Genomic DNA, 288358 nt, shown 5'->3' with positions numbered 1-288358 from the left:
ATCATATTTCCTGCTACACGGCTTCACGTGGTAGTTACCAAGAATCGAACCCTTCGGTTTCCCTGACTCGTCTCGCTCATTCGATGTACCGTGCCGAGGAACGCCGTCCATTAACTTTCATCGAACAGTGCGTTTAACTGCTCTTTTCTTTTTTTTCCTTCTCATAAAAAAGAAACTGAGTCTGAATTCGCATACCTTCTCTTTCGAAAGTGCTTCTCGACATTGACTGGCCGCCTTCGCTAATAATATGCCTGCACGTAACAATATGTCAAGCATCAGGAGCGGCTGGAATTTGCTCTTACGAACAACTGCTGCGTGAGATGTTTGTTTTAATATGGGCTTGAATATTTATTGAAAATGAAATGAGAGAAACTAACAATGTCGAAAGAAAACAAGGGAAAGAATAAGATTATTTGAACAAACGAGCATTGAGTTGTTCTACACATGTAGCCACTTCACTGGAATGAGAAAGAGGGATAACAAAGCTCAAATCATTCCCTGAATACCCAGTGGAACAGTGATAAACAGGGCCTATATTCACAAAAATGATCGTACGCTAAGAATGTTCGTAAGAGCAGATACCAGCCATTTCTGACGTTGGACATAGAATTAGTGAAAACAACTGGCCAATAACGAAGAGCAGAGACGAACGAAAAGCTTTGCAAGTTCTGCCCTAGTTTCTTCGTTTCTTTTCTTCTACTTTATTTATGGTTTTCTTGAGGCAATCAACAATGTGACTTCGGCACACTCAGAGTGCTCTTGGTAATCATTATTTTATTTCGTCATCATGTCCAAATTTTTGACATTTAGGTTCTTCTAAGTCTGTTGTCTAGCTTTGGCAATAGAACGCTCTTACCATAGCGTCCGGAAAGAGCTGCAGTTACTATCGTTTTTAAGTAGGAACATTCAGAAAATTTCTGCAGGCTGATGCCACGGTACAGATTACTGCGGGGCAAAGGGAAAAAGCTATGAAATGGTAGTTATATTTGATAACAGCTATGCTTCAGAGTTAAAGATGGTCAGACAATGAATACAATGAATACAACTTATCGTAAAAAAAAATGAAAATCGTATCATCGAAAGTACATACTAGACCCAAGTTCGTGTGAAAAAGCTTAATCAGTAATTTTATACGCTCGATTGCGGATGATGTGCGTCAGTAATTCATATGCAGTAATTTATTATTACTATAAGATCCTCTAATCATAGCAACGTTCAAAGTTACACGCACGCGCTAGTACTTTTATATAACGCCTGAAGAACGATATTTTGGAAGTTGTCTTCTCCCCAAATGTTCTCTATCTGTGGAGAAGCCAGCTTTGAAGGTGCTTTTGTACGCACGAGCAGACACCCCCGAAACATTCACGTTCGTAAATCCGGGCCAAGAGAAGCTGCTTCAGTGCAAGAATCAAATAGTAGCACGTTCGTTCCGGATGACGCTTCAGAGGTTATTGGGCCCAAAGGCTGTAGGACCCCCTTTCTCCGACTCAATATATCAATCAGCTGTGGTGTTTCAGCCTTGTGGTTTTAAGGCAACATTTTCGAGGTCCGTTCAAGAAATGTCCAGAGATTGCAGGCCTGCAAAAAAATAAAACAAAAAAACAAATCAAGCAACCAACAAATGAACGAACGAGTACAGTAGAGGTAGAGCAGCTCCGAAGAGCCTCGTAGAATGATTCGTCTTATCACAGTTGCCCGCGTGAGTTTCTGTTTACTGTCCACTGAACTAAAGCTTTGAGCAAAGCCCATCTGTACAGTAGACGTCACTATTTCGATTAAGGATGCATAAAAGAGTATCAACAACAGCAAGGAAGCACACAGTATAGGTATGCCCTTTCAAGCGTGGAAGTTGAGGTATCTAGATATTGCATTGCATGGGACAGAGAATGAAGAACGAGATATGATTGACAGGTCGAACCAACGATCTCTGAATCGCACCAGTTCTAAAAACCAGGTGCGCACTCTGCACAACTATTATCGTCTGCTTACTGCTATTCTTCGCTAGTTATGTGATGACGTTACAGAGCCGACATTTTAACTAGAAGCCAGCGCATCAGGTTTTTTTTTGTTTTTGTTTCATGTTTGTTTTTATGAGTATTTAACAGGAAACTTCCAACGACTTGCTTAATCCTTGCTCTTCACTAGATAAGGCTCAATGAGGGGAACAGCGGTAATTTTTTTAGCAACAAAATAATAACAAGAAAAAGCGTCATCTTGACGTTGGACGAGACATGATGACGTTCACATGCACAGACAAGTCTTTTTTTTTTTTTTTTTTCAATAGGCGTCAAAGTAGACATCCTTACTTGCTGTTGTGAATTACAACACTCCTTCGCATTTCTTCTTCGAAATTAAATGGGCCTGTACAAAAAAAAAAAAAAAAGACAGCTAACCAGGCGGGTAGATGAAAAACCTGCTTGCACCGATGCTGCGCCTTAAATCAGACCGATTAGACTAGGGAAATTACACACATGACCCAACGTATTGGACAAGCAGTTTGGATTGGATGGCCAACGTACGCCTGCAACACCATGCAGCAGGCTCCACAAATTAGACGGACTGGTGTCGCCACCTCTCGGTAAGTAACAGAAAGGAGTGCAGCGCCGCACGGCTTTCGAGATGAAAAAACACAGACCGCTACTTAATCTCTGAGGCCATGCTAGTCGTCGCAGAGTCCAGAGCAGCCTACCACGTTTTTTTCCTCGGCTGCATTTATTAAAACAAAGCTTTATATACCTACTTTCCCGGGTTTCACATGGCTGCCTGGTTGCTGGGTTATGTTGGATCACTAGCTTATATTTGTGGAAATATATGCGCGAATGTGATGTGAAACTACCAGCGAAGTGGTTTATACAACGCTTGTATGCGGACAAAGTATGCGTAGAATAATTATATCAGTTATTATATCACATTTCCTGCACAGAACTTGAACACATAATGTTGGCTCACAGGCACACCGATCTGCTAATGGAATTGGGAATTATATTTAACGTATTCTTGGATTCCTGTTATTTTCTTCGATTCAGCCACTGTGTATATATGTCGGCTCACAGATAACTCTAAAGAACGGTGAATAGGTGTTTTACCGTTGGTTTAATATGTTGCTTGCAGTCTGGGCGGCTGTGATCGTAGAACTTGTTCAGCGCGGTGTCCTTAATGGATGGGGATCCGTATGCCGTCAGCTGAAATAGGACCATGAAAATTCGCTATACAAACTATTATACGATGTGAACTGGTGCATCCTACTTTGGTTTCCATTGACTTTCTGTTGCATTCAGTAAAATGTATGTTGACATGCAACTGAATATCATGTATTATTTCTGTAAGGAGAATTCGCTCAGCGTTATGCAGCGCCGTTTTGTGTCACCTTAGTCTCGCGTCCCGTCTCCTAGCGCTGATATAGCATAATATACAAAACAAGTCTAACGCAGTGCGACAGCGCGCTCCGCATATTATCGGGGATTTCATTAAGTCCAAAGCGTCGCCATCAACGTACGTAGGGCGCCTAAGGATGCAATAGACAACGCATGATTGTGAAGCCAGCTTATTCTTCATCTCATTACCCTGTGGTTAACGCCTCTTGCACTACTTTCCAGAGCTGCTCTCTGATAACCCAAGCAACAAAAAGACCGTGGCAAAAAGTCGGCCCGACGTCTCCGGCCGACTGCAAAACGGTTGGCCCGACCTCGGCAACCGAGGGCGGCCCAGCTTTGGGGATTGACATTGGCCTAACGTCGGCCGATCGTCGGCAATCGATGTAGGCCCGACCACTGTGGCCGACTTGGCCGACGGCGTCCCATACGAGGGCCTACCAAGGCTTTAGGTACGTAGTCAGTCGGCCAGCCGTAGGGCCATTCTATTTGGCCAACGCAGCCGAGCGCATGCCACACGCGGGCCAGCCATGGCCCTGACGACAATAATGGTCGGCATTGCACCGGCCCGGTGCTGAAAGCCGACGTTGCTTTTGACGCCCCGAATAATCGTAGCTTTTGCATCATGCACTTACAACAGCATGCGCATCATGCATCATGCTTGTGTGGTGGCCGGCATAGAAGTAGCACACGAAAGCGAACGCTTTTTTGTACTTTTCATGCCACATAAATGCCAGGCAAAAGATTCTGATACAGGTCTTTATTTCTTGTAATTGTATATGTACACCGACACGTTCACAAGTTTCAAACACTAGTTCATATTTGGTGGGCTTGAAGCAGGGTCACGGCGCCTTCTTTCATTCCGGCCTCCATCCCTGTCAGCTGCTCCAACCAACCGGCGTTTTGCGACTCCAGCCACTGATGCTAGTGAAGCGTCAGGGAACGTGCTCCTCACAGATGCTGCAAAAAAGCGGCACATATAAGAAAGCTGCCCCCGCTTTATAGTTCAGTTGGTGAGTCGCATTCCATTTGAAGAAGTGAAACAATCAAAAAGATCATAAGTCAGATATTCACGAAACATTAAAGAAACGACAACAAAGCAATATTAGGGACGTGCAAATCAGTATCGAAGCTGTCAGGAAGAGTGGCTGGACGACACAAATCGTGTAAGTACCGGATAGTTGGTAATTTATATGTCGTTAGCAATAGGGGGAACTGAACACGGAACCATAGCAAAACACGCATACACAGTGGCTACTGTGTCTATTGGTAGCGCGGCTTTTTACACCACGATCGGTTTTGTTGCTTCCCGTGAGCACTGCATGAAACAGCCAAGTTGAAACGCTGAGACAAAGAACGCGCCGGAGCCCGGAGCGCGCCAAGCGGCACAAGGAGGTGAATAGGTAAATGTCTGGAGAGGCAAGAGGGGAAGCTTATGGCATGATACATATACTTGCTGACATGATGGCAATGATTATAGGTCTATGTTTTGCAGAAAACAGTTAGCATACATGGGTTAAAGCAGAAACAGCATATATATTATATGGTGAAGCAAAACAAACTCCTCAAAAGCAGTGGCAAAATATGGACGCCGCAAGTAGAACTCACTTATTACGGCATTATTTTATTAAAGAAAATGCTAATACTGGACGCAGCAAGATGCAATAAGCAGCAGCTTGTTTGAATGAAGAAAAAAAAAACTAAGCATGCAGTTGGTACCGATGTTCGCAACGTGCACTAGAAAGCTGATTGTTATGCCATATTTCTTACTTATATTCGTGATGGCCATGAGCTTCACGAAGGCGTGCTTCCTCCCCTGCGACCCTTTCCAGCTGAACTGCAGTGCAGCTTCATTTGTAAGTATGCCCTGCAGAAGAGTGCGCACGGCATGACCGGTGTCCGTTCCTCCGTATCTGGAAAAAAAGTTCACCTGCACGAACCAGCGCATGTAGAGTTAAACCAGACATCCAAATACGTGGTTATCGCGGTCTGTAAAAAGTAATGGTCAGGATAAGAAATATGATCGCTCTCGTTTTAAATGTTTTAACCACATAAAACAAATATATCTAGAAACAACGTTCTATGACAGAACGGCATATGGCTGCGGTATTGTATGAATGGCAAAATGAAAATAAACCAAAAATTAAACATGAATAGATAGTTTCTCTAAATAGAAAACACAGCATGCCACTCACCATCTGTTCCATGCGGGAATCTGAAGCTAAATATTCCTCTAAGATACGCTTTAGAGCCGCCCAAGGAAACATGAGGACAGGAAGGATAGGTTTATCGACTTTGGTCGGAATATCAGTGAAAAAAAAAAAAACCATCCAAGCAGCTCGATAAATGAATACAACACATAGTTGCACAAACAAAATAGCACGCAGATTGCCACGAGACAAATGTATAGGTATACATAACGTCGAGACCGCGGTGACAAAGTATTACACGTAAACTACGAAAATGCAACAAAAGAAAAATTGAGGAAGAACTTACATATGGGCTATCCGCAGGGTTTCACATACGTGTCTTCTTGTCTGATGTTCCTAGATCTACTCTAGTCCACATGCGGTGAAGCGCGCCACACACAATCCATTCTTACCTGCAATGCACCAGACGTATATCATACAGGTATTTACAGTTATGTTTTTTCATCTGTGGGAAGGAACGAAAGCAACATCTAATTAATTATGACTTTTCCGCAATAATAACCAGACAAGCGTCTTACCCAATTTCTTCCCGAATGGTGATAACAGTTCCGAGCGTAGCAGGTCATTCGCACACTGTGCTTCAATTTAAGCAGTGTCGTTCCAGTGTTTCCTAGAGAAAAATTAACGAGAATACAAGACGAAAAAATAATATTAGAAATATATACATACGTACGTCTCACATTTCCCTGTCCCAACTCTCGAACGCTTGATCCGTTCGCATGTAAAGCCTCCTTTTTTTTTTTTTCCTGTCAGAAAAAATAAGCCCGAAAGACAAGGAGTTTATCATACGTTGCAAAACCATTTACACAATACAAAGCGACCTTTGTTCACTTGAAAAAGACAGTCATGCATTACACAACGTGAAATTAAAATGCCACTTACGAGTACGCATATCTTGAACGGCGAGATACGGCGGCTCCACTGCATGTAAAGGGCTTGCGCTGTTCTTGTCCATGTCACTTTTGTGTAGCTTGCGTTTATATGCGCAGTCCATGATAACAGAAATGCACCAACTAGTCTACCATGAGACGCGGAACGAGCTGGCATCCAGAGCTAGCATTTGGCGGCAACTCACGCACCCGCGCCATTTGGCGGGAACTCGCCTGCGCCCCTGCAAGCAAGCGGCGTTGGCCTGACGAAGAAAAAATAGACAGCAAGGAAAGTCCCGTTTCGCTTTCTCGCCCCGTCCTCGCTGGTGGGAGCTGATGCTGACAGAGAGAATCGCCCGTCCCTGCTTTCCAAGAACCTCTTCATTCCTTCTGGGAGAGGAGAGGCGACAGCCCAAGACGACCTCGGTTCCCCACACTTTTCCTTTTTTTTTTCGTTTTTCAGGCGCTTCCTGTGAGCGCGTTGCCGTTTCCTTTTGGTGTGTGTGCTGTGCACGTGCGTGCGTGCGTGTGTGTAATGAAAATCTGCGTTCTATATTTTGCAGGGATTGGTAGCGCTATACGAATATGTATATACCTTATGTGAACAATAATTTTGACTTCTTCAACGTGTCGAACAGTACTTTGGGTGCTATGTACGTTAGCATGTAGGTTCTGTTTTCTTGTTTGGGAGTATTGTACAAATATCGTATAATCTTGATTGGTTTCCTTTTGTACTTGCTCAGTATTGTATACCTGTTATTACCGGGTGCAATTGTCTTTGTTTTAAAAGTGTCGCTGTGAAGGCTCTGCCAAGCGAAAGGGGGCTGCGGCTTTGTCAATCTGTATCTGACAGCTTTTTCTGCGCCTCTGCTGTCTGTACCTTTACAAGGCAGAAATAAATAATTTGAATTTTAATAAGTATTTATCGTCAAAGCATCACGTCTATATGTGCACGAAGTTCGATAGATGCATGCATGCATACACAGTCAATACGCTTTCCAGAGAGCTTTGCACGAAAATGGTAGATATGCTTCACAGGAGACGGCGCTTGAAAAAACACTCATGATATACCATGAATTTATTAATTCTTAACTGCTTGATTGTTGAACGTCATTAGTTAATTGAGCGAAAATTGGAAGAATTTGATCTAACTCTAGTTCTTCCCAATCAAATCCACGTCGACAGCAGAAATGCTCTATTTTATGATTTACATTGATTGGCATGCAGCCTTAATTATTCTTAGACGAATCGACAATAGCTAGAAAAATTGCAGATTTTGACATCTCTTCACAATTCGCCTTCGTATAATCGCTTCTTTCACCCTCCCCAGTGAAAACATTCAACTGAAATGTTTCCTAGAACTGTACAGTCCACGAGTCGCCTGCGCTTAGTTCGTTTGACGATTTTTTCTGTACTGCGACAGGGCCGTTTACAATTAACGCGCCGTTCGCGAACAATTTTGCTTGACTCTTTCTGCAGTTCAGATGACGATTACGAGAACTGTCTAATGCAATATCCACTTGATTAAATTTTGTTCCCCGTTAAATAGTTATTTTCTCGATAGTTTAACTACAAAAGAAGAAAGCAATAATGAACGACACAATAGTGTTGCAAACATATCCGTTTTTGAAGTATTGAAATCTTGTGCTTTTTGATAAAGCAAATGTAATACTTACGCGATATGTCTTCTTCTTGCGACTTGCACACTGGTCTCCACGTACTCTTGCTATCATAATAGTGGTCGTTGCATGCGCACCCGCATATATGGCGAAAATAAATTTGATTCTGATTTCATTATTCACTCTAATTACTAGAGTTCTATCAGTCCAGAACAAAACACAGAACCATCCTTTAGCCGGAAGGTGATCTAACTGCCAGATGAACTGTCACTGACGTCTGTATATGATGGTTGCTGTTTTTCCCCGTGTGATGAACCGCCGTCATCGCTTTTGTATAGCTGGTATATATTCCGTCATTATATATATTCGTCCTTCAACATTTGTTACGCAAAAGCAACAACAACAAAAAATTGCTGCCTCTCACTTCTTCAAAGGACTGCGCAGCCTGTCGGAACGCACTGGCGCGTGTGAACGCATGGCCTGAAGGTTCAATTTCAAAGTGTTGTTCAATTGCTGCCTGAACCACTCGTGAAGACCTTTCGTGCCCCGTTACTTTATTATGCTAGCTTTTCTTGTGACCGATGACAAGACATAAAATTTTGCGGCCTCTGCAAGACTAAGCTGCATCAACACAGCTTCTTAAATATACGAATTGGCTCAGCGGCTGTCGGACAGTGTGCATGGTCCCTTGTGGCACGTCACTAAAGAACCAATTAAACGCTTAGCGTATATGCACAAAATGATGCGACCACTAATATAGCATGAGAGGGGACTTTCGGTCTCACAAAAAAACAATATATATATATATATATATATATATATATATATATATATATATATATATATATATATATATATATATATATATATATATTACACGAAGTGCGCATGCGCACAAGCATGATGCATGATGCATGCGCATCATGCATCATGCTTGTGTGGTGGCCGGCATAGAAGTACCACACGAAAGCGAACGCTTTTTTGTACTTTTCATGCCACATAAATGCCAGGCAAAAGATTCTGATACAGGTCTTTATTTCTTGTAATTGTATATGTACACCGACACGTTCACAAGTTTCAAACACTAGTTCATATTTGGTGGGCTTGAAGCAGGGTCACGGCGCCTTCTTGATACCTGATAATATTTTTTTCACTGGCCTCTTTCTATAAGAAGGACGAACATTCTAGGCAGCGAAAAAAGTACGAGACATATTTCGTCCTGGGGTAAATCTTTTATTCATAATATTTATTCCCAGAAAATATGATACAATGAAACGTTGATGCTTAAAAGCAAAACTTAAAGTTAAAGCGTTTTCAGATGACTGAGAAAGCGTAAGTCTTTATACGAGTTTGGTTTAAATGCGCAACGCAGTAAACAAATCCTTTAATGTAGTTTGCACCCATGATATTTCTTTCTTGTTCTTGGCTTTAAGTTGGTTGCACTAAAATTGGCCATATGCCGCCGGATATGTTACATATTGCATACCATTAAGGCATATGCACATCACTAGTGCCTTTTCTAGGGATGTGTCATCGCTCATCTCAGCGTTTTCCTGCTGACGGCCGCATATGAGGAGCCTTGTTTCCCCCCAGACACTGCATGACCTTATAAGGTCGCTTAGCGCTATCTGAAAAAAAAAATTCTTTATACGCAAAGTATAATACTTTAGAGATGAAAATATGTTTCCTTTAGGCTAAATGTGTTTAAACTAGTACCTCTTGCTTTTTCAGTGCTTTAACATTGATTGCACTTCCGAGATTTCTCCTACTGACTGCTCTTAAAATGTTGCGGTCCGGAAGTTTTTAGAATTTGGGGATATGGGAAAAATGGTCAAATCACCGCATTAATGAGAGCATGCATTGCAAGCCTGCTTCTGAAGCGACGAATGAAGGCTCAGAAAATTTCAGTATTTTTGATAAGATCAGAAGGAACATTTTCAATTTTGTTCATTTTTATCAATCCTACTTCCAAACATTTATTTGCTTTCAAATGGGACCGGAAAAACAAAATAACGATGTGCAAAACGCAATTAGGTGAGTCACATAGCTGCAACTGATATTATTCCATTATACTCTTGATAAAAATAAAGTTTAAAAGTTCGAAGACAAGTGGCAACGCTTTTGATAGAAGCTTTCATTATAGAAGCAAAAATGAGCTATAAAAACGCAGTTACGCTTAATTCTAAACCCAATGGAGATGGAAATTCTGACAAGAATGGCATTCTACGTGAACTTATCACACGTGAAATTTCACTGTGGACATAGACATGTTTGCAGCTGGAAATCAAGAGCTGCAACGGGCAGAGTACATTCGTGTTCATCGAACACAGTCACACTTCCTCTTTTTAAAGCTAAAAATGTAAAATATGCAGAGCTACACAAGATAGATACCCTAATGCAGAGTGCAATTGAGGTTACAAATTAAGTAGCGCGTGTGGTTGCAACCTCGCATGCAGCGCTTCGGAGATGCAGGTTACTGTCAGTCGACAAATAGCTCACAAAATTATGAATTTTCACATTATAGGCCGCAGTATACTATGAGCGGCATACGCGGCAACTACACGGCATACACGGCACACCACATCGATGCGTCACTAACAGAGTTCTAAACCATGAGAAGAAGCACAGTGCAAAATGCAGTGACAACTCCAAGCTCGCCACCCTTGCCCGAGGCGAAATGGCAGCGGGCACGGAGAGAACGGTGAGTTGGCGAAGATAAATTAAAAACAATAGAAATGGTGTGAATTTGGTACTTCAGCGCAATTAGCTGAACAATTCAGAAAAATCCAACAGCCCGGTGTTAAAACTTGTTAAACAAGCACGATGATGACTGCTATCTATTTCGATCAACGCTACTGCTCGCTTTTCAATAAATTCACCATTACGGCAAATTTTGCACCACACATCATACAAGCACATACCGGAAATCATGACCAATTGGCAGTCAGCCGCTATTTAACAAAAGCGAACCATGAGTATTGTTCTTACCTGTATATTTAAATCGTCCATGAATAGCAGGTGAGGGACCGCTACATATATCCATTATCCATATGGCGCTGCAGCCGTCAGACCGCGGTGGATTCTCTCTCGTAAACTCTCGTAAACTCGGCACAGTGCACAATGTCTGCAGACACCACCGGCGTTGTACGCCATGAAGGTCTGTAGAAGTGAGCGTGGCGATACTATGGCGATACACACCAACTCTGACAATTAGACCGGAAGCTCTGCGCTGCAATGAACGAACGTCGCTCGTGGCAGTCCGCCGGAAAATCCACACGAAAAATGGCCGGGTGCAGTCTTCAAAACACCACGGTCTCCTTCAGCCCCCCCCCCCCCCTCAAGAAAAGTTTCGCATTCACCGCAGGGCAGTGAGAAGACACACAGCGTTGTTTTCCCTCGCCCACGCTCCGCGCAGATCCCGTGATATAAAACGGATCCGCTATTCGGATTTTTTATATGGGTGATGGAAAGTTCCCACGCGAGCGCTCTGCGGGATGTTAAGCGTGTAATTTGCGTTTCTCACGCGTACGCGGCTCGCTCACGCTCGCACAAGACAGAACCATGGCAGGCAGTCTTGTCCTCATGCTTGCACAAAGGAATGTCACGCTTATTTTCGGTCACGGGTGCCTGAAACGTCATCCGCGCCTCACTTACATGCGCGTCACGCTAAAACTCACAGTTTAGCGTGAGATTAAGCGTGGATTTTTTTTTTTTAGTGTATACTGAGGTGTTTGTGTTCTTTTACTCGAGGTATTTCCTGGCCCTGTATTGACACTGTCTGTTCACTGTTTTCATTGAGTACTGTTTACCATAAAAGCTGATTTCCTAACACTAAATTTCAAATGTTAAATTCTCACCTTCATGTGCACATATATTCTACAGGCGTTGCATAACACTCCGCTTGTTAGCTAGCAACACAATGTCGTCCGCATAAAACGAACCTGGAAGCTACTGCTCTACTATTTTAACCGCCTGTTTGTATGAGAGATAAAACCCAAAATTGCTTCCCTCTAACGCCCTTTTCATACTTACCATGTACATCACAAACAGCAGTCCCTAGTTGATATCAACTTGCTTCTCGCTCCTCATCCCTCCCCATTCAACGCAAACTGTATTTTCTAGGTAGGTCTCTGTCAAAAGCTATATAAAGTCGTTGCCTATGCCTTCCAGAATATCCCACAAAATTTTGTGGTCTACGTTGTCATACGCTCCGGTAATATCTAAAAAGGCCACATAAAACAGTCTCCTCTCTTTGGATATTTCAATACACTGAATAAGAGCAAATAAGTTATCATCCAGACGCCTATTCTGAACCCGTTCTGAAGTTCTCCCATACCATTCTCTGCCCATGTTTGCACTTGTAATTTAATTACCTGTATTGCTAACATGTATATTGCCGATATAATGGTCAACGGTCTATATGGGTGAATTCAATTCTTTTCTCCGTTATCTTTATACATTAAATTCATTCTACTTTGTCTCCGGCTGTCTGGTATTCGCCTATCTTGTAAGCCTTTTTCTACTGCTTCCCACAGAGCTTCCTTACTTTTTGATCCTAGTTCGCTAATCAGCCTAACGGGAACCTCGCCTAACCCTATGGCTGTGCGCTTTAGAATTTTCTCTGGTTCTCGTTAACGCTCTTCTTCTTTAAAACTACTTCATCATTGCCTTGGAATGATTTGGTCGTTATTTTTCGGATGTAATTTAATGTCGCATCCCCTTCCATTTTTTTTTATCTTAGTCTAGGACATGCTGTTGTGTTCCAGACTTTCTGCTTAATAAGTTTGTGTGTTTTCAAAATATTCTAGGCGCGGCCTTCTTTTTCTCACGTATTTCCGACAACCAACGTTCACTTTCACCTTTGAACTTTGCTTGAACCAGTATTATAACAATAGATTTTTTTTTCTTCCGGTATACTTCTAATTTTCTGTCTACTTCAACCTGTGGCAACTGCACTTTCTATGCCTGCTTATGTTCTCGTAATGCTTTCTGTCGTTCATCGATCGCTTCGGGTATCACGCTGTTCCACCAGCTTTTTTGACTTCCTTTTTGTTTTCCAACAAACGTGTTGCTTCTCCTTCCTAATTTCTCTCGTCATTACATTTAGAAGCTCATTGTATTCCCACTTTTTGCTTGGCCATTTGCCGTGTTCTTTCTCGACTCCCGCGGCTATATTTGTTATTTGTTAAGCGTTCAAATTTGGACTGGCCATTCTTCGCTCCGTGCTCTCCTTCACAACTACATATCCCATTTTCAAAATGGTGCGTTTATGGCCAGTCCTTGTGTTACTACAGTCTTACTCGCCAATGGCTCAACTTATCTCAACTGATCTGAACTTATCATAAATATCTTCCGTCATCAGACAGTAACCAATAGTCGATTGCCTATTTCCAACTTCCCATCTGATCTGACCATCAGATTTACGGCCCGTAATTACGATAACGAGGTTACGTTGCTCACAAAGGTCCAGCAATAACTTCCTGTTGTTGTCGGTATAAACGTCTGGATCCTGTATGTGGGCATTCATGTCACCTAACAGGGTAATTTCGGCATTATTTCCGAAAACGCCTAATATCAGCACTTAGGCATTCCGCTAAGCCTTGGTTCTTCTCTCTGCAATGTTTTCTCGTTCATAAATACGTTAAGCCCAGCCAAGTTTTATTTCCACTCATTGTGCCTGAAAACCAAAGATGCCCTTGACACTTTGAATATGCTTTTTCCCATTTGAACATTCCGGCCCCCCTCCCTTTCCTTTCGATTTAGTTCTGTTGCAACCTTCCCAAACATAATTCTCAATGACTGGTGCATCTTTTAAGTCTCTAAGGTGCGTTTTTTATAACCGCATGCACCCCGATTTGTTCTCTATTTAACTGCTCCTCAATTTAAAAGCGCTTTTCCTTTCTTCTGGCGCCCTGCATGTTTATGCAGCCTATTGCATGGCGAGCTCGCTTTTTTTTTCCGCCTTTCTCTGTGGTACTAATCTGAGGTACCGCCACCTACCGGCCGTGGCCACTCAGACAGACCTCAAATGGCAGCTAGAAAAGGGCTTTGACTTTCAGTTTCCGCGTAACAGAATTATGTTTTCCCGCATACTCGATTTGCAATCCGAAGTTATCATGTCTGAAGCTTGTGCTTAAGTTGTATTTTACGCATTTTCTGACAATTTACCCTCAAAGATTCATTTAGTTCCATAAGGCTCTTGCGCTTGGCGGGGGCCATGTATGCTGCACTTCCGTAGACATGCGTGCCCGCGTTACGTACGTCGCTTGTGGTGTTAGTGGTGGTTGGTTTCTGAGTAACGTCGTCTAACGTCGGCAATCGTTTCGTTGTACATCCACTTTCACAGGGTGCAATGGAGGAGGCCTTTTTTTTTTTTTCTAAGAATACTGCAGGGAACCTGCTGAGAAATATGCGCACAAAGCCACAAACGTGCGAAACCCGCGCACAGCGTAGGCAGAATGTAGCTGTGATACCTTACGTTCACACACTATCCCACAATTTGGAAAAGGTGGCTCAGCGTTACGAGTGTTCGCTGCTCCCCATAAGCTGTAAAAGCTTTGTAGAATGACCGACCCGGAAGCAAGCCAGTAACGTGACTGCGGCATAAAGCACAGGCCGCCTTTTATTGAATACGCATAAGGGGCAGTCTATGAAATTCTTTTAAGGTGCGGAATAGTGTACATTGGCCATACTGGGAGATGTGTTAATGATAGGTTAAGGAAGCACGCAAACAATGTAAAAAAATCCGCGTGAAGGAAAAGATTTCGAAGGTTTTCTGGCAAGTCATTGTCTGACTTGCAGGGACTGTTCGCCCGACCTTGTAAACACTTTCGTTATTAAGAAGAGTAAAACTCGTGTTATACGGGAAATCGCAGAATCTTAACCGATTTCTAGAAGTGAACTTGAACTTTATTTCCATCATCGATGGAGGAGAGGAAAAAAAAGCTGTGTAAGCATGGGGATGTGTCAACATGGCATCCATCACGCTGTCAGACAAATAGTTGGCATATTTACGAATGCGCAGATGATTACACCGGGCTCGGACAGCATGTATATATTCGTGATTCATTCACAATAAATGTTTTTGGAAGTTCAGCACCCATCCTTGTCCTCTCGTCTCCATCCGTGTCTTCTTGCGCTACCGCCTTTTCAAATTCTTAGGATATATCACGCACTTTCCACTGTGTGTTTTGCGGGGCAAGGAGTAGTATACGCGCGCCGGCGCGTTTCGGCGGCAGGAAGCCCGCTCCTCTCCCCAGCCCCGCTGTAACATGATCGCCGCCTGCACGGCATGAATGGTTCCCGCCTGCTCTCGCGCGACGTGTTGGTGGGGAGAGTGAGGGGGCTGTATTCGTCTTAACATTCGGGGTCGCGGAAACCAGGCGGTTCGCTTGCCGCCGAACTCACAACTTTCTTTACCAGTGATCCAACAAGAAGCTGAAAAAGAAAGAAAAAAAAGGCCAGAACAAGTTTCGTCCCCTCAGGCTCCGGAGAAAAGCATTCCGTCCGCAAGCAGCAGCGCGAGTTCGAAAAGAAAGGAGACTTCACAGTCTCGAGCAGCGCCGCGCCGTCCGTCACGAATCACCCGAAGAAGATAATAATTATGGGGTTTTAACGTGCCAAAACCACTTTCTGATTATGAGGCACGCCGTAGTGGAGGACTCCGGAAATTTCGACCAGCTGGGGATCTTTAACGTGCACCTAAATCTAAGCACACGGGTGTTTTCGCATTTCGCCACCATCGAAATGCGGCCGCCATGGCCGGGGCACATGCTCAGTCTGAAGGATTAGACTGAATTGCGCGCAGCCAGTGGCACATAGCGAATGATAAATCATGAATGTGAACATAAAGCACTATTCCATTAAGAGGTCGGTGTGCTGTAGATATGCATATGAGCCGAAATCATACGTGTTAGATTTTTTATGAAGGAACGTATTTTTTGTTGCACCGAAGAGAAACGCGCTTACTGCGAGGATACAGTTGTCTGTTATGTATGAGTGCCTAACAGAGCGCTTGCCAGCCCAACTGGAACACCGGAAAGCGGCGTGCCGAGTGTCAAATCGGCAGCCCGCACCATGAGGGAAAACCTTGCATTGCTATTTGAAAATCGCCCACGCGGAAACTATGCGAGAAAACCTGGGCGAGCGCGAAGTGCTGCTGCAGAAGCGTGCAACAGAGAAAGTCTTGCTGGGACGCACTCGTAAAAAGGGATCCTCGAGCCTTTGGCAAACCATTTCTTGAAAGAAGAAACAAAAATTTAGAGAATGCGTAGTGGGACTCGGTGCCGTAGCAGATGAATTGCGCCGTCGTAGCAGCCAAATCATTTCTACTAAAAGGAAGAAAAGATTGGCTGAGAAGATTTCGAGATTGTGTTGCTGTAGGTGCAACACCGAAGTTATACTATTGATGCATTTACGTTACACAGTCCCGTAGCAAAGCAGGAACAGAAAACCCCTGGCGCTCCCCAGTCATCTCCTGCAAAATGAAGACATCAGCACTTTTATTAGGGGAAGTTAATTCTTAGTATGTCGCATAACGTTTGCTTGGGCTATTTGGCTCATGGGAAACATCATGGCGTGAAAGACGAGGACACAGGGCTCATTCTGTTTCTAGTCCTCTTTTTTTCTTGCGCCACTGTTTTTTTGTTTCCAGCGGTTTCCACATAATATGCATTTTCCTAACCGTAGTTCTATTCTTGGTTCAATACAATTCGCGTTCGCCTTTTGGCAAATGCTCAGCGTGCGTTCAGTGTTATCACCTCGTCGCGCATGTTCTTCCGAAATATTAAATTGTGAATTCATATCTGACCAATTCATTTTGAGTAAACAATATATCTGCGCCAGCTGTAGTAAATAGATGTTTAACTAGTTTTCTGACACTTTCCTTACGTCAAATATCCAAAAGAGGAGGATACGAATAGTCTTGCCGTGATAAATGAAATATAAAAAATTCACTGTGGAGCAAGGCCTGCATTAGTTTTTCTGTTTGGGAATGAAAGCATCACCGCTCGGTACTGCCTGCTGAGCGGAATTCAAGGACTCCTAGCTTCACAGTCTGTAATAATTCGCATAAGTTAACTTCAGGCTGAGCATACGTATGTTCTGGTGCACTTGTCGTTCACACGAGTGAAAGCGCTATTAGTTGATGCATAAAGGAGCTTGAGGGAGGCAAAGAAAGATGCCAAGCATCGTAAAACGCGTCTCTTTTTAGTGGTGGCTGAATGCAGTGGGTGGGGAAGGCGCTTCTGTGTTGCAGCTCTTGGCGCGGAGGCGGAGAGTCCGGGTGGAAGAGGGGGGTGACATTTCTGGAGAGGAGACGCTTGTGGGAGGGAGTAGGAGGAAAACTAGCAGTGCAGCGAACGTGGCAGCGCGCCGAGGGCAGCGCTAACAGAGCGATGCGATGTCTGGTCGCACTAACCGCTTCAGCGCTCCGCCCCAGAGATTCGTCGGCGCTCTATGATGGCATCTCGGAGGCCATGTTTAGGGCGGTAGGTACGTTTAATTTAGTGACGTTTGCTTTGTTAAACCCCAAATATTTCTAGAAGTTTAGTGTTTAAATTACAGTAAAAAAGAATTAGCGAAAATTCATAATATATACCACAGCCCACGTGAAATTCCGCATGTTTACAGAATTAATCCTTGCAAGCATCCCGAGAATTTCCCTTAAAGAAGCATGGCCGGTTAATTCACATATTTACGCGTACGACGAGTTTCATATTGCTTCAGAAAACGGTCCCACACACATATATCGCTGTTTCTGAACGCATTGCGCTATAATGCAGCTGTGTATATATGTAATAGTCACGAAAAGTATAAATTATGTAAGCATAACAATGTATTACCTTCACCTATAACAAATTTCCCTAGTGAGAATTTTATAAGTATAGACCGACAGACAGGAATTGATATAAAAATTAAATTATGCTACTCATCGGCCTCGGGCGTTGGTCCGACGCGTTGCCATCGTACCGAGCCGGCGACCAACTGGCGGGTCGGGAGTCAGTCTGACAGAGAGGTTGGCAAGACGCCCTCTGCCGACTGCCCGCCGGTAAAGGCGGCGGCCGTTGTCATACCGACCTCTCGCCAACCTTCGCTGGCCAATATAGTCGTTTGACGATCATTTCCCGACGATCGGCCAAGCAGCGGCAGTTGGCCAAGGTTGCTTGGGAATAAGACATAGTTATTTTAATTCCCTCTACGTCGTTTCGTTCACGTTAGTGTATAGGTTCGCGCACATATCCATGCGCGACTGAACCAGCTTCTCGGCAGGTAAGAACTTCCTCCGATACTGCACCACACCAAGACTGCGGAAACCAAGTGTCGCCCTTTCAAGAGCGCATAACTATTCGCCCATTGAAGACACATTAAGGTTCCGGACATCTGAGACAACTAGTTATAACAACCAGATTTCCGAGTTTCGTGAACATCGTTATGATTAGACATGTGCGTTGTCAGAGTTCAACGCGACCGAAACGAGTGGCCCGGTTTAGTGCACAAATGACATGACGTGAACTCGCGTGTAGGATAGCGTTAGCTAGGCATTGAACGTAAATAAAATAAGGCAACCAGGTGTGCTCAAGGTTGCACTGGCATCACGAGGTCCACGTAGATTAGTGAAAAAGTCATCACAGATTTACTACATGATGCCTGAGGCTATGGCATAATAGTCTCATATAATGGTCTCATACTGAGAAGTCGCACATGGCAGCGGCCCTTTTCTTTTTTGCACACTTGTGATGGGGGCCCTGCGTCCAACGGTGGATTTCGGAATGTCACGGTAGTTACGAGAGTTTCGTATTGGGAACTCCGGAGTTGGAACGATTCCGGAATCATTCCGCATTTCAAACAACCGGAATGGAATGGGAATGAAATGATGGCACCAGTCGGTGGGTAGATGGAATGTGAATGGAATGTTAGCCTGAGATTCCGTAATGTAGTTGGAATGGAATGAGCACATAGTCCTGAATAGCTAAATGTTGATTTTAAGTGAAACTACAAACCCGGTAAGTTTGCGAATTAGACTAAACTTGGCCAATTTATTCAATTTCTCAATGTTCCTCAGTACTGGGCTCTTTCAGTATCTATCGATGTACGTGACTACATTTGTCACGGTGATTACAAAGAAAGCTGTATTCCGCACATTTTACGCTTCTGAAGACCCGGAAATCTTTCTCCATTACAACGTTGAAAAGAATTCAGAGACATCAATGTTTAGTTACTATTTTAGCAGTGTTGAGGTAATGCCGTTAAGCTTCTGCGAGTCAACTGCGCCTTGTCTACCGCTGCTCGCGCCGGTCAGATTTTTTGTTTTTTTTCAGTCGGCGTAACATCTGCTGATATATAGCGCGTTTTTTTTTTTTTTTACGGCCTTTCTTATTGCCAGGGCACAAACAGATTGCCTGTGCAACGCCTCTCTTGAGCATAATGTCCATAATTTTATGGACATTATGGACACAGCTATGCAACCGTTGTTTTTAATATTAAAATAAAGTGCACCAAGACCATACGCCTCTTTTCTCCGGTGACTGTATCAAAACAGCACTGTAACATCATTTACCGTTTCTAATTAGTGCACGGATGATGCAACAGGTCCTTAACTACATTATGTAATATCTTCTAAATGATCTATATACAAAGGTTTAAAATGTTACATAGTCCTGTATTGTGTTTATGTGTGTTTTAATTCGAGTTAAATTTTATTTATTTCTCTGTCTAGTCCTATTACACGTGTACTCATCTTGTGCACTCATTTTGTGCATGTGTTTAGTGAAATTGCGAAACAAAGTTTTTAAAGTAGGGGCCCTGTATTCGCTAGACATGTGCTCTACTATCCGAGTGTTCGCGCAGTGCTTTTGTTAGGGCTAATGCTAAAGTTTTCACTGCGCATAGGCAGATAGATTTTGGCCGAAGCCAAAACTGACACAATTTTTCTTTCTGTATGTCTTTTCTTCTTTTCTTTCTTTCTTTCTTTATTTATTTATTTATTTTCGAGAGAGAGAGAGAGAGAGAGAGAGAGAGAACAATAGATATTAGAGGGATAGCAGGCGATAACGTGATGCGGAGAGACAACAGGCCACGCAGCGTGTTTCTCCTCGTGCGAAAAGATATTACGTAATGTTATTCATAACGTTGCGAAGACTTCAAAATTATGTTTTTGGTAACTATACGCACGCAAGGGAGGCCCGAGTAGTAGACAATTGTACCGAATAAAGCGTTTCAGTTACTGAAATTGAAGGAATGGAACGGTTCAGTTCATCCCCTTCAGGGGTGGGAATGGTCCAGCTCTCACCATTCTGATGAGATAAAAGGTGTGGTATCGCGGGGATCGTCACTCCGGAGTGAAGTGCAAATAGAATGTAGGGGCCCTCTCTGCAGCACTGGTAGATATTAGGTCAAGCAGTTCACACAGACAGATGAGAGCTTGTCCTGTGCGACGCCTCTTTTGAGCAGGTAAGGGCCATAACTCTATGAAAACAGTTATGGAACCATTGTTTTTAATTTTAAAATAATGTGCGCCACGCTGTGAGCGCTTTACAAAGCCCCCTAAGCTAGAGCTCTCTCATAGTGCCTTCGTATCTGTGTTTTCTTTCATCCAGGTACTTGGAAGATTCCGCAGGAACACAGCGAGAACTGCTCCTCCTGGTCCGTCGGCTCCGCTGCAAGATGGACGACGAAACCTCCAAAGCGGCGGCGCCCTTCCTACGAAGGATGCCGACGGCAGCGCTTCGTCGTCGACTGGTGGAGCTAAACGGAGACCTGCTCGAGAATTCTAAGAGTCTGGAAGACTCGTCCGACGACGATGCGACGCATGTTAAGATATATGGGGTTTTATGTGCCAAAACCACTTTCTTATTATGAGGCACGCCGTAGTGGAGGACTCCGGAAATTTCGGCCACCTGGGATTCTTTAACGTGCACCTAAATCTAAGTACACGGGTGTTTTCGCATTTCGCTCCCATCGAAATGCGGCCGCCGTGGCCGGGATTCGATCCCGCGACCTCGTGCTCAGCAGCTCAACACTATAGCCACTGAGCAACCACGGCGGGTGATGCGACGCATTCATCTCTATACGCGGTGTAGACGAGACAAATACAATCCTCCTTGGTACCGCTGCCGACGAAGGCTTCTTCTTCGTGGACCACGTTATCAGCAGATTTTCGGAGTCCGGCTACTTACTGACCCGATGGCCCAAGTCGCAGGGAGTAGGTAACGTTGCCACCTTCGTGGAAGAATACGAGGTGAACAAGAGTACTCAGCTCCGTTAAGCACATGGAGACATTTGGTTTTGACAGGCTCAATTGTCCTTCTTTATAGAGGGCTTCCCACTTCCCGAGGCTGCAGTTGAACACTTGCGGGCCCTATAAACGCAAGGCCAAGACTCTTGTCGGTTATGCCGAGAAAGAAGAGAGCGTGTATTTAGCGTGTTCAATGTGCGGTTTTTGAAAAAGACTGGCATCATGCTCAGCTCAAGCACATGTACGTATAATTTATCGTCTATATTTTACGGCAATATCGATTTAACAACTTGTGATCAATTGGAAACGAAAAATTTTATAAATATTCGGACTCCTTTATTGCGCACAATTTGCCATTATCATTCTCGGTCGCTAATATTTCAGCGTACAAAGCTGGAAGCCTTCCAGGGGCTTTGTTTGTAGAAAGGAGGAAGTTTAACCATAATATACACGTAGCAGCGCAATGCGACAGGGACCAAGCATAAGAAGACACACAGCGCTAGCTTTCAAAGTTAGCGCTGTGTATGTGTCTTCCTACTCTTGGTCCCTGTCGTATTGCGCTGCTCCGTGTCTATTACGAATCCAAACTACCTAGCCCGGCAACGTGCCCCATCAAGTTTAACCAGTTGCACCTGGTTCGCTACCCCAGACTGGGGGAGGAAAAACGGGAACACAATGAAAAAGGTAAGGGGAAAAGAAGTGATGCGTGTGTACACAAAACAGCCTTCACAGCGGCGCATTCGAAGGCGGTTACAGAGCGGCCTATGACCGTTCTTAAAAAGCTCTGCAATGGCTTTCTGCACGGATGACGGTCTATTCTAGGGTCCCAGTTTGTTAATTTGGAAAGTGTCAGAGGCCAGATGATGAAAAAAAAAAGCTGAAGTTGGCCTCAGCTATAGTGTTTTCTGAGCCAGCTACTTAGGTTTAGGTAAGAGAACAGCGGAATAAAGAAAGGATGGGAACGAAATAAATGAACAACCTAAACTCCAAAGGAACTGCATGCAGGCGCCTTTTACAAAGCTTGACAATTGCCTCAGCCTTTGCTCGGTGCTGTCTTCTACCTTATTGGATGTGCAAACAGATCGAACTGTTAGCAGTTTTCATGCCGAAGACGATTGATCATGTGCTCTGAGTTCGTTCGCGTAAGAGAGTAAATAAACGACGGTATCTCAGGCGCCTATCGACAAATGGATATTTTCTGACAGAGAAATCTTGGTCAAAACAACGGGTGATGAAAACCGCCGTGTACTTACTGAGAACCAACTCGATGTGCGACTGCAAGGGATGCTTCCAGGTTTCTTTCTTCTTTAAAAAAATCTTTCTTTCATGAGCGTAAGCTTTTCTCCAGGAAACATAGCGTTGAGGCAAAGCACATAGTTTTGTCGTGCACACTCAATTACGCTGGCGTTCTAGTGCGCGCTACTGCGCTGTGCTGAACGAACGTGAGGCAGAGGACGCCGTCCGCTAAAGCTGCACTAACATAAACAAGGCTTTATAATAGGCGTACTCCATCCAAAATTGTATTGCTATTCGCCTTTAACGCAAAGGAGAGCACTTACAAGGCAATAATAGCTGATGATGATTATGAGCTAGCTCAATATACCCTCGCATATGCAACAAGCAATTGAGGGAAACTTGGTGGGACTAGTGCACTCGCTGCCTGCTGCCATAGCATTTTTTTCCAGTTATCTGTTTATAGTCACGGTACAGTAATATCTTACAATATATGACTGCGAAAGGCTCCAAGTATGGCTCCATCAGCATGGGGGGAGCTGTGCCTAGTAGTGATATTGTTCTTACCACGCATATTGGAGCCACGCCCATTTCAATGCTTACCACGCGATAACCTCACAAAAGGTTAACGTTCATGAAAAGGACCACGCAACCGGGCAGGGTTTCATTCGAACACAATGCCGTAACTTGAGAAGCGAGCTTTATGAGTGCTTCGATACCGACCCGTGACCACCACTGAGCCCTCTGCTGAGAACTACAAATGCTATCAATCTTCACGGCGGCGTTGGTGTATCGGAAAACATGCTGCGTGATTGATTTAGTCATAACATTTACAACAAAAGAATTCGCGCAGAACTCATTTACGATGACTGCCAAAGCATGCGAAAAGCCGAAACGCGTTATATGCATGAGGCGTACTGGAACCGCGCTCCGCTCACGCGCTTCCCACGTGACACACGCTGCTCCTCCTGGCGGCGCAGCTGCGAAGTCCGCGCATAGCGAGTGACACACACACTGTGACCCAAGTTGGCGTCGAAGAGTTTCATTGCGGAGCGACACGTACCCAGTGGCACCTACGCAGAGGCACATATATACCCAGACCCGCGCAGACGGTCCACATTTTTAGACTCCGCTACCTCTGTGTTCAGCCCACGTTTTCAGATTGGACAATCTTCCGGATCAGCCCATATTTTGGTGGGATAGGTGGATAGCTAATTAGCTGGAAATAAAACTGGTGCGACAATGCCAAGACTGCTATCGACGCATTGTAGATCGATGCATTAGAGATAGTCCAGAGAAAGGCTGTTCGTTTCATTTTATTTTTCTGCCGCCGTAATTACCGTCTCAGGAATAGTCCAGCCTAACGGTATCAAGACCGTACAGACCGGAAGAAAATTGTTACGTCTGAAATGTTCATACTTACTATTCAATGGCAAACTCATCGTGGATCCCACATCCTATATAGCTCCTGTAACAACCCGTCATATTCATGTTTTGGCCTTAAGTCCGTACTTTAGCAGAACTAATCTCTTCAAGTTTTTCGGTCTCTCCGAACAGTCGCAGAATGGAATGAGCTTCCACACGCAAGTATTCACTCTCTAGAAACATTAGAATCCGCTGTATAGTTATGTCTAGAGATTTCCTTCACCCTTATTTTTTTTTCTCTTTGGCTGTTATAGAATGATGTCGCATGAGTGTCGGAAACGCTGTATTACGCATTACTTCCACTTCTAGCTCTGCTGTTATAATATTGAACTGCTATTGTGCACGCATTATTGCGATATGTTCTCTATATCTTGCCTCTCCTGCTTGAGCATTTCATGCCTTCATGCTGCAGTGTTCAATGAATGCATGAATGAATGAGCATTAATATAGTAGAACGACCATTGCCCATAGTCGACGGGACCAGCCGGTATATATGGCGTTTCAGCAAGCGTGAAAATGATGGGTAGTACATGGACTTGCTTAAAATTCGTCCTTCAGGCTTCAAACTACTTTGCGACTTTCGTAAATTGATCACATTCAAGAAAAATATTGCGTTATAAATTTAACAATTCACCACGTTTATGCGTTCGCGTAGAGCATTACCTTCGTGCGTTTAGAAACGATGTGATTTCTCGGACGTTTAGACATATAAAGCGTAACAAATAATGCCACTTTCGTTCATGTGGATGAGGATTACATATATAATTCGGTCAGCAGAGACGTTTATCATAAACTTTCCGTTACGGCGTTGTTATCTCTATTGGTGCTGTTGTAATTTTTATTTATTTATTTTTGCAGAACATAGAGAAATGAAGCGGCCAAGGTACCTTATACGTCAACCTCTCCACGACAACCCATGTATAACAGAGAAGGACAGAGGTGATCGAAAGACGTGCCACTGGCATCTAGGCTCTACATCCACGCCCACCAATCAAAGCAGTCTGGCAACTGGGCAGCGCTGATAAGAAGAAGAAGTGACGAGGCGCAAAATGAGCTTGTGTTCGTGCTGTCGAATCATGCTGGCGCTCGGCCTTCTCTGGCCGGTGTACGCCTCGTTCAAGACCATCGAGGAGAGGAATAACGGCCACAAGGCGGTTTTCCTGCTCAGGTACTGGGTCAGCATTGGCACCTACCTACTCCTGGACTGCACGATCGAGATCTTCTTCGGCGCCCACTTCACGGACTTCATCAGCGGACTAAGGCTGGCCGCCTTCGTCTGGGTACTGGTACGCGCTGCCGTTCGAACAGACCGCCCCGATATTCTCTACGAAAGGGTACCGGTGGATACCTACGCATAGGTTGGAATCGGTGATAAGCGAAGCTTTCTTTGATGTAGATGTATTATAGCCTAGTAGTAGTGGCACATACCCGCACTGGGGGATCGGCCAAGAGCTGGGTAGTTCAAAATAAAATAAAAAAATCTCTAAAGGAATCAAACAAAATTTGAGAATAGGTAGATTATAATGAATGGATAGATTTTCGATACTGATTTGATCAAAATGAAGGATTAACTGAAAGCGAAGATGCAACTACTTAAGCTCATCTTGGTGGAAAGAAAATGAAATATTAAGGTCTGAATTTATGGTATAAATCTCATTGACCTCGACGAGAAAACCGTGGATGGCAGCGCAAACTTTCCCGTCACTGCACCCATGGGTTGAGGCCCTCGGGAATAATCGAACAGCCAAATCTAATCCGTGATGCTTGCCGAAGTGTGTTCTCCTCACTTCTCGGTCGCCCGCAGCACACTTCGCTCAGCGCACGCTCTGGTCCCATTTCGTTCCCTTCTTGCTAAGCAGTCGGCGGCTGCGGTTGCCCACGTCTTCACTTGTCTGTAGTCGATTTCTGCAATTTCCTGTCGCCGACGCCTTCACTTCTTGGCTATCGTTCTGCTCGCCTGTTCGGGCACATACACGCAGTGGCACATACCCATTCTAGGGAACGGACCGAGAAAGTTCACTTGCGAAGTGGCCAGTTGCACGTGCCAAGGTCCTATTATCGACAAGGCAGCAACCAGGGGCAAAAAGAGGCAAATAAAACTGCGCTCTAAAATACGCCAGAATTTCGGCTTGGAGCCCTCCACTACGTACGGCGTCCCTCATAAACCACTGCAGTTTCGGGACAATAGATTCCCCATTTTTTTACCTTTCTTATTCATCATCATCATCATCATCATCATCATCATCATCATCAGCCTAGTTACGCCCACTGCAGGGCAAAGGCCTCTCCCATACTTCTCTAACTACCCCGGTCATGTACTAATTGTGGCCATGTTGTCCCTGCAAACGTCTTAATCTCATCCGCCCACCTAACTTTCTGCCGCCCCCTGCTACGCTTCCCTTCCCTTGGAATCCAGTCCGTAACCCTTAATGACCATCGGTTATCTTCCCTTCTCATTACATGTCCAGCCCATGCCAATTTCTTTTTCTTGATTTCAACTAAGATGTCATTTACCCGCGTTTGTTCCCTCACCCAATCTGCTCTTTTCTTATCCCTTAACGTTACACCCATCATTCTTCTTTCCATAGCTCGTTGCGTCGTCCTCAATTTCAGCAGAACCCTTTTCGTAAGCCTCCAGGTTTCTGCCTCGTAGGTGAGTACTGGTAAGACACAGCTGTTATACACTTTCCTCTTGAGGGATAGTGGCAACCTCCTGTTCATGATTTGAGAATGCCTGCCAAACGCACCCCAGCCCATTCTTATTCTTCTGGTTATTTCAGTCTCATGATCCGGATCCGTGGTCACTACCTGCCCCAAGTAGATGTATTCCCTTACCACTTCCAGTGCCTCGCTACCTATTGTAAACTGCTGTTCTCTTGCGAGACTGTTAAACATTACTTTAGTTTTTTGCAGATTAATTTTCAGACCCACCCTTTGGCTTTGCCTCTCCAGGTCAGTGAGCATGCATTGCAATTGGTCTCCTGAGTTACTAAGCAAGGCAATATCATCAGCGAATCGCAAGTTGCTAAGGTATTCTCCATCAACTTTTATCCCCAATTCTTCCCACTCCAGGTCTCTGAATACCTCCTGTAAACATGCTGTGAATAGCATTGGAGAGATCGTATCTCCCTGTCTGACGCCTTTCTTTATTGGGATTTTGTTGCTGTCTTTGTGGAGGGCTACGGTGGTTTATTTATTTATTTCGCTTATGTCAGTGTCTTGTGCTGCGCTGTTCGAATTCGAAATTATCAACCAACTAGCCGAAATTCGGACATTATCAAGCATGTATTCAGTGCTGTCCTACGTGTTTAGCGTCACCAATAGCCACTGCCGCCTGCAACGCTCAGGCCCTCTCGTTCCGCCTGAACGCACAAAGCAGCTCCCGCATGACGTTGGCGCCCTGTGCGCCCTCATCTGTCCTTGTTCAATGCTGCGCTGTTCAAAATTCAAGATACTGCCTGCCTAAAGGGCATCTTGAACCAGAGCATGCATATCAAGGTGTCCATCATCGTCTATGGGGAGCTTTGTGACGTCAAACCGTATCAGACACCTCTAGAGCTCCCACCCCCAACAAGGCAGTTGAATCGAGGGGTGTACATACTATGTGAGCCCCATACGACAAACCAACTTAAAGTTCTACTCTCTCGCTTTGGTCCGGAATCTTTTGATAAATACGACATGCTTTACCGCTGCGAAGTGTATTAGTTTGTTATTGCTACTATGATGCTATATGTCGTAACAACGCTCTGAATACTCAGCCCAGTCTGTTCATTTTTTTTTTCAGGTACAAGCGCCGGAGGACTTTTATGAAAGTTTCGTTCGACCTCGAATGAAACTGTTGGAGCCGACTGCCGACAAGTTGCAGGGGGAATTGGAGCAATTCACGATTTTCATGTAAAGCAAATATCAAAGCATTCAACAACAAATACATGTCGTTATTTTTCGCTATCATTGCGACCTTCGCGTTCGTTGTGTTTTGGTAGACGTGCAGTTTTGCATAAGTAGTTGTGTACGTGATGCCTGCTGCTTACGCATAAATGCTGCTACCAACAACCACACAAACACTTAATTGGCATGGAAATCAAAAGGTAGGAAACTCAGAAACATCAACATTTGTATGAAATATGCCCATTGTATTATACAACTACCGGACAGTTTCGCTGGAAACGTCATCCACATCAGATAGGCATTCAAGAAAGAACTAGGAGCGCATGATTGGCCGTCTATCTTGACTCTCCTTGACTGAGCGCATCGTATACACGGACGCGGCACTGCCTGCAGACGACGCTAGTAACACCTGTCATGCGACTGCGTGGTACGACCAGACAGATGAAAATCAGAACCGCCGCCATCATATATTAGCAGAAGCAATGTCCAGCACCCGCGCTGAGCTAATGGCCATCCTAGATTGTTTGGAGTGGGCCCTCGCAACTTAGTCTCAAACTGACCCTGTTCACCATCATGTGTACACAGATTCCCAGGCTGCCCATCGGGCATGTGCTAATGTTATTTACACAGATCCCGTACTGCAGAAGATCCGGCACCAGGCACGCCTGCTCCGCGAATGCGGTCACGATGTTACCATTCACTGGGTCCCTGCGCACTGCCGTATCCCCGGAAACGAGAAGGCTCATAGACTGGCGCGCGCTCATCTCTCTACCGCGCTAGCCAGAGCCTCCGATAATCCTTATCCTCTCCTAGCTACCACACCTCAGGTAGCAGACCCAATGGCAGACAAGCATGCGACCAAACAACGACGTGCCGCCTACCTCGCAGCAGTGGGCAATCCACTCTCTATACCGTCACTTCCACCGAAGGTATTCACACGGCGAGAGTCAGTCTTGCTTCGGAGAATCCAGACAAGCACCCTCCTTACTCCTCACTTGCTGAACCGTTTCCACAAGGGTGGCCCACCACCACCCGTAAGTGGGTTCTGTTCCATGTGCACATGTCGTGCTGATCTCAACCACCTTTGTTGGGAGTGCCCCCTCTACATCCCACCAAGGCTTCGTGCCCTGGCCACCATACAGCGGGGACCCTGGCCTTCTTCTCTCCGGACTTGCCCGGATACCACGTCTCCGGACCATGCCATCGAGCACTGGCGGGCACTGCTGCTGTTCCTCCAGGACCCTGCAGCACCACCCGTCGGCGATCGGCTCCGCGACAGCCACAAGAGTCATGCGGCCCCCACTTAGCTGCCTCCAGGACGTTCATTAATAAAACGGAGGAAGCCTTACCCTTCCCCTTTTGCAATAACACCCCTCCTCTTTCCACCGCAGCGTCTTCGGAGCATTTTAATGTGGAATAAACTTGGTTTCATTCACTCATTATCTTGTATTGTCTCGCTTGATAGTATTTTATTGCAAACCTGCACTACCATGTGCATGATAGGAGCCCGGTTCTCATCGCTAAAATTTCTGCATAAACAGATGAGTAAGAAAGGTTCTTCAACATGACTTGTTTCCCATTGTGCTTTATTTTTCTTGTACCCTAAATTTGACAAACAGTAGCACTAACTAGACAATGACGAAGAAATAAGGATCACGAGAGATGCGCTTGTGTTGTGATTTCTCTTCTAGGCTCTACATCTGGTTAGCGCTGCTGCTTGTCAAATATGAACTCCTACCAACTCGCCAAAGGCCCCTATTATTGCACCATGAAATTGTGCGTGTGTCCAGCTAATTCATCCACTTCGTCATTGTCTGTTTCTCGCAAATATTTGATTCCTTGCCAATCCCCCATCGAGCGTATGGAGCTGGGTGCACGTAGCGCTAGCATACATACACACAGACTTCACGCGAACTCTTCAAGCCGCATGACGGACTTCCCGTTTACGGAATCATGGCTGTGCTACTCTGGGTTAAAGGGGCACGAAATATCCAAATTGCACTTATTAAATACCAAAAAAACAAACGCCCAGTATTTCTGTGAACCCACAAAAGAGTTGAAAACGAGAGACAGGCGGTGCCAAGCTAAAGTTCCCGCACTGGCTCCAAGTGACGTCATTAATTTTGACGCCCTCTTCTTGGCACTAGCAAAGTCACTTGATCACTTGCACTAGCTAGTTATCGATTGATAAACACGAATTCTATGGCAATTTAACTAGTGGTTGGCGTATCTCAACTTTTGCGAATACGAATCGAATACGAATAGTAAGTATCGAATATCGAATAGTCAAACGCAGAAGCATAAATTTACAGCAGCAAAATTTCTTTTGGTATAGTTAGGTACCACGCCTGTACCAACGAGTGGAAAAAGCAGTTAAGTATAAGGAACAAAGGGTCACTTTTAAGCAAAAGATCACTAATTGTCACTGACTCCTTAAAATATATGGGACACATGTGTCCCCGAATTTATACATTCTGTCCCTACGAGCCTCCTGACAGTAATTTACAGAACTAGTGAGGTTCCGTTATGGAAATATTTTATTTTGATTGACAACTCTATGACAAAACGCTGACGAAACGTTGGTGGAGTCGCAAAGCAAAGGGGTGCATCGCCGTCGATGAATTGAGTACTTGTATTGCAGTTTTTTCTCGTGAGTGAAGGAAGATAATGTGTCGAATAAAAAGTGCAGTGATCAAGGGTATTTCACAAATAAAAATTCTCGAATTTAAGAACGAGTATAAACTACCTTTTTTTTATCGAGAAAGAGACATTGGTACATATGTGTCCCAGTGCACCGTAACAGAATGCTTGATACCACTTGGTGGCGTTAGCTTGGTGGTAGAACTTGTATGTTCTGATAGCCACTTGAAATGAATACATTTGTATACTCTGTGCCTTTACATGTGGCGTGGTTTATTTTATATAAAAGCTTTAATTTAACAAAATTATGGCAGAAGAGCAACGAAAATTTCTCGTATCGTAAGACAAGATTCTATAAGATTTTTTTTATGACAACGACGATGAGTCTACTTTACAACTTGTCAAAGAAGATTTGACAAAGTTGCTGCAGAAATTGACGCAGAACATCCAGAGAAGCCTGAACATTCAAGGCCCCTGAAAAAGTGAAAGAGGTAAGGTGTGTCAGTCGAAAATCTCGCAATTACTGCTCCTAAAAACTACGTGCGCAGTCAAATGGTCATCGAATGGAAGAAGACATACTAAACAGCGAGTCACAGCTGATTCCGGCGTGCCCCCAGCACAAGGAAATAAAGTTTATTTCCCAGGGCATACAACCGGCTGACCTTATAACACTAAAAATATTTTACGCTGTTATGAAGTTGGAGAGCTCAATAAAAATGTTTGTAAAAGAAAGCACTCGTTATGCTGAGCAAAACGGGAACGTCTTCATAATATCGCCAGAAGAAAGCAAGGTCTTACTAGTTGTCAACCTTTCGACGAGCTATCACGTCCTGCCAGCTCAAAGAAGGTAACCTCAGAAGTGGACTGAAGGTCAATAATAAGTTACTACCGTCGGGTGTTCTTTGAATTCTGAACGTTGCAGTAAACATTGCCTGCATCATGTGCGTCAAACTGCAAGCAGACGAGGCCATTATGGCTGCCCTGACCTCGCTGCAGTTCTGCCAAGCAGTCGAGCCGATAGCGGAGCACAGGTCTTGAACAGATATGCAGGCGCATGGGGATGTGCGTAAGAGAAGCTATTTCACGCCACATTACAAAAGCTCCCGCTCGAAAGGGGTGCACGGATTGTTCCAACCCAAAACTTCAAAACCCCATATTTACATACTGCAATATTTGCAATATTCACTTGCGGTTCCATACTGCCAGAAATTCCTCCATGGAGTTTTGCGGTAGAAGTAGCCAAGAAATCCATGTAAATGTTCGGTACATGTGTCCCAGAAAATAACATTTTAACTATCAGAAATGTGTTTTTGAAAAGTGTTCCATTATTGTTTGGAAAGCCCAAGTAAAGAAAAAAATACAATACATTGATAATTTATCCACTAGTTGGCTTATGTACCTGAGGGTGTTAAAAAAAAAGCGCGAATAGCTTCTCAACAACTTTACAGCCTCGCTGTTAACAAGGTTTCCAAGAATGAATGGATGTTGTATAACTAGCTTTCTAAAAACGCTAAAAAAGTGGCTACCGAAAGAAAGCTGAAAAGTTGTGCAAAAATGAAAAAGAAAGGTGCTGAAAGGTTTCTGTGGCTTAGACACGTGTCAAAAGGACCGTTTCAAGGAAAACATCACTGGCTGTAGCATAAAAGCTAAAACTGCTTTGTGACTAAAATGTCGAAAGCACAAAATGACAGGCAAGCAAAACTCACAGGTTGTCATGCGGGCTTCCGCCACGAAACCGAAATGTAATAACGCATTTTGTTTCGGTGTTACTTCAAAAAATTTTGTAATTGTTTAACTTGAGATAAGTTGTGATACCTTGTTTAAAAGACGGAGAACACTACCCAGACTTTACCAGTTGGTTGTTACGAAATGTTTGATTAGTTTCGATTATTCGAAAATACCGAGCAGTTCCGTTTCGAATACAAATAGTTAGTGTGTAATATTCGATTAGTATTCGAAACTTTGAATATACGCCCTCACCTAAATTTAAGTGAACCAAATAGACTACGCCGAAAGTTTTAAAAATATTTTTCTGTACGACTGCCCTGCCCAAGTATGCAACAAGACGCTGAAGTCCGTGACGCTGCACTGACCTACAAGCTCTGCAGTTGATGGTGATGATGATGTCCTTGATGGCTTTGGCGCTTACCCACTCACAGGGATTGGCCAAGAGTCGGGCAGACTTTGCTTATGTGTTCAGAAAATGGAGGTACAATCTATAATTTTGTTACATAAATTTAAGCGAGGAAAGATCAAAACGGTTCAGTAGACTGTCATGCTATGAAGAGGGATAAGATATCTATAATATATAAATGAGGCAATAGAGGAGGAATGAAAAGAATAATACGGTCATCAATGAAATCGGTTTTATTCAATAATAAATTTTTCTAAGGCGAAGCACACAGTTTTGGCACGAAGGGCAAGAAAGAAAACTCCAGCCTTCTTTTTCTCGGAACAGCCTTTTCAACCGGCCCAGTAAATGCGGACATATGCCTACAAGCAATATGGGATCAGTCTAGGGTATTTCATTAAAACTTCTTTTTGGGCGAGTTGGTGCATACTTGGTTCGAAAATTATAACAGCGCTTACACATGTAACCACAAATTGGAACAAGGACGAGACACAAGAGTACATGCTGTGGGGCTAGCTGATGCATGGTAAATAATTGCTCTCGTCCTGTCTTTATGTCCTCGCCTCTCTGTGATCACGCTCTTGGCGCTAAATTAATTATTTGACAGTGTCTACAAATTTAACGTTACTATTTAGTGTCAGCGCAGTCGGGTGCTCACCCCGGGGCGTTTCCAGTGGCGCGGAAGGACCAGGTGTGCCTTGAAGTTGGCGGCCACCAACGCGAAAGCGGGCCGCGCTTATCCGCTAGTGCAGCGTTTCTGAAAGGGATTCGCCTCGGTGCGCGTCCGGGATACAGTGAAGCGAACGTGGGTGGGAAATCATTTCTACGCGCAGTTCCAGAGCCACGTAAACAAAAGCTCCTAGGGTATACAGCTGCCATTTGCCAGCGGTAACAGTGCGTAGGTGGGCCGCAGAAGTTTTCTGTTGCAAGAGTCGCAAGTAAGCTCCCCCCATACAATTGGCAAACCTTGTGCGAGAGGAAGGACGCTTGCCTCTATAGAAGGGGAAAATTTATTCTAATTGTCGAGCAATCAATCAAGCAATCAATCCAACAATAAATCAATTTTTATTATCGACACAAACACATACCATGTTGTGCAATTGCTACAGTGCACTTACATTTCACCAGGATTGACTCCTGGCCTTGTTGGTGCGACAAGGCCAGAAGTTTCACACCGGTGTGCAACATTTCACATCGCCTTTCTGTTGCGTTTAACAAAACTTTATTAGACAGGGACGATGAGCGTCCCGAAGTGCACCCGTGCCTTAATTCCATTAACAATTCCAGCCTGCTCTGTACTGCGTACAGGATCCGGTAAGGGGTACGTCGATGCGCGCTACAGGTTTGCAAGACTAATTTCTATGGCAAAAAGTTGCTCACTGTAGAGTGTCTACAAAGGTTAGAATAAAACGGAAGTCCACAAGCTATACGGAACAACAGTGACACTGACGATAACAAGAGTAATGAGACGGATTCAGAAACATGTAGAAATGATGATGTGAAACAATCGAGTTGTGCGCATGCGAAATGTGTAGGCGATAAATGAGCGTTTACGTGTACACATTATGTGGAAAACTTTAGCAGGACAAAGGAACTGTAGGCACAAATACGCACACTCTTTGACAAAAATATGCAGGTTACGTTGCCTGCGATCGCCATGCTGACTACAGGCTGTTTAATGGAGTACCTATAGTACGTCACAGATTCCAACGCCATAGGGAATAAAAAAAAAAAACCTTTCCTATTCATCATTCAGAGGTCTGAGTGTCAGGATCGATCCCCACGGAAACCACGCCACACAGCCGAAAGACATGAAGACATTAATATCGTGAAGGAGCGGATACTTTTGACAATTAAAGGCAGTACATTTATATACATGGCATTGATTGCCAAGAAGCACTTGAGCAGTCCGCCCAACAAAGCTAGGCTGGCCGAAAAACAAGTTCCGCACGGCCAGCTGAGGCCGACACAAAGGTATACGGGACCCATGCCGAGGGAATTTCTCTTCGCCGAGGAAGAACAGCTCTTCCACAGGACAGACGAGGACTCAGAACGCAACCGCGCTAATACATGTAGGAAAAAAGAGCAACTGATTAAGCACCAGCAATCGCAAGTCGCGCGAAGCGACCTCGAGAAGAGTGACCGGGCAAATGAAGCTGTTTGCCATAAGGCCACAGAATCTGGGATGTGCAACCCTTCAGAAAACACGAGCAGTGACGCGTTGCCTCAGAACGTGCTGATTCGACTCCCTCAGGAGGCGAGTCGGACGTACTAGTGACTCGACCACTCCTCACCGCTCGAGGATGTCGAGAACGCACCCCAGCCGAGGCTCCCCTGAGACGGTCATCTCAAAGTAGGTGTGGTTAGTGCGCCCCACATCAGTATGCCCCATGTCTTATTTTTTTTTTTTGTATTGCAGACTGAAACGGCGGCCACGTGAAATATGAACTAAAACGTTGTCCATTCCAAGTAAGGTAAGGACATAATGTCTTGAGCAGCCTGATAATGAAATAGCGAGCGGCGAAAAACCGCAGTTGAAACTGTATATACGCAACATTCAATCTATAGAATCCGTGACAATAGGCACTGCCCAACTCGGTATACAATGTCCAAGTGAAATTTTCAACGCCGAATAAACTCGCCTATTATGTACATCAGCACAGAAGGCGTTACAAAACAAGGATTGATCCTGAGATGTAGCACGCCTCGTCTTTCGATAAGTTCCTCTCTGCGGCTTCATATATCACGAACATTTCTTGCGCGGAAAATGATAATATTGGCCAGACCGACAGATGCGTCAACACAATACCCACGTTCGAACGTGATAAGAACATCCTAAAAATACGGAAGAATAAACAGAACAACGAAAGGTAGGTGCAACAGAAATTTGATGCAATAATAAAGAAGATCCCAATTACATCCTACCGGCCGCCCGATATCTGATCGATTTTCTGGTGAATTCCATAGAATACTCAGTGACTTACATGTGCGTTTTCCTAACTCTATTGTCCTCGTATTTGGCGACTTTAACTTTCCAAACATTGAATGGCCCACTCTCTGCGTTAATTCCAGTGATAAAGAAGCCCACGCCTTTCTTCATTCCTGCTTTGATTTTTCTCTTGCTCAACTTATTATTATTCCTACCCGTCGCTCCGCTACCACGGCAAATATGCTCGATCTTGTCCTAACATATAACCCGGACGTTCTTTCTGACTTACTGCATTTAAATTGTTTATCCAATCACGACGTTATCACCGGGTGCATCACGCATCCATTTACTGAAAACTACCATTAAGCGAATTCATGGCTACAATCTCGCTAATTTTGAGATGATTAACTCGGAACTACACACCTTCTCTGAGAACTTCCTGGCTCAGTATTCATCACGCACAATCGAACTAAACTGGCTGTCGTTCAAAAACACCTTGTCTCACCTTGTTGATAAGTATGTGCCAGTCATCACCATCCGACATCATAAAAATTCACCTTGGTTCACACATCGTCTTCATGGTTTTAATAATAAAAAAAACGTTTGTACCGCCAAGCAATGACCACAGGTCTCCTGTCATCATAGAACAAGTACAATAATTGCGATAAAGAGTATCAGTCCCTGCTTAGAACAACCCGTCGTAATTTCTTCAGTGACGACCTGTCTACTATGTTAACCAATAATTCTCATAGATTCTGGCGCATCATCAATCCGAGTTCCTATCCTGATATAGTACTAATTAATGCTAACGGACAACCAGTCACTGAAACTGAGTGTTCGCAGCTTCTGAATGATGCATTTTCATCAGTGTTCACCGATGAAGATATAACTTCTTCGCCAATATTAGAGCTATTGCCTAACATTTCCACGTCAGAAATTGTCATCAGTGAATCTGGTATTCTTGCCCTGTTGAATAACCTCAAAATTACTACTAGCTCTGATCACATTGGTTTCAACAATAAGATACTTAAAAACGCTTCTCTAAACATTTTTCAAGTGTTATCAGCCCTGTTTTCACAATCATTGTCATCTGGCATTATTCCTCGTGACTGGCGAACAGCCAGAGTAATACCAATTTTTAAATCGGGTGATCGCTCTGGTTCCACTTAACTATCGTCCTATCTCATTAACCAGCAACATATGTAAACTTCTCGAGCCCGTCAAACATACACAAGTCATCAACTACCTAGAAGACCATGATATCATTTTCAAGTACCAGCACGGTTTTCGCAGGGGTTATCCATGCGGCACTCAACTCGCCGGATTTACTAACGATATATTTTCCGCATTTAACGAAGTATTCCAAGTTGACGCACTATTTCTTGACTTCTCTAAAGCTATTGATCGCGTTCTTCACCACAGGCTTCTAATCAAATTAACACACTTAAATATTCACCCCAGCGTTCTTGCATGGATTAAAGATTTCCTCTCCAACAGACAACAATTCACATGTGCTAATGGCTGTAGCTCTTCTTCTGTTCCTTTAACATCTGGAGTACCCCAGGGCAGCGTACTTGGTCCCCTACTTTTCTTAATTTTTATTATTGATCTACCCAAATGTGTCTCATCTCGAATTCGATTATTCGCAGATGATTGTGCTATATATCGTAATATTAGTAATGACGCTGGCCACCTTTCCCTACAAACTGATCTTGATGCGGTGACCGCTTGGTGCTCCTCGTGGTTAGCGTCTTTAAATACGTCTAAAACCAAGCTAATGTCATTTACCAACCATTCCACTAGACTTCCTACCGCCTATACTGTACCGCTCAATAATGCTAGCGTAGAACTTGCGCCAACTTAATAGTATATTGGCCTTCATCTTCAGTCTGATTTCACTTGGCATTACCATATTAACACCGTATTAGCATCAGCTAACCGAGCATTCGGTCTTCTTAAGCGTAACCCCAAGCACGCACCTTCACACGTAAAAAAACTTGCTTAGATCACGCTGATCCGCCCAAAAATTGAATATGCTTCTGCCATATGGGATCCCGATCAAGCATACATTATCAACAACATTAAATCTCTGCAAAACCGTGCTGTTCGCTTCATCTTTTCCGATTATTCACGCTTCACCAGCGTCCCATCCTTAAAAGAACGTGACGAGTTGGAACCACTATCACATCGACGCCAGTTCGCTCGCCTAACCTTATTTCATAAACTCTATCACAATTCCACGCTTCACGATGACTTCTTTTCACCACCCCTGCTGTGTTCCCACGCCGTGACCACGCTAACAAAGTAAAACGCATAACGTGCCGCTCATCGCTCTACGCAAAATCATTTATTCCTCGCACAATAATAGAATGGAATAACCTACCATCACGCATAGCTACTGTAGTTAACTTACCATCTTTCCAAACCTTGTTGCAAGAAAACGGTTAGTGGTAGCAGATTAGTTATTACTTATTGTTATATGTACATATTAACATATTGTGTATTTTATGTTCCTTAATTGTGTGTGTGTTTATTTCATGCAGTTTTGTTTCTTGTGTATCTTTCATCTCTGTGCACCCCCCCCCCCCCTAGTAGTACCCTCGCATGAGGGTCCTTAGAGGTAACGTAAATAAATAAAAATGAATAAATATCCTTCAATACGTGTAACGATTTTTACGAGCCTGTTGGGCTGCGAAGTTTGCCAAATGAGCAAGAGGTCAGAACTCACTTCATTTGCGGGTCAGGTTAAAACGAGCACCTGAAACAGCCGCCGCACCATGGGCGTTTCCTTGTGGTAGGCAGGCTCCAATAATCACAGCAGCATATTTGGAAAAAATAGACTTTTCGAAGGAATCAAAAAGCAAAGTCTGGAATCGAACACTCGAATTCAAAACAAAAGCAGTCGTTATGACAAGCGCGAACACACAACGACAAAGTTACCGCGTTGTGCTTGTTCTTTGTAAAAGTTTCAGGCGAAGATCACTAAAGTTCACTAAAGTTCACTAAAGTTCACTTAAGATCATTAAGGCGAACATTGCATAAAGTTTATTCAAGGCTGTGGAGACAGAACAGGGTAACTTCAGAGTGTCAATAAGTATTTTCGTAAGGAATAATTCTGCCAATATTATATTGGGGGAAAAAGAAGAGCCTAAGTGTATAAAATACATGCCAGTGTACCACACCGCGCAGTCAACACAGATGCGCAGGGGAGCCAACAATGGGTCAAAAAAAGGTATAACGAAGTAAAACATGGCAGTACCGTGCACGCAAAGCACATCTAACAAGTGTTATAGAAACAATGATAAAAGTGACCTCAGCCGTCAACTACGCGGACGAAGCGATCGATATTCGGTTGTGTCGCATTGTTCTGTCACTGGCCGTTCCGTCACTTTCTCGTCATCTACTTGCGTTTTCGTTACAACAGTGAAGGACCAACAAGGCCCAATCCTCCACTTTTATAGAAATTATTCAATACGTTTTCGAAATTTCTCATATTCGCACGCTACTACAATAACTATACACTTAAAAGTCGAAGCAAAATTGCCTTAATTTCAGACATCAGACACACACACCAATGATGTCGAGGTGTGCAGGCAGAAAGTCGCTAAGGGTTTGACTGAGGCATGCATACCGTTTACAAATAAAAGGCAGCTTGATGTGAAAAATGACAGCTATTCGCACAAGCCTATAATAACACCCATATTAACAAAATGAGGTAAGGTCCCATCAGCGAGGTTATGTGCACATTTATACATACATGTCAACATAGAGGAGAAATAAAGAAAGGCTTATTCGCTCATTCAAGAACGAAACACTGAAACTTCGTGAATTAATATTAGAGAGCTATACCCGAAAGAGTCGTATATTTGGACAAGGACAATAACTAAAAAAAAAAACAGAAGAGCACGAAATTAGCAAAAGAAAACAAATCGTCAAGTAACATACATCAAACACGGAAAGAAATGTCGTATAGCAGTAAACATTTTGTCGAACATCTGAAAAAAAAAAGGAAACCAAGACCATTTCGAACACCATCTTCGCATAGTCAGGCAACTGTCGTCTTGGAACTTGACATCCTCGTACTCGCTCGAATAAATCTCCTGCGCCGCGAAGTAAAGCTCTTTCTGTGAAAGACCGAGTGACACACATCATTACCGTCTATTAATAAAGGCGCATTACTTAGCGCTGCAGTTGCGTTTCTTCGCGTCGAAGAGCCAGAGGATTAGTTTTCCGAGGCTACGCAGAGACTTGACAACCGCTGTGCCCGCCGTGGCAAGCCTCGACCAAAGTTACAGACCTCGGTTCGTGCCGTTTCCGTTCGCGCCTGCGGCTCTTCTTGCGAAGACGAGATGTTTTGCAAATGAGCGCCATGGCGTTTTATGTATGCTCCACAGAACTGGCTCACCCAGTCGGCATTGAGAAAGCTGTACGTTCGATCTCTTGAGACTCGTGACCTTGACCGAACGGCTGTCATCCGCTATACACAGGTCACCGATAAGTGGACGGAAACATGGCTGACGCATTCACTCTTTTCGTTTTTTCGTATTCCAGACATGACGACTTAGTTCGCTCATTAAATTCCCGCCCTCTTTCAAAAATGGCACTGATGAACTTCTTGAAGAAGCAGAGGAAAAAATATAATTTATAAAATATACGCAAAATATAGTATGAGAGACACTCTCTAAGCAGAGAACTTATTGAACACGTGAACTACAGAGAGTTAAAGAAAACTAAGTTATGTTTGCTGTGGCGGTGTCCCGGGACAAAAGTCACAAGAGAGTGCTTAGACGTGCCGGGATACGAGCAAGCCAGCCGATAGGCTATCAACAGTTAATTATGGACAATAAATAAGTTGTACTCCTTTCACTCATTCATTAATTTCAGATGTGTTCGTTCGCTCTCTCTCTCGCTTTCTTCAGCGTTCACTTGTCGATGTGTTTTTCTCACTCATGCGTCACGCGCCAACGACACGGGGTGCATCATCGCGTCTCCGTCTTGCCTTCTGCTTGTCGTTTCTTCCTTCTTCTGCTCGCGCGGCGCAGTGATGCGATCGTCTGCCAACACATGCTCGGTAGCTGTAAAGGGTTGCTTCCTATCTGCCGTCGCTTCGGCGTCAAATTTGCATAATTAAGTTAGGTTAGCGTACGCGCTGTTGCGACGCATGCTATATGGGACAACTCAGTAATGCCGCAGTGAACGTGTATCGTGAAAAACTTTGGCAACAGAAATCTTGAGACTGGTGCGGTATGTTTTAGTTTTATTTATTTATTCATCTATTTATTCGATCATTTAGTTATTTAAAATAACTAAATTAAGTATGACTAATTTACACGGCCTCGTTACCACTGATATTCAATTCTACAGTCATTACATACGCCCTAAAGCAAAATTTGTTAAACGTGTAATAATTCTATACTGACCTGTACAGTACCCAGAGGAGTCAGGATACCTCAATTAGAAACAGTAATGAACAGGATACAGAAACTCCTCCTATAAGTAGCGATGAGGTCAGAAGGGCCTTGCAAGACATGAAACGAGGAAGAGCGGCAAGAGAAGATGGAATAATAGTCAATTTAATCAAAGATGGAGGAGACATAATGCTTGGAAAAGTGGTGGTTCTTTATACGAGGTGTCTATCGACTGCAAGGGTCCCAGAAAACTGGAAGAATGCAAACATTATACTAATACACAAAAAGGGCGACTTTAAAGAACTAAAAAATTATAGGCCCATTAGATTACTGCCAGTATTATATAAAATGTTTACCAAAATAATCTCCAATAGAATCAGGGCTACTGGACGCTACAGTGGATCACATCCATGTCATTAATCAGGTTATCGAGAAATCCGCAGAGTACAATAAGCCCCTCTATATGGCTTTCATAGATTACGAAAAGGCATTTGATTCAGTAGAGCTACCAGCAGTCATAGAGACATTACGTAGTCAAGGAGCACAGAGCGCTTGCATAAATACCTTGGAAAATATCTAGAGAGGTTCCACAGCTACATTAATTCTACGCAAGAAAAGCATGAAGATACCTATAAAGAAAGGGGTCAGACAGGGATACACAATGTCTCCAATGCTATTCACTGCGTGCTCGGAAGAAGTATTCAAGCTGTTAAACTGGGAAGGCTTAGGAGTAAGGATCAACGACGAAAATCTCAGCAACCCTCGGTTTGTCGATGACATTGCTCTATTCAGCAACAATGCAGACGAATTACAACAAATGATTGAGGACCTTAACAGAGAGAGTGTGAGAGTGCGGTTGAAGATTAATATGCACAAGACCAATATAATGATGAATAGCCCGGCACGAAAACAAGAGTTCAAGATCGCCAGCCACCCGCTAGAGTCTGGGAAGGAGTACGTTTACCCAGATCAATTAATCACAGGGAACCCTGATCATGAGAGGGAAATTCATAGAAGAATGAGGATGGGTTGGATCGCATGCGGCAGACATTGTCAGCTCTTGACTGGAAGCTTACGATTATCATTGAAAATGAAGGTGTACAATCAGTGCATTTTACTAGTGCTGACATATGAGGCAGAGACTTGGAGACTGACAAAGAAGCTTTAGAACAAGATAAGGACCGCGCAAAGAGCGATGAAACGAAGAATGCTAGGCATAACTATAAGAGACACAAAGAGAGCGCTTTGGATCGGAGAGCAAACGGGCATATCCGACATTCTAATTGACATCGAGAAAAAAATGGAGCAGGGCAGGTCATGTAATGCGCCGGTTATATAACCGTTGGACCATTAGGGTGACAGAATGGGTACCAAGAGAAGGGAAGGGCAGTAGAGGACGGCAGAAGACTAGGTGGTGCGACGAAATTAGGAAATTTGCAGGCGCTAGTTGCACCGGTTGGCGCATTACAGGGGTAATTGGAGATCTCAGGGAGAGGCCTTCGTCCTGCAGTGGACATAACAGGATGATGATGATGATGACAGCGACGACGGCGATGATGATGATGATGATGTAGTGCAACTTCATTCGCGATATATATTGGTCGTTCAAGTATTATCGGCCTGTTCAGGAAATTCACCTGAACAGGCGCAATTTCGCTACATGCACCACCACCGGGCTTAAAAAACAAGGAACTTGCCCGGAACAATCGTATGAGCGACAAGCGTACAAGCAACGTGAACATTACGACATACTTCCGCACGTTCCGAACGTAAAATTTTAATCCCGAGTTCATTATCTCCCATTGTGTCAATTACCTACCTGTCACTATCGTAACCCGATTAGGGAATATTTGTTCTCTGTTCTTGTTGACCGGAAATCTGGTCAATAAAAGGTGGCTTATCTTTGTAACCATCTTTTTATAGAAGGGTTAAAGCGCCTTCCATTCTTCCATCAGATATTTTTGACTGGGCACAGAATATTAGCCCGTCCCTGATGTTGCCTCGATTTGCTATAATTTTGGCTGATATGACTATCGGCGTTTACGGCGCGTAATACACCAAATAACTACAGAAGCACACATTAAATATAGTCTGGTAGACCTTAGACGAATGAGACAATCAGTGTTTTGTTCGTAATCGTCTTAAGCTACTCAGATTATTTTTTGAAGTGCGATTAGACATATAATTAATTAAGTTAAATTATGTAAAATTTCTAATGTTTGATTTAGGACATGCGGGCTTCGTTTTTTGAAAACACGATTGAGAGCGCAGACATCCACACACGCAAGAACGCAGTTGCGTCAGTTTCTTTTTTTTTTTTTACTTCGCGGGATTTTTTCAATGCCCCGGAATAAAAACGCGTTAAAGATGGCGTAATAAAAATCATTTCGTTTATCGTTTCGGAGCAAGCTCTGCAACTTAACAAATACAAGGTATGTCCTAAAACAAACATTTGAAAATTTGCATAATTAAACTTAGCTAATCAGTCTTCAAAAATTATCTGATTAACTCAATATGACTACGGACAGCATACACTTGATCTCATTTGTCTAAGGCGTACCAGTCTATTTTTAAGGTTTGATAATCTATAACACACACACACACACAGCAAAGATAAGAGACTGTTCTGAATGATTCTGCAGCTTGAGAGCGGTGGTTGTTGTGCAGAGGCGCCGGTCTTGAGCAAACACACGGAGCAGACGACTCGTTTTCAGTAACATTTCAGTGCCTGGAGATTTGTTGTCTTGATTGAGGCAATGCAATTTATTATGTATTTAATCCCACCTTGCTTCGGTCTGTTCAGAATGATGTGCCGCTCTGTATCACTTAGCTCACTATCTTTCACTCCTTCAACGAAGAAAAAAATTTACCCGCATTTGGTACGTGCTGTTCCTTTGTTTCATTACTTTCAATTCTCATGGTGCCCCAGATATCATCCCATTTCAGCGGTATTTTTAAATTCGCAAGCCCGTCGAGTGACAGGACTTGCAGTTGTAAACGGCTGCTGCATGTATCAAATGTTGTAAACAAGCATTATTTTTCTACCAAATAGACTCCTCGCAAATATTACTGTAGATCAATTTCTTTAGAAACGGGAAAGTATTCGATATTCGATTCAATATTCAAACCTTTTCTTTTCCTCGAATATTCTGTATTCGATTTTATACGGAGATTTCGCTATTCGAACGTTCAAACAGAAGCTGGTGCTATAGATCCAGGGCCCGTATAACGAATACACATGCACCTCGAGCAGCGTCTCGTTTCCATTACACAATCGGAGCATGTGCGCCCTGCATTTCTATCGGCACAGAAGTTACGACCTTCTCTGTGTGCTCACAACGCAGTGAACCCGAAACCATTGATATTTTTTTTTTGTTCGTATTGTTGCTATTATGCCAACGATTATCATTTTAAGGCGAAGGACCAAGTCTTAAGGCAGTTTGCATAAATAAGACATTTATTCTGGTGCCTCGATCCGCGTTCGGTCAGAATAACAGGAATGTTTACACCTCTACTGAAAATCTAATTCTTGAATATCGCCATGTACCCACTTAACCCTACGTTTCTTTTTTTTTTCTTTTTTCACTGCTACTTCGCTCTGTCTCTCTCTATATATTGCTTGTCATATTTTTTCTAATCCTCTTGCCCAGGCAGTTCTCAATCTCGCGGTCTTTCTTTCTTTCTCTTTCTTTCTTTCTTTCTTCCTTCCTTTCTTTATTTCTTTTTTTTTCTTTTAAGACGCACAACTTAAGTGGCTCGTTGCAAGGTCATACCCGAAAAGAGCGGCGTCTACTCGAGTGGTTCAAAAAATATCATCATCAAGTCAAATGGTTCAAAAAAGTCGATGAGTGGTACAAAAAATATCATCACTAATGGATCACACCCGAAAAAAAAATATAGCACAATCTGGAATGGCTCATACCCCCTAAGCAAGCAAAGATGCAGTGGCTGAATATGAAAAAAGAAACGAAAAGAAGAAAGAACGAAAGAAGAAACGAAATGAAGAAAGAACGAGCGAAAGAAGAAAGAAAAAGAGAACAAAGAACGAAAGAAAGATCGAAATAACCTTTAGGTCGCGCATTAGGTGCTCGCATGTGTCGTTGAGGAAAGCGGCCTACAGCACAATACGTTTAATTCCCACTACATTTCAGCTATTGGGGGCGAGGACTTAGGGAGCCGCCATCTCTCGGAAGCGCCTCCCTTGCGTAGTATGAGCGATCACGCGGCGCGCTCCTCATGGGTTTCGCTTACGGCGCTCAATAAAAACACCACGCGGCAGCCCTCCTGTACATTTCTGTAAGTACTCTCAAAACGAAAAACGAGGGAAGCTTGGGCAGACTGAAAGCACGGAATCCTTTACAGACGCTATCTCTTTACCGAATACGTATGCAGTGAACGCCATTGCGCGCGGTCGCCGCGATGGAGTCTCCCGAACCGGCTTCTTGCACGGAAGGTAGGCAAACGCTGAGAGCAAACTATGTGAAATGTGTTCTTATAGTGGGTTGTCTGTATAACCAAATGGAGCATAACAGAATGAAGCCTCAGTGCATGCAGCGATCACACGGGTTTACGGTGACCGCTGCGCGTCTGCACGCATGTCCGTGCACAATGTTTCGCTTTCACTGAGAGCGTTTTCGCACCGTTCTGTGACCTTTAGGGCGCAGCGTATGAGCATTTAACAGTCCACAAGCAACCATTGTTGCGTGGACGTTATCAGAATTGTTCAAACACAATTTCGTTTTAACAATGAACTTCGATGTCTACGCCAACTGTGATGTGCCGTCACGACGATTCAATATATCTTTTTCTTCTAAATTCTTGGACGTTTCAATATTATTTCTAAAGTTGCGTCGCCCTGTATGCAGTCAGCGGGCGATTTCGCGCTGCTTCTTTTTCGTAATCCAGTGCGTTAATTTATAACACAAGCATGACCGTATGCCATGCCTTTATTTAATGTGCTCCTTACTACTCCCTTTCCATTCCAGTGAAATTGTCAGTGTCTAGCATCAACAAGTTCACAGACCAAACCGTCGTGACATTAGCCGGGCAGGGAGCGTGGGCGAACAACTGAGTGCGCGTTTTCTGCTTCTCACCGAACATCGCAGTCCCGGTGCCGTATCAGGAATCATCCTCGCGTCTGTACTTGCTGCATACCCGAGTTGTAGCCGATGGCTGTTTGCCGGTTCTAAGTTTTACGAGCCAAGCTTCACGCAGCTTCTTGTCCTGCGGCTACGTATGTATAAGGCTGACACCGGGAACGTTGCGTACGTCCGGCACTGCGGCACCGAGTAGGAGCCTACCATGCTGAACGCCTCCAAAGGCAGCCACTACCTATTATAGTGATTTCAATTGTTGTCAAGTAGATACCCAAGGCGGAAAAACTTCACCACTTAATCAGAACCGCAGCGCAGGTGGGACTTTAAACTTTCGTTTTCAGCTTGCTTCGGCGCTTCCGAAGCAGCGGACGCGGCCGCTGTGTCCACGTGATCCCTCATGCCACGTCACGCCGATGGTGGCGCCAGCTTTTCCAGTGGTGGAGCTCGCCACCAATATGAAGCGTTATTCAGTGATCGTCACACACATTCTTACCAACACCGTGCGGCGACCGTCCTCTGTCCGTCAGTGCCGTTCTTCGAGGTGCTACGTATGGTTCAAGGACTCCGTACAGGCAGACGAGTGGAAATAACGGCTTTCGAACTTTGCGGATAGTGAGAGAAGCGTTTGTACATACTGACGAGTCCCTTGAAATGTGTCTGTTAAAGATTTGAAGCCTTGAGACAATATATCATCGACTTCTCCTGAACGCCGCATTCACTAATAGCTACCATGGACTTATGAAGATGTTGGTGACGATGATTTATTGACAACCCCTTTAAACCGGGTGGTTAGCAAGTAGCCACCGCCATGTTTTTTATATATGTATTTATTCTATACATGTATTTAATTTTAGTATACGAATAACCTTTTATCATACCATACCATACCATACCATACGTATCCTTTATCTTTTTTCTCTTCTTCAAAAGTTCTCTATCTACCTTGTACCGCTACCTATGCATGTGACGGATCCGGTTGTATCCATCTCTCCCTGTTTTGTTTTTGTTTTTCACCAATTCTCTAAGCGTATCTTGCTTATGTCGACTACTGGCTAGTTTATGCTTCCGTCCATTTTAAGTCCAAGCGCTTCTGGAAGGTGTATACGTTGCCTACGGGTCTCACTGGGTAAATACCTCCGCATTCCATTTGGTTGTGCTGAGTGGTCTCCGCACTGCAGCTCTTAGGCGCCTGTTGCTGGGTTGAGCGTCGGCGACGGCGAACTGCTCACGCGTTCGTCGTCGTGTTCTTCCACGACTGTCTCCGATGCCGCTCATCATGCTAGCGTTGCCATACTGCCCCTCCCTCTCCGAAGGCGCTGACGGCACTGACCCACTGCCAGTCAGTGCGGTGATTTCGCTCTCAAATTCGTTGCCTCATTATATAGCGAAATGAAAACACGCATAAAGCTGCGCTGAAATGTTGCATTTAGGGAGTATCGTAATCGTCGCACATATGGTTTTCTTTTTTTATGCAAAAGCAAATACCTCATCTTGTTGCGAATATTTACTCCGGTATGTCTTTTTTTTTTTGTTTCCATTCTTTGCATCCAATTCACTGTCTCTGTTTCTCTCACTTTCTTTCTGATGACTCCTGGTGGTCTATTTACAATTTGAATTACCCTGTACTTGGTGGCCAACTCTCTTGACCTCTTCCGCCATTCTGTGTCCACGCTTTTCAGGTACAGATACTTATGCACTTTAGCCGCTCACTTATTTACGTCCATGATCCTGAGCCTTTCTCTAAAATTAATTTTGGCCTGACCACCAACCCGTATTGTGATGAATGTTGTGCGTTCTAAACTGTGGAATGCACATTACGTCCTATGCCTGCTACTTCAAAGCAACGGTAAGCTTTAAGTTGTCTTTTTATGCATCGGCTTGATTGACAAGCTCTAGCCTGTTTACATAAACACCATAACTTTGTCTCACCTGTACACACCACGATTATATGTTTTCTTGTTGTTTTTTTCTTTCCCTCCCTCCTCCTCCTCTTAGGGTCTTTCTCACCCCAACCCACTTCTCTACATATGCTCAAAGTAACGTCTAGGCGCCTACATGTACGCCGGTGGAATTATCTGTATTTCAATAAAGATATTTATCTCTCTCTCTTTCTATTTCTCTGAAGCCTGTAATAAACTAAATAATTTGTCGAGAAAGCAAGGATTACATTTGAACAACCTTGCAGGCATTTAGAGGTTTTCTCTGAGTTCATTTGAAGCTGTTCTGGATGTGTGCCTACGAAGAGTCAGCGTACATCCACTGAAGTTACTCGAAAAATGAGCTAACGTTCTTCGCTGAAACGCCTCGGTATACGTACTGTATCTGTCGGGTGCCGGATGGGTTCTGGATGGCGCCCGAGGCAGACGGATGTGCACGATGCTCCCATTCGATGGCAGGCAGTAATTTTTGCCGTGCGCATCTTGCCGGCAGTGTTTTCATTGTAAATTCCTCAGCATTCAGGCCGATGAATACAATATCCTCATGGAATCCGGAACCAGCACCTGCATATGTGTTCAGTGTGTGAAGCGGCCCGTTCCTTCGTCTACAGAGATTATCTGCAATACCGGCTGCACAAACACGCCCCCCAAGGAACCTATGTCTTCCCTCGATCTTCAAGACGCGGCTTCCATCAGCGCTTCGTCTAGTGTTGTTCAGACGATGTAAACAATGGCTGATCGAATGAATGCCTTGGCCGCTGTGGTGTGACAGCTTCGAGCGGAAAATGCGCTCCTGCATGAAGCTGTGAGTGGCTTGAGTGCATCTGTTCAGCTGCGAACCACCCACCGGGATGAGCGCTCGCTCTCCAACTCTTCGGAATGTCGCAACTACCCGTTGGCGAGAAACCTCGCTGCCACGAATTCTGGCACCCCACCGAAGCCTCCTGCTCAGCACCAGCGTACTCTTTTCCAACGCTCTTCTAAAGCGGTGAGCCAGCCATCACGGCCTCGAGCGACGTTTGCCACAGGCAGTCCATGCCAAACTACCGGCGGAGAAAGGTTTATTTGTTTCTCGCCTCAGCCCCACTACAACAGCGTGGGACATACAGAAACATTCGGCGAATATAGCGGGTGACAAGGTGATTACGTGTACAAGACTGAAAACGAGGAACGATACGTATTGTTCCTTCCACGTCTCTCTGGATGAGCATTTGTTAGAACTTGTCAACAAACCTGAAGTGTGGCCTGATGGTTGCGTATTTCGCCCCTTCTGTGGAAGCCTGTGGTCCTCACGAGACTTTGGTGATTCTAACAGTGCTCCAACCTCGTCCGAAAACGGCACAGGAAGTTAGGTTGTATTATCAAAGCACGAGAGGGCTTCGAACCAAAAGTGAGGTGTTCTTCGCGAATGCATACCAGTGTGAGCATGATATTATGTGGCTGACGGAAACGTGGCTAAACTCATCGTGTACAAGTGCCTCTTATTTCTCAGATGAGTATGCTGTTTTCAGAGCCGACAGAATTTACTCTGACCAGATTAGATACGGTGGCGGAGTTCTGACAGCGTGCCGTTCTGCATTAGGTGCACTTAGAAGGCAAGACCTAGACGTACGATGAATGTGCGTAGTTGGAAATTCCAACACGTGACAAATCACACTGTCTCGTTGGCTGTTATTATTTTTTGCCTAATTCGAATCCTAACGTTTTCACGAATCAATTTTTGGATATTGGGCATAAAATTGATTACTCAAAGTACAAGGTTCACATTTACGAGGACATTAATCTTCCTAAAGTCGAATGGGCATCTGGTTTGGTCAACAGTGACTGCACAGCCGTACTATAAAAAGCTGGATGTCTGATCGGTTTTATTAACTTTCATGGGTTACGTCAATATAACACGATGAAGAGCTGGGCTGGTAACATTTTAGATCTAATTATATCTAACGTGCCTGTTATTGAGATTCAAGCGGTGCGCGATCCTCTTGTTCTCGTGGATAAGTTTGACTGCCCGTTTACTCTGTCATTCGTTTTGTCTTCTCGTCCAATGCGTGAACTCTGACCAGAAAAATTTAGGTACGCTTACGGCGATTACCTTGGGCTGTACATTGAGCTTCACAACTATGACTGGTCTCGATTCTTTGAGATCAGGAATGCTGACTCATCCGTTGAACTACTAACATCACTTGTACAAGGATTCATGAAAAAATATATATTATGCGATGTCATCCGAGGAAGTCTAGATTCCCTTGCTGGTTTTCTTGCGATTTGAGACACTATTTGAGGAAAAAACAGCAGTATCACAAACTGTACATAAAATCTGACAGTGAATATTGGTACGAAAGATGTTCATTATGAAGACAAATTGTGAAAAAAAGTTATTGTACGCGATGAAGCTGAATGCCATAAACTTCTTGAAGAGAACTTCAAGAAAGAACCGAACTCCTTTTGGGCTATTGTGCGGAAGCAAAGTAAAGATAAGGTCAGTGCTTCTGTGCTGAAGATGCGTGACAGTATTTGCTTCAAACCGCAAGATGTATGCCAAGGTTTTGCTGGCCCCTTTAGTTCTTGCTTTGCGCGCCCCGACAGCACAACTTTTGTTATCACCTTTGATGACAGCAGTGACTGCTTAGTGTACGAAAGTATCGATGAACATGAGGTTTTTTCGGTGATTCAGAAGCTTAAGCCAAAACTTTCAAACAGGTCTCGATGAAGTTCCCAGCTTCATAATCAAAGGATGCGCTGACATTTTTAGTCCCGCTTATACGTATTTGTTTATCTTTGCGCATTGGTGTTTTTCCTTGTCGTTGAAAGCTGTCCGTAGTTGTTCCTGCATTTAAATCCGGCAGTGCTGGTGATGTGAATAACTTTCGACCAGTGCCACTTATTTGTTGTTTCGCTAAAGCTTTTGAAATGGTTATGTATGAACGCATGAGTTCATATTTGAAACAAACAAATCTCGTCTTTGCAACACGGTTTTTAAAAGGACGACCCATTGGATCAAATTTATGCGCCTTTCTCAGATACAGTGGGCCGCAAGTGTTTAATCGCAGTCAGGTAGACACAATCTACTTTGACATGACTAAGGCCTTCGATCGACACGGTTTCACATGAGGTACGTCTAATTACGAGTGAAAAATACGGACTATTCCTGTGTACTGCAAATGGCTCAAAAGCTACCTTGGCAGCCGTCGAAATCTGGTCAGACTTTTTGGCTGTGTGTCCGACGAAATCGTATCATCATCGGTAGTGCCTGAAGGCTCCAACCTTGGGCATTTGTTGTTTTATAGTTTTTATCAATGATTTGCCGCTACATGTTATGAACTCGAGGGTTTTGTTTTTTGCAGATGATTTAAAATTATTCTGTGAGATCGAGAATTTACAGGACTCCCGCGGTTTGCAAGCAGACATTGGGAACATCGAGAAATTGTGCTTAATTGATGAATAGGCTTAAATTTAACATTAAGAAAACTTCTGTTTTGTCTCTTACTGGAAAGCACGACACAGTTATGTTTAATTACACTCTTTGCGGAAAAATATATCGTGCTGCCCATGTGCGAGACCTTGGTGTTATTGTTGACTCAAAGCCAGATTTCAGGTTGCATGTATGTTCAATTGTTTTGCGCGCGTTGAGACATATTGGTGTTATTTCTAGGTTAACAAGAAAATTTCGTCGATACGAGTGTATGCGCACTCTTTTCTGTGCTCTCGTGAGACCACGCCTCGAGTACGCGTCAGTAGCCTAGAATGACGTCTCCGTTAGCTATTCGAATCGAATCGAAAATGTTCACCGTAAGTTCGTACGCATACTGTATGATAGATTGTATGATAGATATATTGGTCGCCGTCGTTTTTATGGTTCTCTCTCACTATGATTCTGACTCTGACTCTAAATTAGTATGTCTACTCTTGATGACAGACGACTTGTGCGTGACATGCAGTTCCTTAATAAAGTTGTGCGTGGCTCCATTGATTGTGACCAGTTATTGACGTCACTGCGATTTCGTCTGCCTCAAGCAAAAGCCGCCAATTGTTGTGATGTCTCGTTTGCCGATCACCTATTATTCATCCTTTCACAGCACGGAGATATTTGCCTAAACTGCTGTTTTTCATCGCTCTTTTTGCATTATAGTTTTATCGTCTATGTTGTCTTTGTGATTTTTTACTTCTGCAATGTGTCTGGTTCATGTCATGGTGTTTATATCTGACCTAGTGTGCGCTCGTTTAGCCCAATGGCTGTTGAGGCACGCTCAAAATAAAGTATCTATCTATCTATCTATCTATCTATCTATCTATCTATCTATCTATCTATCTATCTATCTATCTATCTATCTATCTATCTATCTATCTATCTATCTATCTATCTATCTATCTATCTATCTATCTATCTATCTATCTATCTATCTCCTTCCAAAGCATTGCTAAAGCGGACGAGTTAATGTAGTATTTGCGAAATATCGCCAATGATATTCCTTTGCATAACCAAAGCAAATATATTGAACACAACAACAAAAAGCCGATGGAAACGTAACAAAATTTGTATAGTGACACCTCGACATGCGTACTACCTCCTCAAAAAAGAAAAAAAAGAAAAAAAAGGCTCGTAAGACAGACGAGGTAAAGCAGTCATTGCAAAATATCGTGCGTAACATTCTACTGCATCTCAGCAGAAAGCCTATCGATGAGGACAAAAAGCCGATGGCAACTCAATAGAAAGGACGAGGAAGAACAGACGAGACGACCGAGCACCCTCCCCTCGGCGCGCTATCGCCCATCGTCGTGGTGCAGTGGAGGCGTCCCGCAAACGCAAACACGAGCAGGCCAGCGCACTAACGACTGCCGCTGTGCCCGCACAGGCGGCCATCCAGCTACCCGGGCACGCGCCCAGCTCACTCGCTGGGCGCTTTACCTCGTTGGCGCGCGCTGACCCCCAAAGGGGGTCTCTCCTCTGGCTAAGCAGCAGCGCACACGTGCACTGGTCCGTGTATCCCGTTCCGCGACACCGCGCTCACGTGGCAGGAACCAACGGCGGCTGCCCGTGCCAAGCCGGCTGTCGCCGCAGCAACGTCTCGGCTGCGTCGACCCAGGCCGCAGCCGCCGTTGTCTTGTTCGGCCGTGCACCGCCGAGTGAGCCGGGCGACCTTGCCGACTGTGACTTCTTGTTCTTCGGTCGGTGATGCGAGCTCTTCGGCGACGTGCACGCGTTCCAGTCAGGGTACTCTGACTTGTATTCAGCGCAAGAGGATGCTTCGGGTGAGGTGAGGATCAAAGAAGAAATCAGATGGCTATGGGGTCTCCGCGACTGATTGGTTTCTAGTCTTTTGAGAGTACCGTTTCAAACATCACTTACAGCGCATGCATAGACAAGGGCCCAAAAGAATGACGAAGACAAGCGTTGATTTTGGTCCCTTGTCAATGTATGTGCTGTAAGTGATGTTTGAAACAATGGAATACCATCTAGCCCGTACCCAAGCCTTGTTTCAGTTTTAAGAGTCGAATACGTTATCATCGGGGCCGTTGTCACAAGTGCTTAGTGGTTGGAAAGGGGTATGGCAAGAAGGTGGAGTGACTTGTCCGCTGGTGAGCCTTTTGGTCCGGGACACCTCTGCTGCGGCATTCATCTAGAATTTTGGTGGTGCGACCAGCACTCTCTGCACTGTTGCAATGCATTCATCGCGATCGATGCGTTTGACCCGACACGTTTGCTTGTCTGCGGGTTTATTCGCGTCTAAGTGACCCCTCCTCCGAAAGAACGTGTCTGAGAGAATTATTTTCTTAAGCGAAAGCTTCAAACTCTGATGATGCTGGATGACTTTGTATGCGCAATCTTCCCCGATCTAGATTTCTCTTTTGTTTTCGCGCACGTTTATCGACACAGTCTAAGTCAATGACTGAGGAAAGAGAAAGAAGGGGGAGTTATAGCCAATGTTAGGACCAGCTGCCTGCGTGTACAGTATATTGAGTTAGAGTAATTTAGAGATAAGCTGACAGAACGTGACCAGGCTGGCTTGATTCTCTCAATATAACTTAGAATTTTTTTTAAATTTGTAACGCGAGCACCAGCTTTCTACCTTGTATATGTATCCCTGAAGTGCTATAGCGACTGTTAGTCGAGTAACAATGCACTGATAAACAGAGCAGTCACCTACGAAACGAAGCATATAGGTTGACAAAACTTCTCATCTGTGCGCTTCATTTCACCACCTGATCTCTTTCTCTCTCTCTACTTTTGTTATGCAACTTTTTTTTTTTTTGCCAGCGGTCAACGACAGCCTTTGTACATTCTTGCAGTGCTTTATACAATATTTAGGGCGCAACGAGAAACAAAAGAAAAGGTTATTTTTTCTTTGACTGCGCATTTTTACCCGGTGTTATCATCTCTTATCTCGGAGTGGAGCGCAGCCTTGAGTGCCGAAAGCAAGCGGTCTCCCACGTTGAAGCTTTGTCCGCCCACTGTACCTCTTACCTTTTTGGTGTCTGTCTGTCTGTCTGTCTGTCTGTCTGTCTGTCTGTCTGTCTGTCTGTCTGTGGGGAGAGGAGTTTAGGTAAATATGAAGTAAACATAGAGATGGTGATTACAAAACCATTACAACATACAGATTGCGAAACGATGCATTTAGTGTGCAAACAGGGTAAACAGCAAATCATGGCTCTTAATGAGATAAACGAAAAAAATATAGAAGTAGATAAGAGCTGATACGAAAAGTAGGAGAAAGCAAAATAGACTAAGAAAAAAAAATACATTACATTGGCTTCTTGCAATGTGTTGACGGACTAAAGCAGATATACTGAGCAAATCTCCGAATTTATCTGGTCTGCGCTCATTCGACAAATGAATCAAGCAGTCAGTTATATTGAACCACCACTATAATGCAGCAAAAATCAGTGAAATATTGTTTGCTGGATCCAGTACGTGTGTTCGCCAAGTCGCTGTCAGCTTAAAACATATTATAAAGATGAAAGGAAGCATGATTTGGGCCTAAAATTTGTTTTATTTGGAATGTCACGGTGCAGCTTACGAACTAAGGAAAGGCGATGCGGTCGAGGTACAAAGGCGGTAGACAGAGGAACAATTTAATAAGTTTAATACGAAGATATGGTTACCTACTGCAAAGTAATTCTTCTGAACTCAATTTTAAGCTCCTTTAATATACGCAAGATACGCCTGATTGAGGTCACCAGATTTTGAATTGTTTCTGATATATTGATATATATTTCGGCATGATCTCGATGGAAACTCCATATAAGCGTCTTGTGCGCTAGCTCTCGAATTGAAGGACAGAAAGAAAGGGGTCTAATAAATGCGGAGTGGTTTCGAAGTATCAGCAGCAAGTTACAGAACGTGATCAGGCTATAGGTTGAATTCTCATTATAACTTGCAATATTTTTTTTTAATTTGTAACGCGAGCACCAGCTTTCTACCTTGTATATGTATCCCTGAAGTGCCATAGCGACTGTTAGTCGAAGGATAATGCACTGATAAACAGAGCAGTCACCTACGAAAAGACGCATATAGGTTGACAATACTTCGCGTCTGTGCACTGAATTTCACCACCTCATCTCTCTCTCTCTCTCTGTTCTTTCTTAACATTTTTTTTTTCTACGGCCAACGACAGCTTTTGCGTACATTCTTGCAGTGCTTTATACAATATTTAGTGCGTAACAAAAAAAAAAGGTGTTTTTTTTTTCTTTGACCGCGCGTCTTTACCCGGTTTTATCATCTCTTATCTCCGAGCGGAGCTCAGCCTTGAGTGCCGAAAGCAAGCGGTCTCCCACGCTGAAGCTTAGTACGCCCACTGCACCTCTTACCTTTTTGGTGGCTGCGAGGCAGACCGCTGCCATTTCGCAGCCATCAACTGGTCGTGTTGCTGCTTTCTTCTAGATGTCTCGGATAATTAACTGAATTAGGTAACAAAAAAAGTGTGCGAATAGGCACCGTATTGGACCATGTTGTTGAGTGGTATCCTCCCTACTTTTATCTAGACATTGCCTTTTCTTTTTTCGGTTTGCCTTTCACAGGAGAACCACGTGATAGTGTTATCTTGCGCATCGCCGACTCCTTACAGAACAGATTAGATAGGAAGAAGAATAATGGAGGAAAAAAATGACAAGAAAACGGTCATCTGACGCTCCCATTTTTCAGCTCATAGCTTTCTTATCTCCAAGCAGATCAACCGTTCGATAGAAGCACGCGCTGTAGACGCTGCACCTGGCACGTTACGTACCGCTGTCTCCACAGGCTCCGCGACCGAAAAAGGTACGGAAAGGTGTTCCTGTGCTTCAAGTTGCCCGCGTTCGTGCTTCGCGTCGGCGATTCGAGAGCTCCGCTTGTCGCCTAAAAGGACCAGACCAGGCAGCTCGCGTGCCTCATCTCATTGGTACGCGCTCTCCAGACTCGAGCGACGCTGCTTTTATACTCGGCACAGGTGCCTACCGCAGGCATCTTCGTTCCGGCGTCGAGACCACATGTAGCAGCGGTGTCATCCGTTAAAATCGAAAAAGAGCAACGTTGTCTGTCGAGGTCAATAGTGCCGGGTGCACATTTCAAATAACATGACAAAGGAACACCGTTCCCTTTCTCAGAAGAATCGTGCAGCAATGGGTACGCTATACGGTAGTGCTGAGTCTTAAGTGCGCGACATAAAACAGCGCCGCGTTCCTGCAATAAACATCAGTCAAATGAATGTAGCCTTCAGCTGTGAAATGCTTGATTTTTTTTTTAACCAAAAAAAGGATTATGCCGTTGTCTGTTAGCCGCAGTGAACAGCAGACGACTTTACACGTGGGCGCAGAGCGTCTCAGTGGAACGCTACATTCCGATTGGCTCACGCTAGCTCAAACCTCCAGAGCACTGCACGGTGCTATAGTGCATGGGACTAAGAATAAACCTGATTGCATAACTTTTGTTTTTTCGTTTACCTAATTTAGAAACTTCTTTACAGTTGCAGGGGAGCGTTCGTATGCTCAGTCCGAAATGTGTCACACGTGAGAGACTGGCCATCGTGAGGACCAGTTAAAAGAAGAGGAAAACAAAGCTAATTCGTGAACAACCAGACGACGTCGCCGGCATGAATGCGCAAGGCCGCCGCGCTTATATACCTGCGGAAGATCATTTCGCGTCTGCTAGACGGAAATGCGCTTACACCTGGTTCTTCTCTTTATTTTTCATTTTTTTACCTCTCTCCTTCTGTCTTTGTTTGGCTATATTTTTTCCTGGAAAGGAAGGTCTCCACCCGCGCGCCTCGCGATGCGCCGGTTGTATTTCAGGTTACACAAGAGCCAGAGGCGTAGTTGGCGTAGCGAGAGCATCGTCGGCCAAGCGTACGTACTACGTGCGTACGTACGTATACGTGTCGCGCCATGTGCGATGCCTGCGGCGTTAAGTAGGTCGAGTCTGGCCCGCGCTTTGCGACCACATAAGAAAGGAAACGAACACACAAACGGCAGGCACAAAATAAAGGCGAGCTGTCATGCTTCAGTTCGCAGTCAGCTATCCGCGGATGAAGAGAGCAGGGCTTAATTGCCATGGCGCCACGTGGCACCGCAACGCGATATACCGGCCTGGGAAAAATTAAGGGCCGTGCGCTACGCGAAAGTAATTGCTACGTTTCGGGGAGTTGCCCGATCGTGACAGCGAGTGTTTGGCGCGGATTACAGTGCACGCCATCCAAATAGAGGGAAGGATATATGACATAGCATATGACAGCCGGAGTTGCATCATCGGTCTTATTCATTTCGCAGGCAACCTCGCTGGGAATCCACTGTTTATGATGTATATGCTGTATTGAAACTCAATCGGGCGCACGGCTTTGCTTGGACACTTTCAGGTTATCGTTGACATACGTGTCTAGAAACGTTGGAAATACTAAAAAAGGAAAGAAAGAAAATCAGGTATGAGGAACACGGTGAATTTTTGTCGTTAGGATAGACGGAGAAGCAAACAAGCATCAGTTGCAAGTCAGCGCTCGTCCGTGTCGTTTCTCCCTGCTTGACCCCGTGAAAACCGCGCTGTTCTGTTTCAAAGAAGCAACAGGTCACAGCTGAATTTGGACTTGCAACTCGTCCTTTACGCCAGCGTCTGCCAAGATAGGCAATGTTCACGATTAATAACCCCATGCTGTCTACCAAACAGTTCTGGAGACAGTTCTTGCGCGGCGACGAAAACTCGGAGCCCGCGATACGCCCTCAGCGCACGTTGCCGCCTCTCACGGTGTGACACACGCGCCAGTGTACGACGAAATTTGTTGTGTATTATGTAACAACGCTGCTGTGAGGGTGACGCGACTCGCACACGATGGAGAAAATAGCGAAGCCTTTGTGGAGAGGATAGTGCACAAATCTTTTGTCTCAGCCCGCTTCGCTGAGCACGGAAATCCTCTGCAGCCATCTGCAGCCGACTCGACAGGACGTTCTCTGTCTTTGAGCGCCTAAATCCTACCTAAGCCCAATTGCGTGAGTGGCGAGTTCCGTGAGAAATAAAAATATATCGCGTCTAAATAAGATAGATTATAATACCCGTCTTGTAGCTAGATTATCTAATGTTGAAGTTGACTGTCATAAAAAGCTGCGACAACGAGGAACTTATTCTTACATCGGGTGCGTTGCAACGCCTTGCGCAGAAAACAGCGGTAGCTTTTACCAACTACGCGCATTGATTTATACCCATAAGTCCTTGCGCGTCTGCTGACTGCATCAGCAGCGCTCCCACTCCCGCCACCTGCCTCCTCGCTGTGCCTGCGCCTGTGCCATCAGCCTCTCCACAGGGTAAAGAAAAAAAAAAAAATTATCGCAAGAGATGAAGAAAACATTGCAAGACGCGTAGCGACGTATGCGTATTGCTTGTGTGGCAACGATGTGTGCGCTGTAACTTGTTTCGCTCGCCTCCCTCGAAGCTGCGAGGCGAATTAATTACCGCTACGTCTTCAATATGTGCCCGTGAGGTGTTTCAATTCGCGCGGGAGTTGGAGGATACCGTTGATCCGACCGCAATGGCAGAGGTGAGTGGAGTCGGCGCTGATAGCAGCGTCCGCTGCACACACTCCGTTGTCACATGTTATCGCTCACACGCTTCGTTGTTTTTCGCTGAACGTCTTCGGTTGAGAGCTGGCGTGGCCCCGGACCGTCGTTTGTTGCTGCGTCATTTAGGCTTTCCTCTCTGGGAACTATAATGATACCTTTCCTTACGAACATGCCTGCACGGCGCATCGCATCGTCAACGCAAAGGTCGCTACTCGCTGCAGATTCCCTGTCCAGCGTTTGCGGTTTCTTTTTCCTTGTTTTATGCAGCGTTAGATTTAACTACGCGTAGTATTATATGTGTAAATATGTGTGTAGGATCACCAAAAGTTGAAACAAAGGTCTGTCTTTCGGGGGTGTGGCACCGGTGCGTGAGAAGAAACGCCTGCTGCTTGGCGATGCCGAACATACGTTGAGATCGTGCGTCACATAAAATATATAATCCGGCGTTTGAATGTCACTCGCGAGGCTGTGATTGCAAAGCGATGTTGCTGTGTCTGAGATGATCAACTACTTTTCCTTTTAATCATTATATTCGTACTATCTCCTTTAATTTCTGGGCCAGAGAGGCCCGGTTGTCGACCGCGCGGCTGCGTATACGGAGCCCCGCGTCACTCCGATCAATAGCATGTCGCCTAGCTGACTCCGCTATATGTTCATGTGAATCGTAACGTTATGGTTCTTCCTAGGCACTGCCTCAAGCAGTTCTGCTTACAGTGGCCTCGAAGTACAGAACACTGCATAGGAACGCGTTTTTCCGAACCTTCAATGGGGTAGTGTTCGACGAAGCAGAACTTATTTTTCTACGTGATTGCCAGTCGCGCGGTCCCGCCTGATAGCGACACTGTAGACATTGGTCTGGACTGGTCTGTCTGTACCAAGGTCTGGACATAGACTTCGGCAGGCCCCTGTTGGTTAAGTAGCACACAGAGGTCGCACTTGCTCAGGTCGTAACCGTAATCTGCACAAGTGACTGTTTGATACTCTAGTAATATTATAAGTCGCTGGCTTCCGGCGCGCGCGTGATACGGCCAGTGAAGGACGGTTTCTTTAGCTCATTTTCAGTAAAGGCCGTTTAACGTTTACACAGACGTGGAAGCCGATAGTGCGGCTGTGTTCAACGTACGGGCTGCACAATGCACTTCGGGGAAGTAAAAAACGTGCGCAAAATGTCAAATAACGCTCCCGTCGAAAACAGCGCGGTAGTGTGCGTATTCGGTGTAACTACGATAAGATGGTCCCACGGAGCCTTTTGCCCTTCTCTCTATTCCGTGGTTCTCTTAAAGAGAATCGGGTCGAACCAAACAAATGTTGTGGAGACACTGCTTTAGAACGAAACATCCAGAATAAACAATATTGTTTCCAGCAGCTGCGTGCGTGTGGTCGCAGTGACATATCGCGGCGCAAACGTTGTTTTCCCGGCCGTGTTCTTAGAACTTACGTATGTGCACAAAGCACACCCTTAACTTTAATTTTATTTTTCGTTTCCACCGCAGTACACGTTCTGCACGTGTGCGTGAAACGGCACACCTTTCCCTTCTGCGCCTTCGAGGCAGGCTGCAGTAACTTGCGCCTCGCCTCGTACGTCGTATTGTTCGCTGCGCGTGCGACCGACCGCACATCTTTATTCTCCCACTGGCAGGTCATTTACTGGTGCTGTCTACTTTTAAATATTTGCTTGTTCTAAACTAGCACATCTCCGCGCGCTCTTGCGGATTCGTATGATGTTCTCTCCACTTTTCAACCTCCTCCTCCTCTAAAATGTTTGGAGAGCGAAGAGCTGACTGCATGCTTAGCGCCGTGGCGAGAGCGACACTGCGGGCTCCCACAAATGTGGGTCAGGAGTGCCTGCCCTCCTCCGGAGTTAGCGCGAGAGAGGGAGAAAACCCGAAATGGATGCGAGAAAGGGTCATCTGCTGGATGGGATGGAACACGTTGAGAAATGGAAGGGCCCAAGCGAAGGGCGGGTGCGTGTGTTTATTTTGGTGGTGGCGCGGAGGACCGTGTTTCCTTTTCTGATTGGAGAGAAGGACACCGTCTTGAGAGAACAGGAAAAGCGCTTCTCCGCGGTAGGTTCAGAGCAGTGGCTGTACACCACTTCTGCTGACAGGCAGCATCTGTCTTCTGGGATAGATGTGGGAGTTCCGCAGTCCTCCTCGTGTGACCTGAGTTTGTCGGGTGTGTTGTACAACCCTTGATTACTACAGTGCTTGCAACAGGATTGGAAGTGCGTGTTGGGTGGCTGTTGTGCCTGTGTTCACCAAAAAAACAAAAACAAAAAAACGATCTTTTGATTATTTTTTTTTATTCCCAGGGTCACAGGCCTGATACTGGACAGCAGAGGAGCTCCAAGATTGCCCGTTTCATTCCAAGACCTCAGCGTGTCATTGCCAAGAAACTAGAAGACTTCACAGCACTCCTCCCCAAAGCCACCTTAAACCTTCCGTCAGAAGCGGAGCCACTTCCAAAACCGACTTCCCCTTCATTAAATCATCAGAGTACAGAAGCACCAGTTGATGAGGCATTCAGAAGAACCCACAAGTATCTAAAGATTGGTGATCGTGTGTCTATAGGAGAATCGAAACACGGCGTACTTCAATACTATGGAGAAACGCATTTTGCCGAAGGAGTTTTGTGTGGTGTTGAGCTTGATGACGCAGCAGGTGGAAAGCACAGTGGCATTGTTGATGGAGTAACCTATTTTGCATGCCGTCCGAACCATGGTATCTTTGTACCAGAGTCGAAAGTGAAACTGCGCGTCCAGCAGTCAGTGCGAACACTGCCCGAGTTATCTTCACAGGCTCAGACGGAAAATGAACAGCCAGCAGTTAGGCCGAAAAGTGCATCCCTCCTGTCACGCCTCCCCAAGCTCGGGTTCTCAGGCAGGGCGTCAAAATTAAGGCAGAAAGAAATAGATACAAGAGACGAAGTCGATGAGCTTGGCAGTTATGTCACTGGTCGCAATACTGAGGCAGCATCATATTCAGCTGACCATGCGCCGTTATGGAGAGATGCAACTACAACTTGTTCCCCAGACAGTGATTCTGATGACTATGATCGTAGAGACTCATCGCTACGTGATCGTGTGAGTCCGGAGGTTCTTCAGGAACTTCGCTCTGCACTGATGAGTGAACTACCACCACAGGAACCAGCTCCTGATCCAAGTGCTGCACCGAAAAACACTCTTTCCCCCATTCATGAAAATTCTGACGAAGTTGAAAACAGGTGTGCTAAGAAAACACTTTCGCAAAGCCCAGAAGGAGCTGTTGGGGGTGTTGACTTTCTTTCTCCAATTGCCGAAATCATGGATGAGATGGATGAAGGTTCGAAGCAAGACAGCCTGGGAATACTAACAGATGGTGCTATGAGAGATATTGCTGTGTCTGTTGATGGACAGTCGTACCAAGGGGTTCTCCCAAATTCATTTTCTATAGATGATGTGGCTGACATTGTGGACGAAGAGCAGCTAGATGAGGGGGATGAGGAGCCCTGTGCTGCATCCACAGAATTCAAGCCTAGTGACCCCCTTACTGACGACAACATTCCAATGATAAGTAGTAATGTTTTGCGAATATTGCAGTATAATTTCCCCGACCAAGTAGACTACCTCAACACGGTTATGGCTCGCAGTGGAGCCATCATAACCAATGAGCCTTCCCCACTTAGTCATACTATGTCCGAGACTCCCTCTTCGGTGACTGCCGACCTTAATTCTGATGAATCCAGCATGAAGAAGACATCCGACAGTCTCGAATGCTCATCTGGGTTTGCGACCAGCATTGGTTCTGTGGAGTGCGAGCTTCCAAGTGCAGCCGATGCACTGACCGCAGTCAACCTGAGCAGCCTGCAGGGAGAGGATGGCACCAGGCCCAAGCGACCCACATCGGCCTACACTGTGCGCAGCACAGACACAGGCTTCCAGGGTGACTCTGAAATGGAGAACCAAAGTGAAGCAGGGACCGCAGTGAGCCCGTGTGAAGACAAGATGATGCGGTGGTCCACCTGCAGCAGCCAAGATAGTGGCGCCGTCTCTGAGTCAGAGTTTCAAAGACGAAATCTCCATCCGGACTGCTGCCCGGACTGTGGCCGTGTCCCCTCGCCTGCCGGGAAGCACCTGCCATCCCTCCATCTGCAGGCACCGGTGTCCAAGGATCCCATGTTGGCCGTGAAGCAAGATGAAGCGGGCGCAGTGCAGCAACAGTCCACTAGTGAACCAGAAGTTGTGCATGCCGCTGGAGAACGAGAAATGACCCGTGAAGAGGGCAGTAGTCTGGATGCGCACCCTGCCGAGGCGGGTGAAAGCCAAACCAACGAACCTGAGACTGCAACTAAAGATGCTGATGACATTGACATTGAAAAGCCAGTGGCTGAGCCTGAAGAGGCTAAGGTTGCTGCCATGGAGAAGACAGGCAAAGCGGTAAAGACAACATTGAAGAGAGTACCCATTTCCTTTCCAAAGCCAGCACCAAAGGTAGTGGTCTCTAAAGTAAAAGCAATGATTGAAGCAAGCAAAACAGAAAGTGAAGAGCCAACAAAAAAAATTGTAAGGCAACCAAAGAAAGGTCGATGGGATGACGTTACTTCAAAATTGGCCGCCAGCATGGCTGATGACAAGGTAAAACCAAAGGTAAGCATAGAGCTCTTTTTGGTTCGAATAACCTATCCAGCATATGTTTTCAAGCTCTTAATATGTTTTCAAGCCTCATGCTTTTAAATCATCATGATCTTTGCATGCATTCAAATATGAACTTAAAGTATAACTAGTTGTCCTGAATAATTTACTTTGTATATAAAGTGTGTACTTCATTTGTTAAATAGGTTTATACAATTTAGATTGGTAGTGTGCAAATTTTTTTTATTATTATGTATGACTCCTTGTATGAAAATCGAATGTATTCCTTTTCACTATTTCGTTCGCTTTTTATTTACTTATAGATAGCATAATTTTACACCGCTGTATTAATGAATCATATTGTACCAATCTATTTGTTAACCGAGGGTGCCGCTGCAGTCGTTTGACTTTGGGACCCTGGCCTGTATACTACTAACGACCAACTGTGTATCTTGAACAATAAACTGAAACTGAAGTAGTGCACTTCGACTATTAAGATATGTAACTCTGTCTTTAAGCATGACATTTGACTGGGCAGTTTAATGCAGTTATGCAGAAAACAGGCATAATAATAAGCATGGAAGTTGAGGTGTGCTGGTTTCCACCCAAGGGAAAACACTTTATGTAAGAAGGTTCATCACTTTTGAATAATGCAAACATGACAAATAGGCACTGAAATGGGAGATGTGCTTTTTGATATGCATATTAAGCTGATCGGCATGGAGCTGAAAATACTTTTACTATGTGCATGTGTTCTGTGAACAGCTTGGGGTTGCTTGTACAGAAGTTCACTCTCTCTGGACTTTATTCTCAGGAGCTTGTGCCCAGATCTACACACAGCTGTTGCGTACATGCTTTCTTGAATGTTTGTAGCTGTATTGTGAGTACCGTTGATGCCAGACATGAGAGGGGACCTTTCAGAAGTGTCAGTGCAGTTTAGCAAGTCAGTGTTCATGGTTTCACCGTATGTGTTCATTGTGCTGCATTTCAATGAAGTCATGTGAAGTATGTATCATGGAACACTGGCAGATGCAGCTTAGCAAACGGCCCATTCAGAAAATATCAGCCATACTTGTGCGTGGCATAGTGTAGTTATTAATGCATAGCTCCGAAAACATTATTTTTATATTGCCTTTTAGCCCAACGTATTATTATTTGCTTACTCCATAGACAACAGACTGAGATTACTGCACACTACACTGACAACACACTAGTAATATGTGTTCATGATCACCAGCTGTGCTGGTCGCTTTTGAAATGCACAAAGGCAGTCTATATATAGGGAGAGAGATTTGTTTTTGTCTGGGTAGTATTAGTGGTGCGGTATATAATTTGAATGTTACAGAAAATGATCTTGAGGTAAACTCTTGGGAGGACTCTGTGCAAGCTATTATGCTTTAATGATACATTTGTAGCAAGCAAGTGGCGTGGCAGAAGGGTGGCATGTATGTAAAGTCAATGTAGTTATTCAGCTAATAGAGCCATGCTGATAACAAGCATCTCTGTTCTGATGAAACTGGAATTAAAAAATGCCCGTATGCTTCAATGTTGGTGGATATTAAAGAGGACGGTGAACAGGAACATTAAGGTGGGCTTGAGTGCTCAGTTACACTTACAGAATTGCAAATAGGCCAGTTTAACCATGATTGGTAAAACTTTACCACTGATTTTACCATTGGTGTGTTAGAAAGGACGGTAAAGCGAAAGTTGTGCGGAGCTGCCACCTTGACATTTTTGTATGATTTTCTGATGATGTCATCGATTTTGGCAGCAGCCTGTGTCTGCTCTGTGTCTGGTTAACTCCTGACCATCGCAAAATATGATATCACATTTGAAATTAAGGGAAAACTCAGCCTGGCAACTTCTGTGGGTCCCTCTTGCATTCCAAATTCTCAAAAGAGAAAACAAAAACACTGAAATCTTTTATCTTACCATAAGATCATGTGCTTCAAATGAGAAAGAGAAGCTTGAATTTCATTTTCTCCCCTAGTGTGTGGTTTCCTTTGGGTGAAGAGTGCACAGATGGTCCAAAAGTATCGAATGATTTATGGCATATTTTTCTGGTAATGTTAATGAGCACTCCAGCAGTACTTCACAGGTCGTGTGCGACAGCAGTTAAGCTTTACTGTGCCTGCAAGAAGGGTCAAACGTGGATAATGAAGCATGAATGACACTTATTTCACTCAGTTCATCTTGTGATGCAGCATTTTGGTAGCACTGCCAGAATGCTCTGAAATGGCCACTCAAACGTGTCATTAGTGCTTTTGCATCGCTGTACGTTTAAAGACCCTAAGGTGGTCAAAATTAATCTGCAGCCATCGTCTCCAATATTCTTCATAGTTCAGGTGTTGCTTTGGCATAACTGGCAGCTGGTTATAACTGAGGAAGCACTATATTGCACCAAATTAGGAACATTTTTATATCAATTACTGTATTCGAAGAGCCACCAGTCACAAAAGACCCACACCTCCACTTTCATGCTGAAAAAAAAAAAAATTGGAGAACAAATGTCTCACCGAAGATCACTTGCATCAAATTTTACACCAGAGCAGTTAGAGTTGAATGATTTCAACAGTGAAAGTAGCAAATTAGTGAATGCACATTTCTCAAATAAATAATTGGTTACTGAATAGTTATTTCCAGCAAGAGCTACCTGAGTGTCCCCATGATGTCTTGTGGACTGTGGTGAACACCTGTGAACCCCTACTCAAAAGGTCCGCAGAAGCGGCAGCATGCGTCGTTGCACTCACATGCAACTGTGCAGAGAGGAGATGCCCTGTCCTCCAATGGGAAGGTCTGTGTTCTTCATAACAGCCATTGCGTAATATGTAGTGTCAGCAGCTAGTCCAAATGCTGACTCGCATGAGAACTGCTTTCGGCCAAGATTTTGAAAAATAGTCTGGGTATTACATAAGATTTATAATAATCGAGGCAAACAAGTGAATACATAACTGCATTAACAAATGTTGTCCAATGTTATCTTGCTGATGTTATCCTTCCTGCAATGCAGGTGAAAGAGGTGAAAAGCAAGGTCTTCACTAACCTGGAAGGAGCCAAGCAGCAGGCCACCCGACCCACTGCTCTGCCGCCCACTCTCCGCAAGCCGGGGCGCTGCAGCACATCCTCCAGGGGCAGTGTTCGAACCGAGGCCGATGCTGCAACGCCATCAAGTGAACGCCACCACGACTCGCCGTGAGTCTGTGGTGTTTCTCTCCCCAAAACAGAAGAAGCTAGGCTTGAATGGCCGAGCAGGCAGCGCTGCGGCAGCTATGCAAGTAACGCAGTCATAAAGTCTCGCTCCACACGATTCACAGTGCAGTCATTTTGGCCTGCAATGCTTTCCACAGAATAAATACTATGTAATATTACAACTACAACTTGTGGGCGTAAGGTTACATCAAATTGCATGTTATTTGTGCACCTTTGTTGTCCCAGTTAGTGAGGTACTATGTTTTGGACGTGATTGCAAGCGTTGCATTGTGGTCACAGCTTGCCAAAATCACTGCAGAATGCCAAAATGGCACTCATTCGATTATAAATAGGTTCAGATCTGTGACACCTTTCATGTGATAATTATGCCATATATTGCAACGTGGAGGTATGAGACTTAATGTTACATTGCATTAGATGATGCATGCTTATGTCCTTCTTTTATATGTAACGAATTCTTTTTTTTTGGTTGTTAATGCTAGCAGTGGGAGAAGTCTGCCAAAGGATGGCTAATCAGGGGTCTTGGAACTCATCAGTGATAGCAGTGCATGGCAAAATGAAGACACAGAAAGAGATAAAGACGGGACAAGCACTTTCTGGTAACTGAAGCTTTGTTGGAAACGAATTGGGGCATAAATAGAACAATGCACAACAACAAAAACAAGAAAACCACGCTGACACATCAGTGTTGGTCAACTATACAGAAGATTACACAGACAAGTTACGAGCAGTCAAGGAATGCCATTGTTCTTTGTCGAAGTGATAGAAGTCCGGCTAATACATGTGTGTTGCTTCATGAAAATGCAAAATGCTTCAATAATTTCCCACTCGCATTGGTCCTTGTGCCATGTGATTATGGTAGTGCTACACAAGGCCAGTGCCATCCACAGTCATGACAATGACTGCACAGGCGCATTGGTTCACAACATGGAAACGCCTTGAAAGGTGCAGAGACCTCCGAATTGTCAAGTCATTGTAGCGACTGTTAATGGGTGCCGACCTTCTGTAGCGTCGCCGTAATCACAAGGCACAAAGACAAACAAACACAGGAAATTATTGAAGCATTTTGGATTTTCCAAAAGCAAATCACACCTGTTAACAAACCTTCTATCACTTTGACAAAGGACGGCCAGATTGTGTGACATTTTCACGCAGTCCCGATAAGTCGTGTAATCGGGGTTCTACTGTAGCTGGATTCGCACAGCCAGCCTGAGGGACTGCTCATGTGAGCAGTGCCATAAACAGTCCATCTGTGGCCAGTGCTCATGTGGCAACAGAGAAAAGTGGACGATAGGTGCCGTCAAAGTTACATCCATGCTCCAAGAGCCATGTCTTTGGGTTCTTTTGCTGTAGGTCCCAAGGGCAATTTGACTTAAGTGATAATGCAGTTCATTCTGTGCAACCATAATGAGAGCAGACAGAATGGATTACACACGTTGGGTCTCATGATGCGCAGTCTTTCCTGTATATTCGGATAGCTAGGTAACTGCTGAACTGTTGTTTGAAGCAGAAGAGCATTGGAGAATGTGACAGCTCACCAATATGTGCAGGAAGCCTGTTATATTGCTGGCTGCATTGTGAACATGACTGGTTCTGACTGATACAAAGGTGGCTTGTTGCAGAATGGTTTCCCTCCGTATTCGCTGGCTTTTGTAGCCATTTAACACCAGGTACATCGATTATTTGGAATTTTTTGGGATGGCAATTTAGCACAGACTGTTTAGCTTTTATTAACGTGACTGATGCGCATTTGCAAAATCCAAAATTTATTTTATGTTCTGCATGCGCAACTACGCTGTTTTGTTTGTATTGCTGTTTCTTACAGCTCCTAGAGTAAACACACCCCCATTGTTAAAGCTCGCAATTACTACTGTCAAAGCATTTGACACCCAGATAACCGGCAATATGCCGATATTTTCAGGTGTGGTGAGTCTTCAAAGGATGACACTGCTGAAAGTACCACAACAGCACAGGACAGCACCATTATGAAAGGTAGGGAATTTCACCACTTTTCTTACTTTAACAACATTTTATTCTTTCAGTATGTGCAAAACCTTGATTAGTCCAACAACGCATTTGCAGGCGTGTATTCCAATACAAGAAGGTCAAATTGACGATGGATTTCAGTTTGTGTTTGTCCTGTGTCCTTCCTTTTTGTGTTGTCATTTTTCGCGCTGATGCAAAGAATGCATCAATTCCAACTCACCCAACTTTGGAAACCTTACTGAATTTCATTGCAGCATGGCAGTGACTAGCCTTTGATTTTCATTGCTTGTTCTTAGTAGCAGTCATTTGATAATGATGGAGTGTACGTTGGTGTCTTTCTTCCCACTTTCAAGGTGGAAGTTATCTTTCTTTTTTGTTCATGTGACAGAAGGATCTGGAAAAAAATGTGATAATGGTTACTTTCAGCATGAATGAGCTGAATTGACAACAGTTAGAATACTCCACAAGGACACGTTTCTCTGTTGATATAGGCTAAATAAACTCGAAGTTTTATATAACTCAGTTTGACAAATTGTTAGATATATTTAAGTAAATATAAAATGCTTATTTCCGATATCATCGTGCAATGAATAGTATATGCTTATAATGAATGTTGAATATAATAAAGGCATTTCCAAGTCAGATGCTACGTATAACGAGGTTCAGTCGTGTCGGTTGTGATTCTGAAAACTGAAAGGCCTCTGTCCTTACTAGTAGTAGTCAGACGTCTCAGTAGTGAGCCCCCTATGCTCTGTTTCATACATAGCAGGCAGCGTTAGGATGGTCAAAGACACTTCTCTGTCTGCTCACATTTGTGACCAAAAAAATAATCCATCGCATATGAAAGAAACACTTAGGTATGCATCTTCATTTCAATGTAACATTACCTATCATGCTTTTATGTCCCAAAATATTACATATTTATTACACGAAAGGCATCGCAGACCTGAACCCATGTACTACTGAATGAACACAGTGACTGTACTGTGACCGGCGGTCTCAGCACACTGCTCGTACTTGCAACCAATACACAGTACGACACATACTGGACTGAAGCATAACTGAAGATATAGCGTGCACCGTCCAGGCATCACCATTGACAGGTGCGCACATTCTGTTTGACTGCAATGCGCGATGATGCTCCCCCTATACTGCAATATTTTTGTTTCAGTTCTGGTTCTCCTTTATTTAAAATCAAGAAGAAAAAAACAATAAAAGAAAGCAGACGCTAAAATATTGCAGTATAGGGTGACTATTGTCTCATAGTGGGCGAAACTGGTTGTGCTATCAGTGTCAAATGAAATGTGAACAGCGGTACTTGCGGAACAGTTTGCGCAGTCATTATTAGATATAGGTTTGCTCAACTGGTTTTGCCAAACTGTGGGATAGTACTTGCCATATTCAGCAATGTCTGAGCTTCTGTTTTCTTCTATTTTTCTTTTCTCACTTTCATATAAAAGATAACCAAAACACAGACGAAAATATCGAAGTATAGGGGTAGTATCATCACGCAGTATGGTCAAACTGTTTGTGCATGCCTGTCAAGGGTGATGTCTCAGCAGCGCGCACTGTACCTTGAGTTATGTTTCAGCCAAATGCTCTGCTGTTCACATTTCACTTGACGCCGATAGTATAGGATGCCAGTCGAACAAACGAAAGACTTAGCAGTCTCAGACCTTGGCTCAGAAAGTGCGTACGCTTCAGAGAAGATGTGAATACTGACGCTGTCATGTTACTGTCGCCGTGAAAGAGACATTGGCCAATGGTGGTTTTGCAGACAGTGATGCAGCTTGCTGCCACTTGCGTGCACAGGGCTTTCAGTTCTCTTTCATTGAGAGGATGTCCTGTCCGTACTGACACTGTCCACATTAGTGAGACAAAAAAACGTGAGCATCTACTGTTGTGTGCATTTCCACCTTGTTCATTGTCCAGATAGCGACTTTCCATATTAACAACGCACAAATGCATTGGAAAAGTTTTGTGTCCCCAAGAAAACTCCCTTTTTTGAGTCATTCATGGTAATCATCGTCGTAATAACAAGGCAGGACTGCATGTCACTTTCAAAAACTTTGTACCATCCTTTAACAATGCATTTATACTAAGATGTATAATCACAGTTCTCCAACGCTATTACTGGCAATGAAACTTGATGTTTGAAACTTGAAGCAATGTTTCGTGTGCTAACCAAAGTAACTGTGTCATGGTGCTTTTTAAATGAAAGGCTATTGCCAGGCAAACACGCTGAGCTTCATTGATGTTCTTGTGCATCCAGTCAGGTTAATTAGTTGTGCGACACCTGAAAGCTGTACCAGAGTTATGAGAATTGCCAGTGTGCTTCAGGATTAAATTTAACAACCTGACAGAGTTCTTTACTGCATGCCTAAATTTGAGCACACTAGCATTTTTGCATTTCTGCCCCCATCCGAATGCAGCTGCATTGACTTGAGATTAAAACCCATGAGCTCAGTGTCAAAACACCATGAACACTGAGCTCCTGCAGTGGATGGCACCAGCGACAGGTTTCATTCATTCATTCATTCTATTTTCACCACTAGCCATACAAGGCGTAAACAGGAGGACTCAAAAATATCCAAATGATATATTAAAAACAATGCCAAGAATGTGGAGTACAATGGAGGCATCATGAAATAAAGTACTTTAAGGTATTGGCGTGACAGTTGTCTTTCTTTTTTTTTTTTGCTTTAAGTGACCTGAATTGTTGGAAAACGCTGGAAAGTTCCATGGCACCCCTCACCAATTTGTTATAATGCACATTTCCACGAACCAGTTTTGGTTTTGGTACCGTCGTAACTTTCATGAGTCACGACGTGATGATACAGTGACTTGCTCCATGCCTGCTTTCGTTGGAGCTGTCACATGTGAGCGCAGCCAGAACAAACGTGCAGCACTCTTGCTTGTTTTTTTATGAGCAGCAGCATCATACCTAGCCTTAGCGACACAACATTGGAAAATTTTGCTTTTTGTCATAATGTCATAATAATTTTGATGACGACAGGTCTGAAATTCTGAAGCAATTTTTTTTGTCTGAATAAGATTTCTCATAAGTGGTTCCCAACCTTTATACTTGCTAATTGTGATCCTTATATGTGCGAGAAGTGTGTAGTAGAGATTTTCTTCTAGTTCAAAAATATATGTGACTATTCTTTAAATCTACGTAGTAGAAGGTGGTAATCGGTTCATACCCTTAGCATATATCTGGATCCTTAGTTCAGTCTCACAGTGCAAGCAATTCCAAGGCAATCTTGAAAGTGGATTCAGAAAGTGAAACTCCAAGTTCCACTAGTGATGTTCTTTTGCAGCTGTTCAGGAAAGTCGAGAGCCCTACCATGTCTTTGGCATACTTACTGCAGAAAAATTGTGCCTATTGCAGACATTATTGAGTGCTGTTGTTTAACCCCTTAACTTCCTTGACAAACTTAAAAACATGTTAGAGTGTGGAATATCTTTTAGACCTACATTTCTTGTGCCAATCCTTTCTGAAAAATTATTATATACCAGGAATGGCTTGAATTTTGACTAAACGAGAAGAAAGGGGTTAACCGAGGGGCCTGAGTTTTATTAGTCATATCATAAGAAGCCAACAAACACTGACACCAAGGACAACATAGGGGAAATTACTTGTGCTTAATAAATGAAATAAAGAAAGGATAAATTAATGGAAATTAAAGTGGATGAAAAAACAACTTGCCACAGGTGGGAACCGAACCCACAACCTTCGCATTTCGCGTGCGATGCTCTGGTCTTTTAGATAAAAATAGCAAAAGTCATTGTGTACTATTTATTTGTCAAAATTGCAAGAAACTGCATATACACATACACATGTGCAAAAATTGCAGAAAGTTCACAACGAGTTAACTCTTCACTGGCACTAGGGGATGCTCATTGTGATGACGAGTTACCTCGTCATCGGAAGTTAAGGGGTTAAGTTAACAACCGGTAAAGGAAATGCTGAGTGAAGGTGAGAGCTTTATAACTGCTTTTGATAACCATGATGAATGAATGTTAGGCAGAACAAAAGCTGGCTGTTTTGTTACCAGAAATTTTTTTATTAATAAAAAAGTACTGAGCGGCCTTGGTTTAGCTAGGGTGCATTATTGTCTTCATAAGCCTGCTGGTTAATATGCCACCTTGTTGTCTTCGTAATGCAGTGATGTGCTGTATCATGGACCAATTACACACAAACATGCTTAAATAAATACGTGCTCCACAAAAGTGGTGTATGCTGGTTAGAACGGGCTTTTTTTTTCTTTTGTGCTTATGAGCTGTAGTTCTGTCTATTCCATTTGTAAATTTTAAATATTTAATCGTTGAGCCTCTATCAGCCAAGACACTTTAATTGTTCGGTCGTGTTGATATAATAAAGGTTGTGTTGCATGCTGTTTGCACTAACAAAATGAAATGTGAAATAAAATTAGTCTTGAAACATAAAACATGTTGATGTTAATACATTGATTTGCATTTCCATATTAATTGTTCATCTTGTGACCTGCTATGATGGCTCAGTGGCTATGGCACTCTGCTGCTGAGCACAAGGTCAGGGGCAGCCATGGTGGTGCCATTTCGATAGGGCCGAAATCCCCATGCACTTATATTTTGATGCACATTAGAACCTCACGGGATCGAAACTAACCGAAGCCCCCGACTACGGCATACCTCATAGTCCATATGTTGCTTTGGGATGTTAATAAACCCATAAATCAATCAACCAGTAGGTCATTTTTCACCATTTCCACGTCGTCGAGCATGATTTCCTTTCCTCAAGATTTCTGATGTGGAATGGTTCATTACATGTTTGAAAATTTCAGCATTATTTGTTCATTATTATTATTCTTTTCTTGTCTCTCTAAACGCGCCCATCTCACACCCTCTGCCTCTCAACTTATGCAGACAGACCAAATGTGCAGCTTTTCAATGTTATTTTGTTGTACAAGTGCGGTTACCCATCAAATAACTTAATTGAATAAATGGTGGGGTTTCACGTGGCTAAAGGTATGATTATGAGGCATGCCGTAGTGGCAGGCTCCAGATTAATTCTGTCCGCCTGGGGTTCTTTAACGTGCACCCGACGCACGATACATGACTGTTTTTCCATTGCCGCCCCATCATTATGTGGCCACCATGACCGAGACCGAACCTGCGACCTCGAGCTCAGCAGTGTGATCGCACAGCCACTGGGTAGGTGGTTACATGTCAGGCAAAATCACAGGGTGCTTTTTATTTGATTCCCTTCTCTAGGTGGTGATGCGGCATCAGTTCACTCCTCTGGAAAGGGAGCGGCCTCAGTCAAGTCCGGTGAGTCAGTTGCCTGTTGCTGTGCAGAGTGTAAGAACTTTGCATTGGTTGGGGAAGAGGCCAAGCTTCCGGTCAGGAGCGGACAATGTCTGTCATATGCGATCCAACCTATTTTTATTCTTCTATGAATTTCTTTCTCATGATCAGGGTTCCCTGTGATTAATTGACCAAATTGACCCACGACTGATCTCTAATCCATACCGTTGTTCTATGTATCCCTCGATGCTATGCCTTCACTATTCCTTTCTTTCACGACTGCACAATCCTTAGCATCCATTCACGTTTATTTGCCATCCTCTTGGTTTCTTCCTGTCTCACCCCTCAAATATCATGCTTTCAGCACTCTCGGAATGCAAAACAAAGCCCACTCCAAAGCGTCCAGACTACCCAAGGCCATGGAATACAAGGCCACCCACAAAAGGTAGGCCACTGCAACCGTCATGTGTCACACGGAAGAGAATTGTTTTTTTCCTACGTGGAAAGTCTGACTAGTTCCGAACCTGATGCTTCACACTGAACTTCACACTGAACTTCACAAGAGAGGCCCTTGGTGAGACAGCAATGGACACAAAGCGTCTTGCAGGGCCATGATTGGATGTGTATTACACTGCTTGTAGTAGGCTGGGTTGCATGCTACTTTTGCACTATTTTTTGGTTAGCCTGCTTTTTGATAGTTTACTTGGTTTTGCAGTAGTGTACTACATATCTACTCATTTGAGTAGTGGCTGCTGGTTGAGAGCTGTTATTGGATGTACACAATGCCTTGCATGTGATATGTAATATTAATGTAAATTTCACTGGCTAGTGAAGCATTTTGTTTTCTACTTCACACCTTACAAAGCTCATTGCTTGGGTCATATGACAGTAAGAAATTAAAAGAAACGTTTTATTCGAGATATTAGTGATAAAGGAGCCCAGTATAAATGTCTCTCCCAGCTAAGACAAATATTTGTACCAGAATCTAAGATGGAGATCACACTTCATGGTGTGTGCATTTTGTTCAATATTACATTTGAAAGTAGTACTTGCCAGTTTCATCAGTGGTAAATCAAAACTGTACGTCATCTGCTGCAGTGCCAGACAAAAATGTAGGTTTTCCCAGTTGAAGCAGTCGTGGCGTATGTTGCCACCAAGGCAAGAATGCTGTCTTCCCTCTTTCTTCACAATGGCAGACAGTTCATCTTCCTTGATGTTATTTTTATTGTTATCACATTTTTGGTCCAGCATTGCCACTGACAGTGGGAACTTCTGTTTTAGTTTGGATGATCTAGGCAATAACTGCTTCCAAACATAAAATTCAAGAAACTCCACTGTGAAATGCCACATCCCTGCGAAATGTGATTGTGAACAAGACTGTGATTTAGCTGGGAAAGTTGCTTATATCGAACTTCTTTATCAATGCAAGATTCTGTATAATAACACAATAAGAAAATTAGAGTAGAACAGAGTGAAGTTAGTTACTTTGGAAGTTGCACCATAGCTTTGCGCACAATATTTTCTGGACCGTTCTGTCTGTACTGAAAGTGCAGTTAGCTGCAGCATTTATTGACATTGGTTTTGCAGAGTGCAATGCCTACTGATAGCAAGCAGCACTCTGCCTCAGCTGTCAGTGTAGTGTGATTCCATATCCATAGTTCAGAAAACATCCTAAAGTGCCTTCTTTCAGTGAAGGTGTATGTACAATGTTATATGTACTGGCAGGGGTTGCATGGAAGTAGAATTTGCTAATTAGCACTAATTTCACTAACACAGTAACTGTTGATAACCCCACGTACAAAGTTATATAGTACCACATGTTTGGAGTCCTAGCTTGTTTCAGTTGTCTGCCTTTCATTGCACCCTTTATAAATGTGTGTGCCTAATATATTGGAGAGGGCAAAATTTTCATATTAACTTACAGACTCAGAAATATCAATTATTTTAGCTGACCTGCATAGAAGCCAGATGTTGCCACCATGTAACTTTAGGTGTGCATGTAATAGCCTCATGCAAAAAACATCACAACAGTCTGTGTCCATTTGGAATGCGTTTGGCGAGATTGCTGGCACCCACTGACTTGTGTGTTGGCAACTGATCCCTTGGCATGCAGCTATGAAGCAACTGCAATTTCCAGGTTATTCTTGCCGTACCTTTGTTGTTAGTACCTAAAATCATGCAAGCCAGCTTTGCAAGTTCTGTTGTGAACACATGCATGCCTGAAACAAAGATTAGCTCACTCTTCTTTAGTTGGGGTAGCACTTACATAGAGGGTAATTTGCACTAACCGGACTAACCAGAGTTCGTCCCCTCCTCCCTCTCCTTCCTAACCCATACCCAATCCGGCCTCTTACACCCACCATTCTCCTGGGTGCCCGGCTGGTCCAGAGTTGGACGGGGCTAGCATGAGCCGTCCTGCTTTGGCAAGGCGGAGTTTGCCGATGCAGCCAAAATCGCCTTGCATGCCCAAAACGGTGCACTTTAGCCCCCTGCCCTGCAGTCCTGCACCACGACGCCAAGGTCAGTGTAGATCGTGCCCTTGGCACCCAGGCAAATGCAAGGCTTGTGTGCTCTGCTTTCTATAGTGTACACTTTGTGTGTGTCTAAGGAATGTTGCATGCTTTGTGCATGTGTATGATGTTTAGCTCTTCTTTTGGCTTGTACGTATTGGATGTGGATGTTTATTTATGCCACTTTTTAGTTTTAACATTCACTGAGCAAGATGGCTTTTTTTTTTTATTGGTTCTCTGGTTTTTGATGTGAGCTTCACCAGCGAGGCGTAATTGCATACTGCATGTTCAACTTGGCACCCTATGCATTTACAGCTTCTGCTTTATAGCAGTGACCCTGATTGACAGTGCTTATTGAACTGTGCCTATTTCAGTCAGTGCAAATAATCTGATGAAAGACAGGCTCATAAAGCTTTGTGTATATATTTGGCGGTATTTACAGCACGTCATGGCTGCTGGGATAGATCTGTTCAGTCTTGCACATCCCGCTAGTTGTGCAGTGCTTCACTCACATAAGGCACAGAGGGATAAAACATTGTAAAAAAACATACAGTGCATTGTTGTGCAGATTAATCATTCCACTCAGTGTTTTAGGGAATGTTTCAGGTAATCTTAGATAATTGGATAAGTTGGACATTGTTAAATTTTTTAATCTTGTTTTCTTCTGTTGCTTCATTCATGTTAAAGTATTGCTCTTTAATGAGGCTAGAAAAGGCACGTTGTTCTTTTTAGGAAATCATTTTGATGTGATTTTTACAACACATTTACATATTGCATTTCGTTGGCTTTAAGCAATGATGCATATTCTCAGAATATGTATTGCAGCTCACGTTTCACGCAAATAAGGCATATGAAAGATAATGAAGACATGAATCAAAGAAGACAGTTTTTGAACCTGTAAAGCACTCTGTGCTTTGGTGTCCTACTGGGCCCAAGTGTATTACAGCACATGTATAGTTAAAGTAGCTAGACAGACGTTGCTTTATTAGTCCACTTCTACAGTGTTCACTTAAGAAATTAATTTACAATGTAGCGTCCAGGCGCGTTTGGCTTCCTGGTCGTACTGTGAATCAGCCCAGACAACCTCCATTAACTCAATGGCCTACACTGCCATGCTACCATGGCTTTCTGCCTTGCATTTATTTATTATGTACTGGAGAAGAGCGAGCAGTATGAGCTGCTTTGACAAAGACAATGACGACTATGAGTTGGTCGAAGCCCTGTGCCCGTATTGCCTGAGCGGTGTGACCTCTCACTGCGATGCTATACTCTCTGAGGGCTTAATTAATTAAACCAGAACACCTTTCGACATTTGGTGGAGGTGCTGGGCCCTTTCCCGACCTGGAACTCCGCAGCTGGACGTTCCCTTCCGTTTCGGCTATGCCTGAGGACCACACACAGCCTGATCCTCCCCAGGCATCGCCTGTCGTCTGCTCCAGTGCTCTACACCGAGATCCTCCCATTTTCAGCAGCACCGACGACTGCGCTTAACAAATGGGATGACACAGCTAAACTGAGTGACATTATCTTTCTCGAGTCGCTAATCTCTGGTTCCGAAATCATAAATCCGACCTTTCCACCTGGACAGCATTTACAAACTGTTTCAAAGAAGTCTTTGGTCGCCCGGTTATGCACAAGCTTTGTGCAGAACAACGCTTGCGCGGTCACGCTCAGCAAAAGGGTGAAAACTTCACCAGCTATATTGAAGACGTAGTTGACCTTTGTCGGCGCATTAATCCTACTATGGCAGAAACTGTAAATATAAAGAATGTAATGAAAGGCATAGAGGATGACCCGTCCAAACTGCTCTTGTCGAAAAATTCTCAGACGGTTGACGAGGTCAGTATACCCTGTGCCAGAGCTACAACGGGCTCCGCAAACGACTCTTTACTATGCGCCGAGCTATCGTGCCGGACGACACGGCTTCAGTCCTAACCGATAGTTCCAGTACTGCTCCTGCCTACTCCTAATTGCTCGACCAAATCAGACAACTCTCTCGAGAGGAAGTCGGGCACCAACTGTCACTTCTACCTGCTACCCAGTCGTCTGAGTCCCCTTTGTCTTCAGAACTCGGACGTGTCATGCACGAACAAATCAGCGACACACTACCTCTCGCTAATCGGCCACCTGCAGTGCTGGTTCTGCTCACGTAGTATGCTGCTGTCATCGCCAGTCCAAGACTTTCGCCTGCAGTTGCACACTACACGCCCACAAGCGGCTTCTATGCATTGCCTTCTGCAGCTGAGGCATGCCAAGAAGTGGCTTCTGCATGCCTCTCGACAATTATTATTTACCCGACAGACCCACAGTCACACTGTATATTGATTCCGAGTCCACTTCTGGTCTGCTTTATGGAATATTAGCACAGTGAAGTCTGTGACTGTCTTCAGCATGACACAGGCCCTTAACGACAAGGACCTTTCACCCTCTCAACTCGTGGCCGCCGTCTGTTTTGGGAACCACGCGCAGGAGATACGCCTTGTCCCAGATCACGCTGCCGGACAGAAATCGCAACCCATTTGCATTACGCCTGCATTTCAACTTAAACCTACTTTTTTGTTGTTGTTCTTGTCTTCTCCCTGCTGTCCCCACGAGCCATTGTTACTGGTAACCGCGGATGGCCGTCCTCGTATCGTCTCGGCGTAATGCCATGCTTCGTAAGGATATGATGATGATGCGCGCCGCGGGACCGGCCCCGTTTTCGCGGTTATTCCCATCGCACGACAGCGTCTCGCGCGAGCCGCTGCGAGACGCGTTGGCCCGTGTAATGACCGCGCGTAATGTCATACCGCGCCGAGCGTGAGCGGTGCTTGTTCCGTTTTCGTGGCTCCGGACCGGCCCCGTGAGTCCAGTTGCTGCGTCAGTAGCGCCAGCGACAACTGCCGTGCAACATGGCGGCTGTTACGAGCAGGACTGGGGCTGTCGCCAGTCGGCGTCAGAAAGTATGCAGACGATTTAATTTAATTTCCTGGCTGCCGCCGTCGTGGGTTGTACGAACAATTCGTTTTGGGCGCATGCAGTGACTTCGAAATTGTATTGTCATGAAAGACCAAATGCATGCGTTCGACCGTTTCCATGCTTAGGAGTCGACTGTAGCGTGCATTTGGTTGTCGCAGATGAAACACGACGGCGTTAACAGCCCACGGTGGCGGTGCTCAAACGCTATCGTAAAATACGAGCAGATTCGACATCGCGCTGGACATGACGTCGCACAAAGGTTGAAAAAAAAAAATTGTCCTCGAAAGTGATCGTTCTACGAGACGGGGCCAAACGTTTTCGTCAGCTAGAGCACATTTTCACTGTCGTCTGCTCGCCGTCCCCGGGTCTAGGCTGCTCGGCCCGTTTGGCTTCGGAAGCGCGCGGAGGAACGCAGTGGAGCGGCGCACTCGTTTTCCTAATTGGCTGGAGAGCCGTGCTTTCTAGGTCACTGTACAGCCCTCTAATGTGGCCGTTTTTATTGAGAAGATTGCTCGATGCTCCGTTGCTTCTGCGAAAGCATAGGTATTTCGTGCGAACGTGTCGACTGATACATCGACGGCGTGGCTAGCCTTGCTTCTTTTTCTCTTCCTTGTCATGCAGAGAAAGGGCGGGAGGCAGTTGTGGCTATTTGAGGAGATTGTAAGATAAAGCTAGAAATGCGTTTCGTGAATGCAAGGAATCGGTTACGCTTTAGAAGGGGTCCACCAACCTGTCTATATACGCTCCTGGTGTTCGGTCGACGGTACCTTTAATGTCTGCAGAAGGAGCAGCTCCCTCGAGTCGAAAGCTGATCCCAACTTCCCCGGGCGCTCTCATTTGCCCGCTTTCACGTAGTCGATTATTCTAGATAGCCCGTGCACGATTAACGGCGTGCGCGCGCGTCGGCATTCGCTTCGCATACCTCTCGCAGCTGCCTGCCCGTGCACCGAAGTATAGTCGTAGAATAAGGAAAGAGCCTGGGTTGTGTTGAGACGCGTCGTTCAGTTCGTCCTAACATGCTGTTCTGGACACTCGATTTCGCCATCTCGGATTGGCTAGCAGGACCGCCCTCTCATAGCGTCCTCTGATTTGCTTAAAGAGTGAACATGGCAATATTCTTCAACCATAGCCTCCTCTCCTCTATATGAGGCTATGCTTCAACATGGACATTAAATGTCTACTTCTATTTCGCTATACCGTCTATATTCGACAGTGCACTGGAAAATACACCGTTGCCACAGCCAAAGAGAAACATGTCTAAATATTCAAGCCAGATACGTACGTAATTTCCGTACGGCTGAAGCGAACGTCTTTAGGAGGCACACGGCAGGCGCAGTGCGGTTTGGTGAGCGGTGTCTGTTCTAAATTTTTAGGAGGTTCCCACAAGCACCCTTGGTGTGCGGACGGAACAATAGAGCGACGCGCATGCCGATGATAGACGCGGTGGACGGTAGGAGCAAATGCGCGATGCCAATGATCAAGACCCGCAAATTAGGATGAGGACATTGCGATTGGTCCCGTCGACGTTTGACGTGGACAGTATGTACGCAGCGAGTGCCGTCAAGAGTCTAATTGCTCTAGCGCGGGCCACAGCTCACGCGCACCATCCGTTGCTTGGCCAATAAGCGAAGTTGCACGAATTAAAGCGCTCGCAGCATGCATACGATGGGGCGACGGACAGAGCTCGCGCCCATTCGGGGACCCTCAGTGAGTGTACTTACACTGACTGGCTTAATGCAGCCATAAGCCCCCCCCCCGTAGCGCCGGCGCAGCTGGGATCGTGGATCGGTGCCAACAGCGGAGTGTACTGTCTGCTGCGCGCTCGGTGCGGTACCGTCGCCGACGCAGCCTGCTCAAGGGGCGCCGGCGGCGACCCACTTTCCTAACGAGTGAAACAAGGGTGGACCTGGGTGGACCGCAAAAATGAACCAGGAAAAACGCCTTGTTGAAATCCGGTTTTGAATGTGGCGCCGCCATGCCTCGCGGAGATCGCGATAGAGGGAGCCACTGCACGGGCTCGGAGTAGAGCACACGTAGGCACGATAGCTGACGTAAGGCACGTCAAGTCCTCGATACCAGAGCCGCGCTTCTCGAAACGGCCGCTAGGCGGCGCGAGAAAGTTTGTGTTCCCAATGCCAGGAGGCGCTGGCCATGGGGGGGGGGGGGGGGGGGTGCGCTCGGTGACTTTCTCACTGCCCCGTTTCAAAGGGGATGCCAATAAATAATCGCACTGTGCGTTCGTAATGCGTTTGTGCGTTCATGTATAGTAACGGTAATGCTGCAACTTCGTTAATGCATTTTCAATTGTTTTGCATTGGGAAGTAACAGCGCGCTGGTCGACTGCCTCCTACCTTGTCGACCGGCTGGCTGCATCTTTGTTATGTTGCTGAGTGTACATCAGAATTCTACACATTACAGAAAAAAGTAACCAATTACAATTATTTCTTTCAAAAATGTAATTGGTTGCGGTTACTAATTACTGTCCCACGAAAGTAATTCAGCAATTACTAAAATGTAAGCGATTATTTTAACGTTACTTTTCTCCTTACCTTTATTAATATTGCACAAATACAGTAGATAGAATGAGCTGGCCTGGTTCTTTTAATGCGTCCTCTGCAGACCTGCACATGCTGTTTATCTTCACTAAGTATTCCTTTTCAAAATTTAATTTGGTAATCTTACCTCGTTTTCTTGTGAACACTTCTGGCAGCAACTCTAAAAACTCTCTCAATGTGCATGCTGGGGAGAAGGGCTGTGTAGTAATGTATGAACACCTTCTTCAAACGATTGTGATTACTCAATGCCGAAATACTCGGGTCTGGTTTCTCTACGAAGCACAGCGCTTCATTGTTGCTGGAGCTAGGGGAAGGCGTTAGCGACAGGTCCAGGGAAAAACTAAAGAAATTGTATTAGGTGATTCCATGGCATCAACGTCCGAAGTGGCCATTGCTATCGAGCCATTTCGCGTTGTTGGCCAATGTCTGGTGGAACTTCTTTCTGCAGCCTTCACTCGTTAGCCATTTAAACGTAAACGAATAATTGTAACAGACGCCAGCGAACATTCATGTTCCTTGAAAAGGTGTCCAAATCTGTAATGTGACTTAATATATAACCTGGCAAATGACAATTAACATCAGTAAAACTGTTATGACTTTCAATAATAAAACAATGCCTTCCGCTTTTACTTACAAAGTTAATAATACTCCAATTCAGAGCGTTAGTGAATATAAATACCTTGGTCTTGTTTTCACACCCAGTATGTCTTGGTCGAAGCACATAGATTTAATAACCTCAACTTCATTGAAAAAGTTAGGCTATCTGCGCCACATATAGACCACAGCCCCAAGGGATACTAAACTACTGATGTATAAATCGCTAATCCGGCCTATACTAGAATATGCTTCTCCGATCTGGAATCTGCACAAACAGTGTGACATTAGTCAGATTGAGGCCACCCGAAAGAAAGCGGTCCGCTTCATATGCCATAGGTACGATAGGGATTTTTCACCTTATACAGCGCTTTCATCCCTGGGCTTACAAACGCTCTCAGATCGCCGACGCATGGAATCACTGAAGTTTTTGCATTGCATTATTAACTCCTCTTGCTGTATATCTTCAGATAACTACGTAACTCCTGCAAAACCATTTAATACTAGAAGTCATCATCACCTAAACATCGCACCTTATTTTGCCCGTACTGACACCTTTAAATACAGTTTATTTCCCTGTGTAATCGAATACTGGAATTCTTTGCCTGGTCCTACTCGTTCTCTTCCTTTAAACTTATTTTTGGTAGCCATTGAATAGTTTTGGTTTGTATTGTTCGTATTGCCTGTATTATTTATTATTTGTCATTGCTCTGTTTTTCACACCCACTCCTGCATAGCCCGATCGGGCTGCGGTATGTACAAATAAATAAATAAATAAATGCTGCATATTATTCAGCCCTATAAATACTGTTTGTGTGTTACAATCGCAGAGATTGGTATATTTGAGTTAAGTAATGTCAAATAGATAGAAATATACGAGTTTAGCTGCCAAAAACTTCTGTCTATATCAGACAAGTTATAGACTCCTATAAGTTAAGAACAATTCAGCACCAGCTCCTATCACCTATGAAGGCCACCTATGAGTGCTTCCAAGAGAGAGGGAGAGAAATTCATTATATGAGAAGAGCTCACAGGTCGGACCTCCAGGAGGTGTGTGCAGATCTGCAAGCCTGTCATGTTCAGATGACCCAGGCATAGCTGCAGGACGCTAATTGTGGGAAGGAGGTAACCCATTTACATGTCTTTATCTCTTTCGACTCTGTAGCTTCCACCAAATTAAAGTTATCAATGCTGCATCGCCTGTCATAGCTTGCTTCATCAAAAATGTAACTGGTTACATGTAATCGGTTACTGAAAAAAGGTTATTGAATTACATATAGTGTTAATTGTTAAATTAAAAAATTGCCAAGAAACATAATTTATTACGATTAATTGCATGCAATTGATTATGTACAAGTCTGGTGCACATGCACACCTCAATGACATTGGTCGACATCGTACACACCGACTAACTCTTCAAGCTGCGATGGTTCATCTGAGTTTGGTGTTGTTTCCTTGCTCGACTTTTTTTTTTTTTGCATTGTCTTGTGAGGTGTTGCTTTATTATTATTATTTTCTTTTTTTTCATACTTTCATCTCTTTGCAAGAAGTGAGTGCTGCTTGTGGTATATCAGATTGTGCTACATCAAGTGTGTGCTAACAACCGCAAGTAGCTCTCTGGCCAGCCTTGTGCATAAACGAAAGCTTGGCAACAGTTTGAAAGCAAAAGAGAACAGAACATGCATGTACACCACAAATTCTTGTTTTAAATTTTCACAAGGTATTTTTTTCTAATGCGCTCATTTCAACCTTTCGGGGGCTGCACTATTGCGCAAACCTGTGATTGTTGCGCATATTAATTTGGTGGTCCTCCGAGCTTTTCTCAAATGATGGGCGATAGGTGTTTGCAAAGCACGCTTCTTTGATACGTTAGATGGGACAAGTTGTTAGGAGCATCTCTCTTGCAACGGAGAAGGAGGGCAGGTGTGACCAAGATGTTTACTTTTACCTGCCTACTGCATCTTGTGTGTGTCCACATGGATGCTTGCTTCTGGTTAGTAGGCATCGATGAAAGGGTGAGTGGATAGTATAAATGTCCTCTTAAGAAACAGGTGTTGAGTGCCACCGAGTTCGTTACATTTGCATTTATAATGTGTTTATTCTTAGCACATAAGGTCACGGTTCGGGCGAACAAGCCATTGAATCTTAAAGCATTTCCAAATTTACTCCAAATAAGCATTTATTCCTTCAGCCAATCAACTGTCATAAAAAGATGAGGTTCATTTCATCCTGTGCTTTCCCTACCTTCAAGCCATTAATCCTCAAGTGGTCTAACTCATCACTTCTGCAGATTCATTCATCCTTCTCCTGCTATCTTTAAATCCCAAGAGCTCGGGCAGGCATCCTCATTTACTACATCGTTATTTACTCCTGGATAGATGCTGTGACATGCTCACAAAATGGGCTCGGTGTTAACTAAACGTGCTCACATAAATAGTCGTCACTAACAATTTGTTTCTTCCTGTAACTCCACTTTTTCAGGCTCCCTGATCTGTATGGCTTATAATTGCAATGACCATGTTCTATACTTACTGTATAAACTGTAATTGCGACGACCATGTTCTGTCTGCTCGTGCAAAAAAGTTGTCATCTACAATCATTAGCGCGCAGGAGAACACTTGTTTTTTCCCCTTCTGTGTGCACAATTAATGACACAATACAACAACATTGAAATGATAGAACTAAGGTATGGGCGCGAATTGGTTCTCTACATTATCGGAAAAGCATTACTGAGTAACAGTAAAGCAAGGAAAAAGGCATAGGCGACGGGGAACAGGTGAAGATGGTGCTGCCAGCGCTGCTGTTCTCATCAACCTCTTTGTTACATAAACTGTGATACGATTACCATGGCTTCCGAGATTGTGCGTGCCTGCAAGTTTTGCTCCAGCCGACCCACTCGCGTGGAGAGAGCACAAGTTCAGGGAAGGGCTTGGCTGGCTCATTTTCTGCACTGCGGCACACACAACGGAGTGCATTTCATGGGTTTGGGAGGCTTTCAAACGCTCTGGTATTGTTTCTTCAGCTTGGATTAAACAAGAAAAAAAACCTATGTATAGTATATTTTACGCTGCCACATGATCTCTTACTGATTTGGAAATGGTGCCCGACAGTATACGAGGGGCAAAGTGCCTGCTGGTGCCTATCTACATATTTGAAGAAGAGGCTTACTTCTATCTCCCATATACTAAGGTTTCTTGCCGGTAAAACGTGGGGCACATCCGTGGCATCTATGCTTCAACTATACAGGACGCTCTTCCTGGGATACTTTCGATACAGCACACCAATGCTGTCCAATGCTAACAAAACTAACATCCATGTCCTACAGAGCATTCAAGGCCAAGCCCTTCGAACATGTCTGGGGCTACCTCGAAATGCTTCAACCGTGGCAACAATTGCCACCGCGAGAGACCACCCAATAAGGACGTATATAGATATTGACGCACTCCGGGTGCATGTTCGCCATATATCCAGAGTCCCTGACCACCATCTTGCTCGCTTGCCTGAGAAAAGACCCAGGGCAGCGTTCTCCAGATCAATTGCGGCTAACCGGCACTCTTTCTCTTTGAGGCACTCACCCGCAACAAGAACGCCGTCCCCTATGTGGTGCTTGAAGAAGCCTCCAGTGTACCTTGCTGTTCCAGGAATAGTGAAGAAAGCTAGCCTGACCACCTCGGCTCTCAAGCAGATCACATTGGAACTTCTGCATTGTTCATACGCTAACCGAATTCATGTTTACACGGATGGTTCCGTTTCGGAAAATTCTACGGGCGCCGTTGTTCTACCATCTCAATCGGTCGTCATCAAGTTTAAGACATCACACGTAGCGACATCTACAGGCTCTGAACTGGCCGCTCTTCGCGCTGCTGTCGAATACATTGAAAAAGAACCGCCCAACAAATGGGCAATATTTTGCGACTCGAAAGCAGACCTCCAGAGCTTGCGAAGTTTACGACGTGGCAATTATGAACAGCTGGTGTCACAAATCAACGAAACCTGCCATTGCGCTTCTGAAAGAGGACATAATATCATATTTCAGTGGCTGCCGGGACATTGTGGCATCGTTGGTAATCACCTCGCTGATGACGCTGCCCGACGCGCCCAAGCTGGCTCACCGACACTCTTTATACCTTTATCCAGAGTCGATGCTGCAAGAGAGCTTCGCAATCTCGCTCGTACAATCACGAGGTTGCTGGCATACACCACAGAACTCTAAGTGTCGTTTACACAGCCTCGACCCGTCACTGAAACTTACATTACCAGCGAACCTTCCACGACGTGACGCAACACTGCTGTGTCGGCTGTGGGTAGGAGTAGCATTCACCAACTCCTACAGCTATCGTATTGGAATGGCGGATTCACCAATGTGCGCTAAGTGCAAGGGTGAAGAGACCATCAGTTACCTTCTGTGCCACTTTTCTCGCTTCGATAATCAACGCGAGACTCTCCAGTGTGCCTTAAATAGACTGGATGACAGGCCATTTACGGAAGCGAAGATCTTGGGAGCCTGGCCTCACAGTTCATTGGCCCAGAAAGCAGTTCGAGCGCTTTTTCGCTACCTGAGGGCAACAGACTTGAGTGCCCGACTGTAGACATCCTACACCTAAGTTCTCTCTTTCCCTCTTTCACTCCCCTCCCCACGTGTAGGGTAGCAAACTGGACTCAGTCTGGTTAACCTCCCTGCCTTTCCGTCTTCCCTTCTCTCTCTCTCTCTATCTATTCTCATATGCGTAAACTTTTTTCCATGCACATACTCCCACTACATTTACATTGGCATGTGGAAGTGGAATATATCTGCAAAGGGTTTGTCACATGCTGGAATCCTGTTATACTTCGCAGTTTGCGGATTATGCATTCTTACCATTTTTTTTTAGTTGGTTTTAAAGCTTTGAACAAATCGCCTGTTGATGCCGGTGCTTGCTTTCGTCTATGCAAACTGCCAGCGTGATAGGGCCTGAAGCACACTGCAGTCGCCCCTGTACTTAGATTTAGATGCACGTTAGAGAACTCCAGGTGGTTAAAATTAATCCAAAGCCCCCATTACAGCGTGCCTCGTAATTATGTCATGTTTTTGGCAAGTATGCCTCAGAATTAATTTATTTATTGAATTTCTCATGTATTTTTTATTTATTTACTTAATAAGTATTTGTTTATTTATTCAAGTACCCCAAAATCCTGAAAGGCATTACATAGTGGGGACACAATCATGAATAAAACAGGGTAGTGCAACCTCTGAACACACATTAATAAAGTATGCTAGTTCAAAGGCAAATATTCAAGGCGGAGGTCAAGGAATGTTCCAGCTAAGGCACAGCAAGCTTTAAGAAAGTTTTTTCTTTTCTTTCTTTTTGCGGAATAAAGAAAATTTGTATGCTGTGCTGTGTGAGTTTGCGTGCCATTACCTGCTGTATGCTGCAGTCACAAGGCTGGATGGAACAAGAAATTGTGCATGAAGTGTGCAATGATAAATTATGCAATTGTAATATTTACTATATTATTGTATGTAGTTGCCACCCAAACAGGCATTAGCATAACTAAAAACAGTAATGATTCAAATGTTAATTACATCAAACACAATAATACTAGTCGCTTTTCATTATGTCTGCTTAGGGCATGTTTATTTATTTTTAAACAAATTTATTTATGAATATCTTGCATGGCCTTCAGTAAGGCATTTGGCAAAGAGGGAGCACTCTTACGTCAACATAAAACAACCTGTGTTGAACATGGTAAAAAAAAAAAATGCATATCGTATCAAAAGCATTATTTGCACAATGCAATAGCATGCGACATGAAAAAAGTACCCACAATAAAATAATAGCAAATATTACATGGACATAATTGCACAACAGAGTAGGCATACAAATGCAAAAATTGCCATATCAATTGCTGAATCATTGTATTGCAACGTGAAAAAGAAAAAAAAAACAAAATACGAAGCAAACCATTAAACTCTACCACCTACGATAAGCTACCAGTTCACCCAAGGAATGGTGTGTGAACCCACTCATGATTTGTTCAGAAAAATTAATAAAGACGAGGACAGCTAGACCATGTAGGTACTACAATATCTTTTCCTTTTGCCTCTGTTCTTTCTCGTCACTTCCCACGTCCAGCCGCACCGTTCTGAGTGTAGCTGCGTGATTGCGCACTTGTTTTGCGAGAAGGGCAGGAAGTCAAATAATAAACCGCACGTTCGCAGTCTTCGTGCTCGGCTTGGGGCAGTCTGTAAGCGATCAAGGGAGAAGAGTTTGCATCTTGTGTCTACGCATTAGCGTTGAATATCCGCCGACGCGTTGGCGTTGTTTCTAAAACCGTCGTCTGCGTCCTTGCCGGAAAGGAACGACCGATCGAGATGCGACACATTGATTCGCGGTCGTCGCATTGTCGTCTGCTTTCATTGCTTCCTTCTCCACGCCTGTGACAGCATCGCACGCGTTGCACCGTAGCGCGCCAATAAGAATCGTTCGGCGTGGTTGCGCGCGATACATAACATACACGCGCAAGCGTATGCGCGGTGCCACTTATCGCGACTCTCGTAAGGACGCTGCGCTTCACAGGTCCCGCTAATTAACTGAGCGCACATGTGACCCGACAGCGCCGCTCAGGCCCATTTGAATACCAAATGAGTCGCGTTCGAATCCCTGACACGCGGTCGTGGAGGAAGCGGCCAGCCTCGCTCCTTCGTCTTCGGTGTTATCACGGAGGCGCCGCGCTCTTCCTGACTTGGTCTCCGCTACCGTCCGCGCTGCCCGTCCTCGTACCCACTCTCTCATTTCCACGATACTCGGGGCGGCGGCGCGCGATGCTCTGTTTTCAGACTACGTCGTATTCTTTAGACGATTTGCTGGAAGCAAAAGAAATTTCTTGGTGTGCACCTGTACAAGTTGGCCGCAGGCTCATGGTAACTATGTGGGCTGTTTGTATCCTTGTGCGAGGACATGTCTTTCGTCTGTCTGTCGTGTCAGGGTTCTGCGCCACACAATCGAACTTGGTTCGGCAACAAGAGCTCAGTATACACTGCGTTTGACCTCGTTGTACTGTCACGCCCAGCTGCTCACAGCAAGAGTAGTCGTGTGCGCTGCGTGTTCCCGGGTGGTCTCGCTCCCAGTACCCGTCCAGGTCAACGGTGGTCGCCTGGGACCTGTATTCTGGACGTATCCCTTTCGGGAAGATAATTTTCAATGAACGTCGGCAGCAGGCTGAGCCGTTACCGTACCTCCATAGCGAGGCGTTATGCTACGAGTCGCGTAACACAGAAGGGTAAGTGACGAGATTCGGCGTGATTCGGCACGGTGTGGCTGATGGCCAGACGGTCACACACATTCTCGGCGCATTCCCGCGCAATGTATACGCGCGGTATCGTGTCCGAGCCGCCGTTCCGCTGGCTGGCGGCGTCTTCGACGCGTTTGTGCTGCGCCTGTGACCGGATGCACGGTGGCGATGGTCACGGCCTGTCCTCGCAAAGCGGAACCGACGCCCGGACGCTTTCCCTGCGGACGCTCGCTCCACTGACCGCGGAAGGACGCTCGATTCGACTCGCTCGGCGTGACGGGATCGCGGCGCACGTAAACCGCGCCAGTGCGCCGCCGCGTGTTGCGGATTGTTTGTTTCACTTGTGGCGACACACTCTCGCGTTTTCTTCTTGATGTATGCGGCCAAGTTGGCACATGCGCCTCGGCATCGATTTGCCGAAATATGCGCCCTGCCCTGCGTTAGGCAAAAACTCACCGCGAGATATTTCGTCAACTACCGTATTTATTTATTTATTTATTTATTCATTCATTTAGGATATACTGTGTACGCTCAGTTTTCCCGAGCTTCCTGAACTATAGTATCTAGAAGTGCTGCACGTCACTATTCGTTTCACCGACAGGTACAAAAACGGTGTCGCCTTACGGCGCAATTGATTTCACCCGGTTCAGGCTTCGTGCTGGATAAATCGAATGGTATTTGTATCCTGATCGAGCGTTAGTGCATTGAGAATGCAAACCCAGCGGCTGGTTATTATTATTATTATTATTATTATTATTATTATTATTATTATTATTATTATTATTATTATTATTATTCAAAAATGCAGTACGTGCGAAACCCACTCAGCGGCGATATAAGCGCGCTCTTAGCATCTCGCACCAGGTGGTGACGGCCTGAATGACGCCGTCAGATCCTCAAAAAGCCTTCGTCAAAGCTGCCTTCTCCGCGGTAAAAGGCTTCATGAGGAGAAGCCAACATTTGGGGGCCCTCCGTTTTAGCCACCGACCAGTCCTCGGGAGGTTGTCACTGTTAGTGCGGTGCTGGTGCGCGCGCTTGCGTGCGGTGCCGTTCTGGCCCCTTTCGGTTGCGACACTCAGCCGTTTGTTTTATCAGGGTATCCATACCCGCAATGTGTGGGCAGGTCGCTTCCCTTCCGCCACCCGCGTATAGGCGATTATAGGCCGACGCAGTGCTGGTGTTCTGTAACTTTTCTTCAGCCGTAGCTGTTCAGTGTACATCGCCCAGTCATTAAGGCCTCGGTCGCAGTTATCCTGCTTATCGTCGTAAAGTTTCATTGGCACACAAGTAGGCTACATCTGGATGTTCAGCGACATGTGATCCGTCGGCGTCGTGCTGTCGCATCGCTTCTGCCATCGTCGTTGTTGTCGGGCCCACTGCGACTATCTTTGGTAGCACTTTTGAGGGTTTCCCTTAAGTGACCATCAACGTTTTCTTTTCGTAGAGATTTTCTGCCGTACATTGATGTCCGAGTAGAAACGTACGGTATGACCTGTCAGGGTAAGAAACCCGATCGAGACGTGGAAAACAACGCTGCAATAGCAGGACAACCCGGCAACGCAAAGTGAAAGTAGCAATTCTAGCGCGACACGTTGCCGGCGCTTACGTGCAGTGCTGCTTAGTGCGCTTGTTCCCTATAATCTCCCGGCAGGTCACTCCACCTGTGTTTAACGAAATAGATCCGTGCTCTCTCCCTTCCCTTTCCTGCCGGTACGGCGCGGCTCCGAGGCAGTGGGGAGACCGACTGAGCCCTCTCCCAGGCTCTTGCCCTTCTTATCCTTCGTCGCGTGTCGTCGGCGTTTTTTGTCGCGCCCCTGCGATTTGCAGAAGTCCCGAAGGTCTCGGTGCAGAAGTGTCGGACGTCGCAACCCTTGAGTACACGTGACGTTACTCGATTTCGGCGAGCGTTCACTTCGGCTGTTCGAAACGTGGTTGTGTTCATTGCCTACTCTCACGCCGCGAGTTTTGATCGATCTTTACGACGTCTGCGTTTACTTTCCGCTGTGTTCAGTTATAACAGCAGCGGTAACGAAGCGGCAACGATGACGATATAATAATAATAATAAACGAAAGGCCGGAGAGAACAAGAGGAAGGGAAGCGTAATTTAGAAACGTGACAGAGTTGGCTACTCGGTGACTTTCCATTGTGCTTGGAAATGCAAGAAGCAGAAAGACGCAACGAAGACAACGCTTGACCTCGTCGCTTCTTTCTGTGTCTTCTGTCTAGTATTTGCGTTGTACCGAGGCACCATGTTGATTAAATCAAGCGAACTAAAACAACGCATATATTCCATGAGCAACTGTATCCATACAAAATGGGAGGCAGCGCCATCTTTCTTGCAATTGTCATTTCAGCACTTCATTGCCCGTTTCAAGGCTGTCGTTGTGTATTCTGTCACATGTACGCGAGACAATAAAGGTACCTGAAGGGCATACGGCGCCTTTTCCATCTGCTGTGTTCTTCCGCCTGCCCTCGATTGACACGCCAGAGGGCAGGCGCTATACCGGTGTATCGACTGATAACAAGGGCACGTGTGCGAAACCGGTCCTGTTTGCTTGTGAGATGCGCCGCAATACTCGTATGCATCGCGGTGCAACTTAGCTGGTAATAAACGTATTAAGACCATATTTTCCTCTGCTGTGTCTCGAAAACGCGGCTGATACGATGCCATTAGGCAGACACCCACATGTTTATATATATATATGAGGAGTTTTTTTTCGAAATGGGTCAAATCCACGTAAACAAAAGTTGAGAAAAAAGCAAAAATTTGTTACCGGACCTAAATGCAACGCTAGCAAAGCTATTATATGATATGCTTTACATGTCGGCTAGGGCAAGTTTACGACCACAAGTAATGAAAAATTATGCGGCAGATATGCCCAATATTAGGGTGAGAACTCTGGATTTGGCTCGTATTGAATTGAAACACTGGATTTTAGGCGGTATTGTTATGAAAACTTTATTAAAATTGGCTTTCCAGAATGGCATCATGTAATAATGACAGAAAAGCTATAATAACATTGGCAGCAGGGCTTTGCTGTGCTTCAAGAACAATAGAACTATACTTGAATAGCAGGTGCGTCTTCTTGGCAGCATAAGCAGCTCTCTTCTAATTCTTCCGCAGGATCATTTCCTTGGGCGCGCCTGAAGACACTAACGAAGTACGCAAGCTCTTCATTGTCTTGCCAGGAATTTCCGAAATGCTTCACAAGAAGGCTGGTCACATCTCTGACTTTCATTTCGTTGACGTGGTGTGCGTACAGTGCACATGTTATGGGTGCTTGTGCAAGGGACCTTCCCCTTTTTAGCACTGACACGAAATTTGACACAGAAACTTTATAGTGAGGCTCTGCTCTAATTTGAGGACTCCTACCAGCTGCATTTCTTTGAATGTAGAAGACCTTCGTTTCGGTTATCTTGAACGGCAAGCTGAATGTCGACTTCATCACCGCCGTGCAGTAGGCCTTCCAGTCGTACGCATGCCAATGTTTTCCAAGCTCTAACACAGTGCCGTGATTTGAAAAAATCCTTTGGTAGCTTTGTGGATTCAGGATTTCTTCGTGTCGTCTAACATCTTTTTCAATTCTGCCAAATACCCTGTCTGGGGGTAAAAAACTGTGTCCTGTGACAGGAAACACAAGGGAAACTACTGAGACACCTGCTGGAGCCTCATTCTGGAGCCACCAAAGAAGCATGCAAAGCACAGTACTGTTCTTGTTTTGTCCAGCACAGCCATCGGCTACTAACCGCACCTCTCTAATTCCTTCGAAGTTAGCGCTTCGAAGTGTATTATGTACCGCACTGGCTACTTGGTTGCTTCCTTTGGAGCTTTCATCTTCGCTCCATGTGTAGGAATGGATGGCCTCTTTGGGCATTGATCCATCTGCCTGGTTTTCCACCACGCAGAGGTGGTACTGATAGAGCTGGCGGCTGTAGTAGGCTTCCTGGTCCGGAACTTTGGGGAGCACTTGATTTTGTTGGCAATCAAATGAGAATGTTTTCAAGTCTTCCCTCTTCTCACGCAGCAGGGAATAAAAAGCCTTATACTTCAACTTGTGTACACGTTGCTCTGTTATGACACGCTGCTTCTGTGAAACATCTCCACAAGTTTTCATCTCATACGCATTTTTCAGGCACACAGAGCAAACGTCTGTCCTCGGTGTTCTGAACGAAAGATTGAACGTCGCTCGAAAAATGTGGTGAAAGAAGCCATACTTCACCCTCACATCTTCGGGTGCTTGTTGGTTATAAATCTGCCACAGGTTTCGGATGCTCTTCAGCTCACTTGGAAGGTATAACTTTTTTGTCTTCTTCCGGTTGTAGTGTGACTCTCTTGCCCGAAGTCGCTTAATGAAACCCACAACAGCTGATCGCTTTCGACCGTAGCGCTTGATCTTCTGGTCACCTCCACGACTGTCGGCTTTCACTTCACCTTTTTCATACTTGTGCTTTATATAGCGAGTAACTGTGCTGTGACTAATATCAAGCACTGCGCAAAACATATCGCGACAAACACGAATCTCTTGGCCATTTTCTATCCGTACCTTGTAAACAACAGCAAGGCTCCGACGAGGTTCCGCTTCTTTTCCTCTCCTACGTTTTACGGCTGTTGGCGTGCAGTACATCAAAACGAACGCCTTTTGTTCCACGCTACACAGTTCGTAAAACTTCTCCTTGAAACGTTTAGTGGATGCTTCTGTCACAAGCGCACACCTGAGAGTCTTTTTCGCGTGTTTACATTTTGGCAACGGCGCATTCTTGCTTTTACGGTGGTGATGCGGCTTTTTTTCACTTCGCCGTCGACGTCTAGGGATAGATCTTTCGCCGATCTCTTCATTGCCATCCGAATCCATGAACAACGATATCAGAAAAGCGAAGAACTCGCGAAAACACGAACGAAACACTCTGAGCTGTCAGGCGGGAACCAACTCCTTGGCGGGAACTGACAAGGAGGCAGCGATGGCTAAATGACGTCATGCCAAAAGCGCTCTCCTATTGGGCAAATGGATTTGGCTCATTTTGATCCGTGCAACAGCTGGATCTGGCTCAATTTCGATACGAAATACGATCTGCGAACACGTTCGCCTGGCGTTATTTGACCCATTTCGTTGCAACGGTTTTTCTATGAGAAAGTTGCCTAGTTTTTCTTGTCATTACCGTTTTATCTGACCCAGTTTCGGTTTGTGGATTTGGCTCATTTCGAAAAAAAACTCCTCATATATATAATGTAGAGAGAGAGAGGGAGGGAGGGAGGCCTCTGTCATCTATCTCGGCTGTGATCGATGACGGAATATTTAGTTGGGTGTTCCCTTGTTCGAGCAAACCATATGTGTACTTCCTTCATGACCGGCATTAGAGGTCTGCCGAGAACGGGTTTCTGGATGCCCCCTTTGCCGCAAGAAAGCCCCCGCTACACCCCCTCACCCCTGTGTGTGGGGGGAGGGGGGTTCTTCCTTTTTAATGCAGCTTGTGCACTCTATCTGAAAACAAGTGGCACAGCCAACACATATGCGTGTTCTACCAATGCAGCATATTGAAGCAATTCCACGTTGCAGAACTGTGCGAGAAGAAATTTGAATTTCTTTCATTGCTGATGTCGGGGTCTGCAAGCTTACTCGCGATTGTACAGTCGACCGCAAGAGCTTACGGGACAGGAACTCGCAAAATAATAATAACAATAATAATAGTAAGTAGATCCGTTAAAAGGGTCCCTGAAACGGTTCGGCCAAATTTTGTAGACTCGTAGAGTATAGCCACAGTAAAACTATCGCCCCACAATTTGTGTGAAGCGTCTATACTTCATACTCTATACTCTTCATATAATTTGTATGAAGAAAACTATACGGGCGATTACAAGCTACCCTCCTTCATAGCCATGTTTTTTTTCTCCTCAACTCGTTCGCCGAGTGATCGCGACTAAGTTCCGCCTTCACTGGCTCTGTGTGTGATGGGAAGTCGTCTCGTCTAATTCCAGTTGTCTTGGAGCCAGCGCGCGAAGCCTCTCCAACCTCTTCGCAAGCCGCCTGGCAGTCGATCCCTAGCAAGAGCTATCGAAGCAGCATACGTTGCGAACGTTCTGTTGTAGCGCCGAGCTTGTACGGTATTCCGGTAACCACACAGGAGCTGGGCGTTTGGCGGATGGGTGGAGGCGCAAACTAAAGCCCCTTCATGATACGTACAATTGCTGTGATGGAGTTTTAGCGTAGACGTACGTGAGCGGCCCGATCGGCTTGGACGGTCCAGCTACCTGGTGGCGCAGAGCTTTACCAGTCAAAGAAAGAGCTAATATTGCTGTAACCAAGTGTAAAACATTTTAAACATTTAGAAAAAACACGTTCACGATTACGCTCCTGCCCAAAATTGACACCAGCATTAAAGTAGAATACACTTCGTTACTGCTATATTAATTCTGTGGTTGGTTGAGCTCTGTGCCACCTGGTGGCTGCACCGTGCAGGAAGTTCACATTTGTGTATCCGCTTGTCCCGTAAAAGTCCCAAGCCCAGTCCGCTGTCGCTTGCGTTTTCCAGAATACCGGACACGCTAAAACTCTCTATTGTGGTAGTAATCCTTCGGCGTGAAGTGACGGCCTCAAACGCGTAGACTTGTGGTGCCGATCGGACACCGACAACCAGCGATGCGGCCACTCCGCTCGCGTGTTTGCCTTGCAGAGGGAGACGACGTCGCAGCTTGACATGTCGCCGATCGCTACGTTTGCAGCCCACAACGCAAGGGCGAACCATGGCGTTCGCAAAAATACAGATCGAGGCCAACACAGACCCCGCAGCTCGCTTCAACACGGAGAACGTTGTAACACAAGCAGACGACAATTGCTATGTGCCGGAAGTGCTTGAGTGTAGTGATAAATTGTCCTTGCGCATTCTCTCTCTGCTTCTCTGTTTTTATAGAAACAAAATAACCAACATTCAAACTATTACGAAAAACATTTGTTCATCATGAAGTTGTAAAAGTTATCGATGACGCGCCCTGGGCAGCCAATCGGCTAGCTCGCCCAACTGGCGTCATATGGTCACCTCGCGTCGCTTGGTAAGGGGCGGCTGAAAATTCGGGGCACTGGCGTGCTGAGATTGGTAGCGATGTACATTCTTAGAACATTATAATAAATTGCACGCTTTACGCGGAACACTTAGGTCTACGTCAATTAATGATCAGAAGGACCTACCCTAACGACTCAGTACGTTTGTACAAAATCGTCAAAACAATTTCAGGGCCCCTTCAAGCTACAAGAACCATGCCCTAACAGCCGATATTCGCACGTGACCCGTTAATGTTTCTGGTAGACTGTACGTGCTGTCAGGTGCTCGATATATAACGCGCTCAGTACGGTGAGTCTGCTCGCCTAGACCTCTAGTCGTCGTCTGCTCCTTGCTTCGGTCGCAAACCTGTTAATGCGCCGCAGTGCAACACACGCACTGAACGCGAACGGCGTTATCGCTGTGACTCGCTGCTTAGTTTCTAACTCGCGACGCAGACGCTCTTTCTCTCGGTTGTTGCGCGGCGTATCGTAGCCTGGCGCTGCTGCTGCACAGCGGCGAAGCGTGCTGCAGTACGAGGAAGCGGCAGGCGCCGGGGTCGTTGAGCCCGCCGTATTAAGTCGGCAATCGGCGTTTTCTCCCACAAGGGTCGCCACTTACGTGCGGCGCGCTCATTTGCGGGTCCGCGCATCATTTATGTGCCGCAGGGGAAAAAAATAATAAAGCCGCGTCGTTCTCGCACGTTTACGAGAGGGCTGGAGGGGGTGTGTAGGAAGGTCAAGCTCGCGGTGGTGGGAAGCTTTTAATTTTGTTGACGCCGTTAGCGACAATGTAGTCGGCTTACTTGCCTCCCCTGTTGAGGGTCAGCCGCATACAGTATGGATGGGGAGCGGCAGATTTCGTCCCAGTTCTGCAGTGTGTCTACGGACTGCTCTATCATCGTTTGCTCTTTCTGCGGGCATTTAACGGGTGATTTCGACCGCTGTGCTTCGCGGAGGCCTTATGATTAAACGAGAAAATTCCCGACGCGAAGCAAGCTGTGCATGCCCCCGCATCATGGGTGAATGACCAGCCATTTGAGAAACGGGGGCACAGAAAGGAAAAGAAAGAATTTGTTGGCAATTGCTTTGTAGATTTTTCTGCTTGATTCAAATCTGTTGAATAGTCGGCGCCCCCGAATGTGCGTGAACAAAAACATTATTGTTAAATTAAATCGCTTGCGGTCTAAAGAAATGTTTATTTTTTCTTGGACATACGCTGGATACTGTGATTTGCGTATCAGTGCAACGTACTCGCGGAATAGTACACAGTGTCCACCTTTGAGCGTCGTGTCCGCGACAGGGGCTTTTCCCTCCTCGCAGTTAGCAGCTACTTCCTCCTCCCGTGCTCATCCATTTAACCCTTTTGACTCTGTTCCGTTATGCCACGTGAATGAAAGCTTCGCACGAAAGAACACATTACGTTGGGGTCGATGGGTTTGAACTTGGACCTGCCCCCGCTACTTCGCGATGTGGGGTTGTGCCGGTCAGTATTGGGGGCTGTGTATGCGTATGCGAGTACGTGCAAGCCGCGAACGTTGGCTCCTCCGGGGCTGCGCGTGCAACGGGCGTCGCTCGGCTGGAGTTGGCCGGGTCGGCGGGAGGGGGGACGTTTGACGCGGGAGACGAAGGCCACGTCGTGCCAGATCGGCGATCGCTCGAGCCTCTTGTCGATTTGCTGTTCCCCTCGATTGCCGCTCTGCGTGGTCGGTTGACCCCAATTGGCCTCGTTTTCCGCAAGTGGCTGCTGCTCGATCGCGGAGGGCGGGAGGTGCACGTTTAATGCGCGCTGGCCGCCTCCGGGAAGCATGTATTGTAGCGTTCGCCTTTGCGCGATCCTTCGCGGTGGCTTCTCGCTGCACTCTTCTCCTCGGAGCCTGGAGTCGCTGCCGATCAGCTGATGGTTTGGTAGGAGAGCGAGCACCCTTCCCTCTTGGACCATGGCGATATGTGAGAGGACCTCGATGGTATACGCCCCATTCGATCCTATCACCAACTTCGCAAGAACTGATATGTTCAAAAACTGGCCTCTCTTTTTTTGAATTTCCCCCTATAAATATAACAGAATTGAACGGCTTAAAACGGTACGAGATCTTCATATTGTGTGGCCTATCTGCTATGTTGTGTTCTTTTTATTCCCCCCCCCCCCCCTTTGTCTACCGTGCTTGGACCGGCCTAAGGTCCGCCGTATGTAATAAACATAAACTAAAGAAAGGATAGAGGGCGTAACCAAACTTAAGCCGATGACGCCGTTAAGCTGAAGGCAAATACCAACTTTTCTGTGACTGAGATGGAACCAGGGCTACTCGGCGTTTCCATGTGGCCTACTCTTAGCTAGCACGACCTCTTAGCATACCTTCGGTAAGCTGGCGAGAAGCGGCGTATACAGCGTGCGTAGGCCGCACGTAACCGGGGGATGGGCTACCCACTTGAAACTCGGAGCACAGCGATTCAGATAAGTGCTTTCAACGTGTAACTTGCACGGTGTTTCGTGCGCGCAAAACCGCATTGTTTAGAACCGCTGTGTTTAAATTTGGGTTTTTTAATGTACTCATTTCTCGAGGGATCCGTCGTTTCTTTTCTTTCTCAGTAAAGTTGTGTCGCTGGTGGGCGTTCGAGTACGCAAAAAAATGCAAGCGTAATTCGTTCTTTCTTCTTTTTTTTTTTAACAACGGCGGCGACGACTTGTTTGTACAGCCGTCCACCCACTTCCGCCCATTCATAGGGTTTATTCCTTTTCGTATTTCGCAGAATTCTCCAGACTCGTTTGATGAGCTTCTGTTCTGAGAAATCGAAGCGTAATACCTTTTCGTTTTTGCAATATGACCGAGTAAATGCATACTTACTGGTTGCCTTGTCCTTCATTACGTGACGGCGTTGTAGTGGCATTTCTTCCGTATACTGCTGATGACGCGCTTTGCCTTCTCACGACTTACTTCAATTATTTTCAGAGGTTTCGTTTGTGAGCAGTGACATTGAAACGTACTAAAATACTGTGACCGTTGCTCTGCTATGCACGTCCGGCTACAGCGAACCTGTGGTGCGTATAACAACGGAAACGCTGATGGAACCATGCTGAGATCCTCGAGCTTCATTCCGAAGGGTGTGGCGCGTATTCAGCTGGCTGCGTAATCAGTGATCACGGGTTTGGGTAAAAAAGAAAAAAATTGTGCGGATCCCACGTATACCGTGGGAATCTGTTAGGCGAAGCATTTTGCAGGTATACCTGGCCATCCAGCATTGTTTGGGGTTTTGAAAATGGTACCGGGTGGACCGGCGTGTTTCTGCAAATTGAGTAGCTCTATGTGTGAGTCGTGAGCATACGCGTGTTTATGGCGGCAGCGGCACGATGACAGCAACGTTGTAGACGAACGTATGACAGCAATGGCATGATTACGCACGCCGTTCGGCGCGAGCCTATGATATGGCTCTTGTTGGGTTCTACATACGTAGTCGACAACCGTAAGGAAGCGAAACACGGATTGAGGCGTTATCAACGACTGCGTGCTATACAATCGTACGCACATATGGTCATTTCGTGTGGTGTATCTTAAAACGACGATGAAATTTGTACATAGGCGAAAAAATGCTAAAACTTGATTAACTCGGGTGATCATGGTCTGTGTGCAACGCCGCGCAATGTATACGTATCATAAGCTGCTACGAAGACATTATAGTAGGCAAAATCGACCGGTCTCGTCAATAGTGCAGTCTAACACGCGTCCCCTCAAAGCGCGAGCTGTCACAAGGAAAGATGACAAGGTGGCATGTCGTGGACGCGCCGAGTATTTCAAAAAGATGGCTGGCTTTGGAACGCGACGAGCATGCGTGCGACCATGGCTTATAGCTGTGCTTGACGGCACAAGTTCGATTCTCACATCGGTCTCGCATTGTTTCATTTTTCTTAAAACATGGCGATACAGGAACCTACATACCTACCGCGAAGCTCCAAAAATGAGCCAAAGAATGCTTCGAAAAAAAAAAATAGCGTTAATGGTAATAGCGCGGCCAGGACATTTATTTCAGGGGAAGCCTGTTTCACCTCCTAACGGGCGTATTATACTTAAATTTCTGGGAGTGTTGCGACAACGAACTGCCTAGCTACCTACTAATGTCCTGTCTATATACGCGCTGGTAAACGAAATCATTTGTACAGTGCGGAATCATCGCGTATATTTACTTCGACTTGTTAGCCTAAAATATTGGTGGAAACGCGTTTATTGAGGTTGCAGGAGGCAATCGCTCGGTTTGTCTCCGAGTTGTCACCTTTCTCACCGGCAGCGGTGTGTCAGAACGTGGTCATGCTTCCGAAGCACGCAGTGTACGCAAATAGGCAGTGCATGTTGTGAAAGCCCTCCGAATTCCTCTTGATGGGAAACCGCTTTCCAGTAGTCCTCTATTTTAGTGCCATCTCCACACACGACAAGCGTAATTGTGCTTAGACTAATCACTTGAAGGATGTTTTTAACAAATCTATTTTTTGAAATAAAAATTCAAGAGAGAAACTTGAACGCGAACTCCGCGCAAGCAGTCAGATGTTCGGGTTGGCACAGACCGAGCCTACCGCGTGTGTTTACATTTTAAAAAAGCGGTTCGAGCGACTTATTTCATTGCTGAGCTGGCAACGCACAAGGAAACGACGAGCATTAGCAGGAGCAACACAAAGAAATACTTTGTGTATCAGTATGACTGCATTGCCCGGCCGCACCTTCGCCTTCGCAGTCTTGCCGGGACTTATGGAATGACATTTTGATTGTCGTTGGCTCTATAGCTTGACAGAACTTTACATTTCTTTCTTTTTTTCCCTCTATTTTTTCGCGCGACCGTTACAGCTGACAGCTTTCAAATGAACCGTCAGAACTCGTCCAGTTATAGCCGCACGCCCCCCACCCACTAGCTCTGAGAAAGAGAGAGAGAGGAAAAAAAAGCAGAATAGGCGTGACTAAGTCGCGACGGCATCCGCCACGGTGAACGCACGGGGTCGTATCAAGCGGATTGATCGAATTATACGGCGTCAAATTAACGGCTATCTTCCGTCAGTGTCTGACGCCAATGCAGGAAGCGGGCTGCTTGCGCCGCGTTCACGTTGAGTAAAAGGTCCTGTCACGCCGTCACGTTTATCGGACAGGTATTTCGAGCGCAAGAGGGATCGCCGGAGCCGGTTGGCCTGTTACGGTCCTCGCCTTCTATAACAGCGATCGCGACGTGTAGGTCGTCGTTGAACGAGCCGTTTTAAGAGACTTCATATGTTCGAGCACCTAGACTTAGAGCGATGATGTCAGCGACAGGGCTCCTAACATCCGTCATATTTGGCAGAACGCCTTTTTGTTTCCTTCTTTCGCTTTCTTTCTTCCCCTTTTAAGTGTTCTCTATAACGCGTGCAACGTAAGCCTCGGAAGTGCGTGATGCTGCCGCCCCAAGCCGTGACGCGTCGCCTGTCGCCGCTGGAGCGGTACGGTCAGTCAGCTTTTGAAGGGGTATTTGCCACTTCAGCTTGGCATGGGAGCGTCGACACTGTAGAAGCCTTTTGCATGGAGAAAGTAGTATGCATATTTGTAAGTACTTTATTTCTGGCTTATCTTGGAGAAAAGGATCAGTTAATGCAACTAAGGGTTTGCTACGACTCTACAGCTTCGGGATTCTTGTTTCTGCGCTTCTGTTCTCATCCTGTGTTTGTTATTCCTCGGAATGTAGCTTCAGTTGAAGAACTTTTCACTTGTATTGTGGGTCGCTTTCGCCCTTCTTAAGATCATTCATTCATCAGTAGATCCGCAGCGGTTGTGGAGCTGTGCTGCTGTTGAATCGGTAGTCTCTTCAGCGCTGGTGATTAAAAAACCATTGTCGCCATAAAAAACGCAACACGCAATTCGAAAAAGCATGAAGAACACGCTTACCCCACGTGTAAACTTCAGGGCAAGTGCTTGAGACACGACGTCCTTTTTTTTATTATTTTATTATTATTATTTTCTTTTTTGCGCTCCATCATTTTGTTTCTTGCCTGAGGGTTGCGACGTTAAATTTAGCGGGCGGCGGCACGCATCTGTGCCGAGGGCGATACCACTTCAAAAGAGGGCGGCATATGGACAATTTCAGGGCCCACGCAGTAAAGAGGCAGACTGACGCGCACAGCCGCTCTTTCTCTCTTATTTTTTTTCACTCCCGTCATTCGTAAGGCCAAGACTCGTTTCAGAACAAGTCGCGTTCAAGACAAGGCGAACCTTCCATTTATCGACATTGTCATGGTGTCACAGTGCCTTTTGAGACACTGGCATAGACGGCGACGCCTGATTTGCTGCTCTAGTTAACGTAGTATTGTACGGAACTCTACACGCTGGGAACATGGCCTCCGAGATGGAGCCATGCGCGCTCTAGACATCTCGAAGGGCATGCTGTAGAGCAATTGTTGCTTGTAAATTCGATGGCAGACATTTATTCGCCTTTAGGTCGCCCACGACTTGGGGAAATCTGTCGAGGCGACTGTTCATATACGTATACATATATAGCGACAGCCTTATGGCGTGAGACTTTTCGGTAGTTTTCATAATCGCGCTTCCCACCTATAGTGGCTCATCCGGCGAGCTTTTGATCGCACTGCAGTGTCAGTCTGGCTTATTCGACTTCTCGCATTATTCGGTCTATACGAAATGGGCGCCGTACCAGCCTAATTCCATCACCAAGTCACAGATCTCGGCGGATCACCCGCAGCGGTGGTTCATTGGTCGAGACGTTCTGCTGCCGAGCACGAAGGTGTCGAGTGCATCCCCATTGGGGCGAAATGAACGCAGAAGTTACGCTCGTCTCGCCAGCTTTAGGGGCACGCTGAAGAACCTTGGCTACGTTGTCAAAAGTAATGTGCAGCCCTCCCGCTGGCGTGTCTCTCATGGCGAGAAAGCTTGCTCTTTGGTCTGGACAAGCAAGCGAGACGGACGCTGAGCGCAGACGAGTGGAGACGATCTCGGCAGGAAGCACGGACGAGGATGCTGAAGGATGCATTTCTGAAGATCACGCGTGGAAGGAAGGCCCGATGTGCTAGAGAAATGAACTTGGAGATGTTTTGCCGTTGGGCTATGGTTGGCGCATTTGGTGCTCCTCCGGGACGTTAAACCCGATCAATCAGTCGCAGCGCGGGTTCCCGTATCGCCCTTCACTTCCGCATAGTGATAGAGCTGTGTGACCGTGTTGCACTCAACAGTCGCGACGGCCGGGTCGTCCCGGTGCCTGCACGACGCATGTGCGCACCACTGACAGCAGCAGCCTGCCTGGCCGCGGCCGTCTCGCAACCGATGTCGTCGCGGTGGCAACTGCGCGCGCGCCGTGCGAGAGCCAGCTGGCTGTCTCTGTGTGTGTTGCCAGCACGTGGCCGTAAGCGCATGCGTGATGTGAGCGAGTGCCTGTGTGTGTGCGCGCGTGATGGCGCAATTATCGCCCAGGGTCGCCGCGCGTTCCGCCGTCGTTGTGCAAGGAGTGCGTCGCCGTCCCACCCGACGCCGCCGCCTCTGACGGTGTTGCGGCGGCCGGACGCTCATAAAGCGTGGGTAGGCGGAGGCCTGGCGTGCATCCTTTGGTTGCGAGAGCGTTTTCCCTCTGACCGTGTCGTGCGGTCAGCGCGATCACGGAGGCGCCCACTGCTTGCGGGGCGGGGATCCGCACTGCAAGATTTAGCAACAACGTGCGGTAAACCTGCAGGTCCCTTCAGCTGATTGAGGCTAAGAACTGGCTGCTCCTGCATCTGCTTTAGTGCACGGAATAAAATGGACTGCCCCACCCTGCTTTATAATCTCCCAATTTGGAAAAAAAAAATATGGGGTTTTACGTGTCAAAACCACTTTCTGATTATGAGGCACGCCGGAGTGGAGGACACCGGCAATTTCGACCATCTGGAGTTCTTTAATGTGCACCTAAATTTAAGTACCACGGGTGTTTTCGCATTTCGTCCCCATCGGGATGCGGCCACCGTGGCCGGGATTCAATCCCGCGACCTCGTGCTCAGCCCCAATTTGGAAAGCTGTGGGGGCTTTCTGTAAGGTAAAAATTTTATAGTAGAGGTGCCGCAGCATCTAAAAATAAAATAAAATGATGGATTGGTTTTATTAGCATGCTCTTAGATATGAGGCGATGGCTGACGCCATGAAGTTCATTATTTTTACCTTTCATGATCATCGTCATCATTTATTTTCCCTTAAGGACCCCGATGGGGCATTACATGGGGGGGGGGGGGGGGGTGGGGGAGCATGAAACATTTCAGTGCGTGTTATGACATAAATGACAAGAGTGAACAAAAAAGACCGAACTGAAAAACAAAAACAAATATTTCGGACCGAACCATTTATATGGCGGTGGATTAGCCAGCGAAGCTGTCGATCGCAGACCGAGCAAATATGGCCAAACTCTGCGTCCAGAAACATCCTGTTGAATTTGGAACTCGCCCCGGTGAAACTCGGAGGTGGCAACTTGCACTTCTGCCGCTTGGACGCAGACTCGAACGACCTATAGCTTGACGCTTATGAGCGGCCTCCATTGTGCGATCTTCGTCGGCGTCGCGCGCAAGCTACCGATGATTGCACTTTCGCATCTGCTCTCGCTGACGTTCTTGGGAGGCAAAGTCACCGGCCGCGCTCTCAGCTTTCGCACGGGCTCGCTGTCGTTGGTTATAGTCGCGTCTCTGCTGTCGACGCCTCTCCTCGTACTCGGCTTGTTCTTCGGCCGACCGCACAATGCGTGGTCTCCCCACGTTTCCAATTTTTGCTGGAGTTGCAACAGCTGCAGTGGTCTACCTCTGCAATGTACACAGTCCGCTCTTGCACACCGCGGCGACTACCGCGGCGCACATCCCTGTGTTTTCCCGCCACCACTGCCGCGCCATTGTATTGAGGGCAGACGACAGCAACCGGCAGCAGCGGCGGCCACCGCAGGTGGACTCCCCCACTGCGCAGGTGTGGCGTGCTGTGAAATCACGTGTCCTTTCTTTCTTCTGCGCCGTACTATCGTTCCTTATCTTCTTTGTTAACTTTACGGACGTTAGCGAGCCCAGATACCCCCCTTACGAGAACACGCAGCGGCGCCATCTTTGTTGTTCACTTTACGGACGTTAGCCAGCCCAGATACCCTCCCTACGAGACCACACATGCAGCTCATTCATACAGCTCCGTCAGGTAAACAGCTTCGCAGTAATATACAATACATCACGAACCATACACGGAGCAAATATCCTTAATATATTCTGTGCTAGTTACCGGCTCTAGAACTGCTGAACCTGAAAAACTAGTCTTTTCTGTGTGTTCTTTGTTCTTGCGCCAGCAATACTCCAGCCGTACTTACTATTCTCCATCGCATATTTGTTATCCTTTCCCCTGTTATTCTAGTGGTGGCGTGGAGCAAAGGGGTATAGAGCATTGGGTTTCTATACCTCTGTTACTCTTAAAGCCCAGGACCTCGGGCTGGGTATACCGTATATCCTCATTTGTGGATACTGCTACAAGCGCTATCCGGTCACCATTGAAAGAGGTGAAAGAGCAAACAAAATTTTAAATGTTAATATGAATAATAAACGATAGCGGGGATGTCACTTTTCAGTCGTCGTCATTCTGCCACAGTGGCCGCGCAATTTCTCGTAGTGGAGATGTGAGAAAAGTTGCCGACTGTACAATGTGTTTCAGCTAAGTCGGGCCAAGCTTTAAAAAATCATCGCGCGTGTTTCGAGGATGCAACCAACTTAGTATTGTTCGCTGTCGTCTTGAGCAACTAGAAGTATTTTTTTTTTACTAGGAGCTTAGGTAATTAACAACAATTCATTTAAACGCAATATCATTAATCTAAGGCTTGTAGAGCCTGTTGAGAAATATCCAAATAATTTCTTTCCATGATGATAGGTGCTGTGGTTTTAATTTTTCCTGGCTGCAAAGAAAACACGCGAGATTTAAAAAAAAAAGGGTGTCATGTGACTACGCGCTTACGCTGCGGGACATTAGTGCCCTCAAAAATGCTACCAACTTATCATTGATGGTGCATGCATGCCGAAAGGATAAATAGGCTGCAAGAAATAAAAATTATAGGCGATGACCACACCTGTCATCTCCAATACCTCGCCGTCCACCGCCAAAACCTCCTCGCCCTTAGCAAAGACTCAAGAAATGCCATATGCTTCAACTGACAAGATATCCAGGAAGCGAAGACCATTGTATTCGACCCATCTTCGTTGCTCAAGGCCTGTTCGTGTCTTTGGTCTGCGTGTCTCATCGATCATTCATTCGTGGCATGCCTGAAGGCACCAATGTCGCTGCGCGTAGTCACATGGCACTTTAAAAAAAAGAATTATGGGATTTTACGTGCCAAAACCACTTTCTGATTATGAGGCACGCCGTAGTGGAGAACTCCGGAAATTTTGACCACCCGGGGTTCTTTAACGTGCGCCTAAATCTAAGTACCACGGGTGTTTTCGCATTTCGCCCCCATCGCAATGCGGCCGCCGTGGCCGGGATTCGATCCCGCGACCTCGTGCTCAGCAGCCTAACACCATAGCCACTGAGCAACCATGGCGGGTACGTGGCACCTTTTTGAAATCTCGCGTGCTTTCTTTGCAGCCCGGAGAAATTAAAACCACAGCACCTATCATCATGGAAAGAAATTATTTGAATATTTCTGAATAGGCTCTCCAACATTTAGTTGAAGATTTCGCGTTTAAATCAATGCTTTAAATGTTGGTTAATTAATTACTGCTAATTAATTACCTAAGCTCATCTGAAAAAAAATACTTTGTTGCTCAAAAGGGAAGCGAACAATATTGAGTTGGTTGCGTTCTTGCAACTCGCACGATGATCTTTTAAGGTTATGCCCGAGTTATTACTTCAGCGAAACTGTTCGGCATGTGATGGAACGAAACCTAATGGCATCAGCTGACCCTGCTGCACGCGAGCGCTCGTTTGCCAACAGATGGACGGCGCGCGCGACCTGCTTCGTGAAAAGTGCGTGCGCTCAGTCTGCACAGGGAGCGCGAGATGTTAGCTGTCTTCTGCCTGAATTGGTCGAGTGATGACAGTCCTGGTCCGTAGCTCAATCGAGCGCAGGCTTTTCGGGATTCACGGTGTATGAAAAGCGCGGAATAATCACGCGGCCCGCGTATAGATCAACGTGGCCCGCGACCGCGCTGCGGTTTATTATAAACCTTGACCAGGGATTAGTGGAGCACGAGGCCGCGCCATTGTGCTCCCGGGGCTCACCCGTGACCCGGAGTCGAGGTGAGGGCTCTCTTGTCCTTGGGAGATGCGTGTATGTGTAGGCCCGGGCATGCTCGACGCGCGTGCGCGCCTACACGCAATCCCACCAGTCACGCTCGCGCACACTCTTTCGGCTGTGCGAGAGGAGAGCTCGAATCCGAGAGGAGCGACCGTGTAATTACGGTTCCTTCGCGTATACGGTACCTAGGTGCACTTACATTGCTAGGCTTACGAGCGGCCCGTCGTGCCATCTCAGCGCGCCATCTTGAGTGCGGAGCCGGTTCACGTATACATACACGCGCGCGCACACCGCGTTCGCGTTGAAGGCGTAATCGTGGCTCGAAGCTGCGCGACCTGGACGTCATTCAAGGAGCGTGTGTGTGCGTACCTCCATACGTATGCATATTCGTGCGCGCTAGGCGCGGGCCATCGCATCGAGGAGGAGATCCAATCGAGCGTGCATATTCGGGGGACTGGCGTTGCCTTCAACTTGACCCCAATCGGTAGAACAAGTCGCTCCGCGTTTGTGGTCCGTCGCGTCTTACTCCGCCGCCTGCCTGTCTGCCCGCGTAACGACGACGAGCAGGCAGGTCGCTGCGGGCGCGGTTGTTAGCGCGCGCGGTGCGTTTCGATCGGCCTGGCCTGTTCGCTAGCGCGAGGCCTTGTGTAGTACGCGCGTACACTACAGCTGTGCGCGTGCCGCGGAGCTAGCGGTCGCCGTCCATCAGGGTTGACCTCGCATTGTGCCTGTCTGTGTCGCGCGGCGGCTGCTTTCCTGGGGGGGAAGGGGGTGGGGGGGGTTCTCTATCGCGCGATCGGAGGGGGGCGCGATCGGAGGACTCGCCACGCATATTTTTGCTCGGTGACAAGGTGCGCGCGTTGTGCTTTCGAAGAGCATCGCCTGTCCGCTTGCCCGCGCGGCCCACTCTTGGACAGCGAATGCGCGCGCTCGTGCATGCACGGAGTTGTGCCGATCTCTCGCTGTCTTCTGTGGTTGCCTCGGGAGGAGGGCGAGGCCGAGCCTGCTCGTCCTGTGCTTGATGAGCTCGAGTCGCATGCACGCGCAGCGTCAGTGTGGCGCGTCCTTGCTGCCTCGGCAACGATTCGCCCACTTCCGAACGACGCGAAGTCAAGGCGCTCGTTCCCTCCGCGCGGTCTCGCGCAATCCTTGCGCGAGGGCTCGCCTCGTTCCTTATACGTTTCGCCGTCCCTACTGATGGCACGGCATCGGGTCACGACGAGTTGGTGGAGCAGTTCGTCATTTGCGTGTCACTTTTTATCTTGTGTAACGCGGGCTTCGTGCGATGACTGGCCATTGGCGGGCGCCAGATCTCAGGATGGAGTCTTTTCCGTCGTGGCATCTGACTTGTCTGTGAAATCCTTAAGGTTAATCCAAGCAAGATGACATCCACAGTTGTTGAACATACGTCATGATTCAAGCTAAGTGTGAACTCGAGGAACGAGCACTCGTTCCAATTCTGATGCTCGTCCACGGGCTCCTGGTGCGCATATATGGTACGTGCTGCCCCATGCGTGATCAGGCACTCCACGTACTGGCCATAGTAGGTTGGCGCGTAAGTTGTCGAGGAAGCAAAATGGCCCGCAGAGCTTTTAGCGAGTAACCATTGCTTTGCTAACTGCCCTGGTCAGCATGAGACTGATGACGCCGCATGTGTCGCGGCTCTGAAAACAGAAGTCCGTGGTGGCCCAGTATCTGAGTAGTTCGAACGAAGCTTGTCCGTCTGGTCCTGCATTCATCATCGAGAAAATCAATCTTGTTCAAGTATCAATGTGTGAAGCTATATCGCTTCCCTGTCCAAGCTTGGAAGACATTGGTGTGCATAACGTTATTTTCGAGGCCGTGCAGTCGTTCGATGCAGGCTGAGGCGAGCTTACGCTGCATGTTTTGGCAGTGTCGTTAGTTTATTTTGTGGAGGAAGGGAAGGCACACCAAACGCGTACGCATAGAAATAAAGATTCTGCAAGGTCGTTTAATGCTGATGACTGATCTCTTGTTACTGGACTCCACTCTTGAGTTTCCAGCGTGGAAGAGTCGTCGGAATGGTGTCATCCTTTGTAACAAACGAGTAGATCTTTCTTTTAATAACTGCTAGAGTAGATAAAAATACAACAACCAATCACGCCGTGTTATTACGGTTCATCCCTGGTAGCAGATCTAGAAATGTATGCTTCTTCCATGGCTTTCGTGAAGCGGCAACTACATGCACACGATTTTCGAGCGACGGCGAAGAGCGACAGTCTTTGTCGTCGTGCAGGGCGATCTGTCGCTGTCACCACTGTACTGTCGCTGGTCGCGTCGCCAGTTTTTGGCCAGCCAGAAAATTTCGCTTGTCGCTCGGAAATCTGCGCGGCTACTTCCGCTGGGGCAGCGGGATTTTTCAACAACGTGGCAGCAACCAGTCCGCCCGCTTCGATCTGAATTTGCTCTTGCAACTTGCGCTCTGCAAGATCAGCCATCGCATCGTCTTATCTGAAGCTCAGGGCAAATGATTGATATTTTCTTGCCGTTATTATCGAGATAAGTTAATCGTTTTGACGCTGTTCGGACTGAGATGCCACCGAGAGCCGCGAAAGTGTTTTGAATTTTGCTCACCAGATGGCGGTGACGGCATCTCAGGCTGGTTGTCACGCTTGTTGTCAGAAATACATGAGGTAAAAAAGGCCGCACCTGGAATATTTTGGAACCACATAAACTTATTCGGCAGGAAGTCTGGAACAATACAAGAACATATCCTAGACGAAGATGGAAACAAACCGGATGCGGACATGGCATTAAATCACTTCCGAAAAATAACAGCCGAATCTTTCCAAGGCAAGGACGAGGTTGTATTCGAGGGGAAAAAAGAGCATAAAAGAGAACCAGATTTATTGAGCTAGTACCAAAAAGTGAGGAAGCTCTGTTGAAAGCAGTAGAAAAAGCCTTAAAAAGCTAGACAGTTGGCGACAAAGTAGAATGAATTTAATGTATTAAGGTAAAGGCGAGAAAGATAGAATTCACTTGTATAGACCGTTGGCCATTACATCGGTAATATACGGGTTAGCAATGCAGGCAATCAAATTAAAAATTCAAACGTGGGCAGAGAATAATGGCATATTCGGAGAACTTCAGAATGACTTCAGAATCGGTAGGCGTCTGGATGATAACTTATTTGACCTTACTCAGTGTATTGAAATATCCAGAGAAAAAAAGCAGACTGCTACATGTAGCTTCTTTAGACAGTAGCGTATGACAACGTAAAGTGCAACATATTATGGGATTTTCTGGAAGGGGAAGGCTTAGGCGACGATTGTCTACAGCTTTTGAGAGAGATTTACCTAGAAAATACCGTTTGCGTTTAATGGGAAGGGATGAGGAGCGAGGAGCAAGTTGATACCAACAAGGGACTGAGGCAAGGGTGCCCTATCCCCGCTGCTGTTTATTATGTACATGGTGAGGATGGAAAGGGCGCTATAGAGGGAAGCAATATTGGGTTTTATTAATATCTCATACAAACAGGTGGGTACAGTAGTAGAGCAGCAGCTTCCAGGTTTATTTTATGCGGACGACATTGTGTTGCTAGCTAACAAGCAAAGTGATTTGCAACGCCTGGCTAATATCTGTGGACAGGAAGGCAAGAATTTAGGTTTGAAAATTAGTATTAGAAAATCAGGTGTTATGGTATTCAATGAAAACAGTGAACAGACAGTGTCAATACAGGGCCAGGAAATACCTCGGGTAAAAGAATATAAATGCCTTGTTATATGGATAAACGAAGGCTATAGATATATGGAAACGCAGGAAAAAAAACAATAACAGTAAAGGGGAAGAGAAATGCAGCCATAATGAAACACAGAGCGCTATGGGGATACAGTAGGTACGGGGTGCTCCGGGGTATGTGGAAAGGTGTAATTGTTCCAGGACTTACATTTGGAAATGCGGTTGTTCGCTTGAGGTCAGGGGTACAATTAGGAATCGATGGCAACCAAAGGTCAGTGGGACGCCTCGCATTGGGCGCTCACGCGAAGATTACAAACGAAACTGTGCAGGGTGATATGGGCTGGACTAGTTTTGAAGTGAGGGAAGCTCGCAGTGAAATTGATTACGAAGAACGACTGAAAGGAATATAGAAGAAAGTAAATGGGCTGGGGGAGTGTTCAGTTATTTGTACAGGAAAAACATTGATTCACAGTGGAGGAAAATAACTATAGGAAGCTTACCAGCAAGTATGCGGCCTGTGGGACGAGCAACACAGCAACAAAGAACGTCAAGCGGAAAGTCAGAGGCTGAGATAATCTCAATGGGGACGGCAATGGAAAATAAACCTGCCATGAGTAACTACTTGAGAGGAAAGAACGAAACCAGGAAAGGAGCAGTTTATGATAACTTAAAGGGAAGCTCATTTTCGAAGCGAGATCAGGATACCTTAGAACACGCACTTATAAAGCGAGGTACAACAAGGAAGAAGAAGCATGTGCTCGCTGCGGTAAAGCTAACGAAACGATGGAGCATGTTTTATTAGAATCTGAGGATATCTGCCCAGCGGTCGGTTTAGGCACCTCTGGTCTCCTTGAAATCCTTGGGTTCGGCGAGAGCAGGGTGAAAGTAAACATGTCCGCGACAGAGATTAGCAAGAGGCGATTGAAGAATTCGTGGAAGTAGTGAAGCGACAAACAAAGGAGCCGTACGAAAACAACGTTTCCAATAGCGGTTCAGAAAGTTTTGGTGATGGGAATTCTTCGGATATCTTTTTTTTTCTTCTTGTTTTTAAGATAGGTAGGACATTAGGCAACATAATATCAAGAGCTTGGTGGCGCTCCCCACCGCCCCGTTCCACTTAAAGGGGACGCTCATAGCATCCATCCAGCTGGCGATGGCAGCTTATTAAAGCTTGATCCAGTACACATTTGTTAAAACATTGGCCTCCTCGTGGTCCGTTTGAAATTTCTTCATGGGCGCACGATTGTACTTATTCGGACCACATTGTAAATTTGTAACAGTCTTTTTCGCGATGTCGCGTCCATGTGGTTACTCCACGCCACGACGCGACAGTCCGCGCGACCAGCCGAAACTTCGGGCTCTCTCCCCCACGTGCGAGCTTGTCCCTCCAATTGCGTACGCTCCTCTGTCCTGCGGCGGGCGACGCCAGCGCGAATCCGTGCCCGCCAATGCGCGTAATTGCATGGCGCGCCCTTGGAAACGAGAGCGCGTTGTGGTCAGCAGTGACCGTGTCGATTTCGTCGTCGTCTGCTGCACGCTTTCTGCTCCTCCTGCTCCGACGTCCTGCTGTGCTACCTGTGCTTTTCGTTTCGTCTGCTTCGACAGGCCGTTTATCGACGCGCGAGCGGTCTTCATACGTGCACTGACACCGCCGTCGCACGGTCTGCGGCGCGACTTCGACGCTTATCTCTTTCCCTGTACCTGACGTCGACAGCGCCTATCAGGCTGGCCGTGCGCGCGGCCAACTCCACTGCTCGGCGACCTCGAAGCAGCGACGGTCGCTGTCGTATATGCCGACGCCGCTGGCGAAATATAGCGCTCAGCTCGCGCGCCTGCTTTTGCCTGTTTCGACAGTGAGCTTGTGCAAAGTGTGGGCAGAGCTCCTGCCTTCGTCCGTCTCGGGTGGTTTTGTTGTCTGGCTGCATAGGGTTGCATTCGTTAGGTTGGACGCGACTGGGAGGGTATTTACTCCGCCGTTATACGGCCCAGCTCGGCTTCGCTCGGTGCGCGTCTTGACCCTATCAGGGCTTGCCTGGCATCGTCCGCAAGCTTTTGCGCGCAGTTTCACATTGACGTGGCGAGGACAGAGTCCAGGCGATATACTCTAGGTGCGCTCTTAAACATAATTTCACCCTTTGGGTGGCATCTTGCCACACTCTAAGAACAGTTGCACTCTTTGGGGTGTATATTTGCCACAGAGCAATAATCGTCATCTGTCTTGCTTGCGTTTCCTTTCTCGAAAACGCTGCGCTCGTTACTTTCCTGTCGAAAATGCTCTGTCATGCTGATAACGCGCGTGCCGTTCCTAACTTGGAAGTACCGGGCTCTCAGCGTTAAAGAAAGGAAATGTGGGCAAGACAGATGACGATTATCGTTCTGTGGCAAATATACACCCCAAAGGGTTTACATTTGTCTAAGAGTGTGGTGTTGACAAGGCAACACTTTTTGTCGACATTGGCCAGGGGCTATGTTCTGTAACGATTCTTTTTGTTTTCCATTTCCATTTGTTATTTTGGTCTTCGCCAGGATTCCGCGTTCACCATGGCGGATGGTACGAATTGAATAAGAATTGGTGAAATACATAGTCGTCACAAAATACGGCTCCAGAAAATATTTTATGAAGGTCTCGAAGCTGAACCTCCCCGTTAACAGCGGTACACTCTTAGGCAAAATTACACCCTTTGGAGTGTATCTCTGCCACACAACAATAATCGTCATCTGCCTTGCTTGCGTTTCCATTATTGAAAACGCCGCGCCCGCTACTTTCCTGTCGGGAATACTATCTCATGCTGATAACCCGCATGTCGTTCGTTACTGGGAAGTACCGGGCTCGCCGCGTTAAAGAAAGGAAATGCGGGCAAGACAGATTACGTTTATTGTTGTGTGGCAAAAGGGTACAATTTTGATTAAGAGTGTAGTTCCCAGCTTGGCTTTTGTAATGACATTGCTTCGTAAAATTCGAATACATTGTTACTATGGTAACACAACGCTAGCGTGAAGCCATACGGGGTAGATATCGCTATTAAAAACGCCCGAATTATCAGCCTTTAATGCACGTTAAACAAATTTAGTTGATAAAAATTAATCCGAAGCCACATACAGGCGTCCCTTGCAGGTCTGCTTGTGTATGTATAGGTACTTAAAGCAGTGTAAATATTTGGTCCATGTTGGCTGTCGATTATTGAAGACAACAGCGTACAAGCGGCCGACTACAAAAAAGAAATAAAAAGAATGTTTATGGACACAATGTGTCGGTTAAACCAATCTTCGATCTCATTTCTTCAGGTGCACTTTCCAGGTGCCTTTAGTGATAGGTCGACAAGTGTTGCTTATGCGTCTTCGCACGGCACGCACCCTGCTATGCGATCGGGACAGGTGCAAGCGATTGATTGGTTGGTGTGGTTGGAAGTCCCGACGCAACACGGCGACTATGCGAGATGACGCCTCAGTGTAGCGCTTGTGATTAATGTTGACCTCATCGGGTTATTGGCATGCACCCAAATCTGAGCGCATCTTTACATTTCGCAAACGTGGAAATGCGGCCAGGAATCGAACCCGCGACCTCGTAATCAGCAGCAGTGCGCCCTGTAGCGCCATTGATCAAGACATCGCGGCGTGTTTCGGCACAAAGCGGCGAGAGCCGATACGTATATATATGCGTATATATAGCGCGCGAGAACAAGCTCTGCAGCGGGGGCACTCTGGGCTGTGCACACCTCCCTCTGTTCGCGTGGTTGGGTGGGATAGAGGCCCTTCTTGCGACTTGACGCATTCTAGGTGAAGTTGGCATTTGTTGGTCGCATGAAACGTACAAGAAGAAATGTAAATCGTGCGGTGCTGGTGCGACTCCGAGGTTGTGTTTCCCATTGCGTGGCCCGCGGGACGGCACGGCCAGAGTGGCGCCGAGTGGCATGGAAGGCGTCCGCGGACCTTGGATTGATTTCGCGGATAAATGCGTGCGTTTGTTTGTCCGGTGTGCGTGTGTGTGCGCCGCTGACTCTGAGCGTCGTTGCCAGCGGAGTTGCGCGTTAGGCCGCGCTCTGTTGTATACACGCTATTGAGCCTGTCCAAGCTTGCATCACCGGTCGCCCCTTCGAGGTCATTCATTAGACGGTGGTGTTGACGCGGTTTTATCTCGAGCTTATATATTCCACAAAAGCAACCCTTGTTCCCTGCGAAAGCGCGCCTGTTGGACGTTTCGTGGCTCGTCGTTTTCGACGTCACACAGGCGCTGTCGATCGGAAGGAGCGAGCCTTCAGCGGCGCCGGCTTTCTCTATACGGTTTCGCGTAGTGTCGTATACACTGCACGAAACCACGTGCGCGCACGCAGGCGCGCACGCACACAGGGTGTCGCAGCTAACTTTAGCCAGAGTTCAGAAATATGCCAATGCCACGTTGTTGGACAGAACGAAATCAATGTTTGCCGTTGCTTGGAGATACTCAAATTATGTTTTCATTCCGCCGAATTAGATCATTAGCCTTAATTAATTAATCAAATTAGATGAAAAGTGTCAATGAGAAAATTGTAGAGCGACATGAAAAACTCTCGATACAGCTTTCTGTTGCTCAATACGGGCTACATAAAAGTGCTTTTCCCAGCATGACAGTGACGAACTGACGAAGGCTGGCCCACCAGTCGAGTTTAGTTTGACAGTAAAAAACAACGTGTTTATTTGTTTGCTCTCTCTCTCTCTCTCTCGATATATATATATATATATATATATATATATATATATATATATATATATATATATATATATATATATATATATATGCCGCTCCTTTTATTCGCCGTATAAATATTGGCCCCTAATTATGGCAAACGCGTGATTTACGAAGGGTTGTCCGATAGTTTTGCAGGATCCTCCTGTGTTCATGGTGCGCTGTGGCTGAATCGGTCCGAAACGTCCTATTTTTCGCACTTGCTGATCTTGTGACTCGACGTGCCTTCGGTTATTGCGGCGCGTAGCCGGGAGGCCACGAAACGACCTTCGCGGGAACGCTCTCACTGACTCCTTTATTTATTAATTTTTTTTCATCGTATTCACTTAGGCAGACAGATATGCGCGGCGCTATATTTGTACGCGATATCCAGATAGGATTGAAGGCGAGAAGAGGAAGACCAGAAAGGACCGAGAAAAAGAAAGAGAAAAAAAAAACTGGCGGCGCTCACGAGGAAGTCTTCCCGTTTCTCTGCACGCGGGTCTTCTTTCTGTGTATGCGCGCCTGTGCACGCACGCACTGATGGCGGCGCGACGAGGTGCGTGCACGCAAGTTTTGCGCGTGAATTAGCTCGCAGTGAACGGAGCGGTTTTCTGGTGAGCGGCGAAAAGTGCGCTTTCTCTCTCGTCGATTCGTGGCCGCATATCCAGCGATAGTTCGATGCAGCGCAATCGAAGCGGCACGGACGTGTGAGGCTGAAGGGTGAGCGGCAAGTTGCTCTCTGTCCTCGGCGCAGCTCTGGGCGTCCGGAGTGCTGGTGCGACTGGCCCGCCCATGCACACTCGAGGCGAGACTGTGTGGAAAAATAAGTAGAACAAACAGGAAGGCTGTAGAAGTGCACCGAATACCGATTTGTTCAATGTGCTGGCCGGACGTATGCGGGCACTTTGATAAGGTGCGCATGCGCCGGTCTTCGATACGCGTACTGAAAGAAAATATAGGAAGCAGGCATAAAACTGCGTGCGTGCGTGCGTGCGTGCGTGCGTGCGTGTGTGTGTGTGTGTGTGTGTGTGTGTGTGTGTGTGTGTGTGTGTGTGTGTGTGTGTGTGTGTGTGTGTGTGTGTGTGTGTGTGTGTGTGTGTGTGTGTGTGTGTGTGTGTGTGTGTGTGTGTGTGTGTGTGTGTGTGTGTGTGTGTGTGTGTGTGTGTGTGTGTGAACAAATTTTAAAATTCGTTCCGAAGTTTCACCCTTTCATAAAGGGTAAGAATAAATGCAGTCATTACAAAGCCAGTGAACGCTCCCTACTTGTGTATGCAAGTTATCAAGATATATTAACGTTAATCTTGCATGAATATCATAAATGCTTGCTTTTCGCTCAACACTCAAACTATACTGACATACATTATATATTGAGCCCGTACTTGTCTTTAGTGAACGAAAGCCTGTTGCCCTTTTAGCAGGCGCGTTTAGTTCGTGGATGAAACAACGACGCGCGGCCTCGCAGTTCCCACACGTCGCCCACGCACGTGTATACAGGCGGCAGCGATGCTGTAGAAATCAAGCGCTGATGTTGTCCTGCACCGCCTACTGTATCTGTGACGTTGAGAGGACGCTTTGTCAACCATGGTGCGTTCAACGAAGGGTGGCAGATAGCGCTATAATTGGTATTTTATTAATTTTGTTGCAAAGGCATATGGAGCGAAGCAGTAAAACAGGACGAGTGGCCAGGCAAGTAAGTCTAGGGTGGACAGAGAGTGCTCCAAATGCGCTTGGTAATGTTTGTCAACAAGGACCCGTAAGATGAGGCAAAGCGTCACACCTCTTGCAGAGTGCAGAGAACAAAGTTAACAAAAGGACGCTAAGAACGTTTCTGTTTTTTCTATGGGGTTACTTTAAACATGTAAATAATGCCAGGTTAAATATGTAATACATAAGATTGTTACGTAATTTTTGCAGAGAACTCATTATACAGGGTGTACTTATTTATGTCGAGCCTCTCCTTAATTATTATTTTTCTAAGCCTGCAAGCTTTACTCGAATTACGTCACTACAAATGAATTATCTTCTCAGTCGGATATCATCTGCAAGAAATCCCAAACCAATTAATTCGCTAAGCATGCTATTTACATCAATTACTTTTTAAATTGCAAACTTTGCGGCGCCTGTTTACATCGGAAATTTGGAGGTAGGGGTCATAAAATCTAGTTCGGCGTTTCCGCTTTTTCAGGATAGCCACGCAGACCGAAATGACTGGCCTGAAATTATTCAATTCGTTAACCCGGCGACGCGCGCAGCGTAGGTCCCCTGTGACGTAGTGCGTTACAGGGCGGCGTAAAACGAAGCTTCGCCGCACAGAGTGGTCTGCGTGTCCTCTGCTGCTGAAGCGACCGCGCAAAGCGCCAATGGGAATCGGCTCGTGGGAAAGAAGCAAGCACAATGCTGCAGCTTCATTCTAATACAGGCCGCGCCATTACGACACTCGGGGGTTAGACGGAGAGCCGCGCCTCGTGGTGCCCGTTGCGCAATCAGGTTAAATGGAAGGAGTAATTTGACACCGCAGTTATTTAGGTCTCCGTTACCGTTACGACACGTAACTAGACTTCTGTGGCGATTCCGTCCTTATTTTCATTATAAACACGTGCAGCAAAGTTTCTGTTTTATATATTTTCTTTTTTGTAGCTAAGAAGTCAATTTGTGTAATTACTTTAATTCGTGAAATGGTTGATTTGGTTGTTCTTGCAAATGATGTCCGCCTGGGCAGATAATGGTTCTGCACTGGCATTCATCTGTTGTGGCATTGTAGTAAATTTTGCAGGCCTTAAAAAAAATGAAAAAAGAAAATGTTCGACATCAAAACTGACCTGATAGGTTCCTGTCAGTGATATCGTTTATTTAAACAAAGCGCTTATGTTAATTGCCTGTGTTAACCGTTAGTGAAAGTTGCCTGAAAATCTCACTTTGGTCAGTGCGACAACAAAAATCCTATTTCTCCACGTTTCTTTTTTTTTTCCTTGCAAATAACGCCATATTTTTACCACCTGAATTAAAGGAAAAAGAAAATAAAAGAAAAGCATGACGCCCCAAAACGAAGGACCCCAGATTTCATTGCTTCTGTACCGGATTGCTCGTGAGGAAGACACTCTTGGGGCAAATAAGTGCAAACGTCATTGCTTCTCGCCACAAGTTTGCGGTTGGTTATGTCGAAAGTAGGATCTATATAGACTCGCGATAGCTACGGTGCGAACATGCCGCGAGCAGTGAACGATTTCAATTCGCTCAGCGGCAACATGATAAGGCGGCAATAATAATAATAATAATAATAATAATAATAATAATAATAATAATAATAATAATAATAATAATAATAATGAAAACAGCAAATGTTTGTTTACTAGATGACGAGTTATAATAATAATAACAATAATAATAATAATAATAATAATAATAGTAATGAGAACAGCAAATGTTCGTTTACTAGATGACGAGTTAAACAGTGCCATACAACCAACTAACTTCAGCCTCTTCGAGCGATGTGTCACTTAAAGAAGTGACTTGTCTCCGCTGCAGTGTGTTTAAGAATTACCATATAGTTTACGTTGAGACTGGCGTACGCGTAATCTCGCCCTTCGGCGTGTTCTCGGTATTCGCCACTGCTACCCCTCTTTCCCTTTCTTCACTAGTATAGCAAAGCAGCCTAGTATAACGACGGGGCCGAGCTGATTTCCCTTCTCGCATATACCCCGTTTCTCTCGTCCCTCGAAGTCCCTGGCTTTGTGTTCTGCGAGATGCGTATCGCTACGCGCGCCATGTAAGCCTCCGCCCTGTCCGTCTGCATCTAGGCGGACCCGTTTTGTCGCGGCCAAGCAGGCAGGGAACACAGTGGTCGTCTGCCGTCCGGTTGCGTCCTTGCTGGCGAGCGTCGTTTTTGCGACCCGTTGGAGTGGAACGACCAGAATTCGGGTCCCTTGGACGCCTGGTGTCGTCGGTTGCATATCGTGCATATATATACTCGGGCGGGGTGCCGCCACCGCCGACTTGCCATCCGGATGAATGAGATACCGTGGTGGTGATAGGTCCGAAATATATATTTCTTTCTTCACTTGTGGCGACCGCGAAGTAGCCGTCATCTTTGACTGCAAGTTGAATGATATTGTAAGAAAACTATAGAGCTTTCAGTTCGTAGGTCTACGTACTCTGAGGTGCCACTTTCAGTTCCGGTTTGTCTCCTCCTGGATCACCGTATGCATTAGTATCAGACACTACGCATTAGTATACACCTTAAGGTTGCGCTGCTAAAACAAAGCGTTTTGCATTTACTTGACTGCATGAACTTTTGTATTTCTAGCACGGACGTGTTACTTAGATAGAAACGCAAGACAACGCTGAGAGCATGCAACAACTACGAGATCGTTCCGAGCACAGCGCTGCATGAAGACTCGCAGGTTTTCCTTATCTCTTCTCGGCTGCAGGCTTCGTAGTAAGACGCGAACTCCGCTTGCCTTTCTCGCAACAAATTAGTTTGCATAAGCGCTTTCCTCAAGTGTCCGAATTGTGCCTTGACACATATCTAGCGCATGTATCCATTTATATGTCATAACGTGTGTACGTTCATAAAACTTCTAGTCTCATTTGACTGCGTTTTAGAGAGTATTCATGCTCTGCGATGGAGAATATTCACTCTGCCAGCCTCGGCACAAGCCGTGTGAGTGTACTTCATCGTAAAAGTCAGCATACAAGGACTTACTCCTTCCAAAAGGAGTTACCATTACTCCATTGTTCTTGAAGAGAGCATGATATATCCAGGCGAGCTTTTCTCTTTCCATCATTTTCCAACTTTTGTGGTATGTTCGCGCGTTGCCTTTCTTTTTTTGTCTCGGATACACCACGTCGGCCACACACGCACACACACACACACACACGCACACGCACACGCACACACGCACACACACACACACACACGCACACACACACGCACGCACGCCAGTTTCACTTTGCTCCTCGAAGCAGGACGTGTGTCGAGTGAGCTGAGTAGCACTTTGCGATGCGGTGAACGCAGTTTCAATATCCCGCAGATAAAAGGGCGAGCGACGTAATGCTAACACATTTCTCTCGCATTTGCCGCTAAATCGCCACTGAATCTTTTTCGCCTTCGATAACGACCCACTCGCACACGTTTAGGAGCGAACCTAATATTTAACACATTATATTAATTAAATAAAGAGTAATAAAGAAGGGGGAAACAAGTGCTCCACTGCTGCTTTGTCTTCTTCAATTGTTCGTAGTGGCGCGGGACGTGTCCGCACGCGCGTGTGTGTCAGACAAACGCTGGCTCGTCTGCAAGCAGCGGCGGAGCAGCCCCGACCATGCACACGCGCCTGGATTTGAGGGAAGAACCGCTGCTACCAGGCGCCGCTCTTGCTTCGCCCGTTGCTGGCACAAATGGCTAAACAGAGGGAAGACAAGGCACAGGACAAGGCTTTTGTGTTTAGTCTTTGGCTCGCGTGGGTTCTTACTGCGACGGCTTTGCTAACCCGGCCAGTCCTCTGTATACGCACTCCCTGTTTGTTGCTGCTTGCTGCTGCCAGCGCGCTCTTCTTCCGTGACTGGCGCCCGCGCACGGTGGCGAAGCCACCGGCGCGTTAAAAAACGCGCGGTTTTCTGCGGCCACTGGTTGGGGGGGGGGGGGGGGGGGAGCACACGCGTCGCAGCAGCGTCTGGCCGGTCGGCGCCTCTGTGATCGTTTTGGAGCGAGCTCTCACCGCCCGTGAACTCGTCCCTTTCCTTCAATCGCTGCTTTCGCCGGCGCTGTGTGTGGCACGCGTGTTGTATGCCTGCGTCGACGCGTTCTCTTTTTTGAGCCAGTCTCCTGCCTTTCTCTTTCGAGTACCATGCCATCGCAGCAATCTTTTGTGCCGACTTCGGGACTCGTTCGGCTTTGACGTCCCAACTTTTGGTTCCTTTTGTATTCGTTTTTTTTTCTTTCTTTACTGTCGATAGGTGCCGGGAGTGAGGCAGAAAGGTTGAGAAGTGCGTGCAAGCGTGTGTGTGACTTGCGGCACGGCAGCTTTGCGGCTGGCCCGGAGTCGCGGGCCAAGGTTGCGACATCGGACTCTCCTGGCTTCTTCGGCTCCCCTCCTCTGAAAATAGGTGGCTTCCGTAAATCAACACGCGGGCGTGTCGTCCTTGTTGGCGCTACCGTTTGCTGCCACCGTTTGGCACCTCTCAGAATTCTCGAAGGCGCGTGCATTTTCCTCACAGCTAGCCTATTTTTGTGCGATTCCTTCTTTTTAGACGCGCACACGCGCCGCTGTGCATCGGTGTGGTTGTCTGCGTAGGAGTAGCACCCCATCCCATCCCCCACGCTCTGTCTGCCTATCGTGGTCTGGCCCGAGGTGCCGGACAGTCCCTTCGCAGTCCCGTCTAGACGCTGATATGCGACAGTTAGGCTTCTCTCACGTTGGACACGGTCGGACAGGCGTCTGTGGTGAGTGTGTACCTGCCCTCTCTCTCCACGACTACGCGACCGAGATGACTATGACATTTCTGCTTGATTTCCGGCTACGTCGCGGCTGCATTGTGAGAGGCCGGAATGCAAAAAAACGGCCTTATGCTTGGATTTAGGTATGTCCGTTCAATAGCCACAGGTTCTAGAAATTTATTACACAGCCCACAGATTGCAGGCCTCTTCATAGTCGCTTTGAAGAGTTAATCTCAGTCGAAGAACTCTCTCTGCGAGCAAAGAAAGAAAAGCTTTTTTCCCCCTCCTAATTGCCCCAGTGTGTTCTTCGTCACGGGGTAATTTCAGGCATTGTACCCACCAATTGGTCGTGATTCGAGGTGCCCCGTCTTCGGTATTTGAGCCGATGGAGAACGTTCCCGTCTATATTAAAAGTAATCATATCGCTTTATTTTTCCTCCGAAGTGCGAGGTTTTCGTGGTGAGTGTCTACTTGAGGCGCCTTTGCGCGTTGCTTGTCATATATGTAGCACGTGTTTTCGGAGGCGTCATTCCGGCATCTTCTAACGCGACAGCGTTAAGCTTGGCCCCGTGTCGCAGAAAATCCGTTGTCGGTTCGCCGCCAACGTTTCCCGGTAAACAATATGCGGTTGCATGAGCTGCAGTTGCTGGGAAGCTTGAGAAGCAGTCAGAGATCTTTGAATGCTATCGCGTTCCAGTCATAAAGGCGAAGCGTCCTCAAAGTCTTTGTTTTATCTGGGCGCTGTTTAACCTTATAGCTGCTTTGTCTATATTTTGCTTCGTCTGTGCTGCCTCCTCACGCTGTATCGATCGTTTGCGTTTTGAGGACTCATACTGGCGTCTTGCAACGCCCCTCCCCCCAAAAATATTAAAAAAAGTACTGCACTTCAATGAATCGTCCAAGACTCAACGCATAAAACTCAATGTGGCCTACACAAACTACTTCAGTTGTAAAATTCAACTCACGGACTCGCCAATGTGCTCTGAATGTAACGTCCCTGAATACCTGCAACGTGTTCTGTGCGACTGCTGCCGCCACGCGTCAGAGTCTTTGAGGGAGGCACTGCACTTCCAACAGGACTCGAGCTTGGCACTACGGCACATTCTCGGCCCGTGGCAAAGCACCACCTGTGCATTACGCGCCACGAAAGGGCTGCTGACGTTCTTGCGGGCACGAGCATTAACGAAACTTCGTAAATATTTGTATAGTGTGTGTGTGTGTGTGTGTGTGTGTGTGTGTGTGTGTGTGTGTGTGTGTGTGTGTGTGTGTGTGTGTGTGTGTGTGTGTGTGTGTGTGTGTGTGTGTGTGTGTGTGTGTGTCATCACCCAGCACCTGGAGTAGCATGTCAGGCAGACAGCCAGGCTGACATCTCCAGCATTTCATTAAAGCCTGTTTCTCTCTCACCTTGAGTTCAGAGGGGCCTGCGTTCTTTCGAGCTTTCTTTCAGTCACTGCTCTCTAACTTGGCACGCGCCTTCGTGTATATATACAGCGCGAGTTCTTGCGAACACTGTCAGAATTGTGCGCAAGACACGCACTGCTGAGCAACTGAGTCCCCATGCCAATAGCTTTCATTTTTTTTATATTCTCCGACTTTCTCTGTTCTTCTAGCATATCTTATTCCGTCACAAGTGTAGGGTAGCACTTAGGCACCACGGATCACTGAGTGCAGGTTTCTGCTGCAGGCCTGGTTTTCGGCACTGTGGATCTAGCTCATTCGTTTCACTCGTTGTTTGTTGGTGCACTACTGAAGGAAACCTGCACTGAGCGCACTGTATCCACCGGCCGTTCGCTTAGCGCACCGTTCGCTGCCCTGCTTTACTGAGAGAGAGAGAGCGAAAAAAAAACTGTTTTTTTGTAGAGCGAAAGAAATGCCGCGTGAAATTGGCACCTGTGCAGCTAGCTGTTCATGCTATTCCATCTTCCATGCTTTTTTTATTATTTTTTTCGTTTTACACGAGAGAAACGGAACATAAAGAAAGCAACGTCCCTCTGCATGGTCTCTGTGTCGCCGTGCTCGTTTTCGACATCGTTCTTGTCAAGCGATTGGCGACGATAAGCGTTAGGCGTCCGCCGTTTCGACGTGCAAATTTCTTTTTCTTTTTCTTTTAAAAAAAGAAGGCTGGCTGGATGGACAGTTCTTTGCGCGGCTTCATCTTTGTTTGGCTTCTTGCAGCTTGGCTTCGCCGGCTTCATTCGCGTCAGTGTATAGTGAACTAGAAAGTACTTTACGCCTGTGGGGGCTTAACGGCAACCTCTCGGCCCGTGGATGCGCGCGACTCGCCCCCTCGGTGTTTTGACAGCTGCCTCGTTCTCCCTTGTAAGACACTGCAGGCACAGTCCTTACTCGGTTCGTGGCGTGTCTGGAGCTCGGCTCCTGGAATGGCGACGCTTTCCTTATCTCGCTCTGCGCGCAAGCTACCGTATACGACGCTCGTGGCTGTGTGCGTGCGTGCAGTTGTTGAATGGGCCCGTCTGTCTGCGTCTAGAAGGCGCCTGCTCCACCAGACGCCACTCTCGTGTATGAGCCCACGCCGCATCGCGGCGTATCGGCTCCTGGTAGGGTGCCTCGATGTCTTCATCGGCCGCGGCGAAGGGGGAGGCGCCTCCTGGGGCCGACAGGCTCTTTCCCCGTAACTTTGCTCCCGCCTTTTCGCAGTACGGAAACCGAACAGGCTTGCAGCGTCCCACACTGTGAAGTAGTCCCTAATTCCCCGAAGGTAGCCGGAAAACGTTTAGCCAGCCTATACATTACAAATGTGATCGAGAACGTAAAGTTCGTGTACCGTACAGGTGGTCAAAATTAATGCAGAACCCCCGACTATACGGCGTGCTTCATTATCAGTTCGTGGTTTTGGCACGTGAAACCCCAGTGTTTTAGTTTAGATCACCACCGCAGCACTACTCAGTCTCTGTGCTAGTTAGTGCTAGTATGACAGATGCATGACCACTCTGGTGCAGACGTGCCATGTGCCACAGTGACCCTATAGCAGTTGCATAGTAAGTAAGTGCATAGTATAGCTTAAGGAGCACACAAAGTGCAAAAGATGACTGTTTTTATCCATATACTCTTCAGTGTCACTGACATTGCATTGATACACGATGTTGATACTTCAAGAGTTGGCAACAACCAGCGAAGCAGCACAGTAGCGAAAATTCTGGCTAAAAGTTGTCAGAATAGTCAATTCGTCGCGAGGTATTCAAAACTGGCAACCCTGCACAGTGTTCTCAAACTAGTGACCCGTGGTACCCGTGGCTGACCGCTCTTCCCGAACTGAATTTGCTCAAGCCAAAAACAACTTGGCCATAGGGCATAGTCCGCTGAGCATACCAGTGCCTCGAATATGCCGCAATATCGTACGGGCGCGTATACAGGTTGTCCCACATAACTTTAGCCAAAGTTTTAAAAATGAAAGGCACTCCGGACGCGAGTTGAACCGAGTGCATAATGTTGGCACTGGCCTAGAGTTACTCAGGCTGTATTTTTATTTTCCCCTTAACTAACGGATTCGTTATGTTTAATTAATCAACTTTTTAAGTATTGGCTGCAGACCCCAAGTGTGAGGCGGGAAGTTGTAGAACGCCTTAAGAAACCTCTCAATAAATTGTCTCCAACACGGTATATCTCACGTGGTCTTTCTTTTTCCGCATTCCAAGGAAAGCCCGCGAAATATGAAAAAATGCCACGTGACGGGCCGCTTGAGCACTGTTATTGTGCTGCTCTCAAGCGTGCGATGGATGAACAAGGTCGGCTGCAGCGAGATTGGCCCGCCACAGGGCGTTAGGTCTGGTGTAGATATCTGGGCCGCTATCTTGTACACGTTCGAAAAGCCGACGTTCGAATTCGCCTCGCGCGATCGTCCAGGCTGCGCCGATATCGCGGCCTAGGCCAATCTAGTCCAATCGCGTGAGGCGAAGCACAAGATAGCAGCCCTGGGCATGTGGCTCTTATCGCATGACGGTGCAAATGCATGCCGCTGGCCGAGCGTTTCCGAAACGATAAAGCGTCTAAGGCCACGAAAAAGAAAAGACGACTGCAGCATTTTGATTCTGCTTGAAAGAAAGAAAGGGCGAAGCATGTGGGAACGATGGAATGCAATGACGGCTGCTACAGTTTTGCCTTTGTACACAAATGACCTTGTAGTAGTTTTCGAATTGAACGATAATGCTACAACATTAAACCTTAGGGCTCGAATAACAGCGGATAAATCACACTGGGACAGGACTAATTAATGGTAAAAAAAAAACTTGGCTATGTTCAAGGAAGATTACGCATGTCTTCTTCAGACGATAACTCTCTTCGCACTGGCCCCATGCTTGGCCGGCACGGTCGCCAGATTTCCCTCCCCTCGATTTCTTTCTCTGGGGCTGCGTCAAGGATCAAGTATACCGGGCACCAACCACAACATAAGAGAGCCTAAAAGAAAAAATTAGGCAAGTCTGCAACTCCATCCCTGATACCATGATCAAGAACGCCTCGGAAAATGGGCCTATGAGATGCCAAATGTGCATTGCAGCACATAGTAACCTCTTCGAACACGCATTTTAATCAAAGGGCGCTTTTTGGATTGAAGGTCACTGAAAAATCATTCCGGCCCTAACGCCGCCTCCCCACCCAACCCCATTACACTCCGTCGGCAGGCTGCCAGCTCTTGCACATTTCAAGCATAAAAAAAATAGAGCTATGTTCTTGTTCTCTATAGCGCCCGCAGTAGCGAACGAATTTGCCTTTGCGCTGCCTTCCGCTTCAACGGCAACAAAGCGGCGAAAACACAGTGCTGGCGGTACGCCTCATTCTGCAACTTTCGCAGATCGCTTTGAAATTAAGCGGGCGCGCGTCTCATCAAGACTATGTAAGCGACAAGAACACAGCGAGCGAAGCTATGAGCTGTTGGCACTGTTTTGTGGGCATCGCAGATCGCTTTCAAGCTGCGGCCCATGCGGCGTTGCCATAAGAAGCCGCCGCCTGAGTACGTTCATGGCTCAATAATATAGAATTTTAGTGCGCCCAGTATTCCGGCAAGCGCGGGCGGTTTGCCGGGTGAACGGGGGCGTAAACGTGAGCGGCCATGTTGGTGGCGCCATCTGTTGGCGCAAAGCTCAACAACACAAACACGGAGCCAATTCAAATCAAAATCGCTTTATTTCAGGGTATTTCCTGCGGAGACAGAGACTAAAGGCTGAAATAGCCTGACTGGGCCCCTGCCCCCGTTCAGTTCATACAGCCTTTACGCGTACAATAACATATACAGTAACGTGCACATTATATTAAAATTACAGTTGCACTCAGTACAGCCGATGAAGGAAAGAAAGTGACTTCTAATACATCAGATAAGAAGTATGAAATGCATACATGTGTACATAGATCACGCAGATAGATATACATATAGAAAAGGTCACACAGGATTCATGTGTTATATAGCTAGTAGACCCTTTATCCTGTTACAGATATGTAGATAACGACTATATACCAGTACATTGTGCTTACAAAACAGACAAAAAAAAGAAAATCAGGAATGTCATGGTCATAGTAGAAAGTAATGTAAAACAGTCTACAATACACATCCTGTTCTGACAAGGAACGTTTTGTACATTCTTTTAAGTTTACCACGGCTGTCTGCCCAATTTATTATGTCTTTCTGTTTATTTAGAATCTGTATAGCTTGATACGTTACCGATTGTTTCCCGTAATTTGTCCTAATCTTCGGAAGCGTCCTCCTATGCTGCCTAAACCCGTACTTATGTTCAACTACCATATCACTGTCTTTGTATATGTTTGTTGTGTGCATATGTTGCACTAATTTATAGAGATAAATTTGATTGGCCATAAGCATGTTGTGTTTCAGAAATAACTCCCTGGTAGGTAAGTCACGCATATCTCCTGCATAATTTTCAAATATACGTAGCACGCGCTTTTGTAGTACCGTTAATCTATTATAGTTGCGCTGAGTGGTGGTGCCCCATACTAGCGAACAGTAGGCAATCTTAGAATATACTAGAGTGTAATAAAGAGTTTTTTTTAGCCGAAGAGGTATTAATGTAGAAATCTTTCTAATACATCCTATTGATCGAGCTATATCGACTACCAAATGGTCGACGTGACATGACCATACCAAAGACCCTTGGAACCAAACACCTAGGAATTTTTGCTCAGGTGTTTGCTGAATAATCTCGGTTTTATACGTAATATGCATGTCATGTTGGTCGCGTTTATTTGAAGGGGAAAAAATGATGTATTTAGTTTTAGAGGCATTTAATTGTAGACAATTATCATTTAGCCATTTGGATAGGTTTTGTAGATAATGATTAGTCTTTTCTTGAAGTTCACGTTTTGTCCGTGAAGTAAAAAATACGTTAGTATCGTCCGCAAACATTACTATATCAAGGGTGTTGTCAATCTGAGTTATGTCATTAATGTATAACAAAAACAGGGTAGGACCTAATACTGATCCTTGGGGTACTCCATTTGTTACATTTAACGACGTCGAGGAATAATTATTAACATCTGTAAATTGGAAGCGTTTCTCAAGGTAGCTAGTTATTAATTTCAATGACATGGCACGTATTCCATAACACCGCAGTTTTAGAAGTAGAATATCATGATTCACCGAATCAAATGCTTTCCGCAAATCTAGAAAGAGACCTAAAGTAAAATCCTTATTTTCAATACCTTGAATAATTTTCTCCTTTGCACGAAGTAGTGCCTGTTCAGTTGACTTGTGTTTTTGGAATCCGAATTGCGAACTAGATATGATATTATATTTCTCTAAGAACTTTGTTATGCGATCATTAATTGCCCACTCAAAGACTTTTGATAAAACAGGTAATACCGATATTGGCCGATAATTTGTAAGGGCGTTTTTGTCTCCGGATTTGTGTATCGGAACAACCCTTGCTATTTTCAGTTGGTCAGGGAAGACACCAGTATCGAACATTAAGTTAATAATATAGGTGAGAACGTTTTTTAGTAACTTGGAAACACACTTTACTGGCTCAGCCCTAAATTCGTCATAACCAGCGGCGACATTCTTTATTCTATTAAGTAACTCTTCAGTCTCTTGCGGGGAGACGTGATACAAAACAAACGAATTTGGTAAAGAACTGATGTGTCTTGTTGGTTGTTGACTGCCTAAAATTGCGGTATCTGCCTTTCCTGACTGTATAAAATACTCATTGAATGTGTTAGCCAAACACTGGCCTGTTATCGCATTTCCATTGATCTCAATCTCTTGTACGCTGGTTATGGCATTGTTTCTGCTTGTCAATCCGTTTACTGTTTCCCATATATTTTTTACATTAGTTTGATGGTGAAGAAACAAACTTTCATAATAATTTTCTTTTGCTTTCTTTAGATCTGAAGTTAGTTTATTTCGAAGCTTCTTGAACTCCTTAAATTGGTTTACATCGCGCGTACTAATAAAAGTGTGATACATGGCGTTTTTTTCTCTTATTCTTCTGTATAGTGCAGGGTTAATCCAAGGTTTTCTTATTGCTTTTTTATTCTTTCGGCCACATTGTAAAGGAAACGCATCATCATAACTTACTTTTAACTTCTTGTGGAATTCCTTGTAAGCGTCATTAGGATCACTGCAGTCATACACGCTAGTCCAATTTATGGCCTCCACTAACGAAAAAAATTTTTCAAGCGATTTGTCGTTTATCACTCGATATTTGCTTACTTCAAGATGTCTGCGTGTGAACTGATCAGTAACGCAAAACACGGGTAGATGATCACTTATATCGCTAACTATCACTCCACCTATTAGTTCTGATACACTGATATTCGTAACACTGAATTAATATATTCTGCTTAGCTGCTTGTGTAAATTTTGGACAGTGGCTTAATCGTGTGGACAATTACGCCACTGCCGACAATTTGCACCAGCAGCGAAGCAGAATATAGTAGCTTACTGCAATTTTAGCTCTGTGTTTGTCTGGTGGAGCTCTGCGCCACCAAGGCGGCTGCACCGCGCCGGCCGCTCACGTTGCCCCCCGCCCATCCGGCAATCCGCCCAAACCACCCCCGTTTGCCGGAATAGCGGGCACGTTAAAGTCCCCAATGGTTTCACGCGGATGAATAGGGCGCTAAAGAGCGATAACGGCTTATATAATGATCGGAACCGTCATCAGCGCGCCTATGGCCTCCTCCTGCAGTACTTTGCTTGCGTCATCAATGCTCCTTGCGCCGCCGTCGGCACCAGTTCGCGTCGCCACTGAGCTGTCGTTAGTAATGGCATAATCAAGTTACATAACATTGGTAATGACACCGGGCTGCGCGGAGTTGAGCTAGTGGCACAATGCTTACGCATAGTCTAACTCCCAGAGGAGTTTCTGCGTGATTTTTTTCTTGTTCCTGGAGGTTTAATACGCGTCGTGTGTGGCGCCAGCGCCTTGCTATTGTTTCTGCTGGAAGAGAGATAGTGATGTCAAGAAGGAAAGGAAGCTTGAGCGCAGCGATGATGTGGTTCGTGGTGCGAGAAACCCTCCATGTCCCACGATTATCCCAACTTTTGTAGATCGAAGCGCCTCGCACACCACGACCAACTTCTTATCACATCTTTTTATCCCCTTATCCAAACTGAAAAATTTCGTCCAGTGTTGCGTCAGCTTCCGCACGCAAGTCTTATTTCGAAACATCCTAGGCGGCTTGTTTTGAAAAACCTATTTTCTCTTAGCGACAGCTGGGTGAGCAGATTGTCTCAGACCTCTGCAGAGATGATGTCATGTGTGCGCCAACACAACTCGTCGCTCCAAGACGAGAACAGACACACATTTTACGTGCAGACTGCAATAAGGCGCTGTGCGTAGACCCGTGTTTCAAGGAGTATCACACTCTGATATACTGTTGAACATTTTGAAGTTCTGAGTGATGCCGACACCAAAATACTGTTCCTAATTTTTTTTTTACTATTTATTCCCGACTTTATACATTTTGTACATTCAAGATCCGCAATAAAGTAATTTGACCACCTGGGAAAGGTTCTTTCAAAATAATTCGACCCTCAAAGGGTTTAATTAACCACAACTAATCCGTTAGTTAAGGGGAAAATAAAAAATAGCCCGAGTAACTCTAGGTCAGTGCCAACATTATGCATTCGGTTCAACTCGCGTCCGGAGTGCCTTTCGTTTTTAAAACTTTGGCTCAAGTTATGTGGGACAACCTGTATATGTGTGCTATTTGTGCGGCCTAACGACCGACCCAAGTTTTAGGCACATTATGTTACAGACAACTCAAGATGGAATGCGCGTGAAGTGATAGACGCCATGTTGGATATGATTAAGGCGGAAGCCTTAAATGCCACATCAAACGGTGACCTTGAATACGCGGCGTGTGCTACAGAAAGTCGCGTGAGCTCGCCTCGCACAGAGACGCGCTCGTGCCAGTGCTCTCGCGTTCGTCGTCGTCTTCTTCCACAGCAGACTCCGATGCCGCTCATCATGCAAAAAGAAAGGCAAAGTTAATTTAAAGTTCATTCGGGCACTCGAACCCACGGCCTTCGGTGTGAGTCGAACTCTCGAGCTTATGTGCAAGTCAAACCCACGACCTTTGGTGTTATGGGGTAGTTAAGCAAGGCTCAGTTACTAGACTAAACTAAGGCACTCGAACGCACAAGCTATGGTGGGAGAAAACAAGGGTAACAACGCATTGGAACGATACTGTCAAGTAATTTAACGAATGTCCCTTGAGCGCGCAGTCTTTCGCTTTCACCCTTTTTGGCGTATGCTAAAGTGACTGTGAATTATTTTACATATATAGTACTACCAACTGTCCCGGTCGCGCACATTGCCGTATTGGAGCCACATTCATAGCCTGTGCAGCGCGTCTGGGGGTGATGGGATTACAGAGGCGAAATTCTAACGAGACCGCAACGGCGTGATTTACGAGGGACGCGTGTTCTCCATCCGGTACTGGCGGTGATGTCGCTTTGAATTCGCTCGGCGATTGGATTCGAAGAAAGCCGAAGTGGCAAAAGAGTCGCCTCTCGTCGTATTGGCACACACGGGCAGCCGTAACATCGTGACGTTCGTGGCATTCGGGCGTCACGCTGGATGCTACGCCTTAAAAAGAAGTGTAAACGTGATCGCTAGGATGCACGCCGGGAAAGGAGGTAGTATTAAGTAAAAAGCCCGATCGAAATGTGAACAGTTTGCCATGACAACAAGGGCTTCGTAGGAAGTGTCGCTTTCTTCCGCCGCAGTCGGTCGAAACGCGTATACGCCAGCATGAACAACCACTGTATGTAAGCGTTTCGCGAGGCACAAAAAAATAAAAATAAATAAAACTGCGTATGTGTCAGTCGACGACACACGTTGTTTTCGCGAATCCCGCGGCGTGCTTTCTTCAGACTCGCAAAGGGAGGTTGGCCGTTTCCCGCGAATAGAGCGCAGCCGATCGCATTTTGCGCAACGTTGGACCGTGGGCGTCTTTCGCCTCACGAGCGTAGTGCTCGCAAACTCACGCGCGAATCACTTACGATGCATCGTACGCGAGCCTTCGCTGCGGCAACAGCCCTCGTTCACGATTCTGGCCCGTTCGTGTCGAACGGGCTATTTCGCGCTACATGCGCCGCTTGAAAGAAGTAAATAAATAATAAAAAAAGCAATAAACATGTTTATAGTGCTCGTTTATTTTCCTTTTTTTTTTGTCGATCACTCTCCTTCTCTCTCTGTAGTACCGTTGTCCTCTCCTCCGCCGCCAACCTTGGAACCATCTTTCGTCTTCGAAAAAGTTTATCTTCTGGGCATTGCGCCAAATGCTCACTTCCTACGTTATGGTTTGTTTGCCTATGTCTCGTATAGGCTGGCGCAGACTTCTTTGCACATTTGCAGCGAACACTAAATAGCAACCCTGAATACGTTTAGACTGGTAAAGTATTGCTTCAAGACCATTCTTTCAGTAGCCTGGAAAAAATTGTCATTTTTCTAATGAAATAGCTTAGTGCTGTATAGCTTAACGCTGTAGATTTAGATGCACGTTAAAATGCCCCATAGGTAAAATTAATCCGGAGTCTGTCCACTGCCGAGTTCCTCATAACCATAACGTGGTTTTTGAACAAGTAAAACCACAGAATTCTAACGGAGACAATAAATTCTAACTTCTTCCTTTTTTTTTTTTCAGATTTTGCACTGATACGTCTTGCAGCGTGAAGTCGCTGATCTCAAAGCATTTTCTTGTATCTATAGGTTGTTCTTACGCATCAAAAGTTCTCAAAACTTGCTTTGTCAGAGTGCTGTGTATTCTTTTTCTTAACAAAAAGAAAAGAAACCAATTAACGAGGGCCTATAGCTAGTAGTCGCTGTTAAAACCGGTGACGTCACGGCTGGATGGTGTGAGAATTTGAATGCGACGTTTGCCTTTCGTTTTGTTTGTCTGGCACATTAAGCCACCTCCACAGCTAGAGTCGTTGTTTTACTGTTGCAGAAACCAATACAGGCTTAACTTAATATTACTGCTTACCGTCCCTTTGAGGGCACTTAGGGCGATACAGTGAATGATGCTTTCGCTTCATCGTTTCCTCGGGAAGACGCCGCCGGGCAAGAGAACTTCGTCCTCGGTAGGGATTCGATCCTGGTTTCGCGATGGGTGAGCTAGCTGTCGTGCTGTGGTCGCGGCGTCATCGTGCCGTCGTGGTCCCGCTGTCCACCTCGTAGCCAGGCCGCTGTTTTAGATGATGTTCCTTTCATTAGCCCACTACACTTTTCTTGGTGTCGCACGGGCCCCCGTTCCTCTAACCGTCATACGAAAGCCGTATCACCGCCGGGAATTGGCATTACCCGCAGTCCCGTATTACTAGAAATGACGCGGCGCTGTTTCTCCGTTATTTCCAGTTACTCATCGGGACCAGCAGAGACGCTGAAGGATAACGGATATCCGCCACCTTCATCGTTGAAGCTCGTGTATATTATAGTTGGCTTACTATACGTATGCATGTATGTTCTCCAGCAACACACGCCTGTCAGCGGCGAGTATCGAAGTTAAAGAAGATGAAACACACTTACTACACTTGTCGGCCACGAGAAATGTCGAAGCGCCACACGATGGTTTGAAAATGCTCCATTAAGCCGTGTAGTCTTGTATGCAGTGCTTCTGTAATACTGTCCCCGTATATAATTTGCGTGGACCGCTGGTCCACGCAGTATTTCGACTTTGCGGCCGACTTGCGCATTGTGCTTACTCGTCGTGACAGCGTAATTTGCGGTCTGAGGAGTGTTGCGTACTCCAGGTTAGCGTATCGTACTGCTGCCGAGTTGTAGCAACGCCTGCCTATCGAAGCTCGATCGACGTTACTATTGGCTAGCGTGGCGTTGTCGGCGGGCTGCACGCATCCGGTAGACAATGGCGACCAAGCGAGGACGAGACGATTTCTAGTGCGAAACTTGCACGGTTTATTGAAAGGTTGACGAAAGATGATGAGAAGAGAATGAAGTGATTAAAAGTACATTTCGGAGCCCCTTAAACAGGCTTTCCACAATGGTAGGGGGGATCTTGCTTCCGTCGACGTCACGTGACCGGCACAGAGTCGGATTGGCGGAAAGAGGGCCCCGCCTCCAGTTATACCACGCCTCTGGTGGTACCGAGCCTCCTGGAATTGTAGACGCTTGTCCGTCTCTTTTGCGCGTTGCTGGTTCGTGGAAGTTATCCTGTAGAGTTTGACCGTTCGAGGAGAGGGTCCCTCTAAAGTCACACGCACACACACACACAAGAGGCCTGTAAACACTGCGGGGCTTCCGCCAGACCGGCACACACTCGAAATGATCATGGCGAGTTAGGAAGCCACGCTTCATTTCGACGAGGCATGGTGGGTGAAGGTCGGGTAAGAGAAAGTCCTTTCGGCACGAGGTGCGGGACGCCAACCATAGCAGGAGAAGTCACGCCTCATTTCGACGAGGCATGGTGAGAGAAGGTCGGGTGAAATTCCTTTCTGCACGTGGTGCCAGACGCCAACCGTAACAGGAGGCGAATTCGTACGTATTGAGCCGCTCACCTTGGCGAGGTAACTGTCACTGATGCGCGCTCCCGTGCATCTGCTGCACGTGCGTACACGAATACGCCGTGTGGCGCGCATCAATTAAGTTGACCACGTTATATACGCGCTCGAACGCCGACTCTCGCCCGTGCACGCGCCTTTGCAACCGCCCACGGCGCGTCTTTTTTGCTGCACCTTCCAACCTCGCACCGTAATTCCGTTCATAGAGGCGGGTGAAACTTCCAGGATTCGAACGGTGGCGCGCTCGTGTGCACACTTCCGGCGTGCTGCGGCATCGTCGGCATCCTTGCGGTGGCAATTCCGGTTCATCGGCGCTAAATTAGGCTAGCGCGATTCGGGCAAAGTGTGACGAAACGATCGTCAGCTGGGCGAGAGGCTGTGGACCAACTCAACATGTGCGACTTGTAACGAAGTTTTGCAACCGTGCAGCGCGTCCTGTCCCATATCTCCCTCTCTCTGCAGTCACTGTCTGTAAAACGCGGCCACAGCTTCCGTAGCACTGCGGGGAACTAATGAGGCTGCTGGCGTTGGCGCGTCCGATATGTGGGTTACGTTATCGTCATGCATAATATGGCGGCGTGCTAGCTGGCCGGCTGTACGTATACGCATGCTCGAACGCGGTTTGTGCGGGCACGCTTTCGTGTTCCGATTCGAGCCGCTGGCTCAGGTGGCGGCGTGCGTGAGAACGCTGCAGCTCTCGTTATGGAAGAGTGGGGGTGTGGGCGCGAGGAGGTATGACGTGTATCATGTGCACGTTCCCGCGCGCTTGCTGAAACCACGCACGTTGTGTGTAGTACATAGCGTAGATTTATTGCTCGAACGATTGCTTGCGCCCACCGTAGGGGCGTCATCGATACGGCGCGTGCAGCGAGCTATGATGCGGCCAGACCTCCCGGACCGAGCGACCCGCTTTGGTTGGCTGCCGCGGTGGCTTGGCGGTGGCAGTTTGCGGCTGGAGTGCGAGGTCACGGGTTCGATTGCCAAACGAATCGCGGCGCTCAGGTGGTGACAGGTTTAAAACAAGCGCGGGTATATTTAGACGTCGGTGAGCGTTAACGAACTGCGGGTAGTTGGAACTTATCCGTTGCCTCTTTCTTCTGAAACTCCTATTGCGCGTCCCTGAAGACGCACATTGCATGATAATCGCGTCCCGTATCTGAAACTGTATACTTGTTCAGATGAGGGGAGAGAAAGACCGCGGGGTGGTATTTCGTTTTAATCCGTTGCGACAGTATAGAGGACCTCTACTGTGTGTACAAATGCACGCTCGGAGGTGGAAATTAGTCGTGCCGCGATATCATTACTTGTCCTATATATGAGTTGTCTTGAACAGATTATTTCGAACGCTGTTAAGCAACGTTGAGTAGTTCACAGCTTTGTAAAGAAAGGGAAACTACGTTATGAGCGACGTTATTGGCACAGCATTGAACAGGTTTTCTTTTGTCCAATACCTGTTCCCTGCTTTTCCTGGCACTCAAGCGCACGTACTGTGCTCAAAATAGGAAACGGAGTAGGACGCACCGGACACGTGAACTGACCGTGGCGCGAGGTCATACAGGTTTCAAGCGCCGTCTGCTCGGCAGGCGTTGAAGATGGAGGTGACGGGGCCCTATAGTTTGGCCACTGGCCGTGTAAAACCAGGCGGTCACCTCGCCTCCGTTCTCACCGCATGCAAGCCGCTAAATCGGTATTGCGGGCTCGGGCAGGCGGGGAGAGATATATTTTCGCATGCGAATCGCAGTCACGGGTTCCTGCTCGTGATCACCGAAAAATATGAAGGAGAGGGTGACGGTTAGGCCGAGGTCGGTCTGGCGTATACGTATGCCGCCGCTGCAATTATCGCACTCAAATTGGGCGCCCCGCCATTAACGCGCTCGCTCGTTCTGAGTGCGTTAATGCACGGCTCGGTTCGTATTCAACCGCATAGTGGAAGCTGCTATGGCGGGGTCGAACAAGGTCATGCCCTAACGCGGATCCACGAGACCATCGCCGTCGGGGATGCCAAGTGTTGTTCTCTGTTAGTGGTCTCGGTCAGCGGGTCGCAGCGGAACGTAGAACGGGCAACGTCGCCGGCGCTTTATCCCGCCGTGCGCCGTAGGAAGCGATTCCGGGACAGGCATATAGCGCGGGGGCGTGCGCGGAGATAAAACGCCGGCGTTGGCGCACGGCGCAGGCGTGCCGAACGCGGTGCTCCTGCGCTGCTCCGTACGACCCGCGCTGATTGCTCACGTTTTTGAGTGTCAGGGTCGTCTTGTTTTTCGCCTTATACTTTGACAGAAAGAGTGCACGCGCTGCTTTCAAGAAGAGCATGACCGCCGCCTCGCGTTCATCTTGTTTCGGGGGTCCATGCTTCTTGGAAACGGGTAGCGCGGAGCAGACGTGTGTATATTTCGAGCAACACGCTTCTTCGGGCGCGTTGCTTTGATTGTGCGTTTATTTCGGTCGGTGTGCGTCAACAGCGTTTCGTGTTCCGGTATATTCGGGAAGGGTTACGCCTTTCAGAAAGGTAGTACGATATTCTTGTAGGTATATAGCCATGGTAAAGGCGCACTAGTTAAGCTTCGTGGCGCCTTTCGCGGATGTTATCGTCATATTTCAAGATCATTGTCCTCGGTAGACGCGTCCCCAGATAGAGAAAGCTGTTACCGCCCAGAGTTGACGTGTGAGTCTTCTTGCTGTTGTCGTGATCGTTGTGGTCAGGTTATAGCTATCGCCGCTTAGAGTAGTGAAGCATTAGCCTACACTGAGCCGCTGTTCCTTTATAACGCATATTTCACTCGTGTAAATCTTTTCGCATCAATCATCTCTACACACGCGAAATGTTTGCAGGTCAGTCTACGCGAGCCATTTGTTTTCTAACGACGTGTATGTGGTGATAGTATACTCACGCGATCCCAGCACGATAACGTTCAAACTTCGACGCATTAACGTAGCAGCTCTTTGGTACGTACCCGTTCTGATGAGTGAGTCAATGCGGGGTATCGTTGTGAGTCAATGCGGGGTATCGTTCTCCCGCAGGACAAGAGTGTTGTGTAGAGGCACGTAATCGATAGGAGGGAAGCCCTGCGCTGACTCGTGGTTGTATACCCGGTTGTCTATTTACTTTTTCTCGGTCCATTTGCCTCGCACGGTACTGACGGGGCTTTCATATTGGTCGTTGTCTTGTGCTGATACGCGACGTGCGCGGCTCCACTCTTGCCGCGGTGACTCTTTGATTACGGCAGCGCTCGCTGCATCGCAGTTTTCTGACGACGCATTAATCTCTTCCCGCGTCGTCGCGTTCCAGGCTGCGCGAGCTCACCAACGTTCGGGTGCCCCCGGAATATGTACGCCTCGGGGAGCGTGTGCGCGGAGACGGTCTACTCTAGTGGTCGCCAACCCCGCGATCCTCGCGTCTCTGGCCGCGCCCCTGTGTGTAATCGCTGTTCTCTCGTGCGCGCGTCTTGGCAAACTATATTACGTACACGCGCCGTCCCGCTAAAACCGTGCACTGTCGTGAAAGCCCGAGATGGCGCGTGCAAACGCATAGTCGATTTCATAGAGCTGTCCGGTCGAAATAGCACGTCGTGATTGGTCTAGACATATTACTGCCGTGCCGTCGTCCGTTCTGATTAGCTAACGCATGGCTAGCATTATCTTAATTTCTCTCATAAAGGCGCCAACACCTGTGTGGATTCGCCGTCCCTGATCGGCTATATTGCGTCGGACGCTCCGGCCTGCGCGGCGCTGCACCGTACTACAGCGAGCAGACCCCTCTCATGTTCGTTCTCTGTCCCCGAGTGTCGCGGAAGACACCGCGGTGCCGCCGTCGCCGCGGTGTCCACCGGCTCTGGGAAGTGGGGCAGTCGATGTCGTCCAGCCCGCGAGTCGCCTTTCTCGTAGTAACCTCCTCTCCTCGCTGCTCTCTTTATCTCTTCGTCCACTTTCTCGCCTACCGAGCGGATCGTTCGTGATCTTGTGGGTGCGCGCGTCTGCGTTATAGAGCCTTTCGGGGATTCAAACAATGGGTGGAAAAACTGTTGTTGTACACCCGCAGCACTTTCCCGTGATCTTTACACCTGCTCTGTATAGCTTTTTGTACGCATTGGAACGCTATCTCTGCCGTTGTTCGCAGCATGTCTACCTACCTGACATACATGAAGAGGCCCATTTCTATTAAAGGTCATTCGCCGATAAGCAAGAGGGAAGGTACAAAGACGCAAATATTGCGTATCTCAGTTTCTTGTCGTTCTTCGCGAGTCTCGAACTGTCGCCTAGTAAGACTGGTGAATGGCGCGCATCGTAATATACGCATCGCTGATGCGGCGTAAAATCAGGTCGTATTGCCCGTGCACTATACGCTGTGCCTGTACACGGTGCGAATGCGCTTGGTGAGCCGGTCCCGCGGCGACTTCTGCATCGGGAATGCGTTGCGGGACATGTGTCTCTCTGCTGCACATCAAGTTAAGGCAGCGGTCGTCCCGATAAGGGTTGCCTGCAAGTCCAGAGACTATACGCGAGCATCTGCAAGCACGCAAAGACCATTTATTCAATCCAGGTCGACAGCCCCGTAGCACGCAGGAACGAAGCGTGTTTTTCTGCGAGTATAAAACGGGTGTTAATTTGCTGGACGCGTCGAAATAGCTGCCCGCCTTCCTTGCGTTCCTCGTGTATGTTGGTGCACATTCATCGCTGAAGAAATTGCTCACGCCCATGACGGAGTGCACGAACGCTGACGGTGGTAACAGTGAAAAGACACGCACTGCTGCAGTTACACGTATATTGCACGCTCGATGCAGCTACTAATGATGATGATGACCTAAGAGGCTGTAGCCCATGCAAACTAAAAACGGGGTGGGGGGGGGGGGATAATTTGGTCGATTACGCATCAGGCGGCGCAGGAAAAATGCGTTATTGGGTTAAACTATGTATCTCAGAGCTCAATAAATGAAAGCAAGGAAGAAAAAAAAGTAAAGTGTGTGATTGAGCACTCAGACGCGGATGAAATAATGTGTGTGTTTTAATTAAGAGAAAGAAAGCTGCAGAGATATCAAAGAAACGAATAAAAGAACAGCAATTTAAACTACAGTTATAGTCGGAGGAAGTCGCAAAGGAAGGCATTTCCGTGGCCACGTATACGTTCCTGCGTGTGTGTGCCCCAGTGCATTGCCGATCCAAAAGCATTCGAGTGCAGGTCAAGCTGGCCTGCCCGCCTGCAGTTGTTGTGGGACTCTTTCGTCGTCTCTTGAAGAACTGGCGCGCTCATTTCCCGCGCTCGCAGCACGGCGCTCAAAAATAGGCTGGCCGTCTCGGCTGGCGTTGGTGCCGATTATCGTGGTCGCTGCTGTGTATCTCGTTGCGCACTCTAAAAACAGTTTGCACCCTTTGGGGTGCATATTTGTCCCGCAACAATAATCGCCATCTGCCTTGCTTGCGTTTCCTTTCTTGAAAACTCGGCGCTCGCTACTTTCCTGTCGAGAATGCTGCGTCACACTGATAACGCGCATGCCGTTCGTGACTGGGAAGTACCGGGCTCGCAGCGTTAAAGAAAGGAAACGCAGGCAAGACAGATGACGATTATTGTTGTGGGACAAATATACACCCCAAAGGGTGCAACTGTTTTTAGAGTGCGCCCGACACCGTGACTTCAGCGGGAGAACGGGCACTACGGTTGCTCGACAGAAAGCGTGTGAAGCGCTCGTTTGTTCGGGATGCAGATAATGGAAAAAAGCTTGCGAGTAAATGAAAAACTAAAGTCTGAACTGTGCAGGCGCGCGTCCTCTCTTCCGTTGACATTCTGTAAAACTCGAGAGGAAGGGCTGTCGTGGTCCGTGAAAAGTGCTTCGCTTGCAGCTGCTTCCAAAGCAGCGCGTGATCACTGACATCTGCAGCGTATTGTGCCGCGCACGCTTGTTCCTTGGCATAGGGCCTCGTTATTGAAAAGCAGTGATTTGGGCTTGTTGGTAAGACATCGTGAGGCTTATAGCGCGTTAAAAAGACAAGGACGAAAGTGAGACGTGACACACACAGGCGCCAACTTGCAACAATCCTTACACACTATTGCGCAGGAAAAACTGAAACTCGTTACTGACATATACAGCTGAACTGTGTACCCGTAATTCTGTGCCTAAGTAGCTCGGTGATGTCGTGAGAGCTTCGTTATAACAGAGTTGCCTCGCAGAATTTCCTGCGCTATAGTAGATCTTACGGGTTTACTTTCGGTGCTTGACGTCTCTTCTGTCTTTTTTTTTTTCTTTAGCACGCATTTGCCGCTCGCAGCAGCCATTTACGTTCGGTCTATAGAAAGATTGCGCTGCGTTGTGCAGATTGCATACAATGATCGCTGCAGCCATCAAATCCAAAGAACTTAACACAGGCGTCGTAATTCTTCCTGCCCACAACGCTGTTATCTGTGCCGAATTAAATGTGCTATTGACAGCTCGACTCCACGTCCGTTATTCGATGAGGACACCCGAGCGGTTGTCTTGGCTATGACGTCAAAATTGCGCTCTCATTGACGGCAGCATTTTTTGTGGTCGCAACGGCTCCAAACTCTCTCTCTCTCTCTCTCTACGTGCTCTTGGTTTCGCACGGGCGCTTGCGCGCGAACTTTTTTGTTAGAAGACGGGCGCTATATGCGCAGGAGAAGGGGCGCGCGCATATTTCCTAAGTTTATCTTGCGGTTCACTGACGTGTCGTGGCGTGCGAAAGGAAAGTTTCAAAAACATTGCCGTCGTGCGTTGCACTGGCACGAAATGGACGGAGTTGACATAAAAAAGAATCGTTCAAGGAATTAACGCAGCCTTCGCATCTCGAGCCGTCGTTCTCAGCGACAGCCGCGCGATCTCACCGGTGTCTCTGCGATGCGTATACGAGCAAAATAGAAAGCCAAACACACAGGGCCGTCGGTGGCTGCCCGAGGGTGACCCGATTTTGGCTGCTCTCTCCGTGGGCGGTTATAAATGCATCTCGAGGCGTTCACGCGCTTCTCCTCATCGTCGTCGAGCCAACCGTGGGTGCCTCGGCGTCTCGCGGATCCCCTCATTGCTGCCGCCGCTTGCCGCGTTGTGCCAGCCTGCTTGGCTGCTGTCGTTGTTTTGTGGGACTCCTTCGCGCAGACGAGGGCAATTTGCGCTCCCATGTCGCGTAGGAAGACGGCTCTCGCACATTGCCTTCTGGGAGGTCGCAAATCGTCGTCGCGTACTCTGCGCTGAACGAACGCCGCTGCACGAGCGCATGCCACCTGTGACCGCGCCGGTTTTGTAGTTAGCGGCTTTGCCTTGCACAGTCGCCGAGGAGTGTGCTATCTTTTCCTTGCGCTCCAACCGGTTCGCTCTGGAGTCGGTGATATCGGCGCACTCAGTCTCTATGACTCGGCAGGTCTCGCAAGCGCGGAGCATTTATAGAGTCAGCGGACGCGCGCTATCGGTCCTCCATTGTTAGTCCGTGTTCTATACTCAAGCAGTAGTATGACTTAGCGTTGAACTGGCGTGAACTGTAGACTTTTCCGACGAGAACTCCCTGGTCGTCGCCCTAATGCCGGTCTCCGGACTCGCATGTTTGAGCGAGAGCGCCTGCTGCTCAATGTCGGAAAAGTGGGCTGGACGTGTGCGTTGTCGCAGCACGGAGGTGAGCGTTGTCGCAGCACGTGCTAGCTCCCACAGATTGAAAGGTGTGCACTATGGTGCGGTAGTTCACAAAGCGTGTATAAGCTTGAGCTTTACGCGTGCACCATGCTGCTGATGCTATAAATAAGAAAAAAGAAAGATGAAGGAAACATACTTTCTTGTTGCTGTGTAGCGCAAGTTCCATGCTGCAAGTTAGAAATGGTCACGAAAAGTGTTCCGGCGGGAACAGTTTTCCTGATCGTTTGCATTTGCAGTCATTGTTGAACTTCGCCGATCTCTTGTGCTTTCGCGAACCCTCCTCGTTAGGTCGAATCTTCTTCGTTCTCTTAATACGTACAGGGAAGCGACACACGCACACAGAAAAGGAAAAAAGAAACGAAGAAGGAGATACCTCTCGGATATTCGCCTTCCCGTACAATGTATGCGGATGCATCATGTTTGGTCTTGTGAACTCACCGGCAGTGCATGGTGCCCCTTCTCTCTCTCTCGCATAATGGGCATGACCGACAAATTTCTTCCTCCAGAAGCCGTTAGATTGCTTAGCTTGCACGGTGGCAGAAAGGTGCTTAGTTGTAGCTTCGCCGTGAACATTGTGCAGCGACGTTAGAATCGACGTCACAATATGTTTGCGAAGACTGTTTCGAACGAGAGATGGGAAAGGCTCTGTGAAAGAAGTTGAACAGGGACTTTGCCCCTTTTCTTTCATTTACTTTACCCCTTTTCATTCGTTCATTTATTCATCCATTCATTCTCCAAACGTTTTGCGGCATTGTTTCTTGATATTCGTCTTGCAGTCCCTGAGCTGCAGGTCGCTTTGGCTTGCGTTAAAATTGGACTTTACAAAGCAATCGACTAATCTGCTGACCACTTATATACGATATCTTGTGCGTTGCACAGCGAAGCGAGTAGATGAAGGACGACTAGTGAATTGGCACAGCGTTCTGGCTTGTCAATGAACGGGCCTTAATATTCACTGACGTCATCTTTCGCGCCATTGTATTCAACGTTCCCACCCCTCACGAGGCCACTTTGAAATGATTGTGCATCGCCTACTCCTCACAAGGAAGACCATTCAATGTCCGGTACAGTGTTGCTGTTTTTTCGAGGTCATTCGAGGCGTAGAGGACACTTGTAGTGGGGCTCACAGTGTCTCCGCTGTTCGGCAATCGAGCGGCAATCACGACGTGCAGCAATTTTCGTCACTGCCCCGTTCGAGCATTCGGATGAGGCGCATATACAGCAGCGTGCGCGCAGCATTTTCTCGACGCCTTCGCGGCGCTCATTTCTCGGCTGATCGCGCGAGAACGCGCGCGCGTCTGCGCTATGGGCTGCGTTGAGTCAACGACCGCCGGTCAAGCGGGCCTGTTTGTTTTCCCAGCACGTCAGCGCCGCGCGGGCACAATAGTCTTTTCCCAATGGACGACTGGGAGGAAGGAGAGGAAAAGAGAAATAATTGACGGCGCCTGCTTATGCGCATCGCCGAGAACTCGGTGTGTGTGCGTCCTTGTGTGGCTCTGCCGCTTGCTTAGGAGGCGATAACGGCATCTTTGTGAGCCGCGCGGCTTCCCGCGTTGCGTTGTTTTGGCTGGAAGGAAGGAAGTTCGGAGGCGCAACGACGCAGCACTGACCTGCTGCAGCCAGCAGCTCGCCGCCGCGCTGAAGACCGACTGCTTTCACTGGGGCGCCGCTGCCTTTGTTTGGTTAACAGCGCCCTGGCTTGGCTTGCCGGCTGGACCGGTCGACGCCATGAGTATGGCGGCCGTTGCACAAGTCGTCCAGGAAGGGATGAAGTTGCGTGTTCCGCTGCAGTTCCCGGCGAAAGCTTTGTTGCCTTTGGAGCTCTCGATTGTTGATACTTTTGAGCGCGGGCAGAAAACCCGCGCCTCTGCCATTGTTCGCGAGTGGGGTAAACTATTGCGCAGAACTGCCGCCATGTTTATAAGTTATTGCTATCGGTATTTTTTTTTCTCTCCGTGAAAGGTAGTGGAGCGCTTTTTGTCCGCCTGACCCGGGGACCTGCGCTGAGTGTGGCGTTGATAGCTAGCATGCGATGGAAGTGCGGTGTATGCAGCTACTTCGTGTGCGAAACGAATCGGCTGCTGCTGTAGCATTGCAGCGCAACTTTCGCGGAGCGCAACTTTCGCGGCCCAGGATAAGTGAAGGCATTCCCGATTTCACATTTGTTGTGTATAACGTGCCCCGTCGACATACTCTGGTCGCAAAAGGTTGAATTATTACAGCGCGAGCGCTTTTCGGTATGTGGGCCGCTGTGCATACAAAGCAAACTGTACGCGTGCTGCTACCGTCTATGTATATATCCAGCAGTAGAGTAACATGATTGCTTTGTTGTTCGAGACTTGTTAATTCTGTAGGCAGTTTCGATAGATTTGGGACTAAGTTTTGCAACTGCTGGGATTAAATAAACCTGCGTACGTAACCTGCGTTTGAGCAGACGACGTGTCTGCCGGGGAGGATGAAGGTTTACACCTACACGCCCACTCTCTTGATTCTGTACGATGCTGTGGCTCTGGGTGCAACTCGCGCGATTCACCGTTTCAACGATGCCTGGTTTGGCCGAGGCCGGTAACATAGCGCACGCCTGTGTCCTCGCTGCGAATGGGTCGTCTTGAGGACGAGCGAAAAAGGAACACCTCTGCGGCGGCTATAACGTTGCTCCGTCTGGTCGCGCTGCCTTTGCGTATTTTTAGTAGCTGCCGTCAGTCGGAGGCTAATCTGAGCCGGTCTGGTATGGTTGCGCGGCGCCTCGGTGGTAGCGGTAGTAGGCTCTGCGTCGGGACGCCATGTCGTGCGGTGCCGCCGATTTCACCCCTTCAAGGACGCTTCAGAATAGAGCGTAGCATGATGCTCGAGGTCACACAGCTGCTTGATTTGCGCAGCATCTCTGGAATCCGAGCGTCGGTTAGGATTGCTCGAGGTCAGCGCGCGAAGTGTCGCTTCGCTTTGTTTGCGCGTAGACGTTTGTTCGTTTTCCTTGGCGTGCTCGACGGCCGCGTCCGCCCTCTCGTATATTGTCAAACAAGCCGCGACGCAGAGCCCTGCCTTGACTCCACGCCGAGTGGAGTGGAGCGCAGCGCCGCTCCTCGATCTTAAGACGACGCTGGGCTTCAGAAACCGCGGCCTCCGAGATGCGATCTCGGGGGCCACGCAAAAGCGCGATCCTACGACGAGGAGTTGCTTGAGAAATGCATCCTCTTCAGTTCGGCGCGCTTGTGTAGTTGCGGTGATCGCCTGGCTACAAGAAATTCGCTCAGAAATTGCTGAGGACCGTCATTGAAGCACAGTGGCCGCGCTTTAGTCGTGGGGCGGACGCTACTGTGAAGAAGATGGAAAGTAAGACACCAAAGAAAACTGAAACAAGAGGCCAAGAAGGAAATGTTCCACAATAATTCTATAGTGACAGTGCACATCATTTTGAGGCTGTATGGCAGGCTGTTTATAAGAACACGAAGGTTTACCTGTACGGGTAGCGTGCAAAAATACTGCAGTGATAATTGTACGTATCATGTTAGAATGTCAGGGCATACATCCAACTGTAGATGCAAATGTTGGCCGGTCTCGGAAGCCCTGATTTTAAAAACAGTAACGAGAGGGCAAATTTTGGCGCAGTAAAAGTAAGCAAAGAGACGTTTGGAATATTGGTGCCGCATAAGCAGAAAAGAACTAGAGTGACGTCGAATAAAGAATCGGTACGCGGCAGGATGTTTATAGACAGCATGGTGCAGGAATTAAAACATAAAGTGACATATGAGCCTAAATATAGATATAAACTTGAGTCTGGTGGCACATTCGAAAGGAAATTCACTCGTCATAACCACTGAGCCAAGTGTCAGTGGAGCAACATTCTAGTATGTATTTTATGTACAGTTCACAGGGGTAGTAAGCATTACGCTGGGCCTCTTGCGCATCTGTCGCGTAGCGGTGTTTAAACTCGGCCGTTTCTGATCAATTGATTAAAAAGAAGAAAAAAATAACTTTCGCCGTGCCAGCTCACGTCAGTGTAAGCAAGGGCAGTGCGGACAAAGCCGTTCGCGATATGGCAACGGGGTGATGTACCTGAAAGGAAAGTTGAGTTGATATGGACACCGGCTCACTCTGGGCTGGAGGGCAACGAACTTGCCCACCAGTTCGTCCGAGAGATGGAACACCGGGTAGAGGAAGGTGAGCCACAGTCCATAATTAGCTATAGGGACATTACGAACCATTACAAGACAGATAGGCGCCGTTACCCCGATCCTCACAAATCGCTTAGCAGAGAACAGCAAGCGATCTACAGGCAGATACAGGCAGGATCCTTCCCGCACCCTTACCTTAATCAAAACAAGATGTACCCGGAAAGGTACGAAAAGGAATGTAATTTCTGCAAGACTCAGTTAGGCACGCTGACAACTCGTCATTGGAGTATGCGATTTCGTCAAGGCAATCACCCCACCTCTTACCTGCCCCACTACCCTATCCCATCCCTCATCCACCCTTACCGAGCGATGGGAGACCTTGCTAACCAGCCCCGGCCTGGAAGACGAGCTCGTCCTGATCTCCAGGGGCCAGGCGGCTAAGGAAGGATATGGGTCCCGTGAAGAGGGAACCACTTCCATCGACGGCGTCTAAGATGTCGAGCTCGGCTCAATAAAGTTTCTCTCTCTCTCTCTCTCGATTGGCTCAGTGGCATGTGAGCGCGAGGAAGTCGTGGGTTTGATTTTCGTCCGAGACGGCCGCACTTCGACGGGGCTGCAGAACGCAGAAGCGTCAATGTTCTCCGCTTTTGGCATCCCATACGTGGTCGAGTCAATCCGGAGCCTTCTTTCACTGGGGCGTCTCTTGTGTGCCAGCGGTTGTAGTTTTGCTGCTTAGCTAATGTACTCTCGAAGACGGGACATTATTGGCGAAAGATGAGTGACGACGCCTCTTTCGAATTTCCGCACGAGCTTCTCGGCACATCTGTAGGTTCGCAACGTCTGGCCGAATCCGTGAGCATTGGCGAGTTATAACGGCGGGAAGAATTAAAGGAGGTGAAAAGCATTGAAAATTAGCGAGAATTCATTTCAACAGCTTTATTTTGGAGAGATTTTCCAGCACATAAAGACGACCAACAAGCAAGATATGATACCGCGAAATTTTTTACGTCGCGAAAGCGACACTGGCATGGTGTGTGGGCATGAAATTCTAACGCAGGAAGCGTACACTTCAACACGATGGTTTGTAGGGCGATTTGGTATTCCATTCCATTCCACAGCGCTGTGTCCGTCTTCCTTGTCTTATATCAAGTGTATTTCGCGCTGCTCGCCTCATGGTGTATATTGTCACGTGGTGGTGACGTTAAGAACACAGTAGCAATACTGTGAAAGGCAAAACTAGACTTTATTGGGCGAACCTGTGCCCACAAAACAGGCTACACTTATAGCACAACGAAAGCGGCGAACACAGTCGGCGATCGTCGGAAATCTGATCAGCGAGGCAAGCGCGTCGGCTTTTATACAGCAGTCGTCGAATGTTCCAGACTAATCGTTCGGACCCGCGTGCCTTCCACAATGTTCTACACCATTCGCGTCACGCGATGAAATCAGATAACACAACGTTCGGCGACAACAGACAGCCGGGTAGAAGCATCGATAACTTTCCAGAAACTTCGGATACATGCAGGCGCGTCCCGCGCTGTGCGATTACATTTGTTAGGTGGCGAAACGTGGTCGCCCGATAAAGATAAGTACACGTGTCAATATGCGGCGTATATTTTTCTGTACTATTAGACGATGTGTTCCCGCCAGCGAACCGTATAGATACACATATATGTTATTTTTAAAGAATAATCACCTATACTGTAGACCGTTATATTATTTCTGAATTTCACCCTCGGTGACAAAATCACTTTGATCGTGGCGACATGCGTCTCAAGCCCAGAAATCGATGCGTGACCTCCGCGACCGACTCTTATAGTAACGGTGTGCACCTCCAGGCGAAGCGACGTACACCCTCGAATGTTTTCTCTTCCTATCTCTCTTTTCATTCTTCAGCTCTCTCTCCCCTGCGTAGGGTAGCGAACCGCGTCTGGTTGACCCTCCCTGTGTTCCCTTCACTTCTCTCTCTGGTGTCCCTTAAACCTTTGTCTAGCAAATCTCTGTTGAGCGCCAACCGGCAGCGCGCGCTGTCCGCGCGCTCCCCGCGCGCCTGTGCACGCCGCCGCCAAGGCTCTCGTCGCCGAAGTCGGCCGTTTTTGCCCGCGCCGGCAGCGGCCGCACGCCGTTCGTGGAACGGAAGAAAAAAAGCGGCGCGCGTCGCCGCTTTCTTGGCGCCTTGCCCCAGATCGGCGAGGTCCTCGCGCGCGACGCCGTTCATTCTTTTTATTCCGAGACCGAGAGTAAAGAGGCGACGCGCTTCTTCCGTTTTGGCTGAGCGTCGCGCAGAGGTACACTCTTCTCTTTCTAAAACCGTGCGCTTTGATGGGAGGTCGGAGCTAAAGGTGGTCTATTCGTAGGACTGTTTGCCTCGCAAAGCCTCGAATAAACGGAATCGCTTTATTCGAAATATTGCTTTATTCGAAGTCATGCGAGGTCCCCACTGCAGTCCATGCATTTGTACCGGATTATAGAAGTGGGAAGCCGGAAATCCGCGCGAGACATGCAGCTCGGTGCATTATACATGTACACGTGTACTGCACCACATGCACTGCATACGCGGTGACCATTTCTTTCGCGTCAACCTGGACTGGGAAAGAGCGCTGCGAGAGCCACTGCTGCACGTGACAGCAGATCGAGTGACTGTAGTTGCATCGCGCCACGGTGGTACCGACAGACTAGGCAGCTTCTGACGGGCGTCATCAGAATCTCGCCGTTGTCACGTCGCCATTATCGAGCGCGCAGCTTTGTTACACTGCGCTACCCTTTTCGAACGTCTGGAATCTTGGCGCGAACTTCCCGCGTTACTATGGCTATTTCATAGCAACTCTGCTTTTAACTAAATACTTTTCGTAACGAACTTCATTTCTGGTCCCGTTGCTTTCATTATAGCGACAGTTTGCTTGTGTATACAAGAGCGGTTTGACAACGAGCGACCCCCTCGGCTCACTCGTTATGGATGTCTCACGAACGCCATCATCTCGCCATCGTCTTGAGGCAAGTCCTCAGGGTTAAAGGAATTTTCCCGTATAGTTACTGTCTCGCAGCAGGTCGACCGCGCACACCCTGTATGAATACGAGTGCATATCTGACAATTTTCCCGCCCATGTTCGGACGCCCGCAACTTATTTTTTCTTCCCTTGTATATCCATTCAGTTATATTAACTGTTGCCTCCTAGATCTTGGGCCATGCTCGAAAAAGAGACCACCGATATCAAGGACGGAGGGACTGGCTATAGTTTGTGACCACTCGTTCATATGTTGCGAACAGCGCGCGACATACCTTTGATGCAAAGTGTGTTCTTGCGTACCACAACACCGTACAACACCAACGGCGGTGTGGTATGCGCGTGCTTAGTTAATGTACGGGATTAACGATGCAGCGAAAAGTAACCGCTAACCGTCGGTAAAGGCAAGAAGCGCGCCCACGTAATCTATATGGTGCAACAGTGCTCGTTGCGACACGCCCAGAGGCAGTGCGCTCGGTGTTGCGAGTGAGCCGATCCCGACCACCGCGCGTGTTGCCACACTCGTGTACACTGCACACCAAGCGGCACATCACGCAGAGGTAGCCGGAGAATAAGCGCTTGCGCACTTATGTAGGCTAAATATGAATTGCAAAACAGAACGAAGTCGGTGACAAAAAAAAAAAAAAAAATGTGAACCGAGGGCAATGGCAGCAAGGTTCAGAGAAGCGTGTTGGAATTGCTGTCACAGATTCGGGGGGGGGGGGATTTCTATTAAAATTCGATTTGTGATGCTGTATTTGGAATCCCCTTAATTCGATACACCTATAGGCGACCCACTACACATACAGGCGCTTGCATTCGCCTCACCTCATGCTTCCAGAATGCTGCGCTCTTTGAAACGGCACAATGTGTGCCTGCAGCTTGAACGGTCACGGTGGAAGAACGCGGCGCTTGAAGGTCCTTGATCCTCAACTGCTGCTGCCTGCTGCTCGCGCTGACGGCTTCTCGATGCCGTGAGGTTGGCCGCGCTTACGGCGACCTCCTGTTTGCGCGCTCGCTGGAACAGGAAGAGCGCGATGCGCGGCCGGTTGCACTGGGAGGGGCAGGAGCCTTGATCGCGCGATCTTTTTACGTTCGCGCAGCCTGACTGCACGCCTCCCGTTTGGAGCTCGGGAATACGTAGAATATTCGCATGCGCGAGAAATATACGCGCCTCACGTCCAAAGTATTCACCATGCATGTGGCGTAACTGTTACATCGGGATTTGTTTGTTTGTTTGTTTGTTTGTTTGTTTGTTTGTTTGTTTGTTTGTTTGTTTGTATACGTGTTGGAGGGAGCTAAATTGTGCACAATTTCATCATCAAGCTGATGATGATGATGAAATTGTGCTACTTGCCACAGTCATATTTACATAGGATGCAGCGAGATCGCATGACAGTGCGCTTGACCCAGAACCGGGACTGCGTTTACTTTCGGTACACCTAAGTATACGCACTGCAGTAGCCACCAAGCGACGAAGACGTATGATGAGTGTGGAAAACAAGCTCGACAGAACAGGGCGATATGAACGCATGTATATACCATTACGCGCTGCTTCGAGAAAGACTCCGCAGCGTTTGTTTTTCTTTGTTGCGAAGTTTGTTTCCAGAACTCTTATGACCCTTGTCGCCACGCTTCGAATGACGGCCGTAGGCTCGCCTTGATTGATGAGACGCTTAAAAGCAGCTCCAGTGCGCGCATGGCCTTCGACTTGAACTGGCGCTGACAGTTCGTGCGTTCCCGTGCGATCGATGCGTGCAATCGCTTTTCTTGTCGTGACGATGGGGAAGCCCCGCGTCGTCGGTTGTCATTGTCGCAGCCCATTGTGTAATAGAAACGGGACTCGAAGTCGGTGTCGTGTGACGGGCGTGTTAGCCTTCGTTTAAAGGACAGGAGTGTTCAGAGTTGGGGCGCTGGCCCTTATGTCCACTCCTCCGCGCTGCTCGTGGTTTTGCATTGCGTCAGTGTCCATCTGTGATCGCGCCTTCGGAAAGGACAAAGTGCGCGTTGTTGCGCTGATTTTGTGGCCGTCTGCTTCTTGTCACTCGCGCCGTCTGGCCCATCACTTTGTCGTGCGGCATCCCACGATCCCAACGCGCACTTTCGAACAGTGTGAAGTTTGTCAGCTGTTGTCAAAAGAAGCAAATTTGTTTTTGTGATCGTTATCAATGTATGCGGGCGTGTGCGTATGCATATGTATGTTTATTCATTTGTTGGCTCGCTTTCCCATTCATTCGCTCATACATACCATGTCAGCACAGTGACGCGACAGTCAGTTTCTTTTGTTTACGAGCGGAAATAGTCGTTGCTGTCACCGTACGTGGGTTAGAGTAATGTAGAGTCTGCAGGCCTGTAGGCGTGCCTCGTTTCTTTCCCGTAGCGTAGGGTACTCAAGGAATTAAAACTGAATTGAACGCCAAGAGCAGCAGCAACAACGAAGGGCTGGGTGGGAAATAGTGTTCACGTGCAACTTCCATGACAACCGCACGTTTTACTAAACCATCTAGTTAAGGAAAGTGAGTTAAGGAAATACGAGGCTAACAATCCGTGCTTTCATTGGCATGTCCTCGTGGGAAACAAAAGAGGGCTAACGGGTGTACTGCCCCTCCTCTTGAAAGAGTGCGCCTGGCACGTAGCGGATGCTCCGAGATTAAAGAGGTGCTCCAAACACGGCTCGGCTCTGCTGCCTGCCTCTTCTCGTGACAGGCGACGCGCCTTCGAGTGCCGTGTCGAAGGACTGCTCCTCTATGCGTGTGCTGCGCGCGCCGCCGCCGCGACGGGACTTGTGGAAGCGTCTTGGCAGATGGCGGCGAAAAGTTTCAGCGCGGAAACGCCCGAGCCCCGCCGGCACCCGTTCTTTTCGCCTCGTCACTTTGCCTTTGTTTGAAAAAGTTGAGGTGTCTGCTTTGACGAAGACGTGTCGACCGCGGCAATGTCATGTCCTTTTGTCAGGGCAACCACTTCTTTGTCTTGTTACTTGCCAGAGAGAACAACCATAAGTCCGCTTCTTGCGTGCGATTGATTTGTTGAGCCGTGGTTGGGGCACACAGCGATCGTCGACGACGTGGATGATCTCCGCGGGACAGCGCTCGTTGGCCTCTGCTAAGAACTCGCGTTGCCCTCTTGTTCCCGCCGTGTATAGTTCCGTGCGCTAGCGTCTGTGGGCTCACGCTTCGAAGCAGAGGTGCGGCGCTGTAGTGGGCTCTCCCTGGCGACAACCCAAAGAACAACACGTGTTGCGAGCCTGCACTGCACTGAGTTGCGCAAGCCGCCCAAGTGCTCATAAGCCGTGTCGATGTGTGTGTCGCACCGCCTCACCGTACGAAGAGACCATTGCCGTATGTACTGCAAACTTTTCCGCACGACAGATGAACATTTCCAAGGGAGCGAGTCAGCGTGCTACTGTGCGGGATTGTGCGGAAACTGGGCATCTCTTAAGCCTTCTAATGCCGTCTGATATTGGCAGGAAGACGGAGATGGCGATGCTCGAACGTGGAATGTCTCAGACTTGAGCCAATGTTTCGACTAGAGGGCTTGCCTTCGTCAGGCACCCCTTGTCCGACAAGTGTTAATCGACTGTTTCGAGCACCGTCTGTTCCACAGCGGACAGCTCGCCCAGTCAAAGAGGAAGCATTTCGTGCGTTTTGACTTCTATTTCGTGCGACATCGCAGTCACGGTGCAATCAACACGTCGTGCTTGTCGTCTGTATATAGAACCACAGCCTGCACCACGCATATGCGAGTTCTCTGCGTGTAGTGCACACGTCGTCGTGATGGCTGCTTGGCGAACTGCCATCGTACGTGCGCGCAGCAGTCGAGCGAAGAGAACGCGGGGAAATCCGGTGGCTTTGCGCTGTCTGCTGTGCAATGATCGTGAACGGCAAATAAACGGGGCGAGGCAGGCGCTGTTGTGCGCGCAGGCGGCTCCTTTCCTTGAAAACGTCTTTCGCTTACGATGTTAAAACCGGCTTAATGACAATTAAGGCGATGACCGAGAGAACAACGCAGTGTTATCCTTTTACGCTACATACATTTGTGCACGCAACCTGTTTTTGGCCAGCTCTGTCTAGTGGTACCAAGGAAAAAAAAAAAAAACCATAGACAGTGGGCTTGAAGTAAATAAGCGACTTCATCTGACTTTATTTCTCCCGCAGTGTGCCGAGTTTTGCTACACACACACACTTGAAAATGTACCTAACACCCTGACCTTTCTTGTATTGCAGTCTCCAGACCCTTGGAATAACACTAGCTATACCTAACTTTGGCGTATTTATCGGAACACTGTCATAATCCGTGATTGAAGGGGATGTGTATATACACCAGATGCCCCACATAACTTGTGCCAAAAGAATATGCGAGTGCCACGTAGCTGGACGTAATCAAGGTAATGTTGTTTGCCGTCAGTTAGCAAGTCCGGCTATGTTTTGTTGCACAAATTGTCATTAATTAATTAATTAACTTCAGAAAAATTATAATCAGAGCGAATTTGCCAATAAGGAAATGGTAGACCATCGTGAAAAAAATTCCTGAGCCATCTTTTCTGTTGCTCAGTACTTTATGCTTAAAACATTTCCAAGCCTGAAAGGAACCTGCGAAAGCAGCCGCCAAAAGTGTCGCGTGACTAATCGCGTGGTATATATATATATATATATATATATATATATATATATATATATATATATATATATATAATCATATCATGAGAAGCCAACAAACACTGACACCAAGGACAACATAGGGGAAATTACTTGTGCTTAATAAATGAAATATAGAAACGATAAATTAACTGAAATTAAAGCGGATGAAAAGACAACTTGCCGCAGGTAGGAACCGAACCCACAACCTTCGCATTTCGCGTGCGATGCTCTACCAATTGAGCTACCGCGGCGGCGTTTCCCCATCCACTTTCTTGGGTATTCATGTGTACTAGTAGAACCCTGGGAGTGTTAGCGAGCGCCACCACTCACAGACCTTGGCGGCGGACGTGGAACGTCGTTTTTGCCGCAGGCGTCACGAGAACGTAATCTTTTTGGGTGAAGGCAACTGGTCGATAAAGCCACATATGCTACCTGAAGGCATCAGTGTTGCCGAATTCGAGACCCTCGTAATGTAATAAACGAGAAGAAAGGGGGTTAACCGAGGGGCCCGATTTTTAATAGTCATATCATGAGAAGCCAACAAACACTGACACCAAGGACAATTTCCCCTATGTTGTCCTTGGTGTCAGTGTTTGTTGGCTTCTCATGATATGACTATTAAAAATCGGGCCCCTCGGTTAACCCCCTTTCTTCTCGTATATATATATATATATATATATATATATATATATATATATATATATATATAGTTGCGGGCTTTCTTTCAGGATTGGAAAATACATTGATATAGCACGTATAGAGCAACAGAAAGATGGATCGGGAATTTTTCATGATGGCCTACAATTTTCTCATTGTCACTTTTTGCCCGTAATATAGTATTTAACGAAGTTGACTAATTAAGAAAATGATTATGTAATTAGGTGAGGTACAAAAAGAAATAGTCTGACTTGGTCCAAGCGACAGCAAACTATACCTTAGTTCTGTCCAGCTACGTGGCACTCGCATATAATTTTTTATTTTAGCAGAAGTTACGTGGGACACCATATATATATATATATATATATATATATATATATATATATATATATATAATCACGGAATGACAAAAAATGTAGACGTAGAACTATAGGTATACAACGGCGGGAAGTTTAGTCAGTAAATATCCAGTTTACCCCTTGCGGTGGATTGACACTATCTATGCAAAAAGAGCATTGCGCATGCATGCGGTGTCGCATAGTTTCGAATATGCAAATTACAGATGCTCTACTCGGTGGCGTGCGAGTCTCTCGTGCCTGTGGGATTATGCGCAGGATGACGTTGCTGGAACACGCACAGTATAGGCGGCGACGTCTTTCAACGACTGGGTCCGGCCGTGGGCTCACGTTCAATCTCCGTGGAGCTTCCACGGGGCACCATATATACGTAGCCCGAGCTCCCTTGTCCTCTTCCCCGAACAGGTCTCGGTCCGTCACTTTAAATATTCTGGTCCCCGCGTCAGGCCAGGCACGCTACTCGCGCCCGGCTACCCGCCGCTTGGCCGTCGCTTCGCGTTACGAGGCCGGCCTTTTCTCTGGCGGCGCAGCTGCGATAGCGTAACAAGGGGAGCGGCCCTTCCGACGAGGCCTGTTGCTGGCCGGTCGCTCTGCGCGCGCCACTCGGGCGATCCACTCGAGCGTCGAGGGCCGCGAGCAGCCGGACCAGTTTTCGGGCCGTGCGCGCATTCGTTCTGGCCGGCTGGAAAAACGCGCCCCGCTGGCTCAAAGAGTGACCCCCGCTTGCCCTTATCCACCCCATGCGCCATTTCTTTCTCGCTTCTTTCTGTGGCTTCGAACTGGCGGTGTATATATACTTGCGAGAGCGAAAGACGGCCCCGGTATGCGTATACTACGCGCTCGCATTTCAAGTCGACGGTGCCGGACCGTACAGAAGCACACGGAGGGCGGGCCACGATTCGAAACGTCGGCTGTGCCCGTGAAACGGTGGGTTTCTGGCCTGCGCGCTTTGGTTTACGGCTCTCGCCGAGGTCGGGGAATCCGTGTGCCTTGCGTCTTTCTTTTCGAGGCCGTTGTTTCCTTCCTCTCTCGTTTCGTAACGCATACGTCGCTCTCTCTCTCTGTCTCTCGATCTCTTTCGTGTTATTGGTGCGTGCTTGATTCTTGGTCCGAGAAAAGGAAAAAAAGATAGACAACTGCCTCCTGTATATGTGCCAGAAGAAGCGGAAGAAAAAAAACACATCCGATTAAAGATGGGCAGGGACTCAAGTTCATCTACAGCGATAGTGCTCTCTCTCGCCCCGTATCAAGCAACTGACTGCCGAGCCAAGGGATGGGAAATTTTGGCCCGAGGCGGGCTCCTCTGTCGCGCTACTCGGCGCATTAGGGACTACTAATTAGGGATTCTACTAAAGAAAAAGACTAAATCAGTTTATTTTGATAAAGTATTCTTGCAAAATATTATTTTCGCAAACTTTGCTATTATTCGTTGATCATTAGAAGAAAAAAATATTCCAAGTATACCTTGCCTTCAATTTCGCGCCGAAACCTCAGCGTCGGGACGTCAGTGTTACGTCATCGATTTCAGAGTACTTTTTCGTACTTGGAGGGCGTTGTGTGCGGTTAGTAGCAGTTTTGGAAACGTGCCGAATTCTGCCTCTGGCTCCCTTGGAATAAATGAAGCGCGTCTTTACCGATACTAAATTAACTAGTGCCGACAAGACGCTGCGAAAGTCTATGATGTCACGGCGTACTGCAGGTGCAGGAACTTCCGGGACGCCACCAGTCGTTTGCTATTTTCTGGCTTCATCTTCGAGTCTCGTCTCACGACAAGAGCGGCTCTTTTGGTCTTGCAGGCGAAAGGGTTGTTTGGTATAATGCAGCTCAAGTTATTTTTCCATTCAGTGTCCCCTGAAGGTGGCAGCCTATAGCACTGTGCTCTAGTCTTTGTCATTGTTTATACTTCAGTATTTGTGCTGTAAATGTCGTTCATTCTTTCTTCTTTCATTCCCTTCGTTCTATAACTTCCATTTTCTTTTTTCTATCACCTCCTATAAAACGCAGCAGACAGGCGTTGTGCCCCTTCCGGTGGCCAGCCCGTTTCTTCCCTGTGCTTCTCCGTCACTTGTATGTTTTGAATAAGTACCGAATTCGTTTGCTGGGCAAGGTGTTACGTGGTATGCAGATGTCTTACTACTGTGAATGAGCAAGGCTTGCGCCATGCGCGAAGCGATACGTTGCTTATCGGAGCGATGTAGTATCGGAGTGCGCGGTGTAGTTCTCGTCACCTGTTCCATGCGCGCCAAATTAACTATACAGCGCCTCGCAACCTGTGACGTGTTCGCCTCGATCGTGTTCGCTGGCGTTGTGCTCCGTGGCGTTCGTTCAGGGCTGCGGACGCGCGCGCCCGCTCGATCACTGTGCGGCCAACGCGAGCGCCGTGATTTCGAAGGCGGCTTCGCACGGCCGTGTGCACGCACACGACGGCGGACTAGAGATGCGTTGTCCTGCGTGGTGAAGCTGAGTGGGATGGAGAGACCTTGTGCGACGTTCTTGCGATCGTGTCCGTGCCGTTTAGTAGCTTAAAGGGCGTGCATGTAAAAATGAGAAAGTGTTGTACCATTCTACAATACCAGAAAGAAAGAAAGATAAACCACGTTTACAGTGTGAGGAGGCTTGATATTAAGCCAGCGAAGACTCAAACAAGCGAAAGACAGGCTGGCCAATCTGATTTGAAATTTTCGTGCTAGCTCGCCGTCGCGTCGTGAATTTCGACGACCTGTGGTATGCGCGCATATATAGTGAACTTGTAATCGATAAAGATGCGCTACATTCTATTCTAAAGCAGCCAGTCAAAAAACTTAGCGAATTTCGATAACGTTTACTCCGCAACAATGGCCGAAATACGAGAAAATACTTTGAAATTCATTACGTCATGTTGGTGTACCGGCGCTGGGGTTCCGGCGCGACATTAAAAAAATTGAAGCTTCGCTTTCAGTTCCTATTCTAGTAGTCAACCTTAAAGAGACATTAAAGGCAAATAATAAGTCGACGTGGACTGTTTAAATACCATTCCAGAAACCTCGCGACACCTGTTTCGCGCCAAGAAAAGGCAGTTTACGAGAAAATTGCATCTGAAGGGTCCGAATAGCTTTTTCGAAATTCAAATCTCCCGCCACTTAACTGGGGGGATTGGTGACGTTGCGTACGCCATCACCGCCCTTTGCTGCCGTCGGTGAGTAGATGACGTCAGAGTGGCGGATTCGCCGCATCAGTACACTGTAGCTGCAACTGCTTTTTTGGCCAAGTTTGTGTAGACCGTTCGGGCATCCCGCGACATCGCATGGAAGTTGAATTCTCTGCTACTTGCCGTTTGTTTCGCGAACCAGCAAAACCAGCACAGCGCTACGCGACAACGAAACTACCGAAACGCGAAAGCGTGGGTGGTCCGCCCGTGTCGAGGGTAATTTCAGCGAGTTCTTTTTCGTAAAAGTCAAATAGAAATGGACAACAAAAATTTTAGTTCGTCTTATAATACAATACAATGATGTTTTTTGCAACGAGTGGTTGAGTACTAATGACACAATTTAACTGAGGAGTGCCTTCGTCATCGGGCAAGTGCTTGAAAGTCCCGGACGAGTCTCTAATCATGTCCTGCATTTACCTCGATTTCTCGAGTATTTAGGCTCTGTTCGCGATAATATTGGCGCCTTATAGATTCTCGAACACTAATCTATAACATTAGCGTGACTTTATTTGCCTTTAGTGTCCCTTTAACGAAATTAAGTTTTGAAAGAATGGTTTATTGGTCTAAACTTTGTGAGGCCTTCTATTTAGTGCTCCTTTAAAATGTTGTGCTGTCTTTAGAAACCCTTCCAGGTCCTCTGTAAAATTCCACAGATCGTCTGACGGCCTGTGAATTGTCCGCACGTGTTTCTCTTTGTAAGTCTTTTTGGATGTTTATATATACTTTCTGCAAACGACCTGTTCGAAAGCCTCTCAACCACTGTAGGCGAGAGGAGACTTGTTTGCAACTTTCGTGCATGTATATATATGTATAAAGTCTATAAGAAAGCAATTTGGTCTGCAAGAAGTGTACCGACAATCTTCAGACCGTCTGAATGCGTTCTCTATATACGGGGTCAGAAATGGCGGGAGAAAGCAGGGGAGCAGAGGCCCAGTTCAGGTTTCACGCGCATCAAACACCGTGTAGTTGCGGTTACGTGGATGCGAGCAGGAAAATCGAGCTATGGGCCTACTGGCACGACAGGACACGAGATCGAAGTGCAGGCAGTGGACGGGGAGATAACCGATTCAGTGACTGCCGTTATTTGCCCAAAGCATGACGTCATCAGGCGCCGATGATGGTAGTAACAGATAAGCACCGTGGCGTCAACGCTGTGGTAATGACGATGGCAACCTGAAAACATACAGCCAGGACGCAGCAATGTTCACGTGAAATTTTATTCGTAAGATGCGTTTATCTCTGCACAGCGTCTGTGGTATCATGTAGTTTTCGCAAATCTCACCTGCAAGGGGGTGCCTATAAGCTATGGACTATGTTGCGGAAGCATTTGAGTGTGATCACCTTGGGCTGCTAACGCCGCCGTTTTCTATCTCTATCAACCAAATTCACGGTACTACAGGCGATTAGTGCGCATGACAATGTTTCGACGGATGCATATCTTCGGTTCTTCATGACCATGTAAATTTGAGGTCACTGCGCACTAAACTGAGAAATCGTTCGTCGGGCCAAGATGGTGGCGCCCATGAATCTAGAATGAAATCCGAGTCGTCCCGACTCTGGTTATGGAGTTGTCTCGTTTTGAGTGCTGCAACGAGGCGTTTGCAACAAACGCTCAAATGAACTGACAACCGATTTTTAAATACCTAGTTTTTTTATGCCAAAACGCAAAGCTCACCCTCGGTAGTGTTTACACCTGCAGTGGCTACTTCCAAAAGCGTGCGGATATTTTGTAAGCGGAATTTTTCCATCTGAGCAGCCTCTAAAAAAGTAAGATTTTCTTCTCCAGCAACGCTGAGAAGTGAGAGCGATGCCAATAGCCCGCCTTGAAAATTGTGAAAGCCGCCCATCGCTATGCATTCACAGGGGTGATTGTGGTTAACCACCTAAATTTGGACCTTTTCAACACATTTTGAAAATAAGAAACTGGTACATTAAGTTTGCGTTGTTAGACATACCTTCCATATATTTGTACCGCGTTTTTCTCCAAGTACACGCCTACGTCATGGCTGGCTAGCCCCCGTCGTAGCTATTCTGTCGATAGACGAGCCAAGCCAACTCGTCGAAAAACAAGACGAAGGCAGCGCCACATTTCTGCTCATTGCAAACGGAGGCCTATCTGCACATTGTAAGTTACACAATGTTATAACAGAAAACGTGTACTGCATTTCAATACTGATAAATAGACCAGGAACCGCGCACACTAATAGCAGGTCACGTGACAGACCTCTTGTGCATCTTCATGTTTTTGCCACGTGGGGCGCCAAAGGTCATTTGTCGCGACTTTTAGTGAAGAATTAAAACTATAAATCCATGTTTGATGAAAAAAAGCATGGATCACCTTGACCAATACGATCGACAATCTTTCCATAGTGCGGGGTTATCTCGATTCATGTTCTGAGCGGTTGTCTGTCCCTCTGGCCGCTGCGCTCCCGCCGGTTGTGCCCGTAGCGGCCGGTCAGCGTCGTCGTCGTCAACTGTTCGCCCTTTCCAGCTACGCTGGCGCCGCTGCGCAGGTTTTCTCCAAAGCCACGCAGCGGTCGTGGGTCCCCGGCCCGTGCGGTTTCCGGGGCGTTTCGGTTTTCTTGGGAACGGCGACAGACGAACAACGGGTGCAAAGTAACTGCACGTGCAACGTGCCGAAACCGTGTAATATCGGGAAAGATAACACTGCATCATATTTCCAAGGATAAGAAGCAAAACGAGCTGCGGTCGATAAAACTTTGGATTGGGAAGAATGTGGTCGTGTAAAGCTGATACTTCAAGAAGGAAGACTTAAGTGCTATACAAAGTTGCTCCGCGTTTAATGTTTTTACTTAACTTTCTCCCGATTTTGTTGTGACACATTGCTTTAAGACCCTGCGAGTGGAGCTAAAGAGAAATGCTGCCTTCAACAAAGATGCAATTCGGCCGAAAGCCTTGCAGGAACGCGTGTCCCTGACCCATTGGAATATCGCATAATCGCCCCACAGCATGTGAAAACGTAGCCACGCACATTGACTGTATAGAGACAGTGCGCATTGGAATAACTGATCGTCTCGCGCATTTCTTCTTACTTAGCTATTGCTAAGTGCTAACAGTGTTCCCTTGCATTTTCGAAAACTAAACTTACGGATGTCTATCATAGCGGATAACGCAGTACCTTTTCTCCCCCCCCCCCCCCCCCCGGCAGCAGTATGACTGCGAGTTAGCTTAATGCGGTTACGTTGCAAACTACAAACTTTTATCATATCAAAGCAGAAATACTCGACGCGGACCACTGTGCTCGTGGTCTTCGTAATTCCGCAACCTACTATAACATGGCTGGCGGTAAACGCAGCCTCACCTGGTTTTGACAAATTAACAAGACACTTATACGCCGCCAAGCTGGTGCGCGTGGCTTTTGCGTTTCTGACTGCACGAAAAAGGACGGTGTCGCTGAAATGCTTGCCATTCTACGATGCTCATCGACAAACCCTCATAATATGCATGTTCGTTTGCGTGCCGAGACTGGTGGGGTGCGCTGGGAAAGGCCGCGTCGTCGTCGGGACTTCAGAATGGGCCAAGCGGCACACAACAAGCAGTGTGTGCGCGTACGGAGGCGCTCTTGTCCTTGCCGCAGCGGCTGCCTCCGCGCGCGCGTCGCGGATCCTGTTTGGGACGGGAGAGGGGTGCACCAACCCCCCTTCCTTCTCTCCCCGAGCTCCAGGGGTGTGGAGGTGGGGTGCATCGAGGGGTGAGTGCGAACGGCAGCAGACGCTGTGATGAAGGCGAGTGCGAGACGGCCTGCTGGAAAGCTCCGCAATGGTCCGTATTTATATTTCATCTGCCTCCTCGCCGAACCACTTTCCATCGCCACTTTGTGCGTGTTGTAGAGCCGTCAGGCAGCCAGCGCGCTTCGCCGCTGGTGTGTTCGTGTGTGCGCGCGCCTTTCAGGGGGGCCCGACTCGAGAGCAGTTGGTGGTTGCTCCTCGGCCGATGCCTGGCCTGCTGCTCGGCTTCTTCGCTTCTCTCAGTCCCTTCCCGCGGCATCCGTATCACTCGTGACGCAAAGTTGTGTGCCTCCTTCAAAAGCTGCGCTCAACATCGCCTCTGCCGTCGCCATCCTCTTCGTTGCTTGACCTATCTCTGCTGCTGCGGCTGCCAGAGCGCGAGAGGACACGCGAGACGCCCTTTTGTGAACTCGGCATCGTTCGCAGCTGTCGCCGCGGTGCTCGCGCGTGCGTGTGTGTGTGTGTACGCGCTGCACTCTTTGTTTGCGGTGAGAGAGCTGTCGTTTCCCCCCACTTCGCCGGCTGCTGCGAGTTACCGGCTGCTGCAGCGAGCCTCTGCCTCGTCGTCGTCTGCGGTTTTCTTTTCGAAGAAGGAGAAAGACGTCGCAGGATTTCTCGTGCCCGTCTCGCGTGCCGGTGGATTGCGCGCGCTCTTCTCGCGCCGCTGTGCCAAAGCGGCTGGTTGTTCAGTGCTCGAAGCAACGGGCTTCGACGCAGCGTGTGCGTCGGATTCGAGAGAGCGCCTGCCACCCCTCGGCGAAGTTGCGTGCGTGATTGGGGCGACCGATCATCTGTCTGGCAGCCCATCGAGTGCCGCCGGACCTCCGCCTGGCCTTTTCCTTCTTTTGGTTGTGTTGTAGCGTGTAAGCGGCGGCCGCCGCTCTAAATGATGAAGGGCGAGTCCCGGAAGGTTGCCGCGCCTCCGCCGCTGTCACCGGCCGTGGGAAACATCGTCGCTCTGGACGCGCGCTCGACTCAGGGTCGACGCCTTCGCATCTGCCGCTGCTGCTGCTACTCCGTGCGGCTGCTTCCAGTGTTCGAGGCCTGAGCTGCAATCGACGACCCGCCATGTCTTCGTGGCGGAAGAAAATGCGCGTCAAGTGGAACCGCAACTTGGACGGTGGTCCGTCGCCGAGCAACGCTGTCGGCGACGAGGAATCGCCGCTAGGCCTCTTCGAGCGCCGGGGATCCCTGCGCAAGCCGTCGCCCCCGGCCGCCGCCAAAGAAGAGACCTTCAAGAGGAGCTGGTCGTTCCGCATCGGAAGCGGCAGTAGCGGCGGCGGATCCAAAACCAAGGATGTGGCGCCCGGCGGGAACGACAAGAGCGCGTTCCTGCGCATGTTCCGTTTCGGCAAGGACAAGAAAAAAGCCGGCCACCAAGAACCTGGCAGGAGGCGCATGTCGGACGCCGCGGTGACAGAGGCGACGCGCAAGGACGAACTGTCCCAGTGGTCCTCTGTGCCCCTGGACGTCAGTGAATCGCCCGAGGCGAAACGTCGCCAGGAGGCCGCGCTGGTCATGCGGGCGCACACGTTGCCACGCTCTCTGGAGGCTGCCCCCGGCGGCAGCGAGTGTCCAGACGACGACGGCGACGCCAACGCGGTTTGGGGCCTCATCTACTGCGACCCCAAGGCAGAGATGAACGGCGACTTCAGACTGCCGCGCGCCATTTCCACGAGGAACCACGAGTCACGAAGCGGCAAGGTCTTCTCCGACGCGGTGCTTCCCCACTTTCTGACTCCCGGTCACGATCTCGGTGGCGGTGAGCCCGAGCAGGAGGACAAGATGCGAGCACTGAAGAAGCTGCTGTTGAACGGAACGTGCCTTGCGGCGGCGGATGTGCCGAGCGAAGACGCCGACAGCAGCCACTCCGTCGCCAACGGTGCCGTCGTCTTCGAGAGCCCGGAGTCCGCGTCCGCCGACTGTGGCCCGCCTTCGGCCGACAGCGTTCAGGGTGATTTTGGTGCGACTAGTGGCGCTGAAAGCAACACCGAAAGCAAGTTTTCTGTGGCCCACTCAGAAACTGAACGCGACGACGTGCCTAACTTAGCTAGCGAACAGTGCGAACACGAAATCTCGCTATGTGAACAAAACGGTGAACCTACGTCTAACGTCACCTTCGTTGTCGAAGTCAACGAATGCTACCAGGACGACTGTGACCAGGCCGAACAGGTACCCTGCACCGAGAATACTAGAGATGACACGCAGCCACTCGCGGGTACTGAAGACATGTCTCAAGCTTGCGTAGAAAGTCACGATGACGCCTCCGAGGTGTCGCGACCCGAGTCAAACAAAGGCGTGAACAAACAGGCCGCTAACGAAGACACCGAGGCGGCTGATTCCAAACGAAGCTTCCAGAGACAAAGACACGACTCGGCGTCGACCGGTTCGAACTGCGAAGAGTGTCCCGCGCAGGACGAGTTCGAATTCGTCGCCGCGGAGCCTGCGAGGTGCGAGCAGCAGCGGCGAATCAGCCGCGAGACGGTCTCTCCCGTCTCTGACGTTTCCGACGACTTCCCGGCCGACGAGAAAGCCAGCTTCATCTTTCTCAAGCCTGACAACGGCGGCGAGTCCCTTCTGTCGCCCTTGTCGACGCCCGATGACGAACCGCCCGGGGTCCCCTTCGGCAGTCAGCGTGTCATCGACGAAGACTGCGGCGTTCCGGTAGATCAGTACGAAAACGTCTTCTGCAGCGACTCTGATCTGGAGTCCGAGGACCTGAACGACCCCGAAGAAAGAGAAGTAATAATCGTAGACCACCTGCCTGTCCAGGAAACCCAGGACGCCCCGGACGTGTGCGTGATCGGGAACGACATGATCCAGTCCGTGAACTACGAAACCTTCGTGCTGGAAAACGAGGTCACGCTCGGCACGTCTAGCGCCAGTTCCGCTCAGGAAGCGGCGCAGAGCGGCGGCATCAGTGCCGCGCGGGCCGACTCGCCGCAGCTAGCTCCATCCAGCGCAGCCCGCTCGACGCCGCGCGACGCTGTCGAGGAAGCTGACGGAGCGAGCAAGCTGGAGGCGTCCGAGGGAAGCTTTCGGGACAAGGTGCAGTACTTCAACGCCATCAGCGCCGAGCACACCCCGCCAAAATCGGCCGCAGAGGGCAAGCGTCCGCGCGCGTCTCGCATCCCGACCGCATCCCGTCTACCCCGGCCCTCGACTGCTGCTCGCCCGGCAAAGGAGTCCGGAATACCCGTTCTCACGGCGGCGCCTGTACCAGCCAAGCGATCCCGGTTCGGCGCGAAAGTCGGCCATATACCGCAGCCGAGCAGGAACAACGGTAGCGCGCTGCTGCAGAGGCAGGTCACGCCGCCGCTGACAAAAGTGACGGCCCCCGCTCCCACCAGAGATTGTTCTGTCGGCCCTAAAGCGCCGCTGTTTTCCGGACTCGCGAAGAACGCCAAGCATGCGCGGCACGCCGCAGCGGAGAGCGGCAGCTCTGCAGAGGAAGCCCCAAAAGCGCCCACGCAAGAAGCCCCGGGAAAGCTGAGGCGCTCGGGCACGTTCGTCCTCGACGAGCCGGAGCCGACGGACGCTGCGCGGTCGGCTTCCTTGCCGCGAGCCGAAGAGGACGTCGTCGTGCAAGACTCGTCGTCCGCCGCACCCAGGCCCAAACTCCAGCAGCAGCCTACTCCCGGAAAGAACGGCAGGGTGGCGTGCTTGACTTCGGATAGCGCCCAGAAGCGGCGTGCACTGTCTCCCGTCGTTGTGCTCGCCGTCGAACCCGTCGTCACGGTGGTGCACGATGCCGCCATGAAGGTGGTGGCCGCCCCGTGTGCTTCCGCGGCCTGTGCGCCGCCCTCGGTGCAGGTGCCCGTGGTCGATTCGACCGACCGCACCCTGCCTTCTGATGGCGACGAGGATGCCGTCTGTTCGTCTTGCAGTAAGTGTTGTGCTCGCGCTTGTGTGTCCGCGTCTTGTGGAGATTTTTGCTCCCGCCTCTATTGTTTGTCTTCGTCCTTTATATCCGAAAAATATTAAGCATATTCTGTAGCGCGGAGCAGAAGCATCATAAGCTGCAGCGTTTCGCCGCGAGATCTGAACCCCATCATTCATCAATGAGCGGTCGGCACCGGTGAAGGATATAGGGATGAGAATAACTCATTTCAGGCGTAATGGCTGCTTTTCGCTGGCCAGCGGCACTCTTTCGGGGCTGCGGGATTTGTGCACTGAGCTGACGGACAGTCTTGTTCAACCGAACCGATGTGGTCACTTAGCTTGGCTCGACCTTGTGTGTCTACATCAGCTCAGCTGGTTGCGGTCTAACGAGTCGCGACGATGTTTCTTGACCCCGGAAAGCTGCTTGCGCGCCCCAACCCTTGCTGCGCATCCTTCCAGATTAAGAGCCGTGCCCCGGGAGATACCGCAATTCATTCGTCTGCCCCGGGAACGACCGGCTTGCCGCGGAAGTAACCTATTTTCCGAGCCGTGCTTAGTTTGTTCTGACAACCCCAGTGGCTTGACGCTGATGGAAGCCGCCTCCGTTTTGGTGCCGCCGTCGGTGGCTCTGTCTTTTCATCGTCTTAGAAATGTACGTCGTCGCGCCACCCCGTCGATGCGTGGCGAAGTTCATTTCGCCCTCTTGTTGTTGTTGCGCGCCATTGTTTGCTCGCCAACTCCCGTTGCACGTCTGTCTCAGCGTGAGCCGCGCACACGTCTTTCTGTCCTTTCGGCTGGGAATTGCGGGCAGGTAGCGATGGTGTGACCCGTGCGATTCAAGTTCTGCGTCTACGTGTTCTCATCCCGGCGGGTTTACTTCATCCGAGAGAAGTACGGCGTTCGTTGACTTGTCCCGCATTCTCCAGCAGCAACTGCCCACAGTACAACTTATCCAGAACAGTATAGCTTTTGGCGGCGTCATACGTCTTAATGAACCGAAATATCTGGCAAACAGGCAATTGCGCAGGCGAAATTAAGCGCTGCAATGCCGTACAGTTCTTGCTAAATCTCTATGGGCTGATTTTCGATCTGTTCACAAGTTTATCCAGAACACTCATACATTGACATTAGCGGACGCGTAATGGACGCCACGCAATGGAATTTGTGCTCTGCAAGATCTCTAGTCTTGATGTGGTAGTTCTTTGAGATAATTGGTCAGTGTTCGTGCCATCTACAGACCTGTGTCGAACGCCAACTTGCAGTGTGGAACGTGAATATGTGATCAGCATATTGGAGGCTGTCTGCCAGGATTCTGGCTCCGGCAATCAAAACGTCGGCTCTGACTTGACGCCCGCCTATAGTACTAAAACTTCATTTTTGACTTGACGCCCGCCTATAGTACTGTTTCTCATCGTTTTTGTCGTTATCAGGTAACGACAGCAAATAATTTATATGTTCAGGCGGGCACGAATCGACGCACCTTGTAAGGTAAAGTGGTAGTGCGTAGGCCCAGCTTGCGGTGGCATCAACAAACCCCCGCGCAATCTGCGCCCGTTCTTTGCCGGCAGAGCAGGCATCAATTTTTATAAAGTCAGTTTGGCAAAGCGCTGGCGAACAAGGAGAAGCTATCAGTAGCGCGTACACATTCCGTGACCGGGCGATCAACCAAAGTTGTGGTCTGCGGCTCCCGCGCTGAGCGCGCTCGATCAAAATTACCCGATTCCGTCTGGCGTTGAGCCGCCGGAGGCGTGGGGGCGCCGCCGCAGCTGTTGTGGGGCGCGGCTTGACCTGCTTTGCTTTCGGCGGTCTCTCGAAGGGCCAGGGAGAGCTCGCTCTCTGTTTGGGCTTCACTTTGTAATCGAGTCCGGCCGCCGCCAAGAAAAGCTCGACCTGATTGACGCGCAGCCGAGACGGCTTGCAGACAAACGGGCCGCTCACGATGGCTCTTTTTCCCGATCTCGCCCGTCCGCCCGCTGAAGACTGTTATTGTAAGGAGCGTACCTTCTCCTCCTCCTTTGCACTGTTTGCCTGCCCGCTCTGTGTGGGCCGCGTTGAGGCGGCCAGCTGCGAGCCCCCTTTGGAGGCAGGTGCACGCTCTGCTTGTCATCCAACTGGCCTCCGATGCGTGTGTAGGTTCGCAAACTCCGGCACATTGCCTCGTCGCCGCATGAGAACCTATCTCTATGCACTCGGTTTCGCAGTGACGTAGCACTGGAGTGACCGCTGTGCACCTGACGTCGCCAAACGGGAGCGCTGTCCAGTGAATGTGCGTCCGTGTACTGTATGTACCCTGTTTGCAGCACTGTGGAAGCTGCAGGACTCCTTAGTCAATAGGAAGCCAACTGCCCTCCGATAGGTGTTCGTCCGCGCCGCGTCGTCAGCTGAGCGGCTGCTGAATTCGCAGTATAGGATGTGCATGCGCAAAGGTACTTACATGTCGCGTATCGCTATAACTTATCGTGTACCAAGCAAAAACAAATGGCATTAATCAGACAGTTAGCCCGCAGCTCTATTCCGCTGTGCAAGGATATTACGCCTGGTACCTTCGCTGCGAACTCCGCGTGTAAGTATACTCCGCGTGTCACCCATGTGGTGACCCGTCAGAACGCTACCTCCTCAATCTCGAGCGCCAAAGCACGCATCGTATCTTCTCTAGGATCGTATTGTTGTGAAACTGCCTTTAGGTCGCGGCGCCCTTGACCTACCGAGGCATCAGTGTGTAGCAGATATTTAAGGACGCGCGGGCAAAGATATGGCACGGCGATGTAGGCCGGCAGGCGCTGTGCATTCTGTCCTTGCTCTTGCGTCTTATCCGCAGCGCCGATTTCTCAAGAAGCATGGCCCAAGCCTGTCATCCATTGTCTCCGTTCAGTGCAGTTGTCAGACCTAACAGACCGCCGGCCCGGGCGCTGCTCCCTGGCTCCCGCCTATGCTACCCTTCGCGCGTATGGGGTAAAATTAGGCTTGGTGTGACCAGTCTTCTGTGATGTGCGGAACTCTTCGCGAAAAGTACATGATGCATTGAAAGGAACACCAGCTCGACGCTTTTTGGCAACCTAAAATGCTACATCAACAAAAAGCTGTACATTGAAGTTAATAACGCCGCTTTACCCTCCGTGGTTGCTGCGCTGCTAAGCACGACGTCTGCGATCAAATTCCGGCCACGGCGGCCGCATTTCGATGGGGGCGAAATGCAGAAACATCCGTGTATTGAGATTTAGGTGCACGTTAAGGAACCCCAGGCAGTCAAAATTAATCCGGAGTCCCCCACTACGGCGTGCCTCATAATCAGATCATGGTTCTGGCACGTAAGATCCTTGTCATTTACAACGGCGCTCATTGGGATATAGATGAATAACATGGCTAACACGTTGTGCTTTTCACATGGAGGTCAACCTGAGCGGTCGGACTGGCGCTGTGGATGTTCCTAACGGAAGCTGCGCAGGAAGTCCGACTTCTTCCGCTTACCCGCGACGGGTGCGCGCGATGAATTAAACATCGGAAGGAACTGGTGCGTGCGGCTGTCTCCCGTCTGTGTGAAGCAGCGGCAGCACCTTTCGTGTGGTGGCTTGGCGGAGCCTCGTCCACGCTTGAGCGGCGCTATCTCCGCTGGGCCCCGACGAACGGCACCGGTCGACCTGGGACCTACCTGTTCCCCCCCTTGGCCTTCGGGGTCGCTGACTTCTTCGGAAACGTCGCACGTGGACCTAGTACGTGTGTGTGTGCGCTCACGCTCGCTCGTCTCACGGTCGCGTGTGCATCCATCCCACAGCTTCCCGCTGTGACCCGCGCGGCACACAGCATGCTGGCACGTCGCTAGCTAAGGTCACGTGCTTTCTTTCTTTCGCTCCCTGTCTCCAGAGCGAAAGGAGCACTTGTCCTTTGTCGTTGACTGCTCGTTCATTATCTCCTGGCCGTGAGTTACGGGTCTCTCCGGCTTGTTTGTCGCCGGCTCAAGTTCCGCTGTGCGCGTGCACCCGGCACCAGTCTATGGCGGCGTGGTTGCCTCTTCGTTGTTTGTCTGCGGGCTCTGCAGTGGAAGGAGGCATTTCATATAGAGCGGCGGACGCTTATGTGTCGCTAGTGGATGGTTATCAAGTGACAGGTCACGATTTTTCTTACTTTGTGTGTTGTTCCAATTAACGGCCAGAGTGAAATATACACCCGCCCGTCTCGAAAGTGAGGCCTCAAGTGAAGTCAACAGGCATGGGGCGCGTGGATCGAATCTCTAACTTGTCTGGAGTGTGACATCTGGTACAGAACCTGCGGTTGTGTCCGCGGTGTTCCTAATATTGTTCGCGGGTTCGTGTTACTCAGCTAGGGCTTCACTTGAAAGTGCATGGCGCTGCAGTGATGGTCTCGTTTTCTTTTACTTCAAACAAAGTTGGGCTTCCCAGCTGGGTTTCCACGTGCCGGCTAACGCTCTTCGCGCCCCAGTCGAGACGGTCTTCGCCTTGCTCACCGCGCGGCTCTCCCCCTTGTTCGTTTATGTCGACGCAATCGCTCACTGTCTCGCGTCGTGACTAGCTTCTCGTGGAGACGGTGACGTCCCGAACCCTTCCTCCGCTTGCCGTCATTTGCTGAGCCTGTGGACACTGCCGACATCGTGCGTGTTCCGCGCCCCTTTTCCGCGTCTTTCGACTCGCTTCGTTTTTTTGCTGCTCTCGCCGATACCGCCGGCAGGTGTTACTCTGCCAAGAACATTCGCGCAAAAGCAAAAGTCACGTGTGTGTGTGTGTGTGTGTGTGTGTGTGTGCGCACATGCGCCTTTTCTTTGTTCGTTTTAATCTAAAAGCGCCCTTCCTTATGAGAAAGCGTCGTTCTTTCAGCGCGAGCAGTGCCGCACCTTCCACGTTGCGCGACAACCTCTTTCTTGGGAGAACCGTTTTCTGATGGCGAACCAATTTCACTCGGAGGAGGCGTCGACGTCCGCGGGACGTCCGGTGTGCCTTTCTTCTGTCCTACGGAGCAGTCGACGGGACCCGCGAGGGAGAGAGGCCTCTGTCTTTTTTGCGGACCGGGCGTGACTGGAATAGAAGTCCGCGAGGACCTCGCGGCACGACGTCGTGCCTCCCTCCGTGTCCACCCTTGCCGCTGCCTCGGAAGACGTGCGACGCGCACACGCCCGCGCGCTTTTTCGCGCTCAAGGCTGTTTTAGCGCGCACGTCTCCTTGCGGCGTTTCGTGCAGCGTTGGGACTGCGGCATGCATAGCAGCTCCAATCAGTAGAAGCAAGGCACGGTCACAGCGTCAGACTACGCGCAATGTAACACGTGACGGCTGTCGGGCGTCCTTCGCGACGCATGCGTGCTCGCTTGCGAATCTGCGTACGACGGCGCACTCCTTCGTGCGTGGGGCAGAGTTCCGCTTTCGTTCGAGGCGTTGTGCGCGTGTCCATTTGACTTCCGCCCTTCCGAGTTCGTTTGCGCTCGCAAAGTTTGACGTCTGCTTAGCTCCGGCGACGTTTTTCATCCGAAGGCGCCGCCCTTCCTTATGGGAAAGCGTCGTTCGTTCAGCGCGAGCAGTGCTGAAAGAACTGCTCTCGCTGAACTTTTGAACTTCACGATGCACGACATCGTGAGGTTGCCCTACGGACACGAACATGCATTATAAGACGCACACAAGATAGCACAAGGGGCAGCACTAGCCCCACCTTTGCCCAAAATTTCTATCAGGATGCAGCCCGCCAAGCCCACTCTTCCCCATCTGGCCCTGGCCAAGTGGGTGCCCCCTCCTCCCTAAAAGAAAAAAAAATCCTGGCTACACTGCTGCCACACTGGTGTGAACGAGCCTCGCATGCAGAGCTTCGCACCCTTTCTGCGTGTGCATAGGAACAGTCAGTGAAGGAGTATGCGGGGCGTCTGACCTTGGCTTCTGCTACTGAGAGACGAGGAATATATGGGTATAGATCTCGCATGTACGCGACCATCTTATGGAATGTTCCTTAAGAGGAAGCTTTAGCTCGGGCCCAACTCTGACGTGGCCTATTCAAATACACGTATAATGCAAAAACACTTTTCTGAGATAACCCCTGGAGCGATTTCAATGAAATTTGTTATATTTGAGAGTGAATGTTAAGTTCTAGTGACTGTTGGAAGTGGAATTTCGATTTAGGGCCTGAATTTTATTAAAAGGATTTTCAAAAATTCGAAAGTTAAAAAGAAATAGATGCACGAAGTTTAAAAATGAATAGCTCTGCATCAAAAACAGATATTGCGGTTCTGTTAACGGCATCCATTAGATCATTCAAAGCGGACAAATTCGATATGTCAATTTATATCTTACGTGAATTTGTTACGTTGTGTACAAGGGTCCTGCAAAAGCTGTATTTACATATTACTAAATTTCTTTAGATTCACGTGTAACCTATAAATTTTGTCTGCTTTAGATGTACTATTAAATGCAATTTAAAGAATAGTGATATCATTTTCACTTGCTGAGTTAGAGAGTTGTAAACTTGATAGTTTCGTTTTCTGAAAATTTGTGACTTTTGCCAATTTGTAATAACAAATTAATGATCTAAATCGAAAATTGGAAACCGACAGTCACTAACTTCTTGTTTTAAATGCAACAAACCTCGTCAAATTTGGTGCAGTGGTTGCCGAGAGAAAAAAATTCTCCTTTTACATGTATTTTGAGTATTTAGGTAGGAGCACCCGAGCTAAAGCTTCCTCTTAAGTGGAGTCTGAATCAATGTCGAACTTGAACCTATTTAACTGGCCTCCTTGTGGTATGTCCCATTGCAGCTTGTCTTGCATTAGCCATTACATGAGCCCAAAATGTCTTTATGTGACCTATTATAATATGTATTTGTGGGATCACTTATATAGTACATATTTCTTGAAAAGGATCCATTTAAGAGCCTTAACCCTCTGTAACGAGGTGTATACTTTTGACAAAATTCGTGAAATGTTTTGTGTGGTATCAGTGAGTGAGGTGCCTAGAATTAGTATCAAACCGTTTATTTTAATAAAGTGGGGCGTATTTGTCCCACTGGCACTAAATGGTTTTTCTAAAAAGTGGGACATGCATGTCCCATTGACCCTCTAGAGTCTCAATGCAACATAATTTATACTCTCCTCGTGCACCACAACACTTGATATTTTTTGTGTGGTATAAGTAAATGAGGTGCTTAGAAGTTGTTTGCAACTAATTTCACTTATGCACAACTCAAGCACGACAGACCAAGTGGCAAAGCGAAGGCCGTACACAAAATGTTTCTGTGCATTTTTTGCCAGAGCTCTGAACACCAACAGCATCAGTGCCTTTTTCACATGCTTTCTAAAGGGCGAGTTTTGTGGACTTGCTATCGGCTCAAGATACAAAAATGGGTGCTTATTGCAAGTGAAAGGTGTAAATTTAAATGCAAGAAAGAGAAATAGCTTATCAGGCATCTTAAGAACTCTTTTCTTGTGAGAAAAGGTGGGCCAAGTTCGGGAAGCATTCCAACAACGAAAACAATCTGTCTAGGTTTTGCACCCTTGCTGTCGGCGAGTACCTATTTCCAAAACTTTACTTGCATGACGTGTAGAAGCCTTTAGATAGAAAGTAGCAGCAAATAAATGAGATAAATGTGCCCCTTTGCTGCTGAGAAGCATTCTTGCACACATTGCAAAGTGGGACATATATGTCCCATCATCCTACAAATGATTATTGCATGTATGACTTCTCAAGATAAACTTCTCAAACTGTGTGTGCTTAAAGGGGACTGTGGTAGCTAACAGTCGATTTTGACACCTTTCTTACTTTTATTCATTAATTCAGTTTTAGCATTCATTCTGCTTGTAGCAAGCAGTGGAAGTTCGTTTCATATATTTAGAAAAATACTGCTGAAGAATTATCAGAAATGCAAGAAAATTTGTTGTACATTCCTTTGCTATTTCTTGCCAAATAAAAAAAGCCTTCTCAGTCTATGCTTTACTTTTTTTGTGTGTGTGTGTGATTGCTGAGGAGCACAATAAAAGTTTCTTTCTGCATGCCTTAAACATTTATGTGCTGCACTTTCTCTAGAAATGTCTTGCTTGTTTATTGAGCACAGGAATTCACTTTTCTTCTTAAGCTTAATGGTCAGTTTTATTGCACAAGTTGGGTCCTTGCGAACATGTACTGACTGAATAATTATCTTTACTTCTTGCTTAATTATGTTGGGGATGACAATGTCAAGATGCTAAGTGTTCGGGCCAAAGAAGAAAACAAACGTTGTTCTGACACCAGTACACAATTAGGTAAAGCTCAGCGCACATGAAGTGCCAAAGAGAAGTAGCTTTGATCACCGCGACCCCCTCAAAGTGGTAACTCCCTTACTCTGTACGGTTCACCACAGAGGCTTGACTGCTATGGCTATGCTGCACTGCGGATCACAAGTTTGCAGGTTCTGTTCCTTGCCATGGTTGCTGCATTGTGATGTAGACAGAAAAAATGGCCGCATGCAGTGATACATTGGCACACATTCAGAAAAATCAGTTGGTCAAACTTAATATGGAGCACCCATATCATCAGTCCACAACTTCGCTGCAATGGACTCTCATGTATTGCAGACAAACATTACTCTTTGCATAAATGTGCATAAATGAAATTGGATGACTTGCAGTTTTTATGCACACACTATGTAAGGGGAAAAGTGCTGCTGAGCAAGGGTGTAGCAGTTAAAATGTTATGGTTGCGTACCTTAGACGCTTTTTTCTGTCTATTCTATGCACATCTCTCATGCACATTTGTTTGCTTGTTCTACGCAGATGTGAAGAAGGGCACAGCAGGAGCAGCGTCGCGAGTGATTTCTCAGGGCCCTGGCACAGGTCGGCCCAGTAAAATAGGAGAGGTGCGAATCCAAGCCCAGTCCAAAGCTGAATTCACCAAAGAGATCCAGCGACTGGGTGCCCTCTGTGAGTCGAAAACCAAGGAGCTCACCATGCTAAAGTTGCAGCTCAGGCATGCCTCTGCTGGATTTGCCTCTTTTGGTGTCATCATCCAGCACCTCAATGCACAAGTATTGCAGGTATTTCACGGTTCATTCCACTCATCCCAATTCTGAAATGCCATTCTCTTCTACACAGGAGCCCTCTCTCATTAAGTTAAGTGGTTGCACTAAGTTGGTCTAAAAGTGAATGGTTTGGTTTGCTTCCCTGGTTGTAGTTTTCACAATTGCCGCCGCCTTGCATGCATTGAAAAACACGGATTGCAGGTAAATTTGATGCATATGTGGCTACAACATTTAATATAACGGTACTTATTTGGTGGGTTTCAACCATACTTATATTATAAGATTTAGGTTATAAACAGGTTAGTTTATAAATTAGTTTTGCTTTCATTTGCATGTAATTGTTCTTTAAGCACTTCAATCCAAAATAAAATTGTTATATGGCAACTTGAGAGAAAGAACTAACGAAAGAGACTTCCCGGACATCACAGGTACCTGCCCGCATTTGCGTTGCCAACAATGCAAATTTTTGAAAGAAATAGATTGTTACATTGAAAGAAATAGAACAAAAATGAAATCAGGGGCTATATTACACTGAGCTAGTACTGTGTATTTAGCAGGTTGAATACGATTACGATTCGAAAGGTTCTAGTTACAGGTTAGATAAATGGTTGGCCAGTACCTTTGGTGTAAATGGAATTACACTGTTATAATGCGCTGCACAAGCATGAGTAGACAAGAATAAGGGGTTGTCTGTTAGTTTGCAAAATAGGTTCAGAGTGAAATGTAACACATTCGAAGCAACAGTGTTGCATGTGATGATAAGATCAGGAATCTTGTAGAGCTAGAGTAGGTTTGGTTGATGCAGGACACGGGAAATTTAAATTTCTGGGATGCCTTTTGTTCTGCAGTGGTCTTGTACAGTTTTGTCGATTCAGCCCTTACGGGACCGAAAGAATTTGTCCCTTCATCAGGTGGGTCAAAGAGGCAGAAATAAAATGCGGAAATGGGCTGCTCATTCATCTGGCAGTATTTGCCTGATTCTAACGTGCCCCAAAATAGAACACACACACGCTGTTTATTGATTTAAAGCAGAAAACTAACATATAAATAACATTGGAGTTTGTAAATAAAGTAGAAATGTAATGCGCATTGAATATTTTAGCAAGAAAACTGTAATATGCCTCAGATTCTGTCAATCAAACAAAAAAAAAAGATGAAACTAGCTAACTTTTTGCCTTCACAGAATAGAAATTTATTTACACTTAATGTCGATTGTCATCATTCTCAGGCTTTACCTTTATGAACCACTACATGTTGCCCTCTGCATGGTCCGTTGTGTATTTGATATTCTGGTTTTGTCGAACGAGTCCACAACAGTCACAAATGGGATGGTGGCCCCACCTAGTCTAACCATTTCGTTAATTTGCCCTGCAATGAATGCAATTCCTCGGAAAGCCAAAAACATGTGACATGACTTGTTGTTGCTAGCTTAGCAGTAAAATAACTTGTCTTTTGAAATAGCTTTTGCGCTCAAAAACTGAAAGTGGCGTGTCGTCATGCTGCGCAAGAACTTGTTTTTTAATCACATTGTGATGGAAATGGCGCTAGCTAGCATTTCTTTCCTCAATGCTGGCTAGGCTGGCTCCGATAGTAGGCTGTCGCAAACACCGTGAACATAGTTTTGGTTTTGCACGTGATTACACCGCACAAGCACCTTTCAGACCAATTTTCTTAGAAAAAGAGGCACGTTTTAGAATCTGGTAAATACTATCTTTCATTGTGAACTGCCATTTTGTTTAAATATCTTAGGGCAGGCTGAAGATTAGCATTTCCGGCGGATGATGCTTATTTGACACGTTCACTGTCCCCTAAGCGTCGCCAGACAGACGCTGCCGCTATTGGGGTCAAGGACATACATGCTGACCATTCAAGTTCATATCTGGCGAATGTCAAAATCGGTATCAGTGTAATGAACATTGAGGCCAATAAAATCTATTGGCACTGGCTGGAACCCTCGGATTGGATTGAAGTAATTAAAACATTTAATTAATTATAGTCAAATTAATGGAACACTGCTGCATTAGGCTGATGACAATTGAGTGAGTGAACTGTCATAGCTTCATTCTTGCTGCTTGTCATCTTTCATTTCTGGTCTAAATCGATACCACTGGGTGATTACCACTTATAGTTACATTAAATTACTATAGTTTGTAGATATGTATATTTTTTATTAGAAAATGACTTTTTGCCTAATTTATTTTTTCCCTGTAATTTCCTCCTAAAAATGTCAAAACTATGGTGTTTTCTAGAAGCTATATGCAAAAGATAGTAGGATACAAAATCCTATAAATACTTTCATACAAATGTCCACAAAGCATGTTATCTGCCAAAATTTGATCTGTGCCTCAATGCTGCGTCCCACAAAACCACGCTGAACTTGGAAAACGCGGCATTTTGGCCTACGTTTACGCGTGAATTGTTTGAACACTTAGTGGTGCTTCTAAAAGTCTGGAAAATATTTCTACAGAAAGTTTTTAAAAAGTGATTCTCTCTGTTCAAAAGAAGAGCCAGAAGATTAGGTTGTGTAGTGCATTAATATAGTTTGGCTTGGAGTTCCTGTTTCCAGTGAAAATTTTAATATACAGGGTGTGTCAGAAAATGCATTCTAAATTTCTTGGATATTGGCTAGGGACGATAAGAAAGTAATTTTCTCGGCATTGTTTTTGTGACAGAGGCATACATTTTAAGCTTAAAAAAGTGACTACCCACTATAATAATGTATGTCTATTGATAATTAATAAGAGGTTCGATTTTTGGCTTTCTTTCTTTCTTCCACCTGGTTTGTCACCATTTGGAAAAAGATCAAATGGCCTTCAAATATACAAAGCTTTTTTCAGCTCAGACATTTTAAGAAAAGGCTTTTCCTGTCGTACAAGTCATCTTATTTTCTTAAAGATATAGTCCGAGATGGTTGAGTGCACCCATTGGTGCAGTAGGCATCAAATGACCCTGCTTCGAGAAAAGGCTAACGTGCATCGCAGAAAATGGGCTCTGCTATCAGTGTCACCTGTTCATAAACAGTCCATGCAAGGGTGTTGTGCATTGTTCATGCCCTGATACTGTTTTGTTTTGTGTTACAGAATAACTCCTTCCGTATCCCAAAGCTGTCTGAAGAATTGCGGAAATCACAAGAAGAGATTGAAAAGGCCCGCATTGCAATTGGTGAGAATGAAGAGCATCGTTCTGTCCATTTAGTGTAGAAATTCTTTATCCTTGAGTGCTTGAGCCGTACAGAATATAATCCACTGTGGTGGCTTAGCGGCTATGGTGTTGCACTGCTAAGCACGAGGTCGCAGGATCAAATCTTGGCCATGGCGGCTGCATTTCGAGGAGGGCAAAATGCAAGGACACCCGTGTCCCGTGTATTGGGGTGCATTAAAGATCCCCTGGTGGTCAAAATTAATCGGTCAAATTAACGGAGGTTGCCTTATAATCAAGTCATAGTTTTGGCAGGTAAAACGCCAGAATTCATTCATTCGTACACAACATCCTTGCCTTCAGACCACAGTGAAAGATATATAGGTGAGGACACAGCACGGGTGATGCGCACGGGCCAAGCGTCCCAGATAAAGTACCAGCTACACTCCTGCGAACCACGCCGCTGATCACAGCGTCAGCCCAGCCTAGTGGTGAAACTTCGCCAGAAGAAACAAAAACATACACGAAAGATCTCGTTGCGATAGCAGTCAGATGACATCGCACGGTTTGCCCATGTCAGACATGCTGTTCGCATGGCCTGCACTGTTCCTTGCATCGTCGCCAGCAGCATCGTCATAGCTCTTTAAGCAAGCTGACTGCGTTTTTACGCCAGTGCTGCCCCAGCGGCACGGTGGTGATCAGTAAACTGCTGCGACAAGCTGCAGGTGCTTCGTTGAAAACTGCAACAGTGGCCACACAAGCTGCAAAGAAAATGTATTCTTATTTAATGCTCCTTCCAACTCAAAGCGATTAAAAGACTGGGTAGAAGCCATTCCTCACAAAGACCGTGTGCTGAGCCAAAAAGATGCCGTTTGCAGCAAGCACTTTATGAAGCAAATGATGGTTGATAAAAGATACTTCGCCGAGTTTGTTGGCAACATTTTGCTTGACGTTCCAAAGAGAATCATGCCAGCAGGTCATGCCATACCTTGCATTTTCCCACCGGCATACCTAAAGAAGCGGACGTCGCCCATGACCAGGAAATCACCCCCACCCGCAAGGCCCAGAAAGAAGAAACATACAGCAGAAGTCAGCACGAATGATGAGGCTTATAGAGCACCCCACCATGATGAGATGAGGCAACCATTTTCCGCTCCTGTATACAAGGATCCGACTGTTGCGTCTGCAGAAAAGGACTTTTCCTTTGTTGAGCACACGTGTACAGAATTCTCTAATTTCTGACGTTCATGAGGGCTGCCTCATTGGACATCGGGACACAACACCCAGCAAGGACTCTGCAGCATCGGAAACGCAGGCCAGCTCCACCGTCGATGAAATCTGTTGGCGGTTCAACTACCCAGTGCTGCATGGAACTACCAATGTGTGCATCAAGAAGAACTTCACAGCTATTGCTTTATGGTAGTTATCCTAACTCCATAAGGACAACCCCTTCCATCGAAGGCTCTCCTCGTCCAACAGGTGAAAAAATTCAACGTTTCCTTTGAACACTTTTGTACTATGCGGCAAGCTTCCAACAACAGGAATTTCAGATGTTTACCAGCTGCGCTGTCAGTGGGACTGGACCGTTGTAAGCCAAGCGGTACAGTGTCTTCATGAACTGCAATTCTGTCCTGGTGGTCCATGTCATAGTAAGCACGCAGATGTGCGCTTTGAATCCGGCTACAAAGACGCAAGCAATACCTGGAGATATAACCGGTGCTCCTTAACTCAGCAAAAGAAAACACCCTGCCATGTTGAAGTAGGTTGATATTGCGCTTGATGCTGCAATGTGGTGGATGAGTAGCACATCACCCCACCATTGAGTCACGGCTATTCTACTGCAGCTACTCGGGAAACATAGTTATCACACTTTTTACCTAGAGTAAATTAATGCAAGGAAACTGCTAAAAACGTATAGTAAAACATGCGCGCGCTCGAGCACGCGAACAGGTGAAAGTAAAAAAATATATATATAAAATGAGGGATGCTGTGGCTGCACCAACGAGCGTAGTACTCCGCGACAGCACATTCGAGAGTCGGGTTAGGTGATGCTGGGCCATTGCTATGCGTAGATTATGCAGTTTCACTGTCCCATACCATTCCTGGCACTGTGGGGCAGCGGTTAAGTGATACACAACTACCCTGGCAGGTGGCTGTTTCCAAAACAGCCACCCGTGGGGCTTGTGATACCCAGGTTTCTCTCCCTGAACAACCTTTTGGGAGCTGAAGTTAACATCCTCACATGCATGCATGCATGCATCCTTGAGAGGATGCAGCCGCGGAATCCAGGGTGGTAGGCTAGTAGTATTCTCGCACTAAAACAATGGAACGAGCGGACAAATCAAGAGCAAGTAGACGACTGAATGAATTAACAGTGTAATAAGCAAGTGCACGGAAGTATGAACGAGCGGTGTGTACGAAAGCTCGAACAAAGGCTGCAGTCATTTATGGAACAAACCAACGAGCTAACTGGCGAACAAACGATCCGGGCGTGAGGCAAACTAACACAAAGAAAATGATGAGCCAATGGTCAAGAGAAAAAGATAGACGAGCGATGGTTACAGCTCCGTTTTCAGGGCGCCAGCGCTTACTCACGTAGCACGTTCAAATAACCCGCCAAAATTCATTGCCTTCTACGCGTTCAACTAAACGTGCATGAAGCCGCTGTTTCACAAAACTGGAGTTAGTAACGAAGCTGCACAGAAACAGTGCAGCAAAAGTATTTTCTTCTCTTCATCAGCAAGAGTTTCCGGAAAAATTGCATTCACAAAGCGCGTATTCCCCATAGAAAAGCATCGCCACTCAGTACACCCCGGGTCACTGCGGGAACAGCCATCTCCTGGCACTTAGAGACACTAGGGGACTTTATCGGGGACCGGTGCGGGCCGCTGTGTCCTCACCTATATATCTTCCACCATGCTTCAGACACAGTCTGTACATTTAACTAACTCTTCGTAGCCTTTAGTACTGCTTGAAATTACAGCTGAATAATTTTTAGATATAATAGTTGGCTTATGCATGTTTTCCACTCATGCTGGCACTGAATTGGTTTCTAGCACTGTCTTGTTGACTTCGATAACTACGAATGAAATCAATGATTGGACGACATCTGGTCTGGTCAGGAAGTAAATTCATATTAGAAAGGCAGTTGACAGAATGCTAACGAAAATGGTGTTGTCGAGGGTGTGTGTTGTTTCGGAATTCACACAGAAGCTTTCCAAACAAGGCTTCTGTGTGGAAGCCGACACGTCCCTTAATAAATACCTTTAATTGTACCAAATTAGTTTAGGAATAGTATTCTGTCAGCTTTGCGATAACAGGTTTCCTTATTGCATAATATAGATATATGTTGTTGCTTTCTGTTGCTTCATGGAAACTACAGAGGAGTACAAAAACAACATAGAAGAGTACAAGCGGAACCAAGAAAAGGAAATCAAGGCACAAAAGGCAGAGCTTGAAGTAATGCACACACAGAGGATAGAAGAGTGTAAGTCATCGCTACATATATTTGCATCCACCGTCTTGCATAATGAGGTATGCAACTTGTGTTAATAAATGTCCCTATTTTTTTGTTTTTAGTGGAAGCAACCCACAAGAACGAACTGACGGGGTACTTAGAGTCTCATGCACGAAAGGCAAGTACTGCGTGCGCATCTTTTTACACTTGATGATCGAGCAGTATTTGCTCTCCACTCTCCCCTCCTCTTTTTACTGGGACAGCAGTGTATGTGTTCGGCCGCTGGCGATGAGTGGTAGTGTCATTACATCAAAGCTGCTATGAGGCAGTGTTGTACACATGTTCAGGCACAATCAGCCACGTGTGGCTTGGAGATGAGAAGATTCAGTTCGGAGAAGTATCGATTACATTTTTGCGTTGATGCTAAATTAAAACAGGCTACTGAGCAACAAATAGGCATGAGAAGGACACACATAACACTTGGACAAGCCAACATATACCATCATGGATAACTGAAACACAAACGAATTAGAGCTAACTGGAGCGCATTTTTTCATATTTAATTTCACTATTTCAGGTAATGTCGGCTTGATTTCGGCTTGTAGACCTAAAGCGAAGCCTGTATCACCTTCAGTGACCAGATAAATAGTGACGCAAGATCATTCACTTAATGTTTTGCTTGCAAAAGGTTTTCTACTTAGTAAGTTTTTATATGCATTTTATTTGTCTATAATGGTAGAGCCAACTAGCCCCAACCTTAGCCCTTCTCTTTCATGTCATTTCAAACGTTATGAATAATTATGAATATAAAGGCATGCGGGGAGCCTGTGGCTCAGCCGTGCTAGGTTCACTTCTGTGGACAGTCCCACCCAGAGAGGTTCCTTTATTGCTTGTCTGTTCCTTGATTTTCGCCCTGCCATGAGGAAGCTGCTGAGGCTGAGCTAAAGTTTTCCACGCACCTTGACCTTGATAAGATACAAATGCTGGGCTCATAAGAAAGGCAGCTAAGAGAGCGAACCCAGAAGAAACTGATGGACATGTCCAAAGAGGGCCGTGGAATGCCTTCACAAGAACCTAGGAAGTGTGGTTTACATCATCTTCAGGCTGCTGTGACGAGCACGAGAGAAGCAAACCTAAAGCTACCCCAAGCCAATTAGATTTGTCGTGATGCACACCACATGCTGGGGAGAAGGCCGGTGATGCCATAACAAGCAACCTTAGGGAAGTCAAGACATGAAACCAGCCAAGCTGAAGCAGGGAAGCTTTTTGAGCAGGTAGGCTGGTTAAGACTAGCATCCGCCATAATTTTTATGGGGACCATGCTCACAGTCTTCTACTCATCAAAGACCCATGTGGGACACTGTCCGTTCAGAGCTGTCATTTTCAAGAAAGGTTGTTAGCAGCATCTAGCTGGCGGCACGTTCATTCAGAAGGCCCCGTCACTCTTTCACGTCTATAGTCCATTCTTGATCCGAAAACTGCAAGTGGCCAGCATCTTCCTAGCCAGGGTATGCCGGTTTAAAGTGCTTTTGCTTTTTTTCACTAATGTAAGTCTTTTGTTTTATTTGTATATTTATTAAGGAACCCACAGCGCCAAGGCATTAAAGTTGGGGGGGTGGACAAGAAGTACATATGACACCTCTGCTCCTAGGCAAAGTTATAAAAATAAAATAAAAGGCAAAGCACTTAGCAATGCACATCTACAACATAAAAGAAAGCATCATTTGATTCAACACTCACAACATCACTCGGCAGTCTGTTCAATTCTCTAATGGCTTTAGGAAAGAAAGATATTCTAAAGTCTCTTGCACATTTCACGATTAACCCGAACAGCTGAATAAGAAATAGCGCAAAAAAACTTCAGGCGCAACTTCATTCGGTGCGTGCCGAGCAATTCCCAATTGAGTGCTTCCTTCGTACGCGATGCACTGTACTGAGCCCTGCTTGTGTCAGATACAAAACGAGAGGAAATGTTCTGCACCAACTCCAACTTATCTTCATCTCTACCAGTAGGCGGTTCCCAAACCGTACATGCGTATTCCAGAATCGACCTTACATGTCTTGTACAAAATGTGCCGACATGACTGTGGGAAAGTGTTTGCATTTTGGCGAAGAAATCCTAAGGTTTTGCACGCTTTAGCAGGAACAATAATAGACGTGACAGCAACAGTTCAATTCAAGAGTAAAATAAACACCTAAATTTTTAAATTCGAATACCTGTTCCAACATTACATTACTAATAACACATGGTTGCACATCAGGGTTTTTCTTTCTTGTAAATTTCATATGAACAGTTCTAGATAAATTCAAATTCATATTCCATTTGACACACCACTCTGAGATTCTGTTCAAGTCTTCCTGAGACATTTCAACATCACGGTCACAAGTGACTACCCTATAGAGAAAGCAATCATCTGCAAATAACCGCATTTGAAATACTATTCCATTACTAATGTCGTTCACATACAGCAAGAACAATAGCGGCCCCAACACGGAGCCTTGCGGAACATCGGACACAACTTGCATCCTCTGAGACTCAGCGCCATTCACAGCCACAAACTGCTGACGTAAACATAGAAAATCTTTTACCCATGATATCACTTGAGGGCTAATATTGTAAAAGGCCATTTTTTGAATTAGTAAACGATGCGTCATGGTATCAAAGGCCTTTTTGAAAGCCAAAAACACCCAGTCCACGCTAAGACGCCTGTTCAGTGCCCCTGCTAGGTCGTGCACAAATTCATTCAACTGCGTAGTACAAGATAGGCCCCTTCAAAAACCACGCTGACGAGGATTAAACAATGAATATGCATCCATATGTGCTACTATACTAGTATACAAAATATGTTCAACTGTCTTGCATGCAACTGAAGTTAGTGACACTGGCCTATAATTTGACACGGTGTCACGAGGCCCAGATTTGTGAATTGGCATAATGCTTGCAATTTTCCAGTCATCTGGAAGGCGGGATTCGTCAAGCGATTTTTCGAAAATAATCTTCAAGTACAGTGCAACTGACTGAGCACAAAGTCTATCAAATTTGTTTGGCAAGTCATCAGGACACCCAGCCTTAGAAATTTTCAGATTCTGCAACAGAAACTCTATACCATTGATGCTGATAACATCATCCATAACACTCATCACTGGCTAGAAATTCAAGGTATTCGTATCATCATGTCCAATTGCATGGCTGAAAACAGCTAAAATATGTGTTAAAGAACTCAGCTTTTCCTACGTCATCATCAGCGAAGCTGTTACCAGACACAAGAGGTGGTATGGTTGGTGTCTTTTCCATTGTACATGTTTCCAGAATTCCTTTGGATTATTTAATTTCGACTGCATTGAAATGCCATATCAATGCTTTGCAGCTGCCACTGCAACTTTCATTTGTTTCGGTAATTTCATGTAGCTTCAACCAGTTCTCACGTATCGGCTTTCCTTTAAATTTGCTGTAAACTAGTTGCCGTTTCCGTGTAAGACTGCATAACTCCCGAGTAAACCAAGATTTGCTTTTACTTCTTCTTTTCATTTATGTCTATACCGGAACAAAGCGCTTCCTCAGTTCAAACATCTTCTCTTTAAATATAGACCATAATTCAATTACTCCAGTGTTGTTTGGCATACGTTTCAAATACCGTCCGGTACTCATTCAACGCTTTGTTTATCTCGCTTACATTTGCTTTTTCATAGTTATATGCTCGTCTGTTTGCTGTTCCAAAGCTTCTTAAATGAATAAAGGGAAAATCAGACATCCACCCGTACGTAGCAATTGCTACAAAGGAACCCGTATGGGTTTCCTTTGTAGCAATTGCTACGTACGGGTGGATGTCTGATTGTCCCTTTATTCATTACTTCTCTCCACCTTGCGGGTTTCCGCAGAACTACTACATCAAACAGCTTCTTAAATGTTCAACATTCATTTCACAGAGCGCAGCATTATGATCACTTACTCCAGGTAGCACTTGAGTGGAGCGGACGAATTCAGGTTGATTTGTAAATAACAAATCTAAGATATGATTCCCGCGTGTCGGTTACAAAACAGTTTCATATAATGCAAAAAATTAAAGTTAATCAGTTCTTGACTGGACCGGCCCAAAGAAGAGTGGAAGTGAGGTTGATGACTCCAATCAATATTAGACAGATTGAAATCACCAATTACCATGAAGTCTGTTTGAATTGCATGAACTGTCACCGCCAACTGCATAAGCACATCAACTGATGAATCAGGCTGGCGGTAGAATGAACAGACAGTTAGAACTTTGTTATTGTTAAGCGTCAATCTGCACCATACAGCGTCACATTCATTGGCACCAGCATTTATCTGAGAAGAAGAAATTTAGAATCTAGAAGAATAAATACACCTCCGCCATGCAAGTCTCTGTCCTTTCTATAACATTTAAAGTGATCTGAGAATACTTCACCATCAGCAACTTCATTTTCTAACTATGATTCAGTACCGAGAATAACAGACGGCTTCACCATGTCAACTAGAGATGCAAATTCATCACCCTTGTTTTTAATGCTCTGGCAGTTAATTACAAGAAAGGAAATAAGCATTGTATTATGCCGACACCGTCACCCGACCGGTTCTGCTTCCTTTATAGTACCGGTTTTGTCTCCTACTACCGGTACTACCTCATTTGTATTATCATCAAACAAGTACTTCCGTTTGTAATAACAGTGTCGTACTTAAGACTGATCTTTTCACCACTTTATTCTCACGACATTTGTTGCTCCTTAATGCACAGTGAAATATGTGAAGTTAGTGAGAGCATCAACCATTATGGATGATTCAGTTTGCGGAACTCTTGAGCCACAAATGTAGAAAATTGTTTAGAGCTTCACTTGGAGTTGATGTTCAAAATGTATGAGGGCAGCCACTATGTTCAGAAAAAGGGTTTGTGTATTGAATTGTAAATAGCCCTAGTGCTCTGTGACGCATCAGTCTTGCACTGTGGCAGATTCGATGAGCAGCTCAATATTACTAACCTGTTATGCACTGTTTTCCACAATGGTATCATACTGCACTGGGATACTAAGATTTTCTTGGGCATCCGAGCACTCCATTCTGTTTGTACTGTTGTTGCTTTTGATGAGCTGTTAATTTATTAAACGTTAGGTCTTTTTTAACTGCTGCTCTTGTATAAAAGCTGCGATATGCATCAAGCATGTTCACTCACTGGGAAAGTATGCTATACAGTGTGAAATGCAAGCTGACAACAGCACTTTAACACTTCTATTACTTCTATTAGTAGGCCTACTATCACCTTGTCTTGTAGCTCACATCAGCTGGCTTATTCAGTTTGTATGTCCTGATGAGAATGTAAGGAAGTCAAACATGTTCTGCCGATATTGAGATTGGAGAAAGTAGGAGGAGTCCTATATGCAGCATGAGGTTTCTTGTGCTGTCCCTCATTTCCAACGAAAGCAGCTTCTGCTTTTTTTGCTCCTCTTCACAGATCGAGGAAATGAAAGCGTTTTACACAGATATAATAGAGAGTGACCGCAAAAGCCACGAAGAAACATTGGATGCACTGAAACAGAGGCACCGGGAGAAGATAGATGGTGAGTCACACCAATGTTCCAACATAGATTGCTCCTTGCATATGAGAAAATCTTTCATGCAGCAACAAGGTTCAGGTTACTTGAAAAACACCTCTTATGAGTGGGCTTTATTTGCAATGTTTTTGATGTACGTACCTTTAAACTTGCTCGAAGAATTTGTTCCTTTTTCTTTCATCAATAGAGTACAGAAGTCTCAGGAACACAACACACATTTACCCTACAGAGCTTCACCCTTAACTTTTGCTAGCTTGAGCTTTGTGTCCTTGCGTTTCAGTGTCAGCTCAACATGCTCTTGTGTAATGCTTTGCCACTTTTAAGTTGACTTTCTCGTAATATAATAACAGCAGCACAAAAAACTGCTGTTTCATTGCCATTTAGTACCGAAGAGGCAACAAAAAGCACATGCATACAAAAAACATAGCAAGTGCATTTTGGGTATGAAGATGATTGATTGTTATTGTTGCTTTCTTTGCTGACACAATACCAGCTTATAAGTGCCCTGTCAATGTAAATTCATATGCAGAGAAATAGGAACTGACTAGAATGCATCTTTGCATTTCCGTGTTTGTTGGTATTTGTGTCAGTGGCTTGATTCAGGCTCAACGCGTACTGCATTATGTTTCCAAACAGCTTCACAGTGATTTCACATCACACTCTCAATTACGTGCAAGATGTTCCAATTAGCTTTCCTGTTCATTTTTTATGCTGATGGTACATGCTATGTTTACCTGAGCACTGTAACAGCACTCATTGTATGAACTAGGAATAAGGCTCAAATGTGTTGTCGGAACACTATTCCCATGAAAAACTACTGTGAAAATTGCAGGTCTTAAACTTAACCTTTGTGATGGCGTATTTTGAATTTTTAATGTCAAACGTATAACTGTGTATAGCCATACACAGTGGTAAAGGAGACAATTGCATCCCTTCCCTGGCCCTCTGATTGGAGGCACTAGTTTGCCTCGTAAAGTTTGATACCCATAGAATGTGATAATGACTATGGAAGGCAAATGATTCACAGCACAGTCTCACACAGGCTTCACTTTGTTATTCAGAGTGACTGTTTGAAAAGTTTGGTAGCTTTGCTGTGAACTGGATGGAGAACATGAGGCTGCTGAGAAAGAGAGTCAAGGGCAACAAAGTTGTTGCAAATGCATTTTCCACCCCTCTCGACAGGCACTGCTAGGCACACTTATGTTGCAGCTGTACATTTAATGCCCACCTTAGCCCTGTTCTCGCTTGCAGCACATTACGTCTGTAATAACGGCATCTTCATTTCTATTACCAGACTAATGCATAGACAAGGACTCTATTATGCGCATGGCTCCTTCGGGTATGTGAGCAGGGGGTGTTGTCTTGCAGCCATCAACGAGGAATATTCTCTGCAACTGGACTCCATCAATGAGGACCACCAAGCACGCCAGAAAGAGCTTGAGCAGAGGTATGAAACCCTCCAACAACAACACAAAGCATTACAGCAACAGGCCAGGGAGTTCCAGGAGTCTGTGCTCTCAGACACAGACGCCAAGATCCAGGTATGTTCTGCTGTTGTGAATAGGCTGCTCGGGATCTTCTGTCTCGGCCACAGGCTTTATGCAACTTGGTGTGTCTGCATGAGGGGAACAGTTGAATAGGATTGCATGCCGAATTGTTCAACACGATATTCGGTGTTTTCTTGTGATAACTTGGTGCATTGCGATAATTGGAGCAACTGTGATGTGTTACGGCCCTTTAGGTAGTAGCTGTATGGATTTCATGGTGGATTCATACATTTGAATGTGAATCCATAAATTTGAGTAAGTTCCCAAATTCTCCAGGCCTTATTTTTGTTTATTTTCTCTTGCAGTGCCACGTTATTGGCATTTTTGAACTAATTGTTAACTAGCTTTAGCCACGTATTGCTATTATTGCAAGATTGTCTTGTCTAGGAACCTTAAGGCATTGTTGCCACCCGTTATTCTTTCTGTCCCTTCTAGCATAACAAGCCTCTGCTTGCAGTAAGACCAGACTTCTCCAGTTCTGCAAGTATATAACTACAAATATCTCATGTAACCTATGTTTCACTTGAGACACCCTTTAGCTCATTTGTTACCTCGCCTATAGAAATAGATCAATTTGATCATCAGTTTTTCTACATGTTGCCATCTATTTCAATTCTTGTTCTAGCAACATTATACAGCATCTGAAATGATGACTTACCTTGAACTATTTGTCAGATTTGACAATATTTGGCAGATTGGGGAATGTGGAATAATAAAACTTCAACCGGAGGTATTGTTGAAACCAGCCTCCAGTGCTCCTAACACTACTTCAATAAAAAGATGCGAAATTAGCACTTTGATCTGCTTGGAAAAAATAATTTTTAAAGGACAGCACCAGTGAAAACACAGATGCTTCTCTTGGGTTGTCAATTTTCCAATCTGACATATAGGCTGTTTTAATGATGTCTCAAACAATGGTAGGTGCCCATGAGTGCATGTTATTTTGATAATTGTATTCGACTAATATCAAGTGCAACTTTATCTTCCCCACCATGGGTGGCTTTTATCCATCAGAGCTTCGACAGCATATGTACAAATTATTATTTGCAATCCGTCTCATCATGTGGGGCTTTCACTCGCACAAGAGCACGCAGGCGATTTCAGACGGACCTTCCACCACAGCTTGACTAGCTCTCTAATCACTTAACGTTTTGAACAATGCCTGTGCACGTGCCCTTATTCATTACTGTACAATATTGTGCAACACTCCACATTACTGTACAACACTGCACAGGAACTGAACAGAGCCAGTGGAGGCTCCAGTGCCAGTTGAACATGCAATAATCAAGTATGAGAAGGCTTCTGCATGTTCCCCAAGCTGACAGCAGTTGCTTCATGAGCCTAAATAAGGCAATAAGAAACAAACCAGGTGCCTGCTGCAATAAGTAAAAGCAAATGCTCCCTGTGCGATAGGAATTTACCCATTTTTCACATTTGCAAAGCTGCTCCCTTTCCGCATAGCATGGGCACCACTATGGCTAGTATTGATGCCAACAAATCTTCATAATAATTTTTTTTTTGGTTTTACTTACAAAAGTTGGGAACTAGGAACCAGGTGCATATTCTGTATATTTTTGTTTTCTTTACTCTCGGCACGTATACTAAATATAGCAAATTATTACTTCATTCATGTTTCTTGAGGTGTTTGTAGTTTCGCATAAGAATTATCAGAAATTGCCTGAGAAATTATTACTGCTATACATCAGTTCAGAACACCAGAGAACAGGGTACAAGATTATGTATCGCAGTATATTTGTCTTGGAATAAAATGTTAAAACATAAAAGCGCACATAAAAGCATAATATGAGCACATTTCTAGTGGGAAGGAAAGAGTTAACGCTGTTTGTTCCCCTAAACTCTGCATTTTTGTCTGCTTGATCATATTAACATTTATCAACATTGCCAATATGACATTATTGTGATTGCTTTCTTTTCTTTTGCTTTTTTCACTATTCCCATGTAAGTACCTGTCAAAGATTATTGCCTAGCAAGATTTGTATGTATTGTAAATGAAACAGTAATGACATCATCTTCGATTTTGCCTCCTTGCAGTGGCTTTCCAAGAAAAATGCAGACCTGCAAAAGGAAGTGGAAAGCTTGAATGTGGTTCTTGAGATGCGCGCCAACCAGATACAGAGCTTGCAGCATGCCAATATAGAACGAGAACGAAAGGCAAGTGTTGCTTTGTGTATACTACTGCGCAAACAAAGAGTCAGTTGGTATAACCATATCTTGTGTTACCTATCTTATAACCATATCACCATACCTTGTGTTAGCATTCTGGATGTTAAAGACGTTCACTAGAGAATGTAGCAGGCAAAACCCATTGTCATAAGCTTTCATCTATATAATAGGAATAAAATCAGAATGTTATCATGTATTCAACTTCGTTCATCTATATTCAATTGAATTGCATTGTATAGGTGCAAGGATTAGTTATGTGCACGGCAGATCACTTCCTGTGTACACATGTTCACTTTTTGCTGTTACTTTAGTGAGTACTTATCATTACATGCCTTAGGTTTAAAGATGATGACAGTGGCCAAACTTCATGAGTTCTTTTTCCACCAGAATGGGAAATTTCAGCAGGCCCCGGAATTAGGATGCATTTAACAAAATTCTTAAAGAGATGTATTTTTTAGAGGTTTGAAATTGCACACTGTATAGTTAGCCAAATTGTATTTACAAAAAGGCATATGCCAATTCACCTCTGTCCTTGAGTTGAAGGTAAAATGCTTTTGTCTTCTTGGAGCAGATACTGGGATTCAACATGGCTTTCATGCGCACAGTTTTGTGCTTGCCCGATTGCGGAAGAGAAAAGCAGAAAAATAAGTAATTCAATGCACAGTGGTGCATTTTGTCTCATTTGCTGTTGTAAATAAGATGTTTGTTTTCACTTCTCCAGCTTAAGCTAACACAGATCGGAAGATTTGCCTCCATAGCTTTCCCTTCATTGCCACAGAGAGAAAGGGTATGCGAATTAGAAAAAATGTCGAATATTAGATTTTTAATGTTTGTATGTGATTCGAAAACTAGGTACTCGAAAATTTTTGAGTATTCTATTCAATAGGGAATATCAAATAAGATATATTGCTGACTGTGCGGGAGCAAATGTGGTTCTTAGCGTTTGCTTCTGTCTGATCTAGGAATGTCTGATTTTGTGCTGAATTTTGCGATAGTCTCGTGCTGCTCGTGAAAGGTTGCTTGTAAAGTACGCTTAGCCACTAGACTTATAAGCAATGCGGGAAAGCAAGCCTCTCAGTAGCACGGGGAACGCGTTTGCAGAGAGCGAGGGTGCACTCATTTGCAGCGCCACCACCAGTATGAGATTATTGCTTGGCAGCAAATGCGATGATTGACGGCTGGCACAGGGTCAAGCGCCTCCGAGTTTATGGTCACTTAATGTTGTAATGTTAATGTTGTAATAAGCACAGGTTGGTGAGAACTGGCAGCTTTTGGGAATTACTCAGTTTTCCAAGTTAGCATAAGCCAAATACACAATATTTTAGTGTAACGGCTTACTACTCTAATTTCTTACCATTGGCAATGTAATTGTGATGTTCCAACACGTTAAAATAACCAAACTTGCTAATGAATGCATGTGCATATCATTATTCAATATTTGAAGTTAAATATTCATATTCGATTCGTATTCAAAAAATTTTATATTCCCACACCCCTAAATGAAAGTTGTCCATGAGTATAGCTCCATAGGTGAGACCTATCATGCCTGAAGCCATTGCTGCACCAGTTTCCTAAAAAAAAGACAGTTTAGTGCAAGATAATCACCTCTGTGTTCTATTAATGTACATTGCCACTGCGCTGATCTTTGTACTCATTCTTTTCTCTATGCTGCCAAACAGATTTTCAGTTTCTTCTCACAGAAATGCATACACCTGCAAATTGTTTGCAAACATTGTTCTCCTACGTAACACATAACCTAGGTGCCCTTGTTGGAGCATTACATGAAACATTAATGAGGGTCTACTCTGCACCCACATATTGTGTGCATGCAAGGATGATACAAGGGAGGATCCAAAAGTAACAAGAACAGCGTTTGTTGTTGTTGTACATTTCTTCTAACATTCCAAAATGTTACTCACCTTCAACGTATTCTCTCAGCAACACAACGAACTTGTCCCTCTGCTTAATCCATTGTTCAAAACTGTTCAGAAACTCTGGCAAACTACCTGCAGTGATAGCCTAATGGCTGTGGTGTTGCACTGCTTAGCTCGGTACCGCTGGTTCAATTTTGGCTATGGCAGCCGTGATTTGATGAAGACAAAATACAGTAATGCTCATGCGCTTTTAAGTTTAGGCATGTTAAAGACACCTAGGTGGTGAAAATGAACCATTTGTTGACAAATGTTGCCTACACACAACATACAAAAAAAAATTTTTTTCTTGCTGAGCTTTCGTATTGAGTACGAAGTTTGTGGCTAAATGTCTTTGGCCAAACTGAATGACCGGCGGCAAGCATCATTTTCTGGTTTAGAGAGGGAACACAGGACGAGGAAGAACAAGTTTGGCATGCGACTTGCTTTATTTTGAAAGCACGATCAGAGGAGACAAACCAATGCAAGACTTCGGCTCCAGTTTTGTCACACATGCGATGTAAAGCAAATTAAATGTGCACCTATAGTTCACGTATGACGAGAGCTGTCTTACGAATTCCCAACGAAGCCACAGTTGGCTTGGGGCAAAGCCCACTGCCAGTTTTCCGCCTGGTGTTTCCCCCCATATTGATGAAAAAGTTTCCACAAAATATTTTTCTTTTCATTATGCGTATTCTCGATGTGCTTTGCACATTTAGACAGAAAATAAAAATTATTTTCTAGTATTTAAGTCTTGTCATTAAAGCGTTACTCCGGAAGATGGAGTAAAATATACAGGAGCAGGGAATCGCCTATCTTGCAAAGCTTTTGGTGCGGCCAACTAATGTCCCAGCGATAACATGTGGCCAGTGTTCCACCGTGCTCTCTGCCACGGCTCACTTCCTTTCTTCTTTGTCAGTTTCCAAGGTACCCTCGTCCCTTACTTCCTTCCCTAGTTGTGGGTGCCAAATATTAGCACCGTGTGGTGGTCAAGTCGAACAAGTGTGAACAAGCTATGAAAATATTAAGTTGCCTGATGGCTCACTTTCGGCGTTGTCGCCACTTGAGTGGTATATCATTGCGGTGCATTCTTTGATTGTGACTGCAATGAGTAAAGATGCGATCAGCCAGTTTCCAAGAGTGAAAAAGTATCGTGTAGCTGAAGTTACCCATCACTGTTACACTAGTGGAAATAAAGGCAATAACAGCGCACAGTTTGAGCAGCAGCGGCATTTTGGCTTAGATGGGGCTCACGGGCACTGTGCTTAGATTTCTACTTAGATTAGCAGAAAACAATATGAAATGCTTTAAGCCTCGTGGGTGCCAGTTTGCTACTACATTCACGACCGTGACTTGAATAAAATTGTATTTGTTTCATTAACAGACATAACTTTAGTAAACGAATACCAACATACAGAATTGGATTGCTTAAGATAGCTGCTACTATGACACAGGCACTCGTAGTAGTAAATTTATGTATTCAGAAGCAATGAAATATCTTGCAAACTTTGTCAGCGGACAAGAGGTGCTCGTTAGCGTGCACACACGCACAGCACCATGCAGGCAACAGTGGAAATGCGCGCATATCTCTACAACAAACGAATTAGTCGACAAACAGTCCACTATGTCTCACCAACAGCAGGCCACAACTGGGGCAGCTGCAAGTGATGCAGCTTTGAGTGCTAGTAACAAGTTTCCGCGCCATTTATGATTTGCGTCACAAAACAGTCGTCTCGCCGGGACACAAGTTGGAACGCTTTATCAGGCGAGTCGACACTCCTGTTTATCCTACTCTGTAATCCATAGTCGCCCAGCACAGCATGCCTCACAATCAGATTGTGTTTTTGGCATGTGGAATCTAGAAAGTTTGCAATCCAATGACCCTCTGTGCCTCGGTAATTTTCTTCTCAATCTTCTTCACATCTCAAAAATGCTTACCTTTAAGCACATGTACAGATAGGAAGCACAAGCAAAGATAGGAAGTCGCAGGGGGCAAGATAACAGTAGTAGAGGGTAAGGTAAGGTAGCGTTTAAATGCAATTTTTGTTGGGAAGTGCCGCACACTTGGTTCTGTGTGGGCAAGAGCATTGTCGTGATGCACAAGTTATTTGCCCGAGTTCCGAAAGTTGTGGCATTTTCTTCCAGCCGCATCACTCATCTGCCTAGGTACTTCAATGTAAAAATGCTGGCTGACCGTCTAAAATTTCCCAACATAGAACAGAATGTGGTGCTGTGAACAGAATGTGTTGTTTGATGTGCGCCATCGTGAAACTGGTGTAGGTGTCAACAGAGGCTCAAAACAAAGCAATGCAATGAGCAGACAAAACTTCGCAGAAGAACGCTACCTGGTCAACTGACAGGAGGAATAGTGTAGTATGCGCGCCTAGTCACATAGTCTATATCAACTGCCATTTTGCCTCAGTTAAAGAAAATCTCTTTACCTTTTTTACCTCTGGGTCCCCCATAGTACATAAGTGCTTAGCAGCAGAAGGGTATCATTCTCAGCTCAGTAACCATTGTTGCATGGAGAAGTCATCTAAATCTATAGCTTTAGCGTTCTTGTTATTTGCTGTATTTGCTGTAAAGGCATGTATTACAGCACTTGTAAAAAAGACACTGGTGCATTTTTGTTTTGAAAGTGTTGCAAAATAATGTTGCATGGGGTGCCAATGAGGTCATTCACTTAGGTTACATCAGCCACCCATTCTGCCATGCACGGAGCACTCAAAACTTTGCCCTTAAAGTTCACAACCAACTCCCAGACTAACTTATTCATTTGTACACAGTTGTTAAACTGCTTTAAGGGCACCCAAACAAGATAGATGTTAACAGGAAGACTCAAGACTTGAAGTGACAGTGGCGAAACGGGTTGCTGCCTTGACAAAGAAAAGCTCTCTTGTTGAATGGCTGAGGGGTACTGCCTTATGCAGTACCCCTCAGTCGACTTCCGAGAAAAACATTGGAATTCCACGCATGCGTGGAAATCTGTTATAAGAAAATCTTTTATTGATGTTTACTGAAATATCTTCACTTATATGTAACTGAATGCTCCACGCTCAGTGCAAGCGCTGATCCCATTTTGTCCACTTTAGTTCTTTCTCCACACTATGCCTTTGATGCGGACCTTTTCAATTTTTGTTGCCGACATCTTCACTGCTTGCCTCTTGTTCTGCCTTTCTATTCGAGCACCTACCCATTGGCACACGAACACTCTGGGGAAGTGGCCGACAATGCTTACATGCCCAATGCCGCATGTCTAGCGGCACCAGTAGCCCACATTATTGTGTAATCAGCGAGACAGCAGCAGGCCAGCAGCCATAAAGAGGGGGTGCTGGCAAAGAAAGCTTCGTTACGAAAAATGTTTAGGTAGCACTTTTCGGTCATGACGCACTGACAATGAGTACTTAGCTGTATGTGGCTATTGCTTCTCACTTGGCACATGCAGATCCCAGAGGATCAGTAGCCAAGACACAAGAGGAGAGAGAGAGGGAGTTTACTGAGAGCTCGACTGCTCATTGATTAGGTGGTGTGCTTATTCAATTGTGAAAAAGTTTAAGGGATACAAAATTGCTGCTTGTAGAAGGGAAATGGGTTTCGCTTTATACTTTGCCCTAGCTCTTCAAAAGGCTCAAAAGTGAATATTAGACTGGAATCAATCTGGTTGTACACCACTCGAAATTATACAGACTAAACAATTACCGACCACGAAGGTTTATTAGGAATTAACCAACCGTTTCATAGTCGTCTAAACTCCTTTACCAGAGGTGGCTTCGGTAAGCTGCAGCAGCTTTTAATGTGAAAGCATTATATGGCTAACGAAGTGGAAAATTCGGTGAGCATCCGGCGTTAACGTCCGATGGTACTAAAATGCTTGTGACCAAGTGAAGGCAACGCGTTTCCAGCAGTGGACCTGCTGCGGCTCACACTGTGAAATTCCACGGTGAACTGCCACAGTATCGCATGGATGCTGTAACCCACATCCAAAAATTTACTTTCCCCAGTTCGAAAATTGAGTTGATTCATGTTCAAAATCTACCTGGCCCACTATTAAATTGACTTGACTCACCCCCAAAATTGACTTTGCCCAATTCAAAATTTGAGTTGATCCACATTCAATGCTTTTGCATTCAATGCACGTAAGGTGACTCTAAGTGCCTCTGTATCTTTCTCGCCCTAGCGGTAGCTCCCTCAACAGGCTGCCCTGTGCAGGCCTTGCATGTAGGTTGGGGGCAACGTTCCCTATAAATGCTTTTCATAATTGTGAAAAGAGCTTTGTTGCAAGGCAATTTGCTAAGCTTATGATGGCACAGTCATTTTTTGCAGACAGTATGTATGAAAACAGTTTCCTTCTCTTACGACATGGAAGATGTTTATGTAGCTCTCGTGATGAAACAATGTGCAAGAGGCAAGCCCCAGCATGTACAGCTAGCACATCATCTTTATTCGAACCATGACCGTTGCCACCATTGGTTAGGCAAATCTGCAATACAGAGAAACGCACTTGCAAATTAGAAAAAAGGCCTGTTGTTGTCACACGCTGACTGAGAAAATCTATGACTGTGCAGGAGGAGGAGTTAGACCGGTGCAAGGCAAAGATGCAGAAGATGGAGGCGCGCATTGAAGACCTTCAGGAGTTGCTGAATGAGAAAGCCAAGGTGCAAAGGTGAGGAGTCTTACTGTGCAAAAGTTGTGCACTGTAAACCTGACACTGCTGCAGACACCTCTCATAGATTACTTTCTTGTCTTTCTTGCACGCTCTGCAGTGATAGTCAGTTGAAGAATTTGTGTAAGAAAATGAAAATTAAATTTGACAATGCAGGCAGCATAAATGTAATCATAAACAGGAATTTGCGTATGTTAATCCCACACCAACTTATTTGAAACCCTCACTCATTTTATTTGTATCTCGCGGTCCTATACATTCAGTGTTAATTGTGTACAAAGGGTGCTCATACATTTTTGTAACAGCAAAGTGTTGTTGATTCTGTCTTCATGCCACCTGTGTGTAACGAGGTTCCGTGTACGTCAAAGAAGTCCATGTGGGGAAAAGTAATCCGTAGCTCTCCACAACAATGCCCTTTGTAGGCTAGACGTAGCTTTTTGCAGGTGGTATTGTGTGAGGATATCAGTCGCATCATTGAAGCACTTTGTATGGAGAGTATGGAGAAAGCAAATTTATACAAAGCATACAAGCAAATACATTTAGCAGCCCGTCACAGCAAAAGAGCGCTGCACATTCTTATTATTTATTTATTTTATTTTCAATACTGCCAGTCTCTTTCCTAGACCATAGCAGATGGGCGTACAGATTGTACATGCAGGTATAATAATACATCAGCACCACATGGCAAAACAAACAGGAATCCAATGCAGTGATAGTCATCACAAAGGTATAAGAGCTAAAGGTATACACAATAACTTTCCTTAATGATCATTAGGAATAAATGGCGAGGTGAAATTCTATGAACAACACACTTGTAATGCCTATAACTTACACACCTGTAATACAAATAATATATAAAGTACACATTTTTAACCTCAGATAACACAAAGTGAACAGCAGCAAAAGATAACAGAAATTATACATGAAATGGAGTGGTACACAGGCAGATAGCACCAAACCTGTTATCCCTCACTCACCTGCTTTAATACAAATTCAGCTCATTTCAGTTGGCATATTGTAATTGCCATGGCTGCTGCACTAATAAAAACAGAAAACCAAGTTACTTTACTAATCAATTCACCCATAGACATCGTGCAAAGTGTCGCAGACGAAATGCATCTGTAAACAGCTGCATGTTCCGGGGCAAGTCTTAGGAGCATCCGCGTGAAGGGACACTCAAGAGAGAAATTGCTGAGCTGTGTTAGTGAATTAAGCTTCTGCAATACCAAAAAAGCCAGTTTTACTGCGACAGGAGGCATAGTAAGCCATAAAAGATGCAAAAACGAGACAGGTGGCAACGTCACCTGGTGAAGTTTTGTAGTAACTAGCCATGATGTCATGACTTTGACGGTGTCTTCTCCTGCCTTAGTTAATCTATCAGTAAAGATGGACTTGATTATATTTTAAAGGAACCAAAAACGAGGTCATTTCATAAGTTGAAACTTCCTAAATATGAAATAGTACTTAAAGAACTCTGACGTCACACTTGTGCACTGGTGTTCAGGTTTCAGTGTGAAACTTAAAAAATGAGATTGACTTTTGTTTTCTCTTCTAGTAACTGGAAGGTAATGAATGTAGACTTCTGATGTAATACTTCATCAGTCTAAATTGAATTTGTTTTTCTCCTTAGTGTCCCTTTACAATGAATAAATGTATTTTTGATCATTGCGAATGCAGAACGGGCTGTTGCTCTGACTTTGTACAAGAACTGTTGCTTTGGACAACAAATCGCTATCAAATTTTTATCTTCAAGCTCCTGTCCACTTTCAATTGTCTTAGTGTTCAACAGAACCTCTTTTTGTGTGGTTATGCCTACCCTGTGCTACCCAGCCATGCACTAACGCAAGGGTTTCACTTCCTCTTCTGTGTTCATTTCAGCCAACTGTCCGTGGAAAATGCCAAACTCAGGGAGACTTCGGAGAAGCAGAACCGCCAGCTCTCTCGGCTGGACATGCACAACGAGGAGCTAAAATACAAGTTGCGCGAGAGCGTCAGCTCTCCAATGCGCGGTAAGAGCTGCAGCTTGCTCACTCTTTTGTAACGTTTCCTTATTTGGCTAACTGCTGCCATCTGACTTTTCTTGTTATGCCACAGCTCAATATGCATAAGTAGTGAATACTAAAGCTCACTTTTGTTGCCTGGGCCTTAAGGGGATGTGCAGGTGGAATAATTATTTTTAGAATTTGGTTTTAAAATTGTGCTTCAACATCTTTTTTTCCATGTGTAAGAAAGTCAAGGCGCTTCTCCAGCCAGAGGACTGAAAAATTATTTGAAACCAGGCATGGTAGCTGTAGGGGCTTTATTTTTCTATTCATGCTCGACTGATCAGGCTCACAACTGTAGTATTTGCCCAAATGATTAGCTTTCCTTGTGTAAGTGCAAGCAAGCACTAGCCATGGCTGAACTAGCACCAATGCTTTCTCCAATTTTCACCAGTGCTCAGGCAAAGGCTATGCCTCCTACATGTGACAGACGAACAACTATTGTCTCTCGGTGTTTCTAATGCAGCTGGGTCTATCGAAAGCAAAATTCAGTTGCTCTGCCCCAAAACAGGACTTTCTTCATGCACTGTTGTGGAGATGGGCAGTTACTTCTACAGCCTTATTGTGGTTCAACAGAGGCCATGAAGGCTTTGAGCAGGTTCTACAGGAGTTGGGCATCTTTCAAACTCTAGAGTTGATTGCTCTAAGCAACCGAAGAGGCCAGAAAAGAATTGAAAAGATTGGAAAAAAGACAGCTGAGATAAATCTTGTCATCAGCTACAATGCAGCAAAGAAACCATGCCTGGAGGAGAAAGCTTGCAAGCATTCTGAGGGTACCACATACACATCACGAGAATTTTGATTTTTACTCCTTCTGGAAGACTGGTCTGCATTATGGCCAAATTTCATTGATACTGATCATCAACAATAGTGAAAGGCATGGTTAAAAACTTTTAGTTTCGTCTTTCTCTTTTTTAATATTTAGGCTTTCGCCTGCTTGTGCACAAAAGCTTTTGTACTCATCAATCTCAGCCAAATTTTGCATGCATATGCACAAGGGTGCATTGAATGCAGATACTATTTAGGTTTTACTGTAATTTGCAGTAGTATCAGCGATGTGCACTTCAGAAAACTACAGTATAACCCCGTTCATACGTTCTGGAAAAAACCGCGAGAAAGAATGTATTAACCAGGAAAATGTACGATCTGAAGTTACTAAATGACAGAATCAACTATGGTTGACATCTGCGTAATGTGAAGCGTTGCGTGGATCGTTGCGGCATGAGACGCTGACGCGCGTCGAGCTGGTGGTGCTCTGGCGGCCCGAGATGCGCTTTGTTGTTTTCCTATTGTGTGGTGTTTAAGAGGAAGACGGGAAACTGATACGAAATCGAGCTAGTGGGCGTTGCCGGATGCTGCCGACAGTACGCTACCAATGGCACTACGCACCACGCGCTGTAAAACAGACAGGTTAAGATGCTTATCGCAATAAGTTTGGCGGCGATAGCTATGAATGCGGCGTGCAACGACCCGGGCAGGAATTTGCTGGTACGGAAATAAGAAACTGCATGCCATCGAATTAACGTGAGACGGGCGGCTACTGTTCTCGATCGCGCGCACCTAGCACCTTTTCTTGTTCACATGGGAGCTAGCGGCCAGAAAACATACACGATCGCAGTCTGCAGCAGGTAATGGCGGCACGTTTCGGTTATCCCCTATTAAAAGCGTGCGCTACGCTTCCGACGGCACCACGCACTGTGAAACAGGTAGGCAAAGATGCTTATCGCAATAAGACTGGCAGTGATAGCTTTGAATGCTGTGTGCAGTGACCACGGAGAAGATTTGCTGGTACCGAAATGAGAAACTAAGTGCGTGCTGGCGTTCTCATGTGAGACGGGCGAGCAAGGATTGCGGTGAAGCTGCCGCAGCAAGCAGCTATACTGTTCTTGATCGCGCACGCCTCGCGCATTTTCTTGTTAAAGCAAAAGCTTTACTGGCCTAGTTGAGCGAGTTTCACCGTGCGTGACAGTGACCTAGAAGTGAAACCACGTGACTCGCCGTCGCCGCTGCACCGACCACTGCCTCGCTGCCCATGTAACTAACCACGTGACTCACTGATCTCTTGAAAGGGAGACGGCACCGCTCTCTCTTGCCGCCTCGCAGTTTCTCGCTATAGCCGAGCCAGTGCTTCAGGTCAGCCGTTGTTCGATGGAAGGAGGGAGCGAGGACGCTGGTTCACCTGTGCCGAAGTTGTCTGCGCAATCCCAGTGGCAAAAGCGGCAAGCTGCGTCAGACCATCCTGCAAGCTTTCGCTTGCATAACCGGGCCCAGCCGAGCTAAGCCGCAGCGATTTTTTACATGGTATCTGGCTGCCGGAAAACATATCATACGATCACAGTTTGGCGATGTATTGAACGTTGGTGCTTTAAAATCGTATTTTCCGGGACGTATGAACCGGTAAAAAATGAGCGTACCCCTATTGGGTCATTTTTTGTGTTCTCGATTGCAGATGGTGCCGGGATAACCTACGTAACGGGAATGTATAAACGGCAACGTATCAACGAGGTTCTACTATGCTCACTAATGTTCTTGATTATGATTGAGAATAAATATTTTTCTGTAAATAATAAAGCTAAAAAAATTGTTTGCGATTTTTCTGTAACAACCAATGTACAATATGCTCCAACATATTTTATTTTATTGATTTCTTTCTTGCCTTTCTTTTTTGTGGGGGTTTATTGCATGAAAAACTGTATAGTGACTAAAATGGATCTGTTTGTAGGCTTTAATGGTTCTGAATTTATTCTTTTATGAGAACTGTTGTTTGTGCTGCATGTGTGTAACTTAAAATTTCTAAAAACATTCGTGAATAGTGCAGGAATAACTTTGTGCTTGTGACAGTAGTGCACATTTATGGACACCATTAGTGGCTTCGAAAATTTTGAAACTATTATCTTGATATGCTGGTTTGGTCTTTTAGCGATGCTAAAGTTGCATGAAATGCAGTAAAAATTGTTTGCTTAACCAACAGATTCAATTTGCACTTGAAGAGGCTATTCAATATATTTGCTGTTTTATTTTGTTCACTCCCTCGTGAAAATTGTAGATGGTGGGAACAAAGCAAGAGCACGTAGCACTGCTCACAAGAGGTACTCCGTGGCTGACCCAACGGCCATGTCTCAGTCCTGGCATGCGGCCGACCACCAGTCCTCTCCACGTGCCAGCAACGGCGGAGGCAGGCTGCTGGGTGGAGCACACGGGTCGCACCGTAGCAACCAGAGCTCTCATTCCCTTCCACGCGGGTCCTCTGAAGGATTCCAGCCCAGGATGCGCCGCAGCATGTCCGAGACGTCACCACCTCAAGATGCCTGCGTGCAGCAGCTCTTCGCATCTTTTGCAGCAGCAGATGTCAGTGGTGACAGCAGCATAGATGACTCCTTATCGACCTTTGAAAACACGCCCTGCTCTCAGGATGACCTGCTACGGCTGACATGGGTCAAAGAGGACGGCGACCTTCTTCAGCAAGATTCTGAAAGCCCAAACACTCCTCGTGTGGATTCCTCGTCTTGACAAGGCACATCAGCTGCACGAGTTTCTTCTCCAAGATGTGGCACATCTGCTTTGCAACTGCCTAGAGCCAGGGGCTCGCATGTGCCGCGCTTGCATGTTGCCACAACCACCACTTCACGTGCCGTGCAAAACAGGTCTCCTCGCTCGTCGGCAGGCGAAGAGATGGCCCCGGATGAAGATGCAGTGGATCATCGGGAAACAAGGCCGAAGTCAACTACGGGGCAGGCTAGGTGCGGACGTACTTAGGCACTACTTACAGGTCGCCGTGTGTCTCTGTCAGGGGCCCCCTTGTTCTCTGTGAATCCCCCCCCCCCCCGCTGGCTTGTGCATCTCGCTTTTTTGTCAGCTCCATCCACGACCGCCATTGCCATGGGCTGCTAGTCAAACTGATGTCTGTTTTCTCCCCCCACTGTGCTAGTTAATGATTGTTTGTTGACTGTGTGGATGTTCGCTTTTTGTGACTGCTGGCTCACTGAATATGTCATCTTCTTTTGCTGCTTTTGTGCGTGTCACGAAGAAAAACATTGTGGGACCATTTCGTTGCCATTGTGTGGCAAGTGGCGGCTATCAAATGTGCATCTTGGGCGTCGGAGTGGCTTTCTGGTGTGCTCGTGGAGGGACATTCTTTTCAAAGCTCTGTTCATTTTTATCTTTCTTAATTAAACAAAGAATAAGGATATATGTGTGTTATATTTTTATATCCTTGTGATAATTGTTTCATTGATATGTTGAAAGCTTTTTTCTTTGTTTAATAATATTGATTTAAAAGAAAGTGTACATTGTGAAAAATTGTCTACACAGATCAACATTCATTATCTGTTAGTAATCGTGCTCTTAATTTTCTTAGGTGGCTTATTTTTAGTGTAGTTTTAGTTCCTCCCATGGAAATAATGTTGCTGGTATGTTGAGGCTGTGATAGGTGGTGTTGAATGCTTGGCGTATACTTCAAAGAAGAAAGCACTGTTGCGAGCTGTGCTTTGCAAAGGTTATTTACTGCAACGTTGCTTTGACATTTATTTTAATCTATTGAGTGAATCTGGGCAACATGGTCAGAGCTTAAGTGTATAACTGCAAGTTTTGAATATAAATATTAAATTGCCCTCCTCTAGCTCCATTTTTTCCCCCTAGTTAAGTGCAGCTATATTTATGAGAGCATGCACTGTTCCATTGTTTAGCACATCAACAAAATAATAAAACTTGAGACCACATTTGTCCCACCGAATCTTCTTTATCCACTAAACATGGTAGCAGTTGTGTGCACGCCTTGTTACAAGCAAATGAAGCCTGGACCGGAAAATTAACAGAAAATGAAGATTGTTTGTGGTAAGAAGGCGCATTTATTCGAAGTAAAGCGGCGCAAAGCACCGAAGTGCAGAAAGAAACCTTGCTGCAGGTTAGTGCTTTGCACATCCTCTGTGTTGTGGACTTCAGCCAACTTTCCCAAATTGCTATCCTGATTCAAGGCATGTTAGCATGCTTGTTTAGTAGTTTCACAGTTCCTTCTAAGGAAAAGTTATTGCACGCAAAAAGGAATCAATGCTAGCGATTTAATTGTCCTGGGGCCATATATTGCAAGGATTCTAGTCAAAAGTAATATGGATGCCCGCCACAAGCTTAAATAGAAAAGACGTTTGCTCTCCCCTATGATTCTACCAAGATTGTGAACAGGATGTGATGGAAGCCCTACAGCAGCGTCCTGCAAGAGACATTGTCACATGAAGTGGCTTTGCCACTTTTGACACTTTGCACATGATCTTGCATTGAGGTGGTTCACTGGATTTTAGGAGGGGGTTTAGAGTCCGGGATGGATGGATGGATTGCCTACGTGCAGGTAGTCCGAGCTAGAAAGGAGCATGATCTTAAATATATGGGAGGGTTATTGGCGAGTGGAACAAACTCTTTGTTGCTGCTACTTGCAAAGCCTAGTCACTATCCTGTAAGTAGCCTTGTAAAATCAAAGCGTTTTCATATTACCTGCTTAGCATAGTGTCAAAGTTGCAGGGCGAGTGTATAAAAACCATCAGGTGAAAAGTTTCTTGTCATGTAGCACATTAAGTGAAGAATGCTTCTCCACTCACTGCATACAGAATGAACAACGGAGAAATTAGAATTTGAGATGCACATATGAGTGGAAATTCAGGCCTGTTGGTTATTTATAATTAGAAGATATCGGCAAGTAAAATAAAGAACTTGACAAAATATACGAAGTGCTGCTCTTTGCAACAATCTAGGAATCCTGGCGTCACCGAGCACAGCGAAAAATAAGAGTGAACGTGGCACGCAGTCGGGGATGAAAAAAAAAACTTGTGATAGGAAAGGGGTGCTAGTAAGAAAGCGAGAGGAGGGTGCAGCGGAACCACCATGAAGCGGAAAGCGGAGGAGGGTATGGCAAAGGAAAGCGTAGTGCGGCGACAGTGGTTGCGAGATTGCGCCAGAGTAGTGCTCATCATAAAGCCCCTGAAATTGCACATCGTGTTCTTGAGTGTTCTTGCACTAAACACAACATAGTTACCTGTTTTCAGTCGACTTGGCACGTCATTCCAACAAAAGAAATTGCTGAAAAGCCTATTTGCTTCAGATTTTAACTTTCTGAAGTGATATGTTTGGATTAATCGATTCGGAACAGTTCAGAACATGAAAGATGTTGGAAATTGTTGTGCCACTTAAAGGTATCGACTGATAAAGCAGAAAAGCCACAATCTTTATCATCAGCTAGGATCACACATTGGGACTGTTCTTTCAGGAACAACTTTACGGTGCAAAGTTGGCCTGGATATGGTCGTTTGGAAAATGGCCAGAGTGCCAACTCTTTTGGACATGCAAGTCTTTCTTTTTTACATCTTAAAAAAATAAAATGTTTGTGTAACAGTGGTTGGCAACTGTCTCAAACCCTGTGAGACAAATCTGGAGGGTGACTGGACAGTCCGTCTTCTGTCACCATCGTGGAGACTTGTGTATATAGTAAGTGGCTGCTGTAGATATACACACACATGTATAAACGTGCCAGGACCATCAACCACGAGTCGTGGGCTGCAGGGACAGCCATGCAATCACACTGAACACTTGCCAGAGGGATTAAACATTTGCACATATGGTCTATGACTGGTGTGTTCCTGTTAACAGTGTACTGCGCTGTGGTGAAGTATGCAGACACGAATTTGGCTGTCTTGTTTGCCAAGGTCAGGTCCTTCCTAATTAATTAGCACTGGGTTTAACCCTGGTCAAACATATATACATGTAATGCCGCTACACAAACAGATAATAACGATGCCGACGTGTTTGTCGACCATTGCCATTCTGATTACATGAGTTTAAGCACTGTGGTTTCATGGCCTGCTAATGGCACACCATCTCCAAACCTGGTGATTTAGTTGTCATCAGAATTCTGTGATTCGGGCTACTTGGATTATTGTACGGCCACATGAAACGATGCGAAGAGGGAGAGAGACTGAGCACTTGGTCTGTTTTCGTGATCTTCCTTGTTTTACATGCTGTTAATTACTGATATGGACTAGCTGAAGAGGTTAAAGAAATATTAGGGTAATGTTCTGCAACCCGGGAAGAAATAATGTGTGTTAATTTATGCAACCGTGTTATTCAGAATTTTCAGAAACACTGGGATTGGCGCTCGCGTCGCTTTTGTCACTGACGCAAAGCAGTGAACAGGACCTTGATGTGTGATAGTATAGTTTAAAAGGCCAAAAAGCTTATGCTAGTGGCCATGATCGAACTTTTAGCAAACTGCCAAACTATACTACAGTGGCAGGCTGCTACAAAAAGTGGTAAGTGTAGGAGTACTGATGCCTCCGCTGGCAGCAACTATCGGAGCGTTTATTCGTAGTTTATTATTGGCCATTGCTTTTGATGGTCTCATTCCTGCATGTGTCAGGATCAACCGACACGAACCATTTCATTCCATATGACAAACAGGGAGAAGGAGGAGGTGGAGGAAAAACATTTATTGAAAAAAAAATGAAAGGACAAGCAGGTGTCTTCCTGCTTGAGTGGGGAGGCACCCTTAGTCCAGGGCTCCTGCTGCTCCTGCTGTCTTTCGGGCCCGCCGCACCAGTTGCTGCTGGTTATGAGGGTCCGAACTATAGTCAGCACGGCCTCCTACTGCTCGGGTGTCGGGTTGGGTATTTGCGGGGCTGCCTGCATGTTGGGGCACCCCCATGTTGTGTGATATAGGGAAGTTTAGTCGTTACAAAAGGGACATTTGTATGAGTATAGTGTAGGATGTATTGCGTGTAGTCTGCTTAAATAGGGGTATGTGTTGGTTTGTAATTGTCGCCACGCTATGGCGTCTTCTCGTGAGAGGGTCTTGTGTGGAGGTGAGTATTGTCGTCTGTTCAATCTGTGGTATTGTAGTATGGCGTTGTAAAGGTATGGGCTCCATAGATGCGGCCGTATCCCTCTCTCGTGGCGCCCGTGAGGCTTGAGCTCGAGCGTGTTCACGCTGATTTCCACAGAGGGACTCATGTCCTGGAGTCCATACTATTTCAACGTCCGGGAAATGGGAGCGCTTTCACAAGTTTTCCGTGCTTTCCGTTATCTTTCATTCGCTACTGCGATTGGCTGACATTTCTTAAGAAAATCCTCTGCGCTCGTCTTTGTCGTCTTGTCTCCTTCTGTATCTTCCGTATCTTTTTTGCGCTGCCCCCTTTTCAAGTATGTTCGAACCTGTGCACAGTAAATATGCCAGCAAAAAAAACTGATAGAAATTTCTACAAATCTCTTAGGAATATGTATAGGTTGTACGGGTCCTTCTATGAGTCTGATATATTCCTACCTGACCCATAGAACTCTTTACCAGACTGGTAGGCAGCAGACAGATCTCATTGTGCTGCCTACAAGACCAAAAAGCATGATGTATCAGTCTTTTAAACCCAGATAGAGATCATCATACAACATACAGAAATCTAATTGAGGCACTGATAAAGCATGTTAGGAATAGCACACACACTGGTGCCCACACGCCTGACAAGATGTTTTTAAAATGAACTGAATGTACAACCCCGAACGCATTGCCTGCCATGTGAACAAATTAACAAATGCAATTGGGTTATTAGAGTATCAAATTAAAATGAATTGTGTAACCTGTGCAATTATCAAAACTTTTTACAGCTTGTACGTAGATATATTATCCTAAACATGTTTCAATGTAAATTACAGCACATGTTTTCAAAGCACAGCAGCGTTACTTAGTCTGTGAAACTACATTGGAGAAGTTGCATGAGAAAAGTATCAGTCCATTTCTGTAGCAGGTGTGCTGCAGTTCTTTTATTACAAAATTGCATTTACAAATTTTGCGAGACGGATGTGCAACATTTGATGCATATCCAAAACAGCATTACTGTTGCAATAAAGTTTATTTTATTTATTTTATTAAACAAAGCACTTTCAAGACTGTGCATACTTACTGCAGCTCTAACATGTCAGGCGAAGTTTGTGAATGCCAAAAATTAGACACTACCAACGTGATTTCATTAAAACTCCTTTCTGGGCTAGTTGTCGCATATTTGATTTGAAAATTATAACAGCGCTAACACATGCATCCACAAAGGAATAAGGACGAGACACAAGCAACATGACTAGGGTTTATTTTACAGTCCATTATCTAAACAATAAGCAAGCAACTTTAGCCACATAAGAGGAAAAACACAGACTGAAGTACCAACTTCACCATGCCCATTTGTGCTCGCAGATGCTGCATAGAATGCCATGTCTAATTGGCACGTGTTTTTACCATATTCCAACTTCATATGAAGCTATTTTCTCCAGACTACGTCCTTTTTCATTCGTACCAATAGCGTTGTGATATGTGACAGGACACAAGTGAGCTTGTGCAAAAAGAACAAACTGGCATGGCACACTGACAGGAAGCAAGGACACAGGACGAGCATCGCTATTGGTACAAAATCTACAGCAACACATCAGAACATGACAATACAGCAATATTATTTTAGCAGAAGTGAGTACATATCTGAGAACTTATTCAAGTAAGAACATGGATTTACCATCTTTAAAACCACATGTTCATGAACAAAAACAGCCAAGCATGAAGCGCACATACTGCAAAATCAGAAGACACAATTCTTCACTGGTCGCTAGTTCAACCACCGCACATTGAAATGTGTAAGAGCAGTTTAACCTGTGTAGCCTTCAGCACGCGACAGCAAGGAAGACTATCAGCAACGGGCTTCATATATAGTGTTTGGAGTCTTTGATTCAAACCGTAATACACTGTTAAAATAAAATTTCAGAGTTTGCTTGTTTCATTCAGAAAAAAGACAGTGTCTTGGTCATGCCACCACAGTTAATGGATAAACTTGCACCAGCTACATTGAGTCAAAGGAGAAAATAACAAAGTGAGGAAGACAGATGCATGGTGTGAAAGTGATGCTGTTGTATCAAGTAACACAACTGCTCACTTAACATTCAGCTGCTTTACATGCCTCTGCATACAGAGGGAGAAGCTTTACCTCTTCACTATCTGCTACTGAAGCACTGTTCACCGTGATCACCCACTCAAGGCAGTCACTTGGTTAAGTAGGGTCCTTTGCTACATGTAAGGACACTGACCCGAAACTATGCATAAGTCTTGTAAAATATTGTCATGCTTTGCCTTCCACAACTGTTCATCAGCAGCTGCATCACTACTGCCAACATGCAGACCATGCAATTGCCCAAGTACTTGCTCAACAAGAGTACAATAATGAAGAGTGGCAAATTGGGCTAGCTGGTTCATTAGGAAAACAAGAAGCTATCGCAAGAAAAAATAAAAGCTGTAGAATTTTGATGGCTCTGGCTTGTTTAATATAAAAAGCTGATTCTTACAGAATTCCGTAAAGCGTGGTGCACTGTTACCGACTGATGTTTTTTAAAGCTATAACCTGTTATTACCAGACATTCATGTACCATGGCTTAAGACATACTGTTCATTGTTACCATGTCTTGAGCACGGGAATTAGTCTTTTTCATAAAGGTTTGGTATTGTCAATACAAAAATATTGTGGTATATTTCCATAAACACACAAAGGCGCATAACTTCGCTGGTTGTTACATAAATTAGTGGCTCCTCTCTTCTGACGCAGACTGAAAGGTGCTTTGCATGGAGAATTTCAACAGGAAATAGTTTCTGGCATTGCAGAATCATACAAGAATCCGCTCCAGTAAGAATTCTACAAATGAGAAAAAACACACCTGGGAAGCTGACAAATGCAGCTCTTGTTAGTTTTTGTAGTCCGAGTGTACTGGAGAGAGTGAAATGTTCGTTGGTTGATGATCATTCGGCAATATTCAGTGACACTTGTTGAGGCACAGTTACAGTTGTGGACTACAGCCTGTTTTTCACTTTCATCTAAGTTCAGGCACAGCTTTCCACTGCCTAACAAAACTGTCTGCTGATCAGCTCTCCTGTACAACAAGAAAACTGACTGCTTCTGGTGAAAGATTTAAACTAGCCTTAGCTGCCTGTAACTTTCGAGCAAGTACATAACGTTCCAATATTTGTAAAGGAACACCATTAGCTCCGCTGTCCAGTTTCACAAGAAGTCCATTTCCGCCATCAAATACAAATGAAGAATGCGACCAAAGAGGTCCTAGTTTTGCCGCACTTTTAGGAAGATGCAGAATTTGGTGTACACTGTATGTCATTGCACCCAATCCATACAAAGTCTGCGTTCTCACAACAAACTCTGAGAGAAGATCGGATGATCTCATTATGTCATCTGAAGGGACGGTGTCCAGTAGAAGTATTATAGATACCCTCCACCAGCAAACTGAAATGTCTGATATACTTATCCGGCAAACAGCCATGAAGATGGTTATGAATAATGAAGAACCCACCACTTCCATTCACTAGCTTTCCAGATTGTGAAGTCTGATAATCTTCGTGGTGTACATGTGAACCAATATCGGTAACTTGATTGCCAATATATTGGCAATCAAAGAGGCTAAACTTTGTTGTGAACCAATGTAAACATCTTTTCTCTTTTAAATGCATGTAATCACATTTTTATTCTTTTTAAGCTATTGTATGGTGTATACTTGTTGTTTAGGTTTGTTCCAATAATCTTTCCTTTAAAAATCCTGGGCTTCATATTTGATTTCTATGTATGGTCTTTTTATAAATACATTATGAATTCTCACTCATTTTTGGGCAATCGAGGAAGCTTGCTTCTCCTTGAAGCACATTACACCTATACAACAGACATAGATACTGACAGACTATAGATCTGGCAAACTAATACGAATACGCTATTACGCTAATAAAGAGAATACACTAGTAGACTTGTACAAGCAGAATAGCACAGATACGTCCAGAATAGAACTAAAAGGAATTTTATCAGTGTATCAGTTGTATCGTTTCATAATGCAATAAAAAACTGATAGAATTTTTATCAGTTTATCCTATCAGATTTTTTGCTAGGGATGTATGTTTCAGGGCATGTGACCATATGCTTACACAGGCGCTACGCGGACGGTCGTAAGGAATGACCAATGTAACGCAGTGCGCAACTCAAAGTGCATAATCACAGTAATGTAGATGAAAGAGCGCGAAGCACTGAAGTGCGGAAAGAAAAGTAAAAAGAACAAAGGGATAGCAAGATAAGGACAAACACGAGCGCTGTTTGAAAAGATGCCAGCATGAGCTGAAAACCGAAACAGGAACAGTCCTATGTTTTAAACGTCTAAAAAAAAAAAGCTGACAGAAGCTGACTGCGACAATTTACTCATTTTTCGAGTGTTTCAGAAACAAAATACGGATATAGTGACTTAATGGCAATCAACGTTGATGCAACTGAAAGGTTCAACCTTAAAAACAGCCCGAACAGCTGGACCGTCGCGTTGCGATTGGACAGAGTGCTCACGTGGGTCGCATATTTGGCGCCATTTTTCGCAGTACTTGGGGCTGCCTGTAGTTTCTGGCGCGCAAACCTTCTATTGTGTACCGTCGTACGTGTCCGGACAAGCACGGGCGGGAATGATGTTTGTTCTCAAAAGAGGTAAGTTCCTGAGCAACCTCTTGACAGCTACATTCTTGAGTCTGCGGACACCGATGAGTGTTCCTGCTGGATTGGCGCAGCGAGCTAATTCTTTACCTGATTTGCAAACAGACCTAAGGGCTGTGCTTTAAACGAACGCAATATGCTCGCAGGTGAAGACCGTTATCGCGTATTTCACAGCTTCTTTTACACCACGAAACATAATTCTTACTCCTACTGTTCTTTCTTTTAAGATAGTCGCAAGGAGCCCGTTCACTTCGATAAGATCACGTCGCGGATTCACAAGCTCTGCTATGGACTCAACATGGACTTCGTGGACCCCGTAAGTATAAGCTTTCACAAGTTGCTGATTTTATGTTATTTGTGTTATTAGTGCGCGTTTAAAGAAAAGCTTTGCCATCTCGCATAATTATATTCTCCGCTTGCTGTTTGAGGTGAAGTGATAAGTTGTGTGGCGCAACGGCCGCCAGCGCGCTTCCCGAGTCGAGCGTGCGAGTAGCTTCGTGCTTATTACTGATTAGGAAGGGGCGGGGTGGTTATGTTGTATACTATTTTTCAAGGCGCTTTGGCGGTTGTAGTTTTTTTTAAATTTATTTATTGTCGGGTTCATTGTGTGACCACCACTCTGTCTCCGCGCTTTACAACTCTAATAACTGATCGAAAAAAAAAAATCGAATAGGGGAGAAAAGAGTTGATGTTTTCCGACAAGCGTAACCGTAACATTTGAGGAAATGTGACTTTGAAATTAAAAACAGACATGCAAAATGACTGGCTTTTCTTTTTATAATTGGTTACAGTAACTGACTCAAACAGAACCGGATCTTCTGGGGCTACATCCCTTTTTTTTTTTTTTTTTGCTGGGCCTATTATTGTCTTAAGTAGCTTTTGATAATTCTTCGTCAGCACGCATTTGCAAATAGCTTATTAGCAGATACCAATTCCAAGTGGCCATTAAATGGATAGGAACAACGCTAATGACATAGCCAGTTACGGCATCACCCGGATTTTTTTCAAACCTTGATGGCATCGATTAAGGCTATTCGGTGATCCGTTTGATCTGGAATTCAATACTGATTTTCGTCCCCCCGCACATTCTCCGATCCATTGTCTTGGAGCATCCGAACCCTCTAATTTTTGCGGGTTTGGGTCGAGTTTAACAGCTGAACTGCACATAAAGGGACAGAAGGGAGATGAGATACGGGTCCTTTTCTGAAGTTTAGCGGTTGAGTTCAAATTACAAACCATGTACCCCAGTTGAATGTCATCGTGTCTTTCGCAAAATTCGTTTAAGTTTCTTACAAGATTGCTTATCGCCCCAGTTCTTGTACACTGGCATTTCAGAATTTGTGCAATTGCTAAATTTTTAAAAGGACTTTTCTATATAAATTTCTTCTTTTCCTTACAGTGCTCTGTTGCTCAGAAGGTTATTAATGGATTATATCCCGGTGTTACCACGGTTGAACTGGATAACCTGGCAGCTGAAACAGCGGCCACCATGACCACGAAGCACCCCGACTATGCCATTTTGGCTGCTCGAATTGCAGTTTCCAACTTGCACAAGGAGACTAAGAAAGTGTTTAGTGGTAGGAAAATTTATTGCAAATTGTTGTCAGGCATTGCATAGCCTATGAAAAGTAGAGTTTGCAGTCTAGTGGTACAGAACCAAAGTGAACTGCTTGGTTGTGAATTAGTCAAATTGTCCCATACAGTAAATGTCTACTATCAAGGAAAACTTGGGATTTCCAAGGAATTTGTTAGTTCTGGAAAATTGAGGGGAAAACTGGGAATTTTCACTCCAGTTGCTTTGAATCGGGGAAATTAGTACCCTATGGTGGCCAGGAAGGAAGCAAAGTTTTCAACTGAGCATACGCAATCCGCAAAATAATGGTGTTTTGTGCTCATTTTGATAGTGTGAGCTCGGCCATGTGGTTGTAATATAATGGAACATGTGATTCAGTCAAATGTGGTTGTCTTGTCGCAGCACAAACCTTTTGATGCTTTTGGTCAACCATTTGGAAACTGTTACATTTGTGGCGATAACAGTTTTGCAGTTTCTCAAACCATTGTTTGTTATAAAAGAAGAATGTGCAGACATAACTTGTTAATCATAAAAGCTAATATTTTCTGAGAAAGACACTCTTTTGAAAACCGCTCCTCGCTTAAGGCATTCGCTAAAATTTTGTTTCAGTGCTCACACTCCGTTAAACATTTAAAAACGGTTAGTCTGGCTTAAAGTAGTGAATAAATGCAAACTAGAACTTTTTTCAGTAGTGTTGCACGCTTACTGTTTTCTTTTGGTCATGCTTGTTTGTGTTCAAACCTTGCATCTTAACGGGGTACTGACATGCTGTTTTCGACTATTCATTTTTTCACGTTAAATGAAAGTCATAGAGCTCTAAACTTTAGAAAAAGTAGTCACAAGCCTCACAGCGCCGTAAGTAACATAATAGCTTTCCGACAGTCGGGTTTCATTTCCAGGAGGATACTGTGTCGTGACATCAGGACACAGTATGTGGGAACAGGACATTTTTACACTACTCAGTCTCGCTCATTGCCTTGTATGCTGCTTGTCGTCGTGAGGGCCAACGTAGCAGCATAGCGGACGACTGTGCAAGCCGGCGCAAGTGTTGAAACAGTCGCAATGTCCTGCTCCCACATGACTGCATACTGTGTTATGTTGCTACACAGTATCCTCTTGGGAAATGAAACCGAAACTGGCTGTGGAAAAGCTATTGAAATAAATAATTTAAGATGCTCTGAGGCTTTTCACTATTTTTTCTAGGGCTTACAGCTTTAGGACCTTCATAAAACGGGAAAAACATGAATAGTTGTAGATACCATGGCGGTACCCTTTTAAGGGTTGTCAGTTAAATTATTTCATTTTATTTGTTTTATCGTAGCTTTATAGGCCCTAAAGCATTACATAAGGTGGGGGCTGCGACATATATGAAAGAAAAGATCACTGGCACAAAGAGAAATAAGTTAGGTATACAAGAATGGCATTTAGTTTTGTAAGTGCTGAAACAAAAAAGCAGTGAAATAATTTAGAAACACTGGTAAATTAATAAAAGATTGGTAACAATCATTTCAGTGCGAAAACAAGGAATCAAAAGCAAGGTTTAATGACATATGCTAACAGCTAATGATGTTGATGACCTGATGAGAGATTATGTACAGCAAATGTCTCGCTTTAAGTGATGATGCTGGACAGTTTTGTAATGTTTAGCTTCAGATACCATTTTCCACACCACTGATTGTATTGATGTCATCCTGGAGTGTGTTGGTGTCCTCAGCAGAGCCTGTAGCAGTGAAAATCTCATTGTTGACCTTACGTTAGTAGCCAGGCAATTGAGATAAATATAACAGTGGCTATGGACCTTGAACGCAAGATGTTGCATTGGAGGAGAATCGTGGCTCTCTGTTATTAGGTGTGAACTGAAAGCAACCTTTTAAAGTGTTCCAGCCAAGTGAACAAACTACTGAGTAAGCCAAGATTAAACAGCTTTACAAGTAGGTGATCATGTGGCACATGCTTTAATGCCTTTGAAATATATAGGAGAGCTATGTATGTGTGCCTGGTTATTCATGGATTGCAAGATGTTGTGTGTTAGCTCCGCAAGCTATTGCAGGGTATCCATTTTTGAGCTTTGTGTTACTGCTGATGGAAATAATTCGATTCAAGGTAACTCGTCGAAGGTCGAAGGGCTCAAGTAGTTTAGACTGTATGCTTGTTAGTGATACAGGGCTGTAGTTAATTTTGTCTGAGCGGTTGCCAGACTTCTGGATTTGTACGATTTTTACCTTTTCCCAGTCAAGAGGTACATTTGGAAAAAAGCACCTGATCTCTTTCCACCTGTCGTCAGGCTTTGTTAGCTGTAATAAAAAAGTAATAAAATGTGTTGCACAAACAAAACCTTCAACTATTACAGAGGTTGTGGAAGATCTCTACAACATGGTGAATGAGCGCACGAGGTTGCGGTCACCAATGATCAGCGACACAGTGTACAAGATTGTCATGGACAACGCTGAAGTGAGTGGAAAGATGCAGAGGGCCAAAAATCAACCGACTTTTTGTCTTCTGTTCTCCTTCAGCCTGCTGGCCTCCTGTTACATGGCTCTGCTTGTTTTATTCCAGGTTTTTAATTCTGCCATTATATATGACAGGGACTTTAGCTACAACTACTTCGGATTCAAGGTGAGTCGGACAGGATGGCTACCAACCGGGAATTCTCAGGGATGTTGAAAATAGTCTGGAAATACTCTGGGAATTTTTGCTTCTATCAGAAAAAATTGGCTGTAATTTTATCGAAATGGAACGAAAGTCACGGTAATGCATGCTGGCTCGAGTAAGAGAGAGGAATCGTAACGAATCGTCTTTGATGCCGTGTCGACGGCTAGAAGAGTTGCCATTGTGCTGTCGGCGACCGACTTTCCTGACGTCCGATAATTCGGACGGCTTCGTGGCACCACCACCTATCCCATACGGTCAATGTATAAGAACGTCTGAAATTTCAGACGCAAGAACCCTTCACTGTCCGATTGTCTGGACTTTTTGCCGTGGCCACAGGTGTGAAATGGCATTACTCAAAGCCACCACCTTGGATATTGAGTATCTCGCCGCCTCGAACCAGCGCTCGCGCAGATCCGCTGGCAGCTGTAGCCACCACCGAAGCAACACCAGGCCTAGCTCCTTCGATGTTCGCTATTAAGCTTCTTGCAGTTCGGTGCCGTGTTTTTCATTGAAAGGATTTGCCGCTGTCGGAAATGGCACTGACTGGGCCTTTCTGGTCCTCATGATTGGCTTCGAAGCTCGGAAAGCATGGCGCGTTGCATAATGCCAGTTCCCAAAAGCCAGCTTCGCCTCAATACAGAAATGCTACGCAGTGAAGCATAAGCGTGGGGATAGTTGTCACGGGACACTGTATGTATTCCTTAATTATACACGCATGCACCCGCCATCTCCTGTCACAGCACGAGCACCGATATGCCTAATAAGTGTACTGGCAGTCCTTCAGAGATTTTTCGGATGTGTCTATGGCGATTTTAAGCCCTCAAGGTCAGTAAAAGACATGCATTCATATTTTTTTTATTAACCTCCCTTTTTCGAAATGCCAGGTTTTTCAGACGTTCTTGCGGCCCCTAGTGAGTGCGAAAAATCAGACCTTGGCTGTACAGCTAAAGAGGATGCTTCAAATGGTTTGTGGTGCAAACGCGCAGTGGAAGGACAAGAACAGCAAGGACCTGTCTGTGGCACATTGAGGAATTGATGGGAAAGGAAGTATGCCACCACTTTGAAGGAGCTTGAGCTAAAAAAAGAAAGCAGTGTTGGCCAACGCTGAGATGCATGTGTCCCTCATCCAAACCAAGATAAAATCTTTAAATCGGTGAAATGGATCACAGGCATTCTGCAGGCACTGAGAGTATGTCAGGACAGTTGAGGTTGACTTACCAGCTGTTGAGAGGGAATCTCATTTATGACAAAGTTCGAGCCTTATACCAATGAGCTTGCTATAAGTTAATAGAAATAGCTCATATTCGAAAATATTTGCTTCAGTATGTATCTCCTTATTCGTATTTGAGAATGTTCAACTCTATTTGCAATAGGTTTTACCATTCTTTTCGAATATATTTTATTCGCCGTGCAGTTTACTAACCCCTTCCTTCTGTTTTTTTTTTCTTTTTTTTTGTGATGTAAGCGCTAACCTTACTATTCAAACTGGATTGTCATTTTTTATTTTTTAACATGCTCACTGGAGAGTGACAGCATTGGGTGACATGGTGTCAGCCCGTCTTGACATAAAACAATGTTCTTGGGGAATTTTGCAATGGCACTCGGGGAAAATCTGGAAAACTCGGGGAATTTGGAAATGTCAACTTGGTGGACACCCTGGTCAGAGCAGCCCATGTGTTTCTCATCATGGTGCAGGCAATAGTGCCTGGTTTCACGAATGTAAAAATGTGCACTGAGTGTTATTATTAAAATATGTGCAATTGCCAGCAATTTCTACTTCTCGTAAGCCTGTGTAGCTTCTAATAAACAATGAGATTTCCATCCACTCGCACTTATGTTCACACCTGCTTTTGTTCTGTTTAGTGCTGTTTTGTTTCAAGGAGAACACTAAAAAATCTGTATATACCAGTATTTTGTCTTTTGAAAAATTTTGTTATAAATGGTGATGTGCATTGATCTTTACAGACATTGGAAAGATCTTACCTGTTGAAAATAAATGGAAAAGGTAAGCACACCTGTGAAAATTTGATCTACGTGGTGTTGTGCACTGTGCACGTGAATTTTATTGCGAAGAATTTTCCTAGTCAACCCAGTTTTTGGCATTATCTCGGCATTTTTGTGGGCCAATCCAGAAAGTGTAGTCAAAGAAAAAGCAGCCAGTAAAAAGAAACCGCTGTTTGGATAGTCATTGTACATTACCTCTGCCTGAATTAAATTGAAAACGTTTTGCCCTGTAAGAAAGGGCATAGAACTGCATAATTAACCATGGCATCATTGCATCTCTTAAGATGTTTGCGTCAAAACGCTGGGCACCCCTTGTTCTAGATTTGAGTTCGCACTTGTAGTAGTGCGAGGGTTCACTCTGCTCGGGTTACTCCCTGAACACTCTATAGAGACGCACATAGTGCCCACTCTGCCCTAGGTGCCTGCATATTTCAGAGGCCTACGTATCCAGTGCCACTTGGTATACTGCACACATACGTAGACAGACCCATGGGCCATAAACATCTCAAGAGCAGTAACTGTTTGCTGCAGAATACTTGTGACTCATTAGAACCATTCTCTACCTGACCAAGCATGCTTCACATTACGTAGATGTCAACTGGATTTGAGTCTACTCAATTTTGAGCGATTCAATGGAGTTGCTAAACAATTCAACTGCATTCACAAAGCTGTAGAAGCATATCATGCAGGGAAGCTTGCTCTTGAGCAAACTATGGTTATAGCTGAAAATAATTTTGAGTATTGTAAGTAGTGGTTTGCTAATACCAAATAGCAGATTGCGAAATGAATATCAGAACATTCATCACAAAATTTAATATAAATTTTGGGCAAGAAAACATGGTGCTGCATATGCTTGGTAGTCTCCTAGCTTTGCATAACAAGAATGTCGCAAGCTATCAGTAACTTGGGAACATAGAAATCAAGGTATGCAGTTCGGTACACTCTTCTTAAAAGGAATAACAAATTAGCACCGATTACAGCTCGGCTCTAGTATGTATATGAACCCCTGGAAAAATTTTATGAATAGAATTTTTGCCGTGTGTCGCCCGCTGCAGGAACAGGTGACTTCCCTCCCTGAAACACTGCTTTTTGCAGCTGACGGCAGGCGGCGACACAAGTTCATGCTTGCGCCGTTGCGGCAGCAGCTCGCGTCCCCATAAGCGCGGGCAAATTTGCACTTATTTCTTAAATGCCAGGCAATTAACTGTGCCAAATGTTATATACTCTTTTCATGCTTACAAACAGGCTTCCCAGAAGACTTCCGGTTAAGCCCTCTGGAACAACACAAGTAACAATAGCCTATAAATTTACAGAACCCTCCAGCTGGCATCAGTATTGCTGTGAGGTTAGGATGTTCTACAAGTGAATTTTGTTGTTCAGTGCAACAAAAAAGCCCATGCATGAGATCAACACATGCCGCACTTTCTTTAAATCTGAACACATCAAGAATATGTGCCTACAGTAAGCTATGCGCAACATACTTGTTTTCATGGCTAACTTGACTGTCAGAAATGCATAACCGAAAGTTTTCTGGGGTCATGAATGCACTGCTGCCACAGCGTGGACAAAAAAGGTCTATACTAAAGTAAGTTAGTGCTAAAACGCGATCATTCTGCAAAATTTTAGCAAGAACAGTGCAACGGTGAGCGCAAAACTTTTTTTTGAACACGTGCAACGAAATATTCAGGACCTTGCACAGAATGTATTGAATACAGTCAACGACTGATTTGCCGGGCGCCCGATATTTAGGACATGCCCGATAATTCGGATGCCTTCGCTGTACCGCCACGTACCCCATAGAGTCAATGTATAAAAACGTCTGAAATTTCGGACGCAAAAATTTCAGACTTTTTGCCATGACTGCAGGTCCGAAATGGCGTTATCGAAGCTACAACCGCCGCCATTTTGATTATCGTTCACTGTCAAACTTCTTGCTGGTCGGTGCTCTGTTTTTCATTGAAAGAATTCGCCACTGTCTGCAAAGGCGTTGACTCCGCTTTTTTAATCATCGCCAATGGCTCCGAAGTTCGGAAAGCACGACGCGTTGCATAATGCTGGTTCCCGAAAGTCGCCTTCGCCTCACTACGGTAGTGTTGCGCCAAGAAGAGTACGCGAAGTATTGCAGTGAAGCATACTAGGAGTTTGAAGGGGCGATTGTCGCGGGACAAAGTATGTATTCCTTAATTATACACGTGTGTACCTGCCGTCTCCTGTCGCAGTACGAACACTCATTCGCCTAATGAGTGTACTGGCAGGCCTTCAGAGCTATTTGTGACGTGCCTGTGGTGACTTGAATCCTTGGGAGCAGTAAAAAGGCATGCATTCATATTTTCGGGCATTTTCGCAGCCTCTAGGGAGTCTGAAGAATCGGATGTTGACTAATAAACCGAATGGTAGATATTCGATTCGGTTATATTTGAATACTCACACACCCCTAATAAAAAGACCTGTATCAAGCATTAATTGTCGTTTAAGCCGTGTTGCTGATAGCTCTTTGTAAAGTGCAATTGCTTTGGTCTTTTTTGTTTCAGTTGTTGAACGCCCTCAGCACATGCTGATGCGAGTGTCTATTGGAATCCACGGTGAAGATGTGGAATCTGCTCTCAACACTTACAATCTCATGTCGGAGAAGTGGTTCACGCATGCTTCACCGACATTGTTCAACTCCGGAACCCCACGACCACAACTTTCAAGGTACTGTTTGTTAGGTCACACTGTATATAAAATTAATTCTGGAACGTTTTGTTGGCATGGTCATTAATGCTGTTGCTTCTTTTCGTGGGTGCTCTTCATTTTGCAGTCTGCAAGTCTTGTTTTATGCATGAATGTTGTCCGCTGACTGCGTTGTCACATTTCGCTGGCTTGAAATCAACCACCAAGTTAAACCGAACTTGTAGATCACACTTTCAAAGCTACTTTATTTATTTGACAGGAAAAGGCTGATTACTAGTGGATAAAATAAAGGCCATACGTTCATTCTTTAATTTTATAACCATACTGTGGCACCGGTCTCACATCAGATCTTATGGTATCTTTTGCATATCTGGATCTCTTTTGGGCAAGAGACGTCTGTAAAGATTGCCAACCGAGTGCTTGTTCACTTGTGAATGTAGCATATTTTATTTCGTTTGCAAATAAAAAGTTGCATTGAGCATTCATTGCCAAAATATGATCCCACAGGGGAGCTAGTGTAGAAATGTTTATTGACACGGCCACAAACCTTTCTTTTTTATTGTACCTGGCTTATTAAATGTTCCTGTAGTAAAAGGCCCTGCTTGTTGCATTTGTCATTTCATTGCATCACTTTATGTGCCACAAAATTAAACAGCTTATTAAACGTTTGCCTGTAGTAAAAGGCCCTGCTTGTTGCATTTGTCATTTCATTGCATCACTTTATGTGCTACAAAATTAAACAGCTTATTAAATGTTTGCCTGTAGTAAAAGGCCCTGCTTGTTGCATTTGTCATTTCATTGCATCACTTTATGTGCCACAAAAAGAAAATGCGCATTAGCACAGCTCAGAATATCTTGCAACCTGGAGCCATTTGTACAGGTGATACAAAGTCAGAAGGGAAATGTAAAACGAAGTCGTTTTGGCTGTCTTTCTGCTCATGTACAGTTGAAACCCGCAATAATAAAATCCCGCGACAACGAAATGTTTTCGTATCCCTGGCGATGCCCATAGCATTCAATGCATTTCGTACCTCTCGACAACAAAATGTTGCTGTACTACAATCCCTTTTTGGCACCTCCACTACAATCCCGTATCAACGAAATTCGTCAGAATGTTACCTCGCATATTACGTACTCGTGCAAGGCTGGCAGGCTCGAAAATGTGCTCAAATGTGATTGCATTGCAGTAAAATTCTGTAAAATAGCATGACATTACACTTGCATGGGTGCCACAAGTTTTGTTTGCAAAAACAACCAAGTGCCAGAAGCGATTGCATACATTGCAAACATGTCATGGCCTCGATCCTGTTTGTCGGTCACCCCTTTGAAGCAGCACACATGTTGCTACGAACATGTAATGATGGTTTTTGCATACCTGGTGCAGTGCTTAATGCATGCCTCGGTGAGAAAAATGCAGAAAAAAAAAAAACCCCCGAGGAAATCCACATCTTACCGACGTAGAATTGTTTATGGCGCTTCGAATGGTGGTCGTAGCATGGAGTGCCACGCACCAGGCCGTGGTTGTGTGATCGTCTGGGAATATTCATCCCTTGCTTCAAGAAGGCTGGTTTTGGTGGCACCCGACAGGCATTGCGTGTGAGTTCGGTGCTGGACGTACATTTGTGCAAATGGGCCCATAATCTTGATTGATTGCCTTTGGGTGTACGAAATACGATCACTTTTGCGCTCGGCATCGGACGCGTCGGTGCCTACAGGCGACAGCATGCGCTGGAGAAATGCTGCTGCATGGACGGTTCGCTGTTGCTCTGTGTCTGGTGCCGAGTTAGGCAGAATCTCTCAAAGGTGATTGTATCTCCGAAAGCAATTGACCGAGAATACAGCTTTACAGCAGCAGCGTTGATCAGCTGTCACAGCTGATCAACGCATGCAGCGCACATTGTACTGTCAGCATTGCGGTTCTATATCCTCGAGTGGAGCTTGCCAAAGTAGGCTAACGGAATTTTGACAGTAAAGTTTCATTCTGCGATGCATTATTTATCTGTGCTGTCTAATTTCACAACGAAATTCTCATGAAAACAAATTTTTTCACATTCTCTGCTGATTTTGTTAATGCAAGATTCAACTGTACAGCATCGTAGCAGTACAAGATGCCTGTTGATGTTGTGACCATTGCTTCAAATGCGTTTACTGCATCCTCTAAGCTTGTATTTAGTGGTACGAGTTGTTTCACATTTCTGTTCATTGTTATTCCACTATGTACAGTACACACTATAACGGGAACAAGATGGACACTAAATGAGAATGAAGACTCAAACTGACACAAAGGAGCACTTCATGTTTGCGCTGCTTCGTGTCAGTTTGCGTCTTTGCTCCCTTTCAGTGTCCATCTCGTCTCCGTTATTATGTACTGTATGTAACGCAATAACAATGAACATATACCAACTAGTTCAAGTCATCGCTCTGTTAAATGTCAAGTTTCTGTGATTGCACTTTTTCTCACGTAGTGTTAAGTTTTGTTTTCATTGTTTACATTGTGTTTCTCTCTAATGCATTGCATACAAGCGAAGCAAACGCAGGAATAAATTACAATACATGCAATAATACCAGTGCGCATATTGTAATATTTCCTGCGTCTTCACTGTGTCGTCTGCTCGCACCGAATTAGAGATGTGAACCCGTACCAACTAGCTCAATTCAGTTTATATTGCTTAAAGGGGCCCTAAAGCACTTTTTATCAGTCTAGAAATGTACTTGAAGTTAGTCTATTTCAGATATACTTTGCCACGAAAAGTACTTCATTGCCTTCAGCAGAAGAAAGCAGTGATTGGCAATCAAGCATACCGTTAGTGCTGCTTCCACTCCTTCTTCAATTATTTTCTTTATTTGCACTGCAAAGGCTAGGGCGGAGTGGGATGTGCCCACAACGCTCTGCCTACAGAATGTCGTGGTGGTGCGCAGTTCAAATTTGGGTGTGGGTATTCACATAGACGCTACTACTTCCACTTTTGCTGCCTATGATGCACGAAATGTGCCAAACGCGGTCAGTGAGCCGCACTGCATTCAGCCAGTGGACTCGTCACGGCCGCGGTAGCTGGGCTACATAGCAGACTGCAAGCTACATGTATCTGCAGCGTTTGCTTTGTGCATGACAGGGCTAGAGTACACGCTCACGCTCATATGCCCCTCTCTGGCTGTGCGGACCGTCTTTGTCTTGCAACAGCTTGACCGACAGATAGTAGCTTCATCCAACTGGCACATTTTGAAGCGCTATTAATAACTTATTAGAGAGTGAAGTCTGCCAAGGCGTCTAACCAGGAGCGGCCAGCAGTGAGCTTGCAATGGTCTGACCTTAAGTTTCGCATGGTTTGAGGCTAGTTCATTGTTTAAAACTAGTAGAAATTAGCGAGACCCGTCGGTTACGACACTGATAAGCTACAGGGTAGTGAAAGCTTTTCCTACGTGGGCGTGCGTGAGCAGATGATAGTTGGCTTCTTCCGGAAGTACGTAAGTATTGAAATTCGAATGCGTATTTTCTCCTACTTCAGCCTACTTATCAAACGGTGTCAATAAATATATGCACTAACAGTACGGAGAAGTGCACTGACCCAAACACATTTCTTGATGAATGTCAGCTATTGGCCAATAGCAGCCACGTTTGGGAATCTGCTATATTACGAAATAAAGCGTCCAGAAAAGAGTGAGGAGCAGGCTTCTGTTGAAAAGAGAGCATTTGAGAGAAAGGTGACTTTGCACTCTGTTTGTGAGATCGATGCACCACGCACGACTGCAAAATTTGGCTGAGATGTTAACAGCAGCGTATGCTGTCTGCGAACAGTGTTTCTTCACCAAATCCGAAGGGTGGTTCAGCGCCCCTTCAATTTTATTGCTAGTATTGTCAATTTCAGAATCTGTATTGTTATCTTTTACCTCCTACTTCTTGTACGCACCCACACACACATAAGGCCGATTGCTGCTACAGGTAATGAAATAACAAAAAAAAAAAACAGGATGGAACATGTTAATGTCGTTCCCTGCCGGTTGCGGGCACAGCTGTTTTTTACTGCAGATGAAGGAAGACAGCATAGAGGGCATCTATGACACTCTCAAGCAGTGCGCGCTCATATCCAAGTCTGCTGGTGGCATAGGTGTCAACGTGCACTGCATCCGAGCCTCGGGGACTTACATCGCTGGTGTGAGTGGCGCTGCTCTTGCTCTGCTGCAGTGCATTGTAATGCGCTTGCTACATTTTGATACTTTTCTTGTTCTGCAGACCAACGGCACATCCAATGGACTTGTGCCCATGCTGCGTGTCTACAACAACACTGCTCGTTATGTTGATCAAGGAGGGAATAAGGTATGTGGGAAAGCTGCGTAGTAATGTGGCATGATAATAATGCTGATGGGGCAGTGTAGTGGTTAGCTGTGTTTTTGTTAGCTGTTGTATTGACACAGAAAATAGCATTAAAAAAGAGGGCATCTTGTTTCTTGACATTGAAGGCCATTAAGTGAATTGTGACATTTCTGACTTGTCATTTTGTTTGTGTGTCTGTGTGTGAGAGAGAATGTCTGAGCTATTTAAACCCTAGAAAAGATGTTGGGGAGTGGCACAGCATCCCAATTATTTACTATTGTACAGTCGAATCCCAGCACAACGAAGTCCACTTCAACGAAATTTTTGCCACGATGAAGATTCTTTCATTCTCCATCAATGTCCCGTAGAACATAATGTATCAAAATTCCCTCCGACGAATTACTTCACGGACACATATTCACTTCAATGAAGTTTTTACAAGGTAGACGTGAGCAAAATTATTTAAACTGTAGCTCATCGAAACCACTAAAACTGTTTTTTCATGCCTTGACAAACCATCGATCTTGATAACATAAAACACACTCACACACGCACACGAAGTGGAGACACTCGGGCGATGATGCAACATGAAAAAATGGAGCCGCCATGCCGCATTGGTGATGGCGATGCAACGCGCTCTTTTGGAGGAGCATCCGAGCTCCGAGGAAGCATTTTGGGTTAAATTGGTTTGGTGCACATACGAATAAATAGACGCAATAATTTTATCTTTATAGTATTTCTAATTATTCGTTTTCTACAAAGTTTCGTGAAAGTGGCTCCGGTGTACAACACCAGTTACTATACGAAGTAGCACTTCCAAGGTCAAATCCCGGTAGGGTGCGACGAGGTGTTCGGCCGACGCACTCTTGACAATGAGCGATTGCATGCCATTTGGTCATTGACTCTCGAAGCTGTTGGATCGTCGGCTGAAGCATGTCGCAGCTGACAAAGAAACAAATTTTTGCCGCTAGAAGAGAAGGCTCGAGTTATCGGCCAGGCTGAAGCTGGAAAGAAAAAAAAAAAGTCATCGCGGAAGAACTTGAAATTCTCGTTGAACATTAGTTCGACACTATTGAAGAGCAAGGATGCTATGGCCAACAGGCTAGCTTCAGGAATGTCAGCAAAGCACAAGAAAGTGACTCAGCCGGTGCACGAGGCCTTGGACAAGGCAGTTTACACCTTGTTCGTGGAGACGTGGGCCAAGAAAATCACCTTTAGTGAGAATATTTTGCAGCAAAAAGCGCTGGATTATGCCTGCATGCTAGGAATAGATTACTTTAAGGCCAGCATAGCTATATTGGATGATTAGATTCGAGTCACGCCACAGCATCATCGGCAAAGTTTTGTGCAGTGAAGTCGTTTCAGCGGATAGGGATGGTGCCACTGCAGGATGTCAGCCAGCCACGCAGGCATCCTGAAAGACTACGCACCATCAGATATTTATAATGCCAATAAGACCGAGCTCTTCTAGAAGATGCTGCCCATCAGGACCCAAAATTTTTGCTGCGATGCCACGGAGGCAAGCACAGTAAAAAGAGAATAACCATGCTCCTGTGCACTAATACGGACGGTTCGGACAAGCGACCGCTTTTAGTAATCAGAAAAAGTGCCAAACCACGCTGCTTCAAAGGAAATCGGAGCCTTCCCGTGAAGTACGTGGCTAACGCTCATGCATGGATGACCTGGGCTATTTTCGGAGAGTGCATCGAAGCCGTCGACCAGGGTATGGGCAGGCAAGGCCGAAAGCTTTGTCTACTTTTAGACAGTTGTTCCGCCCACATCATAGAGGACGCCGAGCTGGAAAACGTGCTGTTAAAGTTTTTCCCACCAAACTTCACATCTATCATTCAACCCCTGGGGTCATCCAGAGCGTCAAGCGGGCCTACCGCGAGCGCCTTATTGAAAGGCTGCTTCTGAACATGCAGTTGGGCTGTGAAACAAAAGTGGACCTGTTTATGGCACTCAAAGTGATTGCTGCTTCGTGATGCACAACGAGAAGTGCCACAATCTGCAAGTGCTTCCACCACGCTGGGTTCACTGTGCAGGCTGCCGAGACTTTGGACTCTGAGAATGAAGGTTAGCGATGGCGACGGGTCACCGTTTGATGAAGTCGCAGCCACATGGCCAGCCCTGCATGAAAGCGGAGATGTGCCTGCCAATGTAAATCCCAACAAGTACATCCGAGCTGACTCGTGTGTGGTGATGCGCAAAGAATTGGCAGACCAAGAAATCCTGAAGAGCATTCGGGAATACTGTGTTTCGTCGGACAAATATGAAACAGCAGCGCAACGTGAGCCCGAACCACTGACTACATCGCAGGTCATGGAGGCATTCAATACAATCGGGTGTTTCATCGGGCCCCAGGGCGACAATGAGGCAATAGCTCTGCTGGTGGCATGGGAGAGTTGCGTTGTGCCATCGCTTGGCAAGGAGCGCAAACAAGCTAAGCTGACCAATTTTTTAATTAAAGCTTGCTTTTCGCATCAGCGAGTCCCATGTCGCCTATGTATTTGATAATATTGTGACAACAAAATTTTTCGCGCACCTCGTAAATTTTGTTGTAGCGGGATTCAACTGTATTTGTTTCTTTGAACCAGTTTCGGTTTGGTACCCAGGAGGTGGATGTGTCATGGCATCATGGTAAAATGGCTCACGTGCCCAGCACTCTTGTTTATTTATCAGCAACATCACCTTAGCTAGCCTTATTGCAACACAAGGTCTGCACATTTTGCCGTTTCATGGCGCCACAACTATGTAGATGCCAGGTCCGCCATGTTGAGACCAGCTTTAGCATTAAAATGTCTTGTCCGAACTTGTGCCCATATTTTCTACATGTCATCCCTTTATGAGCGAGAAGCATGTGGTATAGTTTCTGCAACTTCGAATGTGTCTGTACTTATAATGGAATCTGCACACAGAAGCACCACAGAAGCACAGAGCTATTGAAGTGGCAGTGCTTGGTGTCTCACTTTTGGTGACTAAATCTTCGTTTTACAGACTTTGTTTTTTATCTGGAACAGAGGCCCCCCCGCAGAGGCTTCTGCGTCAGCAGGCGTTTGGTACCTTGCGACACCACGTACCCAGCACATGAGGGTTGGACCCTCCCGTGTGTAGCCATGCGTGGCTTAGCCGTGTCTGGGGAAAGGGGGATCCTGGGGGTTGAGCCGATGCCGGATGTTCGGATCTTTAAGGTCCCTCAGCGGAGGCAACACACCTCTTTGGCCTCTACTTCACATAGAGGGCACCTCGAGACTGACTTACCTGGAGGAAACAGGCATGCGCCTTTTCCTGTCTCTCTCTCCCACTTTTTGGCCTTTCCTGTGTTCTTCTCTCTTCCATTTACTTCCTTTCTCCTTGGCGGCAAGGGTTAAGCTTGTGTGGCTATCCAACCTTGGGTACACCATATCTGGTTATAGTGATGGCATACGATTGGCATCGTGCAGACCTGTAGGCAAGCGCTTTGCCGCGTCAGTCCCCCCCCCGTTGAGATCCAGTCGGCGCTGTTGCCGAATTTTTTATGATTATTCATGGAAATGCCTTTGCCCCCACTTCCTGACCACTCTCTTAAACGAGGGCGCACCGGTCTTTCAATTTTCGGGCAACTGGACAAACAACTTCTCCCGCCTTCACGTCGTCCACTCTGATCAAGCTCAGAAGACGGTGAGAATGGTCTCGCCGTTTCTCGTCTCGAAATCTCCGACTGAAGTCTTTGGACCAGGGTACAAAGCATCGAAAATGGCAAGCGGTGACCTGCTACTAGAGCTCCATAATCAGAAATGGCATGAAAAACTAGGTAATTTAGTGTCCTTTGGGATGTTCCAGTGACAGTTACCCCACACCGTACCATGAATATCACCCGCATCACCATCTCCGATGCTGATTTGTTGGAGCTATCTGAAGCTGAAATCCTGGAGGGCTGGAGTGACCAGAATGTTATGAGTGTCAAACGAAATAAGATGAGGCGGAATGGAAGAGAAATTCAGCCCGAACACCTACTTTCGGTTCTAGTGTTTTGCCCGAGACCATCGAAGCCAGGTACCTCAAGATTAGCGTTAGGTCGTGTGTGCCAAATCCCCTCGGATGCTTCAACTGTCAAAGGTTCGGCCACAGTTCACAGAACTATCGAGGCCGGCTGACTTGTGCCAAGTGTAGTGACACTGAATACTCCTCTGAAACCTGCCAGAACACTCTACACTGTGTCAACTGTGATGGCGAGCATGCCGCTTACTCGCTGTCCTGCCAGTCTTGGAAGAAAGAAAAAGAAATTGTCACAATGAAAGTAAAGGAAAATATAACGTTTAAGGAGGCTTGCAGGCGGGTGTCATACCTGCCAGCAAACAGCTTTGCTGAAGTGGTGCGTCAGGGGGCGGTGCCACAATGGCTCCTGGCAGCTGTCCGGCCCACACGCAGTGAGCCAGCGGTGATACCATATGCCCCCTTGACGGCTGCAGCTAGCGCTGCTCCACCACCCCAGCATAAGCGGCCATCAACCTCCAGGTTGGTGGCCTCAAAGGGCTTTTCCAGAGTGTCGAGGCCTTCAGGTCAAGCACAGCACTCTTCTGAACGCATGCCCAACGCCTCGCTAGAGGCGATGGACACAACCACCAGTGCCTAAGGAGCGGCGAGACTCTTGCGATCGCTCCAAAAAAGACAAAGTTCGCGTCGCGGCGCTTGGAAAGGGCCCGTGAGCTAATCTTCGTCTCTTAAACACTCAGCACACAACACATTTATCATAATGGAGACAAAAATGCTACAATGGAATGTTAGAGGACTCATTCATAACCTTGACGATATTAGAAAACTACACAAACATAGTCCAATGTTGCTGTTTGTTCAAGACTCGCATCTAAAATGCACAGAAACAAACTCTCTTCGTCAGTATGTCATCTTCCGAAAGGACCGTGACGAAGCTAACGCCTTGTGCGGCGGTGTAGCAATCCTTGCAGACAAGTATGTAGCTTGTCACCACATAGCTTTACATAAGTTGGTAACTGTTTGTTCCATATGTGTACCCCCAAACTATCACCTCCAAAAAACAGATTTCTATAACCTCGTAAATCAACTTTTGGAACCCTACATACTTTTGGGTTATGGGGAGACGCGCAATGCGACGCAAGAGGCCGACTCATTGAAAATTTTCTTACATCTGGAGCCTACCTGTTTAATAAGAAGGAACCAACCTATTATAGCATCCAACACAGCTATTCATCGATAGATCTAGCAATGGGCTCTGCTTCTCTTCTGCCTCATCTGGAAAGGAATGTTGTCAATAATCCTTTTGGAAGTGACCACTTCCCTGTAACTTTAAACTTAATAACGCTATACAACAACCCTCCCCATGTTCCTATTTGGAAATTAGCATCGGCAGACTGGAAGCATTTTAAAGAATCATCTTATCTACCACGAGATTTTATAATGGATTTTACTATAGATGATGCTGTTGCATATTTTACCGCTTGTATTATCAATGCAGCCAAAAAGTTTATCCCGCAAACAAATAAGTGGTTCACTTACAAGACGTGTTCCCTGGTGGAACAAAGACTGTAGAGAGGCGTGAAAGAGGCAGAACAAGGCATGGAGTATTGCGCAGATCGCCAAATGCCGAAAATCTAATTCAATTTAAACAAATTAAATCACAGTGAAGGCGGATTCGATGTCAGGCAAAGAGAGAAAGTTGGGTGAAGTCCCTCTCGGGTATTATTTCATACACTCAGGAGGTGAAAGGGTGGAATGGCTTAAGAAAGCTAAAAGGATAACAAATCCGTCCGTTGCCTCTGATGAACGACTAAGGAAAACCTTGCAAGATAAGGCAGACTCTCTTGGGGAGCACTTTGAGCGTGTCGAGCTCAATCCATTCTCAATCCTTCCTTAAATACAAACAAATATAAGAACTTAAGCCAGTCATACGTAAATGTAGACAGAACGAACTGTATAACCGGCCTTTTAGTATCGCCTAGCTGAGAGCTGCATTGATCGCATGCAAGAGCTCCGCACCGGGACCTGACAGAGTCATGTATGACATGATCAAAAACTTGCACACTGACACACAAGTTGCACTGCTCGCACTTTTCAACACTATTTGGGCTGCCGGATACCTTCCATCCACATGGAAAGAAGCGGTTACGGTCCCTGTTTTGAAGCAGGGTAAAGACCCTTCCTTGGTGGTAAGCTATCGCCTGATAGCTCTTACAAGTTGCCTGTGTAAGCTTGTTGAAAAAAATGATTAATTGTAGACTCATATATTTCCTTGAACTCAACAATATAGTACTTGATCCCTATCAGTGTGACTTCAGAGAATGGCGGTCCACAACTGATTATCTTGTGCTCATTGAAAGATATATTTGTGGTGAACTTGTACATAAACAGTTTTTCTTATCGATATTCCTCAATATGAAGAAGGCGTATGACACAACGTGGCGTTACAGGATATTGCGAGATTTGTCGGGAATGGGAATCTAGAAATATGCTAAACATAATAGAAAGCTATTTGCCGAATCATATCTTCCGCGTGAAAATTGGCAACATATTCTCACGACCTTCTATACAAGAAACTGGTGTACTCCAGGGAGGCGTGCTTAGCTGCACGCTCTTTATCGTGGAGATGAACATGCTTCATGCTTCATATTTACCGGCCATTTTTTATTCCGTCTACGTGGACGACATTCAAATAGGCTTCAAATCCTGTAACCTCGCAGTATGCGAGAGACAGGTACAGCAGGGCTTGAACGAGGTGTCCAAGTGGGCAGAAAAAAGTAAATTTAAAATCAACCCCCACAGAAGCTCTTGTGTTCTTTTCACAAGAAAGAGAGGCCTGGTTCCAGATCCTTGTGTAGAACTGAGGGGACAACAAATACCTGTCAACAAAGAGCATAAATTTCTAGGTATTATACTTGACTCCAGGCTTACTTTCATTCCACACATTAATATCTGAAAGAAAAATGTCTAAAAACAATGAACTTGCTGAAAATTCCATCCCACGCAACACGGGATAGCGACAGGAAGTGTTTGATGAATCTTTATAAGAGCCTGATACGATCACGATTGGACTATGGTGCCGTCGTATATAACTGCCTCTCCGAGCACGCTAAAGATGCTAGATCCTGTCCACCATCTAGTTCGACAGGATCTAGCTTAACCACTGGCGCTTTCAGGACAAGCCCTATTGAAAGCTTATATGCAGAATCAAATGAATGGTCAATCCATCTGCAGAGAACTTGCATAAGCCTCACATATTTTTTCAAAGTATACTCCAATCGTGAACATCCATGTTTAATACCGTTAATGATATTACATGTGCTACACTTTTCCGTAATCGTCCCTCTGTAAGACAGCCTTTCTCGGTGCATGTGAGGGAGCTTAGCAATGAAATGCATGTCCCACTCCTCTAGCATTGCTTATTGCATCCAACCAAGCTGTTACCTTCTTGGGAGGGGCAGGTGGTAGAATGTGACATAACTTTTCTAGAAGTCGCAAAGCACACACCAGAGGTCGAAATCCGAATGCATTTCCTAGATCTCCAGTAAAAGCTCTCCTGTATGGAGTTCTACACAGACTCATCGAAGTCTCATCCTGGGGTGTCTTATGCAGCCTCCATCCTTCTCGGAATCCGATGTACTGCATCCGGAAACAAGTATCTTTATGGCCGAGGCCCATGCTCTATTGTTGGCTGTAAAGCATATTAGGAAATCAAAACTCTAGAAAGCAGTTCCATATACAGACTCCCTAAGCATCGTGAAGGCCTTGATGCCACTCTGCAAGCATAAAAATCCAGTACTTAATGAACTGTACTCCATCCTTTGTAAAGTGTATATATCAAACCAGCATGTCATCATATGCTGGGTGCCTGGCTATGGGGGCATCGAGGGTAATGTTCTGGCGGACGAGACGGCCACGTCAATTGCATCGCAAGCTATTAAAATCCTGCCACTGCTGTCCCTGCCACAGATCTCAAACCACTGGCAACGCTTGTGGGACACGGAAACAAATAAGCTGCATGTAATAAAGCCACAATTAGGTTTTTGACCCTCCTCAACAAAATCACGGCAAACCGATGTCCTGTTCTGTAGTGTCAGAATAGGACGCACATTTTGCACCCATCATTTTCTGCAAAGTGGAAATGAACCTCCAACCTGTGGTAGATGTGGTGAGAGGCTGACCGTCCTCCACGTCCTCCTGGAGTGTCGGGAAGCGAAAGCTGAGACAAAGAAGCATTTTTCTCTTGCATACCGTTACCGCGTCCCTCTTCACCCGACTATGTTTCTTGGTAAAGAACAGCTTTTTAACACCAAAGCAGTCCTCGATTTCTTGAATGATGTTCTACATGTTATAAGTCCATTAAATTCGTAGCGCATCCTCTTTCCAGAGGATGCCGCTGTGATAGTTGTGTTGTATAGCAGATGCTTCCAGACCCTTGTGTTTCAAGGCCTCTAATGAGGCAGTGGTGCTCTAGCCAATTTTAGCATCAGACATATTTTGTATATCATTATCATTCTCTCGCAATGCATCTTAATGCTCATAGTACCCGTCATTTGTCATCTCCATAATCTTACTACACATAGATATTACGCACTTTATAGTGACTTTTTAAGGCCCTTTAAGCTATGTCATATCAACTTCATAGAAATCATAACTCCACTGCAAACTCATGAACACTGTCATAGCGCTCTTTGGCCATACCTGGTCCTTGCGCCACTAAGCACCGAGCATTCATTCATTCTGGAACAGAGGCCAGGAGCTTTTGCGATGTACCTGGAACCCTGGCATGCGGACATCTTTGAGTTCCTTGAGCTGAAAAAGAACACGGGCAAAGAGGAAGCTCGTGCTCGGGACTTGTTTTATGCTCTCTGGATCCCAGACCTGTTCATGAAGCGCGTGGAGGAAGACGGTGTCTGGTCGCTCATGTGTCCCCACGAGTGTCCTGGACTGCAGGAGGTTTATGGCGAGGAGTTTGACAAACTCTATGTGCAGTGAGTACACTTTCCTTTAGTGCACTGTATTTCTTGAAAGATTAAAATGTGGATGGCTAAAATAATATTCAATAGCATGGCAAGAAAAGAATTTGTGATTGGTTGTCAGCCTCTAAAACCTGTGCAACAGTACGTTTTATCTAAGCCAATCAGTCTTGAGGGGACTGATGAGAAAAAAATGGATAGGGGTGCATAATGGCAGGCATTCACTAGTCAAGACGAGCAGTTTACCGCTATCAATGAAAAGCTCATATAATTCTACTGGGTCCTATGTGGCAGCACTTGAAGGTTAGCAAAGAAGCTTGAGAAGCTAGGAACTGGTGCAACAATCTATGGAACAGAAAAAGTCAGGCATATTCCTTTTCTTATGAGACTGGAAGATAGGGGTGCCGATTAGAAGGAAAACGGAGGTAGCCGATATTCTAGTTGAAATTAAGAGTAAGAAATAGCATTTGACAGCCCATGTAGTGCAGGCCATATGTGCAAGTCGTGAGTGGTTGCTAGGAGAAGGGAAATGCCGTCGAGCATGGTAGAGGCCTTGGTGGTGCAATGAAATTAGGACATTTACAGTCCTAAATTGGAGATCACTGGAAGAGGCCTCCCTCCTGCTGTGGACATCATATAGCTTGACGATATTTTCCATTTAATGAGCTCCAGCGATTTAAGTCTCATTATGAAAAGTAGGTGCCTTGCACACATTGATAAGTGTGCATGAAGTGTGTACACTGATATTGGGCTACTCTTAACATACGGCTGAGGTCTGCCAGGTTCCACAAGTTTTCTTTTCCTAAAGTTATTTTCAAGAATCGGTCCACCATGATGGCTCAATCGATACAGCATTCAGCTGCTAGTGCTGAGCATAACGTCAAGGGTTTGATCCCAGGTTACGGCGGCTGCTTTCTAATGAAGGAGGAATGCATAAACACTCGTGCACTTGCATATTTACATGCATGATGGTTGAGGGTTATGGTTGATGGTTGAGTCATGAGGGTTAATTCAGATTGCCTACGGTTACGTTGGCCACAGCCCAAGTGTAGCTTAGATGTGGATACTGGAATGAAGTGCGTCTTATGGTCGAGGTGTGTCATATCAGTAATTGTGGTAGCACATGTATAATCTAGCCATTGATTATCTTGATAAGGAATAGTCATTCATCAGATGAAATTTGGTGAAAGTGCGCACACGTGTCCTGTAATTCACAGGTTGGTACTTCCTTTCCCTGAGTATGCACGCATAGCTTTTCTGTATTCCTTCATTCCTACCTGTGTGCCACCTCATACCACCACATGTAATACCTTATCTCATGTGCCACTGATCAGTGCAGCCTTGCTATTGCTGGCTGCTTTTCACTGTGCTCTCAGCAATTTTTCAAAAGTTGCAGAGTCAGTGTGAGACGGCTGTGGCTCCGTTGTTATGCAGGTATGAAACTGACAAGCGTTACCGGCGTCAGATACGTGCGCAGCAACTGTGGTCCGCCATCCTCGAGTCTCAGATTGAGACGGGCACACCGTACATGCTTTACAAGGATTCCTGCAACCGCAAGTCCAACCAGAAGAACTTGGGCACCATCAAGTGCAGCAACCTGTGCACTGAGGTCGTTGAGTACACCTCTCCAGATGAGGTGCGATTTGTGTGAGCTGTTCAGTTCAACTTCTACTAACATGAAATCTTGGTCAGTAAAAAAAATAGTGAGTTTTAAAAAAAGAAATTCATGTAGTATCAGGTTTAAATCTCCAACTTCATAACAAGAACAGATATCCTATTTCTATCTCCAAGTAGACAAAGTCAGCATCTTACTTTGCCACTTGCTTCCCTGCTTGTTTAATTGTCCATTTTACTTGCGTATTTTTGTGGTTTTCTTTCCATGTCTGAAAAAAATGCTTGAGAACTGTAGTACCTATACAATGGTCAACGTCTGTTGGTTGTGCCTAATGGAGTTCAAACGAGGCTTAAACTAGGCTTGCGTTTAGTGGCCTTTTGATTGTGGAGCTGTTGCTAAACAGAGTCGACTATAGGTGTCATGGAGTTTTTATATCCAAACACATAGAGACTTAGTGGGTATGCCTTGACTGAATCTTGGAAGGCTAAAGTTTTCGTTTGGGGCAAAAATGCCAGAACGCTTGTGTAGTACTTAGGTTTAGGTGCACATTGAAGAACCCCAGATGGTCAAGATTAATCCAGAGTCCTGCACTTTGGTGTGCCTCGTGATCATATTGTGCGTTTGGCACATAAAACCAAATAATATTTTTAGAGAGCAGCTCTTAGGCGCCCGTTCTTGTGTTGAGCGTCGCCGTGCCCTGGTGTCCCTTGTCCTATCTTACTGTACTGTAAGAGCGAACGCTGAGCACAGTGGGGGATGAAAGACTGCAATAGCGAGAAGAAAAGCGGAAGAAACTGTCTTGAAGCACCACCAGATGGTGCTCGCATATGCACATCTACAGCAGCGGCGTAGCCGTCCGTCGGGGGGAAAGAAAAAAAAAAAGAACCAGAGAGCTCGCCTTCGCACATAGCGTTCGCCGCAAGCGTTTACCGATACAGATTACGGTTGCATAAGCTGCATTTTCCGGGAAGTGGCAACTGTGTGGCCAGTCTATATAGTGCCACGCGTCGCGGCTCTGCCATTTGGTACGGTGCCTCAATATTTCGTGAAATGAGAACACGTGTAGAGCTGCGCCTAAATTTCAAATCGGGGAGTATCGTAGTTGTCGGCGATTTTTCTTTTTTGAGTGAGTGAAGTGTGAAATTTGCTTAATTGTCTAGATCTTTCATGTCTCTTCTGAGCAGCACTGGCATCTTTCCTGAAATGTAACTTAGAATTTCATCACAGGTGGCTGTCTGCAACTTGGCATCGATAGCCTTGAACCGGTTTGTGAAAGAAGGAAGCTTCGACTTTCAGAAGCTACGAGAAGTTAGCCAGGTCATCACTCGGAATCTCAACTGCATCATTGATGTGAACTTCTACCCAATTCCTGAGGTAAGCTATTAAGGACATACATGATTTAGCTTTGCCAGTTCAGGTGAATACTGGAACGGCAGCGAGAACGCATTGCTTGTGTTGACACCTTGTGATCCTGTGTTGAACTAAGCTGTATAGATCTGCTCATTTGTATTGTGCAAATGGGTTCTCTTTTGGGCTGATCTACGGGCTTCTGCAGCAGCATCAGCTTCCTGATACTATACTTTTATCGCACCTAGAAGTTCACATGATGGGAAAACATTTCAGTGCGTACTTGTTTCAACACAGCATCACTTGATGTCATCGCCAGCGCCATTATTGATGGATGTTCTCATCCTGGTATTCTAATGAAACAACTCTAATACGGTTAAATGCCTCTGCAATGAAATTACCTTTACTACAAAGGATTTCTTATGCCCTGGCCAAATTCCTGTCTTTCACGTGTATTGTGAAAGCCTGTAAGCAAAGGCCACTATAACGAATTCACTTGTGCAACGAAAAAAATAAAGGCTTCCCTAAGGGCTGATTTGTTCATTTACAAGAAATGTACGTGGCGGCGGTGTGCATAGGAATTGTCAGTCCACACCGCAACGAAGACTGTCGGGGAGGGCCTGGATGTCACAGTAGCTATGATAGCTCCCACCTCCATTTAACTGATGTGGTGATCTGCTCGGAACTGATGGCTGATGACATCAAGGTCATCGATGATGTGATGAAGACAAAGTTATGTGAAAGCAACAGTGATGAAGAGCCTGTAGACTATGCAATAATTTTTATGAGGCAGGCAGTAGCAGCATTCAACGCTCTGCAGCTGTATTTTGTCATTTCTGGATTGTAGCGCTGGGGCATGTCGTGAATTTCGGTGCCATAGTGTTAGCTGTAGTCGCACATTTCGTCGCAGGAAGTGTGCAGAAGAAAATGAGTGGCTTAAGCAAGCTATCTCCTAGGTGCATGTCAAATAAAGATTTTCTTTTGCTCAACATGCTTAGCCTGCTTTATTGCAAGCAGACAGTACATGACCTTTACAGCAAAGTGATCTGTATAACGAAGAATTTTGGAGGTCCCAAGTGCTTAGTTATAAAGGTGTTTTTCTGTACATGCTAAAACTCTACTGCCTTACCACAGCCCTAATTTGGCCTGTTGTAGTGCAAGAAATAGTGAATAGGACATGAAACGGACAACTAACACAAGCGCTGGTGTGTTGCGTGTTTATTAGATTTCCCCTTTGTTCATGTTCTCTGTGATTGGAAATCGTCCTGCAACTTCTCTGCTTAGGCGGAGAGATCCAACAAGAGGCATCGGCCCATTGGCATCGGCGTCCAGGGCCTTGCAGACTGCTTTATCATGCTTCGACTGCCATTTGATTCGGAGCCAGCAATGCTGCTGAACCAACAGATTTTTGAGACCATCTACTATGGAGCTCTTGAAGCAAGCTGTGAGCTTGCTCAAAAGGATGGACCATACGAAACCTACAAAGGATCACCGGTGTCTGAAGGGGTGCGTTTTTACTACTCGTCTTTTATCCTGTACGCTTGAATAGAGAGGAGACATTAAAACAATTTTTTATGGGCACTATGTTAGCAAGTATACTCGAATTCCGTTATTCGACCCTGATGGGGCTGACTACATTGATAGAATTGGGTCGAATGAACAAGACTCATAACAAATAACCAAACACTGCTGATTCAATTGGCAGTATTTGGCTCTCTAACGTGCCCCGAATGAATTGCGTGCATCTTTTTTATGAGTTCAAAGTATAAAACTAACGTAGAAATTACACTAAAGCTCCTAAACAAAGAAATTTAATGGGCATCTGATTTCTTAGCAAGAAAAAATTGTGTTGCACAATGGTGGTCGGTTTTCTAAAGGCAGCTTTACCACGTGATTTCATAGCATCACCGCAGTACACTTGTGTCATGTGGTAAAGCATACCAACGCCGCAAAGGCAGTTTTGGATTTGTATGCCATACCTGCCAGCCCTCCCGATTCGCCCAGGAGACTCCCGATTTTTGACTGAACTTTCCGATTGTACGATCACTGTCTTATATCTTCCGAAAAGTGGCCTCTGTTCGCGCAATAATGGTTTTTGCGAAACCAAAACCGGCACCGTGGAATCTACAGCCACATCGTAATCGTCAGCATCACTAACAGCTGCACTAGCACCACCGGCATCGTCGACTAAGCAGCCAACTACGGTGCCTAGTAAGCCGACCAAAGCCAGAGCCAATGTAGCTCTTGCATTTCATGCATACCTTCCTGCATGGTGCATTGTTGCTGCTGCTTGTGTGTATTAGTGTTAGCTAGGCCGTGTGTGTGCGGTGCACCGTGTAAAGTTCGAATCCTCGTGTGCTTCATGCTATGGCGCTATTAAAGCCCAAGAAAAGGTATTTGCAGAAGTTTTTGCGTTCTTACATTTCTGAATTTCCGTGCTTTTTGACATCAAGAAAGAAAAACATTTTGCATTTTGTACGTGTGGATGCGACGTCATTGTGTCTCACGGTGGCACAGGCGACGAAACTGCACGTTTCCACGGTGAAGCATCAAACCTATGTTCGCACTTCTGAACAGCAAGACAACATAGTGACAACACAGCTGTGACGACAGTGTCATACGTGTGGAGTGCCTGTTTAAACGATTCCTCGTTGAACACAACCTACCGCTTAGTGTCAGCGACAACGTTAGGCCTCTTCTACGGAAAATTTTTCCAAAATGCGACGAGGCAAAACATTATGGATGTGGACGCAACTCTGAAATGAAACATTGAAGAATGCGGAGGTGGCCAACCTGAAATTTATTTCACAGGCATCGCTCTCGAGTCTTCGTTTCTTTATTCAGAGTTTCCCTCAGCTGCTGCCCCGATATTTCAATGAATCTGCTGAAGACACTTTAGATGCTCTGGAAGCTGAGTTTGCCACACTACAGGCGTACAATCTTCCAGAGGACATTCTGAATGAAGAAAGGTGGGACGTGCAGTGGTCTATGGTCGGAAAAATGAAAAACACTGATGGAAAACATGTTTCACCGAGTTGCTAAGGTAATGCTGGATTTACTCGTGATACCGAATAGCTATGCAGAGTGCGAGAGTATCTTTAGCACGGAGCAAAAAAGTAGGACTGAATTCCGCTCATCGATGTGCAACACAACCCTCTCCAACACCTGCTGCTATGAAAGGTCTGGACTATGTTTTGAGCAAAGCTACACTGAGAAATTTTTTATGTGAGCAAAGTCTGCTACTGCAAGATCCCTGTAAAAGGACTTGTTCAACACTGCCTGAAAGTTTGAACGAACCCCCCCCCCCCCCCTTTCCGTTGGCGCGAATAAAAAGTCTTCAGATTTTTGATCTCGCCAGGTTGGCAGGTATGGTATTCTATTACACAGCAGAGGGCAACTTTCTGCCCAATTTTCCTGAAAAAAAAAAGGGGGGGGGGGGGGTGCATTAGAATTTGGTAAATGCCATAAGCAGACATTGTGAGCTATGGTTATTGCTTGGAAATCTCCTTAGGGCAGGCTGAGGGCAGGCTGATAATGGGCATTTCTGACGGTATATGACGTGTGTTCAACGCATTCACTGTCCCCTAAGCACTGCTGAGACAGATGCCACTAAAGGGTAGCTTTTAGGGTCACTGTAACGGTCGGGCATGTGCATGCTGACTGGCCAAATTTCAATGATCCGGCAAAGGCCGACTTCAGGATCGAAATAACGAAAGTTTGGGCCCATAGAAATGCATGGGTGCTGGGACCTGTGGTCGTGATCGGATCAACAGAAAAATCGAATCAACCGTAGTTGAATTAACGGAAGTTTACTCTACTAGACTTAACTCTTTCCCTACCATGGGAAAATAGGTTTCTTGTAGGTTACACCAAGTTTCTTTTTTTCTGAAGGAACTACTGCAGTCAATATTTCCTGTAATACATAAAGAAAAAGCAGAATGACTGCTCTTTTCATTCACACATAAAAGCTTTGTTAACGAGATGCATGTCATAAAAAAGATCTAAATTGCCAGATTCAAAATTCTAGGATAAAATTGAACAATGTTTGTAACGACGCTTGTCTGTACTAAGAAATGTATGTGACAAAAGTTGAAATATACAAAATGTATAGCCATCTCATAGGCACTATCTCTGAAAAAATCAATATGTTTCATTGACCAGGTATTACACAAATATAATTGCAAGCGCCACAGTTCGGCGTGCCGGGCTGTGGCCGCCGATGTTCCGGGCTGGCTTGCGTCCTCGTCGCTCTCAGTCAAAGTCCAACGAAAAGGCAGCAACCTCAGACTCGCTGCTGCTTGATCTATCGAAAAAATCGGTCGCATATCCAGCGGAGTCGCGAGATCTGCAATCTTTTGAAGTGTGCATGCCGCTCCCGGAGGTGGCCATTTTTGCTTTCTACTTTGATGCTCGCAAAACTTCTGACTGCACTTCAAAATTAACGCCTGGCGGGGAAAGAAGCAAACTGCTTAGAAAACAAGACTATAGTTCTCCTCCTTTATGGTGCAGAGTGCCTGTGAGCGGTGCGGAAGGTCTCAAAAGCAACGTTTCAAACCGTTGAAAGTGGGTGGCCATTTTTCCTTTCTACTTTGATGATCACGAAAACTTCTGAGAGCGTTCAAAAATCACCACTTGGGTAGGAAAAAACTAACTGCTTAGCAAACAAAAATATAATTCTCCTTGACGTTCGATAGTGCAGTGTGTCCGTGAGCGGCGTGGAAGGTCTCGAAAGCGGCGTTTCACACTATTGTTATCGATGCCCAATGGGTACGGTACGGAAAGAGTTAAAATGCCAGAGAAATTAAAACTCCATACGTGATTCCGCAACATGTTTTCGCTGCAGCACAATGTCATAGATTGGCCAGAAGGCTCCTATCATGAAAGCTACTGTGATGTACACTGGTATCATACATGCTGTCATAGGAGAGAGAGAGAAAAAAAGGGGAGGGGGAATGAAGAATGAGAGCACTGTTTGGTCAAAACTGCTACAGTATTGTCTCACCACCTTTGCTTTTCAATGTTCTGTGGCAGTGACCTGCTCTGTAGAAGAAACTTCTCAGTGTATACACATATGTGTGTTTATGTGTGTGTGAGTAATACGTTTTGCTCCTAATTTGCTGTGACACTTTCATCACTCCAAGCATTAAAACATACAACTGAAATTTGATGTTTCTCCTTGCAGTTCCTCGACACCATTTGTATAACTGTGCCACACCACTCATTTAAAATATTTTGCTGTAATAGTGTTCTGGAACATTTATCTTAAAGGCAACAAGAAAAGTTTACAATACATTATCGTCTGTCGTGTCATGAAGTCTTAACTTTGTGCACTCATGTAATGTGGCAAGTTGGCCTAGAAGCAAGATATCAGGACACAACAATCGCATTTATTATCAGGAGGCCAGTACTCAGCCCATGGTGCTGAAACTTGGGATAATAAAGAAACCTGAGAAGGTATCAAGTAGTACAAAATAAAACCAGCAATGAAATGGAAAACGATGAGAGGTAGGAAAACGGCTTTTGGGTTATAGAGAAAATGCAGGTGACTGATATTCTAGTTGAGGTTTAAAGGAAGTTGAATTGGGAAGGTCTTGCAGCTCATTAAACATATCAGCCATTGTTTATAGTTGCAGAATTGGTGCTAAGAGAAGGGACATTCAGTTGAGTGTAGAAGAGGATTAAGTGGAATGACCTGGTTAGGGAATTTGCAGGCATTGAATGGAACGTGCTGACACAAAGCAGGGGTGTTTGGAAATTGGTGGGAAAAGCCTTTGTCTTGCATGCTGCTGCTGATAATGGTCTCTCTCATGTGTGGAACTTTGACTTTTCTGCTCAGATTCTTCAGTATGACATGTGGGGTGTGACACCGACAGATCTGTGGGACTGGGCAGCACTCAAGGAAAAGATTGCAAAGTAAGTGCTTTTGTTAAGTTTTGTTGGGCACAGTGTTGTCCAATCATCATGACTTGACTCCTGTTAGGCTGCTTAACAATAAAACTGCCTTTCATTCACTACCAGGCATGGTGTCAGGAACAGCCTACTTCTTGCACCCATGCCCACGGCTTCTACAGCCCAGATTTTAGGGAACAATGAGTCAATAGAGGCCTACACGAGCAACATCTACACACGGCGGGTCCTGTCTGGAGAGTTTCAGGTATGTTTGATCTCTTAAACACAACTTGTGTTTTGTGAGAAGTTGAAGTCTACTTTTCGGAACATCTGAATGAAAGTGATAAAATTGAAACTTTCTACGAATTACACATTTCCAGCACAAGCAAAAAATATGTTTGGATTTTCGTGATGTAGAAAATGTGGAAACCTACTCTGTACTGGTAATATTGCATCATTGGGAATATTCCACCTTTAATTCTAGCATGAGATTGCAGTTTTGGTTCCCAGCCACGTTCTGACGCAGGTGGAATGCAGAAACATTTCAGTACATAGACTTGGAGGCTCATTAGGGTACACCAGCTGGTCAAGGTTAATCTGGATCCCTGCACTACTGAATAACTGGGATGTGGAGTGCAGTTGATAAATCAGTCACTTCTCTATCCAGTTTTCATTGATGATCATGTGTGTTTGCATTTTATCTGTGCATACATGTAATATGCGTGGAGGTGCAAGAATGGGCCATTTTATTGCTGCACTATTTATGAGTATGGAATGATCAACCTGGTTTTTCATCTACAGGTTGTCAATCAGCACCTTCTCAAAGACCTCACAGACAGGGGCCTGTGGAATGAAGCTTTGAAAAACGACCTCATTGCCAACAACGGATCTGTTCAGGTTTGTTTACAGCCTTTTCATGCTGTGCAGTCTACTGTAACAGGCTGCAGCTTTCTAATTGTGAACAAATTGGGTTGTTGCATTTCATTTGTTCATGTAATAAGTGTTTGTGACATGGGATTGTGCAGCGCTGAATAAGACATTCTTGCTGATCCCATGTCTATAGTGTCTCATGACTGTCATTGCATGTGAGCAGTACAAGTTGCTAATTTGCAGTGGTGGCTGTATAATGATTGCATAATGTTTTTATGGTTTTTTTGGTTATTGCAGAACAAAACACATTTTTGAAGCTCTTATGTCATAAATCTAGGCACATTAGTAAATAGCTTCTGATTAACTGGCTTAGTTCGTAAAACCTCATTCATTCGAATTTCACGGGTCTGAAAAAAAATGTCTGGATTATCGAGGATATCAAGAAAACTATAAAGAAATGCTTACTATGTCAACATGTGTTTATTTACTGAATGAATGAGCCAATCGTGTCTATCTTGAACAAAAGCAGCTCAGAAGCTGCAATTTTCATCTCGTGGCTGATTAGTGCTCGCAGCAGCAAAGGCCTTGCGACTTCGTTCACAGTGTGGCCGCGGCACGTGTCTTCATCAGAGACAGACTGCTTACTACTGCGCACGCATCCCAATTATTTTTTTGAGTTGGTCACCATCCATCGCGATTTAGCGAGTGCTCTTCATCCTCGAAAGACGGTGGTCTTGTAGTTCTGAATGTGCGCAGCCATTGCATACACTGAGTCAAAATGAAACTCAATGCCAAGAACTTCTAACTGTGAATCACATTTTAATAACATGTCTGGCGTCGGAGGAAAAAGGACAAATATTTTTATGAACTTTACAAAACACTAACACCAGTTCATCCCTCACTGATCCTAGCTGAAAACGTACTTGTATCTCAAACAATATTTTTGTTTCTAGAAGAAATAGGTTTCTTAAACAAACACTAAAGTAATAATTTTTGTTGCTTAAAGCACTTTCATCAAATTATATATTCCTATCTTCTGCATGGTGCATCATAGCCGTAGTTGCTTTTGCACCATGAAACCTTGCATAACTATCAAAACGAAACTACCACTTGCTGGAACCGCTGCGGACAAAACCGCGGCTGCTATCGACACGATCATGCATGGCAAACTACGCAGTGGTGAAGGCATACGGCCAATGTGGTGCTAGGCGCAGAGGTAAACTTAACAGTAAAGGCTTTAGAGGCATAACTAAACATGAAGTTTTCTGGTGATGCTGTCATTCGCATACTATTTCCACTAATCACTATGGCAATGCGGACTTCGCCGATTCATTTAGGTGGGCGCTGCTAACACCAGTTTTGCTCTTTTGTGTCGCACATTTGCGGTGCTCGGCGAGCTCCGAGAGTTGTCCAAATTAACTGATGTGCAACCACATATATCCAAATTAATGAGTTTCGTAGCATTAAAGGGAAGCTGAAAAGTCTGTCGAATTCAATAAGACGCTCATATACAGACGCGGGAACCTTATAAGCCATGCAGGTAAAATTTTGGGGGGGATTTTTCACTTAGGGGCGACGCAGTCGGATAAAATTGCGCTGTAGCTCCGCCCCCCGTCGTGTGCCGCGCGCTGCTGCTGACGCTGACGATGCGAGCGGAGACCGGAAACCGCGGAGTAGTGACGTCAGCACTGGTGTTCCGTTCCTTCGCAGTATCCGCGACCGTGCCTGACCGGGCTTATTTCTGCGTGTGTGCCGTCCTAATCTTCTTCGCTCGACCCTACATTCCTTTGTTTGTGTGTATATAGGAGTGGTAGTTGACGTGCGCAGCATCAATTGAACTTGTAGGCCGATCATGCCGGCGTTCTGTGCAGCCTACGCTTGCACGAACACCAGCGGCCGCGACGGATGTTCCATTAGTTCCTGCAAGACAAGAAGCTTTCAGCTAAATGGGAGGCTGCTGTGAAGCGAAACAACTTCAAGTGCTCAAGAACAACAGTGTTGTGCTCTAACCACTTCTGTGACGATTACTACTGGAGTTTATCAATAATGCGTGCTTTGGGTTCCCCTTCATGTTAGCACGCTGAACGGAAGGTGCATCTTCCACCTTTGACGCAGGTTTCATCGCCAAGCGCCGCGAATTTTCTATTCGCACGTGTGTTGTGAAACAGCCTGCATGCAGCTACCATAACGCAGTGCAAGTGTAAAGTTTGCTTGTGTTGGAAAGTCTGCTCACGCCTTCACTCGTTGCCTGCAAGCCGAACTCCACGCGAGCAACGACTTCCCGGTATGAGGGCAGCAATATATGCGCCGAAACTAGCGTAACGCATGCTTTATCACTTTAAGTTGATGTATTTTACTGAAAAAGGAGCTTAAAATATTTCTGAAGGTCTTGCACTGGGTCCTTATTCTTGCACGTGTAAAATTGAATAGTTTGCTCATTCCATGCGACAAACAGTAGTATTTGAGTTATGTACATCCAGTTCCGGCTTCACACTATTGGCTAGTCGCTCATAGCACTTCTGGGCGACAAGTGACGAGTTCTAGGTTTCTAGAAACGAGCGATCGAGTGACAACACCAAGCGATCTGTTCAAGCGACGGCCCGTTTTGTCGCTCAAAGCCGTCGCCTATCACCGTCGCGCGCAAAATCACTCTCGTGGAGTTTGTACTTAACGCCGAACTCCTCAGAGAAACGCAAGCTCTCGAAATTTTCCATGACCCTCTCAGCAAAACAGCACCAAACTACCTTGCACCGTGCTTCATGTGTAGCAGCAGCAGTCGGTCCGGACGAACACGATTGTTGACGTCACGAGGCGCCCGACCAATCACAGGCGGAAACGAGGCGCTCGAGCTGGGCGTGTCTGCTGCTGCTGCACTTTTCGTCGAAATAAAATATGTTTGCACTTTCTTTCGCTCAATTTCGATGCGATATTCGAATTCAGAGGGTTGAAAACTACGACGTACTGCTCCTCACTCATTTTTTCTGGAAAAGCTTTCAGCTTCCCTTTAAATAATACATACACCTGCCGGGACCAAAGCACAAGTCTGAATTATATGATTTTTCAAATTAATGAGGGTTAAATTAACAAGGTTTTAGTGTATTGCTAAAGCATACCTCAATGTCACTATTGGCATTAGCTGAAGTGCAGGCCACACAAAGGCTGCGCTCAAGAAATTCAATTCAGTGTTCAATGGTTTGTGCTGAGACATCTATTGTGTACTTAATGTAAAGATGTTCATTTGTTGTAGCAACAGCCCTGGCTGTATACTTGGCTGTCCCCATGGTTGGCAAGGTGTTGACATGCGCACAACACGTCCCTTCATTCAAAGAAAGCACCATAATAACATTAGACTACTTTGCCATTATATTACCTCCTCGCAGAACCTGGACATCCCTGACGAACTGAAGGATCTTTACCGCACTGTGTGGGAGATCCCGCAAAAGAATGTTCTGCGAATGGCTGCTGACCGTGGAGCTTTTATTGACCAGAGCCAGTCGCTGAATGTGCATATTGCCCAGCCCAACTACGCCAAGCTGACGAGCATGCATTTCTATGGCTGGAAATTGGTAAGGGTTCCATCTGGTAACATATGCTTATTGCAGAGTAATGCAGTGCACAGCCACTGTAAGGAGTGATAACTTTCACAATAGAGACATTAAAGGTCAGTATAGTAGATCAGTTTATACCTGTGGTTGTGAAGATCTCATCTGCCCCAGACACCTTTGAGTAGCTTTCTTATTTTCTGTGAATGTACACATTACGAAACAAACAACGCTGAAGCCATAACAGCTAAAATCTGACGAGTACGAGATGCAATGCTTGCTGCCAGAAGGATTGTGCCTTTGGTGCCTTATATTCATTCTGCTGTTACATGTTATGCTCAATGTTAAAAAGGTTGTGTATGCATGATCCACGATGGTGCCAGGTGAAATCGGAAAGAAGGAATGTCTTACTCCGTGCCTGTGTTGCACATTTTCTTTTACCATAGCTTGTGTATTAAATGGACACTAAAGAGAAACGTTAAATAAGCTCACTGATAAAGCTCTCCTTGAAAACTGTCTTTAATTTTGCAAAAATAGGTTGATTATTAGATGACAAAAGGAAGGTCAAAGTGTCATTTTTTTAATTTTGCACCAGTACCCCAACGTCGGTACGTCAGTGTGACATTAGAGAGTTTTAGAATAGGGGCCCCAATATTTTAGGGCCCCAAAGAGCTTTGCGGGTGTTAGCGTTGGGGCACGCAGGAGTGAAGAGTTTTAGAATAGGGCTTTGCGTTTGCAGATAGCGTCTTGCGCTGACAGCGCCACTACGGCGTCTAAGAAAAACGATTAAAAATAATTAAATAAAATATACCATCTTACGATATGAATAGTAATTTTGACTTGCGTGTATTCGCGTTTAATTAGAATTTAGAGGTTATTCTTCAAGGAGCAAACAATTAGTTGTGCTTAGTTTGGAGCAACAAAACCAACTTTACGTGCCTTCACCAGCCAAGCTTAGCCATGTTAGGCCTACGAGCCATAAAATCTACACTCGAATTCGGAATCAGCAGCGTCTAATGAATCAATCTTCATAACACACGCTAATTGAGAGAAAGCGATAACTGCAGTCACTTCTCCTAGCTTGCGAACTTCACGCATTACTGCGAATCGAACCCAGTTTGGTGCTAGGTTAGAGCCGTCGCTTCGATGGGTGCCACCATGTTTGTTGACGCAAAGCTTTTGGGAACGCTATTTGAGCTCCCGTTAAATCGGCGAAATAGCATTCCCAACGCAAGACCCAAACGCAGTTTGCGTCTCGCGCATGCGCAGTGGCTTCGACGCTATTTCTTTGGGGCCCCAAAACGTTTGGGGCCCCTATTCTAAAACTCTCTATTGTTAATTTGGATGCATTTTTTTCTATTTAAGCCTGGTTATCTCAGTAAATGTTCCCAAAACTTGCCATGTTCAACCCTTACACGTTAGAACACGTTGTAGTCCACGCTTGCAATAAAGAATTAACTAGGCACTAGCAGATGCCTTTAACATCTGTGATGTCATGGTGAGCTGGTGCGGAAACATCAAGCTGGCATCGCCACCCCTGCTTCCTTTTCGCACCTTGTTTTGCTTTACCAAGCAGCTTCTTGCTGAAAGAGTGGAATTTCTGGTATTGTAGAAGGGTACTACACTAACACAGGTAAACTCATTTTTTTTTAGTGCACGCCGTGGTTGTTTAATGGCTATGCTGTTGGGCTGATAAGCACAAAGTCATGGAATCGAATCGCATACACCGCGGCTGCATTTTGACAAAGGCGAAATACTAAAATACCTGTGTGCTTTACAGGTTACAGGTTAATTTAGGTGCATGTTACAGAACCCCAGGTGGTCCAAATTCCCGGAGTCCCCCACTACGGCATGCCTCATAATCAAATCATGGTTTTGGCATGTAAAACCCCATAATTTAATTTTGATTTGTTTCAGCGTCCATTTTAAAGTAAATTAATAGCACACTATTTCTGGCATGCCTTTCCCCGTCTACATAACTTCCACTCAAACTGCAGGGCCTGAAGACAGGCATGTACTACCTGAGGACAAAGCCTGCAGCCAATGCCATCCAGTTTACGGTAGACAAGACTTCACTCAAGAAGCAGCAGCTGGACGGCATTGCCTGCTCACTGAAAAACAAGGACGACTGCCTCATGTGCAGTGCATGAGTTTTGGGAGCTGTTTTAAGGTTCTGTTCATCTCACACGACCGTACTTTTCCATTTATATTGCATTGAAACATTTTGTAATTGCATGAAGCACTTCACACATCTCAATCTTAATGGCAAGTGCCTGCCGAGTAACAATTTTTCATTTAGCAAGTTTCCTTTCGTGCGTTGTCCAGAAGTTTTTCTTTTTGTCTAGTAACTGTTGTATGCGTGGTCCGAATACTTTGCTCATGAAGTGCTTGCATATTTTTATCGGTGTTTTTACCGGGACAGCAAGCAAGTCATCGCTGTGGTTTTAGTACTTTTGTCTCTTACTCCCTCAGCCATTTACATGACGCCTGAAGTTTCTTGCTGTGTTTGTCAACTGTTCTATTATTATTTTTTTTTTAATATATGTATGTTGTGAGACGCCTGCATAGGCATCCCAGCTATGTGATAAGCTATACATAGAACATTATACCTTTCGAGTTGATGTAGGGCATTTTACTTGCGCGAAAGCCAGGTTTGCGGTTTTTTAGTTAGAATATTGCAGTCGATTTTATATATAATGCAAGACAGAAAAGGGCGTTTTTGAAAGGCGAGCCTGTTGAAAAAGGTTCATGAACAGCTCACGTCTCTTAAGTGTTCACTACAACATTGTTCACTACAACATTGTTCATGGATAGGTTATCACTGCCTGTGTGTGTGGCAACTGTGTTTTATTAGTGTTTTGAGAAAGTATATTGCAAGTTGCTTTGGATGTCTTAATTCACATGAATGGCATGTTTTGTGTCAAAAGCACTTTGTGTCGATCACTTGCTTTTACCATTTTTCATTTCGACTGAACAGTAAAGAGATGTCCCAGGAAAGTGTGTGAAGACCTCTTTATTTACATAGTTGACATAATGGCATGAAGCTCTTGCATTGTCGATGCAAATTTCTGGAATAAAATAAGTTATGCGCTAGAAAAAAAGCCTTCCAAGCATTACACTTCACGTACCTGAAATTCTGGGACTGTAAGTTCAATAGTGTGACGAGAGCGGTTGCTGCCAGAATCTTCCACAGTTAGCTCAAGCATGACAAAAGGCGAGTTGAGGTTCTTGCAGAGATCAGACATGGCTGAAACACCCATCTTCCATTCAACATGGACCAGCTGAAATTTGCATGCAGAAGAATGGTATGTAGATGGCTCTCACGATTATTGCCAGCCTTTAATTACCTTTCCCAAAGGTCCAACTTGCTTCCCAACCTGTGGAGGAGGAGGAGGGGGAGACTTTCGTATCGTAAGGAAGCATGCTTGCACATTTTTTCATAATATCTACAAGAGCTGACAAATGGGCAAGCTGCCGTTGTGATTTCTGCACATGTTCTTATCAGTGCTGCAATGTTTGCAACCAAATAAACTTTATATCCAATGTTGTGGCTCTAATTAAGCCTTCCAAGCACTGCAAAAAGTGAAAAAGAGCTTGGCAAAGGCGATTCACAATGTGCAAAGTTGCACAGCTGTTTTTGTAAGCATTCGCTACAACATGAACAATGACCCCTGGTTCTTGAACATTTAGATGTTGAAGATCCCTTGAATCTTGTATAATGAAAGCTTCTTGGCCTAGTTGGTATTTGCTGTCAATGCATCATCCTTTCTGCATCTGCCCTTGTTGCAGCAAATGCCTGGCATAATGCATGCACACAAAAACTGCTTCCATACATCCATAGTTGCTAAAATTGTTTATCTGTGGTGGCCAGTGCTAATGTTTAGGTCACTCAGTCTGAAAAAAGGCAGCGGATTCTGATTAATGATAAGACTGACCTAAATGCCATAAAAGTTTGAAATCAAATTCAATATTGCCTTCTTCCACTCAATCTCGATGCACAGAATAGTGTCGCAAGCAAGTTGAAAATGCTACACCCTTATTCAAATTCTCATTCACATCTCCAATAAGACAAGACTTGAGTGTAGATTGACTGGTCTGTGAAAACTGAATACATATTTTGTAAAGGCTTTACACAAAGGTGCATGAAAAAATATGGGGCAGTTTCAGTAAGCACCATCCTGCCTATCCAGCATACAATCTGTCCACTATTTTCATAAATGCAAGGCTATAAAAGCAGATCAAGTTAAAAAGCCGCAACAAGCAGTTTGCCTAAATTTGCTTTCTGCTGCAAGTCTGCCTTCGCTGCGCCCATATTCTTGTGTTGTATGCACGATAGTGCATACACCTCGACTCGCGAGTTGAGATGTATTGCGCTTTGCCGTATAATCAAAACTTTTTCTTTCGGGTTCCATGTCACACGGCATTTGTTCGCCTCTGCAGTCAATACTATTTCTAATTGCACATTAGTGTCTGCCTCCTATAAAAGAAACATTGTACGTTAACACAAGTAAACGTGTTAGCTGACATAAGTTGTGTCGGCGTTAATTTAATGCGAAGCAATCGACGAATTTCTTAGTGAGGTTGTGAAGCAACTTCCTGCTGTAGCCCGTAACAAAAACACGCAACTGCTCCGTCCAAGCACGAATTTCAGACTGTTCACACGCGAGCGAAATTCAAGACTCGTACATTCAATGATGCCATCGTCTTCAAAAGCGTATTAACGTCGGCGTCCAGGCGCAGGTCTTCAATAAGGGATGTCGCGGGAGCCTCCTTCAGGAACCGCAATGCCCTAATTATGCGACAAAAAGAAGAGTCAGTGTAACGTACTTGTCCAATATTTGGCACATCACTTACGAGACCAAGCACTTGGAAGCTTCATATGCAGCTTTTAGCTCCTCAGGACACAAGTCGCAGGACCTTGCTTTCTGCAAAGACATTTTGTTGCTTTTGACATGAGCCCCATACTGGAGTTGCTTATGTAATTACCTCATCAATAGTAAGCGCTGAATCGGACTGCAAACATGACTGGACCTGCAATAAAAACGGCGTTTTGACGGGTGCTACAGTCACAGATCTAATCGCAATCTTACCAGCGCTTTCTGAACTTCCACCGGTTGTTTTCTGATCACTTCAGCAGCGGCCGATATATCTGTGAAAAAGTGTAATTGAAATGAAGCATCGGTAAGTCACGCCTACCGCACTCGCATTTCACCGTTCTCAAAATGGTTCTGCAGAGGTGCTGCTGAACCTCTGAAGCTTTAACTATCTGCGCCTTCACTTTCTTATCAAAATAAATTACTGCGACGCTACCTTTCATAGTTTTAGCCATATGTGCCGCCCTTAAATTTTGGCACTTATAAAATACAACCTAAATACACTCAGCTGCCATGATGCTGACAGAGTGTACTAGAATGAGGGAGTGGATCCAACGGAGACCGCGGAAAAGAGTGAGGCAAAAAAAAAAAAAAAAAAAAAAACGTTGAAATTTGCGGCGGCGCTGCCGTCGCCTTCTGGCGTTTCGGCCAGTCCGGTGCCTCGGCGGCCTAGCGAAACCACGCGTACCGGCGATAGTTACGGCGGCGCCGAGCTGTCGTCTGCTCGACACACCGTCGTGCTTGTGTTTTTTTCGTTCACTTTTTGTACCTAGTATGTGTGAAAAAAAAGAACACAATAAAATGACTGCTTTGACATAAATTGAGGTATCTCGCTTCCGTCAAACGATGCCGTCTGCATGCATGTACACACGCGCAGACGGCCCTTGCATATGTCTATAGTTTGTCTGGTAACTCGGCGACTTGGCAGAGTGTTCGAAGGATGAGAGGATGAACACACCTCGGTGAGAGAACTACTGATGTGCAGTGGGTTGCAAAACTGTATACTGTAGATTGAAAGCTCAGGCCAAGCTCACTCTCTTCGGAGTCCCTAAAGATGATCGATGAAAGGCGCCGAGTGCGGAAGCTCAATCTTCACCGCACCGATCGGCCCTTTGGAAGCCACCGACACCATTTGTGAGCTGCACTTTGATGCAAAGTACATACTGATGCATTATGTGCATATAATTGAAGGCCAGGAAGTATCCACACAGCATGGAAAGCCTGCGCTTCGGTCTGATGCGGTACCCACAATCTTTTGCCGTATTTTCCGGAGTATCTCAACGAGCAGCCCACGCAAAAGAGAACGGCCTCATATGCAACAGGTGAAGGCCAGTAATCAAAGAGAACCCTCCCGCTCTCAGTAGAGCCGTCATTGACATATTGAAGGTATGTGACAAGGGAAACCTGCGCGTGCTCGAAGACATAGACAACCGAGCTCGGCCCTAATTCAAGCAAATATAAACAATGTGTATTGCTTTATTCACCCAGAAGACCTGGAAAACCAACTACACGTACTAGTAGCACAGTATGTTACTGCAACGTTGCAACAACATTGCCAATGTTGTATTATGTTGCGCTAACATTCTTCAACATTAGATAATGTTGCTGCAATGTTACCAAGCAACATGCTGATAACGTTGCTCTAAAGTGGTCTTTTTCACATTGCAGCAATATTGTCAAATGATGAATAAATGTTGAACCACCTACGATGACATTGCTATAACATTCATGCTATAGGCTAATTGTCTGCCCTCTCGGGCTATTTCTGAAGCCCAAATAGAAAAGCCGGTACCAGCTAGATCACTTCTCCTCACCATTACTACATTAATTTTTTTTTTTTTTTGCTTCGAGCGCAAGCTTGCATGTGGTGTGCATACAGCTGGCGAGCAGTGCAAGTGTACTTAACTATGTCACACTGATGTAAAAATATATACCTGTATCGAAAATATTTCTAAACAGCTGAAATATCTGTTTTTTTATTAAGCAGGCGGTCTAAATAAAAACTGCCGAAAAAATTGAGTTCTGGTTTCACTGACGCTCCGCAGTCTAATGGCCATGGAGATCATCACAAATCCAAATCGCGGTACAGCCGAGAGCCCATTTCCTTCTTCCATGCCTTCTTCCATGCGACAGCCAGCCCTGCGACGCGCGCTCATCTAAAAACGTGCCACTCAGCGGCAGTCGTGTCAAAGTCCGCGTTTTTTGTTGTTCTAGCATAGTTTTTTTTGCAGTCGCCGTGCCTGTGCTTTTTTTCTTGTAGCTTCTCTGCAATTCAACTGAAATGGCGCAGGCTTGCTCCGAGGATGACCTCAGTGGTAAGTGATTTCTACTCATTGTTGTGCTGTAACACGTGTTGGTTGGCACAAATTTAGCCATGCCCTTCGTGATGGTTTTAAGTGCTACATTCGTTGCATCATGAAGAGAGTGAAGCGTTCACTAAGTGAAGTGTCCATTCGGCAACGACGCCGAAGAATAGCAGAGGCTGTTCACGGCGAACTAGAAAATTGTTTGGCCGTTGTTGATAATGGTCGTGACAGCAGATTGTGCGCATCAGGAGCAGAGCAGGATCAATACGCCTTTTTGTCGCATAATGTCGTTTTATCCTCTTTATCAGTGCCAGGCGAGGACGCAGATGAAAGCCGCAGTTCCAACTTGTCAGATTTTGGCACCTCTAGCGGCATCTCTGACATAGGAAGTGCAACGTCAGACTTGTCGCGGATTTCTGACGATGACGAGTTGGTGGAGTGTGAAGATAGGATGACACCTGAGTCTGGTGCCGCTACTCAGTGTCTAGAGTACGACTTGCGTGTATGGGCTATTAATAGTAAATTGCCTGCTTCACACCTGAATTCCCTGCTTAAAGTGCTCAAGCCATACCATCCAGAGTTACCCTCGGATGCTAGAACATTGCTAAAGACGCAGAGGCATACTGATCTGGCAGTGATGACCGGTGGTCGTTACCACTATTTTGGAATTTCTCGTTCTTTGGAAGAACATGTTGCACATGTTCCTGCAGATTGTCGGACATTGTCACTCATTGTGAACGTAGACGGCCTTCCGCTCTCCCGCAGCTCGAGAAAGCAATTCTGGCCGATTCTCGTGCTTGTAAAGGAAAGTTCACACTCCTCTCCATTTGTTGCTGCTCTCTATGAGGGTGACAGCAAGCCTGGAGATGTGACCTTGTACTTAAGTGATTTTGTCTCCGAAATAAGGAAGCTGCTTGAGGAGGGCCTTATGTACAATGGCAAGGTCTATGCTGTGAAAATCCATGCATTTGTGTGTGATGCCCCAGCAAGGGCTTACATCAAATGCATTAAGGGCCATACAGCCTATTTTGGATGTGAAAGGTGCACTCAAAAGGGTGCATACTCTGCACTTGACAGGAAAATCATTTTTGATTCCCATGACAGTCCCTTGCGCACTGATGAAGATTTCAGGAGCTTTGCCCAAGAACATCACCACCATAGCGAGTCTCCGCTGCAGTGTTTTGGTGTTGGGATGGTCACACAGTTCCCACTAGACTATATGCACCTGGTTTGTTTGGGAGTAATGAAGAAACTACTCATTTGTTATTGGGCTTCTAAAAAGCCATCAGCTTCAAAAATGTCATCACAGTCAAAGCTTCATGTATCCACGATGCTTGCTAGTTTTAACTTGTATGTTCCAAGTGACATGAAGCGCAGGCCACGATCACTGCAATTTTTGGAGCAGTGGAAAGCGGTTGAGTTTAGGAACTTTCTACTGTACTATGGACCACTTGTCCTCCAAGGAAATTTGGAAAGAAAGTTTTACGACCATTTTATGAAGCTTAGTGCTGCTATTGCTATCCTTGCATGCCCAGATTACGCAGTGCACAACGTGGACTTGGCGGAGCACCTTCTTCAAGAGTTTGTAGCTGAGGCTGGCTCCCTATATGGAAAGGGGATCTATGTCTATAACGTGCACTCATTGTTGCATCTAGCTGACGATGCCAGAAGATTTGGCCCTCTTGATGACTTTTCAGCCTTCGTTTTTGAAAACTTCCTTTATAAACTTAAGACCCTAGTAAGGACGAAGGCTCGAGCTCTTCAGCAGGTTATCAAGCGCCTCAGTGAGAAACGCTTTCTTAGTAATGTTTCCACAGGTTCTCTCAATTCATACCCAAGACTGTCAGGAGAGCACTCTAATGGACCTGTGCCACCAGGGTTTCAAGGCAGACAGTACTCTTTGCTAGAGTTTGAAGGAACTGTGCTAAAGCTTGGCAGGCTGGATAATTGTGTCCAGCTTAAAGAAGGTCACATTGTATTAGTAACTAATATGTTGCAATCGGTGTCGGGGGCCAGCATCTGTGGGCACTATTTCACAACTTTGGCTGACTTGTATTCGCAACCATTGCCGTCTTCAGAGCTCCTGGTTTTTGCTGCTAAAGACCTTTCACAAGATCTTTCTGTGTGGCCTGTTGATGAAATTAGAAATAAATGCATGTGCTTGCCAAGCGGAGGAGATAATTATGCAGTATTTCCTCTATTGCACACATGCCATGGTTTGGTCCACTGAAATGAATGGACTAAATGAGACAAGTATAGCCTGTGCTGGTATACTTGCTAATTTAAACTGTTCATTTCATTGGACCTGCTCTTCTCAAGGTCATGAGATTGAATCCTTGCCACAGTGGCTACATTTTGATGGAGTGAAAATGTGTGTGATGTCAGTGCATGTTATAAAGAACACTGAGTGGTCAAAAATTAATTGGCAGCCTTCCGCTTTTGTGTTCTAAAAAATCCATGTGCAGCTTCGAAATGTTAAACCTCTCATTCCACCATATCATTACCTGCAGTACAAGTGTAGCAGTTGCATTGCTGAATAATAGGAAAGGCAATATTTTCGGGGATCACTGGTTGATTTCGTAAAATATAAAACTTGCCTATCAGGGTAGATAAGGCACATGAATTGATTCACAATGACGTGAGTTTAAAGGCGGGCGAGAGGCATATAGTGGAGGGCTGCTGATAAATTTTAACCACCAGTGGTTCTTTAATCTGCACTGACATCACTCGCCACATACATGTTTTTCACATTTCACCTTCATCAAACTGCACCCACCGTGGCTAGGATTCCATCGCATTAATTCAGTTTTCTTTGTTTTATAATTTCAGGGGGGAAGACATACAGCATCGTTCTTTTTGAAGATGAAGATGAAGTTTCCGTCGTGCCCACTTCGTGGATTTCAGAAAACACAGTTAGGTGGCCACCATTTAAGAGCACCGCAAAGATAACTACTGCCATCAAAGAGCAACAACCACCATCAAGCGACTGGACTAGCTACAGATGTCGAGTGTTGTGGACATGTGGTAAGCTTCTTGCCCAAGTTTCTAAAAACATGTTCAAGTTGGTAGCTTAAGTTCGTGTACTATCAGTAAGATCGGTAAATTTTTGGCAGTATTGTTAGCTAAACTTTGAGCTTGAAAGTTATCTTCGTTGAACCTTATAATTAAGGTATCTACAATTTGTTTACTCTTAGTACCAGAACTGGTTGCTTTTGTATTGAAACTAGTGAAGGTGGCAAATTTTGAGTAGATGAATATACTAAACATATTAATTTGGACATGTCATTTTTATATTATGCTGTTATTTCTTTCACCACTCAGTGTTCAACAGTTCTATAAATTTTTTTGTTTGTCTTTTTAAAACTAGTGCTTTGCATTTCATTTCTTTTTGGGCAATAAATATTACATTCATTCTTTTTAGGCAGCTATGAAAGTGCTAGACAAAAAGAGCAGCAAGCAGAATTCACATCAGATTTGGCCTCAGATGTTGAAACAATTCAGCAAAGGCGGAAGAGGCGGCCACCAGCGCGCCTGGAGTCTTCAGATGAAGAGAGCATCGACTTTCCTGTTCCTCTACGAGGACAGTGCTTTAATTCTTCGCAACAAACTGCGAAGTTTGTTTCACGACCACCACCGCCAAAAATTGTGAAATTTTCACGGTTCAAGCCCCAGTCACTTGCTTCACAGGATCCCCAGATACAAAAGGCCCCACCTAGCCGGGAAGTGGCTTTAGATGATGGCGATTCTTTTGCTGAAAAAAGGAAGCTTGACCAAAATGGTAGGGGCTGCTGTCAGCCTTTGGAATCATTTATTATGCTTGCGACATGAGTTGCAGGTCGCAAGAATTTGTCCAACTTTATGTACAGTCTGGTCAGGTGCTTTTTAATTCTGTAAAGGTTATAGAAGGGCTATAGTTGATTATTTCATAAGTGGAGCGTATAGATAGACGACAGCAAACCTTTATTTCTGGCCGCCATACAGGGAAGGTGCAGGTTGCATGATCATGCGAATGTTTCTACATTAGGCACTTTATAGACAGTGTTGCTCTAACATTGCCTTACTGAATGTGTTTAATTTTGGTGATGCATCTGTTGGTGTCATATGCAGGTGCCTGCCGCATTTGTGAGCTTTACCGTAGTAGGATACAATTTTAAAAAGAAGTTGGTAACACTGGGCCATGGTTCACATTCTCTATATTACTCTGCTGGCCAATCAGCACAGTAAATGAGAGCAGCTTTTAGTGTTTTAATTTATCAAGCAAGCATGAGCATCAAAATTCTTGGTCTTATCATTTCGTCTGGTGATTAGCTTCTTGTTTAGGTCACAAAAGCTTTAACAGTTGACTACATTTTTTTGCAGTGGAATTCGGTGTGGGGGTCCCAAATGTGGGCGGAGCTTCACTGCACTTAGGTTGCATCCAACCATGGTGTTACAATTTAGCATGGAAAAGTTGGTCTGTTCAGTTGTAGCAGCCACATGATCACATATTGGTCATTGCCATAAGTTAATCTTATTTAATTTTATTCATTTACTTAAATATTCTACAGCTCCATGTGGAGCTATAGCAAAAGTGGGAGTGGAATGTAAATAGTAAGTCTTCAAAGTGCAATAGGTCTTTAATTTATTTCAGTGCGTTTACAAGCAAATATGTTCACTGTTATTGTAGATCCCCTAAATTTAGTCAATACTTTTTGGGAAAACGCACTTATGTTAACAGTAGAATATTTGCATATGTTTAATTCACCATTTTTAAGTCTGACTGTTGAATAATTTGTTTTATATCTGCATTTCTTATACCTTTCATTGCAGCACGAGTACTCTGGCTGTGTTAAGGATCCTGTGAAGTTACGTGTGCATGTTTCTGCATGGTGTTCTTGTATTGGAAATGCAAAGTGTTATTCATGCAACTTAAGTTAGGCCCTTTGCAGATTATTGGTTAAAGAAAGAAATGGCAGGAATCCTTTATTTAACTGTTACTACTATTTCTTAGGTGGATTGCTTTGCTTGTAGAAAGAATGAAGACATACTTAGGTTACTGCTTACATAAGATTAAAACCATTACAGTGAAATGTTTTAGCTTGGTCAAGTTACTTTTCTCTTCTTTGTTTTAGCCATGCTTGGAAAGTTGCTCAAGGAGGTGAAGGGAATAAGAGCTCAGGTAGATGGCCTGGAAAAATCCATCCAAAGGATAGAGCAAGCCATCACAGAAAATAAACAACCGTGTGCACAACCTGTCAGCAGTGCCATTCTTGAACTGCTTCCCCTGGCAACTCATCAGAGGCTGGAAGAATTGGAGTGGCAGCTTCATGATGAAAAAAACAGGACAGACCTCGTAAGTTAAATTTTTGCTCTGCAAGTACACATGCATGAAATTTTATGTGGATGTCTTTTTTTTTTCTAGATGGCCCATTTATCGCGAATCGGTGGCACATCAGTGCAAGATTCTGTACGCAAAATTATGCGGAGATGCATGTGTGACACGTTGGCCCAGGACTTTTCTCTGACTGGGAGAAAAGGAAAAAGGCCATTTATTGGGCTATACCTGCTCCAAGTCCTCACAGGTGCTATATTTATATATCTCTCATGTGTAGCATGCATACGCACATTCGCATTTCAGCATGCCATGATTTTTAGCTGTCAGTTAACAATGCATAGGCTTGAAGCACTGAATGCATTTCCTGTGTAAGGAACATAAGCAGTATATTTTTTTATACTGATAGCATGGGCTTTTCCTGGCATGCCATCACCCTGCTGGTTTTCTGCTTTGCCTATTATAGCGAAGGGTGATGAGGCCGTTGTTCAGCACAAGCCATGAGGCTTTCTCTTATCTTACTTTAACCCTCTTCTCCAAGCCAACCAATGTAGCCTTGTCTTTGATGATTCATTCTCTTTTTTTTTTTCATTTGTTTTTCAGAAACGCTGAAAAGCAATTTCGCACAGGCCACGGAGTCACAAATACATCTTTCGATTGCCGAATGGCTCCGTTATGCACCATCAAGACAGAAGAAACGGTAAGAGACAGTTCAGTACTTTAATGATTGGCAGTTATAGATCAGCAATTTAGAGGCGCCAACACTAAATATTTCCTAATAAATATGTGCATTTTATTGCATGCATTACTGGAGTTTAAATAACCTCTGGTTTTAAGTTGGGGGCAGACAAAATAGGAAGTGTTTTGTTAATTTGGAAGATATCTTAGTGCAAGTATATATGTTATTTTACTTTTCCTCATCCTTGATCCATATTTTTGAGCAGTGTCAGCAACCTGCACTTAATGTTGCACTTTTTGTTGTTAGAGGTTTTGCTATTGGAAGTGTGTCCACCAAGATGCTTATGATAGAAAATTTTTGGTTCTTTACATATTTATTTATTTTTTTGCAGGGATGCAGCTTCGCCTTTGATGTCATGAATCAGACCATCATCATGAGCAGCTGGAGGCCACCAGGGGACAAGGGGACAAGAAGTTTCTAGATGTGCTGAATTTTTGAGGCAAATGTTGACAGTACTTTAAATTTGTAGTTTTCCAGTGCAACGGCACATGGCCAAACAAGGGATGAAGGAGACTTGGAAGAAAACAGTGCAGCAACAGGGACAAGACAGAAGACTGTACAGGTGCTGACTAGCAACTGAAGGTTTATTGAAAAGGAAAACATAAAATATACTCCCTTTACAACCTAGAGCACGCATGGTCTACACCAACAACTCTGATAAGCTGTCAGCTTCAGTTTTGGTGGTCAGCTACAACAGTTCGCAGTGATGAACGAGGACGGATGGGGTCCGCAACACATGCGTAATCACCCCATCCGTCCTCGTTCATGACTGTTACCTGTTGTAGCTGACCACCATGACTGAAGTTGACAGCTTATCAGAGTTGTTGGTGTAGACCATGCGTGCTCTAGGTTGTAAAGGGAGTATATTTTATGTTTTCCTTTTCAATAAACCTTCAGTTGCTAGTCAGCACCTGTACAGTCTTCTGTCTTGTCCCTGTTGCTGCACTGTTTTCTTCAAGTATGTACAAATTCGCTTATCTCGCCGTTTTACTTAAGTTGGGAAGAAGGATAAAACATGGCGCTCACTGACAACTGGTTATTTAATGATGCAGACACTACTTAAATGCCCTCAGTCCAGCGCAGGCGCACACCGTACAAGGAAAAAGGAACATATCACAACTTTATCACAAAAAAAACGTTAAAGAAACACTATTTCTATGTTATATAATGCAACTGAAGTATTGCTCACATATTGTGAACCAGCATTTTTAATATAATGCGCCTCTGTCACTTCACATGTGGTTTGTGGTCTGCTTCTGCTAATGATTTTCACACTTGAAAATCTGTGTGCAGTCACTGCAGTGCTCGACAAATTTGGAACCTGCCTTCATTCTTTGTTCAAACTGTTCAAAACATTAGCTATGGTTTTTGTTCCTGAGTAGCCAAAATAGGCTGCATGTGTGCTGTTTTGTAGATTGTTGCAAGTTTCTTTGTAAAGTAATTAAATAATATAATCATATTTATAAAGTAATTAAATAATATAAATCATATTAGTGAAATGTAAGCTCACATGGCACATTTTTCAAGCTGTGCTAATGTGTTCATGTAATATTAAGTGTATTATATGTCTGCTTCCTTTTTCTAAGTTATATTTGTGAAACTAGCTGTATGCCAAGCTAAAGTGCAGTTATACAGCAGTCTGAAGCTTGATGCTAGTGTAGTTGATTCAGTTCTTGACAAATAAAATAGCGTTATCAGAAACAAATGATGGCTACTTGTGATGTGCACCCATATATATAAATCATTCTAATTGTCAGAATAACCACGTGCAGTGGTATCTTCAGGTTACGGCAGCTTGTAGCATCTAGATGATCAAGAGCACTAGTAGAGAGCTGATGAATATTACATAAAGAACTTGTTTAGAGTAAGCGGTCTGAAAAGTATGGAAAAACAATGTGTTGTGCTGTGCAGCCTTGTAAGTATTTGTATTCTATAGCACAGCACCGCATCACTGTGTAGCAAGGAGTAATGGTCAGTTGCTCATTCTTGCGACCTTAAACTGCCGTAACCGTTGTGGTATGAGGATACCATTGCAGACTGTTTAGCCTTTCACGAGATTATTTTATTGACCAGCAACCATTGATAGCTGAAATATTTCAGTGATTTAGAATGCGGTCTCAAAGTTTCTGAAATGTTATGACAGCATTGCGGCAATATTGCAGTGACATTGTCGTGGGAACGTTGCATGTGTGCAAATAAAAAGTTGTAGCAATGTTGCATTTATATTGTCTCCAGAAGTTGCTTTAACATTGACTGAAAGTTGATGTAACATTGGAGCAATATTGTCTCAACGTTGTCTTATGTATGTTGCGTTAACGTTGCAAAAAGAGGACGCTAGCCACGTTAAGGCAATGTTAGAAGCTAACGTTGTGGCCACACTGAGGCAACAAAGCGTGCTACTAGGTACCTCATGCGTATGACGCAGAAAAGTAGGGAAAAAAAACCGCTATTCCGTAAGTATTTGCAAAACACACAAATAACTTACAAAAGAATGTGCTGCACGTAACGAATAATATGGCCTACATTCTCCCTAAATGTCAAATTGTTGCCGTTATTAGGGCATTCGGAACAATTTGTTGGCATTCAATATATCGCCTTGAGAAAGGCAGAAAACGGCGGTTTACCAATTTTTATTTGACACCTAATTAAGCCACGCAGTTAATTTATTCCTGTACCTCGTCCCATTCATGTACTATCAGCGTCAAATGAAACGTGAACAGCGGAGTGCGTGGCCCAAGCATAAGTGAAGGTGAGTGGAGCACCGTCCAGGTCATCACCCTTGACAAGCGCGCACATTCGATTTGGCCGCACGGCCAAACGCGCTCGGCACGCCCACGCCGGCCACCGTCGCGGCTGCCAGCGTTACGGCGCTGTGCAAACTTGCTGATTGAAAGAATGAATGTGGCGCACAAGCGGCAAACCACATAAGCGAATCTATAATGACGGTGCAAACTGCACTACGCGCAGCGATGTTCGCGCCGATAGCACTTAAGGTTTCGACGAACTGCGCGACAATAATCGCCGCAAACTGCAATATTTTAGCATGATTTTAGCTTCTCTTGCATTTTTATTTTTTCCCTTTCAAATGTAAGAACCAGAACAGAAGCGAAAACATGGCGCGGTGCGGCGCCAAACCGGATGTGCGTGCCTGTCAATGGGGATGACTGGACGGTGGTGTGCACTATTGGCGGCGAGGAGTTACGGAGTCGCCATCTGTCGGAAGCGCCTCGCTGGCGTAGTATGAGGGATCACGCGGTGCGCTCCTCATAGGTTTTGCTGTCAGCGCTCACTGAAAACACCCGCGGGAGCGCTCCCGGACATTTCTGTAAGTACTTTCAAAACAATAGAAGTTTTTTACTGTCTAAATAATAATCTTGGGCAAACTGAAAGCACAGAATCGTTTACAGAGGCTATCTCTTTACCGAATACGTACAATGAACGTCACTGTGCGCGGTCGCCACGATGGAGTCACCAGAACCGGCTTCTTGCGTGAAAGGTAGGCAAACGCTGAGAGCAAACTATGTGAAATATGTTCTTATAGTGTTTGTATAACTAAATGGTGCGTAATAGAATGAACCCTCAATGCAGCGACCGACTGCGCGTCTGCATGCTTGTCCGCGCACTGTTTCGCTTTCGCCGCGTGCGCGTTTTCGCACCGTGCCATGAGCTTTAGGCCGCAGAATATGAGCATTTGACAGTATACAAGCAACCATGTAGAGACTTCGACGCCTACGGGGACGGTGATGTGCCGTCGCGACGATTCAATCTTTTTTTCTAAATTCTTGGACGTTTCAATATTATTTCTCGAGTTGCGTCGCACTATATGTTTATCGGCGTTCTCAGCGTGCGATTTCCCGCTGCTTCTTTTTTTGTAATCCAGTGCATTATTTCATAACACAGACATGACCATGTGCCATGCTTTTTTTTATGTGCTTCTTACCGCTCCCTTTCCACTCCAGTGAACTTGCCAGTATTTATAACATCGACAAGTTCATAGACCGAACCGTGATGACATTAGTCGGGCAGCGGACTCGGGCGAGCGTCTCAGTGCGCGTTTTTCAAACATCGCAGACCCGGCGGCGTGTTTCTATTTACGCCCAAGCCCAGCGCTCGACCGCTGCGCCACCATGCGCCGCTCGCGTGTACCACGTTTCTAGGTACTCTTTCCCCAAAGCTCCACGGCGAGCGCCCTAGATCCTTGTAGGTACTTGGTGACTAGGGAGATGTTATGCCTGGGCGCACAATCTGCTCACCCAGCTGTCGCTAAGAGAAAATAGGTTTTTCAAAACAAGCCGCCCAGGCTGCTTCGAAATAAGAGTTGCGTGCGGAAGCTGACGCAACACTGGACGAAATTTTTCAATTTGGATAAGGGGATAAAGGGATGTGATAAGAAGTTTGTCGTGGTGTGCGAGGCGCTTCGATCTACAAAAGCTGGGATAATCGTGGGGCATGGAGGGTTTCTCGCACCACGAGCCACATCATCGCTGCGCTCAAGCTTCCTTTCCTTATTGACATCACTATCTCTCTTCCAGCAGAAACAATAGCAAGGCGCTGGCGCCATACACGACGCGTATTAAACCTCTAGGAACAAGAAAAAAATCACGCAGAAACTCCTCTGGGAGTTAGACTATGCGTAAGCATTGTGCCACTAGCTCATCTCCGCGCAGCCCGGCGTCATCACCAATGTTATGTAACTTGATTAGGCCATTACTAACGACAGCTCAGTGGCGACACGAACTTATGCCGACGGCGGCGCAAGGAGCATTGATGACGCAAGCAAAGTACTGCAGGTGGAGGCCCGAGGTGCGCTGATGACCGTTCCGATCATTTTATAAGCCGTTATCACTCTTCAGCGCCCTATTCATCCGCGTGAAACCATTGGGGACATTTAACGTGCCCGCTATTCCGGCAAACGGGGGTGGTTTGGGCGGATTGCCGGATGGGTGGGAGCAACGTGAGCGGCCGGCGTGGTGCAGCCGCCTTGGTGGCGTAGACCTCAACCAGACAAACACAGAGCTAAAATTACAGTAAGCTACAATATTCTGCTTCGCTGCTGGTGCAAATTTTTGGCAGTGGCATAACTGTCCACACGATTATGCCGCTGTCCAAAGTTTACACCAGCAGCTAAGCAGAATATAGCAATTGGCTCCGCGTTTATGTGGTTGAGCTTTGCGCCAACAGCTGGCGCCACCCATCTGGCCGCTGACGTTTACGCCCCCGTTCACCCGGCAAACCGCCCGCGCTTGCCGGAATACTGGACGCCCTAAAATTCTCTGTTATTGAGCCATGAAAGTACTCAGGCGGCGGCTTCTTATGTCAGTGCCGCGTGGGACGCAGCTTGAAAGCGATCTGCGATGCTCACAAAACAGTGCCAACAGCTCATAGCTTCGCACGTTGTGTTCTTGCCGCTTACATAGTCTTGAAGAGACGGGGGTCCGCTTAACTTCAAAGCGATCTGCGAAAGTTGCAGAATGAGGCGTTAACTGAGAGCAACGCCAGCTCTGTGTTTTCGCCGCTTTGTTGCCGTTGAAGCGGAAGGCAGCGCAAAGGCAAATTCGTTCGCTACTGCGGGCGCTATCTCCAAAGCGGTCGTCTTATTACAGGACGGACGAAGGGACGGTTTTCACTTGGGTGAGCATACAATTGCTTAAGCATTCAGAATTAAAATTTACCTACACCGCCTAAACTCTGCGAATACGGGCTGGCCCGAACACACCGCGTGCCCTGGCACAGGCAGGGACGCAAAACCAAATACATCTAGGGGGCGTGCCATGGCGCTTCGGCCAAAAAGTACCTAGAAATGTAGTACGTGCGGGCGGCGCATGGCGGCGCAGCGATCGAGCGCTGGGCTTGGGAGGAAATAGAAACACGCGGCCGGGCGTATGGCGAGTCAATTTTTAAAATATATATTCTGTGCAAACTGATATTTGTCATTGCTTACATATTTCTGTGTACATGGTTGTCGCATACTTGTGCTAGACAATAATAATTATTTTCTATGTTTATTACTAATGTATTCGTACTGCAAATCTGTAACCCGTTTAGTTAGACCGCGCTCTTCTCTTTATGGGCCATTTGTAGGGGGCACGGATCCAGTCAAGCCCGTTGAAGGTTTTTTCCGCGCTCTTAAACATTGTGTGACGTTTGAATAAAGTTTTTTTTGTTTACTTGTTTGTTTGGTTCAACGCGCTCGCTTTCCTGCGAGGAGTTCATAACTCGGACTGCCAAGCGGTTTCACATTCACATCTCGTAAGTTCTTATAGGTGGCCTCTGATTTATTTATTTATTTTTTCTTCCTGGTCGAGACGCTGACCTCTTCTGCGGCTGACATTAAAATTGGCTGCAGTTTGTTTCTTACACGAAATAACTTATAGAAGACATCGAAATTGTGCGTGTTAAATAACGTTGCGCGAAATAGTAAATCGTTGGCGTGACTTCGGCTCGAAAGCGCTCAGCGCAGGTCGCCGCAGCGAAGCGACTCGCCTGGCTGTCTATAGCGTGTTTTCTCGTCACTACCAACGGCGTCAGGAAAACTAAATGTATTGTCACTTATGAGCGACATAAATGTGCAGACGCTGATTATGTTTGACGAATATATAGGCGCCTTATTACCAGCTGCGGACGGCTCGCAAGGGCCGCCGGCCTCGGATCCGACGGCCAGCGAGCTATAGGCCTGTACCGTTTCCCAGCGATCGCCAGCTCGCCTGGCTTGCTCGTTGGGTGCCGTCGGCGTCGATAAGAGGTAGAAGTGCATGGACCGAGTTCGTGCGCGCCACCGGACGCTCAGAGTGGACCCCGCTGAGGAGCAGCCAGATTTGCTCGCTCCATTACCAGCGTGCTTGCTATAAACAAAACCAAACGTCGATCCTGATATGTCGGGAGGTTTCGGACGAAAATCGGGTCAGAACAAATTGTCACCGACATCAGCAAGGGTGGTTGCTGGATGTAAAGAAAGAAAAAAAAAGAATAATAATAAAATAGGAGGGGGAGCAAAAGGCTAGGTGGCGCCAGCCGCCGCCCATTACAAAGGGTATAGCCGCCATCCATCCATCTATCCATCCATCCATCCATCCATATGGGTAAAGAGTGATTATGGGTAAAAAGGGACACTATAGTTATGAGAACAGCGATTGAAACGCGACTGTGTGAAGAGGGAACAAACTTTGGAGGAAAATAATAATAATAATAATAAAACGTTTTTAATTAAAACGGGACAACGTTTGTTTCATTCAACGAAAATAAAATGCCTAATCAATGTTATTTGCGCTTGGCGAGAAAAGAAAGGGCGAATGTACTCATCATTATCTATAAATACCATTTTTCAGCGCCCATCATAAGATGGGGCTGTTGTGATCATCCGTTCACCCCGCGACACCCTTCGGTCGCGGTTCGCACGATTGTGGGGAACGGACCGACGGCCTCGTCGGGATGGTTTCCGACAAGGATGAATTATGACCAGCGCGGAATACCTCGTTCATGAGAGGTTTCAGCGATTGGTAATGATACGGCTGTCACCTGTCGGCGGCACAAACTGGCGTGTCCAGGCCGGATATGCGGTCAGTGCGATGACCCGGCCTTCACCTCTCAGAGTACGACCTGCGTCGGCGAAAAGGGCGACCTACCTCCGGATTGGCGGGACCTGATGTCAGCGACTTCCTGACACCGGATGGGGGAAGTGACTAAACAAAGATCACACATGGCATAAAAGGAGCTACGGACGGCGGGAGCGATCAGCGACTACCACTTTATCATCAACTTTTCTGTATTTCTTTGCATTTTCGTGTAAATATATACGTGTTTGTCCAACGTCCTGAATATCGGACCCAGCCTCACGTTCACTTACCCCTCCACGAGGAAAGAGAATCCCACGTCTTCGAACCCCGAGTCGCAACATTGGATGGCTGCGGTGGGATAGTCTGCGCAGCGCTTCCACTTGCCAGGCTTAACCTGGTTGTTACTGGTGACAAGGGTGTTAGAAGCCTTGTTGAAAGATACCTTGCTTCAACACTTAATTCCTTGAGAAACTTGTCGTCAAAAGAGAGGTAGCCATGGATTGGGAGCAGTTACGCAGAACGGACCTAAACGCGATATGCGGCGAATTCGGGATTGATTGTGAGAAGCAGCTAAAGAAGGCGGGGGTCATCAATGCAATAGAGGCAAGCGGCAGCGATGACGGGGAGATCGTGGAGGCTTGGGAGGATATTCAGGACTAGAGAGAGCGAGAGCAGGATGAAAGCGAACGCGAAAAGGAAGAGTACCAGAGAAAGCGGGAAGAACGCGAAAGGGAAAGGCAGGAGCAATCGCGACAGTTCAGAATACAGATGGAGGAATTGGACAGGCAACTCCAGTATCTCAGGGCGCTGCAGGCACGATCTAGGCTGAATGTATTCGAGGACGCCGAAAACATAGAAAGCTTTCTTTAATTTTTCGACAAGGTTCGCGCAGAGGTGCAGCTGGACCATGACCATTGGTCGGTAGGGTTGCTGGGGGTACTTACCTGTAATGTGTCCTGTTGCTTGGCTCGCCTTTCCGAGAAAAACTTCCGGAATTACAATAAAGCCGAGAATGCGTTACTCCGACATTTCGGAATTCTTGTTGAGCACGAGAGAAAGGATCAAAGTGACCAGTTCGAAATTTGTACTTTGAAAGAGACTGAGGTTGCGCCAGTAAATGAAGAGCACGAAAAGTGTGAGGTGGCGAAACCCTCAGAGATAGAGCGTGAGCAAAGCGAGGCCGCCGCTGGTCTAAAAAGAGAGGCCGTTGCGGAGGGCGTCCCTTGCGAGGACGAGGCTTGTTCCAGTAGCCATGAGAACGTTAAAGAGGCGCTGGAGACCTTCCTCGTATCCGAGCACTTGGGCCACTTTCCGGAAACGCGTACGATAGAGCCAGATGGGGTGGCGGCCGAGCCAAGAAAGGACTCAACGCAGCTGAACGGAGCGGAGATCGCCCAGGGCTCCAGCATCGGTGACTGCACAATGCAGTCGTACACTGAAACCGAGCTAGCTGCCATCCCGGAGAGCCCTCCTTGCGGGGACGAGGCTTGTCCCAGCAACCCTATGAGGGTCAGTGTAGGGCTGCATACCTTCCTCGTGCCTCAGCACTTGAGTGACTCTCTGGCATTGCCGAGGATAGAGGGCGAAGAAGAGACAGTGGTGATTCCGAAAGGCGTTCCTTGCGGGGACGAGGCTTGTTTCAGTAGCCCTAACAGTGTAAAGGAGGCGCTGAAAACCTTCCTCGTACCACCGCACTTGAGCGACGTTCCGGAATCGCCAAAAGAAGAGAATGCTAAGTTGGCCAAGCACGGCAGGAACCCGACGCTCGGGGTTTCTAGCGGCACATTTGGTGACCACCTGGCAGAGAGAGAGAGAGAGAGAGAGAGAGAGAGAGAACATTTATTCGGACCATCGAGGTGGTTGCTCTTGAAGTCGAGTGGGTGGTGTCCTCATTCCAGGACTCCACTGGCCATGGCTGCTCGACGTACTTGCTGGACGAGAGCTTCTTGTCCCGCCAGGGTATCGCCGGTCAGCTGTACCTCCCACCGCTCAAATGACGTGCTAGGCGTCTTTAAGTGTTGAGGTTTGCCCTCGCACCCCCACGAGATGTGAAAGAGTGTAGGGCGTGTGTCGCCGCACCAGGGGCAGATGCCGCGATATGTATGTGGGAGCATTTTACTGTATCTTTGTAGGCTTGGAAATGTGTTGGTCTGATTAAGTCAGAGAGCTACGGCATCTTCAGTGCTCAGCTTTTCGTGAGGCGGAGGATAAATCCTGCGGTTGAGTCGCTGGATCTCGAGTCGGTCGCAGTAATTGGACGGCAGGGGCATGAAGGTGAAGGGTGGGGATTGATGAGACGATTGGTCTTGCTCCGCTCGGTTGCTTATAGCGCTCGAGCTAGGGCGTTCGCCCTTTCGTTCCCCTCCAGACCCGCATGGCCCGGCGTCCACGTGATTTGATGCTTTTCTTGCAGCCTTGGGCCTAGAATCTGAGCCGCCAGCAGCGGTGTTCGTCCGTTGGTAAAGTTACGGCAGGCCTGTTGCGAGTCGGTAACGACATGGACTTCCCTGCCTACCCTGTCTTCTTGCTTTATTACCAGCGCCGCGGCTATGGTCTCAGCCGCAGCTGCGGTCTCTGCCCTTACGGAGGCCGCGAGGGTCAAGGAGTTGTCTCTGCCGTTCACGGCGGCTACCGCGAAGAGGCCCCCTACAGGGTACGCCGCCACGTCCGTTACGTACGGGTCACCCTTGAATTGTCGGCGCTGTCTGTCGACGCGAGCCTGTCTGTCGACGCGACGGTATCGGGTTCGCCTTGACCTTGCCTCTGACCCCAGGCGGGAGTGATCGTTGCCCATCGAGGGCACGGAGCTCCGTTGCCGTTCCGGTCCGGTGGAGGATGGCTCTGCCCGCCGCCGTGTTCTGTAGTCTGGCCTTTTGCGAAGCCATAACCGCGTCCGACAGCTCAGCGAAGGTGTTGTGGATCCCGAGGGCCGCTAACTTGTCGTTTGAGGTGGTGACAGGGAGACCCAGGGCCGTTTTGTACGCGCCTCTGATGATGGCATCGACTTGTTCTTGGTGGCGTTTGTTTGGCGAGTGATAGTGATACGGCATGCTATACGTTATTCTGCTGATCACCAGAGCCTGGACGAGGTGAGAAAAATGGGTTTAGGCAGCGCAGGATCAAAGGAGCTAAGTGTTCGGTGCAGAGAAAACTCGCGAAAGTCGCCATATCGCAGCGCCTGAGGCAGAGGAATAGGCCATCGCGCAAAACCAAAAAGGGTTCATTGCGGTGATTCAGGAAACGGAGGAGTCGCGAAAGGCTATTTACGACAGGAGAGGGCGCGTCTCTGCGATTAAAAGTGCGGCTGAAAAGTTCAACGGGGCTGAGACATGCGCGTCGGAACCGGGTCGGTCGAACAGTCACTGAGGTGAAATGCGCCGCGAGAGCGAAGGCGAAGGGAAAATGGGATTCCTCCCACGTTTATGGCCTCCTCCTTGGGGACAAGTCGGAATGACGGTTGACGGCAGAGGGCAGTCTAGGTCTTGCACCCCATGGGCGCAGCATGGCCCAAAGGCTGTCAGTCGGCGACCCAATCGAGCGCGCATGAAGAGAGAGTAATTGTAGACTTGAGTGCTTGTATAAGGTTTTTGCTGTTGTTAGTGTTGTTTCTTTTTGTAATTAGTACGCGGTGCACGTTTTTGTTAGTTATTAGGAACGTCTTACTTGTCATTGTAATAGTTCGCGTTAAGAAAGCAATTTTTTTCAAAGGTGTTTTTTCGCGCAGATAGAGTGTAGCTTTTTAGGTTTAAATACCACTCTATTGCGGCAGATTGCCTTCGAGGCAATCTGCCGCCCGTGTATGCCAGGTGCCTTAGTCATGTTTTGAGACACACATAAAAAGGGGCGCCAGCTCTGCCGCTTCTTTCATTGTGAACAAGGCTCCCGTGGGGGAGCCGAAACGTAAATAACTATTTTAAAACATTTTGGTCGGTGTTCAGACCTCTTTCTTTTAAGTATGCATCATCCCGACCTGACGGGCTTCCGTCATACTCTCAACTTAATGTCAAAAGGGTGTTTAACGGGGCTAGTTGGTTCATTCTTCGAGGATAGTAGCAGCAGAACTTGAGGAGCACGGACAAAGAAAGAACGACTAGATGAGGACGCAGCTGCACTGTCAACTGATTTCTTTATTGAAATTCCCTCTCTTATTTTTTTTTTTTTTCATCGCCATATCTCTTCTCTTATATATCTGAGGCTGTCTCAAATAGGTGACTTCCTTCCTTGTTAAGGCCACTGACGGTGTGCTTACACATTACGCTCCTGTTTTACTTATCTCAAATGCCTTAAGAATCTCCGGAGTCAGCCTACATCGTTCCTTTTCAGGACTTGCATTTCACGAAATTAGGGGGTGCACATACTTACTTGGCTATCTTGTCCCTTCTTGTTCATTTCGATTCGACTGCGATTGCGTCAAAGGACTAGTGTACGCCATCCCCCTGTCCTGTGGAAAACAATACATAGGGCAAACAAGAAGATACCTTAATGATCGAACAAGAGAGCACGCATCATCACTTTCAGGGACCCTTGGCATCAATCTGGCCTTGCACGGCAAACGTTGCAAAATGAACAAGCAGGGACAAGATAGCTAAGTAAGCACGTGCACCCCCAAATTTCATGAAGTGCAAGTCCTGAAAAGGAACAACAATAGGCTAACTCGGGAGATTCTTGAGGCATTTGAGATAAGTAAAACAGGAGCGCAATGTGTAAGCACACCGTCAGTCGCCTTGACAAGAAAGGAAGTCACCGTTTTGAGACAGCCTCAGGTAAATAAGAGAAGAGATATGGCGACGAAATAAATAAGAGTGGGAAATTCAATAAAGAAATCCGTTGACAGTGCAGCTGTGTACTCGTCTAGTCGTTCCTTCTGTGTCCATGTTCCTTAAGTTCTGCAGCTACAATCCTCGAAAAATGAACCAACTAGCCCAGTTAAACACCCCTTTTGTCAATATATGATGTTCTGTTGGCTGCTGGAGCATGTAGTATGTATGTAAGTGTCGAAACCATTATTTGAAGCTGTTCGTATTGCATAGCGATATGCGAATATTTGCAACTTTGTAGTTATGCGCCGAATAGTGCCCTATTCGATTTGGTGGTCCCCTTTGGAACTGTGAATATTTTTTTCATACCTTTCGGGTATTTCAAAATGCCAACCGCACCCACATAAACATTAAATTGGAGAAAAATATGGTAAATTTTCACCACGACAGGCATGCTATAGCCATAAAACATGAGAAATTGCGTAGGGGAGCAGGCTAGGCCACTCAGGTAGCCACACTTTACAGGCTCTACAGTGGTCATTTGCATCCTCTGAAGAATCCGGTGCATGCGAATAAAGTACTTGTTTGCTCGTAATGCTCAATTTGTGTTTTTCAAATACAATACTTAATAAGGTACTATATGATGACAGAAACTTTCTAACTTCAAAAATACTGGGATGTAAACATCAGTTTGTATTAATTATGATAATGGCTATTTGCTTTTAGAAAGGTATTCTATTCAATTTGCTTCTGGCACTATTCTATTCGGTCCCAAAAGTTCCTATTTGCTCACCTCTAATATTGCATCTTATTTTGTGCTGTCTTTCACATGTGCATTGCAAACAAGACACATAAATGTGCACTCAGAGCATATTATGTATAATTAAAGAAAATTTCCCAGTGGGCTAGTTGGTTCGACATAACACTGTTGCGCAAAGTTACGAAGGGACAGGACTTAAGAAAAACAATGCACTGCACCCGAGTGCAAATTACTAATTGTTTTATTTTTCGGAAAATGAGACCTTCATATAGCCTACTCGCATGTGCAGGGATGCTCTTCCTAGTCGAGCCATGCCATCTATTGTCAGTCATTAAGCTAATCTCTTTGCTGAAGGATATAGATGGCACATGGGGTCATCTTGATGTTGTAGGCTTCCATGACTTCTTTTTCTTTAGTTACTACATTTCAGCAAGATCAGATCCCCATCCTGTGGAAGATATGGCATGAAGCGCAATATATGGCAAGGTCTCTGGTTGCTTGTATCAGACTGCAGTTGTATCGATGTTCGCACAGTCAATCATTTACGCACCTGTCTGACCCACGTAATCAGCCCCATGTGTCAAAGGTATCTTGTAGACCACGTCTATCGTGCATTCAATCAATCCTTTAACGTGGTTTGTAGTGCATGCGTTCAGGGTATTCCTATCGCTGGTTTCCCTTTAGCTTTTGTCGGGCTGTGAGGACCACTCTTTCACTCATTTAAGCGAGCGAACGAGTTCAGTAAATGATGAGAGCGAACGCAGCATGCAGTGGGAGATAAAAAAGGTGGCAAGTGAGAAGAGGCACGAGGAGGAAAGCGGAGAGGAAGGTCCAGCAGAACCATGAGGCAGTAAGCAGAGGAGTATATGTCGAAAGCGTGCGAATAAAAGCGAAGTGCAGTGACGGTAGCTACGAGATGGTGCCAGAGTAGCACGCAATGTCTTGGAGGTTTGTTGGCGGTGGCTTTTGTGAATCACGCCCACGCGTCACCCATGCGCTGGCTCACGCGATCTCCAGATTAGCAATGCAGTGGCGTCACACTTCGCTCCGTTTGCAACATGCCACACGAGACTGATTGTCCACACCAGCGAAATGACAACACGTGTAGAGCTGCACTCAAATTTCATATTAGGGAGTATCGTAATCGTCTGTGAATTTTTTCTGTCAGTTGCATGTGCTCTGAAGTAATAAACATTGCAGAAGCATTGCTGGTCGCTTCTGCTCTTATGCATCTCAATATAGGTATTGTATCAAAGCAAATCCCTTGCTTTGTACACGTCTGTTTCCAGAGCTGTCTGCATATTTTACACTTTAGGAAGAGGGGAGGCTAGGGAACAGCTTAGGAGCTGTATCACTGCAGACACCGAGCAGACGGCACAGCGCGATGAATACATCTTGAGGGGCATTCAGCCTTCCTATTAGCTAAGGAGCCCAGCAGCTTCTCCAGAGCTGCAAGGAACTACTGAGATGGAGTACAGCTCACAGAACACATTGTATTGCAATTATTTATTTTGTGCTAGGTGTCATATGCTGTGATGTAAGCTATGCAAATGCTCCTTATGCAATTTTTTGCACGTGTGACGGCACAGCAAAGCACCTTCTCTGGCACTGCCCAACCGTCGCATATCTGTACAGGTGTACATGTGTGATAGCGTTTCCCTTTCTGTCACGCGGGCCATAGTGCAATCACATCACCCTTGCCCACTCTGTGTATATAATCGCTGGCCGCCAAGCTGTGGTGTGCTTTTTGTCCTCATATTTCTTGGCTGTCATTCTGTCACATTAAGTTACTGCCATGCAATAAAACATGTTTCAAGTTCAGTCTGCCTCTTCGTTCACGGAAGCCCTGGAACACGACACCAACCTTTCACGCTAACGATGTGTTCTGTGAGCTTTACCCCATCTCAGTAGTTCCTTGCAGCACTGGAGAAGCTGCTGGGCTCCTTAGCTAATAAGACGGCTGAATGCCCTTCAAGATGTGTTCATCGCGCTGCGCCATCTGCTCGGTGTCTGCTTTCCATCCTGTCAGTACATGCTCCATGGTTGGAGGATTGACTCAATATATGTTTCGATGCCATAACCATAAAGCATTGTTTACGCACATGCGACAGCGGAGCTTCGCTTCACCTGTACACTTTCCCTCCATTTACCTTGCAGCCACTTTAATAAACAGCAAGGATGAATGCCCTCGTAAATGTTCACTTGTGGCACAGCGTCTGCTCGGCATCTACTTGCTGGAATGAAAGCAGTTTAGAAAATAATCTAAAGCTCTATTTTACTGACTGCAGTATTTATCGTGAGTGCGAAGAGGGTGTCGCAACACAAAGCCTGTGTGCAAATACAAGGAAATGTACTAGGATGCTGATCAAAAGTTTTATAGGTGTATTGTGCAAAACCACAATCACATACAGGAATGACATGACACTGGCCATAACTTAAAGCAACGGTTCATGGGATACACATATACGGGCACATAAACATGATGCTCAATGCAACTTTGACTTGAAATGATAGTCACTTTTCAGATAGCAGTGACATGATGGCATGCTGGTAATCAATGCCTGTTATTTCTTTATTCCCAGAATGATCAGTTGTATAATACTTGTACCCAGATACAATAATGCATCTCCGAATCACAGATGTCACATCCCATCTGATCTATGCAACTTTGCCACATGAAATGGGAAACTCATTGACATAATCAATTACTGATTATGCCAAAGTGTTATGCTGTTTCTTGCAGTTTTGTCTTTCACGAGTATTTGTGTAATGTGAAAAATAGTACCCTGATGTTCTAAATGTCATGTATACTATATGACAATTCTATTCTTTTTCCGTGATCAGAGGAGGCTTTTGTGTCAATATATAAATTGGAAGTTTTCTAACAAATATGTAACAAGCCTCCCAAAGTCCAGCAGGATAGCACGGTGGTGAAAGTATCTTTTAGCCATATTGGCACCAAACTTTCCCATAGGCTTTTTATTTTTTCATAAAAGCCAACCACACATCTCTTGATCTAGCAGATTTATCTTTTTATGCAACAAGCCTGTGTTGTTTTCCCTGCAACAAGTCCTTTTACATGTGTCCGCAAAGCATTGGTCCTTCATTAAGTTTATTTTTTCTACAACTTTCATGCTTTTTGGCAACAATTTATTGTGCATTTTTGGAAGCTCTTCATACAGCAGCCATTATTTCTTGGAAAGCTTCTTTGCAACGAGGCTCTAAAGTTGTTGATAGACTATTCAAGTAGTTTTTTTAATATAACAATTGGTAGCCTTGCATTTAAAACTTATCCTTTGTCCCCAATAGTTAGCTATCTTTTGAATTGAATTGAATTGTGGGGTTTTACGTGCCAAAACCACTTTCTGATTATGAGTCACGCCGTAGTGGAGAACTCCGGAAATTTGGACCACCTGGGGTTCTTTAACGTGCACCGAAATCTAAGTACGCGGGTGTTTTCGCATTTAGCCCCCATCGAAATGCGGCCGCCGTGGCCGGGATTCGATCCCGCGACCTCGCGCTCAGCAGCCTAACACCATAGCCACTGAGCAACCACGGCGGGTTATCTTTTGCATTAGTTGGTTAAGAGGTAGTACCTAAATCTATGGAAATAAATATTGCTACTACAAGTACTAACGTCGTCGTGTCACTATTCAATATTTGATGCTTACTATATTTGTCCAATTTGTGTTTGAAAAAAATTAACATTTGCCCACCTCTACTTCTTATACAATGCACAAAGATGCGCCCAAGCCATATTTGTGCTTTCTGAAGTTTTACTTTGCTGCATATAATAGTGGCAAAAAGCAGCTTTTCAGAGAGAACTTGATTTTGTTGTTTTGTGTATTCTGTTCTTCTGCCATAAGTGTAGTGAATCCATAACTATATCGCACACAAATACACAGCCTCTCAATGGAACACACATTTATTTGATGCACATGAATTCGCACCCTGTTCATCTAGATTTCAAAATTGTGCTAATTGTGGCCAGCCTCTAGTACCTATATAAGCATGTCTACGATGTGGTCTGAGGGTACATGTGCAGTGTTACTGTGAAGCTAGTTATAGTTCTCACAGCAATGCACCAAGTAAGATTTTTGCTTAATTGTTATAAAGAAAGACAGTATCAGCTAGGCTGTAAGGGCGACAAAAATGGTTTGTGCAATTCATCAAACATACAAACAGAATATAATATGACTACATGCCATGTGCTAGTTAGTATTTCAAGTGATTAAGATAATGATATAAGGGCTGTTGGGTCAATCAGGCTTATTTTTCGTGTTAAAAAAAAATAGGCTGTGAAGTTAACTTCAACATGTCTGAGTTGTCAACATGTCTAAGTATATACGAAATTGGGGAGGTGGCAGTGCGACTCCCTGGGGAAGCAATATTTCAGTTGTACTAATGGTATGGCTTGACTATATAATTTCATCATTGCTTGTTTAGAAATATGACGGTGGGTTAGAACCTATGAAATGCCACAACAGCAAGGCTGAACATCCATCCTTACTTCTCAGAGGCTTAAAGAATAATAAACAGTTATGCTTGAGAGAATATTTTGGTAACAAATATATGCAATGTTCATTTCAGTGGAATGGAAAGAGGTGATTGAGCACAGTCATGCTATGGTAGCATGCGTGAAGGAATACAGGAGAGCCTGGGGGCTAATATATATTAATAGAGTGAACAAGTAGCTGTGACTTGCAAGATTATTTTACTCCACAGAGGATGCTGCACTAAGGTTTGTGCAACTGTAAGCAATATGAGAACGAGTTAAAGATTACTTGTAATATATGGATTTGTATGACAGATGAGGATGTGCACCCAGTTTGCCACTACACATTTTTTCTATTTTACGTTCAGCACAGAGTGCGAGTCACTACGACTTCTTAACTACAAATTTCTGCATTCCGTTTCACAGTGCTTATGGGGCTATGTGCATTCATTTGACTACCTAAGTGATTGGATAACAGAACATGTCCGCATTGCAGATTTACACGGAACATATCATGAATTCGTCACAAAGCTCCACCCAAGAAACTGTTTGTTGGTTATGAAAATAAAAAATGGCAATAAACATTCTCTTACTTTTTTGTGCTCTTACATTCTCTTACATTCTGTGCTTTCATTAGAGGTAGGTGCAAGTTGCACTGACACAATAAACATGCATTCATTGCCTACAAGCTACTGCATGTTGGAATTGGTGTTACAGCAGGCATGGCAAATGTTCTCCCCTACTTGTGTCTTGTGCACCATATGAGCCAGCATATCATTGTCGTGTACCTGTTTAAGCTGTTACTGATTAAGAAAGGCAAATAAAAACGACTTACTACGTCAACCATTTCACAAGCAAGATCACTGCACTCATTGTAAAGCTTATTAGAGAGTTTTAGATCAGGGGGATGCAATTGTTGAGGCCCCAAGTACTACGGGGCCTCAACGCTTGCGCCCCCTTAATCTAGACCTCTATAGTTGCTTGATAATCTTGGTTTGGTTTGAGATGAAGTACAGTTACTGTGCACGTGTTTGTTAGCCTATGCACTTCTCTTTTTGATGTGGCTGTGCATTAGCTAGCTAGGTTGTCACTACATGAATGGGACATTTGGGCCATGCCCAACGCAATCAAATAACATTACTTTGCTATAGCTTACTGACTGTGCAAGCTTCTTTATTATCTAGGGAAAAGAATAAAAAGAGAATGCATGCATAAATGATGTTGACAGCAGCAAACGGTCTCAAGGCAATCATCCTTGATTGTCACCATTGCTGGGAGAGCAAGCATGCCTGTATTCACTTTGACCACAGGATGTACACTGTTTAAATGCTGGTAGAGGTATGGATAAATAGTGAAGGGACAGCTGATTGGCCACCTAGGCCTTTATGCATGGGCATTGCTGCCTTGTGTGCCCCCGTAGACCTCTGTCATCTCTCTAGGCATGAGTGACATAACACTACTTCTATTTACAGGGACATTTTTAGCACCAAGAAATGGACAGCAATATGAATTAATATTTGTTTTCATGCAAACGTTCTTCTCTTGAAAACATATCTGACAATCATCTCTGCCTGAAGAAGTAACTATGATATGTACATATCACTTTTATGTCTGTCATAATTGTAATCAATTGCTTAAGACTTACTGGTGGGCTAGTTGGTTAGTCATGACTTAATATGGCAGTGCACTTTGAAACAATGACGTAACATAAATGAACAAATACTAGCTCTATGTGTGTCGCACAGCGCGCCTGTACGTTCATTCGGTGTTACATCATTGTTCCGAAGTTCGATGCCATATTACATCATGTAATCAATTGTAGGCTCACTATTGACAGCTACTAAAATGACCTCAGCAGCAAAGTGCAACTGAATAAACAAGCCATTGTTGAAGATTCACACGCGTGCTCGGTGATGAAGTGACTTGTCAATCAACACAGCTGTATTCCGTGATAATAGAACCATCTGTATAGGAGTATGTTAATAGATAATGCGGCGCTTCAGCGTGCTACGCTGTTGCTGCGACAGATACCTTGCTCACTGGCTTAGATACACCTGAGTGTTCGTGTATGCGCATTCTTGCAAGCTGTTACGTACAGGGTCTGGCCTCATTCGTGAAAGGAATGCGCATTGGTTTGTGGCAGAAAAACAGACCGAGTTTATTTTCTACAAGAGACGCAGACGAGAGCCGCATGTGTTCAAGGGGGCAAACTCTCGGTCCCTGTCCAGTGGCCGAGACGCTGGGGGCGATGGAGAATTCTTGGAACTCGACTCGGGGTGGGGTCGCTTCCTGTTTCGTCCGCACTGGTGCTTTGTCCAGCCAAGGAGCGGTGGTGCGTCGCTTTTTATTTATTTATTTATTTATTTATTTATTTATTTATTTATTTATTTATTTATGATACCCTCAGGGTCAACAGACATTACAGAGGGGAGTGGTACAAAACACAGAAAAACAATATTTTAACTACAAGAAGGAGCACAATGTTTCTAATTATGCGATAGTAGTTATGAAGAGGCAAAATACATGTAACAAAAAATACCATATATATATACAAAGAAGCAGTCCAGTTTTTCTAATTATACAATAATAGCTATAAAGAGGCAAACAAAAACAAGATGTTATAGAGCATTGGTTAATGAAGTCACAAATTTTTCATGATCTGAAATTGTTACTACCAATTTGGGAAGGCAATTCCAATCATTTGATGTGCGTGGTATGTAGGAATGATTCTGTTTTACACAACGAAATGCCACCTTTATGAGCATGATCCAAACGGTGCGAAACGTAATGGGGAGGAAGTATTAGTAAATCACGCAGGTAGGGATGATGATAAAGCTTGTGAAAAAGGCTTAAGCGAAGCATCGCATGTCGAGAAGCAAGTGTAGGTAGATTAAGGTTAGCTTTCATTACCGTGATGCTCGCGATTCGACTGTAATTAGAGAGTATAAAACGGACGGAATTATTTTGCACCATTTCAAGCGTATGTACCAAAGTATTATAATGCGGATCCCAAACCGAAGCGGCATATTCTAACTTAGGGCGAATGAGGGTTTTATATAGCATTAGTTTGAGAGACGAAGGTGATTTTGCAAAGTTACGACGAAGGTATCCGAGCATGCGATTAGCGTTGCAGACAACATGAGAGATGTGAGTATCCCATGTTAGATTGCTACTGATGTGAACTCCGAGGTACTTATATGAAGATACGCTGTCGAGTAGTGAATTATTTAAGTGATAAGTGGGTAAACTAGTAATCTTTCTAGACACTCGCATGAATTTGCATTTTTAATGTTTAGTTCCATAAGCCATATATTACACCACACCACAACTGCAATGTCAGCTTGAAGAAGAGCGGCGTCATTTGAACTTGTTATTTCTCGGAAAATTACGCAATCATCGGCAAACAAATGAACTGATGAGGAAACGCAGGATGGTAAATCGTTAATATAGATGAGGAAAAGAAGAGGACCAAGGACTGAGCCCTGCGGTACACCAGAATGGACTGTGCATTCTTCAGAATTCGCGCCGTTAGCTGAAACAAACTGAGAACGGTTAGCAAGAAAACTTTCAATCCAGATTAAAATACAGGGATCGAGCTTAAGTAGTCGTAATTTATAGATGAGCAGTTTGTGATACACTTTGTCAAAGGCTTTAGCAAAGTCAAGGAAAATGCAGTCAGCCAAGGACCTATTGTCAAGAATGGTGTTTAGTTTGTGTACAAAAAGTGTTAGTTGGGTTTCACACGAGTATGATTTGCGAAATCCATGCGGTGATGGTGCGAAAAATGAATTCGACTCCAAAAAAGTAGCAAGATGAGAAGCCAAGATATGTTCTAGTATCTTACAAGGTATACTTGTGAGCGAAATCGGTCTGTAGTTTAGAGGGGAATGCTTATTGCCCGATTTATGAATTGGAATTACCTTCCCGACTTTCCACTCGGATGGAAGAAAACCATCGTGCAATGATTGCTGGAAAATTTTAGTTAAGATGATTGATGTGTAACAAACTGTGCTTTGAAGGAATTTCACATTAATGTGATCACTACCCGGCGCAGAGGATGGTTTTAGTGACTTAATGATGCTCGCGACACCATCATAGCTGATAATGAGAGGGAACATTACATCATGGTCATATGGTCGTAGGTGTGGTGGAGTGGAATTGCTAGGTAACGAGAAATGTTTTGCGAAAACTTCATTTAGTACTCCGGGACACTGGTTGGCCGGTATAGCGTCACCATTAACATCACTGAGCGCTATTATATTATTGTCTTTAAAATTAACCGTGCGCCAAAATTGTTTAGGGTTAGTTTTAAGCATACAAGGTAATGTGCTGCTTAGGAAGTTATCTTTGGCCTCTTTTAGGGCCTGCGCGTACTCATCGGCACTCTGTTTGTAGGCTGACCAACGAACGTGGTACGGATTAGTTTAGCCGATTTAAACAGGCGCTTTTTTTTATTAGACAAGCGTTTTAGCTGATGATTATACCATGGTTTCTTTAGATTAGAGGTGATCGTGTAAATAGGGATATGCCTATCTGTTAATTCAATCACTTTATTAACAAAGATACTCCAGTTTGACTGAACATTACGGCATTCAAATTCACGCAAGTATTCATCAAGGAACACTGCGAGTTCATTATTAATTGAAAGAAAGTCAGCCTTGTTATAATTTCTTAATGTCTTGATCTTTTTAATCGGTTTAGGTCGCTCGAGGCAAACTTTAAATGAAAGTAGGCAATGATCGCTGATACCTGGCGAACATGTTAGGTCGGAAATTAGATCGGGTCGGGTAGTAAGAACAAGGTCAAGTGTATTGCGAACAGACGTGGTTATTCTTGTCGGTTCCTTAACGATTTGGGTCAGAGAAAAGGTATTGCACAATTCTAAGAAGTATTGCGCCATAGAGGAGTTAGGATACACTGTGGGGGGATCGTTGTACCACATAATATTTGGCATATTAAAGTCACCAAGCAAGAAAATTGGCACTGTGGTGTGACGAGAGCAAACACTATGAATGGCATCGTGTAAATCGCTCACAAATGTTGCAGTGAAATTCGGGGGGCGATAGAAGACACCCAAAATTATTTTTTGATGTGCTAGTTTAACGACTGCCCATACAATCTCCAAACTGGATGCAATTTTAATGCAATTTGAAGGGAGCCTTTTATTTATCGCCAGCAGTACACCGCCTCCTTGGCGTGTATCGCGGTCACAGCGGTAAACAGAAAAATCGCACGAGTTCATGAATAATTCATGGTCTTCATACACAACACTTTCCTCCCTTAGATGGAGTCGCCGTAGTGATCCGGGGGGCAGCGTTCCCGCTACGGGCATGACTCTGCAGTCGTGTTTGGCATGGTCTCAGGGGCAGTGCCAATCTCTGGTTTGGTCACCGATGATTGCGAAGGCTCCAGCGTTCCTGAGAGAGTGGCCTCTGACGACGTGGAGTTATCTGCTTTTATCCCAAGCATAAACGGGAGCGGGAACTGCTCGCGGTTACTGTACAGCCCTTATCCTGTGTCGCCGAATTTTCTGTGGGGTGTCTCAAAGCACCGGGCTTGATGTGGTCACATTGTCATCGCACTAACCTGTTAGGGCTTTTAATGAGGCAAAATATGTGGCCTAGCTTTTCCAAAACCATTCCCTCCATCCAGATCAGATTCCCTCCGAAGTTTCGAAAGAAGACTGCTTGTCCGACGACAGCGAGTACTCTCGACTTTGTGTTCCTGTTGCAGTTGGTATGGATTTTGTTCGTTTTTGCTTGGGGCTGAATGCATGTGAGAGCTGTATCCAGCTCACGCCCGAACACAAGTGCAGCTGGCATTTTGCCCGTTGATGTGCAGGTGGTGGTGCGTTGCTTTAGCAAAAACTGGGCCAGCCTACACGCGAATGTTCCGTCCTTGTTTTCGGCTAATGCTCGTTTTGTTTCAAAAACCATCCTTTCTGCTTGGCCATTCGTTGTAGGATGATATGGTGCACTTGTTACGTGGGTTACCCCATTCTTCTTTAGGAAGCTCTCAACTTCTACTGAAACGAAGGATGGTCCGCTATCAGTCACAAGCTTTTTGGGGAGCCCAAAAGCTGCGAAAAGGTTCCAGAGTTCCTCAATCAATGTGGCAGACTGTGTATTGCGCATGGAGCACACTTCCAACCATTTGCTGTATGCGTCCACAACAATTAGCCAGCATTCTGCCTTCTACGGGACCAACGAAGTCTGCGTGAACTGTGTCCCAAGGCGATCTTGTGCGTTCCCATTTGAGCACTGGTGCCCTTTGGTGTTGACAACAAGTTGCACAGTTTCTAGCGAGCCGTTCGATATTTGCGTCAATGCCTGGCCACCAAAAGTACCTTCGTGCGCATGCCTTCATGGCCACAATTATGTTGTGGTTTGCAGGTGCGAGTTTAAGAAGGTAATTTCTCGCCTTTGTTGGAGTTACCATCCAGGAGCCTCTAAAAAGACACCTTTCCTGCGCTGAAGGCTCAGTCTCCAGTTTCCTGCACGATGAAAACTGTTCTTTTGGCAGTTTATGAACTTCACCGTTTGAGACAGCTTCCAGCACTTGGGACAAAACTGAGTCCTCTCGAGTCATTCGTGCTAGTTGACGTGGTGAAAGCTCGAAGCTGGGTATGGTAGCCAACATGAGCACGTCTGCCGGGGGATAAGGCTCATCAAGTTGTGCCGGTAGTGGAAGTCAGTTTAGAGTGTCCGCATTTTCGTGCAGTAGGCCAGGCCAGTACAGCAACTTGTAATCGTACGTTGCTAGTTTAAGGCACCATCACGTCATCCTTGATGAAAAGACCCGGGGTACTTGCTTTGTTTCACTCATGATTCCGATCAATGCCTGGCGATCTCTTATGGTCACATGCCGGTCAGCTATGTACTTATGGAAATGACTGATGCCGTAGATTACTGCTACACTTTCTTTGTTGAGATGGAAGTAGCTCTTTTCGGCGCTGACCGAAGGAGTAACTCGGCACACGGCACTGAACGCTGTCAGGATTGGGGGCTCAATCCCATCGCTCGTGATCCGTTGTCAAGGTTGGAGTCGGGCATGAATTAGAAGGTAGCTGGCCCATGCCGACGTCCAACTTATCCACGCTGAGGACGTTGATGAAGGGAAGGACTGCTTCTCATCGAGAACGAGGAATATGGGTTTATTTACAGTATATATATCAGTCTAACCTGACTGTATGGGAAAGTACATCAGTCCAACATAACTGCTTGAGAGAGAATGTCAGTCCAACATGACTGCTTAAGAGAAGTGTGTCGAGCATCCGCACAACAGCAGTTTTTAAACACTCGGTCCTCTCCCGATACAAGGTGATGCGAACGTTCGTGTAGTCATCGCAAACTAGCCGCCTCTCCGCGGCACGGTTTACACACACACACGCAAACACACAGGTGCGAAGGTCCGGAGCTGACGTCAGAGGGGCCCCGTAGAACTCGGAGCCGTTCCGGGTAGCGCGTTGTCTTGCGTCTTGGCCTGTGCGTGGGAAGCAGCGCAAAACGGCGTTCTCGCGGCAACTCGCGCACCCGTAGCAGATCAGGTACGCGTTGGGGAGTTTGGGAACAATAGTTGGCCCGCCGAAATCATTCCGTCACAACGGCGATGAGGCTAGAGGTTGGCGGCGGTTTCAGCACAAAGCCTGCTTCACCGAACGCATCCTAGCTGAAGCGACGGAGAGTGGGGGATGCGCGTCTTGTTCCCCGACACAAAGTCGATTTAGTCACGCTGTGGCTAGAGGTTGGCGGCGATGCTCCCGAGATGTTGCTTCCCCAGTCGCAACTGGGTGGCAAACTTGCACTGCAGCTGGCCGTTCTTAACAACGCTTTGTCCATTTCAGTCGCTGTGACGAATCCCGTGGTTCGAAAGGGCGCCTTTTTCTTTCGTTTCGGCGACTCAGTTCGGGGGGAGAGGGTCAGACGAGGCTCATTGTCGTCCTTACAAAGCGAGTCGCCGCAGCGGGCCGGGAGGTTTTGACGGTCGCTTCCCCGAAGATCGCCAGCCCCCGCAGGTCGAACGTAACGCCGGCGAGCCCGGGACTTCGAGCCGGAGCTGAGCCTTCTGAATGGCCAAGGCTTTTTCAAGGGGCACCGATGAGGTGCCCCCTTTCGAGCCCTCTTCCTAGCGGTGGACGGCCTGTTGTGATCAGCCGTTTACCCCACGACATCTTTCCGTCACGGTTCGCGCGATTGTGGGGAACGGGCCGACGGCCTCGTCGGGATGGTTCTCGACACGGATTAATTATGACCAGCGCGGGAATCCTCGTTCATGAGAGGTTTTAGCGACTAGCAATGATACGGCTGTCACCTGTCGGCGGCACAAACTGGCATGTCCAGGCCGGAGATGCTCTCAGTGCGATGACACGGCCTTCACCTCTCAGAGTATGTATACGATCGGCGTCGGCGAAAATGGTCACCTACCTCCGGATTGGTGGGACCTGATGTCATCGTCCTCCTGATACCGGATTGGGGGACGTGACTAAACAAAGATCACACACGGCATAAAAGGAGCTACGGACGGCGGGAGTGATCAGCGACCAGCACTTTATGATCAACTTTTCTGTATTTCTTTGCCTTTCTTTGCATTTTCTTGTACTTATGTAAATATATATGTGTTTGTCCAACGTCCTGAATATGGGACCCAGCATCACGTTCGCTTAACCCTCCACCAGGAAAGAGAATCCCACGTCTTCGAACTCCGAGTCGCAACAGGCCGGTGATCGACGCCGCTATCGCTTGCAATGCAATGCAGCCCTTGAAGCGCGCAGAATGGCGCAGTCGTAAAGTTCACTGTGACAATGCACCCCTTTCACACGTGTTGTTTTGCTTGTGAACG

At 45.8% G+C, this 288358-nt stretch overlaps 4 protein-coding genes and 2 long non-coding RNA genes across 13 annotated transcripts; 3 read left to right on the top strand and 3 right to left on the bottom strand.

Moving 5' to 3' along the window:
* Positions 1 to 756: 756 nt before the first annotated feature.
* On the bottom strand, positions 757 to 2743 carry LOC140217089 (uncharacterized). Its single transcript, XR_011893589.1, has 2 exons — positions 2307 to 2743; positions 757 to 1578 (listed from the first exon to the last, which is right to left on the bottom strand). It is a non-coding gene; the product is annotated as an uncharacterized lncRNA (long non-coding RNA).
* A 1373-nt stretch (positions 2744 to 4116) lies between these two features.
* On the bottom strand, positions 4117 to 7879 carry LOC129386134 (uncharacterized). 4 transcript variants are annotated; one of them, XR_011893796.1, is made up of 6 exons: positions 6464 to 7877; positions 6255 to 6327; positions 6100 to 6191; positions 5868 to 6026; positions 5142 to 5301; positions 4117 to 4331 (listed from the first exon to the last, which is right to left on the bottom strand). It is a non-coding gene; the product is annotated as an uncharacterized lncRNA (long non-coding RNA). The 4 variants fall into 4 exon arrangements; XR_011893798.1 differs by having other exon boundaries at positions 6262 to 6327; XR_011893795.1 differs by having other exon boundaries at positions 6100 to 6327; positions 6464 to 7879.
* A 10675-nt stretch (positions 7880 to 18554) lies between these two features.
* Positions 18555 to 27912, top strand: LOC126535983 (receptor expression-enhancing protein 4-like). 2 transcript variants are annotated; one of them, XR_008613582.2, is made up of 4 exons: positions 18555 to 21306; positions 21383 to 21544; positions 24820 to 25247; positions 27746 to 27912. XR_008613582.2 is itself a non-coding variant. In XM_072287748.1 (3 exons), exons 2-3 carry the CDS (start codon positions 25011 to 25013, stop codon positions 27857 to 27859), a joined length of 351 nt encoding a protein of 116 aa, XP_072143849.1. In that variant the 5' UTR covers positions 18555 to 21544; positions 24820 to 25010; the 3' UTR covers positions 27860 to 27912. The 2 variants fall into 2 exon arrangements, 1 of the variants encoding a protein (XP_072143849.1); XM_072287748.1 differs by having other exon boundaries at positions 18555 to 21544.
* A 30846-nt stretch (positions 27913 to 58758) lies between these two features.
* Positions 58759 to 205491, top strand: LOC126535961 (uncharacterized). Of its 4 annotated transcripts, none has more exons than XM_050182839.3 (17): positions 58759 to 58984; positions 61318 to 63630; positions 66626 to 66807; positions 68747 to 68817; positions 74068 to 74124; positions 74465 to 74545; positions 76489 to 76620; positions 176029 to 176288; positions 179354 to 179435; positions 182794 to 182898; positions 182991 to 183046; positions 188328 to 188433; positions 189796 to 189968; positions 192027 to 192146; positions 198634 to 198731; positions 200610 to 200740; positions 203820 to 205491. In XM_050182839.3, the coding sequence occupies exons 1-17, from the start codon at positions 58976 to 58978 to the stop codon at positions 204281 to 204283; spliced, it is 4440 nt and encodes a 1479-aa protein (XP_050038796.3). In that variant the 5' UTR covers positions 58759 to 58975; the 3' UTR covers positions 204284 to 205491. The 4 variants fall into 4 exon arrangements, with proteins under 4 accessions (XP_050038796.3, XP_054929383.2, XP_054929382.2 ...); XM_055073408.2 differs by lacking the exon at positions 203820 to 205491 and adding an exon at positions 203223 to 203802; XM_055073407.2 differs by lacking the exon at positions 76489 to 76620.
* A 7641-nt stretch (positions 205492 to 213132) lies between these two features.
* On the top strand, positions 213133 to 251722 carry RnrL (Ribonucleoside diphosphate reductase large subunit). Its single transcript, XM_050182843.3, has 18 exons — positions 213133 to 213291; positions 213525 to 213613; positions 214697 to 214874; positions 217221 to 217321; positions 217427 to 217486; positions 219488 to 219527; positions 222058 to 222220; positions 226211 to 226352; positions 226431 to 226514; positions 235236 to 235477; positions 236897 to 237098; positions 238305 to 238451; positions 239709 to 239930; positions 244261 to 244337; positions 244443 to 244578; positions 245115 to 245210; positions 248564 to 248749; positions 250723 to 251722. The coding sequence occupies exons 1-18, from the start codon at positions 213270 to 213272 to the stop codon at positions 250873 to 250875; spliced, it is 2340 nt and encodes a 779-aa protein (XP_050038800.2). The 5' UTR covers positions 213133 to 213269; the 3' UTR covers positions 250876 to 251722.
* A 1-nt stretch (position 251723) lies between these two features.
* Positions 251724 to 254166, bottom strand: LOC126535981 (uncharacterized). Its single transcript, XM_050182868.3, has 8 exons — positions 254036 to 254166; positions 253816 to 253874; positions 253712 to 253756; positions 253580 to 253650; positions 253412 to 253514; positions 252073 to 252102; positions 251854 to 252006; positions 251724 to 251793 (listed from the first exon to the last, which is right to left on the bottom strand). Exons 1-8 carry the CDS (start codon positions 254052 to 254054, stop codon positions 251743 to 251745), a joined length of 531 nt encoding a protein of 176 aa, XP_050038825.2. The 5' UTR covers positions 254055 to 254166; the 3' UTR covers positions 251724 to 251742.
* Between the last annotated feature and the right edge of the window lie 34192 nt (positions 254167 to 288358).

The sequence above is a fragment of the Dermacentor andersoni genome, chromosome 4 (genome assembly GCF_023375885.2).
Source record: "Dermacentor andersoni chromosome 4, qqDerAnde1_hic_scaffold, whole genome shotgun sequence".
Lineage (NCBI taxonomy): Eukaryota > Metazoa > Arthropoda > Arachnida > Ixodida > Ixodidae > Dermacentor > Dermacentor andersoni.
Note: the sequence above shows the minus strand (reverse complement) of the source record. Positions and strands in the feature narration are given on the sequence as shown.

Bases quoted from the DNA above. Each gene is read 5' to 3' on its own strand.
- LOC126535983 (XM_072287748.1), top strand. From the start codon at position 25,011: ATGAGCTTGTGTTCGTGCTGTCGAATCATGCTGGCGCTCGGCCTTCTC. The intron at 25,248-27,745 runs GTACGCGCTGCC...TTTTTTTTTCAG, and splicing joins CCGCCTTCGTCTGGGTACTG to GTACAAGCGCCGGAGGACTT.
- LOC126535961 (XM_050182839.3), top strand. The intron at 66,808-68,746 runs GTGAGTCTGTGG...CGATATTTTCAG, and splicing joins GAACGCCACCACGACTCGCC to GTGTGGTGAGTCTTCAAAGG. The intron at 179,436-182,793 runs GTGAGAATGAAG...TGGAAACTACAG, and splicing joins AAAGGCCCGCATTGCAATTG to AGGAGTACAAAAACAACATA.
- RnrL (XM_050182843.3), top strand. From the start codon at position 213,270: ATGATGTTTGTTCTCAAAAGAG. The intron at 219,528-222,057 runs GTAAGCACACCT...TTTTTGTTTCAG, and splicing joins GTTGAAAATAAATGGAAAAG to TTGTTGAACGCCCTCAGCAC. The intron at 245,211-248,563 runs GTTTGTTTACAG...ACCTCCTCGCAG, and splicing joins CCAACAACGGATCTGTTCAG to AACCTGGACATCCCTGACGA.
- LOC126535981 (XM_050182868.3), bottom strand. The intron at 253,651-253,711 runs GTAATTACATAA...ATGTCTTTGCAG, and splicing joins CAGCGCTTACTATTGATGAG to AAAGCAAGGTCCTGCGACTT. The intron at 252,103-253,411 runs GTACGAGTCTTG...CCTCCTCCACAG, and splicing joins AGACGATGGCATCATTGAAT to GTTGGGAAGCAAGTTGGACC.